Source organism: Hemibagrus wyckioides, linkage group LG07 (genome assembly GCF_019097595.1).
Source record: "Hemibagrus wyckioides isolate EC202008001 linkage group LG07, SWU_Hwy_1.0, whole genome shotgun sequence".
Taxonomy (NCBI): domain Eukaryota; kingdom Metazoa; phylum Chordata; class Actinopteri; order Siluriformes; family Bagridae; genus Hemibagrus; species Hemibagrus wyckioides.
This window is the reverse complement of record NC_080716.1, coordinates 19,576,901-19,865,258: the sequence shown is the minus strand read 5'-3', so window position 1 is coordinate 19,865,258 and position 288,358 is coordinate 19,576,901. Positions and strand designations below refer to the sequence as shown.

Here is a 288,358-nt window from a genome sequence, read left to right as displayed (position 1 = left end):
AGGATACCAGTACCAGTTGGCTCTGGAAAGGTTTGAATGGAATGAGGTGAAAAAGGTCAAGTCCATTGTGCCTATGATTCATGTTTCCTGGAATGTGGCCCGCACGGTTAAAATCACAGACCCTGACACTTACAAGATGATTAAGTGAGTATCTGCTAAGATCACAAGAAACATGATATGGGTTACTGGGTGTGTTATTATATAAACAGATTTCAATAAGCCCATTTAAGTCAAATTTAAGCATAAAAAATATTCCTAAATCATATGTACTGTACCCTGAGCACGGACTATAACTCATAACTTTCTCAATCTTCAGACACTGTCTCCTGCAGTCCCTGAAGCAAATTCAAATTCTGAGGGACCAGCTTGTAGCTGCAGGGAAGAAGATCTCTTACCAGAACAGAGTCAAAGATGAACCAGCGTACTATTGCAATGAGTGTGATGTAAGTAATTCTGTGTCTTCATACTGTAGAAAGAATCGAAAACTCCCCTTTGACTTTGCAACTATGAGAGTCTATATTAGTGATCAATAACTGGTAGAGCATAGCCCACATGTGGACACAGCAAAGTATTTTATTGAACTGAAACAGGGTCGATAAATTTGTGGGGGAAAAAACTGACTGCACTTCAGCAACGTCAGATTGCTAAACATGAACCAGCTTAGAGTCTGTAGCAGATCCTCTGATGCAGCTAAACACATGCATTTGTGTAAATTATTTAGCTCAAAGCAACTCATCCAGAGACTAGTTACAGGCCTTGAAACATTAGCTCAGAAAGCAGCTTTGTTTAGAGAACAAAGGCTCTTTGGAGATGTGCTTTGTTGTCTGTAGACATCTAGGCTCAATAAAAGTACATCTGAGGTCAGTGATGAAAACAAAATATATACAGACAAACAAAAGTGGAGAAAGAGACTCGTACATAGAAATATTCTCCACATACAGTTCAGCTACAGTTTCAGGCACAGATGAAACAATAAAATGGACTAATCACAAGATTTCAAAAAATGATGTTTTTTGTTTACCTGATATGCAGTAAGCAACCATAATCTGTATCACTGTGTGTTCACACTGCTGCTGTGGTTAGAATCTGTGCTAAACGTCTGGAATATACATAAGTATGAATTAAACACATGGTAATTTCTGCCTTGTGGATATACATGTATACAAGCTATTAAATCTTACATGGATCTGCTACAGTATGTCACCATTCAACCTAACAACGTTGTCATTGTAGTCCATTGTACTCTTGTCCGTCCTGGAAAGTAATTCTTTCAACTGTAATGTAGTCTAAAACCTACTTAGGTGGAAAGAACATAATACCAAATAATCACCTGAATGGCAATTATTAAACCAACTTTTAATCAGCACTCAGTTAAAAGTGGCCATGGTTCCACATCAAAATGTAATCATTGTTGCTTCAGTCATGTTAGTTGCTTGTGTAAAGGATTTTTACATATCCGGACCTTTGAATATGTTAGTTGAATCCTCCTGATGTACGTGATTAATTTCTGTTTAAAGGTGGAGGTTTTTAACCTGTTGTTTGTCACGAGTGAGAACGGGAGTAAGAAGTTGTACGTGGTGCACTGTGAGGACTGCGCCAGGCAACGCAACCCCAATCTCTCCAACGTAGTGGTGCTGGAACAATATCGTATCGAGGACCTGATGAACACCTACGACACTTTCAGCTTGGTGAGAACACACACACACACTTCATGTATGCCCTTTCAATGCAGCATACAAACACTGTATTAAAATTCTATTATAATTTACCACCATTTATTAACTTTCTTTCTTTTCTATTGGATGTTTAGGCCTCCAGCTCTCGGTGAAATCAACTCGGCCATCCACCCCAGCCATAACCAAAAGTCTTGCTTACCAGGACAATTAGTTTTTGTTTTAGTAAAATCTTTAGCGTTTTACTTTCCTGCATTTGTAATTTTTTAAAGTACTACTACTGCTAATACTTGTTGAACAGCCAATCATGAACCAGTTTACATCAAGTTGTTTACAAAACCAATAAGCCAATAAGACAGCAGCCCAACGTACTGATCCTAAAGGACTTGACAGCAGACCATAGCTTGTGCTGTCGTGTAATTAATGACAAAAAAAAAAAAAAAAAAATGGCATCTCGGATTTTATGTACTTTGTTTGCATTTTTATTACTTTTGGGTTCTCGTTCTGTCTTGAATACTGAAATGTGTAAATGCTGTTTATATTTTTCCTGGGTGCTTTTTTTTCTATTAATTTATTTTAAAATCTAGAACAGTCGAGATCTATACCACATTGGCCTTGTGACTTGTATTTAGTGAAGATATAAATGAATAATACTAATAATAGATATATAAACATTTTTTCTAAAGCATTAAGAATACAAAAAAAAATAACTTTTGTTTGGAACGGTTCAAAAGATACGGGTTTTAAAAAAACTTTTTCAATTTTCAATACTGTCTCAGATGCGTGTGTAGTTAATATCATGGTTTTATTTCCTTAAAATAAAATCCATTTTTACAAGAGCATTTTAAGATTACATCAGGTCTTTTTCCATTATATATATATTTTTTGTGAGATTACGATTTGTCATTGATTTCAGTGAATTGTTTTACCTCTTTTTTTTTTAATTGTACATTTTTATTTAACTTCTTTCTCCTATTTATTGATTATATTATGTTTTTGTTGTTTAGGGTCATCAGTGCTGTTTTTGTGTTCCATTATTATTATTTTTTAGTAAGTTTTGAAAGGAGAGTTTCAGGGGTGCTTAGTCAATAAAGTTGTGTTTTCTGACCTTTAAACTGTCCTGATGGGCTTATGATGGGTGACCCCATGAGGAGAGTGTGAGGGATTGACTCCTCTCTCCTGTAGAGTGTAGAAGGCAGAACAGTTGTAATGTGTCTAAATAAAAACTGTCTTTTGTATAGGGATGCAAAAGGCCACCTTTTTTTTTTTTTAAACCATCATTAGCGGCAAAAATTGGACATATGTGCGCATAAATTCAGAGCGGTTTCTAAGTATCTAAATATTTTGTGGTGCTCGAGTTTCTTTGAAATGTATTATATGAGAGAACACAGTCACTATGCCAACCATGAGGCAGAATCTCTGGTTATATTAAATCTGACTGGAGTTGGTTATCAAAAACCAAATATTGAGGGTCTTTAAGCATTTTTGTTTAAAAAAAGACAAAAAAAAAAAAAAACACAAACACATGAAACTGTAAATACTGTGGCATTTTACTGGAATGAGGTTAAGTGTGAATCGAATTATTCATTCGACTGAAACTGTAATTTCTTTTTTTTAATTTTGTCTTAAGCTTGAATTGGTTATTTCATATATAACGAAACTCTTGGTTACGATTATGATACAGAAGGTGCTGTTCTCTTTGAACTACTCTGTCTTTCGGTTTTGTTTCTAAAGAAAAAAAAAAATCTATTTTTCCTGTTGCAATATATCTTCTGTTTGTGGTCATTTATTTAAAATTCTGCACTGTTTTAGAGAGTTCACACAGAAAGCAAACTGAGCCAGGCACGTCTTAAACACTTCATGAATTTGTGTGACATTACTATGATTGATTATTAAGATTAAATGCTTTTGATAAACTTGGAGTGTAATTCAATTCTATTAAAGGACACTGTCTTTCCTATTGCTTGTATTTACTTTAAAGAGGTCGGAAATCCAAATCTGTGGTTAGACGAAAGCTTTCAGCTTGAGATTGCGTCGTCGGTAACTTGGATAACGTGAGCCGATTCAGCTACTAAGTGTATAAAGACAAAAAGAGAAAACCAAAACACAAACCAATATTTCTTTTAAAAAGTAATGTTGAAATTCACAGGCCAGTGCTGACTTTTCAGGTGATCGTGTAACTAGCAAACAAAGCCTATTCTTAATGCAGTATACAGTTATGGTTTTGATAGAATAGTAGTTAAACACGGGTGTGAGCTTAACATAGCACAGAACAATAAAACTATTTCAGGTAAATATCACCAGCTTTATTAATTTACTTTTTTTTTTAATCACTGTCATCATTATATAAGGTTATTTAATACAGATGTGGAAGAAAAAATAACAAAATAATAAATAAATAAATAAATAACTGCTGGATGAGTTACTGACAGGAATAATTGAGAGCCAGTAACCTTTGAGGAACACATCAGACAATGACCATCTAAGATAGTTCAGATGATCACACGCGTTAGGTATAGGAGTTGAACGGCAGTTTACCCTCCACGTCCTCAGGGTCAAGGGTTGTAATGTCTGCCAGTACTGGTCATCAAAAGAAGACTCATTGTCCATGGTATTCAATAGCCAATCTTTTATGAACATAAGCTGAAGTATCTTAAGGAGGAGCATGGAATGAAGATACTACAAGTTAAACTAGAGTTGAAATGTCACAGCAGCACACAAATCTGTGAAACAAATAGTTTCATGTCAGATGCATCAGTAACATACCAAACTAAATATCCACATTTACTTTTAAAATATACTTTATTGCCTCATTACATGTGAGAATGTCTAAGCAGAAGACAGAAATAATATAAAAATATCTATTTCTATTGGAACAATGCAAAAGCATCCCTGCGTGGTGGTAGCTCAAGTGGTTAAGGCTCTGGGTCGTTGACCCGGAAGATCAGGGTTCAAGCCCCAGCACCGCCAAGTTGTCACTGTTGGGCCCTTGAGCAAGGCCCTTAACCCTCTCTGCTCCAGGGGCACTGTATCATGGCTGACCCTGTGCTCTGACCCCAACCTCCAAGGATGGGATATGCGAAGAAAGAATTTCACTGTGCAGTAGTGCATGTGTGACAAATAAAGGCAACTTAACTGTATGCAAGTCCTTTTCTGTGGTCTGTTGTAAATGGTGGATCATCCTCCTCTTCTATTGGAGAATCTGGCCATCCCTGCTGTTTCTGTTTTTGAGAAGAAGAGCTGTGAAAAACATGTGCTCTACTAGACCCACAGTGCGCATGAGTCTGGTTGTAGTGCCATTTTACAGCTGTTAGGTGCAATTATGGTTTAAACAAAACATTCTTCTGAGCATACCCACCATCACCAAGCAATATTCCATTATGATCTCCTCTTTCAAAGAGAGATGAGTTGGAAAAAAAAAAATATGGGGAATCATGAGGTGGACCATTCCAAAATACAATGTTTGAAAAACAGTAATTGGGGAGTGCATACACCTTAGACATTCATGAAAAACCAATTCTTTTGGTTTGTGTACTCCTCAGCATCCAGAACAGAGGGACATTTTATAGTAATATGGGTTCCATCCATGCAACCTATTACTCCTAGGAAATTCACTTACTCATATAATAGTACCTTTCTTGTTAGATTGGGATGCAAAATCAGGGAAGTTTATGTAAACTCTGAATGACTTTACATATTGTTGGTTCTCTGACACTACATAAATCCCCAATTTCTCAGTGAAAGGTTCCACATTCCAGAAGCCTCAAAGTTATAAGCACCTGGAGACAAACTGGAACAGGCTGTCCTCATTGGGTCACAGGTGAAAGCTTGGAAATGCACTTCATCAGAATGTTGTAAAGGGTCAGTTCTGTCTGCGAGACCTTGTCTAGCTGGTGGTAAATGTTGATATTCATTGACATTGTCCAAGTAATCCCTGTGTCCGCCAAATGACATTAATCTGAAGTTAAACCTGCCTCCAGGTAGGTTTAATAACTTAAGCCTTAAATTTAGTACTGAAGTAGCTCTAATCTTTCTCCAGGAATCCAGCCTTTTACACTCTGGACTAGACTAAGTCTAAGTCTATTTAAAACCATGACAGAAAAAGCAGTTTTCTGGGATAAAGGGTCATTTTAGTCTATGTTTAGGCTTAGACTCTGTCTGGGAAAACCACACGATATGTTAAAGTTTTATCCTAAAAAAACTAGCACATTTTTATTGTCACTTTTTATAACACAACACTAAAGCTGTAGATACAATCAGTTACAGTTTTATTTTCGAGTACTATATAGATAGGGTACTACACTTTACGTATATTCTAGATTATCTGCACCAGTAAAAGTGTAGTGTGTTTTTCGGTGACAGCTACGCACTGTATGATGTGCTTGAAGAAACTCCAAACACAGCAAGTCTAAATGGAAAAATTAAAAAAAAAGTAGCTAAAAGTGTGATATTTTAAAATGATCCATTATATATATATATATATAAATAAAATAGTTATTCCTCCAGGTGGACAAATGAATACTGTTTGTTTTGGGTTTTTCCCCCCAATATGCAGTTTATGTGCATTTAAATAATATTGAAACTTAAGGTAGCAATTATAAAGGTCAATGATACACTGATAAATTACCTGCACTTATGCTATAACTGTATACCATATTTGTGAACATAACTAAATGGTTTAGAGGAGTTACATCCATGATGAGTGTGGACAGTTCTGGACAGTCATTGGCTGAGAGTCTACAGTCATCGTAGGCTCTGCCATTTCATTGGTCGAGAGTCTACAGTCACTGTAGACACTGCTGTTTCATTGTTCGAGAGTCTAGAGTCACCATAGACGCTGACTGTAAACTGACAACCAATAACAGCACGTATGTAAATATGCCTTTAAGGAGCATGACAGCAGGTCAGGTCAGGACAAAACAGTGTTAGATATTTGTATTGTTTGTCAAACCAGCTGAAAGCAGCACACAAACTTGCTTCATTGCACCAGTTACCACATAGAACTTCTGAGAAAACAGTAGCATTGTACCTTATATTAGCAACTACTTAATAAACTCAGGCTGATGATTCTGGCTGGCGACTTTGGCATGGATTATTTTCCTATAGCAGGATGGCCCACTGTATCTTATCTTTTATATAACCAGCCATGTGTTTTCTGCATACGGCAGTGCCAAGTTACCACACAAGGAAAGTCTACAGAACATACACAAGTCCAGCATAGGCCATAGTATTGTATCTAACTTTAGTACAGTGAATATCAGGGGAGAGCGCGAACGCAGTCCCCCACTACCAGAAATTATGCAGTCGAGATTCCCACATTTGGGGAATTCGCAGGGGTCAGCACAACCGGAGTGCAATGGCTGAGCCTCGCCCTGGGTGAACCACCTTCTTGATCATGGTATCTCCCCTGCCAGGTAAGTATGAGTTGCTGTGGCGTCAGCTAGCTACTGAACCAGCAAACACACCATTCACCATCAGAGCAAAGAACATGGCGCTATTTATAACACAGACATGGGACACTAAATGCTGCAGTCTACACATGCTGAGAAATATCAGACTTCATTTATTACATATAAAGCCATGGGGTTTACTATTTTCTAAGTAACCAAACAGTACAGAACTTCCCATAATGCATTGCTGCTGAATGTGTCATGAGGTCCGCAATGTTCAGAAAAATGTGTTTTTAATCAATACATGTACACTTTACACTAAAAATAATCAGTACAGGGGAAATGGCTCAATGCTATAGGGTAAGCAGCAGGAGAGGACAAAAATATTTAACAATTTTATCAAGGTTGTTTTAAAGCCTCGTTACACTTAGCCCCGCCCCCTCGGTGTGTAAGTTAGACGGTGAGTTAGATCAAAGACAAAACGACTTCATTACAAGAAAAACCGCTTCCGTTTATTTTTAGCACATAAATGAAGGGTGGCGAGAGAAGGCTGCTTTAAACTTCAATTATAAGTGTCTCTATAATCATAATATTTTAACAAAGAGCCGCTAAACAAGCACGCACGAGAGCGGAAGTGTGTGTCCGACCGTTAATGAGAGTCCGGGCACAATATTCCGGATAGATAGTTCCGGATAGATAGTTCCGTATGCCACACATGATTATTGTTGAGAAACTTTATTCTAATTTAGAAACCGTGTATTTTTTCACATTAGAATTTTGTGATATATTGTATTTTAAAATATGTTATTCATGTTATTCAAATTCATGACACCGCTTGATGATCCAATTAAGACAAGACATTTACTAAATGCTACGTGTTTTACAGAAACTAAATTATTGTGCTTTTCTAACAAAGTCAGAGTAGAGAGTTGGATGTTCATTGCAGAGAAAAATTCTGATTTTAATCGTGTAAAAGTAAATGCTACTTTAAGAGCAGTGTAACTTTTACAAAACCAGACTGGATCTACAACAACCCCGTTAAAAGTCTTTTCTGTGGTGAAGTGTGAAAATAGAGTGATCACAAACAGATCAGACACCGAGCTCCACAAATAAACATCTATCTCTTTTCCATTATACCTGGAAAAACAGATAGAAACAATCTTTCTTTAACAATAGAGAGAGGGGTGCACCGTTCCCGGAAGTACTGCAATACCGGGTCGATGCGTGGAGTGGACGGAGCAAGCCCCTATTCCATCTCCCTGTTCCAAAAATCAATTTAATATATGGTCCCCGGGTAGGGGACGTATCAGATATTAAACTGATAAGAACAGATACTACACTTGATCTTAGCCAAAAGGCCGAGAAGCGATACCGACAACAACCAACAACAAACGGTGCCATTCTACACAACTGTAAACACGAGGACGGAAAATACCGTTTAATGTTAATATTTCATAGATAACATTCTTAATGCTACATAACATATTCTTAATGTTACATAACATATTGTTAATGCTAAAGTTAACAGAGGAAGGGTCTATTTAAGTGTTCCTTAGTACCAAAACTAATGGGAGAACGATAATATATGCACAAACCCACCAATCAGAGACCAGAACACAAAATCTTCCACACTACAATCTCACACTGGGTTAGAAAGCAGTTTTCAGAACAAACCTTTAAACTGGATTAAAACCATTCACTTGTAACAACTAACACTAAATGACAAACTAAATATGTGGAATTTAAAAGATGTTATACATTTAGCAGAATTGTATAACACTGCCCCTCAGTGGTCTAATGTGGTATTGCAGAAGAAAACATCTCTAATCTACTCTAACTCGGTGTTCATCTTTTTTACGAGGCTTTCTTGGCGAAAACTAGATTAATTATGGATAATAATTTTAATACAGACAAGATAAACACAATAAGAAGTCAGAATCACCAAAATGAATTCAATTTCACCAAGCTACTGAATTATATAATTTCATAGAAAACCTTTACTTTTTTGTTGTACAAAGGATGAAAATATTTATCAATCAAATCTCCCTAACTCCACTAACACCGTTCTCATCAGTCCCATATTTACTGAAATGGAAAAGAAGTTGGTCTTTATAAATGCGCCCCTCATCCGCCATTTTCACCCAGCACTTTAGAGAGGCCTGCTTAATTATATACAGCTCTGCTTACCTTCATTTCATTTACTGCATTTAATACCTGCAATATTTCACAACATATTGCATAAAAATTATACTTATTTCTCAAAAAATATAAATGTAAACATATAAACGGGTAACGCGTCTTGAGCCAGAAATCCAAACTCCTATGAAGGTAAAATAATAACTAAAAAACATTTTAAATAATAAAAACAAACCTATTTTACGGTTTGTCACTTTTACTATTTACATGTATAAAGAATTGAGCTTCAATTACTCTACACATTAGTCCCGTTAGGAGAAACTGAGGAGAATGTAGTCTTTCACCGAGAATTACAATCACCTGCTGCTAAACAACATCCAACTCCACAGCAGCGCCACAAAAAGTAACTCGCTAATGATGATGTCCATGCTGTTTTTATAATTACTGCAATACATTCATACACAGAATCACAACCCTGTCCTGGAGTACCCTTGTCCTATGCATTTCTTCACGATTTCCTGCTATAACAAGTCAGAGGGCAGTTAATTAGCTTCTTAGTTAAATCAGGTGAATTATACACTATGACGTGCAGGACAGGGTGAACTCCAGGACCAAGGTTGGCAGCCTGGTGGTTAACAAAGAAGTTCCTTGGGTTATTTCTGTCTCGGTCTCCTTCCATCCTCTTCTGTGCCTTTTGGTCACCATGAGCGAGTCACTGTCACTTCTAAATCTTACTCTGACTCAATTAAATACAAACGTCTTGCATTTAAATTTGGCAAAATTAGAACTTGAGTGCTCCAGCTCTTACTCTCTGTGTTGGTTTTCCATAAATTGGTATTAAACAATAGATTCCTAATTTACATGTGAAGCAGTTGAGCTCAACAATAGTAGCTTGTCTGTGACAGCAAATAAGTTACAACAAGTATAATCATAAGCATCTGATTTATCAGTGAAAACTACATTGTTTTAAATTACCCTTGTTCAAACTACTTAACATGTATATCAGAAACTAAGAAGGAATCATATATTGCCAGAAATGTAAATATGTGTCCTGTGAAATTCACAGTATAAAATAAGTGTCTCCGAAATGTTATTCTGTTTTAATATGATGACATTGGTTTAATTCTTTTGTTTCTAGAGTCTTCTGTCCAGATCTCTTAGTGATCTGATTTTGAGTTTTTTTGCTGTGGAAATTACCAGGAAGGAAAGTAGAGCATTTGTGAGGTCAGGCACTGATGCTGAATGAGAAGGCCTGGCTTGCAGTCTCTGTTCCAGTTCATCCCAAAGGTGTTTGATGGGGATGAGGTCAGGAGATTTGTGCAGGCCATTCAAATTAATTCACACCAAACTCATGTCTTTACTGACCTTGTTTTGTGCACTGTGGCATGGTCATGCTGGAGTAGAAAAGGGCCTTCCCCAAAGTGTTCCCACAAAGTTGGAAATGTATTGTTGTCCAAAATAACTTTGTATGCTGAAGCATTAACAGTGCCCTTCACTGGAAGTACGGGGCCTAGACCAACCCCTGAAAAACAGCCTCATAGCATTAAAACCTCCACCAAACTTTACAGTGAGCACAGTGCAGTCAGACAGGTAACATCAAATTACTGTAACAGTTATAGCACTTGCATTCGACTCTGGAATATCTAGCAGGGATAAAGTTTCACAAACTGATTTATTACAAAGGTGGTAGACAATTTGTCTGAATAAATAAGTGCTGGAAAAGCACACAAGACATGCTGAGCTAGTTAAAAAAAAGAGAACACAAATTGCATGTGTTACCTGATAATACATACTCACTCAGCAAAAATGTTTAATATCATCAGTTCCCATCAGGGGCATCATGTATCTACTTTAAGGGGCACAGTGTGCACAACACCGAGGCGAAGTTGGATACTTAAGAGGTGGCATCACTTAGGGGCCGTTAATAAACTACCAATCTAATAAATTATTAATAAATAAATTACCAATGTAAACGTCAGATTTCTGATGTCTTAAAGTTAATACCAAAGAATCTGTTCAGCATAGACAGAAACTGACTGTTCCTCCTTCTGCTATTAAACACACAAAAGAGTTTAAGAGTCATGTGATATGCAATGTACTGGCTTCGTTGAATCTTGAATCAATTATCCTACAAGTTAAACACCTTCAAACAATGACTCCATGAACAATAAGGTGATGTTGAGAGTGTAATTTTATATGAATGGTATGAAACTACAAATGCACTGAAATTATCTGCACTTACACTATACCCGTTTACCATAGATGTGAGCATATCTAAACATGTTAGACGAGTTAAATTACTGTATACAACTGCAACTTTTTCAAAAGATGTAAAAATGAACAATCATGCTGCAACATTAAAACTCACAGTAATAAACAAAATACATGCCAATAACAATAAAATTCTATAACTTACAGGACATGTCTTAGCAGCTTTGAACAGATATCCTCAGACAAAAAGAATGATCACAACATGAGCAACCTCGTGCTGTTCCAGATTAAGTTAATTATTCATATTTTGTCTATTCTGTCTACTAAATTCTCATTAAAAACTAGAGATAAACTATGAGCAGACACTAATAATTTTACTAATTATATACCTCTTTTTTTTAAAAAAACAAACAAAAAAACCCCAATAAAAACAGGGGAGAGTGCAAACATTCACTCTGAGTGTAGACAGTTCCGCACAGTCATTGGTTGGGAGTCTACAGTCACCGTAGACTCTGCTGTTTCATTGGTCGAGAGTCTACAGTCACCGTAGGCTCTGCTTTTTCATTGGTCGAGAGTCTACAGTCACCGTAGACACTGCCGTTTCATTGGTCGAGAGCCTACAGTCAGATGTTTCATTGACCAAGTGTCTACAGTCACCAGTTAAGGAGCATGACAGCAGGTCAGGTCAGGACAAAACAGTGTTAGATATTTGTATTGTTTGTCAAACCAGCTGAAAGCAGCACAAACTTGCTTCATTGCACCAGTTACCACATAGAACTTCTGAGAAAACAGTAGCATTGTACCTTATATTAGCAACTACTTAATAAACTCAGGCTGATGATTCTGGCTGGCGACTTTGGCATGGATTATTTTCCTATAGCAGGATGGCCCACTGTATCTTATCTTTTATATAACCAGCCATGTGTTTTCTGCATACGGCAGTGCCAAGTTACCACACAAGGAAAGTCTACAGAACATACACAAGTCCAGCATAGGCCATAGTATTGTATCTAACTTTAGTACAGTGAATATCAGGGGAGAGCGCGAACGCAGTCCCCCACTACCAGAAATTATGCAGTCGAGATTCCCACATTTGGGGAATTCGCAGGGGTCAGCACAACCGGAGTGCAATGGCTGAGCCTCGCCCTGGGTGAACCACCTTCTTGATCATGGTATCTCCCCTGCCAGGTAAGTATGAGTTGCTGTGGCGTCAGCTAGCTACTGAACCAGCAAACACACCATTCACCATCAGAGCAAAGAACATGGCGCTATTTATAACACAGACATGGGACACTAAATGCTGCAGTCTACACATGCTGAGAAATATCAGACTTCATTTATTACATATAAAGCCATGGGGTTTACTATTTTCTAAGTAACCAAACAGTACAGAACTTCCCATAATGCATTGCTGCTGAATGTGTCATGAGGTCCGCAATGTTCAGAAAAATGTGTTTTTAATCAATACATGTACACTTTACACTAAAAAGAATCAGTACAGGGGAAATGGCTCAACGCTATAGGGTAAGCAGCAGGAGAGGACAAAAATATTTAACAATTTTATCAAGGTTGTTTTAAAGCCTCGTTACACTTAGCCCCGCCCCCTCGGTGTGTAAGTTAGACGGTGAGTTAGATCAAAGACAAAACGACTTCATTACAAGAAAAACCGCTTCCGTTTATTTTTAGCACATAAATGAAGGGTGGCGAGAGAAGGCTGCTTTAAACTTCAATTATAAGTGTCTCTATAATCATAATATTTTAACAAAGAGCCGCTAAACAAGCACGCACGAGAGCGGAAGTGTGTGTCCGACCGTTAATGAGAGTCCGGGCACAATATTCCGCATAGATAGTTCCGGATAGATAGTTCCGTATGCCACACATGATTATTGTTGAGAAACTTTATTCTAATTTAGAAACCGTGTATTTTTTCACATTAGAATTTTGTGATATATTGTACTTTAAAATATGTTATTCATGTTATTCAAATTCATGACACACCGCTTGATGATCCAATTAAGACAAGACATTTACTAAATGCTACGTGTTTTACAGAAAATAAATTATTGTGCTTTTCTAACAGAAAGTCAGAGTAGAGAGTTGGATGTTCATTGCAGAGAAAAATTCTGATTTTAATCGTGTAAAAGTAAATGCTACTTTAAGAGCAGTGTAACTTGCACAAAACCAGACTGGATCTACAACAACCCCGTTAAAAGTCTTTTCTGTGGTGAAGTGTGAAAATAGAGTGATCACAAACAGATCAGACACCGAGCTCCACAAATAAACATCTATCTCTTTTCCATTATACCTGGAAAAACAGAGAGAAACAATCTTTCTTTAACAGTGGAGAGAGGGGTGCACCGTTCCCGGAAGTACTGCAATACCGGGTCGATGCGTGGAGTGGACGGAGCAAGCCCCTATTCCATCTCCCTGTTCCAAAAATCAATTTAATATATGGTCCCCGGGTAGGGGACGTATCAGATATTAAACTGATAAGAACAGATACTACACTTGATCTTAGCCAAAAGGCCGAGAAGCGATACCGACAACAACCAACAACAAACGGTGCCATTCTACACAACTGTAAACACGAGGACGGAAAATACCGTTTAATGTTAATATTTCATAGGTAACATTCTTAATGCTACATAACATATTCTTAATGTTACATAACATATTGTTAATGCTAAAGTTAACAGAGGAAGGGTCTATTTAAGTGTTCCTTAGTACCAAAACTAAAGGGAGAACGATAATATATGCACAAACCCACCAATCAGAGACCAGAACACAAAATCCTCCACACTACAATCTCACACTGGGTTAGAAAGCAGTTTTCAGAACAAACCTTTAAACTGGATTAAAACCATTCACTTGTAACAACTAACACTAAATGACAAACTAAATATGTGGAATTTAAAAGATGTTATACATTTAGCAGAATTGTATAATACTGCCCCTCAGTGGTCTAATGTGGTATTGCAGAAGAAAACATCTCTAATCTACTCTAACTCGGTGTTCATCTTTTTTACGAGGCTTTCTTGGCGAAAACTAGATTAATTATGGATAATAATTTTAATACAGACAAGATAAACACAATAAGAAGTCAGAATCACCAAAATGAATTCAATTTCACCAAGCTACTGAATTATATAATTTCATAGAAAACCTTTACTTTTTTGTTTTACAAAGGATGAAAAGTTTATCAATCAAATCTCCCTAACTCCACTAACACCGTTCTCATCAGTCCCATATTTACTGAAATGGAAAAGAAGTTGGTCTTTATAAATGCGCCCCTCATCCGCCATTTTCACCCACCACTTTAGAGAGGCCTGCTTAATTATATACAGCTCTGCTTACCTTCATTTCATTTACTGCATTTAATACCTGCAATATTTCACAACATAATGCATTAAAATTATACTTATGTCCACAAAAATAAAAGTGTAAACATATAAATGCGTAACTTACACAATGTCACGAATTATAGTCTTGAGCCAGAAATCCAAACTCTTATGAAGGTAAAATAATAACTAATAAAAACATTTCAAATCATAAAAACAAACCTATTTTACGGTTTGTCACTTTACTATTTACATGTATAAAGAATTGAGCTTCAATTACTCTACACATTAGTCCCGTTAGGAGAAACTGAGGAGAACGTAGTCTTTCACCGAGAATTACAATCACCTGCTGCTAAACAACATCCAACTCCACAGCAGCGCCACCTAGAGGTCTATTTCAAAACAGCGGCACAAAAAGTAACTCGCTAATGATGATGTCCATGCTGTTTTTATAATTACTGCAATACATTCATACACAGAATCACAACCCTGGTCCAAATAAGACCTGAGCCAGGGCTTTTCCCTTAACAGCAACATCATTTTCTAGCATATCAAGTAGAATAGTATGGTTATTGGTGTCAAAAGCTGCACTAAGATCATAATCATTTCTATAATAGAATAAGAAGATTACTTCTGGTTTGTGATTCTGGTATGGATTATTTTCCTATAGCAGCATGGTCATGTCTTATTCCTTATAAAACCAGATGTGGTTCTTCTGTATGTTGAAGTTAAACCCACTTAAAGCAGCACAAATTAGCTTCATGTCATCAGTTACCATCAGGGGCACAGTGTGCACAACACCAAGGTGAAGTGAGTTTTAAGTTGGATACTTAAGGGGCCGTGTCACTTAGGGGGTGTTTATTAATTACCAATAATCATTTACTAATCATAATTTTATTATGCAAATTACATAATGACCTAGTGAAGCAGCACCTACCACCTACTGCGTTAGGCTTGTGTGATCAAAACAGCGAAAACTGGACACCGAACTGCTAATATCTATAATATAAAAGCAACGTGGCTCAACAATCTGATGTGCCTCCTCATTTTGAATAGCCATGATGCCTTAGAATACACACGCATCTTCTAGAAATGCAATAACATTGTATCTAACTTTACTACAGTGAATATGAGGGAAAGTGCAAACACAGTCCCCCACTACCAGAAATTATGCAGTAGAGATTCCCACATTTGGGGAATTCACATAAAGGTGAGTTTACAGCGGTGCAAAGCCTATGGTGATGGTATAATCATGCTTTCTGATTGGATGAGACCTTACACTTAATGTAGACTTCAACTGTAGACTACCAGCCACAGTCCAGAGATGTCACTGAAAGTGCATTCTAATTTACACCTCTTACTGACAATTAAAACGACAAAATAAAATTCAAGAATGAAACTAAAGTAAGTTAACACATTACAGTACCTTTTTACTAGTTAGGTAGTCATGCAATGAGAGAAAAATAAAATACAAGGATACAAAAAATAGAGTTACTGTACTAATTTTAAAAATTATTTCTTGTAGTGGTAACGTGGAGCATAAAACTCTAACTCACATGGAAATCTTTTTTACTGCAAATCTACTGCAGTATGTCAGCCATTGGTTCTTCCTACAACTGACTACCCACAGATTGAGGATGTGCACATTCCACACAATGAGGGAACCAAGATCTTGAAAGATAGAACAGACATTGTAATGCCAGTTGGAAGGACTCTTTAATCAGTCAGAACATACTTAATTACCACTGCTGGTGAGAAGACCTGTTGGATCTGAAAGTAAAACTCTAGCCACTTTGAAATCAGACTCATCAGACTCCGAGTAATTAATCAAACTAATGAAAAAAGTATATGATAGCTACCCGAGTATTTGTAAAAAAAAAAAAAAAAAACTTTATACAATATGCTGTAGAGATGTGTATGTGGTTTATGTATAGCTCATTTTACTTTACAAGCCATTCAGTAGTAATTAGAAAGTCCTGCCCTAAGCTCTTTAAATAAACAATCTCTCCCAAGACACACCGCAGGCTAACACTTATAAGAACAGAAGGAGGTGGTCTTACCAGGGAAGGCAAGCTGAGGGGCAAGGAAAAGGCATCAGTATATCTCCCCAACTGACCACATACAGCTTTCAATCGGCTCTGAGGTGAGGGAGAGAAGAAACTGAGAGAGTTTAATGAGTTAAGAGACTTATGTTTTACTACTTTATACTAGCAAACGCAACAGGAATTGCATAGTTGTATAAGGATATATACCTCAAACTTCAGCAAGCAGAGCAAAAGCTGATCTTTTTTTAGTATTATTATTATTATTTCAAATCAGTATTTTTTAAAACCACTTTGACAGAACAAATTTCAAAAAGGCATCACAGAAAGGCTCTGGAAGTTTTCTGCGGCATCCTTAAACACTGGAATATTAACAAGGAATCTCTACTGAACAAACCAAAAGAACTAGAAGAGGACAACTAGACCCCATACCACACGGTGAGTGCTTGCGGAGGAGGAACATGATAAAGTGCAGATGATGGCCACCTATCTGATCTAATTCTCATGGAATGTGAAGTATTCACACTACCAGGCCAGAGGTTTTAAGGGTCGGTGTCACTTATAAAGATGAAACCTTTTCAACAGACATAAAAAATAAATAATAATAATGATAATAAATCTACGTACTTTGGGAAAGTTAATACGGGGTCTGAAATAGTGCTGAAATCTTTTTAAAAAATCAAATTTTTCGACATAATGCATGTTAAATTTGCAATCTGCAATTCTTAACGCCTGATAATGCTACACTTTTAGAAATGACTGCCAATTATTGCACCACACAAAGGATGAAAATTGAAGGATAAAAACCAGATCTACAAAATCTAGGCAAGTTTATTGTTATATTAATCAATGTTTGCAGACATAATACCACACAAGTGGAATTTAGCATCAAACATCAAAGCATGGCTATTTCCATTGATACCTCTCGTAAATCATGTTAATGGTTTTTTCGCCCAAAAAAAAGGAGGAAATTGTTTCAATTCCAATTGTGTAGTTCCCAGAAAGGCAGTCACAAACAGGAATGTAGATTAAAAAACAGTACAGAATATTATTTTTAGATTCAGATTGGCACTTCCTGTTACATGCACTTTGAAATTGTGTGCTTATATCCAAAAAAAAAACCCCTACAACAACAGGAAGTCCCTTGAATTGAATATGAATATGAAGCTACCTGTTTAAAACATCGCAGTACTCCTACATGTGCTTTCTGTTTGTCATTAAAGAAGTTTTTTTCACAGGAGGTAAACCTCAGCTTTCCATTGACTGACTGGATGATTGTGTGCAGATATGGTCACTACTACGAGGGTTTTTCCCTAATATTCTACTAGAAGACATTTTTCCACAAAGGAATTTGTTTCAGACTTAACGTAATCTGGGTACACCAACTCCAAAGGCATTTTAGAGATTATGATTATTGCTGCAGAAGTTATTGTCATTTACTATCCTTTTGGTTTTTATTGAATCCATCATCATATACTTAATCTCTATATAAAATACAGACTAATTTTCTGCTCAGTGACCAAAAGGACCTTTTGCTATAGTCGTATTTATTTTCCGATAAATGATGGTGATCAGTTAAAGCTTCCATTCTTTCCCTTCAATATTACATATACATTAGGGAGAAGAAGAACACACTTCAACAGAAGTAAAATGGAGTACACAGTGTGATACTTCTTTTTAAAAACAAAAATAACGGACAGAAGGGATGGCAAATATTGCACAGCCTGCAAGGCAGCCAACAAGCAATTATAACGTCTGTATTGGCTGGAGATCATACCATTGTTTCAATCCAATAACAGACCAAATATTTTGGCGTGCTGCTGAAATCACTGCCATGAAATTTATATGGTCTTAACTGGATGGACATTTAGGAAAGTGAAATACAAAAACAAAAATACGCTGCTTCTTATATGGTTAGTATCAGAAGTAAAAGTTTACTTTAAACCTCTCACGTTTTATCAGTTTCTCAACACCCCAAACACAAACATTTGCAAAGCAACTTCAAGCCAATCTAATCAGCTTTTACATCTCTCAAGTTTACCTTCACTGTAAAAAGGCACATCTCTTACACTGACATTTACATTTATGCCATTTGGCAGGTGCCTTTATCGAGAGCAACATACAAAAGTGCTCTGAGGTGTCTATCAATGAATATATCCATGCTGGTTCACTAGGTTGCAGACTAAGAATATCATCAGTCTAAAACTCAGCAATAATACAGCCTTTACTATAATCTCTCATTCCAAAGGGAAACGTGGTATACTCTGCTGATTTGGGTAAAATTGAACTGACATTAGATACATACTGACTTTGGGCATCTTGTGACAGCTCAATACTCATTTCTCATATTATGTTCTTCAATTTCATTTTCTAAAAATCGTTTGTAGAGAATTTTGGACCAATATTCAAGTACATTCTGCACTGTAGACTCAAGTAAATGCAATACAGCATTATTATAACTTATAATGGCTTATGCACAATTCATTATGCAAACAGAAAAGATATAAAGCTGTATGTCCTGCTTGCATATTGGCTCAAAGATGATGCAAAATCTTACAACACTACACTGTAAGTAACAATTCCACTTACAGTTTTATGTAATCATATGGAAAAAAATGTTTCACCACAATAAACATGTATATATTAATCATTCTGACTCATTTTTATCTCCAATCACTCATAACTAATTTCCTCTTTGATTAAGGGAAAGATAGGGATAGGGAAAGATATTTAAGTGAACCAACATTAAAAAAATGTTCATACAGTATGTTCTATGACACCACAAGAACCTCTATCCATACTCAACCAAACCCAACCATGAAAGCCTCTAAAAATTTCTATAATAAACTAAATTCCCTCTATGCAGGTCACCATGAGTATGACTGGCACTCTGGAGAAGGGAGTTATCCACCAGGCTCTTGACCTCTCTGAGGAGCTCCCACCAAACCACCACCACCACCACCAGGTTCATCTCCAGCACAGCGGCTCCACAGCCTCTACGTCTGCGGCTGGAACTCCCATCAGCGGCTCCGGGGTGGTGGTGCCTCCTCCATATTCTGCACCAGAGGCTGGAGGTGGTGAGGCTCCCCTTGAGCTGAGGGGCTCTCTGGACTGTTGGGCATGTTCAGTACTCGTAACAGCCCAGAACCTGGTGATAGCCACTATAAACGTGTGCCTGGCTGCATTGGTGTTTGGCCTGATTCTCACTCCTGTCATAGTTATGGTGTTATTTGGATTTCTGTGCCACTCCACTGTAAGTATTTAACAGTTCACCATGTGGCAGAAGACATTAGGATAATGATAACCATAAGATTTAAAATACATTTAAATTTCAATTCAGTTTATTTATATAGCGCTTTTAGCAACGGCCTAAAAACATAGAATAAATTGAAATTAATTTAATTATTTATCCCTAACATTTATTCATATTTAAAAAGAATACTACTGCAATATAATCAGCTGAACTGAAAATGTGTTAAATTTACATAACTATGCCCAGTTATGACATATTTCAACCACAGAAACCAGGATGATGTGTGGTCTCTCTCCCTCTTTTGTTGTATAATCTCTTAAGCTCTGGCATTTCTCAAAGCATTAAACAAAACCATTAGTGAGGTCAGGAGAGTTCACATCATCTCAGGAGCCCACTGAAGACTCTTCGGGGGCTCCAGTGACCAAGTGAGACACTCTTAGATAAACAAATAAGAGACACAGACGTCCATATTCTTTGTGCTGACTGAGTTCTTAACTCTTTCTACACAAACATGCCTGATTATGAGAGTAAAATACTCCCAACATTATCTTTAGAAGCATGCATTTTGCCTCATATTGGTATGGTATTACTAATACTTAAATCACTAAAGGGCAACTTAGAGATTAATTATTCCTGTACACTTTCCATGCTGACCTTAGGACACCAGATTAGTGAAAGCATTAAGCCTTTACCAAAATAAGGGTGATGAGAAAGCAGAAAGCTTTCTATTGGACACGCATCAAGATGAGCGATCAAGATCGAGTCTTGTAGTAGAGAATGACATAAAATATTGGCTACAAAGTTGTATGCACCACACTCACACCTCTGTCTCTAATCACTCTCATTAATTCCTGACTCATAAATTTTGTCCTAATTTTAATTCAAATGTGCAAAGGTTCTCATAGCTGACTTGCCAATATATCTGCATATAAGGGGCAAAAATCCAAAAACAATATGAAAGTCTAATATTTCTTATTCCAGCACTGCCATGAGTTATGAATTTATAAATGAAAAGAAGGTGTCAGTAAAGTTTTTTGGGGGAAAAAAGGATTGAAAGGGTTATTTCCTGCACTGGATGGACATAGAATATTAAAATATTCAGCCATTAACATTATCACAATATCACTGTATTCTACCCGTCATCTATATTCTTTCCACTGACTTTATTTAAAGATCCAGCTTTCTGGATTGCAATCAGAATCAGAGATCAAATCACACCAGATGAAAACCCAAAAAACTCCTGGTTGACAAATTACAGTGTAGCAGGACAGGTTTACTACCAAGACTGTTGAATTTACCACAGTCTTTGTGGCACCAGCTCACAGGGAGAAAAAAAACGCAAGCACAGCTGGGTTTGTGGGAGTCTTATCAGCTCACCCTACATCCTGAGCTTAGCCAGCTCTGTTTTGCCCCTTCAGAGGGACATACCAAAGGAATTTGGGGGAGAGTCATCAAATTTTTTCTCCCACTTTTTACTAAACCTCTTCAGTCCATGATAATAAATTATGTCATGCAAATTATTTCAAAATATACAGGTACTAGATTCCTATGTTTACTGATACGTCACAAAAATATAAATTCCATAGATAGTTTTTGCCAAAACAGACTATCAAGGTTCTGGTTAAAGAGGGAAGACTTAATGGCAATTTAGAACTGCTTCAAAGGTTTATAGTACGCTCTTGCTCATTGAGTCGTTTGCAGCCATTGTGTCAGTGTGCATGTAATAATGCAGCAGATATTTGAGCCACATGTGTCTGTTCTTTGTCTGTCTGCACTTCAAAAGCACATTCTTTCGGTAGCACCTCATCTCCTAACTTCTCCGAAAACATTCTTCGTTATCTCTGCAGAGTCAACATTAACACCAAGCTGCATTATGCAGTGAATCAAACAAAAATCCAAAATACAACACCCAGTGTGAGGTAGTTCTATCAGGACAGTATCAACCAAACCCTTTATATAAAATGATAAGGTTGTATGAATACTGCTAGCTAAGAAGAGACTCAGATATGTGTACGTGTTTTAGTCCTAAAAATGATCAAGCAAAACAATTATAAACCTATATATGTGAAATACTAAAAAATGATACCTTCTTATGTGACACATAAATGCATCCGATGGGTCTGAATCAGATGAAACACTTGAGTAGTATTTCCTCTGTTCAGGTTTAATTTGCAAATTTCACTCACATGACCATGCTGTCTCTTCCTAAGGTGCGTCCACATGGTACATCACCCTACTGTTCGGACCTGCTGAGTGACGGAGGCTGTGTGGCTTTGTTAATTGTGGGCTTTCTGCTCGTCACCCCACTTCTCGTGCTGGCATTGGCTGCGTACTGCAGACTGGCTCGTCACCTGCAGCTCAGCCTATGTTTCATCCCTTATAGTCGCGCTGTCTACAAAAACATGCCTGCCACATACCACCACGGCCTGGGAGGAGGCTGCTGTGGACAAGACGCAGGTCAAGACACAAAGAAGGGAAAAGTGTGGGTATGACAGTGGAACTTGATGGATCTCAGCAAATTTGTCATTTGCAAATTGTATTACGAGAAAAAATTACAAATGTTTTCCCTCACAGCCATGTGTGGTTCCTTGAAACATGTAAAATAAAAAAACATCTAACAGATTCTGGCAAAAGTGTACCTGGTTAGTACATTTTAGCACAAGTGTGTGGAAAGGAAACAAAGGGTCAACAAACCAAGTGTGCATATACGTATATATCTATATATATTTGTTTCTCTCAAATCTACTCATGTACACCAACACTGATCTATAAGCCAGGGTTGCTGTTAAGCTATCAGCAATTTTCAAGTTAATATTTAAAGTCAACAAGACTTTCGTAAATGTATTCTTATATCATAAAAACACTGGATATATATTTTTTTAACTATACCTGGACTGTTTGTAGATTGAAATGTTGTATGCATTTATCGCTCCATAAATGATAGCATTAAAAAGCATTTTATATGTGTTTATATTACCATGTTACTCCTTCTATTAAAATTCAAATCAAAATATTCAATAGCCATCTGTCCATCTGCTATGTTTTTATCCCCTGCATTCTGTAGTATATTTCTGTAGGTGTTTCTGCTGGACAATACATAAACTGACTTGGAAAGTCAGAACGTTTGCAGCATGGCATAAGAATCATCACCAAAGCTTTTATTACACTCAATTCTACTCATTTTATAAAGAGTTAACCTCAATAGATGTTCTGATACGTATATATACAACTGATAAAAAATTTATAATGTGTCAATGTGGTCAAAATTACTCAATAACCACATTTCAACAAGTCCAAAAAGACACAAGCCAACCTAAAAAAAGCTTTGTCACTTGCACTCACATACACTAAATAAACACATCTAATTCACAAACTGTTGTTAAAGCTGTTAAGTCTGGGACAAACACACACACACACAGCTTAACCTGTTAATTAAACGTGCTTGAACGAGGTGTGTATTTTCCTGTGTGTGCTGGACAACTGGCAGGACAAATTAAGGGTTAGACTAATACTTGCAATATTATGTGAAGAAATACAGCTGTTATAGAAGACTGCAATAAGCTTACCGATTATAAAACCATAGTAGCAGCCTATAAAAAGAGTCGAAAACACTGTGAACTGTTTATAAAGTCACCTCATAGAGCCCTCTACTGTTTCACTCATAGTACAGCAGTATATTATCATTTACACCAGGGGGCGTTATCTTCCTTTCTTATATACACTCACGTGCATAGATATACATCGATCAGGCATAACTTTATGACCTGCCTAATATTGGTCTTGCTTTTGCTGCCAAAACAGCTCTGACCCATCGAGGCATGGACTCTACTAGATCCCAGAAGGTGTGCTGTGGTATCTGGCACTAAGATGTTAGCAGCAGATATTTTAAGTCCTGTAAGTTGTGAAGTGGGACTTCCATGGATCAGACTTGTTTGTTCAGCACATCCCTCAGATGCTCAGTTGGGTTGAGATCTGGGGAATTTGGAGGCCAAGTAAACACCTCAACCTCGTTGTGCAGGACCCACGGTTTTCCAGCAGAACATTGCCCAAAGCATGACACTGCGTCCTCAGCTTGCCTTCTTCCCATAGTGCATCCTGGTGCCATGTGTTCCCCAGGTAAGTGACACACACACAACGCATCCATGCCATCCATGTTATTTAAAAGAAGATGTGATTCATCAGACCAGGCCACCTTCTTCCATTGCTCTGTGGTCCAGTTCTGATGATCACATGCCTATTGTTGGTGCTTTCGGCAGTGCACAGCGGTCAGCATGGGCACCATGACTAGTCTGCGGCTATGAAGCCCCATACACAACAAACTGCAATGCACTGTGTATTCTGACACCTTTCTATCAGAACCAGCATTAACTTCTTCAGCAATTTGAGCAACAGTAACTCATCTGTTGGACCACACAGGCCAGCCTTCACTCCCCACATGCATCAATGAGCCTTGGCCACCCATGATCCTGTCTCCGGTTCATCATTATGCTATGGTGTGAAGGGGTGATTGTGTTACAAAAAATTAGTGTATGATTCCTCTGTAAGAGAAATGCTTATCGAAAACAAACTAAATAGTCTATTTTTTTTATTTGCAGAGTTGTGTTTTTGGCATGGGTATTGATCTGCTAAACTATATAGATACAAGGTCTTTGCTTTTGTACAGAGTTCAGCAAAAGGTGTGTGAAAGGGCATGAATATGGATGTACTTCAAGAAAAAAAGCTCAGCTCCACACAAAGACATTTTCCTTTGGAAATTCCACAGCTGAAACATTCAGCCATTGGCCAACAAATGTAATGAGCACTATAGGGTCTTAGCTTTAGTAAATGAGAGTGGCATTTTTGGAAAATTGGACCTGAAATCAGACAGCTACCAGACAATATGACTAGACGTCTCTCAGACAACAGGACTGTAGTATTTCTCTCTTTCTTCCAAGAGAAACAATTGAAGGAACTCTGCCCAATTCTCTGGACTGCAGCCTACTGTAGCATACACTGTCATTATAAATGTGGCTTGAGAAAAAAAGGGGATTTTCGAAGGAATTTATTGTTATCTAAGGTCAGCAGCAGGCTGAAAATGTCTCATCAGATGTACAATAGTAAGTGTCATTTGGGATATCAGCCTAAATAAATCAAATGGTGACATCATTAATGAATTAAGTCGCTAGCAGGTAAACTACAATGGAGTGTCCTGATTGAATTCACTCTATTTATAAAACCATCTGATGAAATTAAGTATAACCCTTACTTTTGTATGAGTTTAATTAAGTGGTCATTGATTTACTTGGTCACTAAATTCCATACATATATAAATGTCTACAATGAGTGTATAAGATAAGCTGTGGAGTCTGTCCTTCATGAAGATGATATGATATACAAAGTAGAGAGTTCAGCAGTGCTAATGGCATAATTACTGGAAGAATCTGTAGATATACAATACATACAGCTTTTTTTCTTTAGAAAATTTCAATCCCAGTTAGACCCATTGACTCAACAATCTACTACGGGCACCACACTTTAGTTTAGCAACAGGTTTCCCCACCCACAGAAGAGAACCAAAGCACTCTGACCTAATGAGTAATACTGGATTAGTGATGCACACATGAGCTAACCAGAGGAAGGAAGGATGAGGAGGAGAAGCATTTTAGGTTCAGAGATAAAGAACCAAAACTTAAAATTTGACTTTGACCCTTGACAGTCTGCATAAAAATGTGTTATCATTGGATCCCTGTTTTCTACTCAGAAGAAAGAATTAATTTCTTTATTGGTTGATGTTATTAATACATATCAGAAAATTCCACCATGTAAATTTTTTACTCTCATATACAAACAAAGTGACCACAGACAGACACACAATAACCACAGACAGGATATTTTCATTGAAAAGAAATTAATTTAATTTTAATTTATATAAAATAAGTCTTGTCTTTGTCCAGCAAAAGAACTTTAGATTTGACAAAATCAATAATATCTTCATCCATTGCATCAACCTTTACATTTATTCTGTCTGGCTTAATTGAGTCCTTGGCCTGCTTGGACTCCTAGACTATCAACACCATCAACAATATATAAGTTTCCTTTGATCAAAATTATAGTTCCTTTCAAATCTAGGTTTCAGGATAGCATTTATAGTAGTGTTACTAAATAAATAGGCTCCAGGCCTTTTCAGATTAGTAGGGCAAGAGAATAGTTAGTGCATAAGCGACTATACAATAACATGTTTAGGCCATCATTCTTACAGTAAGTATGAGAACATGACAGCCACTGATTTACGGAGATACAGCAAAGCAAAAAATAAAAATAATTTAAAAAAAAAAAAACAACCAAAAAAATGTTCTCTTACTCAAAAAGAAAAAGACAACAAGCTGGTCCATACCAAACATGAGTCCAAATATGACTACATCCCATAAGCAGTGCTTTTCCTACTTGCACAGACGTCCTTCCACTTCACAGACAAACTTATACAATTTCACATTATCTCAATCAAACTGTCTTACTTTCTCTCTTTCTCAAGCACACAGATTTCATCAAACGTACTTTTCACCATTTCATCATACTTTTCCTGTCCATCAATTCACATTTCCAGATCTCACCCATTTTTTAAAAAAAAAATTATATTCATTTTTCAGTTTTCAGCTTTAATTGAACTTCCTTGTTATCCATCTAAACTCCTAACACACCTCACCACTAACCATTTCTATTACTTTAGCCATTACTCCCTACTGAACTGAAATATTTCTTTTAGCTTTATATTGTTATGTTACTCCAAAAGACAACTGTAGATATCTTGCAGTTCACACTTAACAGTTTTAAGATTACTAGTAATCATTTCATCATGGCATTCTTTCCAGAATTGAGAGATGTTTCAGAAACTAATATTTCACTTGCTTCAGTCCCTGTCTTTTTTTTCACAGATAGTATTTAAACTCAAGTGAGAAAGAGAACATTAAGGCAGGAAAATAAATAAAGTATAAAAGTATGATAATTAATACTTAAAAGTCAGCACGTCTAGTGCAGGAGAACAGCATTCCTGGAAGGAGATTTGATGTATATATGATTTCCAGGAATGCAATGCTCCACCTCATTTTCTAAAACAAGCATAGAAGCCCAGCAGAAGGTTCCATGCATTTCATTTCATATGGAGCAATGTTTTAAGCCTTTCTCCATTTGACAAGTTACAGAGTGCTAAACTGGTAATGATCTTGGTGTAATAAACATAATTGGAATAATAGAATGCATTAAATCAGACTCTAAACCTTGCCAGGACATTGTGCAGAGGGTGACTGTTGTATTAGTTCCTTCAGGAGGCCTGCAGTATGGCTGGTCCACTCTGGTATGGGTCAGCCAGGACTTTATACCGGATCTTGGTGTTGGTAACAGCACCGTGTTTCTGCCTCAGATGTAGCCTCAGCTGGCTCTTATGACGGAAACGCAAATCACACTTCTCACACTGGCCCAGATGGAGGGAAGGAAACAATGGAGAATGACAATAGGTTTATTATGTTATTCTATTTTTACTTCCATGGTAACCTTGTACAATACAGCTGATCATTTTACAAATAATGCAAAACAGGAATAGTGTGTGTGTGTTAGGTAATACTCACGCTGTATGGTTTTTCCCCCGTGTGAATGCGCAGGTGGCTCTTCAGTGTCTGCAGGTGACGGAACCGTGTTCCACAGGTGTGACATGGGTAAGGCTTCTCTCCGGTGTGGATCAGAACATGGGCACGCAAATGAGCCACCTACACAACACACATACACAAACACACAAAGCTATAAGTCACCTGGGCACATTTTGTGTGCCTAATACAAGTTTTAAAAATAACCTCAATGGATTTGTGCACTCTCTCATATAAACTTTCTGTATGTACATAGTTGAAGTGTGCTGTTACACACTTACTTCAATCAGTGCTTGGCAATTAAGTAATATCACTAGCCAGTATAAATATTACCATATATGTATATGTATATTCATGTTTTTTGTTACCTTGGGATTTGTAAGTTATAAGGGACAGATTAATCATATATAACTCTGTATCTGAGTGTATCTAAGGAGTCTTGCTCATTACCTGGACAAATCGAGCACCACAGGTGTCACAGCGATATGGCTTCTCTCCTGAGTGAATGCGGGAGTGGGTCTTCAAATTAGCTGGACGATTAAACTGGGCCCCACACACATTACAGCGGTATGGCTTTTCTGCTGTACAAACATTGAGAAGAGGCAGCAACACTTTAAATATGTGTAATACTTTAGAGTTTATATGTGAAAATATAATATAATATAAAATATAATACAACATATAACTGTCATAAATGTAAATGTACTTTATAACACTGTACTTCACAATGAGCTTCCCTGAGATGTAACCACCTCACCTGAGCAGGTAGGCTTTGTGCTCCCTTGATTTCCTGAATAACAAATCACTGGGGAATGATTCTCAAGTTTGACTGGAAGCTTTTCAAAGGGATTAGTATGCTGTTTGGCCCCATCGATCGCAGGGGGACATGGGCACTGATACAGGTGGCAGAGTTCTAGGGACAAATACAGATCCCTAACATTGTTATTGTGTACTGTACATGATCAATACACCCATTACAATATACTTTTTTAGCTTTGTTTTAACAAGCATTTGAAAAAAAAAATAGAAATAAAGACTGTACTGACCTCTGGTATCCCGGGTAACGGCAGCTGTTGGTCCCTTGTAAGTATCTGCTGTGTGTGGTGAGAGTCCATGGTAGGGCATAAAGGGTGTTTGTCTGAAAGAAAGGTGTTTGCCAAAAATATTTTGATAACAACATCTATTAAAGTTGATTATAATATGTATAAATAAGAATAGATGTGTTGTGAATTCCATCACTTAATTGAACCTACACATCAGTCAGCCCATGTCCAGTAGTTGACCATGCCTCATCGGACAATTTGGGTGTTACATCTGCCCTGTCATTAGAGGAGGAGGAGTGGTCATAAGTGTGCAGCTCCTCCCCTGGAACTTCCTCTTTAATGGGTGTAGCACAGAGAGGGTTCAAGACAATATATTTGTATTTCTTCCAGTTGCAGGCCTTAGGGTCAGGAGTAGGCCTGGATTCAGAACGTGGCTGTAAAGCAATCACACACACACACGCACACACATTAAAATTCCATACCTAACATTATGCCTATACATTCCCATAGCTTCTGTACACAAAAGCCATTTTGTATATTTAGTTTTTGAAGGAAAATGATCCATTATGCTATATTAAACATTGCTAAACTCTACATTGTTAAATACATGGTCACATCTAAACACTCACAAACCGTGTCAGCATACCTTTAGTTTAGGGGACAGACTACAACCACTGGACTCAGCAGGTGAGTTTGGCTGACCTCTGGACTGACAGGGACTGCCTGGAGATGGAGTGTTTGGAGATAAGGCTGATGATTCAGAGCTGGGAGCAGGACTTTGGCATGTCACTGACTCGACTGAGGTCGAGTTCTCTCCAGGAACCCTACATAAGATACAACAGTATGTGTTAATAAGTATAATATACCAAATGCAAATTAGCTATATTGGTTGTTTATATAGTTCAATCATTTGATCTCACACTTTCTCACCTGGCTCGAGCAGGGCGGGGCTCCTCCATGTCCACTGCAGGTCTGGAAGGGGAGGAGGAGAACGAGGGATGGGCTGGAGGTGATCTGCCACCAGGGTTCACTGTAAAAGTTACACGGGTGTTTCTGGATGCCAGGTCCACCAGAGGAGGGCTTACACAAACTTTTTCACTGCAAGGGACAAAATGGTACAACCTTCTATAGTCCACAGCAAACACAGTATAACTCAGACATGAGAACAGCACGGTGTAATCTATATGCAGCACTTCAGTGTTTTATGCATCACTAAATACATACAGAAATGCTGCAAGCCTTACCAATATTAAATAAAATTTGATGTGTGTGGTTCTGAGCAACATCTGCATCTAGCTTCAAGTCTTACCTCTTTTGTAAAAAAGCTCTGCAGGTGTCAGCAACATGATCCATCTGCAGGTAGGTGGCAGCGGCGAGCACACCAGGCGCAGTGCCAGGGCTGAGAGGAAGGCGGGAGGTGTACATGAAGTCCAGCAGCAATGCCACACTGCCCGCATCTAGCCCCTCTGGCAGAGACAGGGAAACCCCTCGTTCTCCCACAGCAATGGTCTTGTGGCGGGAGAACAAGGAATAGAAGAAGCCACTGAGAGGAAAGAGACCAAACATGATAAGACAAAAATGCAAACAAAATCTTGATCTGATCAGAAACTCACAAAAGGTATGCACTTCAACAACTCTAAGACTGGGGGACAGATAAAGATAAACAAAACCGGTTTCAGAATTTAAGATTCAAATACAGCAGTAAAGTAAAAAGCAAAAAAAATACTTTTTGAAACATAATTTCAGCCTTCACAGATTTATTTCAAAAAACATAATGAAATGGAAATGATGATATAAGCAGGCACAGATATAAATGGTCTCAGGAGAGTAAAGAATGACCTAACCATCTTCAAACAATAAGGCATTTTGCTGAAAACAGGATCAGCAGAGGAAGGAGGGTGGGAAAAGGAAGAAAGACAGGAGGGAGGATGAGAGAAAGCAAATGGCCCATGTGTCCTGGGAATGCCTGCAAACTGACCTGCATGCAATGAGCACTGCACAGTGGGCGTGCAGCCGGGCACTGCCCACCAGTAGTGTGGCATCGGTCAGGATGTTGCGATGCCGTAGCTCGTTTAAATTGAGAAGAACATCGTTAGAGTGGCGTGTGAACTCCTTTACATATCCCTGCACCTCCACCACCAAGTCACGTCTGGTGGAGCCCTGAAAATCCTCCGTAGCCAGCTGCATTTTGCTCATTGTCTAATGGAGGAAAATAAGTGTATGACCTCACTTTAAAACATACTATTTAAACAGTTTTCCAAAGAATAAATAAAGTTATCTTGACTTTCTTACCATGTATTAGAAATAGTGAGAGGAGAAAGTTCTAGACAGATCTGTCTGGGGAGACCAGCTCCCTACTCGTACCTATAAATAGAGAAATGATGAGTTGAATCACAATCAGTGCATTCCCTAATCCAGGTATCTCTAATAACTTAAATTAAACACTTTAATGCCACAATTTTTTTTTAAGTGTAAACGTACTCTGTTATATATAATAAACATGAGATTGATGTGAAACTGATGACACAATTTCAGCAAGTCAATCACCTTTAGAAGCTTAGAAAGCCCCATGGTTTTCATAGATAAAACAATCTGGGAATAACTGGACATATCAGGACATTAACAAATACTAAAGAATTATGCAGGATTCAGTACCACCAGACAATTAAGCATCCATGTATACATGCAATATCACCCTTCAATCTTTCAAAAATACACACACATAAAATGCAGTTCCAGAGAAAATCCACTTTAAGAAGTGTTCTGGATACAGAAGATGCTCATGGAACTACACAAATCAAAGACAGTCAAAAATGAAACAAAATTTTTTAAAATACATTAAATCGTAAACTCACCCCGACCAGCAGGGACGAGAACACACACCACCGTGCCTGAGTGACCCCTCTCTACTACTGCCAATCCAAACCACACACACAGACTCCTGTGCTCTCTTCTCAGATGTTTATTACAACTGGCCAGGGCAACTGGAGGGAGGAGATCCTTTATAATGTAAAGCAGGAAGTTCCATGTGGCTGGGCTGCTCATTTCCTGTGTTGGTAGAAGACATTCTATTTAGACTGACCTGGGAACAGCTTCCGGAGTCTGATATGCTGATCTTAAACCATAACAATAGATTCATTAAAACTGGCCTCAAATCAGGGCAAAAGCCTAATACCTTTATGGATCTTTGTTTCCCTTTCCCCAGGCAGCCCACGCATGCAGTGGAAGAGCCACAGGAAAAGAAACCTGACCCAAATGTGTATCAGGTATTTATAGTTGTTTATTGGATCCTTTTTCTGTTTTACCTGCCTCCAATGTAAAGTGATGGCAGGAAAGGAGGGTTGTCTGTTTTGGATCTGTAGCCTACCTGTTTATTTGTGTGGGTGGGTTTATGCAGAAAATGTGTTAGAGTGCGTGAGTTGCTAAACAGCAGGGTGTATGAATGCGTGCCTGTGTGCTTGTGCGTAGGCATACATGCATTGTCAGAGGGTCACAAGGTCTAATAACACTGTCCAGGAGTTCACTTAACCAAAACAAATCTCCACTAACCTGTTTGATTCCCTTCAGGACACAGGAACTGCAGCAAAAAGACCAAAAGATTTTGAAAGATCACTCAATTCTTCAGTTTGCCCTGCAATTCAAACCCAGTAATATAATGAACCCATGTTTTGTTTTGTTTTGGGGTTTTTTTAATGTATGGTTAATAAAACAGGAATAATAAATAAATAAATAAATAAATAAATAAATAAATAAATAAATAAATAAATAATTTTTAAACAAAGCAAATATCAAATAAGCTGAATAAACATGATTATATCATGTATATTTTGTTAACATTTAAAGCAACCTGATCTTAATACGCTTTAATTTACTGCATCACTTCAGTAACATTATTTTTGATTTATTAAAACAGAGGAACAACCTCTTCTTTAATGTCAGCTAGACAAAGGAGCTGATAGTGGACTTCAGTACTAAGCAGGAGAGGAACTACCAGACCCCCGTGATCAACGAGAGCCCAGTGGAGAGAGTGGACAGCTTCAGATACCTCGGTGTTCACATCATGGTCCTGTCACATCAAAACCGTGGTGAAAAAGGCCCGGCAGCGTCTCTACCACCTCAGACGCTTGAGAGACTTTAGACTGCCTTCTAAGGTGCTTAGGAACTTTTACTCCTGCACCATAGAGAGCATCCTGACGGGAAACATCACAACCTGGTTCGGGAACAGCACCATGCAGGACAGACGAGCTCTTCAGAGGGTGGTGCAATCAGCTGAGCGCATCATCCTTACCAAGCTCCCTGACCTGCACTCAATCTATAACAAGCGGTGCTGGACCAAGGCCAGGAAGATCATGAAGGACCTCAGCCACCCCAACAATGGACTATTCTTTCTGTTGAGGTCAGGAAAGTGCTTCTGCTCCCTGAAGGCCAACACAGAGAGACTGAGGAGAAGCTTCTTCCCACAGGCTATATGGTCTCTCAATCAGAACTCCACATAGGACTCAACTGATTGGACTTGTTATGTTTCCTTCACACGTGTTGGAACACACCAAAACCAACCACTCTGAACAGTTGCACATTACAGGACCGAAGTACATAAAACATATATGTTGCACATTTGTGGTTCTGTTACATATAAAGAGGACTACTGTGCACTACTGCACTTTAAAGATGGACAATACCACTGCTGCTCATCATATTTCATTTCACTCCATGACCACCCCGTACTGCTGCTGTCTGCACATTGCACATTTCACATACTTTATATAGTCTATTTACACAGTTCTTACTTTTTACATTTGTCTTTATTTCACATACTATACATATATTTCTTTCCGCAATCAAATTTTTGCTTCATGTGCTAAATAGTGACATCCTAAATCCTATGAATTTAACCAGATTATTGCAAAATGCAGGACTGCTACACTATACGTGTCTTTTCTGTCATCTATGATTCATAATAATATAATATTTATGAGGAAACTTCTATTAGATTTTAGCCAAAAAGACGAGACTAGGCATTCTGAAAGGCACACTGGCTGATGCTAGATTCTTGTTCTTTGATCCGGGTCCTGCCCTCAGACTTGAAAATCCTGTGCAGAATTGCTGCCAGGTCAGCGGGTGAAACAAGATTACACACCCTACTCAGACCGCTGACACAAGCTGTCGGCCGTATCAGTCTGGCTTCCTGTGACTTTGTGAGTTTCTCTGTGTGTGTGTGCATGCACTTCAGGGCCCTTGTTATGGGCATAGTGAGGAAGGAAATGGGAGAGTGAAAAAAATGATACGGGGTAATACCCTTCTCTCACAACTGAAAAACAACACCCAGAGAAATGCAGCACACAGATGTGCAGGAACCATGGAACACCCTCTCCGCCCCCTACAACCTCCACATCTCCTCGATGCTTCCTGTGAGCAACACACACACACACACACACACTCACACTGAGGCAGGCATGAAACGCCTGCACAGGACATCCGTCAATAAGGTTCAGCGGAGAATGAGAATGGACATATGAGGCCCACAAAGGTCTCCAGTAGGTTGAAAATAAATGGGAAGTTACCTCATCTTGAACATACTACATAGTTCATGGAGAGGTTCTGGCACACAGACACTGCTGGCACATTTTCAATTACACATAACATTATAAGACAGATGTGGTCATATATCCTTTATTGTAGATCTTATAATTGATAGGATTACATATTTTATTCAAGAATTTTCCATGGTCAGCCGGCATAGCCTGCATCTTTACAGTATTGTATTGCATATTGTCTTACTAGTTGAGTTCTGTTCAAACACAAAATCTTTTTGCTCATTTTGCCTAAACTATTGTATTAAACTTAGTATTGCTGATCAAACTTATATAAACAGTTTTAAATAAACTGCACTACAGAAATTCTGTATATTCTGCATATTCTTTGTTTTTATGTACCACTGAAATCTCAGTCATGTGCCTTGGGCTTTCAATACTTCTGAGAGGCTCTTGAGAATGGTATTGGACACATGTATACTGAAAGGGACAATATATGTTCTTTATATGTCCAGATGGCAGAAATACATTCATTTATTAGCAACATGTAATATAATACAGTGTAGATCCCCCCTTTACTTTCAAACCAGCCTCAATTCTTCATAGCATGGATTCCATAAGATGTTGAAACCTGACTGCATGACTGCATTACACAATCCCTGTAGATTTGCCACATGCATTTCAAGCTGTGAATCTCCCGTTCTACTACATCCAAAAGGTGATATCTGGTGAATTGGAATTCCACTGAACATCTCTGAACTCAGTGTCATGTTAATGAAACCAGTTTAAGATGACTATTGTGTTGTAACATGGTGCATTATCATGCTGGTAATAGACATTAGAATATGAGTAAATTGGGGGGTAATGAAGGGATGCACATGCTCAAGAACAAAACTCTAATGGACAGTGACATTCAAGCGATGACTGAAGTACACCAAGAAAACATTCCCCACACCATTACACCACCTCCCCCAGCCTGGATTGCTGACAAAAGGTAGGTTGGGTCCATGGATTCATATGGCTGGCACCGAATTCTGACCCTACCATCTGTGTGTCTCAGCAGAAATCCAGATTCATCAGACCAGCCTACATTTTTCCAGTCTTCAACTGTCCAGTTTTTGTGAGGCTGTGCCCACTACAGCCTTAGCCTTCTGGTCTTGGTTTCCAGAAGTGGAACCCAAAATTGTCTTTTGCTGTTGTATCTTACTTACCTCGAGGTTTGGTGTGTTACATTCTGAGATCCTTTTCTGCTCACCACAATTGTACAGAGTGCTTATCTAATTTACTATAGACTTTCTGTCAATTCAAACCAGTCTATCCATTCTCCAATGATCTCTCCTATCAAGTGCGGACTGGTTTTTATTTATTGCACTATTCTGAGTAAATTCTAGAGACTGATGTGCAACTGAAAATCTCCAAAAGATCAGCATCTATAGAAATACTCAAATCAGCCCATCTGACACCAACAATCATGTCATGGTCAAAAACACTGAGATCACATTTTTACCCATTCTCATGGTTAATGTCTGTATCTGCACGATTTCAGAAGAGAATACTTATATGTCTGACCACTAAATTGTCACTAGTGGAGATGTGCTTGTTTTATAACCGATAATAATGACAAAAAATATGATACAATTGAAAATGCAAGTCAACAGTAAATTCCTAGCAAAACACACTAATTAATAACCTTCCAAATTAAAAACCTTATCAGGACAAATTTATGGTTTTGAAACCCTGTGATTTAACTAAACATACAGCCAGCACACTAACATGAATCGGAAGTATCTTTTGGACTGGGCTGCAAAGTGCATGCGTGTCTTTGTGTTCATGTTTGTTTTGATGGAGCCCAGAATCAATTGTGCATTTTGTGCGAGAGGGAGACTGAAAAAAGAGAGAAAGAAAACAACAGAAGAAGAAAAAAATAAGGAGATGTGGGTCTAGGCGACTTCCAGGCATTGTGCGAATAACGGAAGAGAGGGGGTGGCCGAGGAAAAGTGAGAACATTACTGAAGGAGGTTCACCAATTAGCGGAAACCGCACAGTCTGTCTGACTGGCAGCAGCAGCACTTTTATCCAGAGCTCTGTGTCGCACCTAGTGTCTCATAGCACTCTCTTACCCTCTGGATGGGATAAATCTGTCCACTGTCTGTAATTCTGCTGCTGTTTATGAACCCTTTGCACAATGAAGGATTAAAACATTAAACATCACTTTGTACATATGTAGTTAAAACCAAGCCTTAGATTAAACCTTAGATTAAATATTTTTCTCTTTTGTGCAATATGGCTAGGTGGAGTCTATTTAATGTGCAGTCATAGTCCAATTTGATGCACTATTAAATAATTAATTAATTAATAAATAAATAAATAAATAAATAAATAAATAAATAAATAAATAAATAAATAAATAAATAAATAAATAGGTTGATTGATGGTCCACTACAAAATCACTACATTTTAAAAATATTCATATTACTTGTCTAAAGCACCAAAACACACACCAATCCGACGATCCTAGGAACCACAAATGCAAGTAATAAAGACATAAAAAATACACAGGAAATCGTTCATTTTTAAAAATTTCTTTAGAGGATTTTATATAAGGCAAAATAACACTATTGCAGCTGTTAAAACAATAACTGCAGCCACGGTAAACTGCTTCTTCCTGTCGAAGCTGTTGTGAACATATAAGGACATATACGAGGGCTATCCGGTAGGGCTGAAGTGGAGAGGGGGGGGTTTGTTTTTCCTCTTTAGGAAGCTGACAGGAGGCCGAAACGTGGAAAAAAAACTTGACCAGAAAAACAAAGAGAGAAAATACTGAAAATGAGCTTCCTTTGAAGTGGAGATAAAGTGGAATGTAGGAAGTTTGTAGAAGTCATGTAGAAGTGTGTGTGTGTGTGTGTGTGTGTGCATTTTGTTTGGACCACGTGTCCCAACAAGGAAAACTGCTTTTTAACAACTGTAGCTTTTATTTAAAGGAAAAAGGAAAAAAAAAGAAAAGAAAAAAAAAAGAAAAGGAAAAGGAAAAACTACACAAGCCAAAAAAAATGTCCTTTTGGTTGCTAAGGTAAATGTTATGGTTAGATTTATTATATAATTTTTTAGCTGTATTAATAATTATGTCAGTGGAAGATTCTCACAAGGATAGCAAGACAAGCATGTGAGTGTGTTTTATGTGTCATAAGTGTGAATAATACACTAGTCATTGCTTTTCCAGTCTCTCAAAATGGTGGAAAGTGAAAAATGCATTGTGGAAGCCCATGAATCAGCCAAGAATTGCCCTATGACAAGTCCAACACTAGAGAAGGAGGAGGGTGTGTGTGTGTGGGGGGGGGGTTGCTGAAAAGAAATCAGTCCTAACACCATAACCTATTCAGCTGTCAGCAAAGACAAAGAGGGGGCAGTGTCTGATCGAACCTGAAACATTGCCTTGGTTTTAGTGGTCCATGATAGTCTAGTACTAGTACTAGAAGTGTCTCTATCATACACATAAATCTAAATAAAACAGATCAATAGCTGCTACAAACATGGTTTAGACTCTATTGCATTACCCACTTTATTCACTACAAAACTGTGTACTAGTCGACGCTGCACTGTCAAATATTATATTCTACTGTCCTGCACTGTTCAATACACATTTGCACACATGCATCCTATGTAGTGCTGCATAGGTCAATGTGATGTACTTAGTTCTGTGTTGTCTCCTGCAGTTTTGTCTTGTGTATAGCACCATAGTCCCGTGGGAACGCTGAATCATTTTACTGTGTACTGGACCAGCTGTATATGGTTACATAACAATAAAAGCTTCTTGAATTGACAACTTATGTCCCATTCTGACCCAAGCCCAGTGTCATCAAGACTGGCTCTGGATCCACAACAACTTTGACCAGTTACTGAAAAATAATATTGAATTCATTTAATCATTGTCCACTCTGCAATATACTGACATGACAGTATCAACTGTTTAACTGTTAATATCAACTGTGCCTAATTAAAGTGATTCAATGCAGCCTTTCTCTAAATATATCCAGATTTTTCTACTACAAGTTAAAAAAAACCCACATAAACAATCATTTCTCGGTTCATCCAAAAACTAAGCTCTTAGATTTTCTGAGTTCTAGAGTATTTATCTTAAAAACCTTTTCTTAAAATTGGAACAAAATATGGGAGTTAAATGTTTGACTGACAGTGTATATAGATGGCAGTACCAATTGCATTTATCAGCTAAATGCATGACATCGGAATCTGAAATTTATACTATATGTGCAAAGAAAGTATAGCCTTGGGACTCCAGTACGGTCTAGGAATTATTCCAGGAATTATGTTATATCCCTGACGTTTCCTCTTAATGTCAACGGGTTATCTTTTCTTCCGTGAATCCTTGGAGAGCCTATTTTAACTGCAGTACAGCTGTTCGTGTGAAATTACATGCTTATCCATATCTCTAAGGCTTTGACCATAATTTGCAGAATTACATGAAGAAGACTGACATGTTGATCCCCCACAAACACACACACACACACACACACACACAAATGGATCATTCCAGAAATCATATCATCCAGTTTCAAGCCTGACTCTAAGAAGTAAGGCTTACAGTTCACCATAATCAAGGTCAGAATCTCAGCACTGCAGTGACTTGTGTTAACTGACATCTAACACTTCATAACTGCCCAGTTTCTGACCACAGGACTGCAGTTGGAGGGATATTTTTGGTTGTTGGACTATTTTCAACCCAGAAGAGACACTGAGTTGAGAATGTGGTGCAGCCGGTAATTTTATATGTACACAATGCATGTCTGTGGTATGTTTACCTGAAAAGTGCTGCAGGACTGGTGCTATATATACTACACTCTTTTAAGAAATAATTCTCAGTAAGAAGCCACATGATACCGTTTAATGATCAAAATATCAAGTGTCTAGTGGACAAAAAGGCAGAAGGGTCAGTTGTAACCTTTCCTCTCCCTGAACGTGAGATGCTTGAGATATGTGTATTCATTAATTTAGATATTTATAGATCAGACGACCTCTCTGCCAAGCAAGGATTTAGTTCGCCTTTGGTGGTTATTATTTCTGAGATTGAGGATATGTGCCATCTGTCATTCCAATATGGGATACTGCCTACACGGTGCAGCGCGCGCGCCCCTCACCGAACTGACGTCACGGGTTTAGAATGTCGCCACGGGCCCCGGATCCACGGGAAAGTCTCTCACTGGGATGAAGTCGATGCTAAAACAGAAAAACTCCTAAACTTGACCTACGCATCGCGTCGAATGCATGGCGAAGTAACGTAGGCCATTTTTTTCCTGTTCTTTCTGCCTGAACGAGGATGTTTAAGGGAAGTGTTAGGTGTGTATCATGGTGGGTTTAGGCTACAGCTAGCATGCTCATGCGTACGCTGTCTCTTTGAAAGAGAATACACGTTTCAGCTCCTACTGGTATTTTATATTGATATAGATCACTATATAGATCACTATGCAGGATGGACGACTATGCAGCTCACGCGCTCTTGCATTTTGCACGCCGTTTGTTTAACATTGAGCAAAACAAAAGTGTGTAATCGCTAAAATGCACGGACTTATTCTTAAAGAGCTACTCTCCCTTGCAAGCTTACAAGATAAAAAAAAAACTCCAATCAGAATTCAGCACGATTAGTAATGGATACATGTTATCCCTTAAGATGACCGGGCAAACAACTCTGTTTCATTTCCCAGATGAGAGTCGAGTCAGTCCGGCTGTAGACGTGGTGGAATATAGCCAGCATTTTTGAGGAGGAGGTAGGGACACTGATCATAACAATCATGTTGCACTGTTCCGGTTTTCTACTCTATAAACTCGGCGGATATGAAATCCGTGTTGCTGTGATGATTTTGAGTCGCTTTATTGCGACGATTTTAGAAGTTTCTTTGATCTCGCGCTAAACAAGGCGTGAGTTGAAAGCGGCTCGCGCACCCTCCCACTCATGGTAAGAGTGTAGCGGATACACTGACACACTACCGGCGAATGCAACATGTTGTTTCCGAGCGTGTTTGCAGGTAAATCACCGTCTATTTTGAAAGCATTATGCGAAAACCTCAGTGTGTGTGTTTGTGTGTGGATCATGGCCAGCAGTCCTCGGAATTGAGTTTGCGCCTGAACGGCTATTGATACAAACGGAGTCGGTACACAGCTCGGTTACATCTCCTACTTGGCCGTTGGTTTGGACGCAGGCCTGTATAGCGAGAGTACAGGTTAACCAAGCAATTGTGTTGTTTAAAGCCTCTTAAAATAGTTTATAAACCCATCGTGGCCACACATACTGAATGAAGCTATCACCTGTTGCATGTATCAGAAGCTGAAATGTGATACAGATATGTTACAAAGTTTAGGCCATGTTTGCCCAGTAACCCTCACCAGTCTCACTGCCCTCAGCTTTGTGCGTTAGGAAGCTGCCAGTATTCCAGGTTTTGCTCACCATTGTCAAGTGGATATTATTCTTCTAGTCCAGATGGATCGACAAAAAAACAAATTGCACATGATTTCCGATCTTATTTTGATGTTTGTACACAAAGTGTCACGTCCAAAAAGTCAGGACAATAGCTATTGTACCAATGGGGGACCAAGAGGAACTTTGCACCTGTGGGAGTTTTGTGTGTGTAGTAGGCTGTTTGCTGGAGCACCCCTGGAATTCCCCTCTTGCTTGAGAATAGTTCCTTTTTCCTGCTCGGTTTGTTGTAGCAACTACAGCTTGCCAAACTGACACTCCTAACTGTTTATTTACATATCCAAAACCTTAAAACCTCACAAGGTTTCGATTTGCGATGATGTACAGTAGCGTCTTTACTAATTCAACCAATTATCAGGTTGGATTGTAGTTAATTGCTCATATATTCCAGCGGTCAATATATTAATGGCTGAGCAAACAACTATTATTGTTCAATCACTCTTTATCTTATCTATAACGGTATCTTTTCTTTAACATGCTTCCATAAACCAGATATGATTTTTTTATGTTGCTGATTTAGTATATCTTAGTTTTGAGTAAACATATATGCATGGTCATTCTCATGCTTCTTAAAAAAATAATAATAATACTTTCACTGTGCCAGTGGAAGCTCGTTATGTCCAGTCCTACCTGGCTGCCTCCAAGAACTCTGAGTAGCCCTGAGAGACCTACAGCACAGATGGCACACTCTGGACCTGCTTTCTACAGACCACCCAAAAAAGGTCCATCTGACCAGAGAGCCAAATATGGTGTTTATGATCAAAATGGAGCAGCAGGAGGAAATGGTGTACCCTCAAGGTACATTGCCACTGGACCCTCAGGTGAGAAATACTTCTATAAGGTGCTTGCTGTATGTACACACAAAGTTGTGCATGCATTTTAGTTCTATAAGATGGACCAAAATGAAAAGTCTTGGTGTTAAATGGAGTAGATCTCAGGACGAATGTCATACATTACAAGGTCTTAAGAGAACATACTGTATCTGCTAACCTGATTGGGTCCATGGTTGGGTCAGTACTAATTGACCAGTCCTGATTATTTTTACAGAATGCACGAAATGTGGATGACAGTTTTGAAATATATTCCCACTTGGAGAGTAGAATAAACATGTTCTCTGGAAATTCTACAGAACTAATGGGCAAGTTGAAACTGACACTTCTCTTGGAAATGGTGGTGAATAAAACCTGTTTGGCTTCCCTACCTTCTGCCAAGAGCACAACTGGGAGTGTATAACAATCAAGAGTATATGAACAAAGCCAGATTTTAATACAGACATGGTGTTTTTATTCTTTCATAGGCCAGAAGAGAAGGTTTTGGTTCTGATTTTGTGTTTCTTGACCTATTGTTGAATGTGCGTGGTCATTTATCCTTTTTGCAATTGCACCCATCTCTGAGGATTGCTTCTTAACTTGACTTTAGATACTACTAATGTTACTGGTTTCTATTTGTTCTGTCTGTACAAACAATTAGTTTGCTGACAGTTTAAACAATGATTTGGATAGAGGGACCTTTTTAATACATGGTTGGGTGACAAAATGGAAGATTTATATTTTTAACAGTGTTATGGGTGTGTGTGCTTATTTAGGTGGAAGCATGCATCATCAGCACCAAGACGGTTATTCAGGGCCGTCATCCTATCACCCCCTTTCTCCACAAGGAGAGCACTATTATCCCCCAGGTCATGGACCCAAAGATGACCATCTCTTCTGGAGCACCCACATGACCAGCTATGATCACCATGTGAGTCCAAACCAGATATATGATTTACTGTGTGTGAGTGTGTCTGTTTATGAAGAAAGACACCATTGTCATAATTTTCCCTAATGGCAGTGTATCACTTTTGCTGATAGCGTTGTGGAATTTGGACATAGGGATTCTTCTACACATTTTTAGGCACTTCCAATGATAGTATATGTAATTGATTTGTATAGATTTTATTTGTATAGATATAAAATGTGTAACAAAAAAAAAGAAAAATCTCTTTTTATGTACTATTGAAATCAGGTTTTGAAAGCACACTCTGGAAATACATTTGGAAATCTACCTTGTTTGCCACCTGAATTGTAGTAAATCAGTTCCTTATGAATAATGCTGGTTTTGTCACGTCTTGTCATTTTCAGACACGTGGGTCTGATAAACACCTCACTAACATTGATGCAGAGATAGATTCTCTCACATGCATGCTGGCTGATATGGACAGCCATCCTCAGAACACAAGCACACAGGTACGCTAGTTTCTGGCTCTTATCTTTGCTTCAGACATTAACAATTAATAGTCATAGTGATTTTTCTTTTAAATAATATTCTGTATTACAGTAATATTCTGTACTGTTACTCTTGTATTAAAATTGTCTGCATTTTCGGAATTATTTACAGTTTTGTTGTTGCTGTTACAGATAAATGAAATATATAAAATCATACTCAAAAATCTAGGCTATTCTATTTCTGAGTGAAAGATTTACACTTTCGATCCACACAGATATACGACAATGTGCCTTACAACAAGCATCTCCACAGCGAGCGCTACAAACCATCCAACCAGACAGGTGCCCTGTCCCAGACCAGACCCTCCATGGGTTACCCTCCTCATCCTCAAAGCCAGTACCATCCTTCTCCACCTTATGCATCCACTCCAAAACCTGAATATGTCTATCCATCCCCATCGTCCTCCACCCACAAACCTTACCCCCAGCCAGTGCCAGCCTCCTACACCACCGCCTCCACTCCGAGTGGGCCTCGCTTTACCGTGCAGGTCAAAACTGCCCAGCCTGTCACTTATTCTCAGAGCGGCAGGCAGGCAGAGCAAGCCTACACCCCGCCACCTCCTCGCCAGCATGCTACTTGCCCCACCCCACAGGACCGTCCACATTACTCAGAGGTCCCAGGGCAGGGACAGGGCTGGTACCCACCACCACCAATTCCAGCCCAGCAGGCCCATGGTGACCCGGCAGCATATAAAGCAGGCTCCAGTGGTGTTCAGCTGCCAAGCAGGGGACAGGGATCATCAGGAAAGAAAGGACAAGAGCAGAGCTACCAGGTTAGTAAGGTGACCATTAATTTATAATAACCTCTGTTCTTTTTACTAGATTTTGGGGCATAGCTATGAAGCTTGCCCATTCAATTCAATTTCAAACCATGTTTGGTTCACTTAGATCCAGTGAAAGGAAATTGTAAAGCTACATCGTACAAACATCTTAAAAAATGCATGCTTCAAACTGGCAACAATCCTTTGGCCATATAGTGTATATGCAAATTTTTAGCAATACTGTGTATACTTCACAAATAGCATTTAAGGTTTTTTTTGTTTTGTTTTTTTTGGCCTAATGTACTACATGATATTTTCACTTTTTTATGTGAAAATATCAAATATGGTTACATTTATGTCTACATAAGCCATTCGCTGTCTTTTATTGAGGAATTAGAGGAATTCTTCTAGAGAAAGTTCTACCCAAGTACCTACCATCATTTCATAAATGGGTGTATAAAATTAAATGATGCTTAGGGATTTTTGTGAATAAGAACCCAAATGAATATTTCTTAAATGTGATAACTCAGTTGTCATTGTTTTACCACCAGGGAAGCGTTCCCAGACCTGAAGAGGAGTTGGATCGTCTCACTAAGAAGTTGGTGTATGACATGAATCATCCTCCCACAGAGGAATACTTCGGTATGATGGTTCATTCATGCCCTTATAAACAATTAGTCACTCCTTCATTTTATAAATCTTAAAGGGTGATATTGGCATCTTTTCCCCCATTCTACCGCTCTGTTTCTCTCTCAGGCCGGTGTGCTAGGTGTGGAGACAACGTGCTAGGTGATGGGAGCGGCTGTATTGCTATGGAGCAGGTGTTCCATGTGGAGTGTTTCACATGCATCACCTGCCATGCCCAACTCAGAGGCAAGCCTTTCTATGCACTGGACAAAAAGAGCTACTGTGAGAGCTGTTACATTGTGAGTTGTATCTTTTTACTCGGCACCTTTATTTGCTTTTTTTGTATTTTCTTTGCCCTTTCATATTTTGCCCCCCAAAATGTCTTCACATTTTATTTTGCGTTCTTGTACATGGCCTCTCCACCACAGTTCCCTCCATCATTCTCCTAGACATCTTAATGCCTCATTTAGGGGTAGAACTGGACATCCCTTTGTCATAGTGTTTCAACCTTATTCACCATTTTTTATTTTTTTTTCAATTGCTTATTTAAATGGAATTTCTCATCTAACTGTCTCAATTGGGCTCATTTCCATGATTGTTCCCTGTTTGCAGAGCACATTGGAGCGCTGCTCAAAGTGTTCAAAACCAATCCTGGACCGGATCCTCCGAGCAATGGGGAAGGCGTACCACCCACGCTGCTTCACATGTGTAGTCTGTGGCTGCTGTCTCGATGGCGTTCCCTTCACCGTGGATGCCACTTCACAGATTCACTGCATCGAAGACTTCCACAGGTAACCGCAACTGCGTTGTGTAGGCTTGGATTTTAGTGCCATTCTATATATACTTGCTTAAGTCTTGAAAATGTGCTAGACTTTTTCTGAAACTGAGCGTATTCAACCAAGTATTCTGCACGTTAGGGCGGTTGTGTTTCTGTGGCACCATTTGTCCATGATTGACCTTATTGATCAAATTTAAACATCTTGTACAATATAATCAGCCGTAATTTAGATGTGATTGAAAAGCATGCTATAGCTAGACATGTTTTTTTCAACACTGTGTGAACAGGAAGTTTGCCCCAAGATGCTCTGTGTGTGGGGAACCCATAATGCCTGAGCCAGGTCAGGAGGAGACTGTGAGAATTGTGGCTCTGGATCGCAGTTTCCATGTCAACTGCTACATTTGTGAGGTTTGTACATTTGTCTTGAAGTTAATGTGTTCACTTGCTTTCTAAATTGAGCAAATTAAGCTATTAATTAATTATGAGAAAGTAGTCCGTGCAACATTGAGTCTTTGACTGTGTTGCAGGAGTGTGGTTTGCTGCTCTCATCTGAAGGAGATGGTCGAGGTTGTTACCCTTTGGATGGTCACATTTTGTGCAAGAGCTGCAGTGCCCGAAGAATCCAGGATCTCTCCGCCAAAATCTCCACTGACTGCTAACAACAACCTTCTGATCTCTTTCACTGCTTTCGGCTTTTTGTTTTTTTTATTTTGGACCCTTTAAAGGATATTTGAGAAAATGTTACTGGTATGGTTAAACTATTTAGCCCTTTATTTTTGCCACCCCCCCCCCCCCCATTATATTAGCAGCCGACTAGATAATGAAATAAATTCACATACGCTATAGCTGAATTCTATATACTCAGGGTTTATAGTTAAGCAGAGCCATGAAATATGAATGAAGTCTTTTGCATAGGCCACTTTAAGAGGGCAAGTAATCTTCACTTTAATGAACAAAATGGTTAGTTTACTGCAGTGATCACTATGAATTGTGAATAGCCTCTGTGTGCATGCGTACAAGTTTGCTGATTTTTCTCTAAAGGGCATGGGCAGGGTTTTTTTTTCTGCTTTATAGTTGTGGCACTGAGAACCTGTACTGTAGCCAGCAGAATTGTATTTGATTGTGCTAATTCATCAAACTTAAAATCCCATCAGTAATGAGTAGAGCTTCACTAAAATGCTCTTATTGTTCACATGTACTCTAGTCTCTATATCTGTATTTGTTGATCCCCTTCCTGCAAACAGCAAGAGTCTCATGACACTTAATTTAGCGTGCTGTGCTAGAACATGCTTAATAATAACCTCACACCTTCTGCTGGTCTGTGTAGGAAATGTTGGGCATCAGTGAACTAGAATGATTAACGCTACAACTGATCACTGTTACTGAAGAATATCAACATTCTGTTTAATACCTGAGAATGGAGACCAGTTTTTGTGTTTAATTTAGATCTATACCATAATTTGCTCTTTGTCAGGGTACATTTAGCTGATCTTTTTTTATATTTTTTATTTACAAATTAGCATGATGGCACAGTGTTAAACATAAATAAATGAAGGAACTGTAATGAGATATTTTTGTAAGATTCAGATCTTGGGCTTTACGAAAAGGACAACTTTACTATATGCAGTGTAATGTGAACATGGAAATGGTAGCTTAGTAGTAAAGTTGCTGTAAAGGGATTTGGAGATGTAGTGAAAAAGATTGTAGGTAAAGGGTATAGTGAGCTAAAAGATATAAAAAGAAACAAAAATTAGATCTGCGCTCTGCAATTTAGTGCCTCTTAAGCCCTAAAGCAGATTCTGCCTTATTTTGCCTGAAAGCAGTTTTATCATTCTATCAATCAAAGTCATTCTGGATTTAAGGAAAACTTATTTCTTATGGGTGTAGTCTTCTTTAAAAAGCACCTAAAACAATAAAGAGTACATTGCTTACTGAGTAGCTAATGTTGAAATAACTATATCCGGGTAAATGAGCTTTAGGCCTTAGTCCATTTTGATTGCTGCCATTTTGTTATCGGTGAGCTTTTATCTTTTGCCAACAGTTGTTAGTATAAAATGTGCCCTCATTATTGGTTAAATTGTCATTGTGCCCTTTTTGCCGGTTAAAATAAATTGATTGACTTGTGTTTTCTTATAGTGAAACTTGTGTAATGATTTGAATATCTGGATATTGAACATAGATGCTATTCCTGGTCATGGACTTACAAAATATTTAATGTCATTATTCACTCCCTATCAGAACTAAAAGCACAAAATTTCAGCTGATCTTCATTAATTGGATTTCAAAATGATAAATTGTGCTATCTGTGAGTGAATTTTATTTACAAATCTTACATCTGTTTTTAAACCATATAAAATATTCAATATTTGTAATGTTTTTTTATTTCTATTTTTATGTATGCTTGTACCGTTTTAAGTTTATGGTTCTGATTATACAGTAATGTGCCGGTGTCGTGTGAGCATTCTCATCCCTCTACAAATGTTGTTGATTTTTTTTTTTTCCTGCTACACAATATAACAATATCAGTGCTTAATTCTAAATGTTCTCTCAGTGCCCGCTGTTACTAATGTACAAGTACTCTTCATGCAGTAGAACATCACCTTTTGTTTGTGACTCATTAACTTTGAAACCGGCGCTCAGTAATGATTAAGAAACATCAGTTCATGAGTACATCCGTTCATCAGTACAGTCAGTGATGTTTTGTTTATAAACCATGGGTGTAACCTATCAATTAGTTCTGTTAGCTATGAATTTTGCAGATATATAAAACTGTTTCATTCACTTGTGTCTGAGTCTGAATAGAGCCCATATTTATTTTTTTTAATTTTTAATTTAATTTATTTGTTGTCCATATTCAGGACTATAGTGTTGTTCCACATCATAACCTAAGCCAATCTTTTTACACAGCCACAAAATGACTCTTATTACAGGTCAGATTTAGCCACTATTTGGTTTGAATACAAAAAACACACACTTTATAGCTAGCTACTCCATGTCCAGCTATACAGAAATTGGACTCCACCAAGCAATAGGGGTTGAATAGACAGCACAAGCTAAAGCATATACATCCTTTTCAAAATAAAACCACCAATGCAGCCATTTCATACAACGGTGCACCTAACAGGAGGTGAAAGTCTTCCAGAAGAAGTTCCTGCAACCGGCTTTCCGTTCACGCGGGGTTAAGGGAAGATGGCGTAGGATGCGGTTCAGCTCCACTTTATCGTCAGTAATGGTATCATTCTCATCTGGGCTCTCCAGCTCGGAAAGGAGCTTCAGAAGGAGTATGCGGGAAAGATCCTATGCACAGGATAAGACAAATTATCATGGAGTGCACAAAGCAAAGCTAGCAGAACATGAGCATATCTGATCAAAAACAATCCCTCTAAACTATCAGTAAATTTTGACCTGGTATATAATTTTTTAAACATGTTTCTATATGTGTGTGTGCCCTGCGATGGGTTGGCACTCTGTCCAGGGTGTATCATGCCTTGATGCCCGATCAAGGGCATCAAGGCAGGCCTGAGCACAGGCTCCCCGTGACCCGAGGATAGATCGGATAACTGGTACAGACAATGAAATGAAATGTTTCTATATGTGTGAAAAAGTAAAGATTTCAAATTTCAAAGACAAATTTCTTCATTATAAATAAAGATAAAATTCTGCATCATAAAAAAAACGCTATTTAAATTCTACTTGCAAAGAAATCACAAAGTTGAATTACCTCCTTGCCGTCTGCCTCGTTTTGGAGCATATGAGCCAGTAAGTTGGTTCTGGGAGCTGTTCTGACCCTACTCACTAACACAAGAAGGGACACAGCCAACACCAGAACCTGCATTTGAGAACACATCCTAGTGTTCATCCCAGAAACCCAGACTTATTACCTCAACTTGTCCACTGAGAGCTGATCACGGTCCTACAGCAGTTTGAAGTGGGTTATATACATGTCAGAGAGGTGGGTGTCTGGAGACGTGTTATTGGTCTAGATAGCGAAAAGCGTAGAAGGATGGCGGTTACGTGGATGTAGACCTGTGTATATTATGGGGGTCGTAGGCTCTGTGTTTGTTTGTGGGAGGGGTAGGTGTAAGTGTGTGTGGTGTGTCAGGATGAAAGTCAGGGCGTGTGAGAGAGAACTCAGTAGGGAAAAACAGTGATAAGGTCACCGGGAAGTGTTACCTTTCTGACGTCTCATCGTATAAGCCAAAGAACAGTTTTCAAAAACACCTACATTGAGCCAGTTTCTGAAGTTACCGATTAAGAGAAGTATACTGAACCCCTGATACTGGCTGCCAAGTAAACAAGTCCACTGACGTAAAATTAAAGGCAGAAGTGTGTCATTTGTGATTAAGTGCAAAGCACATTCATGTGTCTTGGTCTCTGCATGAGGTCCTTTTAACAAAGACTTGCTAATGACGAGAAGTGACTCAAATGTTAATTGGTCTGCATGCCCACTCCTCTCTTAATAAAAGGCATCCTGTGCTTGAGCTTATACAAGACACACACACATGCTGATATATACACCTATCACGACCTGGTATTTAACGAAACCCATATTTGAAATAGAAAATTAAGTATGACCTAAGCCTAAGGCAAAAAAAATGACATCTTAGCAAATGAAAATATCTTTAATATAATCAAATGTTTCTAATATTTCCTATGATAAGATTACTATAAATATGGTTATTATAGCTATGTTTAAATATTTTACTAATCTCAAGCTTGAGCTTTTTTTTGGTAAGTTTAAACCTTGAAATGAATAAAAACATTATATTTATATACAATAAATTTATAATAGTTTTATATATATACCCATAACATTAAAAACACTGACAAGTGGAAGTGAATTACTGTACATTGATTATCTTATTAAACTCGCACTTGTCAAGGGGTGGGAAATATTAGGCAGCAAATGTCAGTTCTTGATGTATTGAAAGCAGGAAAAATGAGCAAGTATGAAGATTTGAGTGACTTTGACAAGGTCATGGCCCCCCAGATCTTCACTGATGCATGAGGGAAATGATCATCTGCTTTGATCCTAAAGAAGAGTTACTGTAGCAAAATTTGCTAAATAAGTTAATGGTGATGATAGAAAGGTGTCAAAACACACAGTGCATTGACACAGACCACTCAGAGTGCCCGTGCCTGCTCCTGTCCATCGCCGAAAGCACCTACAATGGACACTTGAGCATCAGAATTGGACTATGGAGCAAAGGAATAAAGTGGCCTGGTCTGATGAATCACATTTTCTTTTACATTATGTGGATTTCTTGTTGTTTACTCCGGGTGCTCTGGTTTCCTCCCACAGTCCGAAAACATGTACATCAGGTTGATTGGTAATTCTAAATTGCCCATAGGAGTGATTGTGAGTGTGTGTGGTTGTCTGTCTATATGTGGCCCTGCCATGGACTGGGCGACCTGTCCAGGGTGTACCCCTGCCTTTTGCCCTATGTGCGCTGGGATAGGCTCCAGAAGATCCCCGTGACCCTAATTAGGAATAAGCGGGTATAGACAATGGATGGATGGATAGATGGATTTCTTGTACATTGCCTGTGTGTGTGTGTGTGTCATTGACCTGGGAAAGAGATGGCATCAGAATGCACTATGGAAATGCACACTGCCAGCCGACGGAGGCAGTGTGATGCTCTGGGCAGTGTTCTGCTAGAAAAACCTGAGGCCTGCATTCACATGGATGTTATTTTGACGCATACCAACTTCCTAAACATTGCGGCTTACCAAGTAAACCACTTTAAGGCAACGGAATTCCCAAATGGCAGTTACATCTTTCAGCAGGATAATGCTCCCTGCCAACCTACAAAAATTGTTCAGCACTGGTTTGAGGATCATGACAGTTCAAGGCATTGACTTGGCTCCAGATCTCCATCTGATCAAGCATCTGTGGGATTTCCTGGACAAACAAGTCTGACTATGGGCAGTGATTAAGGCTCAAGTGGTTGATGATCAGAGGATTGGTGTTCCAGCACCACCAAGTTCCACTGTTGGGCAATTGAGCAAGTCCCTTAGCCCTCTAGGGGCACTGTATCATAGCTGCCTCTGTGCTCTGACCCCAACTTCCTCAGCTGGGATATGAAAAGAAATGTTGTAATGTATGTGTGGTGATAATAAAAGCTTTTTGCCCTCAGTACTTTTTCTTCTAAAGGGTCTGCTACTAATGTCCTGGTGTCAGATACCCAGGCTGTAGCTGTCGTGATTAGCCTGAAGACTTTTCCTGTCTGGCCAGCACCATTCACAAACAAGGCCCTCTGCCAGGTGAAATCATAGATAATATACTGGTCTCCCTGACTGTGCCTTTTTCCTTACACTGGATACATACGTGTTGCCTTTGATTAGTTGACCTTGCTGCTTGAACTAAAATTGAACTGGGATTCGTTTCAATGGAAGAATAAAAAAGTCCTTTAGTATAAAATTATTTAGCAGAATGGTTTACCAAGACGACTAAAGTTAACGATCATTGTCTATACTTAACTATTAATAATATAATAATTCATTCTTTTCTGAATCATTATGTACACCGATCAGGCATAACATTATGAGCACTGACAGGTGAAGTGAATAAGACTGATTATCTCCTCATCATGGCACCTGTTAGTGGGTGGGATATATTAGGCAGCAAGTGAACATTTTGTCCTCAAAGTTTATGTGTTAGAAGCAGGAAAAATGGGCAAGCGTAAGGATTTGAGCGAGTTTGACAAGGGCTGAATTGTGATGGCTAGACGACTGGATCAGAGCATCTCCAAAATTGCAGCTCTTGTGAGGTGTTCCCCGTTTGCAGTGGTCAGTATCTATCAAAAGTGTTCCAAATAAGGAACAGTGCTGGACCGGCAACTGGATCATGCGCGGCCAGGTCATGGAGAGAGAAAGCTGGCCCGTGTGATCCGATCCAACAGATGAGCTACTGTTACTCAAATTGCTGAAGAAGTTAATGCTGGTTCTGACAGAAAGGTGTCAAAATACACAGTGCATGATGGGTCAGGGCTGTTTTGGCAGCAAAAGGGGGACCAACACAATACTAGGCTGGTCGTTATAATGTTATGCCTGGTCGGTTAAGTATGTCCATTCATGGACCTCATAACAAAGTGTTCATACATACTAAATCCTACCCATAACATTTAATTAACTTGATTGTGTAAACATGGGAAAACTGATGACACAAAACTTTATAACGTTGGTCCGAGTGGAACATTTACAAGAGTTCTTAGACTGTCCCTCTGGGGGACCCCTGTAACAGAGCGTTCAGCCGTTGTGTTAGTCAGCCTCCAGGTGGAACATCTGCTTGCTCGTAGAAAGATCTGAGCTCATTACCATCAGTGAATTTACACAATATATTCAGTCACTGATCATCATGACCAGCTTTATAACTATGCCGAATAACCAGCACCTCCACCACCTTCCTACAGGTATTCAACTCATTCATGCTTTTACGTATTTGCTGAAATGAATAAATGAACAAATAAATGAACAAATAAATAAATAAATAAATAAATAAATAAATGTGTATTATTTTCAAATCCTACAATTTACAATTGAGTAGTCCTCCAACCCATACTTTTATGCTAGCAGCGAAAACTTTTATTCTAGCAGTAAAGACTTTTTTATGCCAGCGTCCGCCGGCTTTCAGTTTCCGGTAAACGGCGGAAGTTTAATCCCCGTGTTTGGTGCAGGAGTTAGTTAACTGTTTGCTGGCGCCACTAAAGCGAGTATTTGCATTATTTAGTCATTAAGTGTGTGTTTAAGATGTCCGATACATGGAGCGACATTCAGGCACATAAAAAGAAGCTGGACTCTCTGAGAGAGAGACTACAGAGGAGGAGGAAAGATCCAACACAGCTGGGCATCGGTAGGGTGCTGTGTTAGCCAAACCGCTATCTTAGTAATGCACGAGCTTTTAAAGAAGCTGCTCGTCTCACCCCGTTCACATCTCATCTAGGGGGAAAACACACGTTTGATGGGTCTAACTGATGCACGTGCTGTGTGATACAACATGGCAGCAGTGAACAGATGTTCTCAGTGACTGTAGCTCGATTATTTGTTTTGAAGTGTCCTGTGCTCTTGTCTATTCTAACTCTGAAGTGCATTATGGGTAATATAGGCCCAGCATCCTAGCTCCAGGTCCTGGAGGGCCACAGATTTGTGTTGACCCTCTTCGAACACAACAGATTTATACCATGAAGGCTTCAGGAAAATGTGTTTATAATGAGTCAGAAAGTTAAACTCTGCTGTCTGACCTGTATCACCTGCAATAAAGTAACCCACTCTGGTTCTGCACTATCCTTCCTGTCCTGCACATTGTTGTGTTTTCCTGTGCCAACACACCTCCAACATAGGAGGAGCTGGTAATTAGCTGACTAGGTGATCGAGAGAAGGGAAAGTGCAGGACGAGGAGTTATTCAGGATTAGGGTTAGGGACCTGTGCTACATCAATCACAGTGTCATCGACAATGCATTGGATATTTCCCAGAGCAACAGTCAGTCTTTAAAATGGTGCATTATGTCATGTTTATGTTCATTTCAGTTATATCTTGGTCCACTGAAGCCTAAAATGCTGAAATAAAAGAAGACGATCTTCATAATTTGATGTTAATATGAGTTCTCTTGCTAAAACATGGGAATTGAAAATATTATTGACTGTGTAAATATTACAGAGACTGTCATTGTTAAAGAGATCTTTCTTTCTCTTTTTGTCTTTTTTTTTTCTTTTCTTTTCTTTTTTATTCTCAGAGGTAGGTAGTAGTGATGGGGCACCCACACGCAGTGACAGTCCAGGCCCAACCCTCCAAACCCCCACAGAGGTTGAGGAGGAGCGTCCCCCAGATCCAGAATTAGAGAGAAGACTTCTGGAATACCTGTCTGAATTGAGCCTCACACTCCCCACTGACTCTCTGGCCATCACCAACCAGCTCAACTCTGTACGTAGAAACGTGTGAGAATTTGTGTCAAGAGTAAATATTTCTCCCTCTCGCTGTCTCACCTTATCTTTTTGTCCAACTTTCTTAGTCTGAATCACCAGCATCACACGCCTGCATCCAGAGCCTTCTCCTTAAATTTTCAGCTCAGGAATTGATCGAAGTTCGACAGCCAACCAACAGCACCTCGTCTTCATCCACTTCGTCATCCACCTTAGTTATCTCTGTCGATCATACGAAACTGTGGGCAATGATTAGTAGTTCCACACCACAACCGCAGAAAGCTGGTGTGAAAAGAAAAGGAGATGACATTATTCACCAAAAGAGGGCTCCTGGTTCCTCCCCTTTGCTTCAGTTGTCATCTTCGCCGGCCAAGATATCATCTATTTCTTCTGCTTCCAGCTCACAGCTGGCTGGGTCTTCTGACTGGAAATCAGGATCTGTAGGAGTTGGGGCTGAGAAAAAAGGCAGAACCAATAAGGGAAAGACGTCTCACTTGGATATGGAGATAGAGAGCTTATTGAGCCAGCAGTCAACCAAGGAACAACAAAGCAAAAAGGTACCAAGCACTCTTCAGGCTGGTTTTAAGCAATGTATTAAAAAGAATGTTTGTCATGATTATTACATGTGTGTGTAGGTGAGCAGGGAAATCCTCGAGTTACTGAACACCAGCTCAGCCAGGGAACAGTCCATTGTAGAGAAGTTTCGCTCACGTGGTCGAGCACAGGTGCAGGAATTCTGTGATCATGGGACTAAGGAGGAGTGTATGCGATATGGAGACACACCACAACCCTGCAACAAGCTTCACTTCAGGTTGGTCCCATTGTTGACTATACTCTGTCATTTATATTCTCAGTTTGTCAGTGTTTTTTTTTTTACCCAGATTATGATTATTACTTTAAATAAACTCATGTGATCTCCTTAGGCGGATCATCAACAAGCACACAGACGAGAGCCTTGGAGATTGCTCCTTCCTGAATACCTGCTTCCATATGGACACCTGTAAATATGTTCACTATGAGATTGACAGCCCACCTGAAGCTGAGAGCAGCTCCGCTGGACCTCAGCCTGGCACCACTGAGCTCACTCTGCATGCTAGAGACGGAGACAGCAATGTGGGGAAACTGTTTCCAGCTCAGGTAATAAAGAAGAAGAAGATAGTTGCTTCTAAATAGTGGCTACATACACAATTTATTCGGGGATGAATACAAGCATTGGATAATCTGCCTTCAGAGATTGCTGTATTTGCAAAATTGTTGTCCTAACAGCTGAAGCACTTGTTACTGTCTCTTGTGGCTTTCTCAGTGGATCTGTTGTGATATCCGCTACCTGGATGTATCCATCCTGGGGAAGTTTGCAGTGGTGATGGCTGACCCTCCATGGGATATTCACATGGAGCTTCCATATGGAACTCTGACAGATGATGAGATGAGGAAACTTAACATACCTATTCTGCAGGATGATGGCTTCCTCTTCCTCTGGGTGACTGGAAGGTACAAATGTTGACTGAATCTAGATGATCAGATATGATATCAGTGTTATTTGAATGCGGTAGTTTTTACTTATTTTGTCTGTTTGACAGAGACTGTATTGACAGACACCCAACCAAATCATTGAATTCAGGGGTTGGGCTTGGCCCCTTAGTTCCAGTGAAAGGAACTCTTAATGCTTCACCATACCAAGACATTTTGGAAAATCAAGAGCATTAAGAATTCCTGTAACTGGAGCTAAGGGGCCAAGCCCAACCTCTGAAAAACAACACCTGACTTCAATGATTTGGAGGGGTGTCCCAAAACTTTTGACAATATAGTGTATGAGGAATCCTTTTAATGCTGTGGAGCACCTTCTTTTGCTCCAGAAATAATTTTCCTCTCAAGAAATCATCTGGAATAATGTTCCGTCGTCAAATTTGTCTAGAAACTAGCAGATTTACCCAAATGGGCAGAATTAATGATTCAAAACCTTCTATCTTATAAAGAAAATTGTGAAGGGAATAAATTGATAAAACTATACCTGACCTTATAAAATTCATAAATTAGCTTAGAAAAATCCACATCTGGGGATTTTGATTCACATTTAAAAAGGAGCTACATACTGACACAGAACATAATGCATAGAATTTCAAGCACAATTATGATTAACATTCTTTGCTATTTATTCTACTTTTTCACTTACTAAACTTGCTCTAATTATTGATCATAGTATATTAATTTGTATTATTTAAGTCCTTAAATTGGTAAATGAACAAACTTTTTTTGTTTGGAATTTGCATAAGCTTGTTTTACGATTGAATATGAGCGGAAACAACTGTGATAAAATAATCCTTGTTTAAACAATTTATCTCAGTTTTGCGATCACAGGGAAAAATCTACAATCTAACAATAGCCTACAGTGTTTACTGTTTCTGGTCAATATTTTTTATCACAAAATGTGACATTTATTCGACTCCAACAAAATTCGATTGCTGTATTTCTTTGGTTCAGTTTATTTCAGTTCAGTGAACTTTATTGTTCAGATTTTTACTGTAGTTACTGTATTAACAAAGCAATGACAAAGAAAAAAAGAAAAAAAAAAATATATATATATATATATATACATATATATATATATTTTTTTTTAAAGAATTGTTTAAAAAAACATTTCTCTCACTCTTGGGTTCATGCTCTCTCTCTCTTTCTCTCACGCTCTCTTCCTCTCTCTCTCTCTCTCTCTCTCTCTCTCTCTCACTTTCGGGTTCGTGCGCTCTGTCTCTCTCCCTCTCTCTCTCTATATCACTGCCGTGCTTTCTCTCTCTCTCTCATCAGTCTCTCTCTCATTGCTGTCGTGCTTTCTCTCTCTTTTTCTCTCACGCTCTCTCTCTCTCTCTCTCTCTCTCTCTCTCTCTCTCTCTCTCTCTCTCTCTCTCTCCCTCCCTCTCTCTCATCAGTCTCTCTCTCAGTGTGTATCTTCACCTAACCTTGCTCGTGTAAATATTGACAGTTGCTGTAAATACAGCTCTTATTTTGATTGGCCTGTAAGGGCCATGTGTTATAACAGTGTGTGAATGTGATCCTGATTCCCGAGATGAAACATCCAAGTGTCCATTTGCCTGTAGGAGTGTTCTAGGCTGAGTGTTCTAGGCTGAGTGTTCTAGGCTGAGTGTTCTAGGCTGAGTGTTCTAGGCTGAGTGTTCTAGGCTGAGTGTTCTAGGCTGAGTGTTCTAGGCCATGTTTTAACTGTACTGTCATTCACAGAGCAATGGAGCTTGGCAGAGAGTGTCTAAGCCTCTGGGGGTAAGAACATCTGTCTTTCAAATAAAGTGTCATACTATCTATTCAAAATACTAGAGAAGATTTGATTTTTTTTTATATTATTATTATTATTATTATTATTATTATTATTATTATTATTATTTTTTAATTCCCTCAGGTATGAGCGTGTTGATGAGATCATTTGGGTGAAGACCAATCAGCTCCAGCGTATTATTCGGACTGGACGGACTGGACACTGGCTGAACCATGGCAAAGAGCACTGCTTGGTGTGCTTCTTGATGCTTATGCTCGAATGTGGTTTATTTTTCCATATTTTTTCTTTGATAAATCGCATTTCTCCCTCTCTCTCTGCATCTCATTAGGTAGGGGTGAAAGGAAACCCTCAAGGATTCAACAGAGGTTTGGACTGTGATGTGATCGTTGCAGAGGTAATAACAGGAATCTTGTCAGCAAATAACAGCATCATGCAGGTTTTATATTTTTTACATAAATAAATTTGCTTTTATATTGTGTTTTAGGTACGCTCTACCAGTCACAAACCAGATGAGATCTATGGAATGATTGAGCGTTTGTCTCCAGGCACTAGGAAGATTGAGCTGTTTGGGAGACCACATAATGTCCAACCAAACTGGTAAGTAGTTTAATACAAGTTTACAGTTTAGTTTTGTTTTCTCAGCTTACCCATTGTTTTTTTTGCCCTCTCTTTGATTTTTTTAGGGTAACTTTAGGGAATCAGTTGGATGGAATTCACTTGTTGGACCCTGACGTAGTAGCCCGCTTTAAAAAGCGTTATCCAGATGGAGTTATTTCCAAACCCAAAAACATGTGAAGATATAACCAGCGACCGAGTGACTGCTACATGTCCAGCCTTCTCAGAGACTTTCAGGGTTATCGGTTCATTAAAGGCAGGAAACCTTTTGTATTGTCAATAATTTTTAATAAAAGATCGAAGTGAATTCTTTCTTCTTCTTCTTTTTTTTTAAAAGTCATTTCTTACAAAAAAAATGTTGGTGTATTTTTTTACACAATAATATTTTCTCATCGTCACTGAAAAGACATTTAGAAATTATTTTTCTCTTTTCACATTTGTTGAATAGAACACAAAACGAAGAGAAAACGTTTACATTTGTGTCTTGTTTCATTTGATGATTGTGAATGTGAGCTTGTTTATTTTTCATTTTTAAAAATTACATGAATTTGAATTTTAATGAATTATTAAAATGAGTCGTACATTAAAAAAAAAAAAACTACAAACACTGTACAAACATTTTAATACAAAAGAAAAACTGTGCTATAATGATAGACAACGTGTCCTGGGCTGGTGCTTTGCTGTAAAACAAACTTTTATCTGTTTGCTCAGATATCAGCGTTAAAAGCAAAAACAAAAAGTTCTACTGAATATGGAGTTTGAATTCTAAAAACACGTGTGTGTGGAGTTTATCACGTACACCTGATCTGTTTGTGTTTGCATATTAACTAGCGGAGGAAACAGATGGAAAAGGACACTTTTCCATTACAAATGGACAAAAAAAGGAATATTGACGTTCTTAAAAAGGCAAAATAAAAAACTTTTGCAGGTACAAATTCCAGATTTTGTTCAAGAAGAAATAAGAAAAGACTTTTAAGTAATGTGTGAAGTGATAGTTATCTGTTATCAAAAAACCGTCCATTTGCACAGAATGGCAGCAGACATCTTGTAACCCTCTGAGAATCAGGCAGTTGAGCCGTACCAGAAAACATGTGAGATAAACATAACACAGAAAGCACTTTTTGTAATCTTGTAAACATTTCTTCTAAAAGCACTCCATTTTTTTCTCCTCTTGCTTCTTTACTGTAACCATTCCATTCATGAGCGCATAAGATGACTATATCAGGACATCCTGACTGACACCATCTTCCAAGTCCAGTTTCTGCCATCCATGATATCACCCAGCTCTCTCTCTCTCTCTCTCTCTCTCTCTCCTCTCAACAGGGGTCAGAGTTCATTTTAAAAACCTTGGCGAACGACAGGAGTTAATATGTGGCATCTATTGCGTTAAAGTTGCTGTCCATTTGGTGTCTAAAGGAGAGCCGAGCCTTCTGGGAAAAATATACTTGAGGACTACCCAGGTTGCTCCCACTGTCGCACTCGCTGACTGACGACGCCGTTGAGCAGAGACGAGGCTTAGGCTCATCTTTCGGTACCACAGGTTCTTTAAAAAAAAAAAAAAAAATTGGATGATTAGAACTGGAATAGGACATAATACCAAATTGCCATATATTTAATATCAGCTGGAGGTTTTACTGCAGAAGAAAGCTGGCTAATCGTTATATTGAATATATAACCAGTGAAGACACAGGTTATAGATTATGTAATATGGTGAAACATTGTTTCAATAACTATTGGGTCTAAATATATTCATAATCATTCAAAAGACATATGATATAATTTGATGTTTAAACAGGAATGCTACAGGAGCTGAGCTCACTGAATGGGTTAAAGCTAGTTTTGTGTAGACCAGATTTACTGTTAAATCGAACATTTATGAAAACTTATATCTAGTTAATTCATAAATCTTGATTCATAGCAAATGTTGGGGTGGTAAAACCTTAGACGATAAGCATACAACATGATTAGCTTGATGGAAAAACAAAATCACATCCATCATGCTGTAAACATGCCATAAAGTTTAATTAGGATTAATGATTAAATTATGGTGAAGCTAGAAGCAAAACTCTAGTGCATTAGCTGTGTTAAATTAGACTATAAAAAATTTCCACTAACACGATTATTTAAATTATGGCTTTTCTTTCTACACCATATATTAGCTCTATGTGGTTAACCCTTTTGTTATAAACAATTATCATTAGTGTGCTGTGATTAAAAGGGAAATCAAATTAAATCATTATATCATTATATTATGCTTATGGCTCTCCTACCTGCTTTAGGTGGACACTCTCTGTCCTTGCATCGCTCTTTGCAGCGTCTGTAGAAGGGGAAGCACAGGAGTACCTTCACACCCATTCCTCCAGGGGACACTATGTAGGGGGAAAAAAGCAACTGGGTAAGAAGTTTCAGAGAGAAGTGTGAAAGGAAAACTAATTCAGTGTGAGCTTTATAGAATACAAATAAAAGGCAGCACTTATGAAAAAGCTGAATAAACCAAACCTAACCATAACCCTTGGCTCTATAGTCAGTCAACCTGATGGACAGCGTTGGTCTGTGACTATCGATTTTGGAAATGCAAGACAATATTATTAATTTCGTAACCTCAAACTAATTTGAGGCAAGAAGCCATCTCACTTGGTATATGCCATAGGGTACTATGTAGTGAAGTTTATGTACTGAGTTACCCTGAGATTAAACAACACACAGTCATACAGCAGTTTTTGTTGGCAGATGTCAGGAATGTTTTCAGCCCAACTACATCTCAAAAACCACCTAAAACTGAAACTATCCCCACAAAAATTCTGAACTTTTTCCTCATTTTCTAAACCTTCCCCCAATCTTCACAAAAATCTTAAAATAGTAGTCATACAAAACAAACTGTCTACATATACACTTCCTATATGTCAATGTTTGTTAGATTAATATTCTGATTATATGCTATAAAACAAGATCATGTGGTGTCAGGATATTTTTAAACTAGCCAAACGGGATGGACAAAGTGTAAACCTGGTAACGCGGACATTAATCATCCTGCTTCTCCTAAACTGAAAAGGTTCATAGAGCTTGTATGAGGCAGTGTGATTCTTGCCACTATGGGTCTTTATTAGTGTTTCTTATAGATCACTTTTTCACCTTACAAGCAATAACAACTATATTGTGCTAAATGAGTAAGTGTGGTAGGTGTGGTTAAGGTGTTAGACTACTGATTGAAAGGTTGTGAGTTCGAATCCCAGGTCCACCATGCTGCCACTGCTGGGCCCTTGAGCAAGGCCCTTAACCCTCAGTTGTATGAAATGAGATAAATTGTAAATTGCTCTGGATAAGGAAGTCTGCCAAATGTAATGCAAAGGTAATGTGTACCATCTCTCAGTTGTAGAACTGTCTTATATCTGTTGAATAGTTATCATTGGTCACATAAAGCAGGTAATTAGTGTTTGAATGGAATTTAAAATGCTTGATATACTACTAAATGGCTGATACTCCTGGAGAGCTGCCACTGGTTAAGAGCGATAATCAAATCTAATCTTTCCTCTCCTTGGCTACCAGGCAGTCTCTACTTTGCTGTGTAAGCCTGTGAATCGACGTCAACATTCTGCTAAACCCTTGATTGGCATTAGTCTACACAGCATGTCATGTTTCCATAGCAGGGCCTGCTAATCTTAGTATGATAGTCTTGCAATGTTGAGGGCCAAATGCCTTGTGATTTATACTACAGTGAAAGCAACTGAAGAATCTGGAACATGTTTAACCATGAACCACAATCCAGTTATACTGGTTTACATTTAATACATGCAAATCAAACTCAACCTCTTTGTATCTTTGTCCAATTCACAAAAAAAAAGACTTTTAGGAAATAAAATTGAAATATTACACAATATAGATTGTGAAGTATAGAATCGTGACCTGACTTAAATGGATGTGATACTGTATGTTTAAACTCATAATGTCTTATCTACAAACAGATACACTTTTGGATTAGGGGCTTGAGAAAATTACTATCCCAAAAAATCTACATCAGTACAGAACTGCAAACTGTGACAGCACCAATTACAAGTAAAGTCCCTTATTTTGTCTGAAGCTGGGTAAAGTTATCTTTGGTTATCTAAAAATATACTATTTTTCCGTAGAGCCTTTCTTTCTCCTCCTTCCCTCCCTCCCTCTATCTACCCCATAGCTATTTGGTAAACTCTCATATGCCTGGCAGCTTTCTCACACTACTGATAATCTGGCACATAATGAACTCAATTCATTCTCAGCCCCAGAAAATCCAGCTGGAACAATGTCAATTTCTTTTAATGACAAAGTGGCAATTGTGAATTTACATTTGACTGATGTTCTATGTAAAAAATAAAAGGAAAAAAACGGTAGAGAGGTATCTGAAGATTCAGCATTATGCAAGGAGCCAATATGCAAACAATAAAAGCATGGGCTTGAGATTTTACATGATTCTTGGAAATTGCTGAACAACGCCCTTTCCCCAGTACGCTCTTTCACGTTTATTTTGCACCTACCTCTTCCTTTGCAGTGTTATGGATCAGAATGATAATAATTTATCTCACTGACTCTCCTTTCTGTTTTGGAAATCATCAGTAGTTGCATTATGTGCAGAAATGAATCATAAATGTATTACATATGTATAGAACATTATGTTACAATCACTATACATCATTAATCACAGCTTGTGTATAAACAGGAATGTAACCTTCCACTGACTCTGCTTATTTAAGACTTTTACTGCAACCCTGGGGTTTGTCATGGGATCAAGCCTGGCTCCTGGGTCACTCGGAGTACATAATGTTCAGAAGATTTTTTTCCAGCAGCTTTTCTACAGCTACAGCTACTGAACAACACACACATTGTAACAAAACCATGTATTTCAATGTAATTGAATGCTTATCACTCCTGTAACGCCTGGCAATAGTATTTGCGTACCATTTGATGTATACAACATGCCTTCTACTTTAAAGGTGCAAAATAAAAATCTTGAGTGTGTATAAGTATTCCCACCCCCCCAAAAGTTAATACTTTGCATCTCCATGCAAACACCATGTCTCACTGTGGGAATGGTGCTCTCTAGGCGATTGGAAATATTGGGTTTGCGCCACAAATTTCTTCATTTTGTCTTTAATTAATTAACTATTTTCTAGATACTCTTGCATAAAGCCCCACCCCATGAAGCATACAGATTAAAGTGGTCCTGTGGACAGATACTCCTTTGACAGTTACTACTTTGGATGAATATGCACTCACAAGGCTATTTTTTGTCATTACACCTTAACCATTTTGACTATTTTGTTAGGTCCATTACATAAAATCCAAATAAAATGAATAATTTTAATTCCAGGTTGTAATGCAACAGAGCAGGAAATATACCAAAAATATCTCCTTCAGCCCTTTCTAAAGTTTCAACTGAAAAGCAAAAGAAGTTACAATTCTTCTCTTCCTATTAGTATAAATCTAGCCAACATGCACTCCTCTATTCTCTCTCTATCTCTCTCTCTGTCTCTAGTATCACACCCATTACTCAACATAGACATGTTGTGTACAGTGCCTGGTCAGCGGTGAGGAATTGTAAAGCTTTGTTCATTCCCTGGCTGTACACAAGAGGGATATAGTCCAGAACACTCAGAGGGAGTGAAATAAATCACAACTGAGGACATAAAGGTTAGACTGAGCCAATTTTCACTTACATTTCTGTAACCTGAGTCTCAGGATGACGTGGAAAAGCCATGGCTGCTCAAGTGGTCATTTACCTAATCCAACTACACATCCAAATCATTTACAAACAAAAAGGCTACTCGCCTACACATAACTTTTCCAAGTTATTGAACTAAATGGTGGCTCGAGCTACATATCTCAGTCAGTATTTGTTCTGTTTTACAGAAACTTGAAAGTTTTTTTTTTCTGTGACACATCACCACATCTACTCTCTAACCATTTCCCATCCAAGTCCCACTGGATACAGAGAGTTCACACTACAGCAAGTTTTCTACTCACATTCTGCTTTTTGTTTAAATAGACCAGAAGGTTGATTCTGTACTGAACCAACTAGACCATGGGATGAAAATGTGATAAGAATGAACACTTTAAATGCCATGTATGGCATTACACTGAGTTACAGCACAATTGTAAGAGCTACTGCAATGTGACCATGTGGCTTTGTATCTCTTTTGGCCCTTTGGAGTCTGGCTCTGTGCCCAACACAGCACTGGTGCTGCTGCCATTTAAATTTTGTATACTTATTTGGTATGTTAGAAGGACTTGTGTGCAACGTTGCTGCCTCACAGCTCCAGGATCCGCAGTTCAATCCTCATATCATGTTACTGTCTGTGTGGAGCTCCCTGTACATGTTCTCCCTGTATCCATATGGGTTTCTTCTGAATCCTCTAGTTTTCTACCACCTCCCAAAAACAAGCTAGCTGTATGCATGCGAGCGTCCCTTCCAGCAGGTATTATTGCCCTCTCACCCAGTATAGCATGTTCAAGATAATACAGTAAGTAAGCGAAGGCTGGCCCGTGTGATCCAATCCAACAGACGAGTTACAGTTGCTCAAAATGCTGAAGAAGTTAATGCTGGTTTTGATAGAAAGGTGTCAGAATACACAGTGCATGACGGGTCAGGGCTGTCTTAGCAGCAAGATAATATTAGGCACGTGGTCATAATGTTATGCCTGGTCGGTGTGCATACCTAATGTAAAACACCTTTAAACTGTCAAGAACCCTTTGCTTGGTTTAAACCTACCTCACCCACATTACCATTCCCCCTTTTATGGTTCACTTTTACTGCGGTTACTGAGAAATCACCTGCTAAGCAGTTTTCACAATGAAGTGTAATAACTCTCCAAAATCTGTGGAATGGATCAGCATGCATAAATCAGGAGATGAACTGCTCTGTAACAAATGTCTGTACTTTGCAGACTATTCTCGAAATATTTGAAAACTTAAGTGGTGCTAATAATAACAAGTGAGATGAATTGCACATATATGAAGGCCAGTTCCAGAGTGAATTGCAGCATCTGCTGTCTGCAAGACATGATGCTAAATATTACGATGTAACCTTAACATTTAATCCGAGTTTGCGATAGGGGACAGCGCGTGGGCGGAGAAATGGGCTTGCAGACAGCAACACGCAAACGTGTCTCAAACAGGATAGGATTTAGTATCAATATCTCTGCAAATATGTCCAAATAAAAAAAAAATCAATCAATAAATAAATAAATAACAGGGAAAACGTGCACGTGGATCCGAGTCCGTGCACACCAGCACGCGCCCCGACGCTCGCGTGCTGTACGTGACGCACAGCGACCACAAGCCGTCCTGAGTAATGAATGTATCTATACATGGTTTTTTTTGCTTTAAACTTCAGTTAAAAAATAAGCATTCACGCAAATCTCGAGGCAAGAGCTTGTTTGTTGCATGGGGAAAGTGGTTCGGTGTCTTAGAAATAATCTAAAAAAAAAAAAAATACCAGAATAATCTCATAAATTGCTAGAGAGAAACAACAACACTAGTACCCAGTAGTACCCTACTAAACCACAGCAGCCCAGCATCTCCATTTGATTTCATTCGAAGTTACAGAAGTGGTTTGTTATGGCGTTATTTACTCAGCGAAACGTGCAGTATGATATTACTGGTTTCTGAGATGACAGATCCTCCCAGCATGACACACCTCCAACACCAGTCAGGTAAAGGAAGTCAAAAAACACGCGTTTACACTACTCAGTGCTTTTTTTTTAAATAAACGATTTAGCAGTTTAAGGACATGCAATTGTTCTTTAAATATCCACTTACCAATTTTCAGAGAGTAATCAGCGGGAAGTTTAGTAATGTGCGTCACGCCAGCACGTCTTGAGGCTCCACGTCTTCAGGCTGTCAGCGTCAGATCTCTGAGACTCAGCTGTGTTTCACTTTTCAGATTACTGTCGTTCTACAGGACAACGAGTGAAGGCGTTAGGAGAAGGTGTTGAGTGGTGTGTGTGTGTGTGTGTGTGTGTGTTTGATCACTGCACACAGAGCTCTGGCGCTTTTTAAACGGATTTGGAGCGACCTCAGGCTCCAGCCCTCCTCCTCCTCCTCCTTCTCTCAATGGCTCTCTGAGACTCTGGAAAGCTTCCAAAGTTGAGTGATAAACATTCCCACTCCGAAGAATTTTCACCTGATTTTTTATTTTCATCTGCTTATCATTTCGAATTATACTGTTGCATGTTTTACGTGCCAAAAAAAAACACACATTTTATTTACTAAGCATGTGAAACAACAGAGCAGTGAGTGCAGAGAAAGAAAGAAGTCATTTGAATTGACTGTCAGTGCAGTTTATGACCACCTGCTTAATATTTTGTTGGTCCCCCTTTTGCTGCCAAAAACAGCCCTGACCCATCATGCACTGTGTATTCTGACAGCTTTCTATCAGAACCAGCATTAACTTCTTCAGCAGTTTGAACAACAGTAGCTCGTCTGTTGGATCGGATCACACGGGCCAGTCTTCGCTCCCCACGTGCATCAATGAGCCTTGGTCGCCCATGACCCTGTCGATGGTTCACCACTGTTCCTTCCTTGACCACTGCAGACCGGGAACACCCCACAAGAGCTGCAGTTTTGGAGATGCTCTGATCCAGTCATCTAGCCATCCCAATTTGGCCCTTGTCAATTTCGCTCAAATCTTTACGCTTGCCCACTTTTCCTGCTTCTAACACATCAACTTTGAGTGCAAAATGTTCACTTGCTGCCTGATATATTCCACCCACTAACAAGTGCCATGATGAGAAGATCATCAGTGCTGTTCACTTCACCTGTCAGTGCTCATAATGTTATGTCTGATCGGTGTATACTGCACACAAATGTTTAGTAACATTCACTCTATTTGATATACATTTCATGGACACATGGTGTCCATCACTGGGCACCATGTACACACACACACCTAGGGTCTATTTATGTTTTAAAACATTCAGAAGAGTCTAGAGAATCCTGATGAGAAACTGTGCACAGATCGTAACTCAAATTTAGGACTGGACATGTGAGCCTGTGAAGTGGTGACATCTGAGCTGTGAAGTGGTGACATTACCCCTCTGCACCACCATGCCTCCTCCTTTAAAGTCAGGTAACACTAATATTGTAGTTTCATGATGATTTTGCAATAATATATTTAAAGACATGATTCTGAACCTGTACAATCAGCTTCATTATACTGAGCTGGTAAAAACCTGAATTTCTAAATTAGTTATATAATTTGCACAGTTGAGCTACTCTTCATAATCTAAGAGTGACTGTTAAACGCCTCTTCAGCAACTTTCAGCAAAGCCCTGAGGTAAAAAAAAAAAAGGAGCATGTATATTTGCAGTAAATCTACATGACCTGAATATAGCTTAAAGTGAATACTATTAATCTGGAAGTGTCCACTTGAGTGTGAAGCATAAACAGAGCCATTGAAATTCATCGAGTTCCTGTGTGTATGAGTGTTTATTCACAATCTTTGCCCATGCACGCAACAATTTTCACTAAAATGATCAAAAAAACACCGTTCATTCTTAGAAAGGTCATAAATGGTTCTAGTCCTGCATGAGCTTTGTGAAATTCTGTCACAAACCGAGTTTACAAACTGACCTTGTATCCTCATTGACATTGTTATCCTGGCCAGTTTGTCAGGAACATTGCCAGTGGATTTAGTCCAGTGGAAATTTTATGGAGTTGATTTCTAAAGGAGAAACAGATTAGAATGCAGACCAGCATGCCTCCTGCACAATCTGGGGCACAGTCCAGGTTCCCTCATGATTCCACCCATGCTGAGGGTCTGGGTTCATTTTTAAATATTGGCTTTTGGGTATAGTAGGACAAATTTGGATTTATTCCTGAAGTTCTATGAAGTTTATGCCTTATAATTGGTCTAAGAGCAGTGTAAAAACAGCAGGTTTACTGTATTAATTATATGTTTTCTGTTTTTATTATGTTTGTGTGTATATCTCAGTAGGTGTGGAAATGATAAGTGTAAATATGCTATAAATCCTCTCTTTTTTTCCTATTCTGATGTCCACTTTTATGATATACACATCAATCCTCTCTGATCTTCCACCAATCTTTCTTCTACATGTATGAAATCTTTCCTGTCTGTTTAATTTAAACCTCAGTGAATGAGGGGTGTGGTTCAGACAGTTCTGGAGACATGAAGTGGGATACTATCTCTTAGTGATACGCGACTGAGTAGTCAATCATTAACAAAGAACTGTGGGCCCTTGATAAGGTGCAGGCAAGCTTAATAGCTCCCATTTAGGGGTTCAGTCCTGAAGAATAACTGGCCTCAGATCAGTGTTAGGTTTCAGAAACATTTTCAGGTTGGTCATGTTTGATCAGAGTTCAATGCCTGGTTGTTTCACTACCGAAAATGGATTATGTAACAATTATGCAAATACTTGTTTGACATGATTAAGGCTGTGCTGTCTCAAGACAATTCATTTTCATGATGAAATAATGTCATTCAAATTTGCAGTAAACTGCGCAGTATGATTTATTGTCCTCTTTCTGTAAAACCGCAAGGCAAGGCATAACAGACGCTATTAATTACATATTATGATACAAACTTACATAAGGTACATTACCTTACGTTACATGCCTTTTAGAAGAAGGGCTTTTATATATGGTATAGTACTACAGTATATGTTATCTGTAGAAGCCACCTTCACTGAGTGATGCCGATGTCTGAATATAGAAACACACTCTCTCTCACTGATTTCTGAACGTTTATTGGTTAGCTGTTATTGTAACATAATAAACAGGCCACAAAGGACCAATCAGTCTGTCCATATTTACTCTGGGTGAATCTTTAGCCCACCTGTTATTCAGCAATTGGCAACCACTGGAGTCAGATAGCAACAGATAAGAATAGCAACTGAATAAACATAGGTAGCAATTTCGGCAGTGAAAAGTGTTAGTCTTGGCAGTCGTAATTGGAAAATGGTACGTGGTCATGCGGAAAATATACATGTACATATATATATATATAATGATATAACAGCCTTGCTCATTATTTCATACAATAAGCAGAATATATCTAGTTGCAGCATATGGTAACTGTCTTTGTTTGAGATGTGTTAGGAAAGCTGAGAAACTACGTCAGTAGAAAAACAATGATCTGACTGTCAACTGTATTTGACGGCAAAAAAATGGCATGTTTGTTCCTGCACTTAATAGTGTTGTAAGATGTGTTTATGCCACCATACATTCCTAAGCCTTAAGGCTGTATTCATACTGAATCAGAAACATACAGTTATTACTGGCATGCTCCAGCTCAAGTCGCCTCAGACCAGTTTTTCAGTCCTGCTACCCCACATTCCCCTCCTCCCTGTGTCTTGCATTCCCACCCTTACCTTCTCCTTTAACCCTATCCTTCTAATAACCACCTCTTTCTCCTGATCACAGGTTCTCATATAGTAGACACATAATATAGTCATTTGTCATTTTTCTTCAAAATATTTATATTCCTGTGAAGCCACTCGGCATTTTAAATGTCCATCGTTAAAAGCGCTAGACAAGTAAATTGTAATTTGACATTTCTGGATTTTTAGATTCCTATAAAGCTGTTTTGAGACAACGTCCATTGTTAAAAGCGCTATACAAGTAAAATTTAATTGAATATAGCTTTCCTGGTTGTCTCAGTAAGGTTTTAATAGGACCAGTGCTGGCTTGTCCTGTATTTCACTTCCTGCAAGTCTGTGTTGAATTTTTACTGTCAGAGCTTAGCTAACACCAATGATGTGATGTCTCTTCTAAGGTATTGAGTCACACCTCAAGAAGCTGTGGTTACTGTGTGGTAGGTTTGTTTATGCACTACCTGTCTTCGACGGACAGCTTACCTCAGTGTGTACAAAAGGACCCAAATATATGTTGAGTGTCTATGAAAACAGAATTCTAAATAACAGTGTATTTGTTTGGATTTGACTAAGGATAAAGTAATATCTACGCCACAGACATTGCTGCATGAACAACATCACGGATCACTGTTAGCCATTTCCATTCAGATTCATTCATGTGTGCTAACCGGTCTGCTCCAGTTCTGTTCTGTTCTGTTCTTTTCTCTTCGGTTCTGTTCTTGGATTCATTTAAGAGGTTTGTGTATGCTTTGTGTCTGTGCTCTCTGTGGATTGAAAGACTGTGTGTGTGTATGTTTGTGTGTGTGTGTGCGTTTGTGTGTGTGTGCGTGTGTGCTATTGGCAACGTAGTTAGATTGCATTAGTTCCTTTGAGTGAACACCATTGAATCTTTTTTTTTCTCAACCCGACCCAATATTTATAAGCTCCTCCTTCCCCTCTGTCAGCCTTTACATTCTCTGATGTGATCTGCATGGCAAACGACAGAAAGGTTTTGATTCTCCTCCTGTTTTCCCCTCATTTTCAATTCAGTTCAATATCATTTGTATAGCGCTTTTAACAATGGACATTGTCTCAAAGCAGCTTTACAGAACATAAGAAACATAGTACAAAAGATTAATGTTAGACAAAATCATCCCTAGTGAGCAAGCCTGGGGCGACATAATAAAAGAACCTTGATCATTACAATTATTTAAAAAAAAAAAAAGATTTATACAAGTTGTTACAATCTTGCAATCATGTCCCTTCTAGCCATATAGTCCATAACAGTCCAGCATTCTGACTTAAGGCTCCATAAAGACTCCTTGAGCCCATAAGACAGGACAAGTGCATTCACAAGTCATGCTCTCCAGATATGGCCAAAACTTGCATGGTATGTTTATGTTTATCAGTTGATGGAGCTTATTCAGATTAGCTGAATAGCTGGACAGTATGTCACCCCTTTTAAGTACTATAAAGATTCCTGTCTGTATTGAAACCTTTGAGTAATGAAAAACATTGCTGATCCAGACAGTCTGTTATAATTCTTTAAGATTACAGACTAAATATATGTTACTTCAAAGACATAAAATACAACGAAAATTCTATCCGTAGCAATAATGAGGTGAACATCCATAACACTGAGTACCAGATGATGCTTTGTACAAACACCTTACATTCAAAGCATCTCTGTTTGTACAGCTGTAGATGTCGCTTCTACCACAAGGGTGCCCCTGATCCTGCTTTCAAGCAGGATCTAGCTCAAACTAGTAAGAAGCAAACAAGTTGCAGCGGTGTCCTGATGAACACAGAACAAGATGTTCTGATAGTGTTCTGCATATTTTCAGCGATAATATGCAGGAAATCATGGAAACACTGCTGTTGTATCAAAATAGATGCATTTTTAGAAGAACACCCACACATTTTATATGTATACAGGATGGAGTCAAAGGTAAAACCAATTTTATTGTCCACCCTGAGAGCTTCAAGCTCTATTTTAGAGATGTTGCTCAATTTTAGTTGATAATTAATACATATCCCTGCCATATCAAGTTTAATAATTGATTGTAATAGCAGGATAAATAGCACAGTGTGCAAAGTTGACACCGTGTACTGTAGAAACAATGTTCACATATGGAATATTGCTTTCAGATGACTTACAATAAATGCACTAAAGAACATAGATCCTGTTGTGAATTAAAGACAAAATTGATAAAATTGTATTTTTATATATCACACGATCATGTAGATAGGTCATTGTAATAAATAGATACAGTATACAGAGTGTAGCTGCTACCTATCAGCGAACAAAAGATCTATTATGGAATTTGATTCGTTGATTATGTCTTGATAATATCTTCCATTCACAATCCTCCATCATCCTGCGAAAGAAAAATAAACATGTTCCATTTAATGTATAAAAGAGGATTCCTTGGGATCATCTAATCATTACTGCTTCCCCTGTTTCCTAAATAAAAACTACTTGATTTTTTAACTTGAAGATTTTTATCATGAACACGAAGATGTTGAATACATTTATTTGAAATAAATGTATGCATTTATAAATGTATACAGTTTAACCACAAACTTTTATCCAGTGTCCTGTACACCTACATGCAATTGATTAATCACATACAGGCCAGCAGTTAAATATAATGTTCACATCAACCATTAGAATGGGGAAAAAAATGTGATCTCGAAGTTTTTCACAGTGGCATGGTTGTTGGTGACAGACAGGCTGCTAATCTCCTGAGATATCTACACACAACACTCTCTATTGTTTATTCTAATTGTGAAATAAAGAAAAAAACATCCATTGAGCGACAGTTCTGTGGTGGAAATGCCTTGTTGGTGAGAAACACTGTTTTGAGCTGACAAAGGTTTTAGATGAGCCAACTGTAGTGAGCAGAAAAGCATCGCAGAATGTACAACACATCCAAAATTGAGGTGGATTGGAAACAACAGAAAAAGATCATGTTTGGTTCCACTTCTGTTAGCCAAACAGAAAGTTTAGGCTGCAATGGGCACAGGCTTAACAAAACTTAACAAAATCTAGCCTGGTCTGAAGAATCTGGATTTCTGCTAAGACACAGAGATGGTAATGTCGGCACAAACAACATATTCTTTTGGCTTTTTGTGGCATACTTTGGACCTATTTTACTGGCACACTTTGAGCCTATTAATACCAATCAATCACTTGAATCTTCCCACTTGAATGCCACAGCCTATTTAAGTATTGTTGCTGACCCTGTGCTTCCAACGGCTACTTCTAGCATCATAATGCACCATGTCACAAAACAAAACTTCATCTTAAACTGGGTTCATGCGAATGACAGTGAGTTCTGTGATCTGTAGTGGTCTTCCCAGTCACCAGATTTAAATCCAACAGAACATCTTTTGGATGTGGAAGAACAGGAGATTCACAGCATGAAAATTGATAAAAAAAAATAAATAAATCGTCTGCAAGCATGAAAATCTGCATTGCATCTGCATCTGATTTGCATGACACAATGATGTCAACGTGGAGCAGAATCTAAAAAGGAATGTTTCCAACATCTTGTGTTATCCATGCTATGAAGAATTGAGACTGTTTTCGAGAGCAAAGGGAAGCCCTAGCAAGTGTTTCTAATAAAGTGCTCAGTGAACGAATATAAAATCCAGTGTTTTAATTTGAAATTTTAGTTTTTACCTTTTTAATTTTCAAATGAAATGGTATCGTGAGTCTATATGCCTAGTGAACCAGTGTTAACCCTAACCCCTAGTCATCAATAGAGACTGTAAATGTAAAATATTACAATTACTATTAACATATAACTGGTACTGTATATTCTCATAGAATGCTAGGTATAATTACCTTTGTCATAAACTAATAACAGCTTGCATTGTTTAATTTTTCCATCCTGACAATGCACTCAACTTTCCATATGCTTTCATGCCCTGCCTGGCACCAAATATGTGATCATAAACTAATTTAAGGTTTAATGTTCAACCATCTATTGATAATACTGTTAGTCTTTTTTTTTTTACCTCACATATCAAATTGCCCTTAAATTTATTACTTAGAATTAAATCCATTGAGCCTTCTACTTCTCTTTCCAACTCCATGACAGACCAATACCAAAGTCTGAAACTCTGAAACACTGTTGTAACATTTACCTCTGGGCTTTTTCGACAGTCCCCACATAGAAAACCCATGCAGCCATTAATGACCTGGATGCCAAGTAGCACAACCTGAATGACACCCAGACCTAGTATGATGGAGAAGAGAACGATGTGCCACAGGATTACATTTTCTGGGTATATGCAGAGAGACCACTCAGATTTATCCACCAAGTAGCTGGAATTACTGTAGAGGGAAACGAAACAGAAAAAATGTCATGTAAGTGGTGACTTTTTTTGTGTTCAGATAATTAAAAATCTCAATCAGGAAAAATCAGACATAAAACAATTGTGTTTCGTGTGTGTGTGTGTGTGTGTAATAAAACATGTTTGTGAAATGATTTTTTTTGGTATTGGGCATCAATACCACATTCATACATAAATACTTAACCAAAAACTATAAATAAAAGTTTAGTTCAATAAAAGTTTAGTTTAGTTTTGTTACTCTTGGGGCATGTTCTCAAAGGGATACTCCCAGGACCCTGAGGCCAGGAGGCATTTTGGTCCAATAGCCAGTGCTGCAGATGCTACGCTGGTGCAGTATATTGCCCCAATTAGACCAAATGCAGAGGAAAACACAGAGCTCAGCATCTACAGACACAAAGATAGTCGACACAAACACACATCTGCCTTAATAACATTCTTAATACTAGAGTTGTTCTCAAATGGCCTATGTATTAGTGTAGTATAGAGTAGTATAGTATAATAACGCTATGCCTAAAACAGTAACCCTACGTATTTTGTCTGCATGAGTTCATTACTGGTTAGTCGTTATAGGCTATTTACTATTCAATTATTAAATCCAATTTGTTTTTGATTCCACAGTGTACAATTTAGCTTTTCTATTAGAGTTGCCAGATCTACTAGAATTGAACTTTCCTCCCCGAATGAAGTTTTTTTTACTTACGCGGCAACGATTTCCACAGCAACCCTTCCCACAGCAGCCCTTTCCACCAGCTCTGATAGCTGAACAGCTTGGACACAGCATCTGAGGGACAAGTAAAAATCATTAAAAAAATTTATGGACTTCTACAACAACAGCTATTATATCTGTTGTAGAATAAACACTTAGACAGTGCTTATGCTCCATGAATACATTTAGCAAGGTTTGTATTGGGTGTTCACATTAGATCTTATTAGCAGATGATGCTGACATGTTTAAAAACGTAAATTATAACCTTCAAAATCCACAATGAGTAGAGTTTAAAATATTGTTTCTCATGCAAGACAATAATCATCTAACTCTACAAATCAGAAATATAAAAAAATGCAAAATTTCTTTCAAATTTAGAGAGATTATTAAAGAGAGTAACACTACTAGTAGTAGGATAACACTTTTTAACACTAAATACAATTAAAATATTTGGCAGTAAATGAGCAGTGGTTTATATATCCATTAAAGATAGGTTCATAGCTAAGTTAAAATAACTTTTTCTAATACAACCATGGATCAAAAAAAAGAAACTGCTGTATACTTACAAACAAGCCTCCACCTAAGAATCCTCCCATCAGCCAGACCTGTAGGGAGATCTGATCATTTTCCAAAACAGTGCCATTGGGAAAGAACAACAACAGGTTGGCGATCATACAAAGAAATGCAGAGGGCAAGAGTATCAAACCCACTAAGCGTGCACACTTTCCTGTACAACACATCTTTTTGAAATATTTGACGTTCTTTCGTTATCCTTGATTCTTAGTTCACCTAAAGAAGAGTATAAAGATAGAACCGAGAGGATTGCGTAAAAATCTCCAGATAACAGCCGTGTTTCTGTGTCCAACCGGTGGACAAAGTCAAACTAAGAGGAGCTGTGTATAAAGAGCAAATGAAGATTAGTGCCCCAGGTAATGAAGGACACACGGTGGTGATCTAAAAGTGCTACGCGACCTTTGATATCTGTTCATATTTACTGATCTACTATCAGTGTCGTTTATGGTTTGAAAATATAAATGGGTATCTGTGTGTGTGTGTGTGTGTGTATATGTGTGTATGTAATAAAAGGGATACAGTGTTATACTATTTGATTTATTGGTCACCCTATGGTGTGTGGTAACATAGACTTCCCCAATGATTACTTAGGATGTTTTCCTGTAAAAGCTGCACCTCAGTATTTTTTCCTAAGTTTTATATATATATATATATATATATATATATATATATATATATATATATATATATATATATATATATATATATATATATATATATATATATATAGTAAAGTAAACATTTAATTTCTAAGTAATTTGATATGGAGTTCTACAGAGATTCTTGTTGCAGACGGTAAGAGAGGCTGACATATTTTCCCTATTTTCTAAAAGCTTTACCATAAAAATAAACAACTTTTGACCCCTTTGGGCTTTTACATGTAGTACATTTCCTGTGACACATGTGACTTAAAGATTAGCATGATTATGTAAGTTTTAACCCATTGCCAAATCATTTGCCAAATCATTGCCTGTTTTATGCCTGGCATACAAAATTTTGTTTTCTTGTTAATTTAATGAAAATAATGAACACTTGAGGATAGATAGAGAGCTTCATGGGTCTTTAAACACAATTGAGACTCTCTGTTGCTAAAGATATCAGAGTCCAAGCCACAGTCCAAGTTTAAAAATATAGCTGGAATTATTTATTTACTTAAACTTTGAACATGTCCTCCCCCTCCTTGTGACTTTTTCCCGAATAATTTACAGCCAGAGGAGTGTGTGTGTGTGTGCTTTTAATGATTGCTGCTGTTCAGGTCAAGCTTATAATTCATCTTATAAGGAGGTAAGTGGTTTTCTTTTGCAAAATATCCATATTAAAATGTGCTTAATCTGTGCATCATAATGTAAAACATCAAGATGACCTTGGGAATAGAAAAAAAAAAAAAGAGTTTTGTGAAATTTTAGTTTGATTTGATTTTCTTGATGCATAGGCATTAAACTAATTAGCAAATTACGGTCATGTTAATGTGTAGTTAACACTCTATGGAGTAGACCTGCTGGGCCCTGTGCAGACCATTGCCTCGAACAAGCTTAGTGTAGACATAATAAAATGTGGCCCCAATGTTTATCTTTTATTTTCAGAATGAATGTCTATATCAAATGTTGGTGCAAAACGAGACATGAAAAGTTGGTGCTGTCCACACAAGGACAATGATTCGCAAGTTTCTCACAACATGGTTTGTAAAAGTGAATGTTTGGGACACACCTCAAGACTCCATTACATTCAGAGATGAAGCAAATTCATCTGATCATATTAGAGGTAGCTCAGTGGTTAAGACACTGGACTTGAAAGCTTATATGCTGCTCATTTGAATGCATCTATAAGTGAGATAAATGTGAGAGGGCGTATGCCAAATGAAATCAGCTGAGTGGATTAATTAAAATAGAAATCACGATTATGCTCCACAGATTAATTAATTAATTGTGATAAATTAGGTGATTGATCATACTCGGTATTACACAATATCAAATAACAATTGTAATTATACTGCTAATGCTACTGCTGCTATTACTACTACTCATTTGGGCTTACATTTATCTTGTATAATGCTGACTAGTCAGTTGTCCCATTATCCTGGGTGTGAAATATAGTTTCTTTATTATTCTTTATCAAATTATGTACACATTATGCAAATTAAAGAAACAATTGTGTAGCTTGTTTGGAATATAAATGTGTAAAAAGGAAGAGAAGGACTTTATTGTTTTTATCAATTCCATTTAAAAGTTTTATGTACTGTGAGTTTTTAGACCTGAAAAATTGTTATATATGTTTATGATTGGTCAGACTGTGAGTTCATTATCAATAACTCCGTTTATTATTATTATTATTATTATTATTATTCATAATAATGAAAAATTGGATTTATTGGCCATGTACCTTAACATGTGCAAGACATTTGCTACTTGAACAAGAAATATAAACATAAATATTGAAAATGCATGTATTGTTTACAGGCAAATAAAGTTATTAGATATGTAATTCTTTTGAAATGCTTAGGCTATATTACTAATATTAATATTATTCACAGTTTGCCGTATTGAGCACACATTTGTGAGTTGTTTTCTCATATTTGTACAAGTCAATAAATTGTAATGCTTTTATTCAGGAGTGCTTCAATAAACCTAATACCATATAGTTTTATATTCAAAAACCAAGTACGACTGTATCTGCATGGAATCCTTGAAATAAAGTTTGTTTCAACAAAAGTGTACTTGTGTAAGGATGCTTTGTCTTCCTAAATGTTATTTATTTATTTATTTATCATATACACTGACCAGGCATAACATTATGACCACCTAAATAATATTGTGTTGGTCCCCCTTTTGCTGCCGAAACAGCTCTGACCATCATGCACTGTGTATTCTGACACCTTTCTATCAGAACCAGCATTAACTTCTTCAGCAATTTGAGCAACTGCTCATCTGTTGGATCGGATCACACGGGTCAGCCTTCAATCCCCATGTGCATCAGTGAGCCTTGGCTGTCCATTACCCTGTCACCGGTTCACCACTGTTCCTTCCTTGGACCACTTTTAATAGATACTGACCACTGCAGACTGGGAACACCCCACAAGAGCTGCAGTTTTGGAGATGCTCTGATCCAGTCTTCTAGCCATCACAATTTGGCCAAACTCGCTCAAATCCTTACGCTTGCCCCTTTTTCCTGCTTCTAACACATCAATTTTGAGGACAAAATGTTCACTTGCTGTCTGATATATCCCACCCACTAACAGGTGTCATGATGAGAAGATAATCAGTCTTATTCATGTCACCTCTCAGTGCTCATAATGTTATGCCTGATTGATGTATCTCTATAAAGGAACTTATGCCTAAAAGTTAGTTCAAAATTACTGAGGTTGATGAAACTTTGTGTAATATTTCTGCTGATATAAGTTCAACATTATCTGAAATCATTGTTGTACTGTAAACATGTCCTTACTTGTGAGTAATCTGATTGGAATAAACGCCCACCAAAATGTGCCAAAAACTGGAGGAGCATTTTTGTTTAAGGCCAGTGTTCATGATAAATGATGTTTGGCCTTTAACTTGTGCAGCAGAGGGCTATCAGGGCTATCAGGCCTTACTTTCAGTCTCAGAAAATGTGTGATCTTTGTAACCATGGCAGGGATGCTGGTGCCAGATGTTGTGGTTTGAGTATTTTAACTAATATCCTGGGAATTTCACACACATTGGTCTCTAGATTTTACACAGGTCTAATGCAATGAGAGAAACTGCACTTGTCTAAACATCTACTGTCTAGTAGATCAAGTATGCCGTTGCAATCTATGCTGTTTTCACATGCCAGCTATTTGATTATACCATAATCAGGTGTCAAAAGACCACAATGAAATTCTTGTAGATAAGAGTGTGATTTCTTAACTGCACTTTGTTCTAGTGTCAAAAATCTACCAATTTCACATGTCCTTCGTCATTTATCTTTCTACATTAGGAATGTAAAAAGGACATTAAACTGTATCTCCATGATTGAGCATTTGAAGGCTTCGGCATGAAGGAGTTAGTGTTAAATCTATAATGAACTCAGATGTTGAGTTTATTTATGAGTTGCTCAGGAGCTCCAGGTTACACAATTCCAACTGACTGCATATGACTGTAGAAAGGACATTATTCATTATCACACTCTCCAGTGTTTATGGTCATTCACACTCTGCAGTGTCACCCAAATGAGGTTGAGTTTCCTTTTGAGTCTGGTTCCTCTTAAGGTTTCTTCCTCTTCCATCCAAAGGAGATTTATTTCTTGCCATAGTCGCCTCAGGCTTACTCATTAGGGGTAAATACAAGTCAATGTAAATATAAGTCTAATATTAATCTTGAACTTTTTGTACTATACTTTTTATGTTTTGTCAAGCTGCTTTGAGACAATGTCCATTGTTAGAAGTGCATATACAAATAAAATTGAATTGAATTATCTTTCTGCATTGGGACTCAATTAGTTTCAGGAAGCTGACAAAGTGCCAAATCAGCATGTAACTCCCATATGCATAAACAGTAACACACTGTATGCTTTACTGGTGATTATTTCAAAGCCTATGTTGTTGATTTGATTCCTGATATGGACTGCAGGTTAAATCTTGTCCAGCAACGTGGGACCCTTACACGCTACTGCTCATCCTGAAGACTTAAACAAGTGCATGTCTACGAATCACTGTTATACTGATATTATTCTTTCAGTGACTGCTATAATGTATTGCATCATTATTAGCCTTTTTACTATTTTTACTTTACATTTTTTTTTACCCTTTTTGTTTTCACTTTATACTTTTAAGCAATTTTAGTTGCACTTAAAACGTAGAAAAGATGCCAGTATGGTGGATTCCAGATACAGAGCCATAATTTTAGGTTGAAGGGTCAGTGCTGTGCCACTGTGACCCTTGTGTTTGGAATGTAAGTTATGGGGAGATGAAGAGTTTGCATGGACAGCCCATTAAAAGGCAAAATAATGGTCAGCCAAAATGAAGACATTTACACCACCAGCTGCAGAGTCTCTTAGATACACTACAGCTGCGGAGAAGCAAACAGATCGTCCAGGCCTGGAGCACCTATCTCTATCTTGTCTATACACCATATTGTACAATGCGCTATTCACAAGCAGCTTGATGTCTGCCTTGCTATGGTGTTCAAATTAGCCAATCCTCCTCTAAGGCAACTCTTATATCTACAGTCTTAGTGAGAGACAGATGTGTCCTTGATAACTTTAATAGCCTGGTAAATACCTCTCAGAGACAGGTGTGCATCAGCTCATTTCCAGATCTTGATTGCCCACCTCAATGTTTTTTGTTTAAAATAATCTTTAGATTAGATGTAGAGTTATATTGTCTGACCACACTGCAATGTGTGAAGCTTGAGCCAAAGGTGACTGCTAGTGCTGTAACATTTCCATGAATCTCTAGACCTCACACAAGCTTTCATTTCAAGGATACTTTTCTTCAGTGTGCCTTTTACTTCCAAATATTTCTTTACGGCTCCAGCAAGGCTAGGAATCTTCTGTTGTTACCAATTTACTTTCCACAGGAAGTATTCTTAAAGTCATGTTCTGAAAGAGGAAATGTGTATCAATGTGCCAGAGTTCATGTACACACTTCTGTCACAAGTACTGTCTCATGCTTCTGAGATAAGGCTGATCATTCAGCCAACATTGACACCTTCTGAGATGCAGCATTCTTACATTTATTTCTGGGGTTGCTTCTTATCAACAACTTTTAGTAAATCTGCGAGTGTGGCCACTTGTAGTGCCAAGGCTGCATTCAAAATCAAGGGGGGAAGAAAAGACTTGCATAGCATGCGGGTCAAATTTCATGCCAAGGAACTGCACAGTCTGTGCTGGAGTCAAATGTTTCTTCTTGTTACTGACTTTCCTTGCATATCATAAATCTGTCTGTCTTGCAATGTGCTGCTAAGACTCTTCATATATAAGTCAGCCATCGAAACAGCAAAGTGTACACAAACACCTGGATCTTGCTGGGATTCTAGGGCAGTGGTCATCAAATTAGGATCTTTTTTTTTTCTTTTTGTTTGTCAGTGTTGGAAATTGCAATCCCCTCTTTTCAAAGTTGTTATATTTTATACTGAGTAGTTTATCGTTATTAATCAGTTGAAATGATTTAATATAGTTTAATCCAAAGATGAATAACTCAAAAACAATTACGACTTTAAATAATGTCAAATTGGATGTTTTCTGTCAGAAGGAATTTCAGAGATAGAAATACACAATACTTTTGGGACAAAGTTTTGGGACACCCCTCCAAATCCTTGAAGTTAGGTGTTGTTTTCAGGAGTTGGGCTTGGCCCCTTAGTTCCAGTGATAGGAACTCTTAATGCTTCAGCATACCAAGACATTCTGGACAATTTGCTCCCAACACTGTGGGAACAGTTTGGGGATGACCCCTTCCTGTTCCAATATGACTGCACACCAGTGCACAAAGCAAGGTCCATAAAGACATGGATGAGTGAGTTTGGTGTGGAGGAACTTCACTGGCCTGCAAAGAGTCCTGACCTCAACCTGATAGAATACCTTTGGCATGAATTAGAGCGGAGACTATAAAATATAATAATATACTATTGCACAAATAAAAAAAAAACCCATGCGTCTGATATTTAAATGTTTGATGTATGATCAGAGAGACTCTGTCAGACATGTAAGGGAATCCAGTAGAATGTAAAAGAGGGAAAAATTCCTTCTCTGTGGTGATTCTCACACATGTAGGTCTGAGGCTTAACCCAAAGTCCGCTAGCTCTCGCGCCACCATGTGGTTTGGCTGCCTTTAGTTGCTGACCCATACACTCACTCATACACACAATCTTTACTGCCTCTAGTTTAGAACTCTACGTTAGACCAAATCTTCACCCTAGTTGCTTTAACAGTGCTGTTTACAAGCTGTTTCCACCCGCTCCTTTACATATTTCATTTACGGTCAGTGATAGCTCAGACCCTCACGTGACAGAGGTCTTCATTTAGGCACGAGGCGGCTTCGCGGTGACAGTCCAGATGTGCGCGCGCACCAGACTGACACCTGTGCGTTCTTGAAGACAAAGGAACAAGTGATTATTAAAAAAACAAAAACAAACAACGATGATAACGGCTTTACGAGAATGACTGAGATGCCACCTGGAATGCTGTCGGCTTTGTCGTGCTCTTATCTTAAGATTTCTAAAACTTAACCGGGTGAGTAGTCGAGGAAATCTCTCTATCTGGTATTAATCTGAAAGGTTTAATCAGTTTCTTTTGTTAGTTTTTTTTTAAGCTGCCAAAATATAAGACCAGGATGAATTGTACAGTTTTGGTATATTATTAAGTAGCTGCATGCTAGTCTTACTCTAAATCTAGCGTCCTGTTTTCTGTAAATGCTGAAATCGAAAGCATTGGGGTTTTTATTATTATTATTATTATTATTATTATTATTATTATTATTAAAACGCAGAAGCATGGCAGAAAAACCTCAACAGTCTCTCACAAGTCATTCATAATGTACCACAGTATATAAAAGTCCAAATACCAGTACTGTTTAATGTCTCAGACCGGCTGAATTGTTGACACATTCTGAGTGTCAAAATAAGAGTCCCCGTGTTGTAGAGAGGGTTGTTTATGTTTTTATTTATTTAGCTAATAAATAATGTAGAAAAACAGGCCCATGAACAAGACTTAAGTTCTTATGCTCACTTTAACACCTATTGTTGTATTTGATGGTAAATTACTAGCCTTGCGAATGGCTGTTATAATTCATTTGTAATAACATTCAGAGCGTACAGAGAGCGCCCCCCCCCCCCCCCCCATTTTCTCCTCTGCCGGTAGCTGTATTTCCCCTGAACTGCCGGTTATTGACTGTCTGGATACAGACTGAATTAAACAAACAAACCCTTTATAGAGAAATACCTTGTCCTAATTGAGCAAATGCGGAGCACAAGCACAGGGTGACAGGATGTGGTCGTGCTGCAGTCTCGATCTTTCTTGTCTTACATCAACAAAGGTAACCTTTTAACATCTTAGATGAATTTACCACCTGGCTTTCATCTAGTGAAATGAAATATTAAAGGGGCAATAGCGAATAATTTTTTGGTTATTACTAGTTAAATGTTTGGAAACCTGCTTTTGGGTCAGGAATGTTTGTTTGAGGATTGGCATCTTGTCAATCATTTTATAGACACACCCCCAACGTCTGTCACATCCCCACCAATCATTTTGAGAAGTTATATATTTAAAGAGTTGTAACTTGGATTTCAAGCACTTCGTGATCCGACAGTCCTTGCTACTAGTAAATATATCTGATCAACTATATGTTTTTGAGGATGGAGCTTTGTGTGTACGGTCTAAATGAATATAAAAGCATTCATCTCCATCCATTCAGCTGTTAGAGCCCTTCATTTTCAAAATTCACCTTTACATTGAGGAAAACTCATTCCTTTGTTTATTGACTATACCTTTGTGTTTGTTGCTGACGAAATAGATAGAGTAAATACACAGATCAGGAATAACATTATGACCACCTGCCTAATATTGTGTTGGTCCCCATTTTGCTGCCAAAACAGCCCTGACCTGTAGAGGCATGGACTCCACTAGATCCCTGAAGGTGTGCTGTGGTATCTGGTACCAAGATGTTAGTAGCAGATCCTTACAGGATACTTAAAGGACGTACAGGACTCAAAGGATACTTTTGATAGATACTGACCACTGCAGACCGGGAACACCCCACAAGAGCTGCAGTTTTGGAGATGCTCTGATCCAGTGATCTAGCCATCACAATTTGTCCCTTGTCAAACTCGCTCAAATCCTTACGCTTGCCCATTTTTCCTTCTTCTAACACATCAACTTTGAGGACAAAATGTTCACTTGCTGCCTAATATATCCCACCCACTAACAGGTGCCATGATGAGGAGATCATCAGTCTTATTCACTTCATCTCTCACTGCTCATAATGTTATGTCTGTTCAGGGTAGATAGGTCCAGTTCTACAACTGGGACTTTTTTTTCTTTTGCATTAAAATGCTGTTCCTCACCTACAGTTTAGTTTGTAATACTAAGATGTTTTAGTCACAGAGACTGCCCAACCTGATATTAGTGACTAACAGGTTTTTCAGGGAATTTTCAGGTAAGTCATACATGCTGCGTGAATGTTAAACATTGTTGTTTAACAAGGGTAAAAAATTTCCCAGTAAACTATGACTGGGTTTGTCTTGAAACTGATTACTTGGACAGGAGACTCAGTAGAGACAGTATTTGTAAAACTGCCATGTTTCAGCCAAAATCTTTACTGTGTGGGATTCTGTTTGGAGAACAAAATATATCTGAGGATGTTTTCTTGCTTTTAGACAGGAAAACCTAATCTCTTCTGCACCTATGATTAATTGTGCAATCCATGCTTGTTAATCAAAGCTACTGCCATCAAACCTTGACAGATTTTTGACTTCTAAATACCACATCCACGCTGACAGCAAATGATAGAAGCATGTGACCACTTCATGTAGCCAACTGGTGACGGTGACAGTGACAGTGACATCCAAATCCAGCTATACACACTATATTGCCAAAAGTTTAGGGACGTCAGCCTTTACATGCACATGAAATTAATAGGGAGTTGGATCGCCCTTTGCAGCTATATCAGCTTCAACTTTTCTGGGAAGGCTTGCCACAAGGTTTAGGAGTGTGTTTATGGGGATTTTTTGACCATTACACTAGAAGCGCATTTGTGAGGTCAGGCACTGATGTTGGATGAGAAGGTCTGGCTCACAGTCTCTGCTCTAATTCATCCCGAAGGTGTTCTATCACGTTGAGGTCAGGACTCTGTGAAGTTCCTCTACAACAAACTCTCTCATCCATGTCTTTATGGACCTTGTTTTGTGCACTGGTGTGCAGTCATGTTGGAACAGGAAGGGGTCATCCCCAAACTGTTCCCACAAAGTTCGGGGCATGAAATTGTCCAAAATGTCTTAGTATGCTGAAGCATTAAGAGTTCCTTTCAATGGAACTAAGGGGCCGAGCCCAACCACTGAAAACAACACCTGAATTCAATGATTTGGAGGGGTGTCCCAAAACCTTTGTCTATCTATCTATCTAGATCAGACTCCTGGACCACACTGACCTGACATTTAAATGTTGTGTCGGTTGCATTTTGGCTGCTTTTGGATATTCTAGGCCCTAAATGATGCAATTCTATAGGTGTCATAACTGCCCTCATTAAAAGGACTTGACTCAGCAGTGTCTAACCAAAGGTTTAATTCTGATTGATTATTTAAAGAGGTTATGAGTGGGGTTAGTGGAACAAAGGTCATGTGAAGAACTCTGGTTAATGTGTTAAAACGGCTTCTTTCCATGTGCACAAAGAACACAAACATGCACAGACAAAGCAGGTTTCATGTTGTTTTTTGCACATGGATTTTGCTATATACTCATAAGTCATGGCAAGTTATAAACTCCTGCAGGAGTTTCAGGTATGATTATATGACTTTTATATGGCTATAACACACTTTCCCATGTAAATGAATGAAAGAATGAAAAATATATCAATAGAAAGTATTCTTTGTTATCATGTAAGCAAATACTAATAATTTCATTCTTCCTGTTTCCTTTCACCATTCCACAGTAGTGATGGAGAAAAAACACCAGCTGGAGAAACACCAGCTGGAGAAAAAACACCAGCCAGATGGGCATGTGGAAGCTCCAGATGGAGGTTGGGGCTGGGTGGTGGTGTTTGTACTCTTCATGGTTTCAGCCCTGGTTTTTGGGCTCATCCGCAGTCTGGGGGTTTTCTTTGTGGAGTTTGTGCAGTACTTTGAGGAGAGCGCTCAGGCTGTTTCCTGGATAACCTCCATAGGAGTGGCCATGCAGCAGTTACTGAGTGAGTAAAACTATATGTGATTGTGGATATGAACGGATTTATCTGTAAATAATTCATTTGAGCTTTTGCTGATGTGTTTTTCATGAGTATTGTGTCAAAGTCAGAACATGTTCCTGTCATGCTAAAGCTCCTGTGTAGATTTACGTATAAGAAAATGAACTAATTGCACCAGTTAACTAAATCTTGAGTTCAAGTCATACTTAATTCAAATTATATAGTTTGAACTGATTATGCAGTTTTATATATGGAATATAGTGACATGTTTAAAATGCTTATTTCTTTATGTTCACAGCATTGATCATTTAATCAATAGCAACCTTTATCCATAGAAACTTACGGAAGTGTTGTAAAGTCTCAGTAGAAAACACATCTTCCTGCTAGTTCACTAGGTCAGGGACCAAGAATACCATTTGAGAAAATTTCATGAAAACCAGTCAGTTTATACGTATTATTGGTATTAATTAAAGAATCTGAAAACTAAAGAAAGGGAGCCAACACAAACCCATACATTAAAAGAAGTAAAACTAACAATTTTAATTATGACAAAGAAATGTCTGTCTGTCTGCACATAGCTGTAAGTGCTAAACAAATGCCTCAGCTGATGGGGGATTTAGCACTCACTTATTATTGTAAATATTCTATTTAATAGAAATGAGTTATTTCTACTTCTGCCTCTTTTCATTTTGAGGCAAAATAACTTACACTTCTGCTTTTTAGTCTTAACCCTTATTGTTCAATTCATGTCAAAAAAGTCCTCTTCTGCTTTTAGTTCTTTACCCTTTTTGTCCATTTGGTGCTTCCTGCTGTCAGTTTACTTGACCTTTTATGGAAAAAAATGAGGCCAGGGTGAATCGGATCTTATATTAATATACACAGTACAGTCAGTGATGTTTGCTACATAAGCTTAATTAGACATGTGTTTATGTAGGTCCTATAGGCACTGCTGCTTGTAATGCATATGGGGCTCGGCCTGTTGTTATGACGGGAGGCTTACTTTCTGGACTAGGACTCATTCTGGCTTCTCGGGCTACAACACTCAAACACCTCTACCTGAGCATGGGACTCATTTCAGGTATCTGCATAGTTTATCTACATACACTCTTTCTCTCTCACACACAGAAACACATATACACTGATTAGGCATAACATTATGACCTCTGACAGGGGACGTGAATAAGACTGATGATCTCCTCATCATGGCACCTGTTAGGGGGTGGGATATATTAAGCAGCAAGTGAACATTTTGTCCTCAAAGTTGATGTGTTAGAAGCAGGAAAAATGGGCAAGTGTAAGGATTTGAGTAAGTTTGACAAGGGCCAAATTGTGATGGCTAGACGACTGGATCAGAGCATCTCCAAAACTGTTGTGGGGTGTTCCCGGTCTGCAGTGGTCAGTATCTATCAAAAGTGGTCCAAGGAAGGAACAGTGGTGAACCGGTGACAGGGCCAAGGTCCTGCCATCCATGTGGATGTTACTTTGACACATACCACCTACCTAAGCATTGTTGCAGACCATGTACACCCTTTCATTGAAACAGTATTCCTCAATTCCTCAGTTATCCTCTTTCAGCAGGATAATGCGCTTGACAGGTCAGGGCTTTTTTGGGAGCAAAAGGGGGACCAACACGATATTAGGCAGGTGGTCATAATGTTAGTCAGTGTGTGTGTGTGTGTATGTATGTATGTATGTATGTATGTATGTATGTATGTATATATATATATATATATATATATATATATATATATATATATATATATATATTTGTGCAGGTAAAGATATTTACATACTCTTTTCACCCTCTCTCTTTAGGGTCAGGCTGGGCTCTAGTCTTCACCCCTACAATAGCCTCAGTGATGCAGTATTTCAGCACACGGCGTTCTCTAGCTATGGGTCTTGGCTTCACAGGTGTTGGTTTATCCTCCTTTGCATTTTCTCCACTTTTCCAATACCTGGTACAGGTGTATGGGTGGCGTGGGGCACTCCTGATTCTCGGCGGTCTTAGCCTCAACATTGTTGCCAGCGGTGCCCTTATTCGCCCACTCAGACCCAGTAAAGTTGCAGAAAAGGTACTTATTTATATTCCTATTTGGATAATGTCGTTTTATAAATGTTCATCACTAAAATTATCGCCAGGTGGTAGAGAATTTTTGTTTGGTAGAGTCTTTATTTAGCTTAATGCAACTTTTTACATTAGATAGCCTTACAGAGCTAGGCAGAGCATCTGGTGTATTTCAGTAATGTGTTAGCATACGTTTTAATGAATAAAAATGAGGTAGGCTTTGCCATTCTGTTGTTGCTGAACACTATAATTTCCTCCCTCTCTTCTCTTTCCCAGAGTAAAAATGAGAGCTGTATGTCTTTCCTTTCCCATACCTGTGAGTATTTTGAGCTGTCACTGCTCTTGCACCGAGGCTTCCTGACCTACAGCTTGGCCGTCACATGCTTCAATGCCGGGTACTTTATTCCATATGTCCACCTTGTGGCCCACAGCCGCCTTGTGGGCTTTAGCGAATTCCAGGCTGCATTTGTCATTTCCAGCACGGGTGTGACGGACATTGTGGGGCGTGTAGTGTCCGGCTGGGTCTCGGATTTGCCATGTGTGCGCTCGCTCCACCTACTGACCATATGGACGGCTTTAGTGGCTCTGTTCCTCCTGCTGCTGCCCCTCTGCTCAATGCAAGGGAACTATGGGGGTCTGCTGGCAGTCAGCCTGGCATATGGCTTCTCTGCTGGTGCTATGACCCCACTGGTGTTCTCCGTGGTGCCAGAGATTGTGGGGATGGAACGCATGGTCGGTGCGCTAGGACTCCTTCAGTTTATTGAGAGCGTTGGAGGCCTACTTGGAGCTCCACTGTCAGGTAAGGAGCCATATTTTTTAAAATCAGAGTGGTCACTGTATCAGCTAGTTACTAAAGAAAGTTCGCACTGCTTCAATTGGTTCTATTTGTCTCTTGTTATTACCATTAGCACTGTTACAGTTCTGCAGTTATGAAGAACTATAGTTCTGATGTGGTGACAGGCTGAGTGTAGTAGACATAGTGTAGTGTCTGTGATCATAGATCCGGTCCAATCTTCACAGTTACGCTCAGGCTTAGATTGTAGTCATCACTGTCTATTTGGCACAGTAACTGAGGCCTTTCATGATTCTGCGTAAACCCACATATATAAATAAAAAGACGAGCTTTTGATTAAAAAAATCAAAAGGTCTGTGCTGTTATTGGGTGGGATGAGTGACTCAAATGCTCTTCCTCTGTGAAGCAGCATAGGGAGAGACTGCAATCCAATCAAGTGCATATGTTGGGCTGGTTACATCTGTCGAATACTATATAGTGGGGGAAAAAATAAAAATCTTTAAAAATCATCTAGAATCATTTCTGTATGACATCCCAGTAATGTTACTGCAAACCATTTAAATGGAATTTACTGCAATTTAAGACATAAACTACTGTATAAACTTCATTTATTATTACTGTGCTATAGCTAGTGGTATAACTGCAGTTATTTTTCTCTGTGTCTCTCTGCTCCCATCTCAGGTTGGTTGAGGGACATTACAGGTTCTTACATATGGTCCTTTGTGCTAGCCAGTGGATTTCTCCTTGCGGGTACCATTATAACAATGCTTCTTCCCAATTTCTGCTCCTGTACTAACCCCCCACCCCTATGCCCAAAGGAGTCCAATAATGAGTTAACAGAAGATGAGTTACTCAAACAGGTTTTATCCTTAGACCCTACAGAGAATATACAAAACACAGACAGGATTCCAGAAACACTCCCATCTCACGACCACTTAACAGACCTGGGTCTGGAAGTGGAAGACACAACTCTAACAGCAGACTGGACAGAAGATGGCGATACTTGCTGATTGGCTGGAACAGCGGTATGGGCTTGCCACAGGAATCATATTGGCCAAGGATACTGATTTTATGCTGCTTATTTTTTTACCGTCAAAAAACTGGGACAACATTTAATGGTCAGTAGCAGGTAAATGTAAACCAGTCAGAAAGAACCATTATCAAAAAAATATACCACCTCAGGTTCATTTAGGAATAATGATCAAGCAAGAAAACTGCTCCGGTTTTTAGGGTCAGACACAGAATTGTCTGTGTTAGAATCTTTATATGTTTACTGTCATTGAAGTAAACCTAAATCAACCCTGTAGACGCATATTCCACAGTGCTAAAAGCTTTCGTACCAACTGAATATCAGAAATTCGGACTCACAGAAACCACGTTAAAATTGGACCAGGTCACATTTTTGCCAGTTTATTGTTTTGCTGGAAGATTATTGGACTTATCGCTATTTTAACTGATTTGTCCAGCAATAGTGTAATCTGCATTATTCTGTATGTTCAAAGAGTATATAACATTGTGGCGATATTAGGAACTGTTCTGAATTTATACTCTGTTACAAATGGAGAAAGACTGCTGTAATGCTACACCAGTGGTTTCCCTAAGCAGCCCAGAGATCAGCTGCATGGGGTCTGTTATTGTGTAGTAACTGTGGTCATTAAGGTACATGATGCACTTCAGCCTTTCAAGTGTTCTACACTTTAACTCACACAGGAGGGTGTTCTTTCTTTTGTTTTGCTTTTCTACTATTTTGAAGAAGAACTTGAAGCACTGCAGGTTTCAATAGCTTGCTAGCAGAGTATTCTGAACCAGCATCAGGAAGACCGATATTTTTTACACAGCATAAAAGACAAATATTTTTACACAACATAATTGTTTAATTATCTCTGAATGTCATGTTCAGTACTCACTGGAATTCTAGCTGAATGTCACAGCATACATTTGCACTATTTTTATTTTTAACAACTGAAACCTTCTCCCATATGGGTTTTATTCACTGTCGACTTGAACAAAAAAAAAAGAAATGCTGCATTTTTGGTCGGAGCTGTAGGCATGTAGGCATGCTGTGACATGACCTTTATCCTGGCATCAGCGGAGGCACTTTCAGGGGACACAAGTTTAGTGCTGTATAACAAGTGACTTTCTGTTTTTTATTTTAAATAACACTTCTTTTGAAATTCCTAGTCTATAATAACATGCCTTTTATAACATACATGTTATGCTGATTTTCTTTAGGTTTTGCTTTTTTTTTTTAAACATGAAATATTTCAGTCTTTTGTTGGCCTAAATCTGTTTGCTTGTGATGTACATGTCATAGTGTGTTGGATTATGGTTTAAGACATTTTTGACATTTTCCAGCTGGTTTGTTTAGAAAGACCCAGAATTTTAATGGTCTTTTTTAGGACAATTAAATTGTGGCATTATAGAAAAACCTTTTTTTTTCTCTCTCTCTCTCTGTTAGGACTATTCTACCAAAAACAGGACAAAATGCAAAATAAATGATTGAGGTTTAAATGTAAATTAGGTTTAACCTGAACAATTTCTTTTAAATCATGCTCTACAGGTTTAACCATGAAAAGCAAAGCCGGGAGTATTAACCATTCATTTTTTTTCCCCACTGAGACATTCCTTTGGACCACTGACGAACAGATAAAGCTCTTTCTAGTTGGGTAATCTTATTCAAAGGTCCAAACTTTGGTTTGATACACGAGTCAACCTGTACACATTTAGCTGGTCATGCTTGTCTCTGGTACGTTACGTTAGTGGAGGAACAAAATCAGTTACTTATTGAACATTACTCCAGCTTTTCTGAAGTCACTGTGACATCAAATTAAACATTATATGTACTGAATGACATGGCTAAGCGGATTATTTTTCAGCAGTTAGTCTCAGAGGCCATGTACGCTATATTTCACAATCCTATCTGTCTTATTATTTATCGTAGTCCATGTAATGCCCATGATTCAAATATAGAGACATAAGGATATTTATGTAGTATAAAGGGGACATTATTTAGTTGGACATTAGATTCAGTATGCCCTTTCATAAAACAGTAATGAGATCAGAGTCCACTTCTGGTGTGTATCCTGAGTGAATTTTATAACCATGTGTGAACCATTGAAATAATCCTTTTAAATACAAGACATTGATTTGCTTTGAGTTTTTTTAAAAAGTCTTTTTAAAAAATATTTGGCATTGTTAAATTTTTATTCTAAACTAAATAAAAAGCTTGGCTCATTTGTGAGGTTGTCGTCTACTACAATATATCTGTATAGTAATCACTTCTGGTACATCTCTGGCTAAATGGAGGCAAGCAAGTTTATTTTTCTACTGTTTCTCTGGAGAGATCATGTATAAATCTTTTGTTTCTGTTAAAAAGACATGCACAGATATCACACTGTTTGAAAAAAAATTGTCATTTTGGTCATAAAAAGGAAATGAAAAACACTTGCTTGGAATTAACAGTTCATCTATATGACTAATGCATGGTTTGGACAAGAAGCTGTGTTTTCCCCAGAATGTGGAATTAAAACTTTTCAGACCAATATATGAAACGGAGATATCAGATATCTCTCAAAACATACAACACAAATTTGCTGTATTACTTTAATAAAAAAAAAATGTATAGAAACCATGATCAGAATAATTTGATTGAGACAACCAAGAGTTGACTGCCCTCTCTGTCCTGTTATACAGTCCAGAAAACACTGATGACCACAGAGCAAAGCTAGAACTACAGCAGTGCAGTTGAATATAGCTAAACCGAATCAAGCTGCACAGTGACCTAATGGGACATAGGCTCAAAGATCAAGGATGATACCATGCCTTACAGATTTCATAACTGTATGTGTGTGTGTGTGTGTGTGTGTGTGTGTTACATCAGCCAGGTGATGACAAGGCAGAAAAACAAGACACACTTATGAAATAAGAAGATTATGAAAAATGAAATCCAGCCATTGTCTGTATATTAAATATAGTGAGAGAAACAGGTACAGTCTTGCACCTGGAGGTTATGGAGTTTTAATATCAGCACTGCGACGTTTCAGCTTCTCAGGGTTGTTGGAAGCCATTTGGGAGAAATCCCTAAAGATATCATGATAGGTCTCGTCACCTGCAGAGAGAGAAGGAGAGAGAGAGAAAGAGAGAGGGATGAGAGATTGAAGTGAAAATAACACATTTTTTCACAATTTTCCACAAATCAAATTTATGATAAACATGTGGTGAGCGACACATCACATTGACCGTATGCTTCTCTACTCCACTTCTACCAGCACCCTGACCTGCATTTATTTCAATTCCTCAACTTTCCAACAAACCTGTACCAAGTCCAAGTGCTTGGTAAAAGAGATTATTCAAGAGTATTAGGTGAAGGGAAGATTTCAAAATCTGTTGGCAGCATGTCCCCAGGAATGAAGTTAATTCTCTCACTAGAACAGTACATTAGTGTACTCACTGCATCCAGGTTACTGTGTGCTTTATATGCTGCTAACCTGATACTCCCTTCCTCCTTGTAAAACACTCTGCCAGTGCACATTATACAGCAGAATTGATCTCTACCTTCTTAATAAAGTTACTGACATTCCGTAAATAGGTCAATGTCGCAAAGAGGAACATGACACTAAAAAAACATGCACACACAAACGCAGACATGGACAGACACACACATACATTCAACAGGCCCTTGATACAAGAGATGTTGTATTAAATGTTAGTGTTAAGGTAAATCCAGGCATTTGCACTGCAGCATAAGCACCTTTGATGTCCTTTTCTTTCTCTACTAAATCTATGGAACACTGGAAAGGCTCAAAGCAGCATGCAGCATTCAGTGAGTGAGGGGAAAGTTCTGCTTAGGGATGCATTGATCTGATATTTAGTATTGGAATAGTGCTACGTCCTGGGTCGACAGTGGATCAAATTCGTCATTCAGCACTGACAGTTCTCTTAAAGCCTGACATAAATTGGTGACAGACGTTTGTGACCTGGTTGTTCTGAGGATTTCAGTATCGTGTCAGTATCAGCTATTAGCCAATATACAGAGGTCTCATGTTAGTTTTTATTTATAATAATCAGTGTATTATTAGTTTAGATTTTACAAATGAGCAGGAAAGGAAGTACAGGCACAACAGCTTGCAGGATCGATTACCTGTGACACGCAGCGCAGACGACACACACTGCAAGCAGTGGAAACTTGGACGTCCATCTCAGGACAAACATAAACACGCACAGAGACAGCGAGACACACGTTTACACAAAGAGACACTGACATAGAGACAAGCTGGCATTATGAAGCTTCTCAGCAAATTAAAAAAAAAAAAAAGTCAGCAAAACTGCAGATATTTACCACAGTGAGTGCTTAACAAGCGTCTGCTTAAAAGGACAGCCCTCAACGGTCCAGCATTTTTATTGCTTTTCACCAAAAGTGCATTAGAAGCATGAAACCACAAAGCTTATGGCTTATGTGACATTATCCCTTTCCTGACAGTGTTCATCATGTAAACATTTATTTAAGATTTGATGAAATATACATAATTTACATAACTATATACACTGACTATATACAGTTATACAGGTGGTTAAATTATACATATACACTTTACACTATATTACACAAGACCAAAAGGTTGACTGTAGCTTTCTATGCTGGTGAAAGGATAATAATCTACAATAGTGTAATACTTTCTGGCGCTCTTTTGTGTCTTCATAGTAAAACAGTGTCCACTTGGGCTTTGTTATAGAGTTTCTGTTTGTTTATATTGGCTTTTGTAATATTGCACATACACAGTTGGGAGATACTGCAAAATATTGCATTTTTAGGTTGAATTACTAATTGCACAACAAAAAAATGTGAAGGTTTCAACAACATATTCAAATATTTAACAAATTATTGAATGGAAATTACTGAAAGATTGAATTTTAAATCCATCAGTGAAATCTTTACCTCCCACTACTGGCTGTAAGAGGAATTGCAATGAAACCACTTTTGGGATGTTTAACTCACCCCACCCACCACCATTCTGCTGAAATTACATATGCCTTGTGTCAATTTTACTGGGACACCAGGAAGGGCTTAGAAGCTCAACCTTGGTTTTGGGGCTGATATCTAGTCCCAACAATTTAAAAGACTTGAAAGAATTCTATCACACAGAACAGGGGTGTCCGATCAGCTCCGGCAAGGTCTGGTATAAGTGCAGGATTTCATTTCAACCAACCAGAAGCCACACCAAAGTCTACTAAAAGCCAAGATAAGCTGATTAAACAGGTGGAATCAGATGTGGCTCCTGCATGAGTGGAATGGAAAACCTGCACCCACACTGGGCCTTTGTGTTCTACAGCCTTGCTATAGAATCAGCCAAATTAGATTAGGTCAGATTTCTAAAAGTACTTGTGACAACAATAATACTTATGTGTACTGTAACATAATTTATCACAGTGTTGACACAGCTCTTTGCACATTTCTGCTGAAGAACCAAAGATCTTCATTCAGCATGACATCACATTATTGTGATGACAAAATGCATCACCTATTCATTCTGCCCTCCCAGACCCCAACCACTAAGATGGTTTTTAAAGGCCTGAAAGCCTTTCTTGGTTTGACCGATTATATCCCCAGACCCGCCTCCCCCAGCACCACCCAGTCCCTCAGATTGACCTGATTGGGCGAAGCCATCCATCTCCCGCATCTCCTTGTTCATCTTGGCTATTCGGAGGCTGTGAGGAAAAGGAAAAAGAGAGTCAGGCATGGTTTATGTCTGTCAACTCTCCAAACTCCAGACTTGATTGTATTTATGTTCTAATGGTTAAGATTTGCGTTGTCATTATTGAGCAAGAGCTCTCATTTGCAAAGTGTAACACGGGAAATTCAACAGAAGCAGTGGGTGTTTAAAAACCACAAGACCTGTTGACAACAAGACAAGTTGAAAGCATAAATAGTTCAACTTTCTGAAATGTTTTTTTTTTGTCTCCTCCCACCCTTTGACTCACAGTGTAACAATATCAGCGTTGGCACTCTCTACTGCTATGCTGATCGGGTCTTTTTGGCTGATGTCCTTTTTGTTGTAGTCAGCTCCTCTCTTTAAAAACAAACACACCAGCCTGGCACAACACACACACAAACACACACAGGTCAAACGCTAGGAACTGCATTTTGTCTATTAAACTAAATTCCATTAAAGTTAGATAACCCATATGTTTTATAGCGTGTGTAGGCGAGTGTGTACCCTGTATGTCCCAGTATAGTAGCGTGGTGTAAGGGTCCTCTTCCGTTTGAGTCGGCCTGGTTTACATTAGCGCCGTTCTGCAGCAGGAACTCACACGCTGCCAGAGAATTCTGCAGAGACACGGACACATCAATGTCCCCAGTGCCTTATAACCTAAATAAGCTAAGGTGTGTACATGCATATGTGTGTATGTTAAACAGTGCCAAACAGTCCACACTACACCATGCACTTTCACACTGGTCAAATGTCAGTGATAGTTCCCGTTACACCACACTTGCACAGCCCACATTGTGTTCTTTCTACTCTGCTTATAATGCCGATACCACAAACTGCAGAACTAGGTACATGCACATGCACATACTTATAAACACTTGCTCCCACGTTCACGCACACTTACCACGGTTGCGGCCTGTATGAGAGGAGTTTTGCTTTCCTCAGCCGTGTTAACCCAGTTAACATCTGCTCCATGAGCTAGAGCATCAGCCATAACGGGAAAATGCTGAAGTGCTGCAGAACGGTAGAGCAGAGCGCCAGGGTGAAGACCGCTCAAATCCTCCTCTTCTTCCTCATCTGCTGACACACATAATAAAACTGAGTTACAGGAAGTCTTCTGCATGAGTTTTTGGAACATCATTATTTAAATGTTATGAAATGTGAGTATATGTACATCATCAATTCTGTATACTGTGTAGAGTGGGGGGAAAAAAAAATCTATTTCTTGAAATGCCTCTGGATTTCAAAACAGTGATGCCTCAGAGCAAACATCACAGGAATCCATATTTCTATATTCTTTTAATAACTACCAAACCTCTGCCACTTTCCGAAATACTCCAGCAGGTCCCAAATCAAATGATTTAATAACTCCACTACTGCTGCAACTCCAAAAACCACGACACTGCCTTGTACACTTATTATATGATGGATGTGTATTGGATGTTCTCTCCAGTACAAATGGCTGAGAAGTACAAGGTAGAGACAAAATCTACCTTGTTTACTACCAACACCACATTTAGCATATCACCTGCCTGTACAATGCAAATATTTGAGGTCATTTAAATTAGTTGCTATTTTTACTGCTTGTATGTTTCGGTCCAGAGCAAATGTATACAATAGCTATTATAAGAAATAGTATTACAGCTCTATTCGAGTTGAATCTAGTCTATGTAGTTAGTAAGCATGAATTTAAAATATCATACTCAAATAGTTTCCTAATCACAGATCTTTCAAATACATAACACAGTTACCCACTTGTTACTCTAAAAAACCCATCAACCATTTTAAGCTTCTCTGTGTTAAAGCATACACACAAATATTATTAAGTTGTTATCACTTAATTCAGCTAAAATCTACAGCAACATTTAGAATAATACAGCTTTCCTTCTGTTGCAGTCTTTGTGCTCAAGTGAACTGACCGATGGCATTTGTGCTCCAAATCATTTTGCACGTTTTTCCTTAGGTGAGCTCAACGTGATTTCATTATTATTTGTCTGAAATAACGGGATAATGCATTTTCTCTTGGTCAGGTTGGTATAAAATAGAAATAGTGAACACATGAACGGTGTTTTTCACTGAAAAAAAAAAATGATGAGTATACTTTTTTTTTTTTGGAACTTACTTTTCCTGTGGAAATACTGGAAAAAAAAAGTAGAACAGATTTGCAAGCTTGCAAATAGTGCATAGTTTGCATTAAACTGCATAAGTTCTTGTGAGAGTCCTAAATTAGAGATCTACCAGTTCAAATGGGAAGATTCCTATAAACTTAACTTCATTTGCACTCCATTAGAACACAGAGGACATAAGAGATATAGTGAGCAGGATGGTACATTGTAATCATGTGTCTAATAAATGTTAAATGATCAACAGAGGTATTTTAATTCTTTAGAAATATAATTATTACAAAAAAATTGTCATCTTGGTCATGACCTGAGCTTCCCACTCCTCACAGGTTTTGGTCTGAACTTTGACACAAAGCGTGACAAATGCAAAACCAACTAATTCCCTTTTTACATACATAACAATAAAAAAAAGGCAGTTTGTCTGTGTGTGTGTGTGTGTGTGTGTGTGTGTGTGTGTGAGAAAGACCTTTATGAGAGCCGGTACTGTTCATGATTTCAGTTGGAGTCAGACCTGCAAAAGACATCACATGAAATTTAGTTTAGCTTGACCATTTGTCTTAAGGCAAAACAAGCAGATGATAAATTTTCCAACCCTCAGGAGGATTAGATTTTAATTTCACCAGGTTTTGTTTGTGTTGGACACAAGCTGGGATGCACACAATAAACAGCCAACCGTATTCTCTTTACCTCTCTGCACTATTTTACATAAAACACAGTGTATTTATATACACGTGTGTGTGTGTGTCTAACCTGTGTTCCGTGCCAGGGTGGCTCTGTTGGGTTTGGGTTTGAGGGGAGGACGTTGGGTTTGTTTGTCTTGTGTTGTTGCTCGATGACGGCGTGCGCTGGAGCGACGCAGTGGTGTCCCACGCCCTGTTTCAGGAAGCTTGTGGATGAATTTTTTCTCCACATATTTTGAACGTATCCACGACTCTTTATCCTGCCTGAGGAAATGATAGAACAGTGCTCCATTTTATATTCTCATACAGCACACTGATCGGCATAACCGACACTCATCCTCGACTATAACAAACTCTTGCTCACATTCATGCATCTGATTTATTCTTATGCAGGTCAGAAACAACCTGCATCACTGTTACCTGTCATTCCTCTCTGATGTGCATGCAGGGAAGGAAAGCATAAAGACATTAAGGGTTTGATTTTTGGTTGGTATTTTTTTAGGAGACTAATGAACATCTTGTAATGTGTGTGAGGAGACAGCAGGGGGCAGTGTAACAATTCATGACATGACGAGAGTTACAGCATGGTCATGTCTTGTCTTTAAGAAACTGATATATGCTTTTATTTAAAGCGACTAACTACTTAGTTAAGCAGATGAAGGAGCAGAGCCTTGCTCAGCCTGGTAATGGTGGGATTTGCGTACAACATTCTGCTTAGTAGCCCAAAGTTTTAACCACGGAGCCACCACTATAGCTTGATGAAGAAGAAGCGAAGAAGAATTAACGCTCTTATCACCATATTACAGCACAGTGGAACTCTTTTCCCCAGCTGAGTGCAGAGGCGGCTATGATACCTTTCTCACTTGGCCAGCAGCGACACCTTTGTGGTGCTGGGGCTTGAACCTCAACCTTCTGACCACAGCTTGCAACATCTAATGCCAAATAACCCATACCATAACAATGTACTGCATTTAGTTATCAAAAACAGACCTACAGCATCTCAGCTGGTAAACTAAGCTATATATCAGCATGATTCCTCACGTGTGTCTTCTGATATCCACCATTTTTCGAAACGATCTGCTTTTCTAACACACTGAAAGGCGCAGCAGTATTCAGCAACACTCCCATCGAGTACAATGCGAAACTATGAAAGTTCTGTTTGAACTGCTTAATGTCTCTTCAAAATCGACGTTATCTCAGACCTTAAAAATCTTAAATATGTAACCTCTAGAGTCACATAGGACATGATGTTCCCACCCCACAACCTCCAAAGGTATAATGAAGCAGGAAAGACACTCAACAAGAACAGATTCAGATTATTAAAAGTATATGCTTTAAACCACTATGCATTTTATTGAGTAAAGGTTTGTGTATGGCTGGAGAAGTGGAATATAAAACAGGATGCGTTACATACCTGGGACTGGAAGGGTGTGGTTTCTTTATCGTGATCTCATCAATGCGTGCCTCGTAGATCCGGTTAATGGCAGCGTTTCCCAACTCACACATCAGCTACGCAGGGAAAGAAAGAGAAACGAGACAGGGAAGAGAGTGGGTGTGGGAAAGTGTGTGAAGGTGGCAATAATCATGCTCCCACTTCATAAACTGACATGAAACTGTGAGAGACAAAGTGGTCCATGTGCGTGTGTGTTTTACTTTTATGAGTTCCGGCTCCCATGAGTCCAGAGTTAGAGAGCGTACTTTCGAGAAATGGACACCCAGACTCCTAAAGAGACAGAAAAGATATCTGATGAGTTGTGTAGCAGTATAAATGCATAAAGATTTTTAATACAGATTTCATGCATTTCTACTGTAGCTGAGCAAAGGCACAAAGATAACTGAAGCATTTGCTTTAAATGGTTACTTGTTTCTGGGTTGTGCATGTTTTTAGCTGCATAAAGGATGTAGTCAGGGATTTTTGTGAAGTAAAGCTAGCTGATTGAAACCCAAACAAAAACAGTCGCTCTATTCAGTTTCAGATTAGAACGCCTCAATGCTACTGCAAGACCCAGAGCTTTCTGAACGGACAGATGAGAGGATTGACAGGCAAGAACAGACACCTCCTTCTCCTGTATATTTGTGCTCCAAATTATTTCTTTAGCCTATTTAACAGTATCTGGGCCATCAAAGAAGCAAGAGGGGTTTTTTCAACTGGTATTTTGTTGACTGATGCGGCATAATCAAATGTGAAGTAAATGAATTATTAAAAAGAAGTTGTATCTTCAACATAGTCTTCGGTCTGTATGATAGCTTATGTGAAAAATACTACGTTAGTAAAATACTACATTTCCTTTTATTCCTGGAGATATTTTTCCATTTACGAAAACTGTAAATATCCATTCAACTATTTCCTGTGCTGCTTATCCTACACTGGGAAACTGGAGTCTATCCCAGGGAAGTCTGGGCTCAAGGCAGGGGACATCCTGGATGGTGTGATAACCTAGCACATGGCACAATTACACACACACACACACACACACACACACACACACCTATTCACACACTACAGACAATTTAGAAATGCCAATCAGCCTGCAACACATGCCTCTGAACTGGGGGAGGAAACCCACAAAGCATGGGGGCAACAAGCAAACCCCTGACCAATAATCCACTGTAAAATATCGTTATAAAAAATTTGCCTGCATGTTTCAACCCTAGAAAGCATGCACATATATGAGTAGTATCTTGCCCTTTAGACGTGTATGATTTGTGTATCTTTTACCTGTGTATTCCAGAGCAGGTGATACAGAGTGTTATGCCCAGGTTAATGGAGGCCCAGTCCGGTCCTGGTTCTCCACAGTCACAGCACTGGCTGTTCCCAGGTATAGCCTGCACCTCCTCCAGGGCTTTATAGTCCTTCTGCTCTCCAAAACCCAAATTCACACTGCCTGCTGACACGGAGCTGCAGCGTTCCCTCTGTCACAAACACAAACATAGTGTATAATCATCATACACCTACATACTGACACAGGCCACAGGAAACAAGCTCGTATCTACTAATCTCTTATTTACAAAAGGTGTCATAAGGTGTTGTACCAGTGAACCAGTTAAAAACATTCAACAAGCTATTCCTCTGAAAGGAAAGAAGTAAACAAAAAAAAAAGAAAAAGCTAAAATACATTTCAGTGAAGCAGAACCTGAGGTACTTCCCCAAATATGCTGCAAATAAATAGTTTTTTATTTTTATTTTTATAAAGCTGTTAAGGCCCAAAATTAGAAACCAAATGCATGCCTGCAGGACATTCTGAGAAGTGTATTTATAGGTTTTTATTCATTTGTAAACAGTACAAATTTAACCAAATTCAGATTTAATTAATACTTTATTCATAAACTCATAGTTTAGCCACAGATTTGCCACAGAATCTAAGAGAGATTCTGAACAAATAAACTGATCATAAGCAGACTACAGAGAACTCAAATCTTAGTATTTCTGAGTTTTACCTAATAGCCCTGACATGTGGTTGATTTATTCAAGACATTACACTCAGGTCAGCGGTGACCTTTTGTATACAACTGAGCCTTTTTTTGGAATAATAAAATACTAACAATCCTATAAAGATCCAAATTCCCATTAAGACATGTTGACCAAAAAACATACTTTATACTATACTTGACAAAAGATTTTCCCTCATCTTTATTAATTATACTACCTTCTTATAATTATTGACGATATTGAGCGTCATCACTACTAATACACTACTAAACTACAAATCAGACATTTTCAGGTTAAAATATTATGCTCACACACTGACCAGAAAAAAAGAGGAATAGGGAAGCTCTGAGGAGAATTTGTATAAGCTCACTGTATAATCGGATTTGACCATGTATTTTAATAAATGTGACAGCTAAGGGCTATAGAGTGTGTAGCAAATATCAAGAACAGTATGATGTCTAAAAATATTAGTATAATCAACTGAATGTTTTTAATTATTTGTTCAAAATCAGCTTAACACCTTTATAAGCAGGAGTGTGTGTAGTTTATTTTGTACATTTTAAGTAAAAACCTTAAGGAAATTGAACGAACCAATAGAGTACTATTTCATGTGCTATTTTCATTTAAACATTTACTTTAATATTGCATTTCATGACATACACTGCTACCTCATTTACTAGTTAAAGGTTAATAAATGATTTGTCTGTCACCATAAATCACCATGCCAAATAGTAAGCGAATACTAACTAACATGATTACTCTGTAATTAAAATGATATGGAAAGAAGCCTAGGAAATGTCCCTGATGTTAAGAATGTTTAAAACACTTAGTCCAATACTTAGATACTTAGCTGCTTGTTAGAGGAGTAACATTTGTTCTACTAAACTTCTATTAGTTGAATTAATGTTGACCTGTCACTGTCACACTGTCACAAATTGGGAAATAAGAATGATGTAACAGAATAATGTTCCACCTATTTTGCAGAAATCACAAGTTTGACCCCAGATAATGCTATAGCTAGCCATTTCTGGGAGCCAAGGGAGGAAAATAGTCAGAGGAAACTTTTCTGTGCTTTCTGGCTTAGAGATTAGAGATGGCATTACTTTCTCTCCTTGTCAGTCAACGCATGTGGAATAGGGAAAACAAAGCTTTCATTTGAGTGTGGTATACTTCCCCATGACATCGCCTAAGGAGCAGTTAAAGTGGCAGTTGGAAAGTGTGGTGTGTGTGTGTGTGTGTGTGTGTGTGTGTGTGTGTGTGTGTGTGTATCTTACAGGGCTGCATGTGTCCTCTCTCCTCTCCTGAAATGCTGAAGCAATGCTGTTCTGCACAGCGCTCATCCAGCCTTGCTGCTGTCGCTCTGAATCTGCTTGCAATAGACAGCTCCTACTCACACACACGCACAAAACATAAATTTGGGCTCATTACATGCACACATGAACACTTCAGGGTGAAAAAAACGAAGCTACAGGCACTGTATGCATGTACAGATACACCATTTACAATTGCAGCAACACTTGTCCATCTGACACCATAAACCGACACTTTAGCAAACAGCTCATCGAACACACAAACACTCACTTGGAGGGTGAGACGACTTCAAAGCAGAACCTTCTCTCCTGTTCAGCACACGGTTTCACTGTGCACAGGCGCAAGTCTTCCACCACCACAGTGGGGTTCTCCTAAAAATAGAAACAGAAAAACCAACATTTGTGTGTTTAAAGTCAAGTCAAACAGACCTCTGATATTATTCGATACCTGTACATACACACAGGCTGTAGGAACAATTAAAATAGGATTTTCTATAGAATTATTTGTGGCATGTTTTGTGCAAACATGTGATACCTACTTTGAATTTCTTTTGATAGACCAGTTGGTTTTTCTGAATGGAAAACCAGCGCCTACAAAAATTAGGAGATGAGATAGCAAGCAATCATGAAATATGTTCCAATATGACCATATTTGGGAATATAAGAACAATCTGGTGCCAATGGCAATATTGAGAACCACAGAACATTCACTAGAAACATTTTAAACCTAGACAAGTTACAGCAAAGAAATAATTACCACCATAACGAATTTACAAATGTTAATAATAACAACTTCTATGAGGCATGTAGGTGATAGCAAACGAAATGCAGCGAGAAGTGGACTTGTGCTGCACCTGCTCCAGGTTTTGAAGGCATTGCTGGCTCTCTTGTACAGGTAACCCTCCATGGCAATTCCACTGGATGCGTCTGGACTGAAGTCCAAGACTGATTCATCATACGATTCATCCTGATTAATAAATATGGCCCAAATATGTTACCATGATTTGATTTGATACACATTACTTGAATAATGGACACTGTTTATTTGGTGTGTCTTTCTGTGTGGCTACCTTTTTCTTGATGTCACCATGTCTCTGCTCCATGTCCCTCTTATCTCTTGCAGAGTTTAGAACTAGTTGTGTGTACTAAGAGACACATGCATGCATGCATACATACACACACACACACACACACAGAGAGAAAGAGAGTATAAAATGCTACTGATTCAAAATCAGTGTTGTTTAGGAAACAGCAATGGTGCTATATTATATTCAACTGCAAGTCAAAAGAATTTGGCATTTAATACTTCCACAAACAGGAAGCAGGAAGTGTTGACACTTGGCTTCCTCTCCAGGTCAACAGGTTTGTGAGGCTTATTGCTCATATATTTTCATGAATATATTTTCATAACCCTATTGTGAAATTCTACAATTTCAGCTCTTGAAACTCGATGATCATTGAAATTATGATTTGTTTTACTTGTTGTCCCCCAATTCCAGTGAGCAAGGAAGATCATTTCCTGTGAAACATGCAAAATAGTATCTCACTTGCTGTGTCCCAATTCACCTAATTATACTATGCACCAAAAGTAGGTACTTTTCATTGTGAAATGGGAAACGTACATACATTTGAGTGCGTAGCCAAACAGCATGCGGGTACTGAGACACACTAACACGCCATGTAATGGAAGAGAGCGTTGCCTAGTTACACACACTGTCACAGCAAACAAACTCCTCTTCATTGCATTTTAGCTTCTCTTCAATTATTATTCCGGATACTATATCATTTCAGCCTTGCACAAGGAGTTGTGGAAAATGTGTAATATTAGCTGAAAATGTGTGCACACTTTAAAAAGTCTACCATAAATAACAGAGCATACAGGTACCTTTGGGATCTTCATTTCAACATACCACACACTACTCCTGAACTCGTACACCATGTAGGACAGACAGTATATATCCAGGATATTATAAAGCCATTCTATCCAATTATTTTTGTTTTTTCTTTCCATTCTGTCTCGCAAGGGTAATGTTATAAAATTGACATGTTCTCTCTCTTCAATGCCATCCACCTCAATTACAACCTTCTTTTCGACCTTTTGCAGACTTATTTTTAAAGCCATCTATGTCTAAAAGATGAAGCACCATAATATAATCCTCACACTCAGTCTGTCACCATTTCCTGTGTAGGCAGGAAGTTTTGTAGCAGGTTTTGTGGTTTTCACAGGCCAGTACAAGGTGACTGTGCTTCCTGTCTCAAACGACTCACTTCTTAGATAACCACCCCTGTAGAAAACACTTCAGTAGAGAAGACTGTTGTCGAGTTGAGAGGGACTTAATGCTTTTGATTTAAAAGCTTTAAAGTAATGGCTAATATGGACTTTAAACATGGCCTGCTTTATATCAGATTTCATAATAATATATGAGCTATTTATTTGAAATAAGTAAAAACAGACTAGAAATTAAGCAACATCCATTAATGTGAGGTACATGACAGTGTAGGGTGATATTTTCCCAGTCCTAATTTATATTATGGGAAATACCCAAGTGGTAAAAAGTTTCCTGCTTCTGCTGCTGCTGCTTTAAGCCTTCTGTCAACTGTTTCCATCCATCTTTATGCCATATCAGATAAAGAAATGACATCTGCCTCCAAAAAACTCAATTTCATTGTATAAAAATTAGATTGATGTATAATCTGTATGTAGGTTGACTAGTTCTGCTTCTAACCTCATTGCTTAGTTGCTTACGATACTCCTCCAGTTCTGTGAGGGACTGATGACCCTGCTGGAAGAACGCAGCCTGGGTTTCCATCAGCGAGAGCATCTGTTTCATAAACACACACACACACACACAGATAGATTAGGTTCTAATGAATTAGGTTATTTCTCTGGGCAGATTCAGTTCCTTCTATAATTAGGAAACATTAAAATTAGTAATTACTAGATGAAGAAACATACCGCCATCAGAATATCAGTCTTCTTCTTGGACTCAATAACATTAATCTAATTTGGAAAGAGAGAGAGAGAGAGAGAGAGAGAGAATACATAAGGAAAGTGGAACAGGAAAAAAAGAATAGTGATAGAGTCAATGTACCAGAAAAATTATCTACACAAGACAGCTGTGGTTTTAGCATTTATCAATCATGTAGCTAGTGTGATTTCGCCTCAGTCCTTTGACAGAGGTGTAACTTATCTAAGATTTTCTTACACAAATGCACATACAGTTGGAAGTCTGCATAATTTTATTATTTGCCTATCTGTACATGTTAATGTGTGGACATTCGCTTAGCTACTAGGCGAGGGGAAATATCAGCATCATGAAGTATCATTTTCAACTGCAGTTCAACATGGTTTTGTGTTTGTCAAACAATATAGATAAATAATGAACAGAACAAAACTACACACACACACACACACACACACACACACACACACACACATACACACACACATACACACACACATACACACACACATACACACACACATACACACACACATACACACACACATACACACACACATACACACACACACACACACACACACACACAGCGAAAGCCTTACTGAATGTTTGTCAATGTTCCAGCCTCTTGCTGTCGTGGTGCATGCTCTCATACGCTGGTTAAAATTTAAAGATGGTGAAAGTGCTAACAATCAGAGTTTACAAGCTTACAACCACTCTGCGGGCAAAAGCACTGAAAATCCCACAGGATTAACAAACTGCATATGATCATAGTTTGTATTTACTAAACGAGTGAATGAAAACACAGAATGTTCCATGCAGGCAATAAAAAGTGATGCTGAGCGGCCTAAAATGTGCTGCATGGAGTGCTGTTTCTGGCATAAAACGGGGTTAATCTGCCAGCATGAGGTACCTCATTTGTGTCAACTGTCATGCAAGTTGTACAGGATGTAACTATAAATGTGTCATCGAGCTCTATCTATATATGAAAATCATGCAAACCTCTGTAGTGATACGGTGTGTAATTAGATTAGACCATTTCCAACAGGCATCCGAATCTATAGATCAGTGAATGAAACACATAGTAGCGAATATAGTACACTAAGTAGGCACTTAAATGCCACTAGGTTAAACCTTACAATCAGAGGATGAATCAGATCAGAAACTGTGAGGTTTAAACGAAATAAAAAAAACACCTCTGAACTCTGTGATATTTACATGACCCCTGTGCTGCCTAGAAATGTAAAGCTTAAAACACTGTTGTAGGTAAATTAATAAAAAGCAACCTTAAACATTGAAGTGTATGATAATTTTTTTTTTTGCTGCTTCAAAAGGCAACACAATTTTTACCCTTCATGGCTTGTGAATATCTGGATAAGTGTGTACCTGCAGTACATAGTCCAGAGTCCCTGATCTGAAGGCTTTACGGGCATGAGTTAAGGCCTGACTGGCCTCCTCAACCTCATGCAGCTTTCCCCGTGGGGCTTGAGCATTCTTTCCCAAAGCTGCGTCCAGAGTCTCGCTGCTGCGCTCAAATTCCTTACGTGCATCTTTAAAGCGTTTGACATCACTGAAAAAGACAGAAGGTTTCATGTACTCTATTAATGTAGGCTGCTAAAAGAGGCTGACAATAACCTGATGCCACTGAGCATGACTGGATATGTTCTCAGAGAATGACTGGTGAGATGGGACTAAAAACCTTACATGCCTAGATTTATGTGCATGAAGTTCAGTTTTCTAACACACCATGATCAAACATCATGTGGCTTTCGTTGAACCAGGCACAGTGCAACAGAATGTATGGATATAATTAGGTTGGGACTAAAGCATATGGTTTCTCTGACATATTGTTATATGATTAAATCACACTGATCAAACATTTGTGCAAGATCAGCGGCGTAGTAATCGTCATCATCAGCTCTCAGTGGGGGGTTTCACCACATCAGCATGACTCATGAACACCCTTCAGCGTGCAATATCCATGCATCTCATGTGTTACATATGAACAAAGCTTTTCAGACCCACTCTGTTGTCTACTATTCTGTATTAACGCCATTAAACTTTCAGAAGGTTACTCACTCTTTCACAAAACTCTGCAGCTTCAGTTTCACTGACTTCTGTGTGCTTTCAATGAGCTCCTGGCAGGACAGAGAGGATGAGACAGAGGAACAGAAAAGGGTCAGTGAATATTGGGACACATCCTGAGACCGAGCACACATATTTGTTCGTTACCATCAGCAACAGTGAAAAGGAATAATGTGTGTGTGTGTGTGTGCATGTGTGTGTGTCTGGCTTTACCTCCTGAGCCATAAGGATGTTGTTCAGCGTCTTGGAGAACTTATCCAAACAGCTCTGCAAGTTTTACCACAAGCAGACAACAAACCAATTACAGAGACCTAGACTCTCACTGACAACACTTTACATCATTACAAAATACTCCATAAATTAATCACATACAAACAGGACAAGGAGCGTCCGTTTTTATAGTTATTTCCTCTGTTACGTTTCCTGCAAATTATGTGCAAAAACCATACTGACCAAACATTTGGTCATAGTCACATTGCTAAAGTTCCTTTTCTTGCTAATAACAACGAGTGATCATATCCTTATATGCTATTGCGGGCTACACTATGTGGTTAAATTTAATCAAGCATTTCCATGATGTCTGGGGTTGCTGTGGAATGTGTGAGGGGCCAAACACTAAAGTGGTTGCGCATGCCGTGCAAAAAAAAAAAAAAAAAGAATGCAGCAAATCCCCAGTTCAGACTGATTTGATAGAAGGTAGTGACCTCTAGCTAAAAAGAAGCGCTCATTTTTTTCCATGCATGAACATTCTAACCCAGCTTTGCAGAGTAAGCGTTCAGATCACTCACCCCCATGGTTGTGTCTCCAGAGAGATGAAATCCAAGTTCCCTGAGTCCATTTACAAAGCTCTTACTGCTCTGGCAATATGCTCGGCCTGCTTCCAGCATGGCGTTACACTGCTTCACCAACTGTACACACCCAAACACAAACCCTGTTATGTTTTCTGTTACATATGTGACCCACAATGAAATCTGACTGCGGTATCTCATGTACAGTGCATTTAGAAAGTGTCCCCTATGGTTACTTTGCTTTTTTGCTGCTTTGCAACATGAAATTTAATCATATTGGAATCTGATTTTTTTTTTCCTCTTTTAGTCCCTATAGAAATCAAAATTAAAGTATTTAGATGTCATCTGAATTATTTGAAAATTATTTGTTTTACTGTTTGCATCACTTTGCTTGTCTGTGTTAGCTTCATAAAATTAAAATTCTACCAACAGTTTTGAAACTATTATTAAACGTACAGCAGGCTGTCAGCTAGCATGTGCATTGGCTGTGGTTTCTGTGAGACCTATATTCACTGTCTGAACAAAAAATAATCAAAATATTTCACCATATCGTGTCTGAAAATTCTGTTACCCGATATTATGACTTTCTTGTTCATAGAGCTGTATTTAATCACACAGGGTTGTTGTATTGAATATCAGCACAGCAATGTCTCTCCTGCAGCTAATCGCAACTATCTGAACTCGTCCTGCTCAGAAGCAACCCTCAGAGTATGACGCCATGACTATATGATGTGTCTAATCGCAGGAATGGTTACCTTGGTGACTGTTTATCATTTCCGTCAAACATTATGATTTTATACCGAATGCCTCGACTTTAGTCTCATCAGACCACAAAACTATTTTCCAAAAGCTCTCAGCTCTTCCATTACAGCCTTCCTCAGCTCTCTAACCCCATCACTATTGTAACCGGACTCTTGGACACTTCTCTGACAATTGCTCTTTCTGTCCAAGCACTAATTTTACCATTTTCTTGGTTAGAATGGATTTCACAGTGCATCTAATAAGGTTTGTGATGCGTGAACCTCCCCTTTCATCTTCAATCCCTCCTTGTTCTTGAAGCTTCACAGAGAGTTCCTTAGTCTTCATGACAGCAGGACTAGTCTGATCTGCCATTTTAGCTGCGAGTACTCTATGTCAGAGGCATTTATTGCGCAAGCATAGACAGGTGCTCCTCGTTTCACGTATTTAATGTGAGGTTTTGATATAATATACTAGTCCTAACACAGGTTGCTAAAAGAAGAAAGACTTATCACATATCTGATGAGCATCACTTTAAAAAGATCTCTCATTCTAACATACTTACAACTGATATTGCAATTCAGCAAAAAGTGAAAAAAACAACACTTCAGGGGGGTTGGATGAATACTGTCTAGAAGCACTATATGTAAATTTAAATAAAAAATATCTCCCTGTTCTCGCCCACTAATTTCCTGTGCTGTTCCACATTTTTAGTTGATCGTACACAGAAGTGTTATGTTTCATTTTTAGTGTAATTGTAGTAGTCATGAACCATATGCTGTAATATCTTAGGAGGGGTTTTGTTTGTTGAAAGTGGCTTAGGAAGACAGATGCCTTTACAATTGCATAAAACTTGGCTAAAACTAAAAATTTAACAACCCCATCTGAAGTTTTTTGAGCATCTGCTCTATGTCTTCTATGCAGCTAATGACTATTCGTGCATAATCTTGGAAAAAAACAAGCAGTTTTAAACAGGGTCATTGAAAGATAAGTTTTCATAGAAACTGAGACAAAATCCGACACACACATGGCCACAGACAGGTGCATGGGCACAATGACATCTTAGACAATATCCACTATCTGACATAAGACTGAAATTATTAACTTTTATATTCCAAAAATGGAAGTTCAGAAAGTCAGTGTGTCCTTCCTGAGATCTTTCACCAGAATCTTGATGAGGAATTGAATGAAAGTTGGTTAAAAGCCAATGAATTAGTAATTCCTCTTTCAGTTCATGTAAACACCGTTTGAATACTATCTCTCTTCACTAAACTCAGCCAATGGGAGTTGTAGGAAAGGAATGAGGGGAAGAATGATACTTCTCTTAAAAACAGCTATTTGACAATAGGAACACTATATTTTATTAAGATTCCAGTTGACTGTTCTTTATTAAAACAAAACGATGCCGATCATTCCTATGTCACAGAGTCACTCTGACTTGCTCCGTGTCTCCACCTCACCTTTTCGAGACGTGTCTCCAGTTCATTCACATCCCCCTCCACTGACTCAATGGCTGCCCTGATGACAAAAAAACCACAGTAAGCATATATAACTACAGTTCTTTCTTCTCTTTCTCTCCCTCTCTCTCTCGCACACACACACACACAAAATGTTCAAGCAATTCAGCACCTTTACAGAACAATTCAAAACACAACTGCTAAATCAGGGATGACTGCTATGTGTTTGTTTCTATGTACAATTAGCATATATATGTGTGTACATAAGAGAGAGAGAGAGAGAGAGAGAGAGAGAGAGAGAGTGAGAGTATCTCCTGTCATCTAACTTGCACATGGGTTTTTGAATTTTTACACAGTTCAGACCCTGTGGCTTCCGCTAGTACTTTCACTCAGACACACAAGCAAAGAGCAGAACAGGCAAGAAGAAACAGTGCCTTGTTATTTTCTCTGCAATGTACAGACCTATAGGTTTTTAGACAAAAACAGGATAATATCAAGATAAAATAAATCTGTGATGGTGCGCCTGATTACACAATCCCAGAATCATAATTATTAACTATGCCGTTTTTTACTGCATTTCATACACCACTGAGCTCGAGAGGGACTTGAAGTTTCTGTAGAGATCCACCCCTGAAAACACACTTCCTGTCTCATGTTTATCATGTTGGTATCGCTTCACTTCCTGTCTCTCCCATCCCCCACACTGGCATCACCTAGCAACGGGAGGCAGCACTTTATAGTGAAGTGGGCCTGGATTTTGTTTGTCTGAGGCTTTTCTTAATCACTATCCCAATCATTTAATTTTTCCTGTCTAAAGTGGCGGTGACAGTGTGTATGTACAGTGCATTTGATGTAAATCTCTAGGTGGTTTTGTTTGGAGTGACACAAAAAATGCAAAACACTCATAACCGAACAAATAACAATAGAGTAGAATGCAGAGAGAGATATGGAAAGAAACATCCAGAGTGAGATATGGAAAGAAACAGAGCGGGAAAGAGCAAGCGTGTGAGAGTGCGAGAGAGAGAGAGCGAGAGAGAGAGAGAAAGAGAGAGAGAGAATTTCTGCCTGGCTGTGGCCTAGTTCTCTAACCCACTCCACCCCTTCTCTAACTGTTTCTCATTGCTACATGCATCCCCAGGACTGTACACTCACACTTTCCACTGTCTAAGTCCACCAGCCAAAAAGGAAAAAGTGAGGCGAAGGTGGGGGGCAAAGAGAAGAAAACAATTTGCTTCAGCAAGGTCTACAGATAATGATCAATGCAAGCAAGACAGAAATATATGGTGGTAGTTATAATGTCACCATCATTTGAGTGCAATACAGCCCCACCCTAAACAACAACCTAGTGTCAGATCTTCCCAAAGTCATCCTCTCTTTGGCTCAGATAAACCTATAATTTCACTAAGCAGGGATGAGAGAGTTTAGCCTTAGTTTTTGCTCCCTTCCACTGAAGAAAATATGCTTTCAGGGGGGAATGCTTGGCCAAAACTAGTTAACAATATGCTGTGCATCCTTCTCCTAAAAATAGAAAATAGCCAATTAAATCGTTGAGCCGGGACAAGATCCTCTTTCTTGTAATCAGTGCTGAGTCAAAGACTCGTGTCCTTACAATCCCCTTCATCCCCCATTCATTCCTCAAACCAAACCCAGTCTTTCCAGCGCCGGGAGGTCTGGACAACTTAATATTTGCCTTTCACTCCACTGTAATCTCAAGTTTAAGACAAACAGCCCTTGCAACTTTCAGCAGGTTTTGCGCTCCGAGGTTAAAATGTATCACGATAACAAGTTTTGAATATCTGCAACTAAAGATTAACCAAGAACTAAAAGCACCATCACTTTAATGGCTTACCTGAACCTGGGGGAGTCCTTTAAACACTCTTCAAAATCCATCTTGACAGTCATTTTGCCAGTGGAAACATATAATTCACAAAACCCGATATTATTATTCCTTCTTGTGTCATGAGCTGTACAAGCCTGAGCTGTCCCTTTTTTTGTTTGCGGTGAAGAAATCTCACTCCCAGCAGTTCCTACTAAACTCCGTGCAATAATGTCGCTTTCATTATAAGCTCTCTGAATTAATTATACAGAGGCATTTGGACAATATACCGCAAATCCCCGACGACGACACTGATGTGCAAAGTTCATATTTCTGAAACAATACTTTTGTACTTCACCTTGCGATCCATGCGTCCGAAATAAATTAAAAAACCAACCGCAACATATATGCATTCATAAAACTCCACTTATTATATAAATAGAAATAAATAAACGTCAAGTGCAAGTCGTCACTGAAGTTTTCGCTTTCCTATCCAGCGCGCGTGATCTGTCTCTCCATTGGCCGCTAAAGTTCCGAGTATTTAAATAAGCTAAATGCGTAAAAACATTTATCGCGTTGATATTTTTAAAATCTAGCTTAAAAAGGGCAGAAAAAAATAAGAGTAAAAAAATAAAACAATGATAGTGATGGCTCCTCAGGGAATAATTAAGGTCTCCAAGGCTTGACACTGTTCTCGCGTTCCTCTCTCTCTTTCTCTTGCGCCTCGGTAGGTCCGCCCCCCCAGCACGCGCTCCTCTTCCGGGTTTCGTGCTCCCACTGTAAGCTTGACGGTAAAACGGACATCATGTCATTAAACCTCAAAAGAAAAGGGACGACTAGGCCAAAAACTGCTGCGAGATTCTAAACACCATCGTTTTACACCTCTGGCTGAACCTTTAACTCATCATCATTATTTGTATATTTATGTTATTTCAGCTGTGACAAGCCCTAAGTGCTGAATCTGATACTTATATACCAACATTCAGAAGCTTATATGTCAGGTGATGCCAGTCCATGACACACACACACACACACCTTATCTTAACCAAGCCACCTACAGACCAGGACGAAACCAAGAGGCAAATATGCCCAGGGATCATGGAGCTGTGAGAAAACACTACCTGTGCTGTCATGTTGATGATCCACCACCCAAATATTTGGTCCTATGGTGGTCTCTTTTCTCTGATGGATGATCTGTCTACTGCAAATGGGCTACAGTCATTAGAGTAATCAACACGTTCTTAAATAAGTAATTTAAGATCATCTATATAGTGTTATACAGTGAAAGAGACAGTGAGTATAGACAGCAAGTAGGTGTACCTAATATCCTGGGAAGCAGGCTCTGTATACTGCCTGAAAGCATCTCTATACAGAAGCAAAAATCTATCTCTTATAATTGCTTTGGCACAGACTACAGTTGGCTTTAATCTCTTGAACTGTCGGGACAAGTTGGCTAACATCTCAGTGTGTAGTGTAGGCCTACTGGTTAAACCTGTTGTGCTCCACCTGACACCAAACACAGAGAATCCCCTGTGATTACAGAGGAGCTGCAGTAACACAGAGTACTTACAGCTGTTTAGAGCATGTAAAAACATGTGTACAAATATAAAATACAGAAAACACAAGAACACATAAACATTCGTCACATTTTAGGTGGTTCTCCTTGATTTGATGTGTATTACATTTAGGCATGTCTCTGTTAAATGTGTAAGAAACACACATGCACACACACACAGATATAGACACACACACACACAGACATAGACACATACACACACACACACACACACACACACACATATATACATATATATATATACATTGTAAAACAATGCTGAAGGCGGCTGAAATACACAATAATGTCCTTTGAACAGTTGATATTGAGATATGTCTGCTACTGATGCTCTGTAAAGCCTTCATAACGGCTCTAATCTGAGGTGCCCTTAATTGGTGATTTCTGAGGCTGGTAACTCTAAATGAACTTCTCCTCTGCAGCAGAGGTAAGTTTTAGTCTTGCTTTACTGGGATGGTCTTCATGTGAGCCAGTTTCATCATGGTGCTTGATGGGTTTTGCAAATGCACTTGACAATACTGTTCTTGCAAGAACTATTCCAGAACACCTGACCTTCGTGTCTTAAAATAACAACTGACTGTTTTTTGTTGTCATTACATATGGATTACTGAAGTCCATGTGTGTTATTTCATAGTTTTGAAATCTCCAGTATTGTTCTAGAATGTAGAAAATAAATCACTAAACAAAAAACATGGAATTAAAAGGTGTGTCCAAACTTTTGACTGGTAGTATAGATATATATATACAGGTCCTCTTTTTAGGAACACCTATACACCTGCTCATTCATGCAGTTATCTAATCAGCTAATCATGTGGCAAAAATCATGCAGATACCTGTCAAGAGCCTCAGGTAATGTTCACATCAAACATGAGATTCAAGAAAAAAAAATTGTTTACCATGGCATGAATGTTGGTGCCAGACTTAGGGTTTAGTATTTTAGAAACTGCTGAGATCTCCTGATATTTTCATGTACAACAGTCTCTAGAGATTTCACAGCAGGCTAAAACACCATGGTGATGAATGAGATCAGAGGAGAATGACCATGCTGGCTTGAGCTGAGAGGAAGTCTCAAATAAGGAACTCAAATAAGCACTTTTTACAACCATGCTGGGCAGAAAAGCATGTCAGCCTTCACATCAAATTTGGAGGTGATACAACAACAGAAGACCACACCAGGTCCCACTGCTATCATCCAAAAAAACAAGAATCTGGGGTTTCATTTTTTATTTTTATTCATTCATCAACATTAACTGAAGCTTGTGACTTGTATCTAATCTATGATTATATGCATTGCTGTCAAATGATTGGCTGATTAGATAACTACATGATTGTACAGATGTTTCTTAAAAGTGGATCATGAGTATATTGGTTAGACTATAATATATATTTTTAGTCATTTGTACAAATTGCTAATCTAGTTGAGAAAATATCAGGCACAATATTATGACCTGTGACAGGGGTGGGTGGGATATATTAGGCAGCAAGTGAATTGTCCTCAAAGTTGATGTTAGAAGCAGGAAAAATGGACAAGCTTAAGGATTTGAGCGAGTCTGACAAGGGCCAAATTGTGATGGCTAGACGACTGGATCAGAGCATCTCCAAAACTGCAGCTCTTGTAGGGTGTTCCCGGTCTGCAGTGGTCAGTATCTATCAAAAGTAGTCCAAAGAAGGAACAGTGGTGAACCGGCGACAGGGTCATGGATGGCCAAGGCTTATTGATGCACGTGGGGAGTGAAGATCCGTGTGATGGTCCGTGTGATCCGATCCAACAGACGAGCTACTGTTGCTCAAACTGCTGAAGAAGTTAATGCTGGTTCTGATAGAAATGTGTCAGAATACATAGTGCATGACGTGTCAGGGCTGTTTTTGGCAGCAAAAGGGGGACCAACACAAGATTAGGCAGGTGGTCATAATGTTATGCCTGGTCTGTGTATAAACGCAATCAAATCGCGCCATCTGGTGGTCATTGGACAGTTGTACAGTTTTTGCTACATGACAAGCAGTACGGGTTTACTATATAAAAAACAGCATAGTATTTGAGATGTACTGATTACATATTTTGCTATCTGTCTGGATCTTTACTGCGTCATTCACCATGAGTCTGAAAGCATTACGTAAATATTTCCACATCAGCATCGTGGACGGAAAGGGCTTTTATTTTCAAAACGATTTGGCCTTCCAAACGAAAAAATAAACCCTGGTATGATAAACATTATGTTTGTCTCTAAGCATTAACCCGGGCATTTCTTGATAACACTGGAGATATGCGCGTAAAACAAAACAACAACAACAAAAAAAAAAAAAAAACAAAAAAAAAAAACAATGATATTCACGCCCTGCTCTATTCTATTACTCAGTTGTTTTTGGCAGCTGCTGCATCCTGTTGCTGTTCATTTTCTTTTTCCTGAGTATCTGTGCGCTTCATACATCTCTGTTTTCTCTCCTCGAAGCTTTCAGATTTCTGTCAGCGCTCCAGCAGAGCGTCGTGTCTTCGTGGAAGGACGGGCGGGTTCTTCATGAGCTTTAACCATGTAACACGATGGTCATGAATGCGTGGCAAACGCAAGGAAACTACACATCTCAGGACGGGTTATAAGTGGATTTTTAGAGCGCGCGCTAGAAATTGAGTATGGGTAGCAATGGATAACTAAATATGCAGTAGTGTTTAAAAAGAAGAGGAGGAAGAAGAAAAACTCCAGTGGACAGCTCGGTGACTACGCATCTGAAATATGCATGTGAGATCCCTGAGATAAATCGCCTGAAGATTATGCAGTCGCGGAGAGTGGCTTTCACAAGGCGGACGTGAAAAACGCAGCGGAGTAAAAACGGAGAAGGAGTGCAGTCTAACGGAGAGCCAGTTCACGTCTCCGTGCTGCAGACTCGACATCCCTGACAGGCGGTGTATGTGTATGTGTGTGTGAGAGAGAGAGTGTGTGTGTGAGTGCAACCAACGCACGAGCATGTCAAACCGAAAGCACCGGGACAACCAGGAGATTTGCGCCCGCAAGGTCCGCGAGCTCGCGCAAACAGGCCCCAACAAACATTGCTTCGAGTGCGGCCAGCCTGGTGTAACTTACACCGATATCACGGTGGGCTGCTTCGTTTGCACATCATGTTCCGGAATGCTGTAAGTACCCGAACATTTATGCACAACCATCCTGGTGTGTTATGTCATCCACCAGATTACTGTTATATCGTCGCATAGGCGCACGAGTCTTGTAAGAGGATTATGCGTAATGCTAAGTTTAGTCCTATAGGCAACAGATCCGCACTTAAACCTGATCATGTAGTAGGCGACGTGCTGTAGAGACTATGATCATAGATAGGGCAAGCCCCCCTCTCACCCTGCCCTACAGTACCAGAGATTGGAGGATGATTTTTCAGTGTTAACGTCTTCATTCAAGCGGTAATTACTACTTTGTCGTTTTTTCCCCAGGCGTGCTTCTCCTGTGCAACGTTTCATTTCGTCACGGTTTCAGGTTTTGCATCATTAAGCTTTTATTTTCCTGCATGTTCAGCAAGCTCGCTTATAATGCAGCACAAGATTAGACACGCAGATTTCACGTTTTCCTTTCTGATCATGTCATGTAAAAGCTGTTTCACCAACAATAATCGCATCATGGCCTATTTTCACGGTTATGGATTTTTTTTTGTACCAGATTTCGTTATCTTATATGCTAATATATTTTTATTTCTTCATTTTCACGTCTGCATTTTAAAATCTAAAATCATATTGCCATCCTCCACGTCCCACACATCCCCAAAACTGTAGACGAATGCGACGTCACTTTTCCAGTTTAATACGCCTTCTTCCCGTTTTCCCAGCTACGTTTCAAAACCCAATCTAGTTTTTATCTCTCTGATTTCTTTCAGGAGGGGGCTCAACCCACCCCACAGGGTCAAGTCCATTTCCATGACAACATTTTCCCAACAGGAAGTAGAGTTTTTACAAAACCATGGCAACGAGGTGAGTGGGCACTCCTGCGCGCCGACGATGCGTTGTAAATTGGCTGGGCGTGGTCATGTAACAGACACGCCCCCTCTGTCTTAGTTAAGCCTGCGTAAGATATTATACTGAATGTAAGGGCTGCATGAGAAAAGGTGTTGATGTTATTTTATGTTTTCCTTAAAAAGCTTTGTGGCCTACTTCAAATCAGTGTTTTTATTTGTTTAGACGTGATGTTCCTTGGTGCAAAAACGAAAATACACTGTATTGCCAAAAAATTTGGGACACCCTACCAAATTATTGAATTGAGGTGTTGTTTTTCAGGGGTTGGGCTTGTCCCTTAGTTTACAATTTCATGTTTTCAACTTTGTGGGAACAGTTTCCCGTTCCAACATGCCGCTTCCTGTTCCAACATGACTGTGCACCAGTGCACAAAGCAAGCTCCATAAAGACATGGATGAGAGAGTTTGGTGTGGAGGAACTTGACTGGCCTGCACCTCAACCTGATAGAACACCTTTGGGATGAATTATAACAGAGACTGTGAGCCAGACCTTCTCATCCAACATCAGTGCCTGACAACACAAATGCGCTTCTAGAGGAATGGTAAAAAATTCCCATAAACACACTCCTAAACCTTGTGGAAAGCCTTCCCAGAAGAGTTGAAGCTGTTATAGCTGCAAAGGGCAGGCCAACTCCATATTACATTCATGTGCATGTAAAGGCAGATGTCCCAGTTTTGGCCTTGCTCACAGTCTCTGCTTTAATTTATCCCAAAGATGTTTTATCGGGTTCTCTGGTGCACAGTCATGTTGGAACAGGAAGGGGTCATCCCCAAACTGTTCCCACAAAGTTTGGAGCATGAAATTGTCCAGAATGTCTTGGTATGCTAAAGCATTAAGAATTCCTTTCACTGGAACTATGGAGCCAACCCCAACCCCTGAAAAAAACCCCACCTGAATTCAATGATTTGGAGGGGTGTCCAAAAACGTTTGGCAATATAGTGTAACGCGATGGTAGAATGTCTGCATAAGTTACATAGGTGTAATAGACCACTTAAAAACCAAAATTACTTTAATTTGGTCCCTGTAATTACATTTTTTTTATCTTCCCTGTGTTAAAACCCTCTGGTCCAGGTTGTTCAGTAGCAGTCCAAGACTATTTTAATATTTCTTATGCTTTTTGCTTAATAACAGTCAGTAATTTAGGCTGATATTTTCTCAGGTGAGGATGGAGAAAAACACTTAGACATTGTCGATCTGGATGGAAATAAAAATCACTGTGTAACGTCTGCAAATGCTAGAATTATTATTAATAGCCATGTAAATTTAATCCAGTCCAAATAGGGCTAAAGATGTTCTCCTACACAATAAAACACACAGTGGATTTCTATGAATAATTACCATGTTCTTTGATTTGATTGAAAGTGCATTGGTCCAATACATAAATTTGCACTTTGTGCTCTGCTCTAATGGTGCACAGCATTCTCTGTTCTCACTACGAAACCTGCTGTTCATAAATTATGCATGAGAAAGAATTGACACTATTAGAATATGTTGTGTAATTTACATGAACATGGTTTGTGACTAGTCTGTCTGTCTTGTGATGAATATAAAAAGAGCTCCTTTCATCGTGTTGAGGAGTTAGACTGGACTAGTCTGTGGGATGGCATAAAGTGTGTATGAGGAATGTGGCAGTTACTTGCTCTGTGTGTGCAGTCTGGAAGGTGTGAGCTCTAGGTCATGTGAAGTAACACCCATATGTACTTTATGTGAGTTTGTCTGTTTAGTCCAGAAATGTTATGTAAGGATACATGGTACAGACATGCAGAGTATTTATTAAAGGTCCTCATATTCTTCAGAATGCTCACACTACATGCACTTGCACTCATCTGCTGATACACACATACACACCCACCGCATGTAACCACACTAAAAGCCTCTCACTTATTACCACACTAGTCCCTTGTGAATATGTGAATGATTTATTGGTGGGAGCTCTTTTTGTTTTAAGATTTCTGAAATGCAAGTCTCCAGTCTCTGAGTCATTCTATCTCCTCCTTCTGCTTAAAGGGCTGGTGATTGTCGCAGATATGTATTGTAGATACGGTTAAAAATGACAAGATGATGATTGTACAGCTAGGATGTTACTGATGGATAAATCATAGTGGATGTGTCTATGTATGAAACTCAGTATTTACAAGGAAGTGTATTATTTACTCTGCCCTTTACTATACTCCATGCTTATATGAGCTGAATGGCAATCTAAAGCAGATTATTCTGGTTTGTGGGAATGCAGGTTGGGAAAAGGATGTGGCTCTGTACATTCGACCCAAAGACTGATGGCTCTTTTGACCCACGTGATTCGCAGAAGTTTAAAGAATTTCTTCAGGATAAGTATGAGAGGAAGAAATGGTGAGTCGGTTTATGTTGAATGTTAACGTTGTGTTATGACTCTAGTTTTAACTATGCTTCTATTTATTGTAATCTAGAATTCCTTATGGAGCATATCTTAATTTTCTAGGCATTTCTCTAAGAGTAAAGGCAGGAGGGATATAGAGGCTCCATGGAGTACCGGAGTTCAAGCTCCTTCTCAGACTCAGCCTCCTTCTGGACACCCGCTGAATCCAGCAGCCCGGCCTTCACGTGCTCTGGTGAGAGAGGAAGATTGAGAGAGAACTAGAGATAGTCATATAGAGGGTTAGAAAAAAAAAAAAAAACAGAGGCTGAAATAAGAAAATAGTTTAGCATGCAAAAGTCATAGGAATGTATAAAGAAAATTTGACCCACCTTTGCCTTTATTAGGTACACTTGCAGTTTAATAAGAAAAGTACCTGCAAAAGTTTTGCTGCACCTTTGAAATCCTGCTGTCGTTCATCTGTCAGATATATCTGTTGCACTTGCTTTTCTGTCTCTGGATCATAGAAGACAGCCTTCCTCATATTTGCATTTGAAAAGTGATCTAGTACTTACATGGACACTCTGGACAAAATTAAAAAAGATTAACAGATTAATGTAGCTGGCTTGGTGTCTAGGAAGGAGTTGGTGCTCTAGCCTGCAATGACCAGACATACAGTATATGACCAAAATTATGTGGACACCTAAACAATCACATCCATATGTGCTTCGTGAAAATCCCATTTAGATTTAATCCTCCTTGGCTTTTTTAACAACCTCTACTCTTCTAGGAAGGCTTGCCACTAGATTAGTGAGATCCATTAGAAAAGCCATTAGTGAGCTCTGGCACAGATGTCAGATGAGGAGGTCTAGGGATGCACTCGGCATTCCAATCCCAATGGTGTTCATTTGGGTTGAGGTCAGAGACTCAAGGTCTTCCACTCCCACCTTGGCAAACCATGTCTTGAGCTCGCTTTGTGCACAGGGGCGTTGTCATGCTGGAACAGTCCTTGTAGAGGTCTTGTAGATCCAGGGAAGAGAAATTATAATGCTACAGCACGTAAAGACATTGTGTGCTTCAAATGTTGTGGCAACAATTTGAGGGAGACTCACATATGTGTGTAATAATGTCCATATATTTTTATCCTGTATCCTGTACTGTATACAAATTTATATAGAGAGAATTTAATGTAGATGCACAAGTCTCTTGATGTTTACAGCACTGCTATTTGTGAGCGTGTTATATTTTGCTTTACAATTACATCAGGGGCATTGTTATTCTGAAAGCCATGTTGCTTCCCAAGCAGATGCTACTCTTTTGTAAGCTAAACAAAGTTAACACAATTAATATAGAGCTATTGTTAAGCCAATTTAAAAAAATGTTAATTAATTAGCAAGATAAGAAGGTTAAATTCCTAGTAATTGTGACAAATGTACTTAGCTAAGATGAAATGAGGACAAAGATGGAGCAGCTTGAATCAGAATTATCTTTTTATTGGCTTGGAGTTGTGTTCTATAGTAGGCACAATGCAGTGTAGACTATTTAAATTCTTTCATTTAAAGTCACTAAAATCCCACTATGTAGACAATACAGTAGCGCCGGGATTTGGATATTAAGAGTTATGTCTCACTCAGAGGTTGATCACAGTAGAGAATCTCAGTGTTTGAATTATATTCTGTCTTATTGCATGCTGAGTATTGTAGTATTTGGGTGAAAACAGGACAATGGCAAAAATATAATGAATTCTGATGCATCATGGATGATAAGCGTGCAACAGAAACCATCTTACCATGATAAATGATACATTACATTCTTCAAATACGTTACTTTCTGAAAATGTTGATGTTATGTAATGATATGTTTCTATCAAGGTACAAATTTAAAAGTAATCTGTGTATGTGTGTGTGTGTTGGCAGTCCCAGGCTCAGTTGCCGTCATGGGATAGAGTTCCATCTGTGTCTCCAGCTGATGTTCGTACAGAGGTTTTCACAGCTCGACCCACTCGATCCCAGAGCTTCAGAGACCACACTATTAAAGGCACTGTTCCTGCACTCTCATCTTCTCTTATTTCATCTCTTCTCATATGTTCTCCTCTCCTATCTACTCTCCTTATCACATCTTCCCATGTCTTCTCACCTCACAAATCTTTTACTCTCCTCTGTTTCTTCTCTTCTCATTTCTTCTTGTGCTCCGTTCACATCCAGGCACTTCTCATCTGTCTTCCCTCTAACTCCTCCTGTCGTGTTTGTCTCACAAACACTGTTCTCTGTGGTGATTCATTCTATATCATTTAGCAGCTGACATCTCTCCCTCCGCTTTTTCAGATTCCTTGTTAAGTGGAATGGAGAGGCAAAGACCAGGAACAATTTCTCCCGGAATGGGGCCCCAGAGTCGCCTTCCCTCTTTCCCTGCCCTTCCACGCCCTTCAGGTGTGCACAGATACAAATATGCATATCCATGCACATAGATCTAGAATTTTGTATGCACTATTTCTAAGTTTGGTCTATTTCAACCTTTCAGCAAGTAGCACGTTCAAAAACAGCTTCACACTAGGTAAGCTGCTGAGCTTTGAAAGCATGTCTGCATGTGCATGCACTACTATTCCAGCTATCCTTCTACTGACCACTAATATGGAGCTGATAGGGCGGTTAGAGTAACGACAGGAAGAACTCTGTGTGCGCATATTATTTACATGTCGTGCTCCCTGCATGTTCCTACAGTTTATTTCTAAAATATTTTCGCATGATTCCTCAGTCAGAGGTTCTTCTAGACTGTCACACTGAGTCACGCTCTGCTCTGTAGCTCTGTATGTGTTGAAATGTACCATGTTGATCTCAGACGGACAGAAACTGTGTGTGAAGTGTTAGTGATATGTGAATCTAGATCTAAATGCCAACGGTGGCCTAGTCAGCTATGGAATGCTGTTGAGTCTGGCTTTACACAACCTCCACGCTCTGACTTCAAAGCACTGCCTCCTAGCTCCAACAGGTCAAGGACAGACACTCTGTTCTCTGAAAAAAAAAAAAAAAAGCCTTTAAAGCTTAGATATATTTAGGATGTAGCCCATACTGGCACATTCAGCAGGTCACTGATGTGTTCACTCTGCATCTGTTGAAGGAGGAAAACGATGCTGGTCTGAACTGTATAGATTTAAAGGAATTATATGATTAATAACTGCGAGGCTGGCACATTGTTATGGTGCTGTTCCACTCAAATATGAGAACCGTGGCTGTAAAAATGCCACTATATTATATACAATTAGTCTGACTTTTATTAATAAGCTTTAGGGCTCTATTTGTATGCAGACGCAGGTGTAACTCATTACTTTAGTGCTGGTGTATTGCTTATTTAGTTGGACGTCAGCCAATTTTTCTCCTGTTCTTGCTCAGATGCTATTTTTGTGGGCAGAAATGAATCACAGTTGACATTGTAATATGCAAAAAAACCCTCTTATAATTTAACAGAATCAATAGAACCTCTAACAGAATGGATTAAATGCCAGATTCACCAAAATTTTCCGTTTTATTGCTATAACAGAGAAGAGCAAATGGCAGATATAAATGTTATAACCTAGAGAGCCAGCACACTCAGTTTCTGTAGAGAATGAAATAAAAGCTAATTTAATTTGATATCACAGGAGCCACTGTAATTCTAACCTGTAAGTGTTTTTACGTTTAAATGGATACACCATTCAAACATGCCGCTTGTGAGACGATGCTGTTTTTCTGCTTGCATTATTATGATGGAGGTAGAGTCTTTAGTAATAAATGTGGTTTGTTTAAATAAATAAGAAGTTAGTTGAATCAGATGTATGTGAAGTGTACTCGGTTCATCAGGACTTGATCTGAAATCCGCTGCTGTGATTATTATAGGTCGCACGGTATCCTCAGGAGGCGGAGCCCCATTTAGGTCTGTGCCTAAATCTCTTAGCTTGGATTTTGGAGGTCTTGGATCAACCCCTAGTGCACTAAGCCCTCAGGCTCCTCCACTTGTCTCTCAGGACAAGTATGCTGCCGTGTCTCAACTTGACAAAGCCTTTTCTGACACACCAACCACAGGTAAAGTTTGCTTGAGTGTATTTTTACAAGAGAAATAAATTCTACCATAATCATTTTTTAATTGTTGCTTATATGATGATTAAGTGAATGTTTTAGGGAAACATCAGGCCTTGCTCGGCCAATCTGTTTTCCGTGAAATGGAAAAGGTTTGCATTTGAGCGTCCAGTTCACCATCGATTCTTTAAACGTTGTTGTTTGTCATATTAATAAGAAGAGCAAGAGCTTTAGATTTGTAATACTGTAGTGATATGCTTTAAGGAAATGTGTTGATGCTGATGTTTTGTAAAATACTTTAGCTCTTTTTGAGATGCAATTCAGTGTGCAGTTTTAATGCTCAAGCGGAGGTGGAGGTGGTGAGGTGGAGGTGATGAGAGGCGAAGCTTGTTGGAAGTATTTTTGAGTCAGGGCCATATGATGACTCAACAGTGATGTGTGTTTGTAGTTGCATCCACATCTCCCTCTAGTGGCCCTCCACAATACAGCACCCTGTTTGGCAACAGACTCTCTTCTAGTTCTACACCTGCAAGGTACATACCTACTGGAATAAACTGCATATTACTCAGTAATTAACGTATTAAACAAACTTTTTTGTACTACGGATTTTTGGATTTGAATCTGGTTTCTTTCCAAGCTCCCCAGGTGTGCCAGAGGTCACTTCAGCCTCTCAAACATTTGCAAGTGAGTAAATAATTCAGCAGTGTATGTATTTATCCCCCTTGAATTTTCCCACTTTTTGGCCTCATGGTTGCTTCTCTGACTAAAGCTACATTCACACATACAGATTTTAAGTTGCCAGTCGCTGCACTATGAAGTCGTCAGTAGGTGTTCCTACCACTGGTTGCCAAAGTAATAACATTTATCAGTGATTGGTACGACTGGCATTCCGCTTGAGAGCAAACAGTTTTCTGATTTGCATCATATCATATGAGATGAAGGTGAACCAGTGTGTGAGCTTTGTTGGACTGTCTTTCCTAGGCTTGGTTTTGCCATTTATTTATGTATTTTTTTACATAATAGATTTAATGGTGCTTTGTATACTCAAGAAAAGTATCAGTCAGGGTTTGGATATTTTTATAACCAAACCCTGACTGATATTTTATTAGAGTTTTGCGCCAGGCTTGTTTTTATACCGCCTTGGTCTTCATGATGCTGTTCGTTTAGGTATGTTGTTTAGTTATGTATGTTGTTTAGGTATGTGTGTTGTTTAGGTATGTATGTTGTTTAGGTATGTTGTTTAGGTATGTATGTTGTTTAGGTATGTTGTATAGGTATGTATGTTGTTTAGGTATGTGTGTTGTTTAGTTATGTATGTTGTTTAGTTATGTATGTTGTTTAGGTATGTGTGTTGTTTAGGTATGTTGTTTAGGTATGTATGTTGTTTAGGTATGTATGTTGTTTAGGTATGTTGTTTAGGTATGTATGTTGTTTAGGTATGTATGTTGTTTAGGTATGTTGTTTAGGTATGTATGTTGTTTAGGTATGTTGTTTAGGTATGTATGTTGTTTAGGTATGTTGTTTAGGTAGACTCTCACTGGAGTCAGGACTGGTGTGTTTAAACTGAGATCATATGACACTTTAATAGCAACTAAATATATAACATCAAGTGGTTGCCTCAGATTTTTAGGAATTTCAAGCATTTGGAATGAGGGATTTAAAATTTAATAAAGTGTGTGTGTGTGTTTGTGTGTGTGTGTGTGTTCTAAAAAGTATACAGTATATATGTATTTTAGTGATACATTCAGCTGTAATCTTAATGAAACATGTATATATACTGATTATTCTCCTCCATAATGATGAAATTCATGTAAATGTTTTGAGATGTAGAGATACACAATATCACTATAACTTTTTAACTTTTATCTTTTATTTTCTTTCCCTTCCACAGATTTTCCAAACCCCTTCTGTTCTACAGCCAGCAGTTCACAGCCTGCTTTATCCCCCAGTAACCCCTTCAACAGCACAGCCACAGGTGAGCCTCATCCCAATTTTGCACTGGGATTAAATGTGTTATCAAATCTCTCTCTCTCTCTCTCTGTCTCTCTCTCTCTCTCTCTCTGTCTCTCTCTCTCACACACACACACACACACACAGACACACACACACACACAGACACACAGACACACACACACGGGATGAATGTTGTTCTGCATAGGACTACTTCTTTAATCCCAGATTAAGAGAAATTATTGACTGCTAGTAATCATTTTGTGATCTAAAAACTATTTTTAGCTCAAGATTAACCTGTCCATGACACAAAAATATTAAACTGTATAACATTTTATTAAAAGCCAAACATGACATTTATCTGAGGAAACCCAGCCCTAAATACTGCACGTGATAACAAAATAGAGATTTCCTGTTCTTTTTTAAAAAAAAAATCCTATCAAACAATTTCCTCCCCATAATATTCTTAACAAAGACCTAGTGACGTCACTTGTCTTTATTAATAATGTCTGGGAATGGTTTTCTTACTGCAGACGGAAGCTTTATATTACAGTGAAATAAACTTAACTTCATGTGGTCATGCATTTGGTGAGATCACCATTCATATGGAGCCCGAGGGACACACTATGACTACAGATCAACTGCTAATCAGTATACACAAAGCCATGAAAATAAAAATAATTAATTAGCATGCTATGAAACCTGATTTATATGCAAGCCCCGTACACAAGCAGTCAGTGGTCTGACTCCCTGCACAGGAATGTAAAAATGATATGTGGCAGCGGTGTTATGGCAAGTTGCCCAGGCAGTGGTCAAGCAATACTCAGTGGTCAAAAAGGACAGCTGTTTTGCTTGACGACAGAGCTGAGCGTTTTTTTTTTTTTTTTTGCCGTTGCCATCTACGTTTACTTTTAACTCGTTTTCAGCTCATAAATTAACACATTAATACAAGTTCCTGCTTAACTTAAGTACCAGACCACATTTCTTCTTATTTGCTTATAATACAACCCAGCAAAACCATGGAAATCCTTAGAATAGAGAAAACTAATATTGTTTCTAATTTACAAGGCGGTAGCAAATAGCGATCAAATAAAAAAGTATGTTAATGAAACGTTCGCTGCCATAATGGTGTAGAGGTACACATTGTTATTACGTTGTAATTACGAGTATTTTGTTATTTGTGTCAGTTAAGCTAACAAAGAGGTTAGTGATACGACCTGAATCAGCCTGTGGTGTAAAAACATTGCACTTGTAAATTTGTTTCTCCTTTTTAAACAGGTGACAGCGGTACACTCGTGTCTCCTTCTTCAGCTGCCTTCCCCCACTCAGCCTCCTTTCCTGCTCCCACCTCCCAGAATGCTTTTCCTCATGAGCCAGCTAATAATCAGGAGACAAATGGTGAGCTCAGACATTTCTTCTCCAGATTGTCAACCATGATCTAGATGTTCGATCAGGTCTTAAATCAGCCTGGGTTTAATGCATTTCCTCAGATACAGTAATGTATTTTCCAGATATCTATACTATACTGTATGCTATATGTATGGAATACTGTAAGTATTATAATTATTGCAGCAGCCTAATTATAAAAGGTCTGTAAATATTTTTTAACGACACGAGTGCTTCATGAGCATTTTAAGTAGGATGCCAACCTATTAGTGTTTTTATAATCCATCTAAAAGAGCAGCAGAGACTGGAATATAAAAAAAATCGTTATTTATGAAGTGTAAAGGCTTATAAAAAAAATAAAGTCATCAAAGAGACAGAGGTGTTTAAGTTTAGGATCATAGCAAAGAAAACAGTCAAGTCTAAATACACTAAAGCTAGTACACCAGTAGGTGTCTCCGAAGTGCCAGTTTAGAGGCAGTCTATTAAATGTACTTGTATATATTACTTACACTAATGCTTTAATGAAACTACGTTAATGAGAGTGTGATCATTATAATAATTACTATTAAAACCTATCAAACATTTAATGAAATTGTTTCATTCTCAGTATAATTTTGAACATGGATGTGCTGGATATATAGATATGGATATGGATATACATCTAGAAATATGCGGTTCAGCCACACCATTATTCACCTTAGACATACATAGTTCAGCTAGGGTGTGGAGATGAGCATGTGCAAAAAGAAAACATGCTGTATAATTGGTGTTTTATAAACATCACTTGTTCTGTTCCAGGGTCTGGAAATGTTATATTGCATATACAATTTCCATCTTCATTATTAATTCAGTTCGTTATTAATGGCAAATTGTTGTGTTTGGTGTTGGATGTGATTGGTAAATTGATCAACTGCAGGTTTCGCATCTTTCCAAGCACTGGAGTCCACCTCCAAACCCCAGCGGCCGATGTCCGTCAACCCATTTACCGTGAGTAGCCCTTCACTCGTCCATTCTGCTCCATAACGTTAATTAGATGCATTTAAAATGGATAGTGAAGATTCGTTACTTACTACATATTATATTATATGGATTTGATATGCAGCACAGTTATGAACTGATGTAATATCAGGGTTGTTTTTTTCAGTTGCTAACATGCAAAACTCTTCATAAAGTCTTTCCTTAACAACTTGAATCTTGGACAAAGAGTTACTCTCCAGAACTCACTAAAACTCTTTATACATGTCTTAAAATAAGCTAATTTGACCATATCACTGGCAACACACGTTACTCATAACACACTGACCAAAATAACACTAACAACAGGAAGCATTATAGATTATTTTTATGCAGATAAATCAGTATTTCATTATAGAATAACACATTTTCACACATTATTGACTGCACAAAAATCTATGTACGGTGACGATCAGAAATTCTGCAGTTTTCTTCAATAGCCTTTATTTTTTGTATGCCTTTATAGAAATATATCATCCCCTCTCTCTCTCTCTTCCTCTCTCCTTTTCCTATCTTTCTATATCCATGAAGGACAACAGTTAGACAAACAGTTAAGCTCTGAAACTCACTCAAACCACTAAAAAACTTCATACATGTCTCAAAATAAGCTTATTAGACCATATCACCGACAACACTTCTCACTCAGAAAGCATTCTTTATCGTCCTCTCTCTCTTCCTCTCTTCTTTCCCTATCTTCCTTCATCCATGTTTTTCAAACAAACATTTCAGCTGAAATTGCAACTAGCTGTCTTGGGAATTAATATTTCTTTTTTTTTGTAAATATTAAGCTAAGATATTCTGTATAATTCAGTATCATTTACTGCTTTTGAAAACAGTTTTGAAAGCGGTGTGTTAGCATGCTGCAGATATACAGTGTTGTGCAGGTGGTGGAGTGTGAATGACAAAAGAGTTGGTGGATTTTGGAAGATGCGGTCACTGAATTAATTTTATGCGAGAGCAATGAAAAACGATTCACAGTTTGGTCGGCATACACTTCTTTTTCGCCGACTGTGTGGAGATTTTTTTGAAAATGTGACATAAACAAAGCGTGTTAGCAATTGAAAAGAACTCAAGCATATATAATGACTAGAATGGAATATACTGTATAATGGTTATTAATGAGTGAAAGTGTGTGTTGTGTGTGGGTGGTGTATGTGTGTTATGAGCATATATGTGCTTAGTTCAATACTGTTCTCTCCATGTGTTCTCTCAGGGGACGGTTTACCCCACCAGAGGAACGTCACTGAATCCTTTCATCTGATCCCACCGTTCCTTTGACGAGAGAGAGAGAGAGAGAGAGAGAGAGAGAGAGAGAGAGAGAGAGAGAGAACTGGAATGTGGGTGTATGTGAAAGAGAGACAGAAAGCTTGATGCCATTTCCATGCTTTGAGGAAACTCCCTCCATCAGATAAGGGAGGAAACCACACATGGACTGCCCATTTTCCTGAGTTTAAGTTAATCTGTGTGTATTAAAGAGTGTATCCTTTTGTTTAGGTCTGTGTTCGTATTTGTATGTGTGAATGTGTTATGTGTGTGCACCGTTTTGCACCACACACTACAAAAAAAAGTTTTTGTAAGCATGTGTGTCTTTGTGTTCATTTTTTTTTAATGTATGGTTGCGTGTGGGTGTGTTCATGTCATATGTGTTCAATCGAATAAGTCTAATGGTGCCGGATAGCAAGTGGCAATAGCAGAAACACACAAACACACACACACACACACACACACACTGCTGCTTTAACCTCCTGCCCTGTACTCTTGATAAATCATTGCTAGGCTTTAGCCTGCACCCAACTGGCTTGCATTTTAGCAAAGACACCTAAGTATCAAGTTGTAGTAATTAAACACTGAAAGAGGGTAGCAGGAAACACTAGCTTCAAATATTATGATGTTATTAATATGAAGTGTGCAGTTTTATTTAGCTCTCATTTGGCAGCCAACTCTCCAAATGCATGTTAATAGGAGAAATGGACTAAATCATGTGTTTGTGTATGTATGTGAGGCATACATGTATGTACGTCATCGGCCTGCATGCGCTTCGTGAGCAAGAAGCTGCCTGAATGTACTGCAATTTTGGAAAAGATTTCACACAGTGTTATTTGCGTTATTCATGTTTATGGACCAAAATGTCAGGCTTCTTGTACATTTTTTTCTTTCTTTTTGGTTCGTTTAGAATGTCTATGTAACAGGAAGTACCCATATGCATAAAAAGCTATTCATTTGTTTGTGTCAACGTGTATCTAATTGTACAAGTTACATTATGGATATCAAGCCTCAGTTTTGAAATTTGCTGCTTCAGGATTTCATGCAATATATCTATTTTTAAGATTTGCATTTATATTTTTATCTGTGGAAAAAACAAAACAAAAAAAAAACATCATTGCGTTATGAATGTAATTGCACTTCTTTAGAGCTTTAAAGTGGAAATTAAAAAAAGAAAGCTATCACTTTCAACTTTGCATGTGGCCTAAATTATTATTCCTGCATGACTGCAGCTCTCTCAAAATAGACATGGCTGTAGTGACCTTCATCTCCAGGAGAGGTCGCAGTGTAAATGAGCAAAGCGACTGAAGGGAACTTACTCGGAAGGGTCGTAAGTGACACAACTTTGTGTTACGGAGATTCTGAGAGATATAGAGGCTTCAGAAACGATTTACGTGAAGACGGTCATCTTACCGAGGTCGCCTTGACCCGTGTGTCAGTACTGTGAGGTGAACTTAGTGACGCTGAAAGCAGTTCCAGGGTTTATGTACATGTATAACGGTAACACTACAACTCTTAAGTTTACTTAAAAGGCAACGTTTTCTGCCAATGAAACTTGATTCTGGTTGGCAATCTCGTGTCGTGAAGCACGTCTCCCCTCCTCTTTGGTGCCCACACACGCTTACACATGCACACACACACAGTGTCTCTCTCTTTCTATCTCTCTCTCACACACGTACGCGCGCGCGCACGCACACACACGCAAACATAGTCTCTCTCTCTCTCTCTCTCTCTCACACACACACACACACACAGTCTCTCTCTCTTTCTCTCTCTCTCTCTCACACACACACAGTCTCTCTCTCTCTCTCTTTCTCTCTCTCTCTCTCTCTCTCTCACACACACACACACACACACTCACACGCGCTCTTTAACTAGGGGGACGGGCGATGAGTGACAGGCCGCGCAGTAGCAGCAGAGGCGATGTAGTCTATCCTACTGTACACTAATGCGATTTAGCCACTCTGCCCTGGCTAAAAACCGAGACGGGCTTTCTCACAGCTTTACACACACTTTGATGCGCCGTTTGGCTGATGACATTTCCACCCCTGAAACAAGAGGACACATTGTGGAAGCAGCAGCAGCCGCATGAGCGAGTCTCTCTGCCGTCGCGTGCACGACGACCGACTTTTCCGAAGCGGGGAGCAGGAGAGAGAGAAAAACCCCACTTCGCCGTGTGCTCTAGTGTGAATGAATGAAGACCGTGTGGGATTGAGCGAGCGCAATGGAGAGCGAGGTTCCGAGCTGCGAGGACGTGCGGAAGAGCGGCTACCTCCGCAAGCAGAAGTCCATGCACCGGCGCTACTTCGTATTGCGCGCGGCCTCGGAGCGTGGTCCGGCCCGACTTGAGTACTACGAGAGCGAGAAGAAGTTCCGCGGCGGGAAAGCAGCGGCACCCAAACGGGCCCTCGCGCTCGAGACGTGTTTCAACATCAACAAGCGCGCCGACGCCAAGCACAAGCACATGATCGTGCTGTACACACGCGCCGAGAGCTTCGCCGTGGCCGCAGACAGCGAGGCGGACCAGGACGAGTGGTACCGCGCTCTGCTCGAGCTTCACTGCAAGAGTGAGTCCACACACACACACACACAGCTTCGTCCAAGCCCAGCCATCACTAACACAACTAACCGTGCTCAACACTAAAGTACGGTATTAAACTACTCTGCGGTTTGGGACACAGCCCCAGAACTCGCACAATGTGCTCACACGACTGAGTAGTTGTAGGTGTTAACGTGGCAGGTTTTTAGGCGCCTGTTTGATCGCTGTTTACACTCATGCATGTTAAATTTGCATTTTTCTGACTCTGATTTTAGTAGTCAGTACTGTTTTTTCTTCTTCTTTGCACCTCACCCTTGTCAAGCACGTGCTTTATAAACAAAGCTGCAGGATCGGTGCAGTAAACTCTTCACTTTAATACTTCTGTTTATTCAAGGCTTATTCCCTCTCAGTGAACAGATTTAAAATGCATTTATATCAATGGGGGTTACTTTCCCAACTATTGAAGTTGTATACAAACGTAACAAGGACCAAAGGTGAGACGTCACAGCTTCGTGGACCAGAACTGACCAAGTGTATAGCAGTAACAGAGTCTTATTTTATGGGTCTATTAAAGTCCGTCACAGTTCATCTCAGTCGGTGTTCCCTGGCTTATTACTGGCTTTAAATGTGCATCAGAGTTCACTGACACCTCGCAAAGAGTTTGAAGTGACTTTGAGAGACGATCTTTTGAGAAATAAAGCCAAAGGTAACGGCTTTTCCACACCCAGCCCCAGGTTTATCTCACAGCTTCAGTGACCGCTTCCTCACAAACTTAACCTCGGGTTCAGTTTAAAGACAGCAAAAACAACACATTTTCTTCGGTTGTAATAGTTTTGAGAAAAACACCCTGCAGCCTTACTGCACTTTTCTACACAACAAATAAAGGTAACCCTTTGCTGGACATTGGGATGAGTCATTTTCACTTTAAAGGGTGAATGCAGGAAACGTGTGAAACTTTGCAAAAAATTCTAAAGACCTTAAATGTACCCTAAATTTGTTTGACACTTTTTTTGACGTTACACTGCATTCAATTTCCAAGCTGGAAAAAGTGCTACAAAAGATATAACCTTGAGGGTCCCACATGTTTGTTTATTTATTTATTTATTTTTTGGAGAGCGTATCAGCTAAGTCAGCATGGGTGGTATTCTGCTGCTGATACAAGCAAAAGTGCAAACAAAATAACGTCAAGGAAAAAAAAGCATTGTGCATACAGACACCTTCAAATGCTGCATGTGTGCAGAGTTGAGGTGTAAAGAGCCATGCACTTGTGTAAGATTGCCAGAATAATTAGTCACTCCACCCTGAGTAGAAACGATAAGCCTACTTTTTTCAGGTTCCTGCAGTACTACTCCGAGTGCACTGTATTAAATACACAGCAGCGAGCATCCTGACTGACAGATGCACATCTGTGCTCAACTTTGTAAGACGCTGGACCTACAGCTAGTTTAAACTGAAGTGAAGTGAGTTAAACTGCTGCTCATGATTCGTCCATAGGCAATGCATTTCACCTGCCTGCCTGTCCCTTGGCCTTAAGAGATAACACAACACAAACGAACCACCTGACACAGTATTGGCAAATAAAAATCGCAGGTCAAAGTGCTGTTACCTGGCATTGCGTTATGTAAGGAAGAGGCGTTGACCAGATCTGATCTGATCTGATCTGTGCTGTGAGCTCTAGGAGCTTTGCCAACAGAGGTGCACTGTCTGTGGACCTTATGGATATAAATGGATCTATAATGAGTATTTCATGAAGGAATAAAAGGAGAAATGGAGAAATAGAGAAGTAACAGGATACACGTTGTGGGTTAGGGAGAAAGAAATGAGATCCTGCTGTTGTTAGTTATAAACTATGATGATGTGCAATCAAAAAAACTCCAGGAGTTCCCTGATCTGTTTCTAAATGTTTTGACATCTGTCTTATGCACTTTTCAGGTCTAACAATGCAAAAGGAAATTTTTGCTTTAATTCCTTTAACGATTGCTTAGTTGTGGGTGAATTAGTGATACCCACGACCTAACATAGTAATGACTAAATTTATGCTGATTCAGTTACTGGCAAATTCACCACAGAACCAATTTATTTAAATCAGCTTGGTTTTAGAAATGGAAAACCAGCACTGGGCTTTTTCCTCCACTAACCACAGTTTATGAGGTAACCAGAGCCTTGGGTATGTACTGTACTGGTACCAGAGAAAGTATATACACCCCATGTCCCCAGAGAGGCAAGAGTAAATTATGGGTAGGGGGTGAGGCGATATTTGGGTCAAATATTTTCCCATTGACGAAGTTTCTGAAACCCAGGCTTTCTGCCTATTACTTCAGTAACCACAGTTTGAATATGCAAACCACACTGGGCCATTGGTGGGTTTAAACTGTGGAAAGGTTTAGAGAAGAAAGGAATGGTCTGGGCCAGCATGTTTGAACAATGCTGAACAATGTATTTTAGGTCACGGACCAAATGCTGTCGCACAAGAAATACCCACACTTCCATACACACATGCGCACATGAAGCAGAAGCCTCACCTGTATATAAGGAGGGCATACAGAGCAGAGTGGATGTTCCAGTGCTCTTTATTTGTTCAGCTGTGAGGAGATTTAATGCTCTTCACACCACTTGATTTGTCCACACACACTTAGACAGCACCGAGACTGAGACAGCATGTTCTGGTGCGCCGGTATTTTGCTTACCTTTCCGTTAATGACTAGAAATATTTTGGGGATATTCCGTATAGTTTTAGCTGGGTTAAGTGAACAGAGTGTTCACTTAAGTACAGTGTCAAGGCTGCTAATTTAATGATGGAAGGTCATATTATGTGGCTCATGTATACGCCGCCTTCTCTTGTATCTGCAAGTCAGGTGCAGAAAATTGCAAAATGACAACTAGGTGCCAGAGAGGTCAGCTTGCTTATCACACATTACCACTACATTGCCACCACAATCTCATGGTATGTGTGTGGGAGAGACTTCAGTCTGAGGGGCTGCTGTTTAATGGTTGTACACTTTTAGATCTTGCTCATGTCTTTAATGTGGTAATTACCATCACTCTGAGTTGCTCTGGGCATGGGCACACACACAGACAGAAGCACACTGAGTTGAAGGTGTGACAATCCTGCTCTATTTTAACTACTCGCTAAATCCGAAGCTTGCCTCAGCTTCAAGGCTGTTTTCTATAGTTTGACCCTCAGCCTCACCACATTAGTGAACATCATGTTCTCATTTACAGCTAATACAAAGCCAGTTCCCACTGGATGATCTTGTGCTGGTTCTCTGTCCTGTCCTAAGCCTAAAATCAGTAGGTTTTTGTAGGCTTTAGGTAAAGACTTGGTCTGCTGTTAAGTTTAGTACTACTATATACTTTGCAATGTGCGCATATATATAAGTATATATGACATGCATTGCATTAAAATAAATTTCCAATTGTGTACCTACTATTCATCTTTCCCTGAATGCAGGGAATTAACATGCACCCACACTGACAAACAAGGCCACACTCATCGTTATGTGCGCACACACACACACACACACACACACACACACACACATCCTAAAACTGAGATCATTCTTTTATTTGCTCTCTGCCAGAAAATTACAAAGTCTTTTCTTTTTCAGCTTTGAGGAAAGGGAGGTCAATAGGTTCATTTGATCATAAACCGTAAGATATTTCTTGCTTGCCAGCTCTATCCAGGAAGACCATTTTGAGGTTAAAAACAAATGAATAGCTACTGTTTTAAGGGAGGCAGCAGTCAGCCTTTCGTTGACTGGGCACTTAAGGGCAGTGCATTTCTGGGAAATGATGCCCATGCTTACCAGACAGAGCTCAGCGATTACTTTTGACATGTTTTATTACTTGAACACAAACAGCCTTTTCTCAAGCGAATGCACAGCTCTGTTTTCTCTTTAGATTTCAGAATGTACAGTGTGTAAAACAGTGCAGAGCATCCAGACTATCTGTTTGCAATAGAGAGTCATTTTGTAAATTAAGCTTAAGAGCCAACCGCGTGGACGACAGTGTATATACACAGCCGCAGAGACATGAAAATTCAATTTCACCGTAAGTGCCTTCAAAAAGGATAACCTAGATTTTCACCCCACTGCAGCTGAAGCACTTGCTCCATGTGGATGGAGTTTTTAAAACTTCTACCAGGACCTTATGTTCCTAACCTGCAGACAGACATGTTTATACCCGCTGTAATACAGTATGCTTTTGGCCAGCACTATATACATGGCATTCAGCATTTGCTAATGACCAGAATGGTTTGTTTTTAGATGAGTGTTACTAAAAAATCATTAAATTCATCATATTCCTGTATTCAAGAATAGCATAGAGAACACTTGCAGTACTGCAATGCTGGTGCTTGGGGTGTGTCGCAGTGAGGCGAGGCTAGTGGGCATCACATCACTGTATCTCCTCAGTTTGAATTACATTTCTATAACTTTATATATAAAATACATAAAATTTCTAATATATGTTAACTGAATAAGTAAATAATGAATTTTGAAAATTCTAATGAGGCTCTTATTAATGTTTATTAATGTATAATAAGCAAAAGCGAATCAAAATTATTCTGAGTTATTGGCTGTTAGAGTCTCACTGAACTTAATCGTGATCATGCATATTAGGACGAATTGCAGAGAGGAAAATTTGCCCATGCTCTCTGGTTATGAGGGATCTCTCTCTCTCTCTCTCTCTCTCTCTCTCTGTTGTCATTCACTGTGACAGTATCCAATCACAGGCATGCGTGAGCTCATGTATGTGGCAGAGGGTAGATAACGCTTTCCTCCTAGTATGCGCCGCCGCACAGTGATGCAGCATGATCAACAGTTCTGAAAGATTTGCCTGGCTGACATCATGTATTTCTAAGAAAGCACCACCCTGCTTTAAAATGTCAGCTTGTCCTATATGTCCTAGTGCCAAAACCCTGCAGGTAGATTTGCATTTAGAAGCGGGTGTGGTAACACTGTATAATTTACCAGCTGAAGTGCCAATGGAGGGGCTTTGTGTGGGTGTCTGGGTGAGCGAATTGGCTTTACTGTGCCAGCTCTCACTGGTGAACAACCAACAACCAGTTCTCTCCTTCTTTCTTTCTCTATTTCTGTCATTGCTTTTGACTTAAGGTGCCACCTAGTTGTCACATGACAAGAAGTTCATGTTTATTCTAACCAGCCAGCATTAGGTATGATCAAACACTGCCGGCTTCTGTGTGTGTGTGTGTTTGTCTGTGTGTGTGTGTGTTTGTGCTGTGCTGACAAAAATGTGTGAAATGAGCTTTAGAGGTTGTACGTGTGTGTCCATTTGGAAGAGGGAGGTGGGAATGCGAGACAGACGGGGACACTTGGCAGCTAAGGAGAAGCTTAGAGCTCCCAGGGTTTAAAATGGAACACACACTCCTCCTTTCTCTCGCTCAGTTGCTCACTCTTTCTTTCTCTCTCTGCTCTGGGTCACACACAGCTGTTTTTCTGACTGACTTCTCATCCTCAAAGACAAGCTGGAATGCCTAGAAATGGAATGCTCTTCCCTACTAAGTTTAAGATTGTGTTCTTGTCTTAATCGATACCTCACATAAGCCTCTATTCTTCGAACCAGCGCTCACTGATGGCTTCTCATCTGCACCGATTGACTCACTTACACTCTTCAGAGCATTATACCCTAGTGATTCAGATCTGTATGGCTTTTAATCCAAGATCATTTCTTTTGTCTCTGATTTTTTGGCTTTGTTTAGATGACTGTTGGCTTGTGGTCTTCACACTTTGAAAAGAGCTCTTATGTAACTGTTTCTCTGCTCCCACTCCTCCGCTCCCTGAGACTCTCTGCCTTCCTATGATGGTGTATGGTAACACACACAGCTTTAAACACTTTAACAGCCATCAGCCACTTCCTACAAAAAAAAAACAAAAAAAAAAAACAGCCATATCAAATGATATTAGGTTCATCCACAGAGGTTCATGTCTGTGTTTATTTTTGGTACGTCAAAAATCAATCTATAAAAATGCACCTATATTAAATAGACATACGGCAGTTGATTGAGTTTGTGCAAAGATAGGTATGAATTGCATGGGAACTGAATAACAAACCATGACGATCGGTGGTCAAGACATCTTTTTTGCCGTGGACAGGAAAAATCAAACAGGGGGTAAACAAAAATACACAATCTTTGTGGTGTGTTGTTTTACAAGATAACAACAAAAAAAAGACATCCTGCTTAGTGCTGAACCGTGAAGCTATAAGTGGATTTGCAGTTATGATTTTCTCCAGTTAAAACACAGATCCATGCAACAAGTTGCGTTTTAAAGCAAGCCTGGCACCAAGTTACTCCTGAATTATTTAGCAATATGTTCAATTATGAATCTGTGATATTTTTATTATATATTTTTGTGATATTTTAATGGAACCTTAAGGGTTCAATTATTATACTTAGGAAAATGTCTGATGTTAGATTCAAGATCCGAAGAACTTTATTAATCCCAGGGGGAAATTCCTTAAATATTAAGTTAAAGCAAGCTGAGGTTTGTCCCAAGCCAGAGCCCTTAAACACTAAACTAATATGAATGCATGATTCTTATTTAACGTTCAATACAAAGATGAATGCTGATATAATCAACTGGCAGAGTATTCAGGTTCCAGACAAGGTCCGTACATCAGGATCCCGTAGGACTTTCCATGAGGTTAATGTGGACCTTTAAAAAACAGCTTGCTGAAGCAGACAAACAGGAATGATTGACAGGGACATACGTGTGGTGAAGAAACCTTCTTTTCCTGTTTGGTTGGGTGTGGGTGGTCCACATCATTTGTTTTTTTCTTCAGGATACAGAAGATTTTTTTTCTCTCTTTATATTTATATATTTTTAAAAAAATGTACAAAAGAAAATATCATTAAAGAAAGCAATATATTAAGTAACAAACAATTTTTCAGACAAAAAAATGAATGAAGGATGCTGAGATTCGCATGCAAAAAGAGAAGCAAGAACTGTGACAGATTCTATAAGAAACTAAATCCACCTAATCCTTTTTTTTAATGGAAAAATCCATGATTTTTTTTTTCAGAGGCATTTTTTTTTATATCATAGGGTTATCACACTGATTATTGACTTTGGTTTTGTTTAGTGTATTAATGTTTACATCTTGTAATTGTATTGATATTTTTTAAAAATGCATCTTTGCTTTGCAGAATTTCTTTGCAAGACTTTTTCACAGTACTGTATTTGATAGTAACAGAGAAAAGCAAACATTAGTGCACTGCTGGTTTATTGTGTGTGTGTGTGTGTGTGAGAGAGAGAGAGAGAGAGAGAGAGAGAGAGCGAGAGAGCACAGGAGACACAGTCCAGAATGGGAGCATGACATGATGAGTTCAGCCTCAGCCAGATAATCATATATTGAATCTGATCTAGTGGTACAGGTAAATTTTCCATGAATATCTAAAGACAAAGCAATGGTAAAATAATTGGATATAAAGCAATCAGCATGAAACACAGCTGTTTTTGTGTGCATATGCGAGCTTCTTTAACCTCTTTAAGCCTTAAGTGATGCCTTACAGCTCCACTAATTAAATATCTTTATAGAAAACAGAGCAGATCTGTGTTAGATTAAGGGTGATGAAATGATACTGTTTATTATTGTTTAAGAGATACCAAATCAAAGCCACATATCATTATTGTTATTATTATACTCATCCTTTCAGTTAGCCCAGTTTATGGAAAATAGCTATTTGTGTGTGAGCATACATATTAGCCAGATTTATAGATGGTATTTAACTGAGACTTCATCATAGGTCTACTCTATGAAGTGAATCCAAAAATGAGTCCCTGTGCTTTTTGTAGTTACTCCGAAGGAGGTTTTTTAGATTTCCAAAACAACATTAAGGGCTCTGTTTAATTACTGTTGCACACATGCAAAAATAAGACATGAATGCCTCCTTATGCATGTATTTCCCAGCTGTGTGTATCCTGCTGCTGACCGGCGTAATTGCAGAAAAGGGACAGTGTTACATACAGTGATACATTATCAGGTTTATCAGTGTGCTACTGTGGTGCTAACTTAAATCAGCTCCTTGCAAACTTTCTTTACTAACTGAGTGCGCAATGCCAGGACGTTTCATGATTACGTACAATTTGATCTTATTATAGATTTTAGTGACAAGAAAACTGACAAGAATTTCATTCACGTGTGTGAGCACTCTGGGATGTTCTTCTCCGTCTTTATTTCTGCATATTCAATTTTTTATTTTTATTATGACAAAATTTCAGGTGACTTTTTTGGATACACTGTTGAACTTGTTAATTATATTGTGGGCAGTGAGGTAATAACTGTCTGATTCACATTTATTATGCAAAGCTGAGATGTTTGTTCTAATTTGTTAAGCGTGTTATGTGTAGCTAGTATAAATGCGGATATGAATAATTGGGCACTATTTTTTTTAATGCAGTATCTGGTTTAGAGTAGAGGTGTGCACTGGGAGTGAGCGGTCAGATATGAAGCTTATGGGACAATTAAAGACCACATTCATTAATGTTTGATGAGTAATGAGTAATGTCAGTGTGTTTATGTAATTTACAGCATTCATTCATTCATAACGGCCTCGTCACAGTTGGAGACATTTATATTAGAGTAGTAGAGTAAAAAAATTGTATGTAAAATGAAGCAAACAAAATTAGTTATAAAATATTTAACGAAATGTTTGAAAGTCCCACTTTATTTGAATTATAAACTTGATTGATGCCAAGGTTGAGGAAATATCAGAGCTGAGATTCACACAGAGTTTACTGGGGCGTAGCAGTAGAATTCATCTTTAAGTAAAAACAAAAAATAAAAATTCTGGTTAACATCCACATTGAGTTGAAATCTGTATACAGATCCAGCTATGAAGATTCAGAGCATTAACAGATACAGGTGCAGATCTCTCCAAAAACTCATGTATGACTTTGCATTGTGCTGAAAGAGACCCAAAAGGCTCTGTATTAGACTGAAGATGGCTCAAAAATTCAAGTATTTTATGAATTTCAAATGTCACACCCCTGTTCCGCTTCTCCACCCACATCAGCCCAGTTTGTTTCTAATCACTGAAAGAGCAATTGAGCGCAAAAAAAATTGACTTACTCCCAAATGCCAGCATGAAATTAGAGCACTAAGTTTGATGAATTATGTAGAACTGTGACATTTTTAAAATATTACATCTAGGCCAACTGTTCCTGGACTGTCCCCGTTGGTCTAACATGACTGTAGTGGTGTTGTGTACCGTATGAACTTGTGGCACATTACGTTCTTTGATCAAAGGTGCTGAATGGGAGCATCGCCAGCTTCAAGTGGTGTGCTTTTGCAGATGGATGTGAAGTAAGCACTCATTAGGTAAACACTGCACACTCTGTTAAAGAGCTCCTTCAGAATAACACAGAAGAATAGCGTGTTTGTGTGAGGTCCATGCTTTCACTGCTATGGTTAAACTTGGACTTGTCCATTATTTACCAAAACCATTTCTGTCTCGCTTAGTTCTTTTTTTTTTCTGTCTCGCTTCACTTTATCTGCTTCACTCTTTAGAAACTCGTCGATCACCCATAGCATTTCCAGCTTTCGTACGATCACCTTCTGTCTTTTTAAAAGCTTTTAAATTCACATTTGGTCGTTTTTCACAGAAGAAACGAGTTCTGAAGAGAAAGAGAGTTTCGTATGGGCTGCTATTAAGCAGTCACGTGAAGCGTTCATTTTGTGACTCAACTAATGTTGGCAGCAGGCATAATACAAGTTCACCAAAACTACACACACACACACACACACATATGCACACGATTTAACACATAAACCACATAGGAAAAAGGAAAAAGAAAGGGGGAAAAAAAGCATGGGCACTTAATGTTTTTGGGAAAGACACAGGAAATAGAAAACACCTTGCAGGTTTGCTTTTTTTGTTCGCGTAACTGAAATGTTCTGGCAACAGGAACGGAAGGGTGAGTCAGAGCAGAGAGAAGGGTGTCCTTGCAAGTGCGTGCCTTAGTACACTTTTCTCCATATGGTTGTGATTGTCTTTCTCGTTGCTGCACTGGAGACAGTGCGAAGTAGAAAAAACACAAATATATTCAACAGTGTGTCACTTTACTTCAAAATGTTTTCATAGACCAGAATGCACATACTGAACATTCAGCCACACACACACACACATCCACCCACCCACCCACGCACATAAACTCTTTTTATGGTCTCTTTAAAGTCTGGCATTTTCAGTCTATATCTTACTGTTTATCTTTCAATCAAAGGCCAAAAAAAAAATCCAGTGTGAATTTAATAAAGAGAATGTGAGACCACACTGAGACTGAAATCTGCTCTCATTTATAGCATTTATACCATTTGTAATGGCTCATCTGTACATTTATTTTATTTTATTTTTTTCAGTAATTCCACTGAAACGAAAATTCTTGGCAGGAAATCAAAGAAAAATTCATACGGATTGAAAACCAAAAGATCGAAATTTATTTATGAACAAATTCTAATGTTTTAAGGCAGTTAAAAAATAAACTTTTCAGTATGTATTCATTAACATTTGATTATTGTGTCAATTATATTAACATAATATTAAAAGTAACAGTAAAAAAAAAACATGATACATATTCATTTGCTGCTTTCAGTTGGAACATCAAACTGTTTTTCAGTTGAATTTCCATCATTTTTGTACACTTCTGTGTGAACATTTTGGTTTAGTTTTAGGTTTCATATACATTTTATATACATTTATATGTTTTAAAATATATATTATTATATATAAATTATATTATCATTTATATATCACTACCAGTCAAAAGTTTGGACACACCTTTTAATTCCATGTTTTTTGTTTAGGGATTTATTTTCTACATTCTAGAACAATACTGGAGATTTCAAAACTATGAAATAACACACATGGACTTAAGTAATCCATATGTAATGACAACAAAAAACAGTCAGTTGTTATTTTAAGACACGAAGGTCAGGTGTTCTGGAATAGTTCTTGCAAGAACAGTATTCAAATGCAGCAATATTCAGTAGTCAAATGCATTTGCAAAACCCATCAAGCACCATGATGAAACTGGCTCACATGAAGACCATCCCAGTAAAGCAAGACCAAAACTGACCTCTGCTGCAGAGGAGAAGTTCATTTAGAGTTACCAGCCTCAGAAATCACCAATTAACAGCACCTCAGATTAGAGCTGTTATGAAGACTTTACAGAGCATCAGTAGCAGACATATCTCAACTGTTCAACCGAGATTATTGTGTATTTCGGCCGCCTTCAGCATTGTTTTACAATGTAGAAAGAAATAAACATCAGGAAAGACCATGGAATTAGAAGTTGTGTCCAAACTTTTGACTGGTAGTGTATATGAATTTTAAATATATATAATATTTATATATGATTTTATAAAAGATATAAATTATATATATACAAAATAATATTTTATTAGAAATTATATTTAATAGAGAAGGTTACATTTGTATTATGATTGTTTTTAATGAGCACAGACTTCACCTCTTGCTTAATAAATATTACAATGAAACCTTGACTTTGATAATTGGTCATATAACTTCTGTACAATTTTTTTCTACTGCATTAAAGTATTTTTTGGCATTAATCTTGAACCATACCCTGAGGTATAGCTTTTCCATGCAGGCTGTAATCAGAATGTTACTGGGGAAAAGATGGTACACTTAACTGGTTCATGCAGGCATCAGATTAATGGATATGGAAATGTACGTTTTGGTGAAACTAGTCAGTGCTTGTGTGTGTATGTGTGTGTGTGTGTGTAAGGAACAGTTTGTTTTTCATAGAGCAGGTTTATCAGTGTGCTTGGCTTGCATAACTTGTAAGTGAAACACACAACTACTGCTGGCACTTTTCCGTTCAACACCAGTTTGCATCTGAGGTTAGCTAAAAGGTCTTGTTTGTTCTCATGAGGCAAGTTCTAAAGAGCCCCTTGTGGGCCAACAGTGGAGTGTGATTGCCTTTGACCAGCTGTAGAATTGTATCAAGTTCAAGTCTGTAGATGTGTTATCTATATCTCATTTCCTCAGGTAACCTACTGTTTTACTGACCTTTGTCCCTTTCTCTCTATTTCACAAATAGCTCTAATTAACTAATAAAAAACATACTCTGATATCAATCCATTTATTGACATGATTTATAGACAGATTTATGTCATGTCACATATAAGAGAAAAAGTATAGTATTGTATATTTTGGAAAGTTCTGTATACATGACCTTACGTGATCATTGTCTAAACTAAATTGTCTGTCTTCCCTTACCATACAAACTTACTTATCATAATTCCTTCAGAGGTTTAGACATACTAGATTGAATGTAAATTTTTATTCTATTTTGATAAAGGCTTCTGGTTTTAATTTATTTCTGAAAACAATATAAATAATGATGCCAATACACAGGTATACATTTATTTTTAAATCAACATGTATTTTTAATAAGTAGTAAACTTCAATTCAATCAAGTAATAAGCAAGTTTTTACTTACTAAATTGTTTCTTTAAATTTATTTAGATCTGAGAAGATGTGGCCAATATTTGGGAAAAACCTCCTTGGAGGAACTCCTTCATGAATCTGGTTGAAAAGTTGCTAAGAGTTTGAAAGCTTGTTAAATACTGTTAATGGTTTAAAATATAAAATAGTTTTGATTTATGTAACATTTTGGCCACTGTACTATTAAATATGTGTTACTTCATAGTGTGAATGCCTTTATTACTGTTTTAACTGGTAGAAAATAGTCAAAAGGAGAACACCCTTCTTTGAACAAGTTTATGAGTGGTAGTGTTATTTTATAAACTGTGTTTTTTTCTGCCTTTTATAGGTAAAGCACTGTGCGATGGAAAGTCTGGAGATTATGGTGTGCCATCCCCTGGGCCTGCGTTTAAGGAGGTCTGGCAAGTTAAAGTTTGGCCGAAAGGTCTTGGGCAAGCTAAAAACCTAGTGGGTATATACAGACTCTGCCTAACAGAGAAGACAGTCAACTTTGTGAAGCTCAATTCAGATGCAGCAGCTGTAGTATTACAGCTAATGAATGTCAGACGTTGTGGACACTCTGAAAATTTCTTCTTTGTGGAGGTTGGCAGATCAGCAGTGACTGGCCCTGGAGAGTTTTGGATGCAGGTGGAGGATTCAGTTGTAGCACAGAACATGCATGAGACTCTACTTGAAGCCATGAAGGCCCTAAGTGAGGAGTTTCGGCAGCGCAGTAAGTCACAGTCTACTACAGCAGGGGGAGGGGGTGGTGCAACTGCATCTAATCCAATCAGTGTTCCATCTCGTCGCCACCACCCAAACCCTCCACCCAGTCAAGTGGGATTCATCAGAAGACCTCGCACAGAGCCACCAGGAGCTACTGGAGGAGGAGGAGGTGGCACAAGCAACAATGCCTCACCTACACCTCGGCATGGGTTGTCAAGAGCTTATAGCTCCAGTGATGGAGCAAAAGTAGAGGAAGGCATGAATGCAGGGACAAAGGGTGTTAATTCCAGTTCAAGTCCCACCACAAATGGGTCCTGTTCTAGCACGCCCATTCTCAGGTCTACATCTGTACGTGCTCCCACACCAGTCAAGGCACAGCATGCTCTGATGAGGTCCATCTCGACTCCAGCCCCTTCACCTGCTCAGAACCTCTCCTCCTACACAGGCAATGGGTCCGAATTTGTGGGCACAGGTCCTGGAACCACTGCAGCTGGTGGGGATGGAAATGGAAGCACTTACAAACGAATGCCTCTCCGCCAGCCCTCAGTTTCTGGTTCACTCAGTGACTATGGTTCTTCAGATGAATATGGTTCCAGCCCAGGTGAGCATTCTTTGCTGACTGCAAGCATTCAGGCAGGTTCTGTAGGTAGCTCCGGTGCAGATGAAGCTGCCAACTATATCATTATGGCACAGAAAGGGGCATCCAGTTCATTGCCACATGACAACTCTCTGCCTCAGACTAGAAGGGTGTTGCGACGTTCTTCGGGTCGTGAATGTGACACTGAACGTAGGATGATCAGTAAAAGGGCATCTCTGCCACCCATGGCCCTTGAGAGACTAGGAACTTACCGCAAAGGAGGAGATGTAGAGATTGAGGAAGACAACTATGCTGTAATGTCTCGCAGTACCAGCCGTGAGTCCTTCAGCTCACGCCAGGATTCAGAACCTGTGGGTGGGACCAGATATCTCGATGTAGCTGCAGAGTCCAAAGCTGAAGCAGGAAGCTGTGGATCAGATGGATTGACCATTACTGGTAATGGTAATGTAGGAGGTGACAATGGATACATGTCCATGTTGCCAGGGGTAACAGCTCCACCAGTGTCCCTCTCTCACTCGCTATCTGTAGCAGTGTCAGACTCTAAACCTGCAGATGACTACATGGCTATGACTCCCAACAATAGTATCTCACTTCCTCAGCAGATACACCTTCCTAATTCTACCACAGATGGCTATATGATGATGTCACCAAATAGCAGCTGTTCGCCTGACCAGCGTTTGGTTTCAGGAGGCTGGCTTGGCAGGAACAGTGCAGACAGTCGACCTGGCAGTGATTATATGAACATGTCACCTATCAGTGTTCGTGCCAACAGCACTCCATCTCCTCAAGGGTCTCTTACAGCATCTGAAAAACATCCTCATCAACCTCCTCCCAAAATGGTATATTCTTACTATTCCCTACCCCGTTCTTATAAACACAGCAGCACTAAACACTTTGAGGATGGTTTAGGGAGAGGAAAGTGCCTAGGTGAACGTGGAAATGGTGGTGGTCTTAGCAGTTGTAGGGGCACGTCTCATTATCAAGAACCTGGAGTTGGACGCCATTTGTCTTTTTCCTCCTCATCATACTCATCCAGTTCAGCTAGCAGTGAAAGTCTAGGTGAGGGTGAAGAAAAGCTCAGCCAGGTGAGAACGACAGCTACAGGAACTAAAGTAAAGGATAGTGGGGCTCTGCCACAAGGACTGGGGTTTGGGGCAGCTAAACAAGCAAAGGGTCAGCGTAATCGCCCTCTTAGTTTGTTTGTTGATGTCTCAAAAGCCAATACCTTACCTAGGGTCCGTGAAACACCAGTCCCACCAGAACCAAAAAGTCCTGGTGAATATGTCAGTATAGAGTTCAAGAGTGACAGGAGCAAAAAAAATGTTGTTAGAGGCCCTAGGCAGGGAGGTTCCATTCCTGCAAGCTCACAACACCCCTTGCCTAGGCCAACTTCTTGTGTTGCTGGGTTTCTACCACATCCTTGCAGCCCCTCTTCTGCTGTCCCTTCATCTGTTGCTTCGGAATATGTCAACATGGAGCTAGGAGCCTCTCCTTCACCATCATCCTTCTCCCTCACAACCCTTGATTTCCCTTCTTTTCCCACTCCTCCAACCCCACCTACATCAGCACCCAAAGCTTGGGATGAACAGAGATTAACACCACAAAATGAAGAAGAGGCTGAAGTAGAAATGGCGCATAGTGGGCATCAGCATCTGTCAGCCCCTGAGTCACTTGACTCTCCTGTACCATGTACAGACTACACAGAAATGGTCTTTGGATTGAGCTCAGACACAAATACCAACTCCACAACACCTAAAGAATCACTGCTAGACAGACAAGAATCCATTGTTCCCACACTAAGCCTTGGGCTTAATTTAGATTTTCCAATTCCCAAAGCTCCAAATCCAGATCATGGTGCTAAGGTAATAAGGGCAGACCCTCAAGCCCGGCGGCGCCACTGCTCTGAAACCTTCCTAGCCCCTTCTTCATTGTCCTCCTGCTCCGTAAGTTCCTCCACTTCTATGTGCATGATCAGTGACCACACCCATAACGTAGCACGCCGGCTTGGTTTAGATGGCATTTTGAGTGGCAGTGGAAACTTGCTAGAAATCCCAAATCACCATGCCAACCATGGAATAACTAACATAAACACTACCCAAACCTCATCTACAGAGCAAGGGCTCAACTACATAGATCTAGACTTGGCTACAAGAGACAGCTCACATCTTGTTGTTGATGTTCAGACTGCTGGCCAAACAGCAGCACGGCTCTTTTCATCTGTTTTGGGTAGTGGAGCATCTGGAGGTGCTGGAGGAACAGGAGGTCTGAGTAGCAATGCTTCAAATCTCAACACATATGCTAGCATTGACTTCTACAAGTCAGAGGAGCTACGTTCACACCAAGGCAGCAACAGCAGCAAAGACAGTACAGGTAAGAGCAGTTCTGTACTCAGTCATCACTCTACAAATTACTCATAAGGGTAACTGACATAATGTGACAAGCGATGAACCAAAGTATTTTCAAAAATGACTAAAGGAAATAAAATTCATGAAAAACATTATGAAAGAAGTCGCCGGGGAGTATCTGTATAAAAAAAAAGATTAAAGGAGTTAAAAATAACAAGAAAATCATTTTTCTCAGTTTACTTAACATGTGGCTCTGAAATGGTAAGATCACAAATCACTGTGACCTTGGAGCATAGTGAACTTGGCCAAGAAGTAATTTATAAAAATGGATTTCTGCAATTTTTTTCAGATTTCAGTTTAATTCTCCTTGCTTCTTACCATGTGCTTTTTCAGTAGATGTAACTTGTGGTAGTAGATTGAAAACGATCATCTTTATGTGGCAATTGTGTACTTCTTTTTTCATATCCACCTGCTGCCACAGAGTGTAGTCACCATCTGTCTCCTTGGCTTTAAACTGACAATACTGATTAGGAACCATTTATTGTTCACTATTTTAAATCTCAAAATACTTTTGTAAATTTTTTCCTTATGAAATTTGGTTGTGGTGCTTAATATATATGTATATGAGGATCATGTACAACTTGATTATCTCCAATCAGGTAATTTGTGGTAATAGGTTTAATCAGGTAATAGGTTTTTAGATGCATTTAAGCTTTTGGTATTACCTAGTGTATCAGATTTGTCTGTTTAAAAGATTTTCTGCAGTTTCACTTCATCATATTTTCAGTAATCTATATGAACATGCTTCTCCTGACATTTTGTTTGTGCGGCAATGAGGTGCAGCATATCCCACTATTACTTAGCTAAAATTAGTGTATGATTTTTTTTTTATACGGAATAAGATTGGGGCTGTGTTTAGAGAAAGTAGTTCTAGAGCATATAAATAGTATAGCTTCTTCCCAGAGTGTTAGAAGAGCAGTTGTGCTGGCTCCGTCTGCAGCAGGGAGCAAGTGTGTGAGCTTTTCAAGTCGGGCTTGTGTCCTGGGAGATGTAGTGTACTAGCTGTGAATATTGAAACAGAGCCAATCTAGCACTGACACAGTGCTGGCCCAACCTCCAGTCTACCCTTTCCCCCCCCAAATGATCCTTTTGTTCATGGCACCTCTTATAGACTTATTGTAGTGTGTACATGTACAAATGTATGGATATATGTCAGTTTGTGTGTGGGGGTTGGTCCTGTGTTCTGTATAAAAATAGTTTTTCTAGGCTTGAAAGAAGAATTGGAAGAGTGCCCTGCTCAATTTTGGACTGGGAGGTAGAGAGAAATACAGACTATGATACAGAGAGAGGGTGAGAAAGAAAGATGGCACCAGAAAAGAGCTCAAGTCGATGAGAGCTGAGTGTGTGAGACATGCAGATGGTGAAGACAGGGGAGAGAATTTGGGTCAGATTTTGGGTGTTATTGGAGCTGCATTCATTTTTGCCTTTACTATTTAACATGATGATAACAATGATCAGAGTTGTAGGGATTTTCCCAGCTGGGACTCCAGACTGGGTCTTCGTGGTGACATCTGATATGATACAAAGGGGGAGGTAGAGAGAAAAAGGGGAGGAGGAGTAGAGAATAGTAAAGTGAGAACAAGAGAAACTGTAGAATAAAGCGAGTTAGAGAGATTGGGAAGTATTTAAAAAGGGATGCCAGTGAAATAACTCTGTCTGGGCTTTGGGAGGTTGACGTGCGTAGGTGTTAGCTTTCTTTCACTCTGCGTGTCAGAGTGTGGGTGTGTAATACAACTGTTACCAATGTAGTCGCTTGGCTTCTGCAATTATCTTTTGTCTTCACTTTATCTCTTTCTCTCTCTCCTATACTTTCTCCCCTCACATCCCTGATTTTCTATAAGTTGAACCATTCAAACTTATATGCATGAAATGCACATATTTATTGTCACAAGATTTTGAGTACGAATCCCAGTGATGCCACAGCCACTCATGGCCAGGATTCCAAGAATGCATACACACTTTCCCGACAATTACAGTGAAACTAGCCAATTGTGGACATCCATGAGGTCATGTTTGCAGAAGAGGTTGGATTGTGCTTTCCGGGTGTGTTACACCGTGCTGTGATAGAGCATGAGCAGTGGGTAGGATTTGGTCAGGACTAAATTAGGGAGAGAAAACTAAACAATTGTTGCCACAAGGGTGTTTTGTGTTAACTAAATATGAATAGCTTTGAATTACTAGCTAATAGTGTTGTATAATAAGGTATTGAATAAATAAAGCTAGCAGTTGGTGTTACACTGCAGGTCTGTCACTGGAATAGCTGAACAGAAAAGTCATTAAGTAACTTGGCAATTTTCTGCTTTTGTTTTATAAAATGAATGATTATATAAAATCTGCTACACCAAGGGACTACCATTTTAGTAAACATTACAAGTAAACATGACCTAAATAAGCTAGTTAGCTAGCTAGCGAGGCACCTTGAGCTGGATTTTGTGGCGGGGCAAACTTACTGTAGCAGGCTTGCTGCCTCAGTCATCTGTCACTTAACTGCATACTCATATTTTATTAGCCTGTTAGACATGCCGTGACATCCGTATCAGCCAGCAAATTATTTCTGTATAATATGAGGTGAGCCTTTTACTCTTCGAGCTCATTAGCATGAATGAGTTTTGGGTGTCATTGAGAAGCAGCTTATGTATGAAACTGTAGCTTGTATGAAAATATGAACCCATAAAAATGTGTTGTCCTGCCACAATGTTCCGTAATACAAATATCTGTTCTCAATATGCAAAAAAAAAAAGTCTGTACTTTTTGTCCGCTAGAATGGTATGTTCACTCTGCATTTGGATATGTTAGGAAATAAATCTGGTGTACACACACACACACACACACACACAGACACACACAGTGGGAGACTGTAAAGTTCTGGCTGGTCTCCACCCTGCAGTAGCGCACACACGTGGCATTAGCAGTGCAGTGGTGCTGCCACGTGTGTCTCCTCAGTGTGTCCAGGACTGCTGTGGTTAGCTACTGGCACCAAGGGGGGTTGATGCCACCACAGGGAGGTGGAGAATGAGACAGACAGACAGATTGATGGATGTGTTGCAGATGTAGGAGTGCGGTCTGAATCCAAACCAGGACAGGATGGGTGAGGCAAGGTGGAGGTTGTACAATACACACACACACGCACACACACAAACACACAGAGTACATTTTGTTATTTTGGTATATTGGTTTTGAAATGAAGCATTGAGGTTAAAGTGCAGAGTGCCAGCTTTAATTTGATGTTATTTGTATCTTTATTGGGTGAATATTATAGGAATCTCTGCCAAACAATTGTCCACTTGGTTGTGGGTTGCACCTTACGTGAACACAGATGGACGTATGCGTGCATACATATACATTCGGTTTTCAGTAGACGGCTCTCACACTGGTGTAGCTGTTTCTTTCTATTTTAACAACTCTCACACCAATTTGACCCCTGTTTTCATTTCCACCTCTGTAGCTCACTCACACACACATGCCCAGAAACTCAGACTTCTAGTCCCATCATGTGCTAGTAATCATCTTTACTCTGAAAGGCTTTTCAGACTAATTTGACTAATTTGAAATACACAGCCGTCTAGGTAGAACTAGCACAATAGTACTTTATTTTCTGATATCAATACTGTTTTTATATATTTTAAAGTACCAAGCTTTAATATTTTATGTAATTTTAAATTGATGCAGTAGGCATTTAAAATATTAAAATACAGATATTATTTTTAAACATTAATCAATCCAACATCAATCCAAAATTAGATTAATTAATATAAAATAATTACATAAAATAATGACAATAACTGCAATAAAAAAAGCCTTGCTACTCTGGTGCTGGGGTTATGGTAACTCATGTAGCTACTGTTATTAGATTATTACATAAAAAGTTGGCTTTAGTACTGACCATTGTTTAAGGCACTATACAAATTGAATTGAATTATTGTGTGGGTTACTGCATTGCAAACAATTCTGTGATATTTCAGTCTAGGTATGTTCCAGAGTCCAATCAGATTCCTAATATTTCTTTCTGTGTGATATCTCATCCAGACATTCCTTCTCAGTCCACCAACGATACTGGATATAATATCAGTGCCATTTATTCATGTAGGTGTCATGTTGACCTGTCTCATTTCTTAGAATTCTCTGCCAAGAAACAACCTACAAGACTCATCACCTAATCAGTCACTTGTTACTGCTCTGATTCCACAGACTTTGATTCACACACATCTGTTCCCAATCACTGGTTCACTAAAATTACACAAAGCAAACGTCAAAAGAAAGCTCAGCAAAGCTCATTGTGAAGTATTGCTCCTAGCTAATCAATAGCGACATAGTTATTGAGTGCATACTGTTCTGGTTTTGACCCTGTTTGTTCAGATTCTTGAGTTTGCTTTGACTATTCTGGCCTGTTTATTGTTCACTTGAACCATTACGTGTTTATGACTTTGCCCTTTAGGTTTGTCTGCCTTGTCATTTACATCAGTAACCTTCCACTTGCATCCCGACCCCTGTGCACAGCTACTACATGATTTTGAAGTAAATAGTTGTGTTTTTCTGCCGTTCTTCCTTTTTCCTCACATAGTTGCTCAGTCATCTGCTTAACTGTATTTGTTAGAGCCACAATTAATTAAAAATAATGGTTGTGCAATGTGAAATTTTTCCAGTAACACTCAGTGCTTCTTGGAAACTGTGTGAATTTCCCTTTGGGATGAATAAAGTATCTATCTATCTACTTCCTGAAATCCTTGAATTCATTACTTACAAACCATTAAAATTTTATATATATATATATATATATATATATATATATATATATGGGTTCAGAGTTGAATTATTTTGTATACCACATCACTGACAATCTTCAGTGAGTAAAATTTTTATTCAAGCCATAGTGAGTCATTTTCCAGTCGGACCCTGCCAGTCCTGAAGGACCCGAAAACCAGTCTGTTCTAGCTCAGAACAAGATGGTCCGAGTGCAAGGAGGGGTGATGAGAGGAAGGGATGATGGAGATGGAACGAGAGAGAGCGAGGAAGAGAGAGAGGGGATTACATTTGACTATTTATATGTGTCCCTGAGGCAGACTAATTTATGCATGGTCCTGCGTCCTGTGGCCTTGTGGTAGAGAAGCTTTGGGTCATTCAGTACACCACCCTGCCTGCAGCACATTGAGTTCATTCACTGAGTTACAGATCACTGTGTTTAATATTAATTATGGTTAAATCTAGGAACTGATTCAGGATTTTAGAAACCCGCCATCTTTGCCAGAAATAAAAGCTTGCTGTGAGGAACTTGAAAGGCACTTTTCGTTGTCAGCACCTACTCAAGTGTATGAAAGACAGATATTTAGTGCTCATGTTTTTTTTTGTTTTTTTTAAGAAGAAGAAAGGTATATTTGTTTGCTAAATAAAACAGTACTGTGAAGGCCTGGCTGACCAAAGGGTGTCTATGGATGTCCAATTATTTGGCTGATTTAGTCATAAAAATGCATTTGTCTGCTTTAATTCAGCCCTGCTCTTCCTTCAATCCCTTAAATATATATGTCCTCTTTTGGGTCATGATAACTTTGACGATACATAAAACTTCTAGGTATGACATGATCCTCAGGCAAGAACACACCTTTGTGCTCGCAGACGTAATACATCTTTCTAAATGACATCTGTACTGGATGATGGAAAGTCAAAGCGTTGCAACTTGCTATTCCAAGTACTTGAAGGATTTTATGTATAGACCGACATCTATATGTTCAGAGCTATGACAAAGAGACATACAGACAGATATATGTTTTATTCATTCTCCATATCTTACTTTTAATATGTCTGTATGACTCTCCATCATGGCTCTGGACATATATGACTGTCTATGTAGAATATTCTTCGAGCACATACAACAACAACTTGCAAAACTTTGACTTTCCCTTAATTTAAAAAGACATGCTCAGATCACGTGGAAAGCTTGTAAATCCAAAGACTTTAAAGCAGCAATAGTAAGGTGAATGGCTAGTTTGTGTGTGTGTGCGTGTGTGTGTGTGTGTGTGTCTGTGTGAAGAAAGCCAAAAACTAATGTCGTGTTGTGTGAACCCACCAGCTATGGGGCAGAAAATGAAATTTTAAAATAGAAGTGTCTCATGTTTTACTGCTGAAAAAAGGTAGAAGAAACTGTGATGCTGAGAATTACTCCTTAGTTGCCCTTAGATATTGAAGTCAAACAAACAGGGAACTCGGATTTTAAAGTAAAATATTAAAGGGGAATATCTAATATTAAAGCACTACTGGATAGCGTCTCTGAAATGCAGTTCATCTCACTGCACATCTGGACTTAATGGATATCAGGGCTTGTGATAGTGTTCTATCAGCCAGATGGCATTAGGTTTTAGTATGAGGTGCATCATTTTAATTACTCAAATAATACAGGTAAGCAGTGAGATGAATAACCTAGAACATAACCAAATTAATTTTGACATTCAGACATGGAAATATGCGCATTTGCTGTTTGACTTATATTCTCCTGCTCAGCAAGTGAGTATTTTCTTTATGCACAGCACTTTAATTACTCACAGCACGCAGTATGCATGTCAGCCCGCCCGTGTGCACATGCATAATGCATAAATCTGCGTAACCTGCATAAATACATTAATTTCAGCTTACATTCACTGGGTTTTACAGCTTGAGTCACAGAGACCATGCTTTTGTCAATGTGAGTGACAACTCCAGGGCCTGCACCTTCTTTACTGGGACGTACCGTGCCACTCCTACTTTACTGAAAGTTATAGATGCTACACATTCTTTACAAGGAATGACAGACACAGAAGCCACACCTACTTCACTGAAACTGACAAAGAGAGGTCACGACTCCTTCACTGGGACTGACAGACAAGGAGCCTACCTTCCTTCAGTGGGAGGAACAGATCACTGAGGCCACACCTCCTTCACTTGGACTGATAGGCACAGATGAGCATGGAAGAGATAGAAAGAGCAAGAGTTCTTTTAAAATTTTTTGTTTTAAATATAACTATACTAGTAAAAAAAAAAAGAAAAGATATATTGAACTTTACAAATAGAGATGTTTAACTCGACCAAGATGTGCACTCTCAATTTACATTCTAAAGAAATAATTAGATCCAGAATATTTATTTTTGTGTCTTTCTAAGCTCCCCAGTAACAACTATTATACAGCAGTTAGTTCTGGTCCACTAATTTCATTGGTCACACAGCATTTCAAGAGTGCTGATATTTAGTATAACAGAACACAGAACTGCTATATTTCACTGTTTGTATCTCTCCGAATTTCAGTAATAGTTTGTGACATTGAAACTGTTACTACTGCGGCCTGTCAGTCGAGTGGAGTGTTGCATGACCCAGCTCTGGCTTGTTGGGGAACTATTTTCACCAATGTAGAAAAAAGAAACAGGAATATTTCATCATATTGTATCTGAAATGTCATTTACTTAATAAGAATAATTTCTAATTAATAAAACTGTTGTGTAAAAGCAGTATCACTTTATGAAATGTAATGAATTCTGATCATGCATAATAAAGAGAAAAGTTGTAGAGAAGACAAGTTCTACTATATATAGTAGAATTGAAATATCAGCATACAGTGGCCTTCATTAAGAGGAAATTGTGACAGGAGAGAGAAAGATAGAGAGTTAGTTAGTTAGTTAGCTAGTAAGTAAGTAGAAACAGAGGGATAGAGTTAGAATGCCTCAGAATGCAGTTTGCGGATAGCTATAATTGCACATGCAGGCCAATCTTATTATTGTTATTGTGCATTTTCCTCTCAGGTATTCCCACAAATTGTTGCATTTCAGAAAACAAATGCAGATTGTTCTCCCAGTCTGCTTCACGTGGCACTAATCCAGTCAGCCATATTTACTGTAGCCAGAATGATTCCTTTTTGATCCACTTCCAACAGCTAGTTGTTAAACAGAAGCTCACGCTCACACACTCACAAACTCACAGACTGGTCATTGGTATGAAGGTAAGAATAGACCTCCAAGCAGAGATGGTACACTGCCCTGCAAGTGATTAGGAATATTAGAGCAAATATTAAGAAATGCAAGCGATAAATGATAAAGACGAGAGAGTAGGGAGGGTGAAATGGGGAGTGAAAGGGAGAGAGAGAGCAATAACAAGCACTTGTTGTGGACTTTGATTTCTCCTTGCGTTTGCGTCAAAGGAAGTGGGATACGCATGGTTGCCGTAGCAATGCTGATGAGTACTACTTTCCTCCTCCTCTCACTTGGTTTCATTCACTCTCTTTTCTTCGCCGTATTTTTCCCCAAGCAACTTACTCTATTCACTTCTTCCTTACTGTTTTGGTTTATTTCATGTTTTTATCTCATAGCTGTTGACTGCTTTCCTGACATTTATCGCCTTCCCACATCCTCTTGTTTTCCAAAGATCGTTCCTCCTCTCACACACTCTCGCTCTCTCTGGCAAAACAGCGTGTGACCTGCCACTCAGTGTGCTTCATGGTTCATGGACCGGCTAAGTAACTGTGCTGCTTTTGTTGTCGTGTTGTCACGGTCGCTTCCACTGTGCCCTGAAGTTTCTGCGGGTTTTACTGAAACTGTTTTGTAAGCAAGTGTGTTTGCGGCAGAGTGAAGATGTGTGTGTGTGTTTGTATAGCAGCTGTAGCAGTCAACCTGATAGACATCATTCCAGGGATGGTGGGGGGAAAAAAGTGAGAGAAGAAGTGCAAGGACAGGTCAAGGGTTAAAGCAGATGTGCTCTTCTGAAATGAAACTGCCGGTCAGTGTGTTTGAGGCCAGACATGGAAAGGCTGTTACACATATATTAGAGACCTAGATATCTGATGACGTCATTGTCTACAGAGCAATGTAAAACCATATGGCCACCGTGCTGTAAAATCATAAAACTGTTTATGTGATGTTTACGTGATGTTCATTTAGATCATTTAGCCAAATTTCTCTAGTATTTAACTAGTTGCAACTTCACTTAAATAATTAAAGCAACTCATTCACATTGTTTTAGTCAGATTTTGGTGCATAAGAATCCACAGGTTACGTTAATTTAAAGAATTCTCTACATCTTATATAAAGATGAAAAAAATGTTTATGTGCAAACATATCTAGTCTACAGAGAGATTTTTAGAGCAGTGATAATCTACTAAAGTTTTTGTGAAGGTATAACGTCATAAATAACTTGCAACACAAGGCGGTTAACATGACTGAATGGCCAACAACAGTGATCTTTTAAGGTCTAACTGTTATTGATTTACTCATGGCTATAGATAAGACACAACAGATGGAAGTGGTTATGTTTTCGATCACAGTAGAGCTTCACATTACCACTTTTTGCATTTGCATCATTCACTCACAACAGACATCTGTTTTGGACTTGAAGTGGAGAATAACTGCGTACTCCTCTGTCCACTCGTCCGCACACATTCTGTTTCTGTTGTCAACTTTTCTTTAACAAGCCATGTCATCAGTCCAGTAACAAGACCGGAGAAGGTAAATTGGAGTAAAAAGAGCTGCTTTCATAAATTGATGGAATTGGTCACAGCAGAGGATTTGCTGCAGTCGTGATGTTACTACACTGTGGGCAGGTTTTGTCTTGTTACTCAGTTCAATCGGCAGAAATACTTCTGGGTCTGTATCTGAACCAAGGCCCCTGATCTAGGTTGTATATCTTGTAACTGGAGTGACTGGAGAGGCTTTTATAGGTCAAGTCTCTTTAGTTAAATGTAATGGAAAAGATCCATAAATTTGGGTCAATATTTGATGTGACACTAGTGGAAATGTATGTAAACACATGGCAGAGCAGTCACATTAAGGATGTTGTCAGGGGTGAACACTGGAGTTTGATAAAGCCTATAGTGGTTTTAAAAGCCGGTTAGCGGTTATGTTTAGTGTTTGGTGTATACATAACAATATGTATAACTCACTTTGAGGAAATACCTCACCAAATTAGTTGTGTGTGTGTGTGTGTGTGTCTGCGGTTCTATCTCTTCTTTCACTGTCAAATGGCTTGAAGCCCAACTGGCACTGTTTGCAGTTGGTGAGTCAGCAGTCATACTTCAGCTGCAGAACATTCTGTGTGTGTGTGTGTGTGTGTGTTTTGAGGCAGGGAAAGGTGGTGGTGGTGGTGGGGTTAGATCAGTGCGGCAAGCTCAATCTCTCTTACTGAGTATATCCTGCACGATCAGCCCAATGAAGCAGCCAATCAGAGCACAGCATGCAAACAGACACATTCTCCCACAGTTCTACATAGTCTACAAAATATGACTGTTTAAAAAAAATAGTTCTGGGTGGCAAAATGTGTGTGGTTTGTAATGAGCATATTTGTGCATTGTGTTGATATGTATTTTAACAACTGGAAAATGAGCCCATATGCCAATTATATTGCTACATTTAGCCTTGTCCAGGACCACGCTTTTCATGACAAGTCCTGTGCCTGTTTATACCTCATACTCCCTTTTGCAAGTCTTGCAAATGTTGCTTAAGTTCTCTGTTTCTGTAGAGTTACTCAAGTGTAGCGAGGTCTCATGTCACTCCTCTGGAGCCAGTACTCTCTCCAGAGATCTCTTATCTGGAGATCAAGTCACCCCTAAACACACACCCACCCCCTCACACACACATGCACACACACATGCACACACACACACACACACACACACAAATGATGTTAAGTTGCACAGTCACCACACAAACAGATGGCTATTAATAGCTTTGGGTAGTACACCAAGTTTTCAAGATACACTAGATACATGTGTTGAAATCCCTGCTTCCACATGCTTTTACTCATCCATTCACATTAAACTCCTTTTACTCACTCACTTTACTTTATTTCTTCTGTTCATATGCAAAATGATAAGACTCACAAATTAAACTATTGAAGTAAAACCAAACATCAAGCAAACTGCTAGGAGTTCAAAAGTGTGTTTGTTTTCTAAAGCTAACAAATCACTTGATCCACCCTAGTTATACATCACCGCTTAGTGCTTTCATCTGCTTATCAGAAGTTCCTATTTTTCCTGTGTAAAACTACAATACTTTCATAATACAGTGTGTTCAGAGAAAGCAAGGATAGCTTTTACAGCTGATGGGAGAAGTTTAATAATCAATCATGGCTCAACGTTTTTCGGTGCTTTTTTTTAACTGTAAGTGAGACAGCATAAAGCACTCTGCAGCATTGTTGGTGTCTAACTTTGAGTCTCAGCCATCCTGGCAAAAACCCAATTCATGACAAAGAGTTCCCATTATCTCTTGATGGGGCGCTAGACCCCAGACAACAATACAGATTTAATCAACGGATTACTTTCTCATCACTATGGACACTTGGCTAAAGTCTATTCTTAGAGTGTCATTGATGTTTTCATTCATTAATCTTCAGAAACTGCTGAATCCAGAGCAGGGCATCATACACACACACACACACACACACACACACCTTCACACTTAGGTCCAATTAAAGCAGGCAATCCAACTACCGGCATGCTATTTTTTCTTTTTCTTGTTTTTCGGGTTGGGGGTTGGAGGAAACCAGAGAAGCCTGAGGAATCTCACACAGACATGGGGAGAACTTGCAAAAATCCACACAGACAGTAACCCGAGCTCACGATTAAACCTGGAACCCCGGAGCTGTGAGGCGCTAAACACACACTACCCTCTTCACCAACGTGCTGCTCCGATGCTTACGTTATAATCTGTGTCTGATAGTGATATAATTTCACCCTCGAATAATTTCTAATAAGAATTAATAATCCATAAAGACAACTGAGTTAATTGACTCATGATGAGTTATAATCAGGAACTGTTGTAATTATGTTGTATACATTGCTCCTATTTCACCTATTTGTGCCAAGTAAATTATGGGATGGTTTAATTGATCTTCCTACTGATTGGATCATAACTACAGTGAATGATGTGTGTGCGAGCAGGACACATTTTGTAAAATTGTACTATATCATGCAAACAGTTTATTTGCAAGATGATTTCAAATAAACATTTCTCAGCTAGCCTTCAGGGATATACTGTGTATACTGTATATAGTCTGCATATTATAATGATAGAATTATATATTGTTAATTCATTGTTGTTCACTTATTAGTGCACTTAATTAAGCCAATCTTCATCAAACAAATATGAGATGGGGAAAATGTCTTATAGAAAACTGAGGTCTTAGACACTTTTTGAATGTAAGAAAGAAAGCAAAGAAAGATCCTGAAATTATCAACCCAGATAATAATCATGATTTCTGATATTATTGATTATTGCCCCAAGACATGCTATAAGACAGATGTGCTTCATCTCCTCAGCATGACTGCTGTATGATATACCAGCTTGTGCTGAAATGAATGATCACAGCCGTTCATATTCCATCAGCGTTTATTCTCAGCTGTTCAGAGGCCATGAAAAACTTGCCTTTTACACTGATCAAGGACATGGGACTCCTGAGGCCATCACTGTGAGGCTATCACACACTCACACACACACACACACTCAGGGCCTCATAGCTGATTATATCTACTAATCAGCCTTTTCTCATATGGTTTAGTGTGGAATGTGTATTCATGCACACATGTAGATAGATTAGATAAAATAACTGCTGAGGAAAAAAATTTGCACAGTCAAAGTGCAGCACAGAGAAACTCCAAACAGCCTGAAGCACCCACGTGCACATCAATCATTTCTAACTTCACCAGGCAGCTTTGAGCTACTTTGAGTGTTCTGTTTATAGAATACTGTGTATGTGTATGTGAATTCAGTGAAAACCCCTAGGCAATACTGGTTATATCTTGTTAGAGGTTGACACAAGAGCAACTGGGAACAGGATGAATTGCATAACACACCTCTACATTTAATCAAGCGCATAACTCTTTTCACAATATACACAGATGTCATAGAGTAACTTTTACTAAGAATTAGTTTTGCATAACAGGGGAGCGGTAACCTTCCGAACAACTGATCGGATTACTGATGTGAGTTCAAATACAGGACCTGCTGGGCCCTTTAGCGAGGCCCTTAACCTTCAGTTACTCCGTTGTTTAAACAAGATACATAAAAGTGGCGCTGTAAATGTAATTGCAAAAGGAACGCTTTGTTTATTTGATCAGTTAAGAAATATACATGTTGGTGGCTTAATAAATAAAGCTATTTCCTACAGTGGCCCGGGAAGTTGCAACTGAAATGCATTCATGAAGCAAATCATCATGATAGTTATCGTAAGCGTTTTGTCCATACTAGATTTTATCGTTATCATCAAACACCCAAACTGCAGTTCCTATTTAAACCCTGTAGCAGATGATCTGCACCATGAAAATTAAATGCAGGCATAAGGTGTGGGTTTCTTGTGTCATGTGAAAAGGTTCTGTCTCCATGAGTGTTCTACAATCTGGTTTTTCAAGTTAATCTACTGTGTTTCTGAACAGCTGAAAATGGTTTGCCTTAAACAGCTACAATCTGTGTAATGACTGACTACAGCTTGGGTCTAACCTCCTGACAAGTGGATAAATTATTAACAAAATAAAAGAATAGAAAAATCTATCCACATATAAAAGTATAATTCAGTCAGCTTTTCAAGAAAACGGTTTTTAAAAATCTGTAGAAATAAAAATGATCAATTTCTAATCTGAAAGGGAATCTATACTTTCAGCTAAGTAGCTTCCTTACACACTGACCTGATTTTGTATAAATATAACTCAAGCCCACCTGCTTAAGCTATTTCAATCATTTGTTACAGAACAGTTCATTTGATAGCAATATTAAGTCAAAACAATTGATAAAATCCAATCTACATTGTGCTCCACAAAAGCTTTGTTCAAGTTGTCATTGTTAGCATGCTGCAGTCAGCTTTTAGTGCTTCTGCTAAAATCTTAATATATACAATATCTGATTTTTTGTAACTAAAAACCTTAACATGCAATATTCTGTAGAGTAATACTGTGGTAACAGACCCAGAGAGTCAAAACACAACAAATTATCTGTTAATATCATTTGCTTTGCTAACATTGCTGAATATTTTGCTAGCTAGCTACCTAGTTGTTAGCCCTGTAATTTATGTAGCATATAGAGCAAAGTGTGGACTCTATGGTGTGGACTTACTGTGTAGGAGACTATGTTTAGCTTCATATTATATTACTGTATTAGCTAGCCAGCCATTTTCCACTGCAGATGAATTTCTCTTGCTTTGCTAGCCAGGCAAATGGCCAGCATAGATATTCTCTTGCTCTAGTAATGTTGCCATGCTTTAACTTCAAGCTGGAGTCTTTTGTTTGTTTTATAAATACACTGTGTTATTGATCTCTGGCTCGTCATATGAATTTTATGTAAATGCTCTCCCAGGAGAGCAGCTTCCACTAATTGCACAGAAATAATCACACAGCTATTCTATGTAAATGACTAAGCAATACTTGAAGTGCAATATACTGAGACGTTTTAGTTATAAGGGTCGGCAGGTTCACATGGTTTTAAGATCATTCAGACACGTAGAACATATTCATTTATATACTTTTTATTGGTATTCATTTTACAGTATATAATTTCAGAAAAATAAATGTTCAGACATTTTGTGACATGCAGGAGTATTTCTATGTTTAAAAATAAAGTATTTCAATAAATAATAAATTAAGTATTCAATTAAATATCAGTGTAAATAAGTGTGTAATTCAATTACTTCTTTATAGTGGACACTACTTGTTGTTTTTGTTGTTTTCCATGTCCTGCCCTGTATTTTGGTGAAGCTAGCAAAGAACTTTATATATAACAGTATTTCATTGCATGTATTTTTGACGTGTTAGAAATGGTAGAGATCTGAATAGCTCTGTTGAAGAACCTGCCACACACTCTATGCATTTGTCTCACAGTTGTCACTGTCACTGAGTTATTTATGTTTAGGTGCCAATGGTTTATCTTTCAAGTGCGCTTGACTTTTAATAAATCACTTACTTTGAGTCCTGTTAGGCACTAAATCTACCGATTTTGGTCTGTGTAGCAGTTGCAGGTGTTGAAAACTCTAGTGTAAAGGCACTTATAATACACTTTCTAATCTCAGAAAGGGTTACTGTAGATATATCATAAAAACGATAGCATTTTATCATATCACCAACCTCTACAAGTGACTCAGAGAAGTATTACAGCCTAATAGCAGTGAGTGTGCAGGGTGTTCATAAACCAACTGAAAACTTTTGGCAGTCGATTTTGTAGAAGGCAAATCAAGTGCTGTACACTTGATTTACCAGCAAATCATCAGCTGTACAAGTTTTAATGGGAAAACACTGAATCCTGCAGTGTTGTGATTCTCTGTTTATAGTGGTATTGTTCTGTGCCTATGGAAGCCTTTAATGGTTCATACAGACATTAATATTAAACTGTAGCACATATATTCAAAAATGTATTTTTGCAGGATTTTAGCAACAGCCCAAAAAGGATGAATAATTTTATAACACAATATTAAGTATATTATTACACTACATTAAATATATTTTTCACCAAAAAATTGGAAATATATTTTGCTACATTTTCTTTGTATCTTGTCAGGGTTGTCTGCCTACAGAGATGACAAAGAGCCAATTTAACAAATGTTGTGCTAGAGGTCAGTCTGCATAAAGAAGTGTAAAAAAAAGTGTTGGCTAAGTGTAACATTACAAACGCATAACATTGTAAAGTCTGACCACTTTAGTGTGTAATCAGATACTGACTTTCAAAATGTCCACAATGCTTCTGTGCCACAGTCAAAAGTCTTTAAATACTTTTCCCTCTCTATTATTTATTTATTTATTTATTTATTTATTTTTCCAAAAGAGAATCATACTTAAGAAAAGCATATTGTTTTCAGAATACTGTAATTCATGCAGAAAATGTCAAATAGCTCACCCTATGAGGGGTTTTCCCAGGCAGCTACACATATTTTGTCATGGACCATTAAGGCTATATCCAACAATAAACAATTTCCAAAAGAACAGAATCTGCAGTTTTCTCATTGTGTACTTTTTTTTAGTTTATTGAGATGTGAGATATTGCTCAATTAAATATGTGCCATATTTAATTATGGCAATTTAAAACCACGCATGATGAATTCTACACAAGGGAAATCCTAATTAAACAAAGTAGACTATAGGTAGAAAGGGAATTCAGGTCACTTGCTAGTGATCAGAGGTATGCATTTAAACATTGTACCACCTGTCTGCTTTTGAGCATCATGCATTAACCAGGCCTATGCATACTGACCTCATTTAATGCCTTAGAAAGCTCTTCAGCTACCTTGAGCCACAAGTGCGGCTTAAGTTCACCTTCACATCAAAACTACAATCCTACAGTTCTCTGGAACCTGGAAACTGCTGATCTCCTGCGATTTTCACACACAACAGTCTCTTGACATCTCATGACATCTTCATGATTTTGTGCATTGTGCTTCTGCTATATGATGGGCTGAATGGATAACTGCATAAATATGCATAAAGGGAACATGTATAATGCCCCTGTTACAGAGCCACCAGCTTTTCCTTTCATTTGTCACTTGTCTCTGTGTGTGTGTATGTTCTCTATGTTATAATGCTGAGTTCAAAACAGTAGCAACAATCTGGCATGCTCTATGAGATGCCTGCCTGCTGGTACTTTCTTCTCTTACATGCGATTAATTTAATTGTGCTTCTATGGCATTTGACAGATCACCTTATCTAGAGGTGACTTAAAGACATAGACACACCAATATCATGTGTCTTTGAATAGACATGGACACTTTTTGGTTAGAGGCAGGCAGGAGTAACTGTTCTGTCCTGCATTAATAAATGTGTACAGTGCCCAGTTGGACATACTGTGACTGCATACACATCTTTGCTAAAACGTGTCCTGTCTACTGTTCTCTCTAGCTGCCATTCTAGGGACTAGAGTGAGATACCAAAAGCTAAGCAAGGGAAAGGAGAACAGACAGAGCAGCAGGGATTTGATTATGTAATTCAGAGATTAATGCTATTTCAGTATAGTGTGTGTGTACATGTGCTTTTGTGTGGCTGTGTAAAAATGCATGGTACATACTAGTGATGGCAATTCCAGGTTTTTTTTTTAGCAAGTCAGATCATTTGGCTCCACCATAATAGCCGATTGGTTTGGTTGAACTGGACAAAAAATTGACTAGTGATTGTTCTTCTTTGCCTAAGTATGGTTTCACAAAATCTTACCATACCTTCTAAAATAACAAAATAGTATGGCTTTGCATTGGATTTTATATCAAATCTATGTGTTCAGCCAGAAAGGCACTATAAATGTACAGTTGACAAATGCAGTAAACGTCCCTGAAGTTGAGAATGCTGTGCCTGCTGTGTCTGAGCTTCAAGTAATAGATTAATTTCCGTTCATGAGGAACTGCTGACCTCCTACGATTTTCATACCCAAACGGTCTCTTGACATATATCTACATGGTTTTCTGCATTGTGCTGTTGCTACATAATTGGATGAATGTTTCCAAGATTCAATTAATAGATTAATTTCCGTTCATCACAACTCGCTGCCTTCCTAAACGGTGATCAGGTGGAACCCCAGGGATCTGTGATGCACCCACCATCATTTAATCTGCTATATTTATTATTGACTATATAGATATTATTATTGAGTATTATTAACTATATTATCATAGTTATGGGATTTATTCTTATAGTGGATTTAATACAAACTCAAACTGAAAAACAGTTGGACCTAATGTCAAAAGTTCAGGAATAAAAAGCTGCATGCCTCCAACAAATATCCAGAATAATATGTCTAAATTTTCAATAGCTCGATTAGGGTCATAAAATAATGGCAGTGGAATATATTTTCGAGCTGTAGAAAAGTTTGAAAACCCCTGCTGTAAACTTCATACAGTACAGCTTCAGCACACAGCAGTGCAGCAGATCCTCCCTCTCATGCTGCCTAATACACACTGCTGAGATACAAACTCACACCTCACCATTCACACAGTCAAACAGAAAAGAAGTTTCCATGGAAGCAGTTTGATTATATTTTACTGCAGTGGGTAGAGCTATACAAGGAAGTTTAAAAAAGCCTTTTCACTAAAAGAATCAGCTAAAAGTGTTAACTCACTGGCAGACAACACACCCATAGTGTGTACACAGCCTGAAAAGCCCATATTCAGCATTTCTTTATCATGTAGTTGACCAATAATGGCTACTCTTTGGGCTCAGATCTTGCAAAATACCATTAGTACCGTTAAGCAACAGTGTTCTTTTCTTCCTAAATCAAACGAGCTCCTGGCAGCACACACCTGCTGACTTCAGCACTGTGACACACATACGCTGAGTGGCAAATAGATTACAAGATTACAAATAGAGTTACATCTGAATATTTTCTTTAAAAAAATAGTATATGTTGAATAAATATTAATTTGTTGTTAGAGTTTGTTAAAGCGGTGCTATTCTGATGATTTTGATTGGTTCGCTGGTTTGAATGTGCAGCACGTCTGCCAATCACGTTAATCCACATTGCCGCGGAAAGCTTTAGGCTAATACACTGTCTGAGAGTTACCACCATGGCGAGTGATAAAAATGCATTTCATTCCTGGAAATTTAAAAATAATTTCATCCTAAAATCCGATAAGGGGCAAATATAACAGTTCAGTGGGAAATTTGTTTGCCAGCTGTTAAAATGTGTTCGACATCAAAGGCTTCAGTGTTGAACCTGAGGAAGCATCTGCAGGTATGTAACCTAGCCTTTCTTTATTTTATAATATATTTAAAATGTAAAATTTTTGTCATTAGTGTGAGCGTACAGAAATAAAAACAGACCCTTTAGTTTCGAATGATATATTACTCGTTTCTGTATAATAAAAAGTGATGGGAGTGGTCAGTTGATTTACTGAAGCTGCTCTGTGGCAAAAAATCCACTAAAACGCGCCTGCGCGTTCATCGAGCCCATAGAGTACTCAAGACCTGTATTTATAACATTCAGAACAAATTAGCTAGTCTGCTAGCCATGGGCATCACTAGGACATTTTAAAGCCCCCCTAAAATTCTGTGATTGTCCATAAACTGTACACGAATAAGTGATCTCCTCATCCCCTTTAAATTTCATATGAAAACTCAGACAGTCTTCGGCTCCTCCCCATCTTTCAGCGCGTTCTTAAATCTGCAGACCTTGGTGTCACAGAGCGAGGATCAGAAGACAAGTGTGTGTGTGTGTGTGTGTGATCAGGAAGACTCGTATTTGGCTTGTTCAGTACTCAAATGTTATACACATCTATGCAATACATAGATGTGTGTAAAATTAAATGAAAATCCTAAAATCGTCCCTGCTGCTAGCTACCTTTACCAGGCACACTTCTATTTATGAACCCTTTGACAGAAAATATATAGCTCACTTTTCCTCCTTGAAAATGTGTTGGTAATGTCAGATCTAATATAAATATTATTTTAGCACTGTAGCATACATTATGATGACTCTTTTCAGATTATGTTTTTTTTCCCAAGGCATTGTTACTTGCCAGTGTGTCCTGTCATAGCTATGCAAAGATTTGATTCCTAAAACAGTATTAAACAATTTTTGTTATGAAGTCTGGTTTTGTGGTGGCTGTGCTTAAAATTAAATCAATATAATCTTAATTCAAGTGATGAAAGATTTAAAATTCTAACAGTAAACAGAGTTGAGTTCTACTGTAAGGTTAACCCTGCCTGGTATAAATGTTTGGAAATGATTTCGTTGAAAATATCCATTAGAAACTTAAAAGTAATCAAAGAGTAATCAAATGTAATCAGTTACTTTACTTTTATAAAGTAATTGAAAAGTTACACTACTTATTACATTTTAAACAGAGTGACTTGTAATCTGTAAACTATTACATTTCCAAAGTAACCTACCCAACACTGGTTGCCAAAGCATTTAGATGATCAAGTGATTCGGATCATATATCGCTACACTGACAGGACTATATATATATACATTGGCACCCCAGCCATTAAAACTCTTAACATGACAGCAGAATGTATGCTGACTGTGCGATAAAATCGCTTTATGCTCTTTAATATACTGCTGTTATGTTAGGAACAGATGAAAAATGTGTTTTTAAAAAATTCAACTGAAGCAAATTGAAAGTTCGTTATAACCATCTCATTTCAATGCTATATAAACTTAATAAACTCTCTTCCACAGAAAGCTGGTGTTTTTTTCTCACTGTAGTAGAGCAACAGGCCTCATGATGAGGAAAAATCTTGCAAGTGCAAAATATCACAGATTTATTTCCAGTGGCTCTTCCAGTGAAGGAGGCTTTTATCCCAATCGTGTTTAGGAGACTGTGAGTCTGGCGCAGAAAGATCGCAGTGAAGTGTGCTCTTCAGACCTGACGGCTGAGACAGTTGAGATGAATTTTATGTTTGTTGCATTAGTGCTTCGCTGAATGTGTAATGTCTCGTACATAAATTTCTGGTTCAAATTAGAGTAGTATCTGTAATCCTGTTCCAAGTTTGACCAGCCGTGCTCCCACAGAATGTTTGTCCAAATTCGTCCAGTCTAACAGGTTTTTTTTCTGCATCTTTTTTGAATTGCTACTCATGCTGCGTCACACACAGACAGGAAAGTGTTGTGTGCTTTCTAACAGATACAGAAGCTCACAGACACCCTCATTTGGCTTGTGATACTGTGATTGACAGGGGAGGGAGAGTATGTCAGCCCTCCCACCCAAAGAGCAGATTTCTTGGTCTCTTAGACATAGATGTATAAGTATGTGTCTTTGATAAAGTATGGAGAGATGTGTGTGTGTATGTGTGTCTGTGTGTCTGTCTGCCTGTGTGTTAAGAGTCTACTAGATAGACTACTTCCCTTTACTCTGGTTGGCTCTTTCTTCACCATTCACTTGATAACAAGCTAGGACATTGCATATTAGTGAGCATTTGCACACACACACACACACAAACTACATTTCACACATAAATGTAGACTGCTTAAGTATGCTTGTCATGCTGTTCATACTTGATCCTTTACTTATATTTTGTATGTCAGCATAGCATCTGCTTTGAAATATAAGTCATGAATACCCGTGTAAGCATTTGTACACACACACTGTCTCTCACACATACTAGAATAAACACAAAAAGATCATATATCATATATATATATTGACAACCTCTGGGGGGAGGGAGTGTTACTGACATGCTGTCAGCAGACCAGCAAAATCTCACATATCTCATTCATTCTCATACTCACACACACACACATACACACTTTGGTTTATATATGCATTCATATGTATGCCACCAGGCAGCCTATACATTCCACCAGTACGCAAGTTATGCAGAGAATAAATCTTCACTACTATTTGCTGTTTTTCACACACGCACACACACACACACACACACCGTGAACTTTAGTAGGAACACCTTAACACCTGCACATTCTTGCAGTTATCTAAAGACAAGAGCTTCAGTTCATTTTCACATCAAACATCAAAATGAGGAAAGCATGTGATCTCTCTGACTTTGTTTGTGGTTTGAGCATTTCAGACACTGCTGATCTCCTGGGCTTTTCACCCACAAAAGTCACAAGAGTTTACAATGGTGTGAAATAAAACATTGATTGAGCAACAGTTCTGTGGGTGGAAGCGCCTTGTTGATAAGAGCAGTCAGAGGCAGTTCTGTGCCCATGAAATATTCTTGTTCTTGGTTGACAGGGGTGAAACCTGATGTAGTCTTCTGCTGTTGTAGCTCATCCACCTTGAAGTTTGATATGTTGTGTGTTCTGAGACGCTTTTCTGCTCACCAGAAAAGTTCTGAAGAGTTTGACAGTGGTGTTTCAGCCTGCAGACCCTCCTCTCACAGGCTGTTTTTTTTTTTATTCTTACATTTTTATTACATTTCTGTTAAAACTCTAGAGACTTGTGTGTAAAAATCTAAAGGAGATCAGCAGTTTATGAAATTCTCAAACCAGCCCATCTGGCATTAACAGCCATGCCGCAGTCAAACTCACAGAGATCACATATTCTGATGTTTAATGTGAACATTAACTGAAGGTCTTGACCCCGGGATCTGATTTTATACATCGTGCTGCTGTCACCTGATTTACTGGTAAGATAACTGCATGAATTGTGCAAATTTTCCTAATAAAATGGATGGTGAGTATACACACACACACACACACACACACATTAATTTTAGGTAATTGAAAGGCTGACTCAGCCAGACAGATAAAACATGTCCCATAGCAGTCAGACACACTTAAAGGCATACACACACTCACACTTACAGAAAGAGCAAGGGAGGAATTAATCACCATACAGACAGAAAGAGAGGTGGATCTCAGAGGCACTGTTATATTGATCAGTACTCAGCTGAAGAAACACACGAGGAAACAGGAGAGATGAATTCGAGAAAGAAAGACTTTCAGCTCGTTTCTGACTGCACTTAAGGAAAGGGAGTCCATTCTCCTGTCAAATAATAACACACTCCAGCACTACAAACACTGCTGCTACTCTGTAGATGTGGGTGTGGAATTTTCATCCATCCAGATTCTGTGAGCGTGAGCCCATAATAGACTCGGACTCCTGTTCTTGGATACTGGGATGGAAACTGATCTGGTCTTCTGCTGTTGTAGCCAATCCATCTCAAGAACTGACGTGTTTTATGTTCTGAAACGCATTTCTGCACACCACTATTATTCATCTACTCTTATTTGAGTTATCTTAAATGTCCTGTAAGCCAGAACAAATCTGGCCATTCTCCTCAGACCTTTCCACTCACTTTCTGAAGCTGATCAGCAGATTCTGAAATGCTCAAACCAGCCTGTCTCACACTGACAATCACACTCATAGTCACTGAGATTACATTATTCCCCATTCTGGCAGGTGTACAGGCACTTCCAATAAAGTGGTGGGTAAGTGTAAATTCTCGACTGAGTGTACGTAATCATCCTTTATATAGCAAATGAAAATATCTGATATTTCTCTTAAACAGTTTAGAACCAAAACAAATACAAGACCCGTTTTAGCTCATTTTCTAAACAGTTGAGTCTTTTCAAGTTTGAAATATTATCGCTATATTAGGAGAAAAGCTAACTCCTTGCTGTATTTGTTTATAATACAATATTTGAAGAGAAACATTGGAGACAATTGACTGGATTCCAGATGTTTCCACATGTTGCAGTACATGTGTGTGTGTGCCAGTTTTCTGTCCTCTCATGATTGTGAGAGTCACTAAGTTGCTGTGTTATGGATAGCACAGCTTGTTCTGGTCCAACTATATATAGCTTCGTAATAGAAGGAACAGAAGTGGGGGTCGGAAGAGGGGTCTTTTTTAACATTTAGACCAGAGGGCAAAGCAGAAGAGAACATCAGTTTTCACTTTATCAGTATAGTGCTGTTTATTTCTGATGTGTTTCCATTCTTGCAGAGGCACTTAGCAGGTGACAGGCTTGTGGTCATGTATATTGGTAGTTGTTCACCAGTCGATGGTGTGCTCTAGTAAAATGTGAGAATCAACATGTTTCCATTAACCTACTTCCTTATTGTATACAAAAACTGCTCTTTCCCCAGTTCATGGCTCTCCTTGCGGTGTGAGAATGAACTCAGAGAGGATTACAGATGCAGGTTTGGCCTGATGATGATGTTCTAGGTTGAGGTCCACAGATTCTCAGAGGAAAAAAGTATTGTGTACTTGTATTGATTTTATGATTTAATGCGTGTAGAGACATGTCTCTCAATACACAGCATGTATGCATGTGAAAATCATGTGAACAAGCTGATAAAATTGACGCCACCATCAGGTTTGACGGTTTGTCTAGTGTGATTAGTGTAACCTAACCAAGTGTCTGCAGATCCTTAAGTAGTCTGAAAATACATTTAAGAACTGTCTTAAGTTGACCTGAGATTGTAGGCCATTTAGGCTTTTTTTTATTTCATAATTTTATTGAATCTTGTTGAACACGAAGCAGGTTCGAGGGTTAAACTGATAGCTACCTGCTGTTGACCTAGCATTGACAAAGACATGCTGATGTGTAGAAATATAGCAGGAAAACAGGTCAATATAGGGACTGGTTTAGTTATATTCCCACCAACAACTCTGAGACTCACTGAAAAATGTGTTGTAAAACTTTTTTCTGACTGGAGTTATTTTGAAGAGGGCTGTTATAATATTTGGTGTCGTACCAAGGCAAATTAGGACTTAAATTGCAAGTAGCACTCGAAAAAGTAGCCTTTGTGTAAAGTACTGAATTTAGCTTGAGAGTGCGTGCACACGCCCTGGATGTTAGAATAGCTGTTTTGCATTAGTAGCTAACTGGTGAAATTGGTCTGAGCTTATTGTTTATGCATCTCTTCTGAGATCATATTTAAGATGACGTAAACATCATTATCAGTGTACTAATATTACATTAAATGCAAACAGAGACCTTTCCAACATCACATAATGTTCTATACAAATTAGCTGACTGTGTTCCCTGCCGCCTGCATTTGTTTGTTCGTTTTGAAATCACTCTCACACACTCACAATAATGAAAGAAAATGACAGGATATTAGTCACAGGAAAAAAATGGAGCAGTGGAGTGATAGAGCTCACACTGTTCTCTGTTTAGCAAGCTCTGATAATCTTGGATTTGGGTTTGACCATGTTTTCAGTCATTGTTGAGTTTTAATATTCCTAGATTGACGTCTGTGTGTTTTATGTCTGTAATCATTAGCACGCACACATGCTCTCCGAGACATACAAGCATGGTCACGTTGTTTCGCTCGCCTTCAGGTACATGTGTCCTCAAATGTAATATACCTCCTATTGATGCCACTGGAACAGAACACAAACACAAACTCCTGCTTACAAGGTTAATGTGCATCAACTTGGCTATTTGCTGTTAGCTTAATGTATACTTGACCCTCTTATGTTCAGGTTAAAGGAGCTACAAGGAAATCTTGATGCATTCTATTGATTTTTATAATACAGTTCCACTCTTAATATGGCTGATAATGTTATGTAGGGGAAAATATGGCTCTTGTGCTTGACACAAAATCTTTACTTGTGCGGCTGTTTAACAAGACAGACTGCTCACCGAACATTTTTGAGATATAATCTTAAGGCTTAAAGATCTTACAATAAAGTACTGTTTTATTCCATCTGGAGATCAATTACTTGCAAATGAACCTCAGTGAAAGTTTTCTTTCAACAAAAGAGAATTCAAGAAAATCATAACTAATATAAAAGTTACAGTTCAGAATTGCTATTTTTGTTTCTGATGATAAATCTAACTGAAGCCTTTCTCTTTTCTCTTTTTTCTTTTTCAGAATGTTGAAGTAATGCCCTGGTCCTCTGGAATACCGAGCAATGAAGTCTGAAAGTGTTCCTGCACATACAATGTGTGACAGTCTGACTGTTAAAAATCAAACGGAGAGGTGTTTGTGTGTGTGTGTGTTTGTTTGTGCACAAGGTCCAGCCGCCTATTTGGCACTTTGGGAAAAGACTGATAAACAATTTTGTCTCTGTTTTTAGTTTAACATGTTGCAGCATCCAGTAAGAGTGAATGCCAAAAGAACTCTCCATGCTGCCCAGATCGGTTTTGTAACAAATAAAAACCGCAGCCAATCAGCAGACAGCATGAAAAACGCCTGCCGAGCGAGAGCCAATGAGGTCCGGCAGTCAGGCGCGTGAACAGTTTGCCAAAAGGATTCAGTCAAACAATGGAGGAACTTGAGGATCACAAATCTTGAATTATGAATAGCTTGAAAAAAAAAGAAAAAGTGCCTATTGTTTTGATTGTCGTTATTTGAAAGAAGCCTTGCAGCTTGATTATGACTGAAGAACTGCTGGGAAGGCTAAATCACCGGGAAAAAGATGTGTGAATTGTTCAGATGATGGTGATGCTCTAAGAGTCTGTGCTGTGATGTTTAGTTAATTAGTATAGCAGCTTTACTATAAGTCTCACTACTCGGAACTGTCTCACTACTGACTGTCTCTCGATTCCTTCTCCTTCTCTCACAGTTTCCTGATTCTTCTCTATTTTTGCTTCATTCTTTGACATAGTTTCAATTTTTTTTTTCAGCGTCTCTTTCGATCTCTTGTCTTTTTATGTGATTTAAATGTCCCAACTATGCAGTAGTACTGTAGTGCCTATCTGTAATTCTGCACCTCTCTCTCTCACGTTCTCCTTCAGCCTGTGCTCCTACGGTAGCATGTATCCCAGTGTGCTATTTTTATCTGCTCTCTTAAGATGGGGTGTTTCTCCGTGATGGTACCTGCTGTTACTTACCTCATGCCAAACACGCTAGCTGATACAGTCTATGGTGGACTGTAAAAAATTATGTTTCAAATAGGAATGTGAAAGACATTATCGAGTTCTGTGGATGTCTCCCCTTTTTCACTGAATTCAGATCTTCGCTGGTTTTCTTACTATTTTTAATTTAATATAAGGATCAGAGGCTTGCCGTCAGTGTAAAAAGGTAAAATCCATGTGTAGCAATGAAATACCAGCCTCCATATTGGTTGATATGATCAAAGGCAAAAAAGGTGCCAAAGTTAGTGTATTCAAGAAACTCTGCTTATAGTTCTCTAATGTCATGATTAATTTTGTAATGCTTTTCTATTTTCATTCTCTGGCATTATTCTCGCTTCTTCAGCTTCTAATGACGGTTGACTGGTTTCTGAAGATCATTTTCAGTTTCACAATATTTATGTGTAGGGGGAAGGCTGTTGTTGCACAATGACCTGCCTCGAAAAAGACTTTTTAAAGGTGTAGCTGGATTCTGATCCTCATCACAAGCCGAATACGCCTAAAATGCCTAATAAACCATGCTGATGTGCAGATATAATACACAGAAGGATGCTGTTTTCTAAAATCTATTCCAGCGTATTTCCATATTCCTGCCTGTTCTTTGAGACGTCTTACAGAGACAAACTGTGAATGCCAAAACGTTAGAGATGTCCTGGCCTGATAGTGAGTAGCAACACAGAAACCTTTTTGTAGCCAAGGACCCTTTTAACTGTAAAATAAATAAAGAAAATAACAGACTCCCTCAGCACCAGTTTATTTTTATGAACTATTTAAAATACAAGACTCATTTAAATGTGTACAATACTCTGGCTATTTTTTGCAGAGCTTTTTCTTATTCTTGAACGTTCCAACAAAACACATTAGGTCCAAGTTTACATTATTTATAGGGTAATGTGATTTTTAGTAAGGGTTGATTTAAACTTGTTTAATTCAGTTCACCGGTCAAATAGACTAATGTGTCCCTGGTGGTCCAGCAGCAGGATCCCGTTCTCTCACCACTATGGCCCAGGTTTGATTCCTGGGCAGGGAACCAACCCAGCCACTGAGGGGTTAACTCTCAGTGCCGGTCCCAAGTCTGGATAAAGGAGGGTTGCGTCAGGAAGGGCATCTGGTGTAAAACCTGTGCCAAAATCAAATACGCGGATCGGATGATGGCGCCCTGAACAGAGAGCAGCCGAAGGACAATGGCAACAATTCATTCACTCAGTAATAAATATAACTGGTGGATTGCGATTTCTACCACTGTAACAACTCACTCTCAGCTTTATGGTACCGCTGATGTTTCTCATAACTGGACAAAGTGAAGCAAGAGGCCTGGATATTAAACAGGTAGCAATATCAGATGTTTTAAATATATTGTTTGGTTTATGGAAACCAACAGCTTTTATAATCAGTGGTATTTGTATAGCAAATTTAAACATTGTGAATGGGGCATCAAAATTTTTTTGGATAAAAATAAGTCTTTCAGTGAGGCCAGGTATGGGACAACAAACATCCCCTCTCTCTCTCTCTCTCTCTCTCTCTCTCTCTTTCTGTTTCTGCAGCAAAATCACAAGAGGATATACATTATTGTTTATTTAGAGTGATGATGGTTTTGCTACATCCTAGTGTAAAATATCTTTTTTGTATTTCTGGAGCATTCCCACAGTTTGTTTTGCTGCTGGTTCTTCTAGTTTTGGTGGGTTTTGGGGGTTAGAACTTAACGCCAGGGTTAATGTTGATCTCTTGCGCTAGTATGAGTGAGTTAGAGTCACTCGTATCATATTGCAGTGTGAATACTGCCTGTTTGTGTTCTTGATTCTCTGTTCAAGAAATTATTAAAAAAAAAAAAGAAAAAAGGTGTATATCATGGAAGTGTTGAGATTGGGGATTTATTGTGCTCTACACACTGCCAGTTTGAAACCACCCTTTAAAGTATGACGTAAGTGAAAATATCTTGGATGTTAGCAAATGTTTCTGCTATCCCTTATCCTTACTGAGATTGCAATAAACCTAATATAGGATTAATCAGCCTATTTCTATGCATAATTTACTATTTGATTCAACTGTGTTCTAACGGTACTTAACGGAAAAATAGTAAAATATGCCTAGAAATAGGCTTAATAATGTTATAGTAATCTAGTATTATAAGAAAAAGTAGATCATTTAGTATAAAACATGCAGAGCAAATGAAGGAGGGGCAAGCTTAAAAACACAAAGATACACCCGAATTGAAAATGTCATTTTAAAGACGAAGTCTATAATAATAAGAAACGTGTTTTCTACAACAAATGATTTGGTGAAGCTTGCTAAATTATAAAGCAACATTAGCTTCAGGCTAAACTGATGGAAATACCGCATTCAACTGCTCTAACAGGACATTACCTGTAACTATGAAGAGAGAAATAGTTTTTTAATAAATAGATAAATAAATTAATTAAAAAACAGTCCTGCTGTCGTATAAGAGAAATACATTATTTGGGGTTATACTCACATATTAATCACACAGATCATACAGTTTGTATTACAATTGCCTACTTTTTTCTATTATTAGAGAAAATAAAGGTGCTCTATTTGTATAGACAAAGCAGAAGCTGTTGTTTGTCAAAGATCTTTGCCAATGCTGTGTGACTGGTTTGCCCGTAGCTAAATATTCTGATTTATTTACCATATCACCCACCCGTCGCTGGGATAGAACTGAACTGAAATTAGCAAGCAAGGTAAAAAAACAAACAAACAAAACTGACAGCTACATTTATAGAAACACCAGCATAGGACTGCCAGGGCATGGTGTAGAGTGCTTATACTGTAGATTGTATACTATGTATCTCCTGTTTGTGCTTCCGGGAGCAGGCAGAAAATATAACCTAAGCTGCTAGAGTTTTAAAAGAGAAATGCAGTGGGATTCTAATTTAAAATGTCTATCTTTTATCACATGTTCTGTCTTCTACCTACTGCCCTATTTCATTTTCTCTCTGTATAAAAATGATGAGTCTATCTACAGCCATATAAACACAAAGCATTCATTATGTGCTCTTTGTGTGTGTGTGTGTGTGTGTGTGTGTGAGTGAGTGAGTGAGTGAGTGAGAGCAGAGTGTAATCTGCCAGATGGCATTCTATCAACACAGAGATAAATGACTGTGGTTGTTACAGTATCTCAGGTGAGCTGCGCACTGAATGACAAGCAATCATGCAGTTGTCACCTGGACCTGTGTTTACACTGACCACCTTCTTCCTCACCCTGGGTTTCCAAAGCAGTTCACATTTTTTGTGTTCTCTTTCTAAGAACGTAAGCTCCAGACAACACTGTTAGGTTTAACTTCCCGTCTACAGAGTAAGTAGCTTTTGGGAAAATTAGAAGAGCATGTACATAAACCACCAATTCCAAGTTACCCAGTCATTTCCACAAAAACAGCACCTTGTAACACAACACACAACATTGCAGCAGCAGCAAACCAGCTGACCCGGGTGTATTTTTACACAGCTACCTAGGAGGATAGAAGCATGGATCTGTAGAGATTCTGTCTCTGACCTGATTACATATATACGGGCATCTTTCGTTCTGGTTTCTACTCTTCAAGGTGCCTTACAGGCTGAGGCTTCTGGATGGAATATGGAGGTGAGTGTAACATGGGGATGTGGTATATTACTGCTTCAAAAATTGTGAGTTCAAATCCCAGGCCCACCAAAAGCTGCTGCAGCTGAACCCTTAAGCAAAGCCCTTAAACCTCTGAGTTAGGGTGTCTGCCAAAATTATGTAAATACTGGTCTCACATCCAGTGCACATAAAGTAACTTGAAAGGATCATTTTGCAAAATATCAGAATGAAACACTAATAAGGTTTTTTCAAGATCCTGACTGTCAGTGTAGGAGGGCAAAACAGAAAAATCACACAGAAGGCCAGAGAGTCGTCCGGTAGGTGATACATTTTTAATTCAATTCAATTTTATTTGTATAGTGCTTTTAACAATGGACATTGTCTTAAAGCAGCTTTACAGAACATCAGAAACAAAAAACATGCCAACAGTCCTAGATGTTTAGACACAATTATCCCTAGTTAGCAAGCCTTAGGCGATTGTGGCAAGGAACTCCTTTAGATGGTATGAGGATGAAACTTGAGAGGAACCAGACAAAAAAGGGACACCGGTGGGTGACACCGGAGAGTGTGATATGAACAATGTCCTTTCTGTAGTCATGTACAGTCAATTGTGTGATGCAGATACAGCATATGTAGAATGTTATGTATGTATTAATTAGGAGGTGGTTGTCGTCCTCAAAGTCCACATAGGGCTGGCAGCGTTGCTTTGAATACCCAAGTCTTCATGAAGCAGGACCCAGCTGGAGCTGGTCCATCTCTGGATGCCTCAGGATCCTTGCAGGGTTGGCTTCTGTCCACTGGAGCTGGCACAATCTCTATATGCCTCGAGATGGGTAGAAGAAGGGATTACCCAATTAAACAAAAACCCTTAAAATATTTGCTTACCTTAAAGTATAGAAGTACATGGGTTACATTTCCTTAAAGTATAGAAGTCAAAGTACATGAAAAGATCTCATCTCACTCACCACTGGCCATTAGTAATTATGCATTTTACCTGATAAAACCAAGGAACACAGGGAAAATATTAACTTCATTTTAATCTTCAGTTCCAGTGTTGCTTAATATTAACTCTGATGATAAGCAGCTAATATGCAAACTAGATTGTATACTAATAATGAGCTGATATAAACTGGCTACATATAAAACAGATAAGAATACATAAATATTTATGGCAATAGATAATAGATGTCACTTATTTTTATGTTTTTATGCAGCTTCAATAGAAGACATAACTACGGAGTTGTTAGGATCGTGGCACAGTTTTTTTCTGTTATTTTCCTCCTTCCTTCCTGAGACATTTGCTGAAATCACTCGGATAAAAAAAAGTCACTTTATGCTTTCCAGATAATATGTAGATTAAACTTAAATGATAGATTAGGCGTGTGATTTAAATGTTAGTGAGTATAAAGTGTGTTTTTGTTTTTTTTTTAATTTAGTGTAAATATAAAAGATGCATTATCAAACTATTCAGTGTTCATTTTTTGCAAGCAAATGCATATTATTCTGCTGCTTCTATTTCTAGCCACTACTTTTCCACTTTTCTATATGAATATCATGCAAACAACAACCACAAAACTGATTACACAAGAGTCCAGTTTTCATCTGGAAACAGTAAACTTTTATTTTATTTTTCTTCTTGAGGGTTAGAGATTGTTTGGAACAGAAAAAAACCCAGAATCTACACTTTGCATATCGATGCCAGTTCTTACAAAAACAAATTTTTCCTATTAATTCTTGGCTGTCTGTTTGCTCGTACTAAAGTTTCTGCATTTGATCTTATCCACTGACATAAAAGGAACGGGTGAGCAAAAACGATGCAGTCATGCCTGAGACATGCTGCAGATGTACAATTTCCATTAACATTTTAAAGGTTTAATGCTGTTGTTATCAGTCATAAAAAAAATCATAGCCATCGTTACCAGCCAAACAACAGCGCACTCTTAGGACTAACTGTACTTCAGGAAATCTTCCTGCTTTATTGCTTCCGTTTTGGCTTTGGCAGACAGGAAGGTTACTGTGTATTTGCCTGCTGGTGTATGTGCTTAAGCTGGAAAGAACCCAGAACATAGATTTGTCTGTATTTAAGAGTAGTCGGCTTTATTTTATTTTTTTTTTATAGCTATCTTGGTGGCTTGCTGCTGTACAGAGACATTGTGTCTCTTTCTATGAAACCCTATCTACTTTTAAATTTTACACATGCCACAGGCTTAAGCAGATTCAGCAGCCACAGACCGAGCACTGGCTGATTGACCATGAGTTTACCATAATCTTGTTCTAATGTGTTTCAATACCTGGTTTTAGTGCACTTAGCTAATTTCCCTCCTTACAGAAGGATATGTATAGAAAGGTTTTATGTCATGTGGGTTCCTTGCTGAAAAAAATCAGCTTTGTCTGACCAGCAACCAGCTGCCAAAACACAGGCCCAGCTGGTCAAACCCATAGACCATATTTGTGACAGAGCTACAAAAACAACACAGAACTAAGTACACTACACAGTACTACATAAAGTGGACATGCGCAAACAATGCAAAACAGACCGTAGAATACGATATTTGCCTTTTGTTTTTGCATTTTGCTTCTACCTTTCCTTATTGTTTTACGTTACTAATCAACAGATGTCTGCTAATAATTTATAGTTTTCTTCAAAATAACAAAAATAGCTAATGGTTGAACGTTCAGCAGTATTAAGGATAGTAAATTAGATTTAGATAGGGTCACAAACAAATTGAATGTGGATAAAGTCATTTCAGGTTTTGCTATTGGTGTTGGTTGAAATCAGCGAGAGCGAGAGAGAGAGAGAGAGAGAGAGAGAGAGAGGGACAGAGAGACAGACAGAATGAGAGAGAGAGAGACAGAATGAGAGAGACAGACAGAGACAGAGAGAGAGAGACAGACAGACAGACAGACAGAATGAGAGAGACAGAGAGAGAGAGACAGAATGAGAGAAACAGACAGAGACAGAGAGAGAGAGAGAGAGAGAGAGAGAGAGAGACAGACAGACAGACAGAGACAGAATGAGAGACTTTTTGACTTTTGATGGTCATTTATTAAATCCAATTATTCATTCACTTTAGCAGCACATTACACAAGGGAAATTGAATAAATAAATAGAAAATAATTAAATAAATAATAAGATAAATAAATAAATAAATAAATAAATAAATAAATAAATAAATAAATAAATAAATGGCACATCAAAAACCTAGTTAAAAAACTATTAAAATACACAGAATGAGAGAGAGAGAGAGACAGAATGAGAGAGACAGACAGAATGAGAGAGACAGAGAGAGAGAGACAGACAGAGACAGAGAGAGAGAGAGAGAGAGGGACAGAGAGACAGACAGAATGAGAGAGAGAGAGAGAGAGAGAGAGAGAGAGACAGAATGAGAGAGACAGACAGAATGAGAGAGACAGAGAGAGAGAGACAGACAGAGACAGAGAGAGAGAGAGAGAGACAGACAGACAGACAGAATGAGAGAGAGAGAGAGAGAGAGAGAGAGAGAGAGAGAGAATGAGAGAGACAGACAGAATGAGAGAGACAGAGAGAGAGAGACAGACAGAGACAGAGAGAGAGAGAGAGAGACAGACAGACAGACAGAATGAGAGAGAGAGAGAGAGAGAGAGAGAGAGAGAGAAGCATGGTGGTGGGAGGAGTAAACGTAGCTTGCTTTGTCGCTTTGGGGCCTCTAGGTGTTTTTCCCAAAGAACTGCCTGAGAACCCGCAGGCACATGGTGCAGAATCCTTCTGCAGCAGTGTGTGTGTGTGTGTGTGTGAAAGAATGAGAGAGCATGAATAGAAGGAGGGGTGGGAAACTGACAGCATGGACATGTTCTTACACACATTTCCCTATTTTAATCATCCAACGCATTTTGCGTCCTACTGCATAAAACATAAAATCCCACCATTCAGACTGACCCACAATGTCACGTCACCACTCTGACCACTCTCACCCGCTGCAGCTCCATGCACATTTCATTGAGAGAACACAAAACTTCTTAAGTAGATGGAATGTTCCACTTTCCAGGCATTTACGGGGGAGGGGCAGTAATCCAGTGTACAATGTATGTAGTCATGATTGACAGAAACACCCCCCAAACACATTTCCCCCTTCGCCTCGGCCTCACGCTGAGCCACAGCAACACTGGAGCACTGGCTGTAGAAAGGGGGATTTCTGAAGAGGCTTTCCCTTTGGAAACCGTGAGTTTAGGGGTCACACAGATGAATAAGAGAGGGGCAGCTTTCATTTGAGTCTGACGGACAATCTTTTAACTGCTGTTAATGATCAACTCTGTTCTTTGATCAACGGAAATGTTTTTAAGCTTGTAGGTATTTCATGAGCAGTGTATTATGTGTCTAAAATAATTCACGTGAAAATGTTCATTAACCAGTGAACTGTTGCAATATGACACGTGTGTAAATTCATTCGTTTCGATTTTTTCCCACATATCTACGGGTTTTTTTTATAAGGTACAACAGACCCATAGTGCTGACGAAAAACAAAAATGAACCCAAAGACCTCCTCAAGCATTTCATCCCTGAGCAGTACACACACCCCATCTAGTGGCTGTGTCACTTTGGCACAGAAAAGGCAGTGCGTACAGATCTCTCCCTTTTTTAATAGACAGACATGTGAAGTGAATAACACTGATGATCTCCTCATCATGGCACCTGTTAGTGGGTGGGATATATCAGGCAGCAAGTGAACATTTTGTCCTCAAAGTTGATGTGTTAGAAGCAGGAAAAATGGACAAGTGTAAGGATTTGAGCGAGTTTGACAAGGGCCAAATTGTGATGGCTAGATGACTGGATCAGAGCATCTCCAAAACTGCAGCTCTTGTGGGGTGTTCTCGGTCTGCAGTGGTCAGTATCTATCAACAGTGGTCCAAGGAAGGAACAGTGGTGAACCGGTGACAGGGTCATGGGCGGCCAAGGCTCATTGATGCACGTGGGGAGTGAAGATCCGATCAAACAGACGAGCTACTGTTGCTCAAACTGCTGAAGAAGTTAATGGTGGTTCTGATAGAAAGGTGTCAGAATACACAGTGCATCGCAGTTTGTTGCGTATGGGGCTGCATAGCCGCAGACCAGTCAGAGTGTCCATGCTGATCCCTGTGCACTGACGAAAGCGCCAACAATGGGCACATGAGCATCATAACTTGACCACAGAGCAATGGAAGAAGGTGGCCTGGTCTGATGAATCATGTGGATGGCCGGGTGTGTGCACGTCACTTACCTGGGAAACACATGGCACCAGGATGCACTATGGGAAGAAGGCAAGCTGGCAGAGGCAGTGTCATGCTTTGGGCAACCGGTGACAGGGTCATGGGCAGCCAAGGCTCATTGATGCACATGGGGAGTGAAGGCTGGATCATGTAATCAGATCTAACAGACAAGCTACTGTTGATCAAATGGCTGAAGAAGTTAATGCTGTTTCTGATAGAAAGGTGTCAGAATACACAGTGCAGCACGGGTCAGGGCTGGTTTGGCATTAAAAGGGTACAACACAATATTAGGCAGGTAGTCATAATGTTGTGTCTGGTCGGTGTACATCATGCAAAAAAAAAATACACACAGGAGTGTTATCAAATGTGTGTGGGCTCTCTGGTTATCCACACAAAAAGAATTTTCTTTGAAAACTAGAATGAAAAATAGCTGAAAAATAAATCAAAAGATTTGTTCTTTTGAAAACTTCTTTCTTTCAATTATTTAATATCAGTTGAAGCGATTCAGAAAGACTACTGTGACTAAAAATCAACTCACAAATAGCTGTGAATCCTGTTGATTTATGAACAGCAATGACATTTCTGAAAGAAAACGGAACAAAAGTGTTTCATGCTCAGTATTGCACTGACGTTTGACTCAGGGACATTCAGAAGAGGATATCTTAACTTTAACGTTAACTTTTTTTTTCCTATTGCTTCTTTTTTTATATATATACTTTACTTTTATATACTTATTGTACTTCATCAGTTACACATGTCAGTGTCATTCAGCTCTGAACGTGAATTTGATTAAATTCAGGGTAATAACTGAAATCACCATTTTTTAAAATTCCTTTTTTTGTTTATCATTTGCAAGGTTTGTTGCTACGTTATAATATGATGATGAGATTTTGGATTAGGATTTCAACAAATCTATTTATTTGTTTATTTGTTTGTTTCTTATATTCATGACTTTACATTTACCAGCCACAACATTACTTAGTTGATCTTGACCTCTATGTGTTATTAACATGACCACTATAGTATTTGATTATTCCAGCTTTCTATATTTCAGTTTCTTTTTTTTTTGACTTCCCTTGCTTACCCCTAGTACTAATCTTAACTTCATTTAGAGATGGCTACACTGTTTGTTTACATAATTTTCATATTTCTAACTGTTTATGAAAGTGCCATTCTGATCTTCAGGGCTCACATGTAACCTTCAACTGTTAAACAAGTGTCACATTATATGTTATGATTCATTAGTATTGGATAAATTACTGACAGATGAATAGGTACCTTTAACCGTCAGCAGGCTTTTAGGATTAATGATGACGCTGGTGACAGAATGCTTTCAGCATCGCTTGGTGCTGCATTTACACTGGAGCCATTAAAACCATAACTGTTGAAGACATCTGTACTAAATTATAGGCTATTTCCTTACCTTTTTTTGCTCCTTGAAAAGGAATGATAATTCCTTACCTTTTTTTCCCTTTAAAAACACTGACAGTTCTGCTGGAAAGTTGGTCATATTCAAAAGATTTACATCTGGGGCCTCTTTAATCTTATTCACAAAGAGCTGGTTTGGCTGCAGATTTTATTGCAGCTAAATTAAAGATACACTTGATAGCTGATTGGAGACTGAGACAAAATGATTCAACAAATAAAATCATGTTTGGCTCCTGCCATCTTGGAATAAAATTGTATCCACTTTGGCTCTTTTCGGAAAAGAGGCATAAGTTTGGGGGCATATTCTATCAAGAAGGAAGTTGCTTTCTGAATCTCCCCTGGGATTGACATCTCATCCAGGGTGTATTCCTAGTGTTCATAGAACAGGCTTTGGATCACTGTGACCCTGAACAAAATAAAACTGTTACTGAAAATGGATGAATATAGTTTCCTGACTTCTGGACAGTGTTACTGGCAACTGATGGAAAGTGTTGATAAGAGGATACTGGCCAAGGTAGAATTCAAGGTAGACAAATAATGTGTAGTTATTTGTTTTGATTGCATGGGGCCAGGAGTCTGTGTACAGACCCTAATTTGTACAGTTAGGCATATGTTTATAGACTTAAAATTCATTTTATTACATGCTCAAAGTACAGTGTCTGTCTTAGATATTGTTTTCCCTTCCTGGTTAGAGGAAATTCCCTGGGGTTCTTTCATGGTCTGAACACTTTGCATAATATAGACGAATGGTCATTATTCTCTCTACTGAAAGATGCTGCTCTGTTCGAAGACAGTGCTGAGGCGATGAATACGTTGAAACAGCTGTTAATATTCTCAGTATGTTTAAAGAGAACTGCTGACCCAGGTGAGGTCAACTTTTGTTAGGAGTTGATACATGTACCTCTTATTGTTCATTGTTCCTTATTTATTTCTAGAGAAAACTGCTATTGTTAAATCAGCCAGTTTGTGATCCAGTGCAACATTGCCCTTGTATTGGGCATGAAGTAATGGCATTGAATCCTTTCTGTAGTCGCCGTCATTTATATATTCTCTTCAGTGTATATAATCACTCCTATACAATCATTCCTCATATAAAGATTCAACAGAATTTAATGCAGGTCCAATCCTGAAAACATGGGAGAATAAAGGGACTGCTGAAGAAAAAAAAAAAATTGAAAAATGAGTGCTGTTTATAGACACAGATATTGCAGCAGAGCTTTCTGAATACGTGACATCAGTGTTGACAGGTTAGGAATGGTGCCAGCTGGATGAATAAATGTTACGGGAATTATGTGCCGCTGCAGGATTTTTTTTCTTTCCTTTTGTGCATCATGCTTCTTTCTGATAATACAGGGGGAAATCCAATATATAAAAACTCGTCAGTTAAGATCAGCAGAAATTAAAAGCTACTCTCCCAGGTGCTACAGGATTTTTATAGAATATCTTTGACAAAGCTTATTTATTGATCTTCAGCCAAATATTTGCCCACAAAATGTCTCAGAAACCACTGGCAGACAAAGATAAAAAAAAAAAAAGATCTTTGTCACGGTACTTAACCGCAGGAGCGATGTTACACAAATATATTTGATAAGTTGATATAAGTAAACTGAGTGTGTATGTATTTTTGAGGAAAGTGCGATGGGTGTGATGTACTCCATGCACTCCGAAGGCACTTCTGTTTAAATTTGCCATTCTGTGTGTGTGTGTCAATGTCAAGCTTTTGTTGTTGTGTGTATGTGTTGTGTGTTTCACAGCCTTGCTTATAATTTGGCTGTCTGTTTGTTTTCTTTATATATGTAGTGTTTATAGTGGTTATATCTTGTTTCACAGTTTTGGTTGTTTGTTACACTTTTTCTTAATAAAGTCTACACATTAACCCACTGCCTCGACAAAATCATGCCATTCTGATCTTCGCCACTTGTTACAGGATCCAATATCTGATATGTTCCTGCCATCTCTAAACAAAAGTAGTTTTTTGTATCACAATATAATGTGTTGGAACATAATAAAGAGAATTCTGTATGTTTTGTGAGTCTGTAACTTTGCTGTAAGCATGCACAGAATGCACTTTTTTGCCCATCTTTCAGAATAGACTATTTTAAGTGCATGTTTGTATCATATATACAGTTAAACAGCTTCAATTTCTCAGATTAACAGATTGGAAATTTGGTCATATTCCCTGATGCAAAAATTTACATCTGGGGTCTTCGATCATATCCACAAAGAGCTGAGTCTTGTCAGATAGAAATGTGTACAGATCTTTATTTGTATAGTTAGGCATAAGCCATGTACTTAAAATGCATTTTACTACATACTCAAAGTACAGTGTCTGTCTTGAATAATGTTTTCCCTTCCTGGTTAGAGGAAATTCCCTGAGGTTCTTTGGAAACACTTTGCATAATACAGATGAAAGGCCATTATTCTCTCTGTATATATATGAATATATTTTTCCACATTTTTAATTTTGTTTAGAATCCACTAGCTGAGAACTAACCTCATTAAAACAATGACTGAGGGCTATCATTCATTTTCCAGTGGTAAGAGAAACTTAGAATCACATAACAGGCTACAACTGGCAAACAGGCGTGAAAGGGAAAAGACTCTTTTTATGAGCTCATTACTGGCTTTGTCCCAGTTATGGTTGTTTCCTGTATAGGGTTATATTTGTTGTTTACTTTGGGGTGAAACATGTTCTTACAAGATTGTTACTGAATGTTCTTTACTTAATAAGACTTTAATAGTTCATGGCAAGTGTACCTAAAATCAAATATCCTTCATTTTAAAGCCAAAGACACATGATACTCTTTAAGCAGCATGGTCTCAGTTAGCTGCTAATAACATTTAGTAAATCAGGTATCCAGATTCTCATCATGTTGGCTTTATATTTTGAATTTACTTATTCAGATCAAATATAAACCACTGTATTTGATGTGAATGAAACAACTAGATACTGCTTCAGTATCAGTGATAAGACTGTGATTGTGTTTCTATTGATTCAAGTTTAACCTGCATTTTAAATACATATGCTACTCCGAGTCCTTTTTGTTCACTTACTGAAATACTTTCTGTATGGAAACTTTAATGTAACCTGACCATCAAAGTATTTTTCATGTGACATTAAAAAATGATCATAAAATCTATGTTCAGTATTACGTGTGATAAAAATCACTAGTTCTGTACCTTTAAACTCTTGTTTTTTTGCACATTACTTATCTTGTATTCCTTAAATCTCTGTATTTATTATTTTTTTGCTGTATTTTGTTAAATGGTGTAATATTTTGTTATTTTTTATATTTTTTTGTTATTTATTTGTACCCTTAAATTTGGGTATTTTAGTATTTTTTGTTATATTCCTTCTTATTTTATCTATTACCTGTGCTTGTGGATACTGCTGGAAGCTGTAAATTTCCCTTTTGGATGAATAAAGTATCTATCTATCAGTGCCAAACACAACAAGCTGTTCTTTCCCAGAAACGAGTTGTTTATGTGGTTTAAAAGATATTACCTCATTCAAAATACAATAAAATACCTTTATTGAACATAGAAAAAATTATTACAAAAGTATCATAAATACAAACGTCTATTTACAAGAAGCTAAAGTGAAAGGTTAACACATTAGAATTCATGCTTTGTTATAAATTACTTGACATTCAGAGTGCAAGTCACCTGCAGTCCACCATACAGCTATAACATTCACAGCAGCTTTTCACAGTATGGAAAATGTAATATGCAAAACGTTCAACACGAGGCAGTTTAAGTTGATGCATGATGCACCCTGCCTTCCTCTTTTCTTGTGGTTGTTTCCCTTCTCTCCTTCGTAGCCTGCGGGGGGAACGAATCTGGCACTTTCAGGTGGCTCTGAAATGAATTATCCATGCACCAACTCTCCATTGGTCTGCATCCAATAGTTCAAGTTCATCAGTCCAAGCTTTTTACACCATGTAGCAAGCCATCAGGGCCAGGTCCCTCATTTCAGCATCAGTAATACAGCCTAAAGAAAAACACACACAATGAGTACTTGTTGATTCTTTGGATCTCACACAATCAAAGCAAAGTTATGATTAGCTAAGACACTGGTTCCAAACTGGACGTGGGTGTGTTAGAACAGGGAAAACATTACAATGTGCAGAAAATGGATGGAGTACCCCAGGACCAGGGTTGGGATCAGGTTAATTTGAGAGGCGGGGGTGTTCAATATTATCTGGAAAGTATATTCAGGTTTTTTGTTTTTTGAACCAAGCAGAAACCACACCTGAGTTTATCGAAACCCAAGATCAACTGATTATATAGGTGTGGCTTCTGCCTGATCGGAATGAAAACCTGCACTCACAGCTTGTCTTTCCGGATAAGACTGGACAGCCCTGGTTTTACTGGGTAGGGTGTTATGACTACATCAAGCCTATGAAACAATTCAGTCATAAGGGAATGGTTTATAGGCAAAAAGCTGGGAAGAAACTTTACTCACCACGCTGATTCGGTCCTTTCAGTTTCTTGTAGAGACGCTTGATCGATCTCCACACTCGTCCTCTGTGAGTCGTGGGTAAATGATCTTCTTTAGAATGGCTGCTTGTCTCAGTCCTCGGCTCTTCGTCATCCTCAGCGTCGCTCTCGGTTTCCCCGAGGACACCGTCCACCTCCAGGCGAACCAAAATGTCCTCGTCCACTGGAAGGTTGTCTCTCAGTTTCTCCTCGTTCAGAAGTGTGGTGTGTCGGCAAAAGGCGCAAATGATCCGAGATCCGGACTGAGAGGGTTCGCTTTGACACGCCGCGAGTGTCAGTAAGCAACTTTCACAAAAGCTGTGTTTACAGTCCAGCCGGCGTGGACAGCGACGGCCAGTGTCGAAAAGCCGGTAACAGATCCCGCACTCGAGCTCGGACAGCATGTTGTCGCCTTAATAACGTCTGAGAGAGAACTAATGGAGAAGCCCTAACAAATCTGATGGAGGAATACCGCCTGGGATCTTTTTATAGGGCAGCTCCAAAACAACGTGCGTGTTTCGACGGAAGTCTAAAAAAGGAGAAGTAAGTCATAACCCAAACATATGACTAAACACTGTGACGTCACAGGCCCATGCTTCTGATACCTCGGGAAGCACGTGTGAAATGGCCTGTTGCTTTGTAATAACTACTATAATAAAAAATGCTATCTGATTTGTGATTCATTTCTGCGTCCCAGAATTACAAATAAACGTTTTAAATGCAACAATTACTTTTCTTTCTTTTTTTTTCTCTCGGTCCAAGCCACGTTGGATACCTTGGATTTTCACCTCCACCTGGACATTTGTAGTCTACATCTTCAACTTTTTCAAATAATTTATTACATCAGAATAGGTTTTCGAACAAGTTTGAGTACAGGCAGCTATACTGGAGTTACTACATTAAAATCACTGATTCATTATCAACACTACATGTCTGGCCCCAAATCAGTGATGTTACATCTCTACAGTTTAGATAGGTCATACAAAGTATTGCCACACAAGTACCTTAAGTGTTTAGTTTAGCCATATTCTTAAATGTGTTTGCTTATACTTGGACCATAGTTTACCTGTTACATACCTCAACTTAATTTGGTTAATAAATACCTGCTGTCTGCATGGACACAGACACCCTTAAAGTGTATAAGTGTGTAAATCATGGGTGTGTATTAAGAAGTAATATCAATAAACTGCTAACCCAGCAGTGTTCTAGTCATGTTGTGTCTTGTTGCTGTACTAATGTCCTACCCAAGTATCATTTATTTATTCACTTTCTAATTAATCACAATAACAATTCATTGTTTTGTATGATTACTGGAAGTTGTTAAAGGAGGGAGTATTATTGTGTTATTAGTGTCATTGGTTTCTTAGTATTTACTGTAACTCTACAGGAAACTGATTTTCACATGTCCTAACATTGCAACTAATAGCTCTGTCTTTCTACCACATGCTGACTTCCCCAAATTTACCCGTGTCTTTCTTGTCCTCCCACGCATGTGGGTTTGACTCCGACAGTAGTTTCTGGATCTAACTGGCTGGGATTTTATAGTCCTTTTGGCGCTGCAGAGGGCCTTTGTCTGAAATATGCATGACCTCATCCTTCAGGAAGTGAAAGTGAAAAAAGGCTATTGATGTATAGTTTCTATTTAGGCTCATTAAAGACATAGAACTGTGGTTTTAATTTATATTTTAAAAAAATAAATCATGAAATAGTATTCTTTTTTTGTGCCACTAAACGTATACTACCAAATTCCTGATAGTTTTAATGACTTGTTGAATACTGCAAGCCTCAGTCTGTTAATGTGTGATCTTTTGTTGAACATGTTAATGCAGGTTCTTAGAAGTGGAAGCACTTGAGATCTGAAGTACCTGTTTTGACTTGGTCAACATTAGTGGAGGAGATGTCATGCTTTGCTACTCTCACTCCTAAGAAAAAAAAAAGAGTTAGTGAAAATATTAACAAGTTGTACTTGAGTCATCATGACCTATGATTTCTTGGCAGCTGAAATGCCAAGTAACCTATTGGCAACCGCATGAATTCATTAGCTTTTCATATAATGATTATCTTTTTTCTGTTGGTTGGCCTTTTATAGTTTTTTTTTTTTGGGATAAATAAAATAAGCTGTATGTTTGACATAGGAATAGACTCCATAAAGAAGAGAAATTTAAATCTCTTAAGCCCGTCAAATGATAATGAGAACTGTATATTGACCAGAGGAGATGAAATGAACCTTCAAAATCATCACTCTGTTCCCTCTCCTAGAAACCAAACCATCTCTAGGTAATAAATGTCAGGGAAACTCACCCCCTTGGTAGGACACAAGGCATTGGATCAAGGGAATTAAAGAGAGGGGGAGAAAATGAGCTTAAATATTTTCTAAAATGTATATGTGCTCATAGAAGCATGAGGCTTGACAGAGGTGACATTGAAGGCTTTGTAAATCTTTTGTTTTCGTGTCACGCATAAAAATGGACAAGAACAAGAACAAAAAGAGACACAAGGCTTTGCTGGAACAGCAGGACCAGTAATTCTTCAAAAAGGTACATTTATTCTCTTTCACAAATTAATAATAATAAATCTAATCAGCTGGCTTTACGTCTTTGTATCAATGGACTCACTTAGATTTCACTGATTATCTCCTTACTCCACAAAGTATCTCTGTCTCTTCTCTCTGCCACTTGCTGGACACGTCTTGAACTACTATTCCTAAAAAAGTACTGCAGCAGAGGATGTTCTACTGTTAATTTATATATTTGTGTTCAAATTACAATATGGAAAGGAATGATTTAGAAATTTTATACAAACTTGTTGACTGGAAAAGAGTATAGGTTCACACCTGTAAAACTGCTGTTGAACACAATTGCAAGCTCTAGTTGCACTGACTCTATAGGGACAAGTACTGCTAGGTAGCTCTTCGACTGAGCGATGGTTGCTCCAGCAGTGCCAGTGTGAATTGAGGTTTGGGATTATCAGTCTAAAACAGAAACAGACAACACGCAACAACTAACATTACTCCAGAGAATATAATTTATGTTTGTGTAATGTGTTTAGTCAGAGCCTGTACTATTGTATCCATATACCTATTTACAGTGAGCAGTCATCTTCTTAACACACACACACACACATACACACACACACACACACGTACACACAAAAATCTTCTGACTAGAACATTTTTTCACACAATAGCTTGCATTACAAAATGCAGTGTCAGGTATTTTCAACAGCAGAGGGGGACAGTTGGTGGTTACGAAACCCATTGCAATCTTGTTTGATCCAGTCAGCTCACGCTATTGCCGATTCTTATGAGGAAGTTGTTTCCTCCATGCTTATTTTGCACTATTAAAACACATTTCACACAGGAAACGGTGTAATAGTCGAAATTCAGTTTAATGATTGTTTCCTGTTTCTCAGTAATAGTGCTCCATGAGGATAATTACAAAGCCATGCATTTTTTAAAACTTTTGCGGCTGTGATTCTTTACACAACTAGATGACTATATAGCTTGACACAGTACACTAATCCTCTTCTTTACAGCTCTGTTTTTATCAGGTTCCCAAATCACACTACAGATCTCAATCTCAGAAGTTTGCCATCTACCGTCAACCTCCATGTCAGTGGCCCCGGTACAAGTTACAACATCTCCCAAGGAGGAAATCTCTGCCAGTGGGGACTCTCCAGAGGTGGAATGCCCCGTGTGCTACCAGGAATATGATCAGGATCGTAAACTCCCACGTATGCTAGAATGTCTCCATGTTTTCTGCACCGAATGCCTTCATAATATCCAGCTGTCTCCTCTCCACCCACCTGATCCCAACAGCCCTCCATCCATCTCCTGTCCCTTGTGCCGCCACTCCACCCCACTAGAAGGTGGCGATGCACACTCCCTCCCGTGCAACTCCCGTATCCTTGCACATCTACCTCCTGTAACTTTTCGTCTGCCTGTGTCAGTCTCCACCCGGATGGGTACTGTCACTCAAAGGGTGATCCTGTCTCTGGAGTCACGAGATGCCCGGTTTATTATTTTACCGACAGTCAGCCTACGGGTGGAGCAGATGGGCGAGGTCTCAAGCACCCCCGAGTCTTTAGCAGGTCCAGTGGAGGGGTTTAGGAGGAGAAAAAATCTGATGTGTGTCCAGATGATGGTTGTGATATTTTGGATGCTTTTTGTCCTAGCCTGTGTGGTGGGAGTGCTGTTCGGCCCTAATTTGTTCCATAACTGAAAGATGGAAAAAAAAAACATAATATAAACTAATTCATCTATTATATAAAAATTGAATGCAAAATGATTCAGATTAATTCACACAACCTCAAAATCTACTGTATAGTATGGTATTTTATGTGTGTGTGTGTGTGTGTGTGTGTTTTAATAAGATTTGACATGTTTGAATTTCATCACTACCTTCACTTTTGTAGCCTTAATTCCATTGCCAAATTCTGTGAATCCATATAGTATGCCTTGGCTGTCAAAATATCTATTTCTTCATAACCTCCTGGAATTCAGACATTTATTTCACATTATTTAAATGAATTCCAGTCTCCCTCCCAGATGTATACATTTAAAAAATTGTCATTTTGGCAAAATATGAAATGAATCTATCCGTACTCTACTGACTATTGTGGTAACGAGCAGTACTAAGGGAGTGAAATAAGAGAGACATGCTGCCCTCTAGTGGATATTATAGAAACAGCCATTTGGGAAGAGTTTACACTAGCTGACTCTTCAAGGCTCATGTTGTCTTTGGAAGAATGATGATTCTAGCTTTATTTAGTGAAATCGCCTGTTGTGGTATATTATTTTGAACCTTTAAGGATATTTTTCTGATGTTACATTTAACCCTCGTTTTCGGAGAGTTTAATGAATGATGCTGTAGCATAAGAGCTGGATAATGAACCCTTTTCATTCATGTGTTGTGGCCCTACCAGGACTGATGTTTCTAAAAGTATGTAATAAAATCAATGTGGTTTAAAATCTAAGTAGTGGTTATGATATCTTAATTATAAGTAGTCTAGTCCATATGCATTAAAACTGGTGGCACATGGTCCTCAACTTTCTAAATACAACCTTTTTAAATAGAATTTTGGAGTTGTCAATTCAGTTCAAAACTCTGAAATTTTACTTGATTAATGTGATTAATTACACTGCCCTTATCTCTGTGTGTGTTAAGACAATGAATTGCCCAGGAGGGGCAAAAGAGCATGCTGGGATGGCACCTAATTATAAATAGGACCAAGTTGTATTTGCCGAATATCTAATTTGACCCTTGTTGTGAAATGACGTTGTACATACTGTATTAGCTTTATGTTCCATACGAGTGATTTGAACAAAACAGCTGGAATATATAACAATAAAGATATTCTAAACTTGACTCATTAACTTGGCATGAATTGTGCAGGAAGAGCAGATCTCTCAGTAATGGGTTGAGTTGGAGTGGTAACTTGAGTGATAAAGTGACCACATCAATAATACTGACTGAAACACTATTAAATGATACTGATCTTGATGATGTGATTCAAGACAACTTGAATGTGAAATTAACTGATTTATTGATTACTTTGTGGGTTATAAGCTACTATGAGATAATGATTAATGAAAATATATTGGGGCAATGTATATGGTAGTGTTTTTTTTTCCCCCACAGAGGAGGTTTATTCCCTCAAAAACAAAGCTGAAAGAAATTGCTCTGTAAACAGTGCTTTTTAGGTGAATAACTTTCCGAATACTGGCAGTCTATACAAAAAAAATATTTGTAAATAAACAGAGAAGAGCCAAAAGAAAAGTGGAATTTTATGAGGAAAGTACATCTAGCTTGTGGAATATGGAGGCCTGATTTTCTGTCACCTGGAACGTTATAGGCTTTTAATAGATTAATAACTTACGTCAAATTATTTAAAAAAAAAAAGTAACATTCTTGGTATAGAAAATAATAATAATAATAAAAAAAAAAAAACAAATATAAAAACTAAAATGAAGCAAATTTTTACCCTTTTAAGCCTTTTCACCCTTTAACCCTTAGCTTTTTTTATTTTATACACAGAATGCAAACCTTTTCTTAACCTTAGTTTAAAATTAGATTTAAAAACAGATAAAAAAAAAGCTAAATTAGTCGAAAATGTATGTTGCCATATAAACATTAAAACAATAAAAATGATACTTCTGAATGTGATGTAAGTGTACACTTTTACTTCACTTAAAAGGACCCTTGGTGATGTATTTCGGTTCATTTTGATTCATTTTTATTTGTTACTTCATTTCTGTATTTTACTGGTAATGATGAACAGTTGCAGTACATATCATTCCCCTCTCCAGGTCAGTACTTTATGTTTAAGGTATTGTGAAAGCTGTTATATTACTGACTGTTATATTACAGCTTCACTGCCCTCAGCAAATTGTTTGAGAGTTTCAACCAGTTTTTTTTTTTACAAAAGTAAATATATGTACAACTTTTAAAGTAAATATGTACCTTTAATAAGGCATGACAAATAATAAGGCATTAAACTAGAGTATGTCTACTGGAGTGCAAACTTACAAATAAAGACAAATATGCAGGTCCTGCTGTAATGACATCTTCACAATTTCACAATTCACATTTCTTCAAACCCTAGGGAGATTCAGATGTCTGCACTCAGTTGTATATATGAGGGTAAAATTTTGAGTTTATCAGATATAGGACACTTTTATTAAAGTTTCTCTATTCCTAGTGGTTCACTCCCATGGACTGTTTATACTGTTTTAGGTGGCACCCGAACTTCACACAGCATTGCATGTATTTACTTGAATTCAAAATATGCAGTTTCATAGTCACATTTTCGCATATAAAGATACACTACTTTGCCAAAAGTATGTGGACACCAGCCACACCCTTATGTGCATGTTAAGCATCCCATTATACATTTAATCCCCCCTTTGCATTTCTACCAGCATGTAATCATCTGGAAAGGCTTTCTACTAGATTTTGAAGCATGGCTGTGGGGATTTGTGCTCACTCGACCACAAGAGCTTTAGTGAGGACAAGTACTGATGTTGGTTGGGGAGGTCTGGGGTACAGTCAGTGTTTCAGTTCATCTCATCTTCCAGGTGTTAAGTGCAGTTGAGGTCAGGGCTCTGTGCAGGAAAGGAGATCTTCGAAAAGAAACCTTGGAACTTTGTCTTCATGGACTTCGGTTTGTTTGAGTCATTATCATACTGGATCTGATTTAGGCCTCTTGGTTCTAGTGAAGTGAAATTACAATGTAATAAAGTCATCATACACTTGGCGGCAACAGTTTTGGGAATATGCACATATACATTACATTGCCAAAAGTTTTGGGACACCCCTCCAAATCTTTGAATTCAGGTGTTGTTTTTCAGGAGCTGGGCTTGGCCCCTTAGTTCCAGTGTAAGGAACTCTTAATGCGTCAGCATACCAAGACATTTTGGACAATTTAATGCTTCCAACTTCGTTGGAACAGTTTGGGGATGACCCCTTCCTGTTCCAACATGTCTGTACACCAGTGCACAAAGCAAGGTCCATAAAGACATGGATGAGAGAGTTTGGTGTGGAGTTCTGACCTCAACCTGATAGAACACCTTTGGGATGAATTAAAGCAGAGACTGTGAGTCAGGCCTTCTTGCCTGACCTCACAAATGCGCTTCTAGTGGAATGGTCAAAAATTCCTATAAACACACTCCTAAACCTTGTGGAAAGCCTTCCAAGAAGAGTCGAAGCTGTTATAGCTGCAAAAGGCGGGATAACTCTGTATTACATTCATGTGCATGTAAAGGCAGACGTCCCGGTTCTGGTCTCTGCTCTAATTCATTCCAAAGATGTTCTATCGGGTTGAGGTCAGGACTGTAACGTTCCTCCACACCAAACTCGCTCATCCATGTCTTTATATACCTTACATTGTGCACTGGTGTGCAGTCATGTTGGAACAGGAAGGGGCCATCCCCAAACTGTTTCCACAAACTTCGGGGCATGAAATTAGAACATTAGAAGGATTTGACCATTCCTGTCCACACAGGCTACTCAGGTGCTTGTTCAGTCTCTGATTATTTCGAGACTGGACTACTGCAACTCTTTACTGGCAGGTCTTCCTCTGAATGCAATTCGTCCACTGCAAATGATCCAAAACGCAGCTGCACGGCTTGTTTTCAACCTGCCTAAGTTCTCCCACACCACCCCACTGCTGCGTTCCCTCCACTGGCTTCCGGTAGCTGGACGCATCAGATTCAAAGCACTGATGCTTGCCTACAAAGCCAAGAATGGACCAGCACCATCTTACCTCAAAGATCTTATTACCCCTCGCACTGCACCTCGCTCCCTACTCCCACTAGCACTGCTCGACTGGTCCCACCATCTCTCAGGGTAAAAGGTAGGTATTCATCTAGACTCTTCTCTGTTCTGGGGTGGTGGTGGAATGAACTTCTCCTAGATGTCCGTACAGCAGAGTCTCTGACTATCTTCAAACGACATCTTAAGACCTACCTTTTCCTGAAGCACTTAAACTAGCTCTTATCTTTCCCTGTTTTTGTATTGTTATATGTTTTTTAAAAAAAACATATTTTAGGCTAATTCTGTTACCTATTGAACCAGTGTTAATGTTTTCAATGATTGAGACTTAAAACACTTTTGTATGTCGCTCTGGATAAGAGCGTCTGCCAAATGCCAGAAATGTAACTGTAAATGTAAATTGTGCCAAAATGTCTTGGTATGAAGCTGAAGCATTAAGAGTTCCTTTCACTGGATCTAAGGGGCCGAGTCCAACCCCTGAAAAAACAACACCTGAATTGGGTGTCCCAAAACTTTTGCCAATACAGTGTAGTTTATTGCAGCAGTTTTGAGAATAAGCACATATGGGTTACCACACATATCCATGATGCTTGAGACATACAGTATATATCGCCTTAAAACAAGCGAAACGAATTTTATCTAGATCTTAAAAAAAAGAAGAAAAAAAAGGTTGCACTCTCAGGGCGTGGATTAATGTTTATTGTTTCTGCATTTATTACTGAAGCATAGTGTGACATTGGGGTATTGGGAATGTCCGGGATAGGTTGGGAATCTGGAGCCGGTCGGGAGCGCGCGTGCATTTTGGAGCTGTGTTACGTCACGCGCCGCGTTGGCCTGCGCTGTGGAGAGGAGAAGCGGTGAAGCGCCACAGTTCCCCCTCCACTGGTGTTGTTGGAGAAAAGTTGTTGAGGTGGGTAGCTGGCCTGGGCTGCCCGAGTAAAAGTAGGCGTCTCGTTTTATTCGCTTTTTAAACAGACAATCTTTAGAGTTAAACCAGGAACACCGGGATGCGTGTTGGATTTTAAAGACGCGAAGAGATTTAGGACTTTCTTTTTATTCCTTCTTAAAGCTTTTGGCCGGAGAAGTGTTGCTCGGTAAGGCTCGCGACTCGGGTCGCCCCCTCCTCCTCCTCCTCCACCTCTTGTTAGCTAGCTAGCGTTAGCCGGTTAGCTCCCTCTGCCATACTTCTGAGGAACAAGAGGGGGGAAAAAAGTGGTTGGAGAAATGGCAGAAACCAAAATCATTTATCACATCGACGAAGAGGAGACGCCGTATTTGGTGAAGATTCCCATAGCGGCGGAGAAAATCACTTTGCTGGATTTCAAACAAGTGTTGAACAAACCAAACTACAAATTCTTCTTCAAGTCTATGGACCAGGACTTCGGGTGAGTGAGTGGGGGCTCTCTGTGTGTGTGTGTGTGTGTGTGTGTGTGTGTGTGTGTGAGAGAGAGACTGTGTTACCGTGCAGAGGATGGACACGAGCTCGCCAAGCCTAGCTCTACAAAGTAACCAGAAAAACAACTTTGCGCTACTTTTTATCCTGCGCTTTAGTATAATTGTTGCTATGATTAAAAAAGCCGGCTTTGGTGAACAGGAAACACTGACAGTTTAATAAGGTTTTTTATAGTGCATTGTTTCAAGGTAGCAAAGTATCAGTGCTGAAACTTCTCCAGCTTTCCATGAAAAATATCTACATCCGAGTTATGTCTCTAAGACGTAAGCTTGATGAGAACACGGTCAGATTAGATGGACGTACGATGTTTGTACTATTTGTTTGCTTTAAATGTCAGGCGGTCCATAGTAACCTATACAACATAAACGATACAATATGTGTATGCAAGTTGGAGAAAGAAAACACTGCATCATGATCAGACTAGAGCACTTTAATTTCTTAAACTTCATCTTTAAAGAGGAGAAAACCTCTGTTTGTTGTTTTGGCAAGACTCTCCTAATTTCAATTCCTGCCTCGTGTGTCATATTGCGAATCCTCCTTTCCCAACTTTTGAGACTGAATGCCAAAAGTCTCTCTCTCTCTCTCTCTCTCTCTCTCTCTCCCTCTCCCTCTCTCTCTCTTTGGACTCTTTTCTTCCTCTCCTTATCCTGAATATGGCCTTATCAAGCTCATGCAGTACTGTAGGACCTGTCAGAAATGTGTATCGCATGGACCTGGCAGACAAATGGTCTTAGCTAACTAGATAAAACTTTCTGTAGTGTTTTCAGGACTCGGTAAAGTCTGTTTATGAGTAAGTTTTTAGTGAGTAAGAGTATTTGTCAGGGACCGTGTACAAAAAGAAAGCCAAGCTTTAATGATAAACGTGAAAAGGTTCTTTGCAGAAGAAAGATCTACTAGCTGATTTCCATCTGCAGCTCCTAGGCAGGTAAACAGAGAGAAACAATGCATTAAGAAGTACGTTAGAATTGTATGCTATTGAAGCATAATGGTCTAGATTGTAGATACAGCATCAGATAGTGAGTACTCTTGCCCCGAATCACCTTATATGAAAACTTTGTTGACATCTGAAAAGCACAAAATTATGATGCATGTGATGTCCACAATCCTGATGTCACTACACATTCAGTGTGTTTTTGGTGATGTATTGCGATAACCGGTTCCACTTTTATTGTCCATCCAGAAATGATTCAAGTTCAGGGCCGTTTCATCAGTCCCTTTTTTCTCTCGTCAAAACCAGACATGGCAGACAAATGTCAACAAATACAAATACTTTGGCAAATCTACTTTTAGACTACTTTAGACTACGTAGCCCCCTCTCGGACAATGTAAATATGATCAGTTCTCTTCAGTCATTTTTTTTTCTTCATATAAAATAAAACCTTAATGCTGAGTCATGATGCTAATGACAATTTTAAATATCTTATATATCTCTATATATTTAATTTTAATGTAGCGTCCACCATGTTGCTCTTAAATTCCTACAACTCCATCTGGAATAATTGCTCTTCGTCGATGTTGCCAGGGATTTTCAGTAAAAGACTACAGCTGTGTCTGCACTAGTAAGGACCTTTCCATCAGGTACATTAAGGGTACATGTGAGCTTCCTTTGAACCCCAGGATGAAAACCGGGACATGCTGTCATCTTCATGGAGGACCTGAAATGTATCATTTGGGATGTGACGTAGTGTATATGTATGTGTGTGTGTGTGTATATATATATATATTATTATATATTATATATTATATATTTATAAGGAGACTGTTCAGACTAGAGGTAAAGGAGTAGTGATTAGAGCATTTAAATTTCAGGCATAGTTTTGTATTTCCTTCTAGTTGTTCTGTGGTTGCACTGTGGTGTCGAGTAGCACGGGCCGTGTGTGTGTGTGTGACGTGTGTTATTGTTGAAGCGCAGAAATGCATAGATGGGCTGTAAGGTGATATGGTGGTGGAGGGGAACGTAGGGAAGTAGGATCTCTCTGATGCTGCTGTTTTGATTTGCTGTGCGCAGAGCCAGCTGTCAGCCTGCCTGTGTGTGGTAGAGAAGGTTTGGAGCAGGGTGTGTGTGGCGTCGGGGGTGTAGTGGAGTTGGAGAGAGGCCATTTGCTGGGTGTCTGGGCAGAATCAACACGACGAGCAAGACAGAGAAGGGCAGAGTGAGAGAGCATGCGAGAGAGTGAGAGAGAGAGAGAGTGCCGAAAGGATGGGGGATGGTTGCCGATGGTTGCCACTTTCATCTAGTCTCATTCTTAATGTATTTTCCGCAGCACTGTAGCCTTGGATTTGAGCAGGATCATTCCTCTCCCTCTCTCTTCGATGCATATCTCTGTTCCCACATTCTCTTGTGCTTCAGTCTATTTTTGCACTGCCATATCTCGTAACCTAGATTTACACAGTATACTGGAGTGCATTGAGCTCTGCAAGTATGAGAGATCAGAACTTTTTGCGGCTAAGGTCAGGGGATAAATTAAATGTCATTTTTTATGAACATTTCTTTTCTTTGTTGAGGAAATGCCCTTTTTTTTGGAACATTTGTTTTCCCCCCATTTTTTTGAGAATAACAATGAGTAATATATTAAGAGATTTTCTCAAGTGTTTCAGTATGTCCACAGTTTTAGGGCATGTTCCACATTACCAGATAAAGCCCCTTAGTTTTTGTTTTTTTTTGGTTAATCACAGCATTGTTGGACAGAAGAATTCTAAAATGCGATATGATAGACTGTGGCAGATACAATTAGGCTGCAGAGCATCAGGAGGAATGTGGCATCAGCCTCGGTCTACAGCCTTATCTCCCATTCAAACTAAAAAGTTGTATACATATGCACACACTCGCATGCACAGTGTAACACAGTGTAAGTGATAAGAAATTGTATTTGAATAACAGATTGGCACCTTTGTCTTGCACAAATCAACAAAATAATATTTTTATTCTGAATATAAATGTAATGTCAACAAACATGCATGAAGTATATAAGGGAATGTACATATTTTCGTGATTTAGTTTAGATAGCTCTATATCTCTCAGCTAAATCTTGTCCTGGAAGCACACAATGAATGTACATATCTATAATCTGATCATTATCTGATTTGGAAAGTGACCAGATTATTTAAATGTCCTTGAAAACAACATACTGCACTAACCTTATGACATTATGACCGCCTCATTTACATTTGCCTTCATTCATACATTTATCTTCCAGTAGCCTCTTAATCATGGTCAGGAACTTGATGAGCCAGAATCAGAGCGCCACAGTAGGCGCAAAGCAAGGACATGCCCTTGGATGTGTTGTGGGGACAAACCAAATGCACATATTGTGTGTATTATATGATTCTTATGCAGGTTTGAAATGGTAGTACATTTCAGAGACATGTTTGAATAAGCATGGAGAGCATTTTCAGTATTGTTGAGAGAATAGGCTGAGAAACTAGGTAAAAAAGATTAGCCATGGTGTCTGGATGTGTGGTATGGCATTACTTTCTCACCCCGTCAATCACTCATGTACCCAATGATCCCATGTATGCTGAATAGGGCAGCTGATGCTATCTTCTGAGAGTGATACATCTCTACATCCCTGTGATGGTGCCTGAGCAGGATGTAGTGACTGGCTTCAGGTGTCTCTGAAGAAGCACATGCTAGCCCATATCCTCCCCAGTTGGTCACTGTTGTGGAATAGGGGAGTGCTGTGGGTGATGGGAAATGGTGGAATTAGTAAACATTGGAATTGGACCAAACTGTTGAGAAAATGGGGGGAAAAAATAAGTATGGACGTTCAGCTGTCAAAATAAGACCTAATATTAACATTTTGATTGTCTTCATTTTAGACATTTTATTTTCTCCCTAGTGCATACCGTATTTAATCTTGGATGTGATTGTTGGAAGGTTTACTATGCCGTACTGCTCAATATTCAGGTATTTAGGAAGCAATCTGGTTATTGATGCCTGTAAATTATTATATTTTTGCAATGAAAACACAGGCCCAGTAAGTTTCTCAGGGTTCTCGGTGGTGATTTTCGGCAGATTTTTATTAGATGTTCTGCAGCCAGGTGGCAAATTAATGATGAAACCAGTAACACTGTTATGCTGTGCAGGGGTATAGTACTGATATGATTTAGAGCCACCTTTCTGCAGTAGAGTAGAATTCTTGTAGCGTGGCTGAGAACCTGTGCCTTAATGGGAAGAGACGCTACAGATTAATACAAAGCTCCTCTGACTAATCACCTTTATCCTATAATGAGGCATTTCTGTGCTGATGGGAGTGTTCCATTCCAGGATTACTGTGTGTTACTGAAATAACAAAGAAATAGTGTAGGCAGAATAAGATGTACTTGGAGGAAGATTTCTTTACTTGGTATAAAGGTTGTATGCTAGAATTTAAAAAAAATTTTTTTTTTTTGATAATTACTTATTGCATGAACAAAGTTGCAAGATGGCGAAAAAGGCTTACTGCTGAAGGTATTTGCTGAAATCCCCCAACTGTCCCACCCATTTTCTCCACCAATCACCTGCCAGTTCCCACCCACTGGCCTGCTCTCATATATCATACGATGGTTTGGAGGAGGGTGGAGGCTAGTGTGCTTCCTCTGAGACACCTGGGGTCAGCTACCTGCATCTTCTTCAATAGCTGCTCATACTGGGCATCACAGAGCAGAGTAATTCACTTTGATAGAAGTGCACTTTGCCCTCTTCCATATACATGAGTTCACAGCTGACTATGATGTGTTATTGTGATTGGCATGAAGTTTTCATTAAGCCTGGTGGCTTAACATAGTTAATGAATCAATACCAGTTCAGCAGTCATGAGTAATCAGTATTATGTAAATTGTTTTGCTAAGGGATCACATGTTCTGAATTCAGTTCATATTGACTCCAGATCATGAATGCAACTGAATGATCGAAAGTGTCCCCATAAGTGTCTCCAACTTTCATGAAGTTACTGCATTTAAAAGTGAAACATGGGATTAGTGATCCATTATTGATTAGTCACTTTTCTTTCCAGAGTTGTCAAGGAAGAGATTTCTGATGACAACGCGAAGCTGCCTTGCTTTAATGGACGAGTGGTTTCCTGGGTATGTACCTGGCTCTTCTTTTATCATCTTTCTTGCATTTCCTGCATTTTTTTTTTTTGTATCTTTTGTATTCAGGTTTTTTCCCCCCATTAAGCTCTTATATTTGCTGTTAATAGACTGTGCATCATGTGCTTGCTAAAAAGTGATTCAAAAGACACCAGCTGAAAAGTTTCACTATTCACTGAGTAGACTTTTTCGTGAAATCTGTAGTAAATTTGAATCGTTTAACTAAAAATGCAACAGCACTCCGATCCACCATTTCAACCACATTTGTTTCATGTCTTAGTCTAACCTTAAAGTGCTCTAAGTGTCTGGCTCTGCCTTTCACACGGAGACTGAAACCCAGCCTGTGCTAGAAGTTCCCAGTGAAAAGCGTGTTCTCGAATCAAAAGGCTTGGATGAAACTAAACCCAGTGAGACAGAAACGCTATACCAGCATCAGGATATTTCATGTACGTTGGAGAGAGAGAGTGCACAATAGCACTGAATCCATTAACCCTATTAAAAAGGTTGGTGAGTACATGTGACTTCTCCTCCCTTTTAAAGGTCCTCAGCCTCTCACCAATGCTTTAAACTGATTTATTTTACGCTTTTCAAAAGAGTAGAGGTAGTTGTTTTAACATATACCTTAGTGAGTAATAATGTTTGTATCATTGTAATAGCAAAAGTTTAGTTTGTAAAGACAAGCAGTTTTAAATAGGGCTAACTGCCTCAGGCAAAACTAAGTCATTTCTTGTATGCTGACAGCTATTGAACTGCTGATTTATTTGTTTTTCTTTTTTGGAGCTTCAGAAACACTGGATATTTGTTACCTGCAGCCCAGTCTGTGCTATTTCTCACAAATATCTTTCTATGTACCCTGATGTAACTCCAAGAAAGTCTTTTAAATTCATTTGTTAAATATACAGATCAGTGTGAACAAGAGAAAGATATTTGGTTATATTTTTTTCTGTTTTAGTAAGACATGGCTAAACAAATAGCCATTAAATGTGCTTTAATTGGATTATATGGTAATGCACAGCGCTTATTTCTATTTCAGATTTGTTTGATGTTCGATTTCTCGACAGGGTTGGTCCATGGTAGCATGGAGACAGAACACTTATGTGCATTACCAATTTACACAGCAACTGTTAGATTTTATAGGGTGGTGGTAGCTCAAGTGGTTAAGGCTCTGGGTTGTTGACCCGAAGATCGGGGGTTCAATCCCCAGCACCGTCAAGTTGCCACTGTTGGGCCCTTGAGCAAGGCCCTTAACCCAACCTCCAAGGATGGGATATGCGAAGAAAGAATTTCACTGTGCTGTAAGGTATATGTGACAAATAAAGGCTATTTCTATTTATTTTCCTGCAACTAAAAGGAATGCTGCAGTGTTTTAGCCTAATATCTATCCATCTCTACTACAAACAGCAAAGACTGTGCTTGGAGGAAGAAATAAAACAAACAAAAAAGAAACCTTAATTACTTGAAACCACTAGCGCTAAATGGCTATGGGCCTTTGCTGAATCTTTTTAAAACACACCACTGTGATTTCAAAAGTATACGCACCCCACTTTAAAGTTCTTGTGGCCAGAAGAAAAGTGTATGCAAAGTAAAATGAGGAAAAAAAAAAATCCTTTTTGCTCTTTTTCTTCTCATCACACCCATGTTCTCAAATTCCAATGGTGCCATTTTATTTATTTTCGAATAAAAACTATTTACAGGCCTGTGATGCTTTTATTCCTCTCAGATTGACAACAAACTATTAATTCCCAGGAAAACACTGTTGTGTTTGTGCCCCAGACAAAACCTAATGGCAGTAGCAGGCGTGTTTGTCTCACGTCCTTGCTTTCACTCAGCATGTGTTTAAATGTGAGATGATTGAGCGCTTGTGCTTGAAGACTTAAAAGCTCACTGAAGCATTAGAACTGGCTCCACTCTAATAAATGCTCATTTGAAACCAGACCTGTGGAACATGACTTCACACACAATAACCTTATTTCACAGGGTTAAGAAAGTTCTTTGACTGCATGCAGTAGTTTATCAGATATATTTATTTATTTACTCTGAGTGAGCAAGCAGCTAAATAGAGCCTCAGGCTTCCGTGCATGAATCCCAGCCAGTAGGAGCTGGAAAGCTTGACCTGTTACACCTCCATTACTTTCTTTATTTCACTTTTTTTTTATCGTTGAACTTTGGTTGATGTTAAAAGCGTTTACTCTGCGCTCAATCCTGAAGTATACTGCATTAACCCTTTAATGTCCAAAGCAATGGAAAAATTCTTAGCATTATTTATTTCATTCTGGCGATACTAACAAAAATATAGGTTAAACCTATAGAAAACTGTAAAACAAAAACCACAACAGCTATGTAATGTTATATATTTAGACGAATAAATCAGTTTCCTTTGGATATTTTAAGTGTTATGGTATGTTTCAGAATCCTTTCTCATTTATAGGCCAACTCTCACCTCTACCTGGACTTTAAAAGGGACATTTACAAAGCCTGATTTGTACTGATCTCCCAAGTGTGGAGTGTATTTCTGTCTAATAAACCACCACAAATATGAGTTTTGGCACTATGGTAATGAAATGAATGAACTGCCTCCCTGCCTGAATGTGCTGGGATTACAGTCCCTGTCTCTTGTCTAAGGCCAACCATCAGTATTTTGGGGAAATATACTAGGATTTTAACATTAAATAAATATATAAATCAGTTCTTAGCACTGTGTTGTTTTGTAGCTCTATGTTGTCTTAGGTGGTCCTGTAGAAACATTCTCATTTCACTGTGTACTGCGTCAGCTATTTAAAGTTGAAATGACAATAAAAGCTTTTTGACCTGAAATTAGCTTGTCCTAATAATCTTTGTTTTTTGTTTTTTTTTAAGCTTGTGTCGTCAGATGTTCCTGCAGCCGAACCTGCACCGGCTCCAGTGGAGGTCCGAGCTCAACCGTCACCTCCTCCTCCCCCACTCCCCCCTCCTCCTGCTGAGAGGACTGGGGGCATCGGTGACTCAAGACCCCCCTCATTCCAGTAGGCATCTTTCAAACTCTCTTAGACCGTTTTACTTTAGTAGTGTTGACCCAGGGATTTGTACCTGGCACAGCATCATGATCTTAGTCAACAGTGTTATTTAAACTTGGTGCAATGAAGGGATATTTAGATATATTTATTCCAACTATGCACCACTGTATAGGACTTTGCCCACACAACTTGCTGGCACAAATTGTTTCTTTGCCAAAGTTGCTAAACAAATACCTATAAATACTTAAAGTCTAAATATCCAAGTGTGGTGACGTATTATTTATGTATTTCTGTTTTTATAGCAAGCTTTACAGAGAACATACTAACTTTTTTTTCTTTTCTTTTTTTTAATACCAAAATAATAAATATGCACATACTCACTTATGGAAAAACGCTGGCTTGGGCTGTGTCTTGCTCACGGACACAGCTGCAGCTGATTGGCTAAATTGTGATCAGTTGGTATAAAGAAATGAAAATCTGCTTGGTGTCTGATGTTTTGTTTTTCTTTAGTTTTGACTAGATTGTGTGATGTTATTTTAAAAAAGCATGTTTTCTTTAAAATCTGCTGTTTATCTATGCAAATTTGTCAAAAAAAATCTCATCTAAACTTGGGGGATTTACTCTGTCTGTATTTTTCTTTCTGGTATAAATCTGCATTCAAAAACTTGATGATATTCAAAATGAATACCCTTTGCACCATTCAATGATGAGAAAGCTTTCTGTATTTTTCTAGTTGGCAGTATGTTATATTGTCCTCTTCTGTAAAATAACTGGATGCTGTTTAAGGGATATTGAAAAGATTTTGACTTCTTAGCTACATTGGTCTCATCCTTTCCATACAAGGCTAGGGCTAGTGTGTAATTTTGGGCAAATTAAAAAATATGGAAAATGTTTTTTTTATTTATTTATCAGACTTTTAATCACCAGGTTTCCCAGTTGATTCCATGACCTTTAGCTTCTCGGATCTGCACAGCAAACGCTTCATACACCAACAACAGTGTTGCCATGTTTTGCTAAAAATTTTCAGCTTTAGGACCATCTTTGATCATTGTACAGTTTATACAAGTTGCAAACTCCATGGCATGAAATGAATGCATGTATGTGTTTACTTGGTGTTGCAGTCCGAACGCTGCAGGCAGTGTGGAGACGCTGGATGAACAGACAGAGACTGAGTCTGTCGTGTCCTTCAGGAGAGAGAGGCCTCGCCACAGAGAGAGCATGGAGCACGGTGAGATGGGACCTGTGTCTTATCAGATATAAACTGTTGATCTGAATATTTCTGTCATCTATGTGTCTCACTCATCCTCCCCCCCCTCCTTTTTTGATTTTTACTTTTACTTATTTTTACTAGGTCCACGTATGAATGGGCAGTCACGTATGGAGAGGCACTTGGCAGGTTATGAAAGTGCTACCACAGTGATGAGCAGTGAACTGGAAACCACCAGCTTCTGTGATTCAGATGATGATGACACCATGAGCAGGTTAGAGGCACATGGGAAACGATAGAAAGCAAACACCGAAGCATGCCCTGTTTATATTGACCTTAATGAATCGGAGTTTAATTGATGTGGTGTTTCTGGTTCATGTTCTCTGTGTGCCTGATACTGAGGTTAATGTTGTGTGCAGGTTTAGTAGTTCAACAGAACAGAGCACTGCCTCTAGACTGCTAAAGCGCCACCGCAGACGCAGGAAACAGCGTCCTCCAAGGCTGGAGAGGGTACTGTGCTCTTTTATCATTGGATTCATGGATCTGAGTTTCTGCTTTTCTGTTTTCTTACTGTTTCTATTACATTCTTGCAGGCATCATCTTTCAGCAGTGTGACAGACTCAACTATGTCTCTTAATATCATCACAGTCACTCTCAACATGGGTAAGTACGTTCTAGTACGTTTAGATTCATGGAATTTTCTCTTGGCTCAAATTTGTGCTTAGTTTTATTAATGTATTATTATCTGTTTATTTATATCAACACACTGTTGAATTAAGAAAGTACTGAATGCATTTCCATAACAGCACCAGTGACTATTTCTATAAGTGCAGCTCCAACTAGGTTTATATTACTGCACTTTGCCTTAGGCTGCATTATATTACCTTTCCATTAATTTTTGTTTCCTATAAAAGCATACCCTTTTGCATTTTATACATTACATATTGTCCTTGTGCATATTAAAGCTCCAATTGCTGATGCTCCTTAAATGTCTTGACTGGTTACCCAACTGCTGTGTGTTTATTTGCATGTCTGTGTATGTATTTAACAGAGAAATATAATTTCCTGGGCATCAGTATTGTGGGACAGAGTAACGAGAGAGGTGATGGAGGCATCTATATTGGCTCCATAATGAAGGGAGGAGCAGTGGCTGCTGATGGGCGAATCGAGCCTGGGGACATGCTGCTTCAGGTGAGAGTGAAATTTAGTGTGAGGGTGAGAAAGAGAAGAAGGGGTAGGGAATATAGGAAAAACAGGTGTAGGTGTGACAAAGTGTGAATTACTTGTTAATGAATCATCTGTTTATTGTTTTAAATGGTCATGGGGTTGTTTTACAAGGTTTGGTTTGAATTTCAGTTATATATATACACACAAAGAAAAAGGACTGGTTTCAGATGAGTGGATGGGATGTCAAAATATGACTTTCATACACTGAGCACGTCATTTGGAACAACTGTACACCAGCTTGTTCATGCTTGATCTAATCACCCAATCGTGTGGCAGCAGCCTAATGCATAACAGGGATGTGGAGGCTCATGGAGGTGGTGTAATGGAGTGGGGAATGTTTTCTTGGCACACTTTGGGGCAATTAATACCAATGAATCACTGAATTCCACAGCCTGTTTGAGTATTGTTTCTGACTGCGTGCTTTCCTTCATGGCCACAATTTACCATCTTTTAAAGCCTTACATGATGTCTGTCATGATAATTCACAATGCCACAAAGCAGAATAGTCTCAAGCTGGTTTTATGAACATAGTAATGAGGTATCTTTAGTGGCGTTCCCATTCACCAATTTTGAATCCAGTAGAACACCTCTTGGATGTGGTAGAACAGGCATGAAATCTGCTGCATGATGCAGCCATGTCAATATGGACCACAATCTCTCAGGAATGTTTCCAGCATCTTGTGGAATCCATGCAGGGAAGAATTGAGGCTGTTTTAAGAGCAAAGGGTGCCCAGTATTAGTATAATACCTAATAAAGTGTTCATTGAGTGTGTATTAGCAACAGTATTTACAACCCTGTGGCTATAGATGAACATTGTGTCTGAATGGAAATAGTTTAAATGCTTATATTTAATGTAATTGGGTATCTAATGAGTTTTATAAATGTGTTATTGTTGATTAGATTTTCATAGAAAGTAGTGTAATGTGTAAAATGTTTTTTCTTCGTAGGTGAATGATATTAATTTTGAGAACATGAGCAATGATGACGCAGTCAGGGTTCTACGGGAGATTGTGCACAAACCAGGGTGAGGCATCTACTTTTGTTTTTTGAACTTGTGAAGGCAAGCGAATATATGTAGCATTACATGGCTTATGTGTTCCTAAATGTATTTCAGACCAATCACTCTGACAGTAGCTAAATGCTGGGACCCATCGCCTCAAGGCTACTTTACACTTCCACGTAGTAAGTCACTTCAAATTCAATTTAAAATTGCACTGTATTATATTAAGTGATTTTATGAGGGTCAAGTTACCTTGTATTGCATGTTGATTGCATTTGTTACTTCAGCTTGACAGGAAGTATATAAAGAAAGAAGAAATATTACATGAAGTGAGCGGTTTCTTGTTTCCCTCTTTTTTTTTTTTTGCCAGATGAGCCTATCCGACCTATAGACCCTGCAGCCTGGGTCACTCATTCAGTAGCCATGACGGGAGCATACCCACCTTACCCAGGCAGTACAATCACATCCAGCTCCTCCGTCACTGAGACTGAACGTATGTATATGTTGTATCTAAACTATTTTCTTTTTGTTAGTTAGTTTGTTAGTTCCATTTTACATGCCAAGTTGCTTTCTACATATACCCATCCCACAAAGTTTCTTTTTTTAAGGCTTTCACTTATCTTATGTTCCTCATGTTATTCTTGTTGTAATTTGTCTATAGGTTTTGATGAGTTTAACCTGTCTCTTCACTCTGATATGGCATCTGTGGCAAAGGCTATGGCCTCTCCTGAGTCAGGTCTAGAAGTGAGAGACAGAATGTGGCTAAAGATTACTATCCCTAATGCCTTCCTGGGTAAGAATTGGTTTTGAATGAGAATTGTTTTCTAGGAATTCCTAGCTAATTCCTAGGAATGACTGTTTTCTGTATCACAAAAATACCTTATTCGTTTACATATGAATAAAAAATAGACATTACTGCTAGTTTAATTTGGCTGAATAGACAACAATGGTTTGTTATGTGCAGGCTCGGACGTGGTTGAGTGGCTTTACCATCACATAGAGGGCTTTCAGGACCGCAGAGAGGCTCGTAAATATGCCAGTAACCTCCTGAAGGCTGGTTTTATTAGACATACTGTCAATAAGATCACTTTCTCAGAGCAGTGCTACTACATCTTTGGAGACTTCAGCGACTGTGAGAACTGTGAGTGCTACACATCGGATTCTTAAATCAAACTTATATAAGTTCTTAAACTTAATTAAACAAATATATGTTTTTTTAGGTTTAATATAAGCAACTATATTAAATCTATGATCACACTGCTGTCCTCACTCCTGTTCTTTTCTTAAATTTTAGACATGGCCAACCTGTCCCTCAATGATAACGATGGTTCCAGTGGAGCTTCAGACCAAGACACACTGGCCCCTCTCCCATTGCCGGGGGCAACGCCATGGCCTCTGCTCCACTCTTTCCCATACCAGTACCCACACCCATACTCCAGCCAGCCACCTCCGTACCATGAGCTCTCCAGCTACAGTTACGCCCCTGGCAGCACGGGTAGCCAGCACAGTGAGGGTGAGAAACCACTTCTTTCCTGTTTCTGTGTTTGTTATTCTAATCTGTGATTATGTGTGAGTGGGTGTGGTAACAGGGATTCAGAAGTCATGCCAAAATGTCACCCTCTAGTGGCTGGCTGCAGTACAAGTTTTAACCCCACTCAATCCCCAGTTAGGGAACTTACATTTACGTCTCCAGATATTATTTTTGGGAACGGTGTTCTGTTGTTTCAGTTGACCCTTAATATTGTGATTATTGCATTTTATGTTATGTTATTTGATGATAGTTTTGATAGGGTTTGACAATGACGTTTATGCATACTATCTATGAATGAGCATGCATAAATGTCGGTACTGTAGCAAAGCCACGTCTTGTACTGATGTAAATTGTTGTAACAGACATTTAGTGGGGACTTCAGTGTAGTCTTTCCTGGTACGTTGCTAATTTTAGCAAACCAACCTGAGTGAAAGCAGTGATTTGCATAAACAAAAAAAAACATGTTGACTGTATGACCTTGGCAAACCTTAACAAGCTACTTCAAGTGTTAGTCATTCGTTTGAATAAACTCCACTGACAGAATGAATGTCACCTAAAAGTGTGCATGTTTTCAGGGTAACTGAATATAACTGGGTTCAAACTTCTTGAAAATCAGGGAGGATATATGGCATATTTAAAAGACGTGTTTGTACATTTTTGAAGTCCTCTGCTGTAAGTGAGGATGTATACATTATAGTGACTTATGGGTTTTGCTCCTCTATGTCTACAGGGAGTCGGAGCAGTGGCTCTACAAGGAGCGAGGGTGAGAGGAGGAGAGGTAGTAAAAGTGGTAGCACTGTGGCTGGCAGCACCCGTGACGACAAATCTCCTAATGGTGGTGGTGCTGACTCGCGCTCAGGCAGCGGCAGCGAATCTGAATATTCGGTGCGTAGTAGCCTAAGGAGGGACCATGGTTCAGCCACGCCAAGTGAGCACAGTCATGCTAGTCAGCGCTCACATCACCGGGCACCGCCCCCGCACCTCGCTCCATACCCACCTGGCATTCCCATTCCATACAACCCCATGATGGTAATGATGGTACCACAGCATCCACATCCACACCCAGCGTTGGGAGCTCCTCATCCGCAGACAGCTGGCACGCAGCTACACCCAGGCCTGCCTCCACCCAGTAATCCTGGAGGACCTCCTGGAGCTCCGCCCACACGCGACCTGGCTTCTGTCCCTCCTGAGCTCACAGCCTCCAGGCAGTCTTTCCACCTGGCCATGGGAAACCCCAGCGAGTTCTTTGTTGATGTCATGTAAGGAAAGTTAACATAAGATAGGTGTGTCTGTGTGTGGGATGAATGAGTGAACCAGTGAGTGAGTGAGTGAATGAATGAATCCTCTATGTGACTTAATCATATAATAACTGTGAGCCTCATTCAGTAAGCAACTGAGATGTAACACTTGGTATTGCTGCAGGATAGCTCTTCATAGTTGGCATCTATCCTTGCCGGCAGGAACAGGGTTTCTGTATAAAGCTGGACGTCTTGCACAACTCAGATTTAGCACATCAAGTAATTTTAAAGTTAGTTCACTCTCACAACAGGGTCTAGCCTCCCTAACTGCGCTGTTTTTTTTTTTGTTTTTTTAAACATCTCCAAACATTTCCTGTCACTTTTTTTTCCCTGCAAATATTTATCAAATTATGCAGGGAGCACTATACTCTGATTAACATCGGAAAATCTCTGAGGCCTCTTTATATCCTATGAAAATATTTGCCTTGGCAAAATTCATCCTGCCCAAATGCTAGTTCTTTTGATCTCTAAATATGTGTATGGGTTTCTGCATAATCTATCTACAGAGGTGTTTTTGTTTAAATAATGCAGATTATGAAAATGATATTTTCCATTAGATATTTCAAGAAAAAGGCAATGTATCTAGTATATTTTCTTTTTACAGAAATAAAAAAATTCTGGATGTTTTTGACAAGGCAGCTATGAAGTGGTGTTAGTAAGTTGTATTTTCTCAAATCCTTGCAACCATGAGTTTCCACAGCTGAAATGTTTAAGCAGAAGCTTTCTAACATTATGGTAACTAGTAATGAAGGTCTGTTATTTACAGTACACCTTTGCAGTATGTAAAATTCATTAATAAATGACGATAAACTAATGTGAAACAGGGTTTGACTTACAGGATTATAGACAGGTTTTTTTCATTCATTTTCTCTGGTACTGTGGACTAATGTTGACTGAGAAGCAACCGTGGTCAGAAGCATTTACTATCAAACACAGCTGCATATGATGCCAGACTAGAGTTACAGACATTGGTACTCTGAGAGGGAGAGTTAATGCCAAAAATGGTACTTATGCTGGGTAGAACAGGCAGTTTTTATAATCCACATATTTCACATTTCTACTCATTTTTTTTTAGACTGACAAGCATAATCATTTTTGTATGAATGAATATATGGATATAATCAAAGCATACAGGTGCTAAATGAAGATTGAACAGAACAGTGCCACTTTTGGTGCCATGTTGTTTGTTGTCACTTTTGTGTTTCTTACTCAAAATAAATTTGTAATAGAAGAGAACATTTCTCGACTGACACTCTTTTTTTTTCAAATATACAGATCGTATGATAGTTTTTTTAACTTGCTTATTTGAGTTGAATAAGCAGTGTGAAATGTATGTACAGTGTGTTCTTACTCACTTTATTAGGCATTGCATGACTTCCTGAAAGCCCAAAAATTAAATCTATTGCATTGTACAATTCAGCAGCAATAATATCCCTTTTTTTCTTTATTGTGTTGCTATTCTGAATTGTTCATTAAACAGGATTTAATTTTAATATTTGTATTAACATTTTAGAAGAATTTTTATTTTATTTGTACTCAAGTGGATTTCCTCAGGATTCTGTCCCCAAAACATGACCACACACGGATTGGCTACTCTTGGACGTAATTGGATGTGTGAATGTGTATGTACACTGTGCCCTCTAATGGACAGGCATCCCACCCAGTATGTATTCGCATCACATACCCAGTATGTATTCCCATCACATACCCAGTCTTCCCAAGATGAGCTCTGAATGCTCCACCACTAAGATCGGCATAAACCACTTATGAAGATGAATCCGTCAACAAGAGGAAATCTGCTTTATGTTAAAATCTTTGTGCTATAAGTGGCCTCTCGGGTATGTATCTGATACCCTACACACTTCAGAATTGGGGGATGATCTCAATAAAAGTTGAGACAGCTGTAGATATCATTATTATGCTCAAAGGAGAGGGGGGGGTCTATTAATACTTTTGTAGTCACTCAGTGCTTTTAGCAGCTGTTCTGTCTAAAAGTGTGTTGTGTAGCGCCCCAGTAAACAGGTACATTTACATTCCATACATATTTGTACTAATGAATAACTAGTTTTTTTGCGTTCTGCAAGAGAAGTATCGTGCATTTTAATATCTTCGTTAAAACTAACTCCCCATACAGCACCACTCACTCGTGTGAAATAAAGCCATCCAGTGTGGAATTTTGGCTGAATCCCAAAAGGCCCCTACTGGACATATAGTGCACTACACTATTTGCTGTTTTGATATACACACTACTCAAAAAGTTAAGGATATTCGGCTTTCGGGTGAAATTTCAGGATGCACCTAAAATGCACTATAACCTTTACAGGTGAACTTAATTTGACCTTCTCTACACTATTGAATGCACATGTCCAACTGTTCAGTGTTTCAGTACTTTTTGCGTAACTTGCTGTTCTCTAACAAGGTGCTTAACGGCAAAATTCACAACTGGTGTCTGATCCATGAATCGACCAATAAAGTTTCTGGTTCAATTAGAATTGGTATTTAAACAGTCCTCTTCATCATGCTGTTCACATTTTGATATCATGAGACCAAGACAACACCTAACAACTGATCAACAGTACCTCACCATTGCGAGGCTTCAAACAGGATGTTCTCAGAGGGAAGTGGCCACTGAGCTTAGAGTGTCACAGAGTGTTATCAGCAGGTTTTGATGCAGAGATACAGAGAGACTGGAAGAGTCACAGAAAGGCATAGAAGTGGACGTCCTTTGGCCACATCCCACGTTGATGACCGCTTCACTGTGAACAGTGGCCTGCGGAACCGGATGATGAATGCCACTCAACTCCAGGCACATTTAAGGGAGGTGATAGGCACCCAAGTGCCACGTCAGACCATTCGAAACCGTTTACATCCACGTGGTCTACGTGCTAGACGACCTGCAAGGGTACCTGACCACACCACCAGGCACAGGCGTCGGGCCAGGGAGCATTTATGCTGGACGAGGGACCAGTGGGCCTCAGTGCTGTTCTCTGATGAAAGTCGATTCACGTTGAGCAGAAATGATGGATGTTACAGTCTGGGCAGGTGTGTCTACTCAATACAGAAGTGCCCTACATCTTGTGAATGGTACAGTGACAAGCCAATACTACTTGAATAACATCATTAATCCAGTCATTGTGCCCCTGCATGAACAACACAGGCCTAATTTCATCTTCATGGATGACAATGCTCCAGCTCATTAGGGAACGGCTGCTGGAGGCTGGGGTACCTCAAATGGAGTGGCCTGCACTTTCTCCAGACCTGAATCAGCTGAGTCGCCGTGTAGAGGCTTGTAACCCTGCACCCCAGAACCTCAATGACCTGAGGGCCGCCCTTCAAGAAGAGTGGAATGCCATGCCTCAGCAGACAATAAGTCGACTCGTGAACAGCATGAGACGTCGTTGTCAAGCTGTAATTGATGGTCAAGGGCACATGACAAATTATTGAGACATTGACATTTTTTGTTGTGGTATACCCACCACTGTTGTTGGCTTTTGTTTCAATAAATTGTTTGAGATGAGGAAATCACCATTGCATGCTTCTACTTAAATGCCCTACTTTCATGATATAATATCACTGTAGTGTGAACGTTTTACATTTTCCATAAATTTCTATGAGGCCAAGCCCAACCCCTGAAAAACAACACCTGAATTCAATGATTTGGAGTGGTGTCCCAAAATATAGTGTGTGTGTGTATGTGTGTGTGATGCAAATAAAAAGATGTACAGCTAAATGTATAAATAAATCATAGTCCAAACATATTGCTCTTTAAAAACCTTTTCCTCGAATGAGTACAGAGTGAAATAAACATCACGCAAACACTAGATAGAAGTTATTCATAACGTATGCAAACCCCATCCTATTTATTTGCATGAATAAATCTGGTCTGTTATGTACAGTCAATGGTCTTAATTAAAAACAGATCTCAGATCAGTGTCACTTCAGCGCTATGGTCAGGCCCTGCCCACTGAGATAAATGAACTTCCGGTCCATAAAATCCTGCAGGTCTAACCAGAAAGGACGCTCTCTTATCCTCCTTGAACTTCTTGGATCATTTTATTTGGTCAAGCAAGTCAGCGAGAGAACAGAAGAGATTTATTAAAACATCAATAGATCCGGTTTTTTTTTCTTGTTATATATTAATCCACCCGCTTTGAGGCGCGTTCTTCAGAAACGCTATTTTCTTTCAAGCCCGTTCTCGGACCTTTTAAAGTGCACCTTGTCATTGGTAAGCTTGTTTCCTTTAAACTGTATCTCTGCAGTCACATTGTAGCACTGAACTCACTTCCGCTGCCCAGAAGGTAAATACATTCTGACAAGCTACTGTGTTACTTCCCAGGCTAACTAGCTGAGGCTAACAATGCTGGTACGTAAAGTGACCCAGAATGCGGCTCTCTGTAATGCTGTGCTCCGTCTACCACAGTCCATATCAGGGTGAGTCAAATATCTGCATCTTACTGCTTCAATCTTTTCATTTTTCTCTCGTTGTTCAAGCTAGCTAGCTTGTTTTGGTGTTCTCTTCTGCTGTGACGTTGACCGTGACTTAGCTAAGCTGTCTGTGTACATTACCATTTAGGATGTAACTGTTGGAGATATTACACCAAAAATAAGCGATTGCTTTGTTTTCCATTGTATTAGGGTACAACGCCAAGCAGGGGCTGTGATAGCTGTGCAAAGTCTGCGTCCTTATGTTAGCCAAAGTGCCGAGGTAAGATGATTTCATTATTTTTCCAGATTGGATGTTAAAATTTTAATAGGGTCAGCCAGGTCTTTTTTTTTACAGCTAGTTTTATGATGTTATTATCAAGTAATAAGCAGAGAGAGAACGCATGCGTATTCGTTGTAAAGGCTCTCCTTCCTCAGTGGCCTCTCTAATATATTTGTTTGCAAAGCGCCACTTGGAGGCGTGAGGAATCTGGGCCAAAGTTCACCGCTGGTTTCCGTGATCACGAGCAATGTGGAGCTATAACACCACCTACACTCTTACGTCAGTTTCATGGAACAGATCAGATGCTTTAAATGACATGGAAACAATTCAGAGTGGCATATAATAAAAACCGGTATCTCCCAGTGAGTGGGGGAGAAGGAAATAGAGAGAGACGGAATGGAAAGAAAGGTGTCCTTGCCAGTGCTCACTGGTTCACCGGGCAGCCCACTAATGTCACACTGCCTGTAGCACGTGTCTGTTTTTAGACTGTGCCCAGTGTGTGGGGTCAAGGGATTTGTAAACCTGCATGTCCTTGCCACTAAGAACATATGAACCTGTGTAAATATTAAAGTGTGACGTGGTAATTAAAATGTATTAAAGGAGATGGAATCTCAGAGTAAGCATATTTATACACTGTATTGGCAAAAGTTTTGGGACACCCCTCCAAATCATTGAATTCAGGTGTTGGGCTTGGCCGCTTAGTTCCAGTGATGGGAACTCTTAATGCTTCAGCATACCAAGACATTTTGGACAATTTCATGCCTCTATGTTTGTGGGAACAGTTTGGAGTTTGCCCCTTCCTGTTCCAACATGACTGCACACCAGTGCACAATGCAAGGTCCATAAAGACATGAATAAGCATGTTTGGTGTGGAGGAACTTGACCTAGTCCTGACCTCAACCCGATAGAACATCTTTGGGATGAATTAGAGCAGAGACTGCGATCCAGGCCTTCTCATCCGACATCAGTGCCTGACCTCAAAAATGTGCTTCTAGAGATATGGTCAAAGATTCCCATAAACACACTCCTACACCTTGTGGAAAGCCTTCCCAGAAGAGTTGAAGCTGTTATAGCTGCAAAGGGTGGGCCAACTCCATATTACATTCATGTGCATGTAAAGGCAGACGTTCTGGAATGGCTCAGAGTCTCCACCGTAATTCATCCATGTCCTTTCGGGTTGAGGTCAGGACTAGTCAAGTTCCTCCACACCAAACTCTCTCATCCATGTCTTTATGAACCTTGATTTGTGCACTGGTGTGCAGTCATGTTGGAACAGGAAAGGGTCATCCCCAAACTGTTCCCACAAAGTTGGAGACATGAAATTGTCCAAAATGTCTTGGTATGCTGAAGCATTAAGAGTTCCTTACACTGAAACTAAAGGGCCAAGCCCAACCCCATAAAAACAAACCCTTAATTCACTGATTTGGAGGGGTCTCCCAAAACATATGTCAATATAGTGTATAAATACGCTTACTCTGAGATTCCATCTGACAAGAAGTGAGGTCAGAAAAACAGACAATGCATCACTAAATAAATAATATTTCCCTATTTTCTCCTCAATTTGATCAACTGACGTTTCCCACCAACTAGCTAGTTTTCGCCTATCATCCTCCGTGGAAAATGTTGTCTGCAATTTTCCCCCAAAGGGCGATCTGTTTTGCTCCCCTGGCTCCTGCCCATGGGACTGTGGCATCCTCAGGATTCAAAGTTGCAGTTTTCCAACTAGAGGACAAACAGTACTTTTTTCTTCTTTTGTTCCTGTGTTGATTTTTGTCTCTCGATTCATAGGCGGTTTTGGAGAAGTCAGCAACTGGCAGTGATGTTGCCCCTAAGGCTGAAAGAGTGGAGAAGGCGGCTGCCAGTGTGGTACGTATCTGTTTCTCCACAATCATTTTTAGAACATAAAAATTCATGCTTTTGAAAATGACAATTTCTTTTCTCTTGTTAAGGAGTCAAAATCCTTTGCTGTGAACATGTTTAAAGGGCAGATCAGCACATCACAGGTGTTCCCCTTTCCCACGGGTAAAATACATTTCCTGTTTCTATGCTTGTAATTTTTATGGGATATTTTTAGTGTTGTTACTATAGCCGCTAACATGTTACAGTGCTGAATGAGGAGCAGTCAGAGTTTCTCAGGGAGCTCGTGGGACCTTGTTCGAAGTTTTTTGAAGTGAGTTCCATTTCACATCTCACAAATCAGTGAGATTTCATAGTATTTTTTTAAATTTTTTAAAAAAATAAAATAAAATTAGTTGTACTTTACCTATTGCCTTATCTATGTGATACTTTGTAGGAGGTAAATGACCCTGCTAAAAATGATGCACTAGAGAAGGTAGAGGATCACACCTTGGATGGGCTGAAGGAGATGGGAGCATTTGGTCTGCAGGTGCCTGCTGATCTGGGTGGTGTGGGCCTCACCAACACACAGGTGAGAAGAAAGGGGTCAAGGAAGATGACCAATAAGGATTATTACCATGGAAGCTGAAACGAATAAGTATATTTATTTGTTTGTTTTTTTTTTATATTGAGGTTATGCTACCAGATGATAAACAGCAAACTGCAATTAATACATATTATTAAAGCCTTTATCAACACTCACTCATGTATACTGTTTATATGATGGTGCTGATCTTACTGCATCTGTGACTGGGTGCCAACAAAACTGACTAGAGGAAAAACATATCACTATTTTTTAACTGGAATCAGCATGATGCTTAGGACAACAGCATTAGTCTGATGAGCCACAGGGAGTAAAAAAAAAAAGTTTGTTAGAGGAAGCCTAAAAGGAGTGTCCTGTGTCTGTGACCTCAGTATGCCAGGCTGGTGGAGATCGTGGGCATGCATGATCTGGGTGTGGGCATCACTCTTGGAGCTCACCAGTCCATTGGCTTTAAGGGAATTCTTCTCTTCGGCAACAAGCAACAGAAAGAGAAGTACCTTCCCAAGTTGGCCTCAGGTAATAGTTGTGTTGGTTTGTTTAAAAAAAAAAAAAAGCAGCAATTGAATATAAAAGCAGCACTTGTGCTTATTGCCAGTAACCTTAAACCTGTTGGAACTGACTAAACACATTTCTACCTCAGATGTAGTTAATCAAGGCATTTTGGTGTATATATTTTGATTGAACAGATTTCCCTGCTATTTATCTTGCGTTGTGAAATGCCTTGTGTTTACACAGTGATCTAACCCTTAATATATACTTGATTCTTTTCTCCATCCCTGAAGAATACTTAAATATTTTAATGACCTCAGTAATTTAACTGTATATAGTGTTGAATTTAAACCAGTGGTTTTCATATTCAGTAGTGCAGCCTCCAAATATACACTGCGATATGCTTAAATCTCATGCAGTGTATGCAAGTATTTTCTCTTAGGCTTGAATCAAGACCATTTATCTCCACGCTTTTATCTCCAGGAGCTGGAGTTAAGTAGAACCTTTCATAACTGATGATGGCTTTGATATAGACCTGTTGTTTAATTTGATAACTTTTTCGCAATAATCATATAATTACACTTCATGTAACAGTGTGCATTTATCAAGTGTTTAACATCCAGTACATTTTTATTTTTGGCCTTTAATACCTTGTATGCTGTATGCTATGTGATCCAGAGACTTGGTTATTGTGGTATTTCGTCTGTGTGATAATCTAAATGCTTTGTTTGTTTGTTTTTTTCTATACAGGTGAAACAATTGCTGCATTCTGCCTGACTGAGCCATCTAGTGGTTCAGATGCTGCTTCTATCAGGTCAGTTGCTGTTCCCTCGCCCTGCGGAAAGTACTACACCCTCAATGGAAGCAAAATTTGGATCAGGTGAGTGTGTGTGTGTGTGTGTGTGTGTGTGTGTGTGTGTCTAGTTTGTGCCTATACCTTTTTAACTGAAACCACACTGTCTTGTATTCAGAAACTTCACCACCAGGGGGCATCTGCTTTTCATATTTATTTACATATCTTGTAGTTAACGTTACCCCCATTTTTATTCAAAAGTGTCTCTGTTTATATTGTGAATTGTTATACATTTCTACTTTTCCTATCTCTCTCCTGTCACAGTAATGGAGGTTTGGCTGAGATCTTTACCGTGTTTGCTAAGACTCCAGTGAAGGATGAGAAAACCGGAGAAGTGAAGGACAAGATCACTGCTTTCATTGTTGAAAAAAGCTTTGGAGGAGTCACACAGTGAGTTGAGATTGATTTAGCATGACTCTTATTAATGAGGCTAGTCCATGCTTAATAATAAAGTCAAATTAGCAAAGGACCCTCTTGGTGTTAGACAAGAAGAAACTGGAAGGTTTTCACTCGCAAATGGCATTGTCAACCTTATCCAAACTTTTTTCTGAGAAAAAGAGTAGCAAAACCATTTGGTCTGCCTTAATGGAGCTTTACGATAGAGTATTTTTGCCTGTTGTATTCTGCTGTTTTCCATAAACCAGTCTCTCCAATACTTGATTTAATCGTCTCTCCCTTTTTTTTTTTTTCCTGCTCCCTTTTGTGCCCATGTCTTGATCTAGTGGCCCTCCCGAGAAGAAGATGGGCATCAAGGCCTCAAACACAGCAGAGGTGTATTATGAGAATGTACGTGTTCCAGCCGAGTGTGTCCTGGGTGAAGTTGGAGGAGGATTTAAGGTGGCTATGAATATTCTTAACAACGGTCGCTTTGGCATGGCTGCAGCACTGTCAGGAACCATGAAGGGTGTTCTTGCTAAAGCGGTACGTAACTATGTTTGTGTGTGTGTGCATTTTGTAGCAAGTCCATTTATACTTTAACCTGCTACTTGAAGCTGTCTAGCTAATAGTATTTGAAAGTCAGTCCTCTTTGACACTGCTGTAGTGTTAGTCTTCATTAAAGCAAGCACAGATTAAGTGATGATTAAGCTGTTTTTTTTGCATATAACATTTCTAAAGTTTTTTGTAATGCTTTGTTTTGCCTATGTTGTAATTTGCTTTCATTTCATGTTTTACAGTCAGAATAGCATGTTGTTTATTTGACCCAAAGTTGTTGTTTTTTTTTGGTATCCTCAATACCCAAATACCCATTACTTACCATCACTTCCTCTGTTCACTAGACTTCTGTATGGGGAAATTCCCAGCCTGCATTTCACTTTGTGTTACTTAACTTACAGTGGGGTGACATTCTATCCAGTGTTTAATGACTTACAGTGTATGTTTTTGTTTTGGCCATTTGCCATTTACAGTGACCTTAAATATATTTAAAAAAAAAAGGCTTTTCAGATGGCATATAAACATGTTCCTAAACATGGACCATTCCATAATGCACATCCATGTACTATTTTATGTCTGTCTGTCTGTCTGGGCATATGTCTCTTTCTTTCTTTCGTTCTTTCTTTCTTTCTTTCTCTTTATATATATATATATATATATATATATAATATATATAATATGTATATATAATATGTATATGTATGTATGTATGTGTGTATATGTATGTGTGTGTGTGTGTGTCTGGCTGTCTCTCCCCCACCCACCCCACTACTTTCTCTCTCTCTCTGTGAAACACCCCCCCTCCCCTCTCTGTTTCTCTGTCTCTCACTCTCTGTCTCTGTATGCCCCTGTGTGGGCTGGTTTTGAAGCATGAGCAAGTGGCAGCCTGGTTCAAATTATGTGAGCAAGACTTATTTACAAAATGCCTGAAACATTGTAAAAGGGAAGTAATCTAAAGTATGATTGCCAGTGCAACGGTAGAACAGACCCCATGTGTTAATACAAAGACTTTGGTCAGTAACTCATCTAGTTTATTTAACATCTCAAGATAAATATCATATTCTGTGTAAAAATACACTGAAATTTACTTTAGGCAAGTTACATATTAAATATAGACATTCACTCTAAGTGTGAAGCATTCATGTTTTATAGGCAGCTAGATGCAAATGAGGGGAAGTTTTTGCACATGCTTCGACACAGTCTCTAACCACACTGACAGACCAAGCGAAATAGAGAGTATGCTTGTGGACTTTTTTTTTTGTGTGTGTGTGTGTCTCGTGCCTCTCCACATTTAGCACAATGTCCATAACCACTAGCTCCTTTTGTCTTTGTGAGAGTACAATGCATGTTTCAGATTGAGGTTGTGATGTATGAATACATGCATGTAAATGATTCATTTAGAGTGGTTTGATACAATCACTCTGAACTATTTTAAAGTGCAACTTTGATCCAGTATTGTGTAATCATTTACTTACCACTTTTGACTTGTATGGTCAACATTTTAAACATGATGGATATTAGCATAGCTAATTTGTGTTGGCAGAGCTTGTTGGCTAATCTTAGTTTCCACCAGGACACACAATTCTTTGTTTTCTTTGGGTACAGCTCTACTTAACATGATTATAGACAAATATATTGATTTAGCTTTTACATTTGTGCATTTCTCTTTCTCTTAGGTGGACCATGCTGCCAACAGGACTCAGTTCGGTAACAAAATCCACAACTATGGAGTCATACAAGAGAAAATGGCCAGAATGGCCATGTTGCAGTATGTTACAGAGGTGTGCTAGACTGTTGCATTACTATCCATTATTCTTTTCTTTTCTTTCTTCTGGCAGCTAATCAAGTCAAGCAACCTAATCATATTCACAGCCTCAGGTTTGACTATACTGTTTCACACTTTCTGCTATAACTTGTAGTCGATGGTTTATGCATTACTGAATTGAAGTAGGTGTCTAATGCTTGGAAAAACATCAGGGCAGGACTTACTGGAAAACTTTACATCTTAAACATTATACAGAACTTGTGCTAAAAATGATTTAATGAGGAAATCTTTACTGCCTAATAAGTAGTGATATTTAAAGTATTATTCAAATAACACTACTAAAGAAAGCGCATAGAAGAATATACAAATCTCTTGCTGTGATTAACATTCATATGTCAAGTGAGACTGTCATATAGGTAGAGGAAGTTTACTTTAATAGCACTTATCCCATGAGGAAGCGGTGCAAGAATTCATCCTTTTTTAGTTGCTCTGGCCTTTCCCTTTATTTCTGGGAAAACGCATGAATCGCTTTTTTCTCTAAAATGTCCACTAACATTATTTTGTTGTCTTCACCCCTCTCTTGTGGATATAGTCTATGGCCTACATGGTCAGTGGGAACATGGACAGTGGAGCAACAGATTTCCAGATCGAGGCTGCCATCAGTAAAATCTTTGCCTCTGTGAGTGTTCATTAGAGGCCAACATTTGTTGTTAATTAAAAGCAGCAGTTAATATTTGTAAAATTGCATCGTTTAAGCAACACATTAATAGTTGCAATAATTTTCGATGCTTTCACTGCAAAAAACAAAACAAAAAAAAAAACATGCTCAGTGTTTATTTAAGAACTGCAGAACTTCCTGATATGACCAATTGTATTAAAATGCATTATCTTGCTTTCTCAGGAAGCAGCATGGATGGTGACTGATGAGTGTATTCAAATTATGGGTGGAATGGGTTTTATGAAGGTAAGGTTTTTTTGTTTTGTTTTTAAACCCCCCCCATCCCTCACGTAACACTTGCAGGTGAGATTGCAGTGAATAGTCATAGCACAGCCCTTTAGCATGACTACATGGCGTGTGTGTGTGTCTTTTAGGTCACGTGTATATCAAATATAAATAAACCACCCTTTACAGGAACACCAGGAAGAGGAGTAAATATTTCTTTAGGGATTCCGGCATATTTAATATGCAAAAACAATAGCTGTTGCATTCCAAATTGTGTGATCAGTGTTTGTTCATTGGCCTGTTACCCGTTGACTGTAATTCACAGCAACGTTGTCTTCTTACAGGAAGTAAACAGTACCCTTAACTCTAAGTGAATAGCATAGCCTTGAAATACTCCCACACGATTGAAGTGGAACATAGAAATGTCTTGGGGTTTGTGGAAAAACATTGTAGGTGGTGAAATATAAAACCCCTCCAAATGAGCGTAGGGGTTTTAAAAAGGCTTTAACCACTGAAGCTGTTTTTGCAATGTTACATGGGAAACTTAACCAGCAATATATAGGTCATGTGCAGACGACGATTTTAACCTCCATAGTCCTTGCCAAAACAAAACACAGTGATAAATATTGCGGACTGACAATTGTGCACAGAAGGCATGCAGAAAGAAAATCTAAATGCATTGGTCCGATTTCACACATTTGAATTGTAGAAGTGTGAAGAGCTGAGGCAGAAGTGAGCAAGTCATCTAGATGATTCAGCATATGCATTTCTAAAACAGGGCATTTCTGGTTCCTCTTTATCTGTTTTGTTATGCAAGGCACAGTTATCTTGCCACATCTCCTGTCACTTTGATAACGAGATAATGATCAGCTAGTGTTTGCTGTTTACTGCAATAATCCCTGGTTTTGTTTCAGCAGATCTGTTTTGGAGCTTATTTTTTACACAACACATCTTATTTATAAAGAAATACACTCAGCTCAGATGAAAGTAAATATTCCTAAAGTGTGATGAGAGCTTTATGTGGTATGGATGTGGTAGCTTAGTGGTTAAGGTGTTAGCCTACTGATCAGAAGGTTGTGAGTTCGAATCCCAAGTTCAGTACTTCTGGGCCCCTGAGCAAAACCCTTAACGCTCATCTGCTCTTTGTATAAAATGAGATGAAAAATTTTAGTCGATCTGGATAATGCCAGAAATTTGTTCCGATGCGGCACAGAATTTTTTTTTTTAAAGTGTAATAAACAGGTGTAAGGGTATCTAAAATCCATATTTATTATTTAATAAAATGTATATTTTTTTAAAATAAATTATTTTATTCAACTAAAAATAAAAAATGAAACAATTGTTTATATGGTGAAAGAAATGTTTGTTTAGCATTTACCTGCTGAAACATAAAGGATAACAGTCTTGTTTTGTGACTGTTTACTTTAAAGGTATCTGTACATTGGTTTAAGAGGGATAAAATACTGTTGTTATTTGAGATGTGCTGTTATGTTTTCCCCTAACAGTAGCCCATTGTATTTTTTTTTTTTTTTTTTTTTTTTTTTTTAACCATACCTTTTTCCTCCTATTGGTGTTAATGTTGTTCATGCATTACCTTTAACCTGAGACATGCAAATGGTTTTCAACACTAGCTTTAGAGTGCCTTCATGCTTTATCCATGTCCCTATACCACAAGGGAATGTTTCACCTGTGTTTAGGAAGTTGGAGTTCTGTTAGTTCTCGATATAACTCATACCATATAAACTACTTTAAAGAATTGAAATGTGGAAATTCATTTTGAGGTTTAATCTCTTTTGAAGCAGTCCACTTTAAATCTGTTGCAGCCAAGCATTTGCTCATAGTCATGGTGTTGTTTTGCTGCAGGACGCTGGTGTTGAGAGGGTCTTACGAGACCTGCGAATCTTCCGTATCTTTGAGGGCACCAACGACATTCTGCGACTCTTTGTGGCGCTCAACGGCTTCCAGGTAATTTGGGAACAGACTTACTGACAAAGATGAGAAAGCACCTGGTAAACATTTCCTGTACAAACTGTGAAACTGGCAACTGTCAGCAACTGCTTGTCTGTAAACCTCAAGCACACTGTGCATGCACAAGTGTTTAGTCTACAAGTGCCAGGCAAAAAAAAAAAAGGCATGTTGCTGTTGTAAACTATAAATGCAAATTGTTGTAACAGTCATGCACTGTAATTAAGCTGAGATGGTTTTAAACAGCAAACATGGATCAGTTATAAATCTCAAATAGAGTTCTGATATTTTACATGATTTGACGTAAACAATATGTTCACAACTTTGTTCCTTGGTTTATAGAATGCAGGGAATCAGCTGAAGAACTTACAAAACGCTCTGAAAAGTCCGTTCAGCAATGCTGGTGTGTTGGCTGGGGAGATCACCAAACGTGCCAAAAGGTGACTCATGTTTTCGAAAGCTGTCTGTCTTGTTATCTTGGGTGGTTTACAGTAAAGACTACAGTGGAAAATGAATGACCACAATTCATCTCTCTCTCTCTTTTTTGACCATGCAGGAAGGCTGGCATGGGTACAGGCCTCACACTGCAGGGAAGTGTCCATCCAGAACTGGCTCACAGTGGCACTCTGGTAAGACATGATGGAAATACTTCTTTGGATAAAGTTCTGATAGACCTACAACTTGTTCAATACTGACAAGCTGCCCTTTATCCAGCATCCCACAGGATACAAGTGCAAAAATAAAATAGTTCTTCATTAGTAATGGATACTGTTAAATTCTTGTCTCCTCCTTTTCCCAGGCGGTTAAAGCCATCGAGCAGTTTGGAGAAGTTATTGAAGAGCTGCTTCTGAAGCATGGCAAGAGGATCATTGGTGAGATCCAAATCGTGTTTCTTTAGTCTACTCAGCTGGCATATTATTAAACAAATATGAAATGGCTGGTGTATAGAAAAAGCTTTAGTAAGGAGATTGAAATGATTACAGTGCCCGGTAAGTATATGAGAAAACATAGGCTTCTGAGATTATGGTGACTTTCTGTAAATTTTTTTTGGAAGTGATGTTTGTCTATCTTTCAGCATCAGAAAGCAGGTACTTTCTCTGCTGAATGTAGTTAATTAATATCCTGCTTGTTCAGTTTTGTGGTAATGTGCATGACTGACTTCCTCTCTGTTCTTAGGCAAATATAGTAGAAGAAAAAAAAAAAACCTACTGTTTTCACTCTTTCATCTGAGAGATGCGTGTGTGATTATGGTGTTTCATTTTAGCATAATCAGCATGTGCTTTCCCAATCATTTTCAGAGGCCTTCTGGGCTTCCTTTTCTTATACACTTCAGTTAGTTGTACTGAAACCTATTTCTGTGTATTTACAGATGAGCAGTTTGTGCTGAAAAGAGTTGCAGACTGTGCTATTGACTTGTACGCTATGGTTGTGGTGCTTTCCAGGTAACACTCCAAATGTTTTTCTCCCTTACTCACTCGTTCTCTTTATTAGTTTTACATATACTGTGGCACAAAGTGTGTGAAATATTTGTGCTCTGCTCATCCTCCAGAGCCTCCAGATCTTTGAGTCAAGGTCACTCATCTGCCCAGCATGAGAAGATGCTTTGTGAAACCTGGTGCACTGAGGTGAGTTGTGCCCAATTTCATGTACCATATAAGTTTTGCCCCCCCCCCCTTCTTTGTGTTTTTATTTTTCTTCGACCACCCCTTACCCCCAGCCCCCAACCACCACCACTATTAGCCAAGTATGTAGTATAAAAACAGTCCTTCCTTATATAACTAGCGTAACTTGTATATCTCTATCCAGCTTTTGTAACTACAGATCTGGATTTGTTCACTTTGAGCTTCCACATCCCCATTTATATTGAGGTTGCCTTTTCTAACTCTTTGGCCATTTCCTTGTTTAGGCTCATGAGAGAATCATGCAGGACATCAAGTTCTTGAGGTCAGGTACATCCAAGCAGATCTTCAAGAACCTGCGTGCCATTTCTGCAGCTGTGGTAGAGAATGGAGGAGTGGTCTCTCCTCATCCTCTGGGCTTTTAAAAATCCTTTCTCTTACTGACATCAGCCAGTCATAATCTCCTCTTCTCTTAGACATTGATAAGCATTCAGATTTCATATGACTTTCTACATGGCTCAGTGGTGCCAAGCTGGGCAAGTAGAAGGCTGTGTTATACCACGGTAAGACTTAGTAATACCATTCTGTGAAGTTAATATCAAATCATCTGAATCTGTAAAGAAGGTGTGAAGTAAGTTTTACACAGGAATTGTTTCGGGGTCTCTAACTGGTGGGTATAGTGCATAGATGTATTGAAAACAAACACAAACTTAGACCCACATCTGGCCTCTTTACACTGAGGTTAATTTGACATTGTATCAAAGGGATTTTAACTGAAAAACAGTGTCACTGGCTGTCTAGCTAATTTTGGCCCGGCTCAGCATTTGTTTCTTTTTCCATCATCAATACACACTGTACATAAGGCTTTATATATTTTTCTATCAATTGTCAAACTGCCTTAGTGAATTTCACTTTTTAAGGCCTTCTGTTATTTGGATATTATATTGCCCTTGAAGCGTTCTTGCAGTCTAATGGCTAGAAAAATCAGCAGGATGTCATTCGGATGTTTTTTTTGGTATGCATTCTGTCACAAATATCTTGAATTGCTGTACTTTGAGGTACGGAAATGTAGCTGTGTATAACTGTAATAGTATCATTTTATTTAATATTTTGGTGTTTCAGCCCCACTATTCTGTGCATGCTGTTCCCGTTTGTACACAATGATTGCAGATGTGCGTATGTATGAAATCAGTTGTGTAAATCCTGTCTGGTTGTCTATATACAACAAATTTGCAGAACTTGAGCAATATATTTATTACAAAATAATGTGATAAGGTTTATAAACACTTGCATACAACAGATTATTGACTGAAGTTCACAGTGCAGTTGCAGTAAATTTTAAGGCATTGTTTGACTTAGGAAGTGTCAAGAGCTCTCAGTAGGATGTCTTTAACTATGTACAAGTGACCTGTGGTTAAAAATAAATAAATTTGAAAACATTAAATAAGCAAGAAAATAAAGGAACAGTGCAATTAATGAGCAGTATTTCAATTAACATTAAAGAGTAACATCAAAATACTGTGTCTGTTTATTGCCGGTTTGACCCCTTTTGAAATCTCACAGCTTTCTGACCTGGGATTACTGACCTGACAGCATTTTTAAACGAGTCAAGTTTCTTTAGTGGTCTACTACTCATCTTTCCTAAATGAAATCTCTACAATGAACTTAGTGCACTGATGAAATTTTAGCTACATCTGTGATTGTCTGAGACAGACAAGTTAGGCAGGCTGGTAAAATTCTCTCTCTATATTTTTTAAATAGAAAATTCTTTAAATACATTTTTATATATTTATATATGAAATTAATTTTGCTTATGAGTAGTCATGGCTTTTTTTCCCCCCTGCAGTAATTCTTGGTCTTGGTGATCTTGTATACTGCTGTATATATGCTGCTTAAAATAGGTATTTGATTTCCATTTTATGTGGGTATTTTTAGGAACTATTATGTAACTATTATGTGGAAGGAGTACATAGCTACAAGGGTGAGGAATGTGAGTGAAAAGCTGACTGGTCGTTTAAGGGGTTAAGTAGAGGGAAAACGTGAATTCTAAACTGACTGAGTGCTCCATGAAATCGACCCTAAATACTTGGATAATCCTGTAAAACACACTCGTGCCTTATTGCCTGTAATATACATATAATTGTTAACTCTAAAGAATGCAGCTTCAACACTCCGAAAGTATCCACACCGTCAAAGCTTCGTTTCAACAGTGTTTTTACTGCACATACTGTAGCTGCCACTTCAGTTGTAAGTCTGTTCTTTGGTCTCCTGACCGTTTCACAGTTGAGCTCCTATATAAAAATGTGTGCTTGTCGTGTAAATCCAGTCTGTAGCTATATAAAATCCATATCCCTGGTCTCCCTGCGTACTTGTCCCTGTTGGTCAAACAGTCGTCTGTGATATTTCTCTGGATAAAAGAGTCTCTGATGTCATTCTCCTTTCCCTGTAACAAATGCAGAAATGTTTTTGTAGGGTTATTTTGGATGCCGATTATCTTTTTCTTGTCAGTATTATGACTAGTACTGATTACAAATACATTAAATACATGCTTAATTCTTTGTTTAGGAAAAAAGAAGTTATTTGGGTAGCAGGTCCTTCTGTATAAAACCCTCCACAACCATCCTATTGCTAACCCTTGTTTTAAAGTCATATCAGATGTGGCTCTGTGGTTGTGTAATGGTGGTAGCAGGGTATAAAGTGAGAAAATGATGTAGACAACATGGCAGATTTCTTCTTAAGTAGGTGTATATATATAAACTTCACTTCCTGTTTATATGTTGTATGCCTTTTGTTTAGTCATTAGCCACAGTAAATGGATCTGGTTCGAAATCTGTAAATCATGAGCCAGTTTTCTTGACCATTCAGTAGTACATTTTCATGTTAAATTCACTGTTTGCGTTGCATTGCAAGTCCTCTGAATTTTTTGTTATTATTATTTTTTTTGTTATTTATTTATTTTAATTTTTTAGTTCCTTACTTTTAGTTTCATTTGGTCACCTAGTTGAAAATGAAATGTCGGGCTAATATTCATAATTGAGTAAATCAGCACAATTAATGACCTTTTATCCGAGATGATGAATTGCCAATCATTAATAAACAGGCTTCTTTACTGGGCGTCACTTTTATAATGGAAACCTGTTTGACTTAGCACCAAAAGTAAAGTATTTAAGGGTTAATAACGGTTTATAGAGGTACTTTGGCGTTTATCAGCTACAACATGTGCTGTATTGAATAACACAAGTTTTATTACAAATAAAAAGATTAACTTTTCATCTTGAAATGTTGATCCGCCCTTGTCCTTTTATTGTCATGCAAAAATGCCACATGTACCTTTGTAACAATCAATTTTCTTGAATTATTTTTTTTTATTTATTTTTTACATGAAGATAGAAGATGTGAGCCATACCGTTGGCGGGGTTGACGTCCAGGGTGAGTGACAGCGACCGTCCACTCCAGCAAGCTCTTCAGTCTGCAGGCTAAATAAGGGAAGCGGAGCTTGAGTTGCTCCAGCAGCTCCTCTTTGCGCAGTCCGTACACTATAGGCGCGATACACTGAGCCAGGCTGAAGAAAACAAACATAATTACAGCAAAATGTTCCTTGGTGCCTGGCAAAATCATCGTATTTCGGTTCAGAACCTGCAGCATGAAATTAATAAAGTTTGGCAGTATGTACACTGCAAGCTGCACGCCGTGAAAGGCGATGGTCCTGCAGCCAGCCCGGTTCCTCCTGTTCAGCACACCCAGGCGGCGCCCCACGCACAAAATCCGCACGTAACTGTACAGAATCAGTATGGTGCAAACAGAAATCAGCAAAATCTTATGTGTTGCTCCTTGTCTTAGCTTTTCTCGGCCACATCGCCCATCCATTTCACCTTCCAGTGTATGAAAAAGGCTAAGAGGGATGATGGACGCAAGGGCCCATGTGATCACCCCAAGCAGCCAGGGCCAGTATTTGAAACGGATGCTGCTGTACTGGAGCGGGAAACAGATGGCCACATAGCGGTCCAGAGCCATGACCGTGATGGTGAGAAGTATGTTGGACGCGGACGTTGCCAGCACAGTAATGAGGGCTTTGCATGCGGACGCCAGCACAAACGCGTTCAAGTATATTTGCAGGTAGAAGATGAAGTTCACGGCGAAGTAGGTAGTAGCCGAGAGCAGCAGGTGGAAGACGAGCACGAAGCGTGCATGGCTGCGCAGGCGCTGCTCTCGCAGTATGGTCCAGTTAATAACGAGATTAAAGAAGAACAAAATCACGAAGGTCGCCGCCGACGTACAGACGCGGACGTAGGTGTAATCGGGCGGAACACTTGTTTCGTTTGCTGACTGGTTAGCCATCTGAATCCGGGCGAAAAAGTTACCTACACATCGGTCCTTAAGTGATCATGGTGCGCTAGGAGTGACTTCGCTCTTCGCGCTTTGCTTCTTCATCTGGGTCCATTTGTTTCCTTTCGCCTTTAGTCGTCTTTTCCTGTCTAGACCAACTTGTTTATATATATATATATATATATATATATATATATATATATATATATATATATATATATATATATATATATATATATATATATATCTGTATTGCTTAATAAGGAAGCGCTCAGATATAAACCGCTCTTCTTCCTTTATCGACTGTGTGAGGGTGCGCGCGTTTGACAGTTTCTGCGTGTGTGTGTGAGAGAGAGAGAGAGAGAGAGAGAGAGAAAGAGAGGGCAGGACGTCAGTGCGTCATTTTGCGTTGTACTCCAAACACCACTCTTCTACAGCGAAAGTACAAATTTTTGTGATATAAGTAAATTAGTAAAAATAAAATTCGATCACAAAAATAAGTATTATCATACAGTAAATGTATGTGTGGGTGAGATGACACTGCTCATGGTACCTGACCCAACTCTCTTAAGTGGGCTCCTTAAGGGTTCTTAAACACACACACACACACACACACATAAAATGGATTAAGTCTGTAATCAAAGTATATGAGTATTGTTGCTCTAGGTGAACCATTAAAGATCATATGTTAATCTGAGAGGATTTTCAGAAATGTAACCTTTCTAAAAAATTACTGCATTATTGAGTCAGTAAGGCATTTTAGATCTCCAAACGCCACTTTCATTCTTATATATTTTCATTGTTTATTTTTCCATCCTAACAACAACACCAACAAATAAATGTTTCAGAGAAATGTTAATATGTCAATAAAGTAAGTGACGTTACATAATACACCACTTGTCAGACAAAAGACATAATGAGGCTGTCAGGTTTTACCTGTTAATAAACAGAAGGAAGTGTGACACTCAAAGTACTGCTGCTGAAAAAAAAACCTGCTACTGATTCTCAAAGATGATTAGAAAAACAGCCATTTTCCTGAATAATATATATATATATATATATATATATATATATATATATATATATATATATATATATATATATATATATATATATATATATATATATTTTTTTTTTTTTTTTTTACAAAATATAGCCTTTCAGAACTTTATTGTTTACTACTATTTATAGTAATACCATTATTTTCTAAAGGCATGTTTGCTTTATAGCATTTTTTGTGCACATGCACAGTTTGTGTATATGAAAAGAAACAGATTTTCACCTGTACACTGTCAGAAAAAAGGTACCGCGGGGGTATTATTTTGTTCCTAGGGGAACAAAAAATATAACAGTACCTTTAAAGGTACACAATAGGTCCTTAGGGTACAATTATGTTCCCAAAACGAGTTATATGGGTATGACTAGAGGTACAAAAATGTACCCTTCAGGGTACCACCCCAGCGATGGTCACTTGTACCTTAAAAGGTACAGTTTTGTACCTTTCTTTCTGAGAGTGTACTTATGTTACTACATGTGAGATGTAATGAATATCTAATCACAGATTTACCACAATAACATGGTCATATTTGCAAGATACTTATTAATTATTAGTATTGTTCAAGTGCTAGAAAACAGTTTAATTGTCACCAGATTGCATAACTGACAAACCAGAAGGTATTCTGGATGAACATGTTTAAATATTTTGTAAGTATTTTAGCCAGATTCAGCACACAAGAACAATGGAAAGTTATTAAATAGTGAAAACACTGAGGACATAGTTATCCTTACTAGCCTCACTTTCATTTTCTTTAATAATACAGCTCTGGAAAAAATGAAGAGCCCAATCACATTTCTTAAATCAGCATGTCTGCACGTATGGCAGCCGTTCCATTCCAGTGTCTGTTACTTTCCAACACAGGCACACTTGATTCTGCTTAATGAAGTACTGATAAGGTGATCACCTGAACCAAATCTTATTTCAAGAGGAAAATATGAAAAACTCTGCTGTCATTACTATCCTCTTCCAATAGGACCAGCTGGTTGGCAAAAACAGTGCTAATAGTACCTCAAAAGTAACTGGAGTCAAATAATAACTATTGAATATTGACCACTATTGCCAAAAGATTTGAAAAGAAAAAATTCCAGAGGGTCAAGGTCTGGAGATTGGGCTGGCCATGACAGAGTCTTGATGTGGTAGTCCACACCTTGATTGACCTGGCTGTGCAGCATAGAGCATTGTCCTGCAGGACAAAAGAATCCCCAGAGTTGGGAAACATTCTCAGAGCAAAAGGATGTTGATGGAAGTTTCCTTCCAGGACAACCTTGTACATAACTTGATTCATTACAAAGACTTCATAACAAGCCTTGCTGAAGCACCCCCAGATCATCACAGATCCTCCACTAAATTTCACAGTGGGTGCAAGACACTGTAGCTTGTATGTCTCTCAAGGTCTCTGTCTGACCATTAGATGACCAGGTGAAAACTGGACTCACCAGAGGAGATGACCTTATTCCTGTCCTCTACAGTCCAATCCTTATGGTCTTTTGCAAACCTTAACCTAACTCTTCTTTGCTTCTCATTGATGAAGTGCTTTTTTCTAGCTTAGCCTTGCCTCTACCATGGCTTGTGTTCGCTGTGCACTTTACCCCAGCTGCCGTTTGCCGTTCTCTTTGTAGGTTACTTGATGTCACCTTACAGTCGGCATTCAAATAAGCTAGCAGTTTTCGGGGATAGTGGAGAGTTGTTTTCACCTTCTGCTGGTCTGTAGTTTTGTTGTCTTCATTGCCTGTAGCTTGAACTTGTTCTTATCAAACAATGTCTTTGAAATTTTCAGGATGGAAGCAACTTGACGCTCACTGTATCCCTTTGCCAGTAAAGCCAGAATTGAACATTTATTTTCCTCACTCAAAACTTTTATTTCCATCTCTTTTGGCATGGTCAATAGTTATTATTTGACTTCAAGCTACGTTGGAGGTACTACTAGCACTGTTTTGCCATCCAGCTAGTCCTATTGGAAGAGGACAGTGATGAGAGCAATGTTTTATATACATATTTTTACAGTGAGGGAAAAAATTATTTGATCCCCTGCTGATTTTGTATGTTTTCCCACTGACAAAGAAATGATCAGTCTGTAATTTTAATGGTAGGTGTATTTGGACAGTGAGAGGCAGAATAACAACAAAAAAATCCAGAAAAATGCATTTCAGAAAAGTTCTACATTGATTTGCATTTTAATGAGTGAAATAAGTATTTGATCCCCTATCAATCAGAAAGATTTCTGTCTCCCAGGTGTCTTTTATACAGGTAAGGAGCTGAGATTACAGTAGGATCTCAGCTCATTAACTGTATGAAAGACACCTGTCCACAGAAGGAAGCAATCAATCAGATTCCAAACTCTCCATCATGGCCAAGACCAAAGATCTGTCCATGGATGTCAGGGACAAGATTGTAGACCTACACAAGGCTGGAATGAGCTACAAGACCATCGCCAAGCAGCTTGGTGAAAAGGTGACAACAGTTGGTGCGATTATTCCCAAATGGAAGAAACACAAAAGGACTGTCAATCTTCCTCGGTCTGGGGCTCCATGCAAGATCTCACCTCATGGAGTTTCAATGATCATGAGAACGGCGAGGAATCAGCCCAGAATTACACTGGAGGATTTTGTCAATGATCTCAAGGCAGCTGGGACCATAGTCACCAAGATAACAATTGGTAACACACTACGCCGTGAAAGACTGAAATCCAGTAGTGCCCGCAAGGTCCCCCTGCTAAAGAAAGCACGTGTACAGGCTCATCTGAAGTTTGCCAGTGAACATCTGAATGATTCAGAGTTCATGTGGTCAAATGAGACCAAAATCCAGCTCTTTGGCATCAACTCAACTTGCCGTGTTTGGAGGAGGAGGAATGCTGTCTATGACTCCAAGAAGACCATCCCCACCGTCAAACATAGAGGTGGAAACATTATGCTTTGGGGGTGTTTTTCTGCTAAGGGGACAGGACAACCGTACCACATCAAAGGGACGATGGACGGAGCCATGTACCGTAAAATCTTGGGTGAGAACCTCCTTCCCTCAGCAAGGGCACTGAAAATGGGTCGTGGATGCAAAGAGGAGTGGGCCCAAATTCCTTGAGATGTGAGATGTGTGCAAACCTGGTGGCCAACTATAAGAAATGTCTGACATCTGTGATTGCCAACAAGGGTCTGCCACCAAGTACTAAGTCATGTTTTGCAAAGGGGTCAAATACTTATTTCACTCAATAAAATGCAAATCAATGTATAACTTTTTTGAAATGTGTTTTTCTGGATTTTTTTGTTGTTATTCTGTCTCTCACTGTTCAGATAAACCTACCATTAAAATTACAGACTGATCATTTCTTTGTCAGTGGGCAAACGTACAAAATCAGCAGGGGATCAAATAATTTTTTCCCTCACTGTATTTTTCCTCTTTAAATAAGATTTGGTTCAGGTGATCACCTAATCTCTGCTTCATTAAGCAGAATTAAACAGACACTGGAATGGAACCACACATGTAGAGATGCTGATTTATGAAAAATATGGAGTGGACTCTTTAATTATAATAATAATAATAATAATAATAATAATAATAATAATAATAATAATAATAATAATAATAATAATAATCTCTCTCTCTCTCTCTCACACACACACACACACACACACGCACGCACGCACAAACCAACCAACCAAAACAAAAACAAAACAACCTAAAAAAAATACCCTGCATTTATGATACAACTGCGCCATCTACTGGCCATGTGCATGTTACTCGCTGCACTTTGTATTATCTCCTAATTGTTCCAATTGTTTTTTTCTTCGAGCATATCACTTACTCTTGTCCACTAATTGCCACTAAGACGGAATCCAACTCCAAGTATGAAGAAGACATGCATATTTTGAAAAGTCAAAGCAGAACAATAATAATATATGAAAATATAAAACAAACAAATAAAAAAAAAAATCCACCGCAAGGCACAATTATACACTACCACACACCCATTACCACACTCTAATTTCTAGATGTCAGTCAGCCTGGAGACTGGGGAGATTATGGAAAGCATGTCAGTACTAACCACCAATCCACCATGTCCTACAACAACAACATCAACAAGAACAGCAGCAGCAGCAGCAGCAGCAGCAACCACGATGGCTTTAGTGGTTAGCACATTTGCCTCCTACACCCGGGGTTCTGACTTCAATTTCCGCCTCAGCCCGTGTAGAGTTTGCATGTTCTCCATGGGACGCTTCTGAGGCTGACTCCAGGCAGGTGCTCAAGTTCCCCCCCAGTCCACAGACATGCACTGTGCGCTCTCTGACACTCTCAGCTCCCTGCCTTGTGCCCCAACTACCCTGAGATCAGTCTCCAGACTCGCTTGGAGACAGTGCAGGATAAACTGTACAGAAAATGCATAGAAGAATAAAATCATACAAACATAACAGCATGCAAAGTCTCATCACACGTGTTTTGCATTTTATTCTAAGGGTTGTGACACGTTTCTGTCTGCCTGTGATATCTTTTGAATCCAACAAATAATAATAATAATACGTTTATTCTAATGTTTTTGGAAAGCTTTCTCCATCGGTATGCATGGCGTCTCTTTTTTTTTTTGGTCTCTTTTTGACTCAAAGGGTTAAGCAAAAGTCTTCTCCCCCACTTTCCTGTTTGAGCAGAAACGAAACCTAATAGAAACATTAACCAAAAAGCCACCTGAAAAAACAAAAACACACACACACACATTTCATATCTTGCACATTTAGAAACTCCAAGCTGTTGAACACTTTCTGTGGTAGGTTTACGTTGGAAAAAGAGCAGTCCACTTCTATAGCTGCATGTGAAATGAACTCTGATGAGAATGGGGAAAGCAGTGAAGAGGTGTTTTATTATTTGCGTCCCAGGTGACTTGTGGTGGTGTGATGTGTTTAATTCTAAAGCGGATCATCTCCCTGCACATACATATTGTAAGAGAACATACATTATTAGATATAAGCTTCACTCCGCTCACACTAGACGTGTTTATTACCTAGAAACTGGGCGCATCCGACAGGGTGAGAGTTCTGACGTATTGTATGTGGGAGGATTTCGCCACCGAGCCACATTTTTTTTTTCGCAGAATAGAGATTACCCCAAGACACAAAAATCAACTTTCGTTTCTGGGATCTGCATAACTGAAGCTCACAAACAACTACAGGAAGGTAAGAGCCTTTAAACGCTTTCTTTTTTTAATTAATCTGTTAATTTCATCGTATATGAACAACTCAGACGTTTTACTAGTACATAGTAATTTATTAGAATTTATTGCACTACATCGCAAAGAGCCAACTTTTTCTCAAGTATTTTAACTTCATGCTTTTTTTTGGTGGGGGGGATAGGCTACAATTTCTTTATGAATAATAACACTTATATAACACTTTTGTTTGTTTTTCGGTCTAATGAACAAATAAAAAACTCAGTATTTGAGCGCGTGGTCCAACAACAGTAAATTCCAGTTAAAATGGAGGCGCTAGTCTGATTAGGCTGTGAGGATATTATTGTAGTTAGATAGTAGGATTGCATATATTTTAGAAATATAGTATTTTTGTGTAGCACATTCCAGGCCACCCAAAAATTCATCATTCTACCCCTATTTAACACACCTGTTTGTTTGTTTGTTTGTTTGTTTGTTTGTTTGTTTGTTTGTTTTGCAATAGTTTGAGCAGTCATTGAAAAAACACATATTTTCTTCACTTTTGAATTTACAAAAGTAACATTTCAAACATACAAATATAATCATGGCATAAGCAAAAGTTTAGAAAACCTTCCACTTTCACCAAAGACTAATTGATTATTAGGACTCAGTTATTAGTTGCTCAGGTCAAGAGTGGTCATTTCCAGGAAGCAGCGCAAAACAAAGTTTCCTTTCCTTGCAAAACGACATGTGCAACATCGCCATGCTTTCATCCTTAAACCATGTGTTTTTAATTGCTTTTTAAAGCAAACTACTGTACATCTATCTTGGCTGCAGTCTAGACTTTGGTATTTCTTAAAAGACAAAGTCCATAAGCACATGCTGCTGTAGTAAAACAGCGTGTAAAAAAAGGTTATTATATTTGCATACGTTGCCAATCAACTATCTCTGGGTCAGTATGGAAATATGCAGGCAGTTTCCTCATTGCTTTTCCATGACCTTGTAAGCTACGTTGACTGGTTTTAATTACATCTTAGATAATCTTTATTGTTAATTTTCCACTTGATAACTGGTTATTGTCGTTATCTGCCTTGGGAATGATAACACCTCCAAAATTTCTAGCAAAGATTCTGCTCAGATTTTAGTCAGTACTAAACTTTCACTGTTTCTTATTTCAGTCATGGCAGTCCAGCAGCAGGTTACCACAGTGGTGTCGCACACTGCATACAGTTCTGGGACCTGGACCACAGGGATCTGTGACTGTTGCTCTGATATGAGCACTTGTAAGTCATTTTACTGTGAACATGTCTACTTTTGCAGGTTTAATCTTTTATGTGGATTGATATTGAAGATGGAAATACATCTTCAATATCAATGTATAAGTTTTTGTTTTTTTTTAACCTAAAATGAACCTTTTGTGGTGCCTTCTGTAATTTTTCCACCATTTTGTTTTAAACCAAAATAAAATTCCCCTCTTATATCACTAATTGTATGGGCTAACTGAGAGTATATGGGATTTACTTTTTGCAAGAGACTCTCTTCGTCTAAGAGTTTATGCCCAACAATAAAATTTGGTCTGGTCACAAACAAACAGTGATCATATTAGTACAAGAGTCAGTTGGGATGGGCATCAGGTTGTACTGTACATCAAGATTTCATAAACACACAATTTTCTATTTCAGCTTCTAAGCTTACTTTGCTGAGCCAAGCCCAGTACATATGCTAGCACGTAGATTTCTTTATCATACGACGACTATGAAAACAGGAGTGTGTAGGCTACCATGTGCTTCCTGTATAACAGGAGAAATCAGCTTACCACATCCTTTTTAAGTTGGGGTCTCAAGTCCCACACCTGTGGCATTTTCAAACTCAAATAAGGAAGAACAAGTTTCTATTGTGCCACTTGAAACAGGTAAACCATGTAGCTATGATTTCTAGAAAAATCTCCATATAACACTCCATAACTAAACTCCATAACTAAAATTTGTACTGTAGTTGAAGTCTTGAGAAAATAGTACACTGGTAAGCAAGGGCAAGGGTGAAAACAGGATACAGTTTTATAGTGCTGCTGTGCAACAGGACCCACCCCTTTCCAAGAAATCTCAGAGAAGAAGGGCCTCTATCATTCGTTGAACTGAGCTTTTTATGAACATCTTTCTAAACCATAGATTTAGCTATAGAAACTGACTCCTTAAAATGTAACAAAAACATTCACTGGCTACTTACTTCTGTTTTTCTCAGCTAAGTATAATTTTATCCTTCTTTTATCATTCCTGCATCAGCTGACCTTGGTTAGCTGCACCCTCTGTACTGACCATGGCACCAAAAGTTTACATTTTCTCGCTAAATCAGTTATACAACAAATATTTCCATTACAATTCCCTCCTTTTGTTCTTGGCATGACACTACAAAATTGAAATGTTTAATTGTATAATTAATTAACTAAAAAATAATGAAATAATAATAGAAAATAATAATAATAATAATAATAATAAATTAATAAAGTAAAACAATTAATTATGTATACATACATGTGATTGATTCTAATTCAAAATGACAAAATAGTAGGCCACGTAAATCACAGAGCGGAGTCAGCGCATGCTAAGCGCACAGTGCCCAGAATATGCAAACTTTCTGCAGAGTCAATAGCTACAGACCTCCAAACTCTACAGTGGATAGAGAGCTTCATGGAATGGGTTTTCATGGCCGAGCAGCTGCATCCAAGCCTTACATCACCAAGTTCAATGCAATGCATTGGATGCAGTGGTGTAAAGCACGCTACTCTAGACTCTAGAGAAGTGGATTGACGAATCACGCTTCTCTGTCTGGAAATCCAATGGACGAGTCTGAATTTGGCAGTTGCCAGGAGAACGGTACTTGCCTGACTACATGCAGAGGTGGACAGTAAAGAAGTACATTTACTTGAGTACTGTACTTAAGTACACTTTTTGAGTATCTGTACTTTACTTGAGTATTATTTTTTCTGGATACTTTTTACTTTAACTTCACTACATTTTAAAGACAAATGCTCTACTTTTACTCCACTACATTTCTGTCAAGGTCATTGAGTAGAAAGTAGTTACATTAATCATAGGATGAGTTTTTTTCACTCTTTAGCGTCACGTGTTGTAAAGTTCAGTTTTCCATAATTTTTTTAACTCAATTGCTCAACTGATCAATTGCTGACAAAATGGATGAATATATGCTTTGTATATTATACACCACCAACGCATTGGTAATGATGTTAGTTAACACACAAAAACGTATGCTGTGTCCAAATTCTTATACTATGTGTCCTAAATAGTATTCAAAAATAGAATTAGTATGCCCCAAATCGCAGTATACTGAAAAGAGTGTTCCAAAAATTCCTGGATGGTCTACTACTTCCGGTAGAAATAGTAGTCGAAAGTGCAGAACAATGCACACTCTAACGGGTAATATTGCCCACAACGCATTGTACACAGGAGGAAGGAGCCTGGACAATGGTGTAAATGCATATTAAAACGGTGTAAATGAATTGTGGAAATATATATAACTCTTTGTTAAAGCAGTGTTGCTGTTGGGTGGTTGTACAGCTACAGTTGTGTAGCTGGGTTTTAAAGCAGGTTAGATTTTTTTTTTCTGACCAGTCTTCATTTACAGACCATTTGATTGAAATGTTCATGAGTGGATACACATAGATGTGTACAGGTACATCTCAAAATTTAGAATATCATGAAAAAGGTCAATATTTTTTGTCGCTCAGTTCAGAAAGTGAAACCCATATATTATATAGATTCATTACACATAGAGTGAAATATTTCAAGCCTTTATTTCTTGAAGTTGTGATGATTATGGCTTACAGATAAGGAAAACTCCAAAATTCTGTGTCTCAGAGAATTAGTATATTGTGAAAATGTTCAATACTGGAAAGTCATGGTGTCACACCCTAATCAGCTAATTACCTCAAAACACCTGCAAAGGTTTCCTGAGCTTTTAAATGGTCTCTCAGTCTGGGTCAGTAGGCTACACAATCATGTGGAAGACTGCTGACTTGACAGTTGTCCAGAAGACAGTCATTGACACCCTCCACAAGGAGGGTAAGCCACAAAAGGTAATTGCTAAAGAAGCTGGTTGTTCACAGAGTGCTGTAGGCACATAGAAAGTTGAGTGGAAGGAAAAAGTGTGGTAGGAGAAGGTGCACCAGCAAAAGGGAAAACCGCAGCCTTGAGAGGATTGTCAGGCAAAATCCATTCAAGAATTTGGGGGAGCTTCAGACGAATCCTAGACATGGCCTACAAATGTCGCATTCCTCGTGTCAAGCCACTCCTGAACCAGAGACAACGTCAGAAGCATCTTACCTGGGCTGTGGAGAAAAAGAACTGGACTGTTGCTCAGTGGTCCAAAGTCCTCTTTTCAGATGAAAGTAAGTTTTGCATTTCATTTGGAAATCAAGGTCCCAGAGTCTGGAGTAAGAGTGGAGAGGCACAGAATCCATGTTGCTTGAAGTCCAGTGTGAAGTGTCCACAGTCAGTGATTTGGGCTGCCATGTCATCTGCTGGTGTTGGTCCACTGTGTTTTCTGAAGTCCACAGTCAACGTAGCCATCTACCAGGAAATCTTAGAGCACTTCATGCTTCCTTCTGCTGACAAGCTTTATGGAGATGCTGATTTCATTTTCCAGCAGGACTTGGCACCTGCCCACACTGCTAAAGGTACCATAAGCTGGTTCAATGACCATGGTGTTACTGTGCTTGATTGGCCAGCAAACTTGCCTGACCTGAACCCCATAGAGAATCTATGGGGTATTGTCAAGAGGAAGATGAGAGACACCAGACCCAACAATGCAGATGACCTGAAGGCCGCTATCAAAGCAACCTGGGCTTCCATTACACCTGAGCAGTGCCACAGGCTGATTGCCTCCATGCCACGCCGCATTGATGCAAAAGGAGGCCCAACCAAGTATTGAGTGCATAGAAACGAACATACTTTTAGAAGTCTGACATTTCTCTTTGAAATATCTTTTTTTATTGATCTTATGTAATATTCTAATTTTCTGAGACACAGAATTTTGGGTTTTCCTTATCTGTAAGCCATAATCATCACAATTTCAAGAAATAAAGGCTTGAAATATTTCACTCTATGTGATGAATCTATATAATATATGGGTTTCACTTTCTGAACTGAGTGATAAAAAATATTGATCTTTTTCATGATAGTCTAATTTTTTGAGATGTACCTGTACTTTTTTGTTGGGGGTGGTAGGAGTGTTAAATTAAAAATGAAAATGATTATACCTGTCATTTTTGTCAATTCAGTTGTTTAATTTCTATAGGTTTTGTAACATTCTAAAAGCTCTTAATTCCACAGATACTACAAACTGGTCAGTATATTAATCAGTATATAAACTGGTCACTAGGTTGCTACAAAAGGTACTGTAAGTACCTTGTTTTATGATTGTTGCATACAACAATGCAACAATAATAAAACAATGCGTTGACATTTACTTTTGATACTTAAGTACTTTTAAAAACAAGTACTTCTGTACTTTTACTTAAGTAAAAATCTGTCTTTACAACTTTTACTTGTAATGGAGTAATGTTTGACCAGTAGTATTTGTACTTTCACTCAAGTAAGGAAGTTGTGTACTTCGTCCACCTCTGACTACATGGTGCCAAGTAAAGTTTGGTGAAGGGGGGATTATGGTGTGGGGTTGTTTTTCAGGGGTTGGGCTTGGCCCCTTTAGTTCTAGTGAAAGGAACAATTAATGCTTCAGCATACCAAGACATTTTGGACAAATTTTGTGGGAACAGTTTGGGGATGACCCCTTCCTGTTCCAACATGACAACCCAATAGAACACCTGTGGAGTGAATTAGAGTTGAGACTGCAAGCCAGGACTTCTCATCCAGCATCAGTGCCTGACCTCACAAAAGCACTTCTAGTGCAATGGTCAAAAATTCCCATAAAGAGTTATAGCTGCAAAATGTGGGCCAACTCCATATTAAAGCCTATAGATTAATAATGGGATTCATTGAAGTTCATGTGCATGTAAAGGCAGAAATCCCAAAACTTTTAATATGTTATACATTTAATTGCAATAAGAGCATTTTGACACGTGATTATTTATTCAAATGGAGGTCTCAGGTGGATTGCCACTTCCTCTCTTGGATGGCGGTAAATTCTCTTGAACAGGGTGGATATTTGACCCATCATCACAGGCTTCATGGCCCTTTCTTTCGGTCCAGACACTTTACGTGCCGTAGAGAATCAGCTGGAGATTACTAGCACGTCACCCTTGCCCTTAGTTGTTTAGATCGTTGTTTGTTGTTTTGTCAAGCTCTAGGACTCGCTTACATTGGCTAATGTGAATTCACATCACTCTCTCTGCAGCCTTCACTGAAGTTTGTGTGGTCAGGAGTACCTGGAATGGTCAAAGCCACTGCCTGGCTTTTCAGCTCCACCCCCTTTGAGAACATACCTACAATCACTAAGCAATATTTTTTCTTTTCAATTGGTGTTAACTCTTTTAGAGTTATTGTCTTTTAGAGTTATTGTCTTTTCATAAATCTTTTCAAGATTTATTGTCATTTCAAACGTATATAGCTGACGCAGTACATAGTGAGATGAAACAATGTTTCTCTAGGACCATGGTGCTATATAAAACAACACAGAGCTAAGGACTTTAAGTAAGTTGTCCTAGTCACATTAAGTGCATCATGTGCAACCTAGTGCAAACAGTGCAAGAACAAAGACAGTGCAAACAGACAATACAAAACATGGCAGATACACAAAAGTGCAGTCTGGATTCTGCAATGGTCTCTCCTGCAAATCAGGTCTAGGGGTTGCAATTTTCATATACAACTGCTACACAATTGTGCTCTTCTCCATCAGTTTCTGTGGGAAGAAAGATTGCAGGATTTAGTACAGAACAGCATTTCCCTTTGACATTCAGCATTTCAACTCAAGTCCTCATTGTATATCGTATATCTGCATTGTATATCAACAATGCTGCTGTCATGTGAGCTGGTTTCTGTTCAAGGAGAAGTGGTATTACATGTGGATCTAAAGAGTAAAGGATTGCTGGTTTTTCATCAGCTTCTATAGCTATTAAACACATAGACAGGTCAGCTTCCACTGGATCCAGTTTAACTGAAAAATAGGCTACCGAGCTTAAATTTCCATCATGATCTTGCAACAATACTGACGTCATACACCCATTCTTCTCAGGTTTGTAAGGCTATCTTTAAATCTATGGCCTTTTCTGCTTCAGGTGTCCAACTAAGTGCACCGTGGGCCTGTAGATCCTTCCCATAAGCTATTGCACTCAAGGGAGTCTCTGGGATTGCATAGTTTGTTATAAATGTTCTACAGTATGAGTATATGCCCAAGAATGACATCAGTTGTTTCTGTCAGCCAAAATTACCCATTTCAAAATAATGCTATAAGCTTTCATACTTTGGCTGTAAGATACAGTGAGATCTAGACTAGGTTTCCAGTCATAAGTTTCTATACATTTCAGTGTTGACACTCCTAAATTTTCCATTCTTCTTCTACATGCTTTGATAATGAAACATGTGGGTGTGGGTTTTCTAATAAATGGGAGTGTTTTCCCTGCCGTAGCATGTATTCTAGAAAGCTTTACTTCTGTTGTACACCAGTGATTATCCCAATACAAGTTCTTCAACATTAACATCTGCATCTTTCCACTTCTCAAACCAACCTTGTTCATAATGTACATCTGATCCTCTCATATGTATGCAATAAGCCAGGCAGTGAAGATCATGCATGTTCTGGCCTCAGTCCAAGATTATGCATGTTCATGCATGTATTATGTGTGTGTAGGGTTGGGTTTCCCATTAGACTCTAATGATTAGAGCATGGTTTACTGACCTCTCTGCAGGGGTTCTGAGCTTCCACTCATACACATACAGAAGAGGTCTGGGGTCACACTTAACGCCCTGAAACTCAATTTGTAAAAGGAGCATTTATATGATCTTTGATTTTTCTCCAATACATCTTAAGGCTGCTTGAAATTTTTCTCTCATTATTGTCCCAGATGCTCCTACTGAAATGAGAATCACTCATTCTTGGCATCCATTAAAATCCAACCATTTTCAACACAGTTCTCTGTACCTGAATCTACTAAAAACACAATGTCTTTCCCTTCTACATTTAATGTGTTCATTGGCATGTATTCAAAAGAATCTAAACTGTAATTTGCATATGTCCCTTTTGGCCAATGTTTATTTTTTAGGAATTGATTAGTATTCAGAACTTAGGTCAGAATCAGGGGTTAGCTGAAGTATTTCTTCATTAGCATTAAAGGTTTTGACTCATTCATCCCTTCAGGACCTGAGGTGCTGATGATCAGTTCTCTTATTGGGAATTCTCTCTCTCATTCCTACTCTGCCTTATCCTCCTCTGCCTCTGCCTCCTCTTCTGTGAAGCTGTTTTCCTTGATGTGACTAACTTCTTGCTCTGAGACAGTTTTCTGCATCATTGTGAGTAGAACTTTGTGAGCTTGTGCTTCTCATTTTTTTCATATACTGCAGATAGCTTGTGCAAGCAGTTTCTCTGCATGAATAGCGTGCTGATCAATAGGGTTCGGGTTTCCCAGTGTCCTATGTGATGCATAGGCTTTTCAGTTTGACAGATATTTCTGGCCTCAGTCCATTCAAAAAGCTGTTTCTCAAGTGCACTTCATATGGTGTCACATTTCCCTCATTAATGTCAGCTGGAAGGGAAAGTTAGACGTGCGTGTTGCGTATTTCTGTGATGTGGTAAATGAAACCATTTCTCTGTCTTGTTTGCTTTTACATTGTGATCTTTGTCAGGTCTATTCAGACAGGATAAGCTGAAAAGCTAAAGGGAGATCTGGGTAGAGTCGAGTTCTTGGCTTGAGCTACATTCTGTGTACTTTGTGTGGATAATCGCTTAGGATTAGATTGTGATTTTCTCAGCCTTATTTCTGCTTCTGATTTCCACATATAACAGGCAGCCCAGTTTACGGTTACTCTATGTTTTTTCGTACTATAGTAAATCTTTGTCCCTTTCTGCTTACTCTAACCTACTTTTCAATGCATCAAGCTGTCTCAGGATAAAACTTTGGGAAAACCAGACCCAGTCACCCACCGCAATTGTAACAAAGACTCCGTAATTCAGACTCAGGATTTCAATGCAACGTAGACAGTTTCCATGTTAAAACGTCTGTTTTTGTTTCCCTTACTTTTTTGACCCACTTTTCTCTCAAAGAGTCACTACACCGAGGTCATCACCAAGGTAGTAGGTTTTCCTAAACCTCGCAAATGAGATACTATTACACCTGATTGCAGATTAGTGCCATGCTTTTTAGGCTTTGCCTTGCACTAGGTATGTATTCAGGTTCCAAACCTGTCAACAGATTCAGGTCTAAATCTATCTTTATAGCCTTTTCCACACATGCAGACAAATTATTGAATTATTTTGAAATCCAATTGCCTCTTTCGGCTCTCTCATGGTCAGACTCAATCATGTGGTCGAGGTGAAGTTAACAGCCTCCAAGGTGTCTGTAGTATGCCTCCTCTGGAATCCCTATAGCTGACCCTCGAGTGCAGAATCCTACTGACTATGCCAGCTTGTAGTGGAAGTCTTGAGGAAATAGCACACTGGTAGGCAAGGAGACAAAAAAGTAAAGAGTAAAAAAGGTTACAATTTTATTGTGTTGCTGCGCAACAAGACCCACCGCTGTCCAAGAAATCTCCAAGAGCCTCGATTATTCGGTAGTTTTAACACAAAAATTTTGTGAAAGGAACCAACTCCTTATAAGGTATCAAAAACATTCATTGGCTACTAACTTCTGTTTTTCTCAGCTAAGTATACTTGATTGTTCTTTCTTCATTCGTGCATCAGCTGACCTTGGTTAGCTGCACCCTCTGTACTGACCATGGCACCACAAGTCTTCATTCTACATTTTCGCTACATCAATTAGTAGCATTTAAATGTTTCCATTGCAGTACACAACCTCTCTAGTGCACCTTCTATGTCCAGCACCTAAATGCTTCTGGTATGAGAATACTACTGGCTACAGTGACACTTTCAGAATTGTAACTGACATTTGCAAGAGAAATCTGCTGACACTGTTCTTTGTGGTTTGTAGGTTGCTGTGGTCTGTGGTGTTTCCCATGTTTGCAGTGTCAGACTGCTTCTCAGTTTGGATGGTGTTTCTGCATGCCCCTTCTGGACTGCTGTCTGGTTGTCTCCTGCTGCCTTCGTAGCAAGATGAGAGAGCGCTACAGCATTCATGTAAGACACAAACACAAATCTTGCACAGAAGTAATCGAATGTCAATGCACATTGTTCTGAGGATGCACCTGCTTTTAACCACAATTTTCATGGTTTCACTTTACAGAGAAGAGAATGTTTTGAGTGAACAACCCAAGAGTACCAGTAATTAGAAATTGGGCTATAATGATAATTATTTTAAAAAGTTGGCTTTCATGTTAATAATATGACATGATTACACACAAAAGGCTGCTGAAATTTAAAAGCAGCATATGATTTTAGCATTCGGAATGAATTCAAATTTAGCTGTTCAGTAATTTTGTGTCAATACAAATTTCCTCTAGCTCTACACTTGGCATTGTACCAAATGTTAAGTCTTAGCGATATAAGCAGTTAGCTAGGGGTGTGTAGCTAACTTGGCTCATTATTGTCTATATGGCCAAAGGTTTGTGAACATCTAACCTGAAGATCCAATTTCAAATGTAATTTCCCCTAAATAACCTCCCCTCATCCTGGAAGGCTTTCCACTAATTTCTGGAGCATGGTTGTAGGGCTTTGTGCTCATTTAGCTACAAGAGCATTAGTGATATCTGGCAAAGATGTCAGACAAGGACGCCTGAGGTCCAATCAGCATTTCAGTTCATCTTAAAGGTGTTCAGTGGGGTGAGGGCTCTGTGAAGGACACTCAAGTACGTCCACTCCAAACTTGGGAAACCGTGTCTTCATGGACCTTGCTTTGTGCATAGAGACATTGTCATGCCGAAATAATACTCAGACCTCTTAATTCTGCAGCCACATTCTTGCTTTAACATTAACTGTATATTTATTAATATGACTGATAACCAAATAGCCAAATAATCAGCTGCCAGCTTCAGTAGGCGGAATCAGAAAATATTCTAGCGTGGCAGAATTACCTCAGGCCCCTCTAGAGTTCATTGCAACATTAACCTTAGTTGACATGGGTTTTTAAAAGAGTTTTAAACTCACTAAAATAATTAATAAAATAATAACTAAATAAGGAAGTATTTGCGGTGAGAATGATTGCTTGAATAGTGAAAAAGTATTCAATTATTAAAATATTCTCTCTCTCTCTCTCTCAGGGCTCATGCTGTGATGATTTCTGTTCTGTGTGTTGCTGCTACCCCTGTGCCTGGTGCCAAATGTCACGTGAAGTTAAGATTCGCGCTCGCGCTGGCACCGGTGCCACTGTAGTCACTCAGCAGGTTGTTGGCTAACTGGTCTTCTGCTGTTTGAAAATTCCAATGCTAAATCTGTGCATTAATGCTTCTATTGCATATTGTTCACCTTTATTTTGATTTCTTAAGTTCTGATCAAACAATAACAAAAGTAAATACAAATTGATGTCTGTTATAGTAACCAGGATTAATGACTTGCTTATGTTGCTTTAGCTTTGTATTTTCCTCTTGCAACATAATGTTTGTATGTTTTCATAAATAAAGCATACAGCTAGTGTTAAAGACATTTTTGTTAGCCATTGTTGTTAATTCAACTGATAGGTTTGAATCTTTCTTCAGAAAAGAATAACTCTCTTCTGGGAATTTTGTGCATCAAGAAGTGGTATGATTCTTGATTTTAAAAGCGTATGTTACATTGCAGCACATTTAAATTGGTCGTGTTAGCAGGTGTACACAGCTTTACTGATTTACATATTACATTTAAATGACATTTATATTGTGGTCTCCTTTGAAAACATATCTTCTCTCGAGTACAATAGGCCAACAAAACAGCTCCAACCCACCAAGACTCTACAAGACCTCTGAAAGGTGCCCTATGGTGTCTGGAACCAAGACATTAGCATTAAGTCTTTATGTAAAAGTAAAATGCTTTGATAACATATAGTTTAAAAGATTTAGGCACATAGCCAGTGCTACTTATAGCAAAGATCGGACTGGTTCAGGTCCTAACACTGTAATTAATGTTTACATGAGAACGGATAGACAGCATTCTTCTAAAAGATGTTCCTTGGTAATGGTGTAGGAAAATATCACTGGACACTGTAACAAAGCAGTTTAAAGAAATCCAGATGTGGTATAAGACATATATCGAATTCAGTCATGGACTATGGTAAGACTAGCTGTAATAGAGCAGAGGTGGACGAAGTACACAACTTCCTTACTTGAGTGAAAGTACAGATACTACTGGTCAAACATTAGTCCATTACAAGTAAAAGTTGTAAAGACAGATTTTTACTTAAGTAAAAGTACAGAAATACTTGTTTTTAAAAGTACTTAAGTATCAAAAGTAAATGTCAACGCATTGTTTTATTATTGTTGCATTGTTGTATGCAATACTTACTAGCAACCTTATTTCTTGAAATTGTGATGATTATGGCTTACAGATAAGGAAAACCCAAAATTCTGTGTCTCAGAAAATTAGAATATTACATAAGATCAATAAAAAAGGATATTTCAAAGAGAAATGTCAGACTTCTAAAAGTATGTTCGTTTCTATGCACTCAATACTTGGTTGGGCCTCCTTTTGCATCAGTGTGGCGTGGCATGGAGGCAATCAGCCTGTGGCACTGCTCAGGTGTAATGGAAGCCCGGGTTGCTTTGATAGCGGCCTTCAGGTCATCTGCATTGTTGGGTCTGGTGTCTCTCATCTTCCTCTTGACAATACCCCATAGACTCTCTATGGGGTTCAGGTCAGGCGAGTTTGCTGGCCAATCAAGCACAGTAACACCATGGTCATTGAACCAGCTTATGGTACCTTTAGCAGTGTGGGCAAGTGCCAAGTCCTGCTTGAAAATGAAATCAGCATCTCCATAAAGCTTGTCAGCAGAAGGAAGCATGAAGTGCTCTAAGATTTCCTGGTAGATGGCTGCGTTGACTGTGGTCTTCAGAAAACACAGTGGACCAACACCAGCAGATGACATGGCAGCCCAAATCATTACTGACTGTGGAAACTTCACACTGGACTTCAAGCAACATGGATTTTGTGCCTCTCCACTCTTACTCCAGACTCTGGGACCTTGATTTCCAAATGAAATGCAAAACTTACTTTCATTTGAAAAGAGGACTTTGGACCACTGAGCAACAGTCCAGTTCTTTTTCTCCACAGCCCAGGTAAGATGCTTCTGACATTGTCTCTGGTTCAGGAGTGGCTTGACACGAGGAATGCGACATTTGTAGGCCATGTCTAGGATTTGTCTGAAGCTCCCCCAAATTCTTGAATGGATTTTGCCTGACAATCCTCTCAAGGCTGCGGTTTTCCCTTTTGCTGGTGCACCTTCTCCTACCACACTTTTTCCTTCCACTCAACTTTCTATGAATATGCTTGGATACAGCACTCTGTGAACAACCAGCTTCTTTAGCAATTACCTTTTGTGGCTTACCCTCCTTGTGGAGGGTGTCAATGACTGTCTTCTGGACAACTGTCAAGTCAGCAGTCTTCCACATGATTGTGTAGCCTACTGACCCAGACTGAGAGACCATTTAAAAGCTCAGGAAACCTTTGCAGGTGTTTTGAGGTAATTAGCTGATTAGGGTGTGACACCATGACTTTCCAATATTTAACTTTTCACAATATTCTAATTCTCTGAGACACAGAATTTTGGGTTTTCCTTATCTGTATGCCATAATCATCACAATTTCAAGAAATAAAGGCTTGAAATATTTCACTCTATGTGTAATGAATCTATATAATATATGGGTTTCACTTTCTGAACTGAGTGACAAAAAATATTGACCTTTTTCATGATATTCTAAATTTTGAGATGTACCTGTACACATCTATGTGTATCCACTCATGAACATTTCAATCAAATGGTCTGTAAATGAAGACTGGTCAGAAAAAAAATCTAACCTGCTTTAAAACCCAGCTACACAACTGTAGCTGTACAACCACCCAACAGCAACACTGCTTTAACAAAGAGTTATATATATTTCCACAATTCATTTACATCATTTTAATATGCATTTACACCATTGTCCAGGCTCCTCCCTCCTGTGTGCAATGCGTTGTGGGCAATATTACCCGTTAGAGTGTGCATTGTTTTGCACTTTGAATTTCTACCGGAAGTAGTAGACCATCCAGGAATTTTTGGAATACTCTTTTCAGTATACTGCGATTTGGGGCATACTAATTCTATTTTTGAATACTATTTAGGACACATAGTATAAGAATTTGGACACAGCATACGTTTTTGTGTGTTAACTAACATCATTACCAATGTGTTGGTGGTGTATAATATACAAAGCATATCTTCGTCCATTTTGTCAGAAATTGATCAATTGATCAACTGAGTTCAAAAAATTATGGAAAACCACTGAACTTTACAACACGTGACGCTAAAGAGTGAAAACAATCATCCTATGATTAATGTAACTACTTTCTACTCAATGACCCTGACAGAAATGTAGTGGAGTAAAAAGTAGAGTATTTGTCTTTCAAATGCAGTGAAGTTAAAGTAAAAAAGTATCCAGAAAAAATAATACTCAAGTAAAGTACAGATACTCAAAAAGTGTACTTAAGTACAGTACTCAAGTAAATGTACTTCTTTACTGTCCATCTCTGTAATAGAGTAATTAAAAGGGAGAGCCAGAAGGTTACACAGATATGAGGGCATCCTAGGACATAAAGCAGTCAGTCACAAAAAGCAAGAGGAAGTTGCACAATATCCAAGCTGAGGAGTGGCCAAGTCTGTTCAATAATTGAGGGTTTCATCATTTTTATTACATTTATCTTAATGTAGTATGTAGTACGAGTCCTCCATAATGAGTAGGTCCTATTACATTCTGATTAACCCCTACTGAGTCTAGAATGGATTTCCAAAATGGATATAAATATCTTCAAGTATTGCTGCGATCAGAATACAGTCCTGGTGGTTTGTAAATATTAGTTAAAATGACTGAGTAGAATTATTTTTTTGTGCTCCTGTATCTTATCTTAGTATAAAGAACTACAAATTAGTTAAATTCATATTCAGATATATTCATTATCAGTACATACATATTAAGTCTGCCCTCATGTTTTCAATTTTCAGTCTCTACTCTGTTTTTGTTTCGGTTTCTGTCTAAACCGTGAATCGAGGCATGCATTTGCAGTTTTTGCAAATTTTTTGCAAAATTTGCAAATTTTTAATGATGATCGAGGCAGAGATATCCAAAATGTGAGGCAAAGTCAAAGCCAAACACAGGTGAGGATCATCTTAGCCTGTTTAAGCTAACAGGATACACTTGGCAAACAGAACATGTGGTCAAAAGACAGGCAAACAATCAGAAACTGGAATAACATACCGTGGCACAAGCGCATGGCAAATAACGTCAGGAGTGAAAATACAAACTGATTATTTTTTTGTGTCTTTTAAACAGGGGTGTGTGTGTTGGGAACTGGGAGCAAGTAATATGTCACAGTTTCTAGGTTGCAGCCATGTTTGTAGGGTGTGGTGTGAAGTGGAATTCAAAATTGTCATTCAATACCTGGTCAATAATAGTTTCATTTACAACAAGCTCTTCAGATTTAAGAGATTTTAAAGCATTTAAGCATTTCAAAACATTTAAGCCTAACCTCGGATCAAAGTTTTAGCTTAAGATATTAGCTTTAGACAAAACATTTGGTGTTTACTCTGCACACTACAACCCTTTCTGGGTTGAAGTGTGTGTCTCTCCTTCCCTCCCTTAGATGCCACAGCTTCTGCTCGAATCTCAGAATATCTGGTGGACATATCGTGGATGACGGTTCATTATCTGAAACTCATCCCCAGGAATACTGACCTGCTGGTCATCTCAGGTGATTCATCCCCAGGCCAGGATCTTGCGACATCCCTGCACAACTCTGTGATCTCCCCTTCAGTCACTGCTCGGCAAAATTGGGGTAACCATGGACAAGCAACTGTACTTTTCCTCTCATGTTGCTAATGTGACATGGTCATTTTGGTTTCTTCTGTACAACATCAGAAAGATTTGGTCATTTCTATCCACGCTGGCTGCTCAGGTGCAACTCTCAATGCGTCCTCTCTAAATGATCCAAAATGCAGCTGCTCTACTTCTTTTCAACCTGCTTAAGTTCTCACACACCTCCCCACTGCTGTGGTCCCTCCACTGGCTTCCGTTAGCTGCACATATCAGATTCAAAGCACTGATGCTTGCCTATAAAGCCAAGAATGGACCAGCTTGCTCTTACCTCAAAGCTTTTATTACTCCTCGCACTCCCACCATCTCTCAGGGTAAGTGGTAGGTATACGTCTAGACTCTTTTCTGTTTTGGCACCGAGGTTGTGGAATAAACTTCCTCTAGATGTCCGTACATTCTTCAAATGATGGATGAAGACCTACCTCTTCCTGAAACACTTAAACTATCTTTTATGTTGTTTTATGTATTGTTGTATGTGTTTAAAAAATCCTCCCATCACAGTTTCTACAGTATTTATTGAACCATTATAAAGTACTTTTGTATGTCGCTCTGGATAAGGGCATCTGCCAAATGTCAGAAATGTAAATGTGTGTGTGTGTGTGTGTGTGTGTTGCATGAGTGTGTGTGTATTACAGTAGGGAAAACATTAAAATATGCATCACAGGAGGCAATCTGGGACCAAATATAAGCAACTGTATCATAGGCTAATAGCATATCATTCAGGCAATGCAGTATTTTCACATTCACAGAGCTATGTACATTCAGAGCTCATTTTCATCCTTTTTTTCATACTTTCTTCCTTGCTACTGTTACACAGTCTACATTGTGCAGAGCAGCTAGCAGATGTCTTCACTGACATTTCTTTGAGCAGCGCCATTGTTACAACATGCCTCAAGACCATCATCCTGGTGCCAAAGAAGTCTACATTGTCCTATCTCAATGACTACCCTCCCCTTGCACTTACACACATTTTAATGAAGTGCTTTGAGGGGCTCGTCATGAGGCACAATAAGGCCCTTCTGCCACCTTCTTTGGACCCCCTGCAGTTTGCGTGTTGTCCAAACTGCTCCACAGACAATGCCATTGCCACAATCCTCCATCTGGCCCTCACCCACCTGGACGGATAGGACACCGACGTACAAAAGCTGTTCATAGACTTCAGTTCAGCATTCAACACAATCATCCCTTAGCACCTGAATGAGAAGCTGAGACTGCTGGGCCTGAACACCTCCCTCTGCAACTGGATCCTGGACTTCCTGACTGGGAGACCTCAGTCAGTCCGGATCAGGAAAAGCATCTCCAGCAACACCACACTGAGCACTACCACATCATGTTCGCAGATGACCTAACATGACCGTGGTGGGTCTCTTCGGCAAGAACAAGAATTCAGCAAAGGGGAGGTGCAACAGCTAACAGCCTGGTGTAGAGCCAAGAACCTCTTGTACAGTCTCTGAACATTGACAAAATTAAAGAGATGGTTGTTGACTTCAGGAAAGCACAATGTGACCACTTTCTGCTGAACATAAATAGAGCCTCCATGGAGATTGTCAATAGCACCAAATTCCCTGGTGTTCACCTGGCGGAGAACCTCACCTGGCCACTCAACTGTCACACTAGCTCCATCACCAAGAAAGCCTAGCTACATCTCTGCTTCTTAAAAAGTCTGAGGAAAGCCCATCTTCCTCCACCCATCCTGACCGTGTTCTACAGAGGGACCATTGAGAGCATCCTGAGCAGCTGCATCACTGCCTGGTTTGGGAATTGCACCATCTTGGATCGCAAGACCTTACAGCAGATAGTGAGGACAGCTGAGAAGATCACTAGAGTCTCTCTTGCCTCTATCACAGACATTTATACCACATGCTGCATATGCAAAGCCAACAGAATTGTGGATGACCCCACACACCCCTCACATTCACTTTTCACCCTCCTGCCATCTGGAAAAAGGTTCCAAAGCATCCAGGACCCTCACAACCAGACTCGTTTTCTTCCCTCAAGCCATCAGACTCCACAGCACTCAGAAATGAACTGTACCAAATTCACACACACACACACACACACACACACACACGCACACCTGTGTGAACAAACTCACACTATAAATGTTTTTGCACACCATATGTTCACAAGAACCCACTTTTTTGCACAGTGTACTGTACAATATACATAATGTACACTAGTCACTGCTATTTAATGTAATATGTAATATGTAATACTTGACTTGACTACCTTCTCTTACCTTCTCCTAATGCTGAAACCCTCTGTGTTTTACTCAGTAGCTTTAGCGTCACACGTCGTGAAGTTTGTCACATCATTTTTTTTAACTCTGGTCAATTGGTGGCAAAATGGACAAAGACAGATCATCGGCGCAGTGCTCGCATCCATGGCCATACTTAGACAGTATGTTCCAGTTTTTAGAAAAGAGTAAAGATTCTTTTCATTTTACATGTTTGCTTTGCTTATCAAAAACAAACCACATGGCAGCCAACAAAAACTCTCCATCCAACCTGCAGAAGCATATTGAGGTATGTATACTTTCTGGTAAAAGCTTGAAATGGATATTGCCTGTGCCATGAAGTATGTATGGTAAGGCAAATGTTTTTTTTTATGTATTTGTTTGCCTAGTTGCCATAGCTTTGCATATAAACCACTAACGCATTGGTAGAGATGTTACTTAACATGCAAAAACGTATGCTGCATCCAAATTCTCAAACTATCTGTCCTAAATAGTATTTGAAAATAGAATTAGTATGCCCCAAATCGTAATATGCTGAAAGTAGTATTTCAAAAATTCCTGGATGGTCTACTACTTCTGGTAGAAATTCGAAGTGCAGAACGATCTACACTCTAACGGGAAATTTTGCCACAACGCATTGCATGCAGGAAGGAGGAGCCTTGAGAATGGTGTAAATGCATATGAATGTGGAAATATATATAACATATAAAATGCAAATAGTAAATTATATTGGATAAATAAGAATGAATAAAATGTGAAATGCTTTGTTTATGATGAGCGTGCGTAGCTAGGCAACAATGTTTCTCAATGCTTCTGTCACTTAAGCTAAACACAGCCCTCCCTGCCTCAGCAGCCTGTGAGAGGGTTTTTAGTGCAGCTGGATTGATCTTCAGCCCAAGAAGGGGAGCAATTAATTCACATAACTTTGAGAACCAGCTTCTACTTAAGATAAACAAGGTTTAGGTTTGACTTATTTGATTATAATACAATTTCTCTCTGCTAGTGATCTGTGAGACATAGTATCGTTGTCACAAGTAATTTTTGTTTTGATGGCAAATAAGTCTTCCTGTTTTGCTCTTTGTTAAAGCAGAGTTGCTGTGGGGCAGTTATACAGCTACAGTTGGATTTTTTTCTGATCAGTCTGCATTTACAGACCACTTGATTCAAATGTACATGAATGGATACACATAGATGTGTACTTCTTTGTTGGGGGTGGTGGGAGTGTTAAATAAAAAATGAAAATGATTATACCTGTCTTTTTTGTCAGTTCAGTTGTTTAATTTCTATAGGTTTTGTAACATTCTAAAAGCTCTTAATTCCACAGATACTACAAACTGGTCAGTATATTCACTAGGTTGTAAGTATTGCATACAACAATGCAACAACAATAAAACAATGCGACAACATTTACTTTTTACTTTTGATACTTAAGTACTTTTAAAAACAAGTACTTCTATACTTTTACTTAAGGAAAAATCTGTCTTTACAACTTTTACTTGTAATGGAGTAAAGTTTGACCAGTAGTATCTGTACTTTCACTCAAGTAAGGAAGTTGTGTACTTTGTCCACCTCTGCGTAACAGCTGCTTCAAATGTCAGGTAGAAGTTTTTGCATATGCCAGGTGTAACAGCACAGATATGACAAGTTGCTTGCATGACAAAATTTCACATACAATAAAAATATGTGTAACAAAATGGATAAGTTTGGTTCTTAAATCTTCAGGCTTTACTGAGGCTCTCAACACAGATAGAATAGACAGTCCTTTTGAGACACATGTTGATTTTCTAGTTAGAGACTCAACAGAGATTTGATTTGCATGATACAGACACCCACCCAAGGAAGTATCAGCTACTAGATTTTCTTCTGGTCACAAACAAACAGTGATCATATTAGTACAAGAATCGTTCTCCCTGGAGTTGGGATGGGCATCAGGTTGTACTGTACATCAAGATTTCATCAACTTACAATTTTCTATTTCGACTTCTAAGATTACTTTGCTGAGCCAAACCTAGTACTATATGATAGCAGGTATATTTCTTTATCATACAGCGAATATGAAAGAGGGAGGATGAAGGGTTCTATATGCTTCCTGTAGGACAGGTAAAATCAGCTTACCACATCCTGTTTATTTTCACTCCCAGTCTCAGTCACACACAGCTGTAGCATTGTCAGGATTCAAACTCTACTCAAATTACAAAGAACAAATTTCTATTGTGCCACTTGGTAGCAGGTAGCACCATGTAGCTATGGTTTCTAGAAAAATCTCCATATAACTCACTATTACTAAACTCACACAGTTTTCAGTGAAACCAGTTACACATTAGATATGTTGTACACAACCTCTCTAATCCTCTTCTATGTCCTTCACCACAGTGCCACTTTCAGAAGTGCAACTCAGATTTGTGAGAGAAATCCACTGACACAATGTGTCTGTGGTTTGCAGATTGCTGTGGTCTGTGGTGTATCCTGTGTTTGCAGGATCAGACTGCTTCTCAGTTTGGATGATGTTTCTGCCCTGGACTGCTGTCTGATTGTTTCCTGCTACCTTTGTAGCAAGATGAGAGAGCACTACAGCATTCATGTAAGACAAAAACACAAAATAAATAATTAAAACTCTCTCTCTCTCTCTCTCTCTCTCTCTCTCTCTCTGTCTCTCTGGGCTCATGCTGTAATGATTTCTGTACAGTGTCTTGCTGCCACCCCTGTGCCTGGGTGCCAAAAGTCACAAGAAATTAAGATTCGTGCTTGTACTGGCACCGGTGCTACTATAGTCACTCAGCTATTTAAAAGTTCAAATGCTAAATCTGTGCATTAATGCTTATATTGCATATTATTTTACTGCATAGAATTTCATAAATAAAGTATACAGATGGTGTATTTACTATGTAATTCTGAGTGTTGTTAACTTAACTGATAAGTTTGAATCATTCTCCAGAACAGAATAACTCTCTTCTGGAAAATTTGTGTGGAAAAAAGTAGTGTTTACTAGTACAATAGGCCCAGGGTCTAATTATAATGAAGAGACAGTGATAGGAATTAGAATGTGAGCTATAAAAATGTAGTTTAAGTCAAGGAATTTTTCAGCAATTATTTTGTATTCAGTGTAGGCTTATTGTTCATGAAAAGTTGTGAAAAGGTGAGTTTTCCATTTTTGTTTGACGACTTGGCTTTTCAGTCAGCTAGGAGTCCATTCGCTGAGTATCTTCAGTTCCTGTTTTTTGCTTTGAAGGCACTGACACTACACACCAATGAGCCTTAACATCATAACCAGCTGTTGGTTCTCTGCATGCCAAAGAAACAGCTCCAACCCACCAAGAAAGGAAGTCTACAAGACCTCTGAAAGGTGCCCTGGGGTATCTAGAACCAAGGTATTAGCATTAGGTCCTTTAAGTTTTTAAGTAACAGCCTTTAAATAAAATTCAGGGGTTATTTCCAAGAACCATGAAGTTAAAATAAACCTGAGAGAGTTTGGGCTCTATGCAATGTGGTGCACCATTAACATTTACAAACAGACACTATTTGTCTAGAAGGATATTGTTAATGGTGGTATTAAAAGAACTGATAACAAGTAATACAAGTACACAACCCTGATCAGATGCCAGTAGTATATAATTTACTGCTTTTAACAACACTGGATAAAGGTCAGGGTTTTTTTTTTTTTTTTTTAAATCAGTGCTTTGAAAACATATAGCTTAAAAGATTTAGGCACATAGCCAGTGCTACTTTTAACAATGGTTGGATTGGTTCAGGTCCTAACACTGGTATTAATGTTTACATAGGAATGGATGAACAGTATTCTTCTAAAAGATGTCCCTTGGTGATGGTGTTGGAAAATGTCACTGGACACGGTCACAAAGCGGTTTAAAGAAATCCAGATGTGGAACAAGATATAGATCACTCATGAGCAAGCTACAGGTGATGGTGGCAAGAACAAATTCCCTGAGATGATGTGTAGATTCTCCATGCCCATGAACATTCCAGATGTGTGCCTTTACCTAAGAGAAAAAGATGTTAACAAAATACTTGTCAGCCCAGAGGTGTTGCATAACCTTTGACCAAAGAAGGCATGGTGGATCACAGAAGACCAAAAGTTTATTTATTGTGTATTGTGGTGTGAGACCATTCAATGATTTATAGGTACAAATTCAGTACCTATCAGTTCAGAGATCCAGTGCAATGTGGACAAGACAGGGGTGATGCCAAATAAAAAAATAAATATATATTTTTATGTTTTGACATTGTTTTTCATAGCAGTAATTTATGAAACATGAGGAAAACATGAAAAAAACATGAAACATGAAAAAATATCAGGTTTGTGAACTTTAAATGAGAGACAGGAGTCAATAAAAACACCAAGCTCTTTCACTGGAGCACATAATGTAAGCAAAATGGCATGAAGCTTTCTGACTTTCTGTGGTCATGGTGGATTTGGCTTGTTAAAATTAAGTAAGAAGAAATTGCTAAATATACAACATCTAATGTACTTTATAAATGTACTCTGTTTTAGTAAGCCAGTGTCATAAGCATAGCAGCAGTGGTGGATGGTCAGTAGGGGGTGCTTGGATGCCACCCTTTAAAAGTTAGCTGGAGAACACTGCTTTAAAACAACAGTAATTATATATTTTAATTATGAATTAGTCGAACACTGTATTTCGTTCATTTGTGTGTTTGTGTGTGTGTGTGTGTGTGTATATGTGCGGGGTGCCGGACAAATGAGTGTGTATGTAGGTCCATAAAGTTTTGAAAAGCATGTGACTGATTCCTTGGGGCGTAGCCCCGAACCTGCCCCCTTTTGTTGTTAGCGAATAAATATTGTTTTATATATTTGGCCTAATGTGATTGGACCATTTTGGACCAATCTGCATACTCAGCAGATTGTCATTTAACAGGCAGGTACTGATTACTGTGGAAGCAAGCCAAATACCTTGGGATGAAAGAAAATTCGGTTCTATCTTTACAAAAATACCCTTTCACAAGGCATAATACCATATTTACAGATAACTGTGCCCACACGTAGCATATACAGAGAAACTTAATGACAAATGCTACACTTGTATGTATAAAGGAGTCACCATTTACATCTACAAACTGATATTTAGTTTAGGCTTGAGCCATGAAAGCCATCTCATGATCAACAACAATTTCTATCTACATGTATGTATATGTTGCAATAGCAATAAAAGTTGAATCTAATCTAATCTAATCAGGTTCTATAACCTGGACCTGGACTCCACTCCTGGGTCCTGGGTCTTATAGGGCTTCTCCTGGTGTGTGCAGAGTTGGCATTGGTGTTCCTATAGCATCAGCAGTTAGTTTCCTTCAAAGGGAAATACAGCAGGTTAAGTATGTAACCCAGTTTCCGGAGAAGGGAATGAGACGCTGCATTGCTCGACACAATCTGGGTGTCCACTCTTGCTTCCTTCAGACAAGCAGAAATTGGAATAATGTGACGTAGATGCCATTTATGTGTGGGTGTAATTGTGAGTAGATGTACATTGTTTCCAAGAGACAAAGTCACCCTACTCAAAATAACTACAAAATTAAGCAAATAATAAATATATGATTGTGTCTTGATGTAATTGTACAATATTGATTTAGCCCAACGTAATAGCTGCTTTAAATGACAGACAGTGTTTTTGCATATGCCACCACAGGTATGACTAAGAATAACTAAGACAATGGAATTGCATGCATGACGTGTCAAACTTTTACATCATCTCAAATCATCAGGCTTTACTGAGGCTCTCAACACAGATAGAATAGATAGTTCTCCTTTTGAGACACCTGTTGATGTTCTAGTTAGAGATTTGATTTGCATGATATAGACACCCACCCAAAGTAGTATCTGCTACTAGATTTGTTCTGGTCACATACAGAGAGTTATCATTTTAGTACCAGAATAATTTTCTATCTCAACATCTGAGCAAACCCCAGTACTATATGATAGCAGGTACCTATGTTTTCAATCTGCTGTTGATATCAGGTTTCTATTGTGCCACTTGGTAGCAAATAAACCATGTATGGTTTCTAGAAAAATTCTCTATAAACTCTTTATAACTAAACTCAACCAGTTTTCATTGTAACCAGTTACACATCAGATACTTTGTGTACAATTTCTCAAGGGCACCTTTTATGTCCTTCACTCAAATGCTTCCGGTATGAGAATGCTACTGGCTACAATGTCACTTTCAGAACTGCAACTCACATTTGCCTGAGGAATCTACTGGCACTATGTATGTGTGTTTTGCAGGTTGCTGTGGTCTGTGGTGTTTTCTGTGGTTTCAGTGTCAGACTGCTTTTCAGGTTGGACTGTCTCCGTTGAACAGTCCCCTCTGGACTGCTGTCTGATTGTTTCCGGCTGCCTTCATAGCAAGATGAGAGAACACTACAGCATACAAGTAAGACACAAAGACAAAATAAATAAATAGGTCATATTAGTGGGTGTGGAAAGCTTTACTGATTTACATTCTACATTTAAATGACATTCATTTTGTGGTCTCCTTTGAAAACATATCCTCTCTCTAGTGCAACAGGAAGATTATAATGAATATTAGAATGAATTATAATGAAGAGTGAGAGGAATTAGAATGGGAGCTATGAAAATGTACATTGAGTCAAGGAATTTTCCAGTAATTATTTTGTATTCAGTGTAGGCTTATTGTTCATGGGCCTGTTAGACTGGTGTTTTTGGCTTTGTAGGCAATGACACTATACACCAATGGGCCTTAACCTGACCTTAACAGAGAGTAACTGTTGGTTCTCTGCATACCAAACAAAACAGTTCCAACCCACCAAGACAGGGACACAAAAAGACCTCTGAAGGGTGTTCTATCTATCACCAGGACACTGGCAGTAGGTTCTTTAGGTAAAATTCATGAAGTAATAGGGTCTATTTTCAAAAGCCATGAACTTAAAATAAAATTGAGAGTGTATTGGCTCTTTGCAATGTGGTGCACCATTAACATTTACAAACAGACATTATTTGTCTAGAAGGATATTGTTATGAGTGGTATTAAATAAACTGATATCAAGTAATACAAGTAAGCAGACACAACCCTGATCAGATGTCAGTAATAGATAATTGAATTTTGACATTGTATTTCTTAGCAATATTTCATGAAACACGAGAAAACATGAAAAATGTGAAACATGAAAAAGAAATCTTTGTGAACTTTAAATGAGAGACTGGAGTCAATAATAACACCAGAAGACTTGTGTGATTATGGACTACTGACCAGAAGGTTGTGATCTTGAGTCCCACGTCCACCAAGCTGCCACTGCTGGGCCCCTGAGCAATGCCCTTAACCCTCAATTGTTCATTTGTATCAAAATGAGATAAAAAATCACTCTGGATAAGGGTGTTTTTCTAAATGCCATATATGTAAATGCAAATGTCTTGTTAAAATTAAATAAGAGGAAGTTGCTCGATATCTAACATCTAATGTCCTTTATAAATGTACTCAGTTTTATTAAGCTGGTGTCATAAGCATAGCAGTGTAAGCATATACCATATTTACAGATAACTGTGCCCGCACGTGGCATATATAGAGAAACTTAATGCCAAATGCTACACTTGTATTTATAAAGGAGTCACCATTTAAATGTACATACTGATATAGAATCAATTCAGGAAAATCAGGAAAGAGCCATTCCCTTATCCTCCGCAAATTCTATCTAATCTTGAAGAATTATTATGATCTATGGTATCAAAAGCTCTTCTAAGGACAAGCAACACAACTAAGGAGATACACCCATCATAAGCCAATCATAGGTCATTTACCACTTTAATCATCGCTGTCTCAGTGCTGTGGTGAGGTCTAGATCCTGACTGAAAGATATGAAGAATATAATTCCTATGTAAGAATGAACCTAACTGCTCAGTAACCTGTTCTAGTATCAAAGACAGAAAGGTGAGGTATGATACTAGCCTACATTTAAACAGCTGAGAATGGGCCAGGTCTGTTCAATAATCAAGAGTTTCTTCATTTTTAGTATATAGTACGAGTTCACCATAATTAGTCGGTCCTAATTACATTCTGATAAACCCATACTGTGTCTAGAATGGATTTCCAAAATGGATATGAATGTCTCCAAGTATTGCTGAAATTTTTACAAAAGTAAATGGGTTCAAGATGAAATCTGCAAGCTCTTGTAGAAAATCGGAATATAGTCCTGGTGGTTTGTAAATATTAGTCAAAATGACTGAGTAAAATTATTTTTTGTGGTCCTGTATCTTATCTTAGTATAAATAACTACAAATTTGTTAAATTCATATTCAGATATATTAATTATCAGTTCATACATATTAAGTCTGCCCTCACATTTTCAATTTTTAGTCTCTACTCTTAAGTATGATACTCAATGAGCATTTTTTTCTCTAAACAGTGAATTGAGACAAATTCAATTGCAGTATTACAGTAGGCAAAACATTAAAACATGCATCAAGAAGCAATCCGGGACCAAGTGTGTGAACCTGTGGCATAGGCTATAGCATATCATTCATGCAATGCAGTATTTTCACATTCAGTGAGACCCTTGTGCCCTGTGCGTGCAGATATGCTTCCTTTTCCCCATACTTTTCTAATTTGCTACAGTTACACTAACTTCTCTTAACTTCTCATAATGCAATAACTGCTGAAGTGTCACAAGAATACCCTATGTACTTCACCCTAATTATTTTGTAACTGGGATGTTCACATTGATAGGCAAATTTCTGTGTGAAAGAGGAAATTAGACAGAAGTCTGTTGGCTTGCTATTTGCAAATAGAGCAGGAAAATTGACCAACAAATGCTTGTAGTAATATATTTTTGCAAGAGAGGTCTCCATATCCTTAGTCTTCCTCATTGCTTATAAAAATGCCAGGATACTGAGGGCTGTGCTTTACTGATACTCTTACACACTCGCTGTCAGTGACTGAAAACCAGGTTAATTGTGAACCAGTAGAAGATCTGCACAGGACAAATCCCTGCACAGGTAAAGTAATAAAAAATGGCAAGGTTTAATTTCATTTGGCTGTTGGCTTTTTCTTGCTCTTAACTAACATGTAAATTGAAAAGGTTTTATTTTTTGCAGACATACATCTTTTAATGTTATTAATTGTGATTTTACTTAAGTTGTATTCTATGCATCATTCCTTATATAAGCAATATGTGATCAGTAAGATTTAAGAAAAAAAATCACATTGTTTTCATAAAAATATTTCTCAACAAAATGTGATTTTAATGGTTAATTTCTAATTATTAGATTGAGTTATGCAGCATGAGTGAGATCAATTCATGTAGTATTAACAAAAGGCAGTTACATTTGAAATCCCATTATAATGGTTGCTCTGATGAGAACTGTAACTGTAGTATTAAATTTACATTTACATTTACATTTCTGGCATTTGGCAGATGCTCTTATCCAGAGTGACATACAAAAGTGCTTTAAGTCTCTATCACTGAAAACATTAACACTGGTACAATAGGTTACAGACTTAGGATACCATTAGCCTAAAATTGGATTTAATTTAGACAATTAAACATTAAGAGCACAGTGTGTATGTGTCTGTTGTGAAACACTTGCATTATGGGTTTGATTCTTGGTTCAGGTTTAAGCTTGGTGTTTGATCTTATTCATGTTGGGTGTTTGATCTTATTCATGTTGGGTGTACACATTAACAACAGACTGTTAATGTGACTTATTTCAATCACAGGGAACCAATGTACGCATTTGAATTAAGTAAAATCACTTACCTTTTTTCAGCACAGCATTTTATTAGTAATACACTGTAACCACTTAACGATTCAATTGTGCTTTGTGAATTTTAGGAAATTTTTATTATAGCCTCTGCCTTTAACATTCTATTTACTATTACATGCAAGTTCAATTTCTGGGGAAAACGTTTTTCACAAACTTCACAGCATTCTCACACGCTTTGTTTATTCAAAGCATAGTAGACAGTATTCTGATAGGTAATATTGTTATACATAGTATACAAACAGGACCAAATAAGAGCTTGAGGCATTGCACATTTAGCTGAATATACTATTGCTGGAGTTTTCTCTGACCTGTAGGACATCTGTATATATTTCTGTACAGATTTAGCGAGGGAAATAATCAGAGATCCCACTCATCCCAACTATAAATTATTCTCCATTCTCTGGTCAGGAAAATTGTTTTCAGAATCTGATAGCAAGCACAGAGAGGCAAGCCACATCATGAATTAAGAATAATTACTATTTACTGGACATTAGCACATACTGCACCTTAAGAGGAAATGTCACCCGACAACTGTATGTACTGCAAACATTTTTCACAAAAGAAAAATAAGCCAGTGTCTTAAAACTGGCTTCACTCTGTCCAATAGAGGATCTGCACAGAACACATCCCACAGTGACCAGTGAAAATGTAACATAAGTTGAAACTGTATGGTTTAATTTAAAAATGTTTAATTTTTGTTTAAATGCCTTTCTCACAATGACAGACGGATTTCTTACATACTTTGGTTCTGATTTGCTTAAACAGATCTTTGCAAAGATTTTACACTAGATTTATAACCTGTGCAATCACAGTTCAGAAGCACATTTAAACATGAGGAATTTTTACCCACCCAGATTTCACTGATGGTTTACTGCTATGAGTATTTCACATCTGTTCACATATGAGATTTGTGTTGATATACACACTTTTCATGGGTTGTGCAATATATAACGGTTTGATAGGTCAGACTGCTTGATTATTCTTTTAAATAGAAGGTGAAAGTAGAGTCTTGAGGAAGTAATACTAATTTAATATGAACACAATTAAGCCACTTTATGAGAGTGTTTTTTCTCAAGAAAATTATAACCTAAGCCTATATCATATTAATAACGGTTATGTGGTAGGACTTGTTCAGTTTCTGGATTAAACTGGTTTCACTAGAAAATGGTGAGCCACTGGGTTACATAATTATTTCGTGTAAAATATGTAAAATGTAAAGAATGTAAAATACTGCATGATAGGTGTTTTAACTACAAATAAGGATGACAATTCATCTCAGGGTGGCATGAACACACACATTTAACACCTAGGGGCAATTTACAAGCATGTTTTTTTAAAGTGGGGGGTAACTGGTAAACCATGGGGACATGAAAAACTTTTTAATGTAAAACAATGTAATAACTGGAAATAACTTACCATCACCTCTTTTTAGTCATGGCTGTCCAACAGCAGATTACCACAGTGACGACAACAGCCAGAAGCCACAGTTCAGGAAACTGGAGCACAGGCCTCTTTGACTGCACATCTGACTTGAATACCTGTGAGTCTGTACCCATGTGGTTTAACATCCAGCAAAAACCCAGAATTAACTTCAAGACTGATTTTAATGTTGTATATGGACATGACTTGCAATGCTAGAAACCCTTGCAATTTTACTTATAATTTACAACTGGAGTAAGTGTTGTTCAAGAACACAATGTTATTTGGTACATGTACCCCAAGATGTCTGACTTGTTGGACCAGTTGGAAGGCCCAATTGTGTGTAATCTTAAAAAGCAAAGTGGATGTTTAGTACATTCAGAGTTGTCAGCTTGAATGATATTTCTATATGGCCACGTGCCTCAAGAATTTAATGGCAAAAAAAGAAAAACACCTTTTTGAAGTCGTTATCTTACTTCACTTATGACAGTCAGGAACTGCACATTGGGACGTCAATTTTATCTCCTTTGTATATATTTTACTAACAGCACTTAGTAACTGGGATGCAAAAGCTGCTGAAAGTGTAATAGATGGAAACACATAAACAAGTTCATCATAGTGATATTGTAACCATAATTAATAAAAAAAAATGCAACTTATAAATGCTACTTATTTTCCATTTATGGGCTGTTAAAATGTAAATAAACATTGTTAAAAATGAAATTAATTGCTGTGTGTATGTGAGTTGCAGGCTGCACTGCTCTCTGCTGTTTCCCATGTTTGCAGTGTCAGACTGTTTCTGATTTTGGATGGTGTTTCCTCATGCCCCTGCTGGACTGCTGTCTTACCGTCTCCTGCTGCCTTCGCAGCAAAATGAGGGAGCGCTATAACATCCAAGTAAGACACACACACACACACACACATTGGTGGGTAGGTGCAGTATGAGAAGTAATACCTTGAATAACATAGGTAAAGCATATAATTGTTTCTTTGTCTCACTCACAGGGCTCCATGGCTGAAGATTGTGCCACTGTGCTATGCTGTTACCCCTGTGCCTGGTGCCAGATGTCACGTGAATTAAAGGCCCATCGCTAGACAGATTTTTTTGCTTGTTATGTAAAAATGTGCATCACTGCAGAGCACATTGCTTGCTTTTTTTTATTGACTTACAGCTCACCATATAATGAAGAACATGTTTTACAAAGTATTCATAGTTTTTGTTGGATTTAGCTGGTGTAGCTTTGCATTTTGCTATTAATAATTTAAGCAAGCAAATAAAGACTTACTTAAACTGCGAGTATATTTGTTAATCTGTTGGTATATACTGTTCCAGCCCTTGGAAAACAAATTGAGGATGTGACTGTGTTCAGAATAAACCAATCACATGTCAGAAGTATTTATCATACAGCTATAATCAGTAAAATTATTCTAATGAACCCAAAATAAAGATTAGCTGTTTATCATGTAAGCAAATAGCTTACAAAGCATTCATGGTATCTCACTTGTTGAATGGCATCGATCAGGAGAGGGGACTAGAAGAATGTCCAGTGTATATTTCCAGATGTACCACTATCATCTTCATCATCAGCACCAAAGTAACATCACCAAGAACAGGACGTCCCTCTGAAGAGATAAGCAGTGAAAAGTAGTGATTAATCTCTGCATGTGACAACAATCTGTCATATTCTCCATCTTTCAGAGCTAGGGAGAGTGGCTAGACAAAAGCCCTTTCTCACAAAATATCAACGGTTAACTAAATAACCGTGTAAAAATGTGTTATGGTCTGATAAGATCAATGGTAAAAGGTGTAATCATTCCAAAAGGTAGGTTTAGTGTAAAAACATATTACCAATTGAAAACCTGCCCACAAATATTGCCAAGTCAAAATGTGCCATGCTGATAGACTCTTACCAAAAAAAAGACTGAGTGGTGGAATAAAATCAAAGAGTGCTTCTATTAGATTAAGGTTGTGCATATTTTTACAACTAGGTTATTGTACATTTTTCTGATTGATTTTCACTTAATTTTTAGATACATTGCAATTTCCCATTGATGGGTATAAGGAGAAGGATAATATATAACATCCACTATCCTATATGTATATGGACTACTGATCAGAAGGTTGTGATCTTGAGTCCCACGTCCACCAAGCTGCCACTGCTGGGCCCCTGAGCAATGCCCTTAACCCTCAATTGCTCATTTGTATCAAAATGAGATAAAAATCGCTCTGGATAAGGGTGTTTGCCAAATGCCATATATGTAAATGCAAATGTCTTGTTAAAATGAATTAAGAGGAAGTTGCTTGATATCCAACATCTAATGTCCTTTATAAATTTACTCAGTTTTATTAACCTGGTATCATAAGCATAGCAGTGTAAGCATATACTATAAGAGAGAGTTATGGCGTATATTTCATCAAACCGATTTTGACAGGTCTGACAGCCAATCAGAATCGTCTACGTCACATTGTCCCGCCCCCTTTCAACCAATCAGAATCGTCCACATCACAATGTCCCGCCCCTTTTCAACCAATCCGAAAAACGTATCCGTCACATTATCCCGCCTCCTTCTCAACCAATCAGAAAAACGTATCCGTCACAATATCCCGCCCCCCTTTCATCCAATGAGGTTGTTTGATGGGGTGGGGTTACATATTCCCTTAGTCATCAGAATCTTAATCACACACACACACACGTGCACAAACCGTCAGTACATGACACACACACATACACACGTGCACAAACCCCCCCTGTACGTGACACACCTACGCACATAAACATATGAACAATTATGTTTCTACTGATAAAACATAGACGTTAGAAGTTTATCTCCTGAAGGTTACGTATTCCATAGTCACCCCACTATCACCCACACACATACAACCCCTTAACCCTTACCTTGACACACACATGCACAAACCCAGTGTTTATAAAAATAAAGTTTAATTTGTTTTAGCCTATTGATTATTTGAAATTATTATTTAAAAAATGTTTTATAAAAATAAAGTTTAATTTGTTTTTAGTCTATTGATTATTTGAAATTATTATTTAAAAAAAAAAAAAGTTTTATAAATCGTTGGGTCTCCCTGAACACACACGCACAAACCGTCAGTACGTGACACACCTACATACATAAGCACATGTTTTCTACTGATATGACATATTGCATAAGTTTATTTCCAGAATATTCCCTTAGTCAGCGTTGGGTCTCCCAAGTGGTTTCACAACTTAGAGGATCTGACAGAGGGTACAGAACTTCTACGCTCTCCAATCTAACTTTTAGAGATCACGGACCTTTCTGCAGGTGAGAACTTAACACATTTTCACTAACTTGAATCATTTCATTTATGTGTATTAGATTGAATGTCATTAATAATATTAGAATAATGTAATTAGAAAGAATATCTTGTTCTATTTACTTATAGATGGAAACAGATATATAAAGTTTAATTTGATACATTTAATTACAGAACAAGGTCGGACTATACATATCTGGCAGTAGTGTCTAGGAAATTGAGATCAATCAGCATTAGGTATTTTCATTATGTCTCACAGAACACTGATTTAAGATGAAATGTATAACTCGGAATACTAATAGAATCTTTTTCCTATGATGTCTTAGACAACAGCAAAGTGATTTTCAGATGGCGAGTGTTTTAAAACATCAACGCAATTTACATGACAACAATTTGGGGGCAGCCTACCGCTTTAGTACATCCGTGACCTAAGCCAATTCCTCGAATTACGGGTAAGTCATTACATAAAATGTGAATATTCTAAAGAATGTAGCCAACCCGTTCAAGGATTGTAAAAGCTTACCCTATACTTATTATTTGCTGATGAAGAACAAGGAGAAGAAGAAGACATAGGTCACGTTTTTGACGGAGGAGAAAATAACGTCGATCAAGCGGCTACATACCCTGAGGAGTGTTTCATCACATTGAACGGATTCTTTCGACTAAGAGACGAAAAATTTGGAAGCTTTGAACGTCTGTTTATTACACTTGACAACACTTCAGGTATTGAACATCTTCAATCATTATATGATACTCTTGATTGTCTGAATAGCTGTGTTGCTGTGAATATAGAGTTGATAAAAAGATTTCACAATAGACATGGCGCAGAAGCGGGTGAATCTCACACAGTCTTCAGGGGCTAAGAAAATACGTGGTGAAAATAATCTACCGTCTTGTGATTTTCAGTTTTGATGAAACTTTTTCTAGTAGTTTGTCACATCACAACTCATGCACAACTCTGAACCCCTATTTAACAGACGCTATCGACCGGTTAAACGAGAGTGTAGGACCATCACAGCAGCTTGTTAGACAGACCCCTATTACAGATTATAGTGACATCATTACACCTGAGACACAACAACGCGACAATCAGTGAACTTAATCAGACTCTGTTAGCATTACAGAATAGTCTAAATGAACAAGGTTACTCTACACAGTCGAATCCTTCATTAATAGATGCTGTTAACCAGTTGAATGTTAGTCTAAGAAGTCCTGAGCCGGTTAATACCCAATTAGAGCATTCCAATCATAATTCAAATCATAATGTATCAAATACACCACATACTCAACACGACATATTCAGTGAACTTAACCAGAGTCTGCTAGCATTACAGAATAGTCTAAATGAACAAGGTTACTCTACCCCCTTGAATCCTGAGTTATTAGATGCGGTTAATCAATTAAATGATAGTTTGGCTTTAGCCACAGATAAAAACATCAACGAGGTCTCTACTTCAGAAATCGAGCATAATCATACACCGTTATCTCCACATGATCTGTTTCATGATCTTAACCAAAGCCTTATGTTAAATGCGGGTTTTGTAAACTTTTTCGATACCGTTGCTTCACAAAACATTCAAACTGTAAATGAACACAGGACTGAAACAGTAAATGATCAGTCTCCTAATGTAGAAGACGTGCAAACAGCTAATACTGAGAACATAAACCCCCAAAAGTCCTGTAATGCTTTTAACTCCATAATAATGATTGTCATGCAAGAACAAGTAAATTGTTTTTTTATGGGGGGTTCTGCTGGTTTGAAAGAAAGAGTAGCCGGCTTTGTTGTCAGAACGGTGTATGATTACGATTTTACACTTCAGATGCTTCTCAAATTTAGATACATCAGCAAATGTGACAGCTGTGTTTTCAGTTAATCCTACATCACGGAAGATTTGTCTACCGATTTTTTTTTCAGATTGAAGGTCATTATTTTGAGGGTTCAAAAGTTGTGTAACACAGTGTAAAACACATGTCTTTATTATGAAATATATACAGATGTCTCATCTTCTGTATAGCTTCCGAAGTGAATAATGTACTAATCTTCCTTCTATATGAACCACCACGAGGTGGTCGAACTATTTGGATTACTATTTCGAGTGTGTTATCTGAAAAAATTTCACATTTACTTTGAAAAGAATTTTCAAGCATGGTCAGAAAAGACTGTAAATCAACGGACCCATTAACTAGATGAATACGTGAATATACGTCAATCGTATCACCTCTAATTTCAACCGTTAATATGTCCTTTGGTGAAATCATTTCATTAGCCACTTTTATCAAACTGTTTAAGATTTCTAAAACATAATTATAAAAATCCGCAAAGCTGTCTACAGCTGCAATCGATGAAAAATTTACTCTTCTCCTAATTTCAGTATTATTGAATTGGTCGCGATTAATTATTCTAATATTAGGATCAATTCCATTACCAGCTTGCACGTGTTCTACGTTAGGAGGGGATATGTTCTCGACGTTATCTGTTCACATGTTTTCTACGTTAGGAGGGGCTATGTTCTCGTCATTATCTAATTGCATGCTTTCAACACTAGGGGGTTGTATGTTAACACCACCAAATATTTGCACGTCATTACAGCTTTGGGGGTTTATGTTCTCAGTATTAGCTGTTTGCACGTCTTCTACATTAGGAGACTGATCATTTACTGTTTCAGTCCTGTGTTCATTTACAGTTTGAATGTTTTGTGAAGCAACGGTATCGAAAAAGTTTACAAAACCCGCATTTAACATAAGGCTTTGGTTAAGATCATGAAACAGATCATGTGGAGATAACGGTGTATGATTATGCTCGATTTCTGAAGTAGAGACCTCGTTGATGTTTTTATCTGTGGCTAAAGCCAAACTATCATTTAATTGATTAACCGCATCTAATAACTCAGGATTCAAGGGGGTAGAGTAACCTTGTTCATTTAGACTATTCTGTAATGCTAGCAGACTCTGGTTAAGTTCACTGAATATGTCGTGTTGAGTATGTGGTGTATTTGATACATTATGATTTGAATTATGATTGGAATGCTCTAATTGGGTATTAACCGGCTCAGGACTTCTTAGACTAACATTCAACTGGTTAACAGCATCTATTAATGAAGGATTCGACTGTGTAGAGTAACCTTGTTCATTTAGACTATTCTGTAATGCTAACAGAGTCTGGTTAAGTTCACTGATTGTCGCGTTGTTGTGTCTCAGGTGTAATGATGTCACTATAATCTGTAATAGGGGTCTGTCTAACAAGCTGCTGTGATGGTCCTACACTCTCGTTTAACCGGTCGATAGCGTCTGTTAAATAGGGGTTCAGAGTTGTGCATGAGTTGTGATGTGACAAACTACTAGAAAAAGTTTCATCAAAACTGAAAATCACAAGACGGTAGATTATTTTCACCACGTATTTTCTTAGCCCCTGAAGACTGTGTGAGATTCACCCGCTTCTGCGCCATGTCTATTGTGAAATCTTTTTATCAACTCTATATTCACAGCAACACAGCTATTCAGACAATCAAGAGTATCATATAATGATTGAAGATGTTCAATACCTGAAGTGTTGTCAAGTGTAATAAACAGACGTTCAAAGCTTCCAAATTTTTCGTCTCTTAGTCGAAAGAATCCGTTCAATGTGATGAAACACTCCTCAGGGTATGTAGCCGCTTGATCGACGTTATTTTCTCCTCCGTCAAAAACGTGACCTATGTCTTCTTCTTCTCCTTGTTCTTCATCAGCAAATAATAAGTATAGGGTAAGCTTTTACAATCCTTGAACGGGTTGGCTACATTCTTTAGAATATTCACATTTTATGTAATGACTTACCCGTAATTCGAGGAATTGGCTTAGGTCACGGATGTACTAAAGCGGTAGGCTGCCCCCAAATTGTTGTCATGTAAATTGCGTTGATGTTTTAAAACACTCGCCATCTGAAAATCACTTTGCTGTTGTCTAAGACATCATAGGAAAAAGATTCTATTAGTATTCCGAGTTATACATTTCATCTTAAATCAGTGTTCTGTGAGACATAATGAAAATACCTAATGCTGATTGATCTCAATTTCCTAGACACTACTGCCAGATATGTATAGTCCGACCTTGTTCTGTAATTAAATGTATCAAATTAAACTTTATATATCTGTTTCCATCTATAAGTAAATAGAACAAGATATTCTTTCTAATTACATTATTCTAATATTATTAATGACATTCAATCTAATACACATAAATGAAATGATTCAAGTTAGTGAAAATGTGTTAAGTTCTCACCTGCAGAAAGGTCCGTGATCTCTAAAAGTTAGATTGGAGAGCGTAGAAGTTCTGTACCCTCTGTCAGATCCTCTAAGTTGTGAAACCACTTGGGAGACCCAACGCTGACTAAGGGAATATTCTGGAAATAAACTTATGCAATATGTCATATCAGTAGAAAACATGTGCTTATGTATGTAGGTGTGTCACGTACTGACGGTTTGTGTGTGTGTGTTCAGGGAGACCCAACGATTTATAAAACTTTTTTTTTTTTTAAATAATAATTTCAAATAATCAATAGACTAAAAACAAATTAAACTTTATTTTTATAAAACATTTTTTAAATAATAATTTCAAATAATCAATAGGCTAAAACAAATTAAACTTTATTTTTATAAACACTGGGTTTGTGCATGTGTGTGTCAAGTCAAGGGTTAAGGGGTTGTATGTGTGTGGGTGATTGTGGGGTGACTATGGAATACGTAACCTTCAGGAGATAAACTTCTAACGTCTATGTTTTATCAGTAGAAACATACTTGTTCATATGTTTATGTGCGTAGGTGTGTCACGTACAGGGGGGGTTTGTGCACGTGTGTATGTGTGTGTGTCATGTACTGACGGTTTGTGCACGTGTGTGTGTGTGATTAAGATTCTGATGACTAAGGGAATATGTAACCCCACCCCATCAAACAGCCTCATTGGATGAAAGGGTGGTGGGATATTGTGACGGATACGTTTTTCTGATTGGTTGAGAAGGAGGCGGGATAATGTGACGGATACGTTTTTCGGATTATTTGAAAAGGGGTGGGACATTGTGACGTGGACGATTCTGATTGGTTGAAAGGGGGCAGGACAATGTGACATGGACGATTCTGATTGGCTGTCAGACCTGTCAAAATCGGTTTGATGAAATATAAGCCATAACTCTCTCTCTACTATATTTACAGATAACTGTGCCCACACATAGCCTCATGTTTTAAATTTTTAGTCTCTACTCTTAAGTATGACACTCAAAATAGCATTTTTTCTCTAAACAGTGAATTGAGACAAATTCAACTGCAGTATTACAGTAGGCAAAACATTAAAACATGCATCAAGAAGCAATCTGGGACCAAGTGTGTGAACCTGTGGCATAGGCTATAGCATATCATTCATGCAATGCAGTATTTTCACATTCAGTGAGCCCTTGTGCCCTGTGCATGTGTAATGAAGCACCGGAGGCAGCAGGAGTAGAATCCATTTGCGGATTTAGAAAGAAACACACAGACAGAAATCGTAGTCAAAAAACATAGTGCGAGTCAAAGCCGGGAAAACACTACAACGAGGAAAACGAAACCAGAAATCAGAACAGCAAGCAGGGTCATACACGAAAATCAGTATCAGAGGCTAGGCAGGATCAGAAACAGGTAAACAGGCAATAATCATACACTTAACGAGGCAAGGCAAATCAGAACACTTGGTATGTCACATGGGGACGATACTTCGCATCAATGCGGGCATGGGTTATATATGTCCGTGCTGAAACAGGTAGCGTGTCACATGACTAATTAGTATTCCAGGGAAGGCTCGCGTTCATGCTGGGATGTGACAGAGCCCCCCCCCTCTAAGAACACCTCCAGGTGTTCTACGCCGAGGACAGGGGGGTGGAGCAGTCTGGTTGAGCAGCGTGGAATTCCTCCATTAGGGAGGGGACAAGGATGTCCGCTGAATCCACCCACGAGCGCTCTTCTGGACCATAGCTGTCCCAATTGACAAGATGCTGCAGGCGGTTACGGAGGCGACGAGAGTTCAGAAGGGCCTGCACTCTATATGCTGGGGCCCCGTCTATGTCAAGCGGGGGTGGAGACTCGTCATGCATGGGGGTGCTAGATGGAAGATTATAGGCAGGCTTGAGAAGGGAGATGTGAAAGGTGGGAGAGATGAGGTATGTGGGCGGTAACTGCAGATGGTAGGAGACCGGGTTGACCTGGCGGATGATCATGAACGTGTGGACAAAACATGGGCTCAGCTTCCTACGCGGGAGCTGGAGTTTCAGGTTGCATGTAGACAGCCAGACCTGCTGCCCCTCCCTGTAGGTGCCATAGTTCTCTGTCTTCTGATAGCTCTCTGCAGGCGTACGTGAGCCCTCTCCCATACTTCTTGGCTGCGTCTTAACCAGTCATCCACCGCAGGGATAGAGGAGTGTTCACCTGACCAGGGGAACAGTGGCGGTTGATAACCCAGGACACACTGGAACAGCGTGAGCCCCGTAGATGAAATGGTTGAGGGAATTTTGGGCATACTCGGCCCAGGGGAGGAACTCACTCCAGCGGTGTTGTTCACAGCTGCAGTAGGAGCGGAGAAACCTCCCGATTTCCTGGTTCAGTCTTTCTGCTTGACCATTCGACTGTGGGTGGTATCCAGAACTCAAGCTCACATTGATACTCAGTTGGGAACAGAAAGCCCGCCAGACGTGTGATGTGAACTGGGAGCCCCTGTCCTAAACAATGTCCTTCAGGAGTCCGTAGTGACGGAACACCTGGTGGAAGAGCGTGGTAGCTGTTTCCATAGCTGTGGGTAATCCCTTGAGTGGCACCAACTTGCAAGCTTTCGAGAACCAGTTGATGACCACTAGGGTCATGGTAAACCCCTCCGAAGCCGGGAGATCTGTCAAGAAGTCTTCTGCGATGTGCGACCAGGGATGGTGCGGGATCGGCAGTGGTTCGAGCAGACCCTCAGGAAGCTGACGGTTGGTGCGTGATTGGGCGCAGATGGCACACGACCTCACGTAGTCCATCACATCATGGCTGAGAGAGGGCCACCAGAAACGGTGCTGGGTAAGTTCCTTAGTGTGCTGAATACCCGGATGGCCACTATTGGGCGTTTTGTGAACCCATTGCAGTACTCTAGGACGAAGCGTGATGGGAACATAAAGCTTGGTCGCAGGGCATGCTCCACATGAGCTCTCCTTATTTCCTCCACCAGATTCCACTGTATGGGGGCCAGGATGACCGAGAATGGCAGGATGGGGTCAGACAGAGGCTGTGGAGTCTTGGCTTCCATCTGGCAGGACAGTGCGTCAGCTTTACCGTTCTTGGAGCCCTGACGATAGGTCACAGAGAAGTTAAAACGCGTGAAGAAGAGGGCCCAGCAGGCCTGACGGGGGTTGAGACGCTTGGCTCCATGCAGATATTCGAGGTTGCGATGGTCAGTGAGAACCAGAAAGGGGTGTCGTGCTCCCTCCAGCCAGTGACGCCATTCCTCTAGAGTGGCTTTAATTGAGAGGAGTTAACGGTTGCCTACGTCGTAGTTTGCCTCTGCTGAGGTTAGCTTTCTGGAAAAGTACACACATGGATGAAGTTTCCCCGAATTCTGCTGGCGTTGAGACAGGATCGCCCCAATACCTGAGCTGGAGGCATCAACTTCCACAACAAAAGGATGATCTGGATCGGGGTGATGTAGGATGGGGGCTGTGGTGAAACTGTCTTTGAGCTTCTGGAATGCTTCATGTGTCTGGTCTGTTCATGACAGTCTCTGGGGCGTCCCCCTTAGAAGTGAGGTTGACGGACGAGCAGTCATGCTAAAATTTCTGATAAAACGTCTGTAGAAATTAGTGAATCCTAGAAAGCGTTTTAAGTCCTTAATCGTGGTGGGTTCGGGCCAGTCAGAGATGGGTTGGATCTTGGCTTGATCCATCTCCACTCTACCTGGTGAGAGCACATAGCCGAGGAAGGTGAGTGTGGTACGGTGGAACTCACACTTCTCTTACTTGACATAAAGGTGGTTCTGCAGGAGGTGGGACGGGACGAGGCGTACATGGCAGGTGTGATCTTTGAGGGAGGAAGAGTAGATCAATATGTCGTCTATGTATGCAATGACAAATCTATTCAACATGTCCTTCAAAATCTCATTCACTAGAAACTGGAATATGGTGGGAGCGTTAGTGACTCCGTAAGGCATGACTAGATATTCATAGTGTCCCCATGTTGTGTGGAACGCAGTCTTCCATTCATCCCCCTCCTTGATTCGAACAAGGTTATAGGCACTCCGTAAGTCCAATTTAGTGAATTTCGTGGCCCCTCAAAGTTGTTCCAGAGCCGCGGGCACCAGAGGGAGAGGATAGGGGTAGCAGACAGTGATTTTGTTCAGGCCTCTGTAATCAATGCAAGGGCAGAGGCCACCGTCCTTCTTCTCCACAAAAAAGAAGCCAGCAGCAGCAGGTGATGTAGAGGCGTGAATGAACCCCGAGGCTAGTGTTTCTTCAATGTAATCATACATAGCTTGACATTCTGGCATAGATAGAGGGTAAACACGGCTTTTTGGCGGCATGGTGTTGGGTAATAGCTCTGTGGTGCAGTCCCAAGGGCGATGAGGTGGAATATGTGAGGCTTTTTCTTTACTGAACACCTCATTAAGGTCCTCGTATTCCTTGGGCAGCTTAACAGTATGGTGGGATTCTAGGCTTTCGACTAACGTGGTGAGGCATGGACAAAGCTGAGGGATGAACAGTGTTGCTGACAGTGAAGAGACCAGTGTGTCAGTTCCCTCTCTCTCCATGAACGGTTCATGTTGTTGAAGCCAGGGCAGACCCAGAACGACGGGATTGGCAGGTGAGGAAATGACGAAAAATGTGGTCCTCTCATGGTGAAACAGTCCAATTCCCAAGTCTAGTAGCGCTGAGACAGGAAAAGCATGGTTAGCATAGTGCAGTATAGCCAATAAGGCTACCTTAGAAGGCAGTTTAGCTTCCCCACCTGAGATGTGGCAGTTTTCACCAGGCAGCGTGACACTTGCTGACCTGGTTGACCGCAGTAGTAGCACAGCCGTAGATCAGTCCGGTGTTGGCGTTCTCTTTCTGACACGTGATCGCCTTAGATGCATGGGCTCGGGTGCATCTTCAGGGGTAGTGTGGACATCCTGGTAATGATGCGGCTGGAAACGAGTTAGTGGCACGGTGTTGGCACCGCAGATTGTCGAGCCGGATTGCCGTCCTGATAAACTGAGATAGTGTGGAGTTGGCGTCTCCGCACGCCATTTCAGCCTGTAGCACTGTGTTTAATCCCCCTCGAAAAATGGCCAGAAGTGCTGTGTCGTTCCACCCGGATTGGACTGCTAGGGTATCACGTAGTCTGCTGCACTGTCCGAGCCCTGGCGTAACTCCATTAGCTGGACAGAAATGTCTTTTCCCCCGGCTGGGTATTCGAAGACCTCACGGATCTGCCCTGCGAAATAATCCGCTGAAGTCTTTACTTGCGGGTCAGAGTCCCACACTGCTGATGCCCAGTCTAAAGCTCTACCAGTGAGGAGAGATAGTATAAACATGCACTTGGCCATCGAATTTCTCTGGTAGTGACATTTGTGGAGTTACACTGTATGGTGCAGAAACAGGAGGCATGCAGCATGCAGATATGCTTCCTTTTTCCCATACTTCCTAATTTGCTACAGTTACACTAACTTCTCTTAACTTCTCATAATGCAATAACTGCTGAAGTGTCACAAGAATACCCTATGTACTTCACCCTAATTACTTTGTAACTGGGATATTCACATTGATAGGCAAATTTCTGTGTGAAAGAGGAAATTAGACAGAAGTCTGCTGGCTTGCTATTTGCAAATAGAGCAGCAAAATTGACCAACAAATGCTTGTAGTAATATATTTTTGCCAGAGAGGTCTCCATAACCTTAGTCTTCCTCACTGCTTATAAAAATGCAAGGATACTGAGGGCTTTGCTTTACTGATGCTCTTACACACTCGCTGTCAGTGACTGAAAACCAGGTTAATTGTGAACCAGTAGAAGATCTGCACAGGACAAATCCCTGCACAGGTAAAGTAATAAAAAATGGCAAGGATTAATTTCATTTGGCTGTTGGCTTTTTCTTGCTCTTAACGTGTAAATTAAAAAGGTTTTATTTTTTGCAGACGGAAAGACAGACATACATCTTTTAATGATTATTAATTGTGATTTTACTTAAGTTATATTCTATGCATCATTCCTTATATAAGCAATATGTGATCAGTAAGATTTAAGAAAAAAAATCACATTGTTTTCATAAAAATATTTCTCAACAAAATGTGATTTTTAATGGTTAATTTCTAATTATTAGATTGAGTTATGCAGCATGAGTGTGATCAATTCATGTAGTATTAACAAAAAGCAGTTACATTTGAAATCCCATTAGTTTGCTTCTCAAATATGATTTGGCCGGAAAAGTTGGCTGAATTTGTTGTCAATTTTTGAACCATTCATTCAGTCTCCCCACCCTAGGCACAACAATGCTTCTGTAATTCAAATTGCCTCACAGCATTCTCACACGCTTTGTTTATTCAAAGCACAGTACATAGTATTCTGATAGGTAGTATTGTTATACATAGTATACAAACAGGACCAAATAAGAGCTTGGAGCATGGCACATTTAGCTGAATATACTATTGCTGGAGTTTTCTCTGACCTGTAGGACATCTGTATATATTTGTGTACAGATTTAGCGAGGGAAATAATCAGAGATCCCACTCATCCCAACTATAAACTATTCTCCATTCTCTGGTCAGCAAATTGTTTTTAGAATCTGATAGCAAGCACAGAGAGGCAAGCCACATCATGAATTAAGAATAACTACTATTTACTGGACATTAGCACATACTGCACCTTAAGTCAGTGAAATGTCACCCAACAACTGTATGTACTGCAAACATTTTTTCACAAAAGAAAAATAAGCCAGTGTCTTAAAACTGGCTTCACTCTGTCCAATAGAGGATCTGCACAGAACACATCCCACAGTGACCAGTGAAAATGTAACATAAGTTGAAACTGTATGGTTTAATTTAAAAATGTTTAATTTTTGTTTAAATGCCTTTCTCACAATGACAGATGGATTTCTTACATACTTTGGTTCTGATTTGCTTAAACAGATCTTTGCAAAGATTTTACACTAGATTTATAACCTGTGCAATCACAGTTCAGAAGCACATTTAAGCATGAGGAATTTTTACCCACCCAGATTTCACTGATGGTTTACTGCTATGAGTATTTCACATCTGTTCACATATGAGATTTTTGTTGATATACACACTTTTCATGGGTTGTGCAATATATAACGGTTTGATAGGTCAGACTGCTTGATTATTCTTTTAAATAGAAGATGAAAGTAGAGTCTTGAAGTAATACTAATTTAATATGAACACAATTAAGCCACTTTATGAGTGTTTTTTCTCAGGAAAATTATAACCTAAGCCTGTCATATTAATAACGGTTATGTGGTAGGACTTGTTCAGTTTCTGGATTAAACTGGTTTCACTAGAAAATGGTGAGCCACTCGGTTACATAAACATTTCATGTAATTTCAAGTGAATGCTGAAAGAGTGAAGCAGGAAAGTGGCCAGTGACCACAATGTAAAGGTTGCCTACTCAAAGCAGAATGTAAAATACTGCATGATAGGTGTTTTAACTACAAATAAGGATGACAATTCATCTCGGGGTGGCATGAACACACACATTTAACACCTAGGGGCAATTTACAAGCATGTTTTTTTTAAAGTGGGGGGTAACTGGTAAACCATGGGGACATGAAAAACTTTTTAATGTAAAACAATGTAATAACTGGAAATAACTTACCATCACCTCTTTTTAGTCATGGCTGTCCTACAACAGATTACCAGAGTGACAACAACAACCAGAAGCCACAGTTCAGGAAACTGGAGCACAGGCCTCTTTGACTGCACATCTGACTTGAATACCTGTGAGTCTGTACCCACGTGGTTTAACATCCAGCAAAAACCCAGAACTAACTTCAAGACTATGATTTAATGTTGTATATGGACATGACTTGCAATGCTAGAAACCCTTGCAATTTTACTTATAATTTACAACTGGAGTAAGTGTTGTTCAAGAACACAATGTTATTTGGTACATGTACCCCAAGATGTCTGACTTGTTGGACCAGTTGGAAGGCCCAATTGTGTGTAATCTTAAAAAGCAAAGTGGATGTTTAGTACATTCAGAGTTGTCAGCTTGAATGATATTTCTATATGGCCACGTGCCTCAAGAATTTAATGGCAAAAAAAGAAAAACACCTTTTTGAAGTCGTTATCTTACTTCACTTATCATGACAGTCAGGAACTGCACATTGGGACGTCAATTTTATCTCCTTTGTATATATTTTACTAACAGCACTTAGTAACTGGGATGCAAAAGCTGCTGAAAGTGTAATAGATGGAAACACATAAACAAGTTCATCATAGTGATATTGTAACCATAATTATTAAAAAAAATGCAACTTATAAATGCTACTTATTTTCCATTTATGGGCTGTTAAAATGGAAATAAACATTGTTAAAAATGAAATTAATTGCTGTGTGTATGTGAGTTGCAGGTTGGACTACTATCTGCTGTTTCCCATATTTGCAGTGTCAGACTGTTTCTGATTTTGGATGGTGTTTCTTCATGCCCCTGCTGGACTGCATTCTTCCTGTTTCCTGCTGCCTTCGCAGCAAAATGAGGGAGCGCTATAACATCCAAGTAAGACACACACACACACACGCACACATTGGTGGGTAGGTGCAGTATGAGAAGTAATATCTTGAATAACATAGGTAAAGCATATAATTGTTTCTTTGTCTCACTCACAGGGCTCCATGGCTGAAGATTGCGCCACTGTGCTATGCTGTTACCCCTGTGCCTGGTGGCAGATGTCACGTGAATTAAAGGCCCATCGCTAGACAGATTTTTTTGGAAGTTTGGGCTTGTTATGTAAAAATGTGCATCACTGCAGAGCACATTGCTTGTTTTTTTTTATTGACTTACAGCTCACCATATAATGAAGAACATGTTTTACAAAGTATTCATAGTTTTTGTTGGATTTAGCTGGCGTAGCTTTGCATTTTGCTATTAATGATTTAAGCAAGCAAATAAAGACTTACTTAAACTGCGAGTATATTTGTTAATCTGTTGGTACACTATATTGCCAAAAGTATTTGCTCACCTGCCTTGACTCGCATATGAACTTAAGTGACATCCCATTCCTAATCCATAGGGTTCAATATGACGTCGGTCCACCCTTTGCAGCTATAACAGCTTCAACTCTTCTGGGAAGGCTGTCCACAAGGTTTAGGAGTGTGTTTATGGGAATTTTTGACCATTCTTCCAGAAGCGCATTTGTGAGGTCACACACTGATGTTGGACGAGAAGGCCTGGCTCTCAGTCTCCGCTCTAATTCATCCCAAAGGTGTTCTATCGGGTTGAGGTCAGGACTCTGTGCAGGCCAGTCAAGTTCCTCCACACCAGACTCTGTCATTCATGTCTTTATGGACCTTGCTTTGTGCACTGGTGCACAGTCATGTTGGAAGAGGAAGGGGCCAGCTCCAAACTGTTCCCACAAAGTTGGGAGCATGGAATTGTCCAAAATGTCTTGGTATGCTGAAGCATTCAGAGTTCCTTTCACTGGAACTAAGGGGCCAAGCCCAGCTCCTGAAAAACAACCCCACACCATAATCCCCCCTCCACCAAACTTTACACTTGGCACAATACAGTCAGACAAGTACCGTTCTCCTGGCAACCGCTAAACCCAGACTTGTCCATCAGATTGCCCGATGGAGAAGCGCGATTCGTCACTCCAGAGAACGCGTCTCCACTGCTCTAGAGTCCAGTGGCGGCGTGCTTTACACCACTGCATCTGACGCTTTGCATTGCACTTGATGTATGGCTTGGATGCAGCTGCTCGGCCATGGAAACCCATTCCATGAAGCTCTCTGCGCACTGTTCTTGAGCTAATCTGAAGGCCACATGAAGTTTGGAGGTCTGTAGCGATTGACTCTGCAGAAACTTGGCGACCTCTTCGCACTATGCGCCTCAGCATCCGCTGACCCCGCTCCGTCAGTTTACGTGGCCTACCACTTCGTGGCTGAGTTGCTGTCGTTCCCAAACACTTCCACGTTCTTATAATACAGCTGACAGTTGACTGTGGAATATTTAGGAGCGAGGAAATTTCACGACTGGATTTGTTGCACAGGTGGCATCCTATCACAGTTCCACGCTGGAATTCATTGAGCTCCTGAGAGCGCGATTCTTTCACAAATGTTTGTAAAAACAGTCTGCATGCCTAGGTGCTTGATTTTATACATCTGTGGCCATGGATGTGATTGGAACACCTGATTCTGATTATTTGGATGGGTGAGTGAATACTTTTGGCAATATAGTGTATATACTGTTCCAGCCCTTGGAAAACAAATTGAGGATGTGACTGTGTTCAGAATAAACCAATCACATGTCAGGAGTATTTATCATACAGCTATAATCAGTAAAATTATTCTAATGAACCCTAAATAAAGATCAGCTGTTTATCATGTAAGCAAATAGCTTACAAAGCATTCATGGTATCTCACTTGTTGAATGGTATAGATCAGGAGAGGGGACTAGAAGAATGTCCACTGTATATTTTCAGATGTACCACTATCATCTTCATCAAACAGCGAAAATGGAGCACCAAAGTAACATCACCAAGAACAGGACGTCCCTCTGAAGAGATAAGCAGTGAAAAGTAGTGATTAATCTCTGCATGTGACAACAATCTGTCATAATTCTCCATCTTTCAGAGCTAGGGAGAGTGGCTAGACAAAAGCCCTTTCTCACAAAACATCAATGCTGATAGACTCTTACCAAAAAAAGACTGAGTGGTGGGAAAAAAAATCAAAGAGTGCTTCTATTAGATTAAGGTTGTGCATATTTTTACAACTAGGTTATTTCCCATTGATGGATATAAGGAGAAGGATAATATATAACATCCACTATCCTATATAGTGTTGGGAAGGTTACTCTGGAAATGTAATAGTTTACAGATTACAAATTACCCTGTTTAAAATGTAATAAGTAGTGTAACTTTTCAATTACTTCATAAAAGTAAAGTAACTGATTACATTTGATTACTTTTTGATTTCTTTTACATTTCTAACAGATATTTTCAACTAAATAATTTCCAAACATTTTTACCAGGCAGGGCTAACCATAAAGTAGTACTCAACTCTGTTTACTGTTAGAATTTTAAATCTTTCATCACGTGAATTAAGATTATATTAATTCATAACAAAAATTGTTTAATACTGTTTTAGGAATCAAATCTTTGCATCATAATGT

At 38.8% G+C, this 288,358-nt stretch overlaps 18 protein-coding genes, 3 long non-coding RNA genes and 4 other non-coding genes across 37 annotated transcripts in view; 13 read left to right on the top strand and 12 right to left on the bottom strand.

The window, feature by feature from the left end:
• The window catches only part of kdm6ba (lysine (K)-specific demethylase 6B, a), an 82,729-nt gene extending 79,534 nt beyond the window's left edge, over positions 1-3,195 (top strand). For all 7 annotated transcript variants that reach the window (XM_058395784.1, XM_058395780.1, XM_058395782.1 and 4 more), the window contains 4 exons: positions 3-144; positions 317-443; positions 1,518-1,688; positions 1,811-3,195. In XM_058395784.1, the coding sequence (XP_058251767.1) occupies positions 3-144; positions 317-443; positions 1,518-1,688; positions 1,811-1,828 (458 nt within the window). In that variant the 3' untranslated portion in view covers positions 1,829-3,195. The remainder of the gene's footprint in view (positions 1-2; positions 145-316; positions 444-1,517; positions 1,689-1,810) is intronic.
• A 3,736-nt stretch (positions 3,196-6,931) lies between these two features.
• LOC131356990 (U1 spliceosomal RNA) lies at positions 6,932-7,095 on the bottom strand. Its single transcript, XR_009205192.1, has one exon. It is a non-coding gene; the product is annotated as a U1 spliceosomal RNA (small nuclear RNA).
• Positions 7,096-8,242: 1,147 nt separating this feature from the next.
• On the bottom strand, positions 8,243-8,433 carry LOC131356916 (U2 spliceosomal RNA). Its single transcript, XR_009205160.1, has one exon. It is a non-coding gene; the product is annotated as a U2 spliceosomal RNA (small nuclear RNA).
• Positions 8,434-12,442: 4,009 nt separating this feature from the next.
• LOC131356876 (U1 spliceosomal RNA) lies at positions 12,443-12,606 on the bottom strand. The gene has a single exon (XR_009205121.1). It is a non-coding gene; the product is annotated as a U1 spliceosomal RNA (small nuclear RNA).
• Positions 12,607-13,757: 1,151 nt separating this feature from the next.
• Positions 13,758-13,948, bottom strand: LOC131356904 (U2 spliceosomal RNA). Its single transcript, XR_009205149.1, has one exon. It is a non-coding gene; the product is annotated as a U2 spliceosomal RNA (small nuclear RNA).
• Positions 13,949-16,734: 2,786 nt separating this feature from the next.
• Positions 16,735-23,135, top strand: tmem88b (transmembrane protein 88 b). The gene is made up of 4 exons (XM_058394114.1): positions 16,735-16,891; positions 17,092-17,228; positions 19,657-20,043; positions 22,254-23,135. The coding sequence occupies exons 3-4, from the start codon at positions 19,663-19,665 to the stop codon at positions 22,533-22,535; spliced, it is 663 nt and encodes a 220-aa protein (XP_058250097.1). The 5' UTR covers positions 16,735-16,891; positions 17,092-17,228; positions 19,657-19,662; the 3' UTR covers positions 22,536-23,135.
• A 2,717-nt stretch (positions 23,136-25,852) lies between these two features.
• bcl6b (BCL6B transcription repressor) lies at positions 25,853-31,679 on the bottom strand. Of its 2 annotated transcripts, none has more exons than XM_058396075.1 (12): positions 31,558-31,679; positions 30,995-31,066; positions 30,681-30,901; positions 30,012-30,245; positions 29,633-29,800; positions 29,349-29,526; positions 28,913-29,136; positions 28,706-28,797; positions 28,417-28,572; positions 28,110-28,237; positions 27,645-27,782; positions 25,853-27,490 (listed from the first exon to the last, which is right to left on the bottom strand). In XM_058396075.1, exons 2-12 carry the CDS (start codon positions 30,995-30,997, stop codon positions 27,341-27,343), a joined length of 1,692 nt encoding a protein of 563 aa, XP_058252058.1. In that variant the 5' UTR covers positions 30,998-31,066; positions 31,558-31,679; the 3' UTR covers positions 25,853-27,340. The 2 variants fall into 2 exon arrangements, with proteins under 2 accessions (XP_058252058.1, XP_058252057.1); XM_058396074.1 differs by having other exon boundaries at positions 25,855-27,490; positions 28,110-28,240.
• Positions 31,680-39,367: 7,688 nt separating this feature from the next.
• Positions 39,368-47,937, top strand: trip6 (thyroid hormone receptor interactor 6). The gene is made up of 10 exons (XM_058395512.1): positions 39,368-39,521; positions 41,325-41,541; positions 42,306-42,460; positions 42,841-42,945; positions 43,200-43,757; positions 44,297-44,387; positions 44,502-44,671; positions 44,985-45,163; positions 45,438-45,558; positions 45,678-47,937. Exons 1-10 carry the CDS (start codon positions 39,510-39,512, stop codon positions 45,807-45,809), a joined length of 1,740 nt encoding a protein of 579 aa, XP_058251495.1. The 5' UTR covers positions 39,368-39,509; the 3' UTR covers positions 45,810-47,937.
• Positions 47,938-48,058: 121 nt separating this feature from the next.
• On the bottom strand, positions 48,059-49,027 carry sst5 (somatostatin 5). The gene is made up of 2 exons (XM_058395513.1): positions 48,872-49,027; positions 48,059-48,447 (listed from the first exon to the last, which is right to left on the bottom strand). The coding sequence occupies exons 1-2, from the start codon at positions 49,007-49,009 to the stop codon at positions 48,268-48,270; spliced, it is 318 nt and encodes a 105-aa protein (XP_058251496.1). The 5' UTR covers positions 49,010-49,027; the 3' UTR covers positions 48,059-48,267.
• Positions 49,028-52,784: 3,757 nt separating this feature from the next.
• On the top strand, positions 52,785-58,275 carry mettl3 (methyltransferase like 3). Its single transcript, XM_058395778.1, has 11 exons — positions 52,785-53,002; positions 53,884-54,071; positions 54,160-54,627; positions 54,706-54,881; positions 54,994-55,207; positions 55,374-55,561; positions 57,302-57,340; positions 57,477-57,585; positions 57,682-57,747; positions 57,838-57,950; positions 58,037-58,275. The coding sequence occupies exons 1-11, from the start codon at positions 52,900-52,902 to the stop codon at positions 58,146-58,148; spliced, it is 1,776 nt and encodes a 591-aa protein (XP_058251761.1). The 5' UTR covers positions 52,785-52,899; the 3' UTR covers positions 58,149-58,275.
• Positions 58,276-58,425: 150 nt separating this feature from the next.
• Positions 58,426-65,994, bottom strand: LOC131356639 (uncharacterized). Its single transcript, XR_009205050.1, has 3 exons — positions 65,760-65,994; positions 60,239-60,337; positions 58,426-59,511 (listed from the first exon to the last, which is right to left on the bottom strand). It is a non-coding gene; the product is annotated as an uncharacterized LOC131356639 (long non-coding RNA).
• A 5,253-nt stretch (positions 65,995-71,247) lies between these two features.
• tm4sf5 (transmembrane 4 L six family member 5) lies at positions 71,248-75,317 on the bottom strand. The gene is made up of 5 exons (XM_058394030.1): positions 74,945-75,317; positions 74,373-74,453; positions 73,911-74,056; positions 73,463-73,652; positions 71,248-71,688 (listed from the first exon to the last, which is right to left on the bottom strand). Exons 1-5 carry the CDS (start codon positions 75,116-75,118, stop codon positions 71,671-71,673), a joined length of 609 nt encoding a protein of 202 aa, XP_058250013.1. The 5' UTR covers positions 75,119-75,317; the 3' UTR covers positions 71,248-71,670.
• A 6,429-nt stretch (positions 75,318-81,746) lies between these two features.
• On the top strand, positions 81,747-91,574 carry slc16a13 (solute carrier family 16 member 13). Of its 3 annotated transcripts, none has more exons than XM_058394433.1 (6): positions 81,747-82,133; positions 85,549-85,800; positions 86,729-86,872; positions 87,610-87,866; positions 88,136-88,658; positions 89,334-91,574. In XM_058394433.1, the coding sequence occupies exons 2-6, from the start codon at positions 85,551-85,553 to the stop codon at positions 89,660-89,662; spliced, it is 1,503 nt and encodes a 500-aa protein (XP_058250416.1). In that variant the 5' UTR covers positions 81,747-82,133; positions 85,549-85,550; the 3' UTR covers positions 89,663-91,574. The 3 variants fall into 3 exon arrangements, with proteins under 3 accessions (XP_058250416.1, XP_058250415.1, XP_058250417.1); XM_058394432.1 differs by having other exon boundaries at positions 85,546-85,800; XM_058394434.1 differs by lacking the exon at positions 81,747-82,133 and adding an exon at positions 82,779-82,935 and having other exon boundaries at positions 85,546-85,800.
• Positions 91,575-91,949: 375 nt separating this feature from the next.
• On the bottom strand, positions 91,950-114,044 carry acap1 (ArfGAP with coiled-coil, ankyrin repeat and PH domains 1). 2 transcript variants are annotated; one of them, XM_058394431.1, is made up of 23 exons: positions 113,871-114,044; positions 110,937-110,994; positions 108,739-108,858; positions 108,164-108,217; positions 107,945-108,003; positions 107,252-107,435; positions 105,859-105,903; positions 105,629-105,724; positions 103,973-104,047; positions 103,757-103,869; positions 103,442-103,493; positions 103,174-103,274; positions 102,867-102,978; positions 100,882-101,075; positions 99,816-99,885; positions 99,577-99,671; positions 98,233-98,426; positions 97,949-97,993; positions 96,264-96,436; positions 95,867-95,976; positions 95,631-95,741; positions 95,299-95,357; positions 91,950-92,760 (listed from the first exon to the last, which is right to left on the bottom strand). In XM_058394431.1, exons 3-23 carry the CDS (start codon positions 108,835-108,837, stop codon positions 92,660-92,662), a joined length of 2,142 nt encoding a protein of 713 aa, XP_058250414.1. In that variant the 5' UTR covers positions 108,838-108,858; positions 110,937-110,994; positions 113,871-114,044; the 3' UTR covers positions 91,950-92,659. The 2 variants fall into 2 exon arrangements, with proteins under 2 accessions (XP_058250414.1, XP_058250413.1); XM_058394430.1 differs by lacking the exon at positions 113,871-114,044 and adding an exon at positions 112,783-113,601.
• Positions 114,045-116,676: 2,632 nt separating this feature from the next.
• Positions 116,677-131,519, top strand: agfg2 (ArfGAP with FG repeats 2). Of its 3 annotated transcripts, XM_058394435.1 has the most exons (14): positions 116,681-117,449; positions 118,196-118,289; positions 120,565-120,680; positions 120,790-120,919; positions 122,580-122,700; positions 122,988-123,092; positions 123,184-123,216; positions 124,536-124,721; positions 125,164-125,248; positions 125,353-125,399; positions 126,607-126,690; positions 127,944-128,063; positions 128,968-129,038; positions 130,279-131,519. In XM_058394435.1, exons 1-14 carry the CDS (start codon positions 117,283-117,285, stop codon positions 130,324-130,326), a joined length of 1,407 nt encoding a protein of 468 aa, XP_058250418.1. In that variant the 5' UTR covers positions 116,681-117,282; the 3' UTR covers positions 130,327-131,519. The 3 variants fall into 3 exon arrangements, with proteins under 3 accessions (XP_058250421.1, XP_058250418.1, XP_058250419.1); XM_058394436.1 differs by lacking the exon at positions 123,184-123,216; XM_058394438.1 differs by lacking the exons at positions 125,164-125,248; positions 125,353-125,399 and having other exon boundaries at positions 116,677-117,449.
• Positions 131,520-132,106: 587 nt separating this feature from the next.
• Positions 132,107-178,201, top strand: si:ch73-335l21.1 (insulin receptor substrate 1-B). The gene is made up of 3 exons (XM_058394429.1): positions 132,107-132,895; positions 145,683-149,027; positions 174,251-178,201. The coding sequence occupies exons 1-3, from the start codon at positions 132,553-132,555 to the stop codon at positions 174,256-174,258; spliced, it is 3,696 nt and encodes a 1,231-aa protein (XP_058250412.1). The 5' UTR covers positions 132,107-132,552; the 3' UTR covers positions 174,259-178,201.
• Positions 178,202-188,977: 10,776 nt separating this feature from the next.
• Positions 188,978-190,421, bottom strand: si:ch73-335l21.4 (E3 ubiquitin-protein ligase-like). The gene is made up of 2 exons (XM_058394440.1): positions 189,927-190,421; positions 188,978-189,452 (listed from the first exon to the last, which is right to left on the bottom strand). The coding sequence occupies exons 1-2, from the start codon at positions 190,342-190,344 to the stop codon at positions 189,394-189,396; spliced, it is 477 nt and encodes a 158-aa protein (XP_058250423.1). The 5' UTR covers positions 190,345-190,421; the 3' UTR covers positions 188,978-189,393.
• Positions 190,422-192,317: 1,896 nt separating this feature from the next.
• si:ch73-335l21.2 (RING finger domain-containing protein) lies at positions 192,318-195,306 on the top strand. The gene is made up of 2 exons (XM_058394439.1): positions 192,318-192,477; positions 193,475-195,306. Exon 2 carries the CDS (start codon positions 193,549-193,551, stop codon positions 194,158-194,160), a length of 612 nt encoding a protein of 203 aa, XP_058250422.1. The 5' UTR covers positions 192,318-192,477; positions 193,475-193,548; the 3' UTR covers positions 194,161-195,306.
• Positions 195,307-199,051: 3,745 nt separating this feature from the next.
• dvl2 (dishevelled segment polarity protein 2) lies at positions 199,052-215,240 on the top strand. Its single transcript, XM_058395714.1, has 15 exons — positions 199,052-199,595; positions 204,658-204,727; positions 207,590-207,735; positions 208,848-208,954; positions 209,078-209,207; positions 209,353-209,443; positions 209,527-209,596; positions 209,985-210,124; positions 211,109-211,185; positions 211,276-211,343; positions 211,532-211,654; positions 211,823-211,954; positions 212,126-212,302; positions 212,456-212,674; positions 213,423-215,240. The coding sequence occupies exons 1-15, from the start codon at positions 199,435-199,437 to the stop codon at positions 213,953-213,955; spliced, it is 2,244 nt and encodes a 747-aa protein (XP_058251697.1). The 5' UTR covers positions 199,052-199,434; the 3' UTR covers positions 213,956-215,240.
• A 2,726-nt stretch (positions 215,241-217,966) lies between these two features.
• Positions 217,967-231,149, top strand: acadvl (acyl-CoA dehydrogenase very long chain). Its single transcript, XM_058394913.1, has 21 exons — positions 217,967-218,215; positions 218,327-218,421; positions 218,626-218,695; positions 220,484-220,561; positions 220,645-220,717; positions 220,801-220,865; positions 220,989-221,123; positions 221,507-221,651; positions 222,375-222,504; positions 222,742-222,867; positions 223,200-223,398; positions 225,087-225,191; positions 225,768-225,854; positions 226,077-226,139; positions 227,982-228,083; positions 228,426-228,523; positions 228,640-228,712; positions 228,883-228,955; positions 229,453-229,525; positions 229,633-229,708; positions 229,990-231,149. The coding sequence occupies exons 2-21, from the start codon at positions 218,348-218,350 to the stop codon at positions 230,125-230,127; spliced, it is 1,983 nt and encodes a 660-aa protein (XP_058250896.1). The 5' UTR covers positions 217,967-218,215; positions 218,327-218,347; the 3' UTR covers positions 230,128-231,149.
• zgc:194312 (uncharacterized protein LOC794943 homolog) lies at positions 230,782-234,206 on the bottom strand. Its single transcript, XM_058394914.1, has 2 exons — positions 233,109-234,206; positions 230,782-232,145 (listed from the first exon to the last, which is right to left on the bottom strand). Exons 1-2 carry the CDS (start codon positions 234,038-234,040, stop codon positions 232,085-232,087), a joined length of 993 nt encoding a protein of 330 aa, XP_058250897.1. The 5' UTR covers positions 234,041-234,206; the 3' UTR covers positions 230,782-232,084.
• Positions 234,207-240,059: 5,853 nt separating this feature from the next.
• LOC131356210 (cornifelin-like) lies at positions 240,060-251,934 on the top strand. The gene is made up of 4 exons (XM_058395134.1): positions 240,060-240,241; positions 241,392-241,496; positions 250,328-250,473; positions 251,553-251,934. The coding sequence occupies exons 2-4, from the start codon at positions 241,394-241,396 to the stop codon at positions 251,685-251,687; spliced, it is 384 nt and encodes a 127-aa protein (XP_058251117.1). The 5' UTR covers positions 240,060-240,241; positions 241,392-241,393; the 3' UTR covers positions 251,688-251,934.
• Positions 251,935-267,379: 15,445 nt separating this feature from the next.
• Positions 267,380-271,019, top strand: LOC131356211 (cornifelin-like). The gene is made up of 4 exons (XM_058395135.1): positions 267,380-267,535; positions 269,736-269,843; positions 270,474-270,619; positions 270,728-271,019. The coding sequence occupies exons 2-4, from the start codon at positions 269,738-269,740 to the stop codon at positions 270,815-270,817; spliced, it is 342 nt and encodes a 113-aa protein (XP_058251118.1). The 5' UTR covers positions 267,380-267,535; positions 269,736-269,737; the 3' UTR covers positions 270,818-271,019.
• Positions 271,020-272,911: 1,892 nt separating this feature from the next.
• LOC131356212 (uncharacterized) lies at positions 272,912-273,695 on the top strand. The gene is made up of 4 exons (XR_009204998.1): positions 272,912-273,025; positions 273,192-273,254; positions 273,344-273,469; positions 273,567-273,695. It is a non-coding gene; the product is annotated as an uncharacterized LOC131356212 (long non-coding RNA).
• Positions 273,696-274,691: 996 nt separating this feature from the next.
• LOC131356826 (uncharacterized) lies at positions 274,692-277,388 on the bottom strand. The gene is made up of 4 exons (XR_009205088.1): positions 277,275-277,388; positions 277,046-277,108; positions 276,831-276,956; positions 274,692-276,733 (listed from the first exon to the last, which is right to left on the bottom strand). It is a non-coding gene; the product is annotated as an uncharacterized LOC131356826 (long non-coding RNA).
• Between the last annotated feature and the right edge of the window lie 10,970 nt (positions 277,389-288,358).

Bases quoted from the DNA above. Each gene is read 5' to 3' on its own strand.
- LOC131356210 (XM_058395134.1), top strand. From the start codon at position 241,394: ATGGCAGTCCAGCAGCAGGTTACCACAGTGGTGTCGCACACTGCATAC. The intron at 241,497-250,327 runs GTAAGTCATTTT...TGTGGTTTGTAG, and splicing joins TTGCTCTGATATGAGCACTT to GTTGCTGTGGTCTGTGGTGT. The intron at 250,474-251,552 runs GTAAGACACAAA...TCTCTCTCTCAG, and splicing joins GAGAGCGCTACAGCATTCAT to GGCTCATGCTGTGATGATTT.
- zgc:194312 (XM_058394914.1), bottom strand. From the start codon at position 234,040: ATGGCTAACCAGTCAGCAAACGAAACAAGTGTTCCGCCCGATTACACC. The intron at 232,146-233,108 runs GTATGGCTCACA...CATTTGTTACAG, and splicing joins GGACGTCAACCCCGCCAACG to GGAAAGGAGAATGACATCAG.
- mettl3 (XM_058395778.1), top strand. From the start codon at position 52,900: ATGTCCGATACATGGAGCGACATTCAGGCACATAAAAAGAAGCTGGAC. The intron at 54,072-54,159 runs GTACGTAGAAAC...CAACTTTCTTAG, and splicing joins TCACCAACCAGCTCAACTCT to TCTGAATCACCAGCATCACA. The intron at 55,208-55,373 runs GTAATAAAGAAG...TGGCTTTCTCAG, and splicing joins GGAAACTGTTTCCAGCTCAG to TGGATCTGTTGTGATATCCG.
- acadvl (XM_058394913.1), top strand. From the start codon at position 218,348: ATGCTGGTACGTAAAGTGACCCAGAATGCGGCTCTCTGTAATGCTGTG. The intron at 218,422-218,625 runs GTGAGTCAAATA...CCATTGTATTAG, and splicing joins CTACCACAGTCCATATCAGG to GGTACAACGCCAAGCAGGGG. The intron at 222,505-222,741 runs GTGAGTGTGTGT...CTCCTGTCACAG, and splicing joins GGAAGCAAAATTTGGATCAG to TAATGGAGGTTTGGCTGAGA.
- si:ch73-335l21.1 (XM_058394429.1), top strand. From the start codon at position 132,553: ATGGAGAGCGAGGTTCCGAGCTGCGAGGACGTGCGGAAGAGCGGCTAC. The intron at 132,896-145,682 runs GTGAGTCCACAC...TGCCTTTTATAG, and splicing joins GCTCGAGCTTCACTGCAAGA to GTAAAGCACTGTGCGATGGA.
- tmem88b (XM_058394114.1), top strand. From the start codon at position 19,663: ATGAGTATGACTGGCACTCTGGAGAAGGGAGTTATCCACCAGGCTCTT. The intron at 20,044-22,253 runs GTAAGTATTTAA...TCTCTTCCTAAG, and splicing joins GATTTCTGTGCCACTCCACT to GTGCGTCCACATGGTACATC.
- bcl6b (XM_058396074.1), bottom strand. The intron at 28,798-28,912 runs GTAGGTTCAATT...CCTTTCTTTCAG, and splicing joins GGACATGGGCTGACTGATGT to ACAAACACCCTTTATGCCCT. The intron at 28,573-28,705 runs GTCAGTACAGTC...ATTTGTCCCTAG, and splicing joins CGTTACCCGGGATACCAGAG to AACTCTGCCACCTGTATCAG.
- si:ch73-335l21.4 (XM_058394440.1), bottom strand. From the start codon at position 190,344: ATGCTGTCCGAGCTCGAGTGCGGGATCTGTTACCGGCTTTTCGACACT. The intron at 189,453-189,926 runs GTGAGTAAAGTT...GTTTTTCTTTAG, and splicing joins GAAAGGACCGAATCAGCGTG to GCTGTATTACTGATGCTGAA.
- tm4sf5 (XM_058394030.1), bottom strand. From the start codon at position 75,118: ATGTGTTGTACAGGAAAGTGTGCACGCTTAGTGGGTTTGATACTCTTG. The intron at 74,454-74,944 runs GTAAGTATACAG...CTTGTCCCTCAG, and splicing joins TCTTAGGTGGAGGCTTGTTT to ATGCTGTGTCCAAGCTGTTC. The intron at 74,057-74,372 runs GTAAGTAAAAAA...TTGTGTCTGTAG, and splicing joins GCTGTGGAAATCGTTGCCGC to ATGCTGAGCTCTGTGTTTTC.
- slc16a13 (XM_058394433.1), top strand. From the start codon at position 85,551: ATGGAGAAAAAACACCAGCTGGAGAAACACCAGCTGGAGAAAAAACAC. The intron at 85,801-86,728 runs GTGAGTAAAACT...GTGTTTATGTAG, and splicing joins GGCCATGCAGCAGTTACTGA to GTCCTATAGGCACTGCTGCT. The intron at 86,873-87,609 runs GTATCTGCATAG...CTCTCTCTTTAG, and splicing joins GAGCATGGGACTCATTTCAG to GGTCAGGCTGGGCTCTAGTC.
- LOC131356211 (XM_058395135.1), top strand. From the start codon at position 269,738: ATGGCTGTCCAACAGCAGATTACCACAGTGACGACAACAGCCAGAAGC. The intron at 269,844-270,473 runs GTGAGTCTGTAC...TGTGAGTTGCAG, and splicing joins CACATCTGACTTGAATACCT to GCTGCACTGCTCTCTGCTGT. The intron at 270,620-270,727 runs GTAAGACACACA...TCTCACTCACAG, and splicing joins GGGAGCGCTATAACATCCAA to GGCTCCATGGCTGAAGATTG.
- sst5 (XM_058395513.1), bottom strand. From the start codon at position 49,009: ATGAACACTAGGATGTGTTCTCAAATGCAGGTTCTGGTGTTGGCTGTG. The intron at 48,448-48,871 runs GTAATTCAACTT...TCCTGTGCATAG, and splicing joins ACGAGGCAGACGGCAAGGAG to GATCTTTCCCGCATACTCCT.
- acap1 (XM_058394430.1), bottom strand. From the start codon at position 112,835: ATGACTGTCAAGATGGATTTTGAAGAGTGTTTAAAGGACTCCCCCAGG. The intron at 99,672-99,815 runs GTAAAACACACA...TTCCCTGCGTAG, and splicing joins GGGAGCCGGAACTCATAAAA to CTGATGTGTGAGTTGGGAAA. The intron at 95,977-96,263 runs GTAAGTGTGCGT...GTGTCTCTGCAG, and splicing joins TCATACAGGCCGCAACCGTG to AATTCTCTGGCAGCGTGTGA.
- dvl2 (XM_058395714.1), top strand. From the start codon at position 199,435: ATGGCAGAAACCAAAATCATTTATCACATCGACGAAGAGGAGACGCCG. The intron at 199,596-204,657 runs GTGAGTGAGTGG...TTTTCTTTCCAG, and splicing joins TCTATGGACCAGGACTTCGG to AGTTGTCAAGGAAGAGATTT. The intron at 211,955-212,125 runs GTAAGAATTGGT...TGTTATGTGCAG, and splicing joins TATCCCTAATGCCTTCCTGG to GCTCGGACGTGGTTGAGTGG.
- si:ch73-335l21.2 (XM_058394439.1), top strand. From the start codon at position 193,549: ATGTCAGTGGCCCCGGTACAAGTTACAACATCTCCCAAGGAGGAAATC.
- trip6 (XM_058395512.1), top strand. The intron at 45,164-45,437 runs GTAACCGCAACT...CTGTGTGAACAG, and splicing joins TGCATCGAAGACTTCCACAG to GAAGTTTGCCCCAAGATGCT. The intron at 45,559-45,677 runs GTTTGTACATTT...ACTGTGTTGCAG, and splicing joins TCAACTGCTACATTTGTGAG to GAGTGTGGTTTGCTGCTCTC.
- agfg2 (XM_058394435.1), top strand. From the start codon at position 117,283: ATGTCAAACCGAAAGCACCGGGACAACCAGGAGATTTGCGCCCGCAAG. The intron at 120,920-122,579 runs GTGAGAGAGGAA...GTGTGTTGGCAG, and splicing joins CCCGGCCTTCACGTGCTCTG to TCCCAGGCTCAGTTGCCGTC. The intron at 124,722-125,163 runs GTAAAGTTTGCT...GTGTGTTTGTAG, and splicing joins TTCTGACACACCAACCACAG to TTGCATCCACATCTCCCTCT.